The sequence below is a fragment of the Anguilla rostrata genome, chromosome 2 (genome assembly GCF_018555375.3).
Source record: "Anguilla rostrata isolate EN2019 chromosome 2, ASM1855537v3, whole genome shotgun sequence".
In the NCBI taxonomy this organism is placed as follows: domain Eukaryota; kingdom Metazoa; phylum Chordata; class Actinopteri; order Anguilliformes; family Anguillidae; genus Anguilla; species Anguilla rostrata.
Window position 1 is genome coordinate 42,163,889 of NC_057934.1, and position 236,880 is coordinate 42,400,768.

General features: G+C 44.1%; 15 protein-coding genes across 31 annotated transcripts in view; 7 read left to right on the forward strand and 8 right to left on the reverse strand.

The window, feature by feature from the left end:
* Positions 1-6,240, forward strand: part of LOC135248079 (putative protein MSS51 homolog, mitochondrial) — an 11,435-nt gene extending 5,195 nt beyond the window's left edge. Inside the window, exons 4-7 of the mRNA XM_064322289.1 lie at positions 1,889-2,013; positions 2,371-2,934; positions 4,449-4,542; positions 4,963-6,240. Coding sequence (XP_064178359.1) covers positions 1,889-2,013; positions 2,371-2,934; positions 4,449-4,542; positions 4,963-5,164 — 985 coding nt within the window. The 3' untranslated portion in view covers positions 5,165-6,240. The remainder of the gene's footprint in view (positions 1-1,888; positions 2,014-2,370; positions 2,935-4,448; positions 4,543-4,962) is intronic.
* Positions 6,241-9,032: 2,792 nt separating this feature from the next.
* On the forward strand, positions 9,033-15,900 carry mss51 (MSS51 mitochondrial translational activator). The gene is made up of 6 exons (XM_064322290.1): positions 9,033-9,411; positions 10,115-10,264; positions 11,290-11,414; positions 12,487-13,050; positions 14,562-14,655; positions 14,941-15,900. Exons 1-6 carry the CDS (start codon positions 9,395-9,397, stop codon positions 15,149-15,151), a joined length of 1,161 nt encoding a protein of 386 aa, XP_064178360.1. The 5' UTR covers positions 9,033-9,394; the 3' UTR covers positions 15,152-15,900.
* Positions 15,901-18,889: 2,989 nt separating this feature from the next.
* LOC135248084 (myeloid-associated differentiation marker-like protein 2) lies at positions 18,890-20,719 on the reverse strand. Its single transcript, XM_064322295.1, has one exon. It carries the CDS (start codon positions 20,291-20,293, stop codon positions 19,439-19,441), a length of 855 nt encoding a protein of 284 aa, XP_064178365.1. The 5' UTR covers positions 20,294-20,719; the 3' UTR covers positions 18,890-19,438.
* A 2,234-nt stretch (positions 20,720-22,953) lies between these two features.
* LOC135248083 (E3 ubiquitin-protein ligase CHIP-like) lies at positions 22,954-33,685 on the forward strand. Of its 2 annotated transcripts, none has more exons than XM_064322292.1 (8): positions 22,954-23,277; positions 24,036-24,266; positions 24,535-24,733; positions 25,200-25,365; positions 27,557-27,644; positions 27,895-27,951; positions 28,251-28,367; positions 28,845-33,685. In XM_064322292.1, exons 2-8 carry the CDS (start codon positions 24,153-24,155, stop codon positions 28,968-28,970), a joined length of 867 nt encoding a protein of 288 aa, XP_064178362.1. In that variant the 5' UTR covers positions 22,954-23,277; positions 24,036-24,152; the 3' UTR covers positions 28,971-33,685. The 2 variants fall into 2 exon arrangements, with proteins under 2 accessions (XP_064178362.1, XP_064178363.1); XM_064322293.1 differs by having other exon boundaries at positions 22,954-23,268.
* Positions 33,686-35,898: 2,213 nt separating this feature from the next.
* On the forward strand, positions 35,899-38,386 carry LOC135248085 (C-reactive protein-like). Of its 2 annotated transcripts, none has more exons than XM_064322297.1 (3): positions 35,899-36,021; positions 36,253-36,328; positions 36,532-38,386. In XM_064322297.1, exons 1-3 carry the CDS (start codon positions 36,019-36,021, stop codon positions 37,134-37,136), a joined length of 684 nt encoding a protein of 227 aa, XP_064178367.1. In that variant the 5' UTR covers positions 35,899-36,018; the 3' UTR covers positions 37,137-38,386. The 2 variants fall into 2 exon arrangements, with proteins under 2 accessions (XP_064178367.1, XP_064178366.1); XM_064322296.1 differs by having other exon boundaries at positions 35,911-36,021; positions 36,529-38,386.
* Positions 38,387-64,230: 25,844 nt separating this feature from the next.
* prr35 (proline rich 35) lies at positions 64,231-72,001 on the forward strand. The gene is made up of 4 exons (XM_064322291.1): positions 64,231-64,812; positions 65,891-66,018; positions 69,122-70,764; positions 70,905-72,001. Exons 3-4 carry the CDS (start codon positions 69,320-69,322, stop codon positions 71,773-71,775), a joined length of 2,316 nt encoding a protein of 771 aa, XP_064178361.1. The 5' UTR covers positions 64,231-64,812; positions 65,891-66,018; positions 69,122-69,319; the 3' UTR covers positions 71,776-72,001.
* Positions 72,002-91,604: 19,603 nt separating this feature from the next.
* metrn (meteorin, glial cell differentiation regulator) lies at positions 91,605-99,933 on the forward strand. The gene is made up of 4 exons (XM_064322298.1): positions 91,605-91,991; positions 93,555-93,997; positions 95,936-95,995; positions 97,072-99,933. The coding sequence occupies exons 1-4, from the start codon at positions 91,891-91,893 to the stop codon at positions 97,383-97,385; spliced, it is 918 nt and encodes a 305-aa protein (XP_064178368.1). The 5' UTR covers positions 91,605-91,890; the 3' UTR covers positions 97,386-99,933.
* Positions 99,934-111,110: 11,177 nt separating this feature from the next.
* On the reverse strand, positions 111,111-117,422 carry ccdc78 (coiled-coil domain containing 78). 2 transcript variants are annotated; one of them, XM_064322299.1, is made up of 14 exons: positions 116,830-117,422; positions 116,447-116,578; positions 116,250-116,336; positions 115,707-116,060; positions 115,208-115,258; positions 114,879-114,967; positions 114,708-114,786; positions 114,314-114,439; positions 113,695-113,900; positions 113,355-113,568; positions 112,553-112,596; positions 112,344-112,425; positions 111,872-111,972; positions 111,111-111,667 (listed from the first exon to the last, which is right to left on the reverse strand). In XM_064322299.1, the coding sequence occupies exons 1-14, from the start codon at positions 116,929-116,931 to the stop codon at positions 111,541-111,543; spliced, it is 1,794 nt and encodes a 597-aa protein (XP_064178369.1). In that variant the 5' UTR covers positions 116,932-117,422; the 3' UTR covers positions 111,111-111,540. The 2 variants fall into 2 exon arrangements, with proteins under 2 accessions (XP_064178369.1, XP_064178370.1); XM_064322300.1 differs by having other exon boundaries at positions 113,394-113,568; positions 116,830-117,410.
* A 2,104-nt stretch (positions 117,423-119,526) lies between these two features.
* LOC135248090 (E3 ubiquitin-protein ligase TRIM56-like) lies at positions 119,527-123,633 on the reverse strand. The gene is made up of 2 exons (XM_064322306.1): positions 123,317-123,633; positions 119,527-122,394 (listed from the first exon to the last, which is right to left on the reverse strand). Exons 1-2 carry the CDS (start codon positions 123,398-123,400, stop codon positions 120,328-120,330), a joined length of 2,151 nt encoding a protein of 716 aa, XP_064178376.1. The 5' UTR covers positions 123,401-123,633; the 3' UTR covers positions 119,527-120,327.
* A 1,398-nt stretch (positions 123,634-125,031) lies between these two features.
* ift140 (intraflagellar transport 140 homolog (Chlamydomonas)) lies at positions 125,032-156,263 on the reverse strand. 4 transcript variants are annotated; one of them, XM_064322301.1, is made up of 31 exons: positions 156,114-156,263; positions 154,350-154,503; positions 153,684-153,905; positions 153,449-153,570; positions 152,790-152,932; positions 152,259-152,434; positions 151,929-152,020; positions 151,509-151,615; positions 151,188-151,327; positions 150,558-150,761; positions 150,372-150,444; positions 150,123-150,214; positions 149,691-149,818; positions 149,453-149,570; positions 149,242-149,363; positions 148,797-148,938; positions 148,276-148,407; positions 147,965-148,000; positions 146,667-146,911; positions 131,589-131,766; positions 131,017-131,207; positions 130,809-130,904; positions 130,308-130,440; positions 130,078-130,221; positions 129,540-129,668; positions 128,716-128,898; positions 128,105-128,311; positions 127,649-127,861; positions 127,270-127,436; positions 126,900-127,041; positions 125,032-126,763 (listed from the first exon to the last, which is right to left on the reverse strand). In XM_064322301.1, exons 2-31 carry the CDS (start codon positions 154,494-154,496, stop codon positions 126,545-126,547), a joined length of 4,443 nt encoding a protein of 1,480 aa, XP_064178371.1. In that variant the 5' UTR covers positions 154,497-154,503; positions 156,114-156,263; the 3' UTR covers positions 125,032-126,544. The 4 variants fall into 4 exon arrangements, with proteins under 4 accessions (XP_064178371.1, XP_064178372.1, XP_064178374.1 ...); XM_064322302.1 differs by having other exon boundaries at positions 154,350-154,506; positions 156,114-156,246; XM_064322304.1 differs by lacking the exon at positions 156,114-156,263 and adding an exon at positions 155,222-155,563 and having other exon boundaries at positions 154,350-154,506.
* Positions 132,885-143,770, forward strand: tmem204 (transmembrane protein 204). Its single transcript, XM_064322307.1, has 3 exons — positions 132,885-133,981; positions 135,296-135,451; positions 142,047-143,770. Exons 1-3 carry the CDS (start codon positions 133,702-133,704, stop codon positions 142,289-142,291), a joined length of 681 nt encoding a protein of 226 aa, XP_064178377.1. The 5' UTR covers positions 132,885-133,701; the 3' UTR covers positions 142,292-143,770.
* A 638-nt stretch (positions 156,264-156,901) lies between the features above and the next one.
* Positions 156,902-165,510, reverse strand: telo2 (TEL2, telomere maintenance 2, homolog (S. cerevisiae)). Of its 2 annotated transcripts, none has more exons than XM_064322308.1 (21): positions 165,355-165,510; positions 164,491-164,843; positions 164,099-164,376; positions 163,866-163,934; positions 163,623-163,770; positions 163,312-163,414; positions 163,144-163,212; positions 162,808-162,949; positions 162,507-162,643; positions 162,222-162,301; positions 162,002-162,124; positions 161,245-161,333; positions 161,049-161,140; positions 160,660-160,776; positions 160,491-160,562; positions 160,205-160,378; positions 159,797-159,888; positions 159,490-159,589; positions 159,311-159,375; positions 158,958-159,073; positions 156,902-157,686 (listed from the first exon to the last, which is right to left on the reverse strand). In XM_064322308.1, exons 2-21 carry the CDS (start codon positions 164,829-164,831, stop codon positions 157,568-157,570), a joined length of 2,526 nt encoding a protein of 841 aa, XP_064178378.1. In that variant the 5' UTR covers positions 164,832-164,843; positions 165,355-165,510; the 3' UTR covers positions 156,902-157,567. The 2 variants fall into 2 exon arrangements, with proteins under 2 accessions (XP_064178378.1, XP_064178379.1); XM_064322309.1 differs by having other exon boundaries at positions 164,929-165,467.
* Positions 165,511-166,859: 1,349 nt separating this feature from the next.
* On the reverse strand, positions 166,860-220,103 carry rab11fip3 (RAB11 family interacting protein 3 (class II)). Of its 5 annotated transcripts, XM_064322314.1 has the most exons (15): positions 218,112-220,102; positions 216,756-217,916; positions 197,396-197,489; positions 193,447-193,535; positions 187,874-188,046; positions 179,775-179,960; positions 176,521-176,655; positions 175,239-175,274; positions 174,675-174,768; positions 174,309-174,553; positions 172,831-172,912; positions 172,530-172,667; positions 171,995-172,150; positions 171,631-171,771; positions 166,860-171,294 (listed from the first exon to the last, which is right to left on the reverse strand). In XM_064322314.1, the coding sequence occupies exons 1-15, from the start codon at positions 218,481-218,483 to the stop codon at positions 171,181-171,183; spliced, it is 3,216 nt and encodes a 1,071-aa protein (XP_064178384.1). In that variant the 5' UTR covers positions 218,484-220,102; the 3' UTR covers positions 166,860-171,180. The 5 variants fall into 5 exon arrangements, with proteins under 5 accessions (XP_064178384.1, XP_064178381.1, XP_064178380.1 ...); XM_064322311.1 differs by having other exon boundaries at positions 187,874-188,043; positions 216,756-220,103; XM_064322310.1 differs by having other exon boundaries at positions 216,756-220,103.
* A 1,915-nt stretch (positions 220,104-222,018) lies between these two features.
* On the reverse strand, positions 222,019-228,633 carry decr2 (2,4-dienoyl CoA reductase 2, peroxisomal). 3 transcript variants are annotated; one of them, XM_064322316.1, is made up of 10 exons: positions 228,497-228,633; positions 227,840-228,025; positions 226,003-226,071; positions 225,846-225,897; positions 225,490-225,625; positions 224,396-224,520; positions 224,100-224,193; positions 223,826-223,930; positions 223,376-223,564; positions 222,019-222,453 (listed from the first exon to the last, which is right to left on the reverse strand). In XM_064322316.1, the coding sequence occupies exons 2-10, from the start codon at positions 227,938-227,940 to the stop codon at positions 222,419-222,421; spliced, it is 906 nt and encodes a 301-aa protein (XP_064178386.1). In that variant the 5' UTR covers positions 227,941-228,025; positions 228,497-228,633; the 3' UTR covers positions 222,019-222,418. The 3 variants fall into 3 exon arrangements, with proteins under 3 accessions (XP_064178386.1, XP_064178388.1, XP_064178387.1); XM_064322318.1 differs by having other exon boundaries at positions 223,323-223,564; XM_064322317.1 differs by lacking the exon at positions 228,497-228,633 and adding an exon at positions 228,324-228,460.
* Positions 228,634-231,465: 2,832 nt separating this feature from the next.
* LOC135248095 (nucleoside diphosphate kinase, mitochondrial-like) lies at positions 231,466-236,197 on the reverse strand. Of its 4 annotated transcripts, none has more exons than XM_064322320.1 (6): positions 235,727-236,043; positions 234,388-234,518; positions 234,104-234,205; positions 232,880-232,992; positions 232,689-232,749; positions 231,466-231,887 (listed from the first exon to the last, which is right to left on the reverse strand). In XM_064322320.1, exons 1-6 carry the CDS (start codon positions 235,869-235,871, stop codon positions 231,867-231,869), a joined length of 573 nt encoding a protein of 190 aa, XP_064178390.1. In that variant the 5' UTR covers positions 235,872-236,043; the 3' UTR covers positions 231,466-231,866. The 4 variants fall into 4 exon arrangements, with proteins under 4 accessions (XP_064178390.1, XP_064178393.1, XP_064178389.1 ...); XM_064322321.1 differs by having other exon boundaries at positions 231,847-231,887; positions 232,689-232,745; XM_064322323.1 differs by lacking the exons at positions 232,689-232,749; positions 235,727-236,043 and adding an exon at positions 236,050-236,197.
* Between the last annotated feature and the right edge of the window lie 683 nt (positions 236,198-236,880).

The window sequence follows — 236,880 nt, forward strand, 5'->3', positions numbered from 1 at the left end:
TTCAAGGGCCTGTCTCTGTCTCTCTTCGCATTATGTAGCTAATCTATCTCTCCCTCGCTTGCACTCTCTCCACTCTTTCTTTTTGCTGGAGTCTTCACACCTGCCGCTGTTATTCCATACATGGAAGCCTCAGTCATCAGCCATTTGTCCTGTCAGCCAGTATTCCGTCAGCATTTCCATTATCTCCTTTTAAAATGGTTAAGTCAATGTTTCATGTACAAGTAATGTTTAGTGTTTTAGATGTTCAGTCGGAATCAGACGTAATGTTTTCATGTCATGTCTAATTCTGATAGACAAGCCTTTGATTTGCTAACAGAGGAGAGACTGTTAGTCTGATGTGAGCACTGAGGATCTCTGGGGCTGGGATATTAGAAGTGCTGTGGTCTCCATTGTGGAGCGTTCCCAGATCTCACTGCCTGTCATGTGTTCCTGATGAGATCATGCACTAATGGCTCGGGCGGTCTCACAGGAGCCAGGCATGCCACAGGAAGGGCAGATTTTACAGTTCTGGGCCAGGTGAATCTATCTGATCCTTTCTTGCATCAGCACACTGTCCAAACAGAGCCATCCCAATAAGCATTTAATATGTGTATCTCCAACATTGAAGTCTGGTTCAAAAAGTGCAAGTCAAAGTTCAAAAGATGTATTTTGAGGTCATTGTTTCAGCAGGTACATTTCAACTTGTGATTTAATAATTTACCCATATATAGAGTATACATATATGTTTTTACTGGTATATCAAAGATGAGTGACATATCATTTTGACACTGTTATGGAAATGAACATTGTTGCATGTTTTTTTATGGTACATGAGAATGAATCAGGTGATGTGTTGCCATGGCAAAAGGGCATCATTTGACTTTTTTGTGGCAGTCGTGTTTTACATTCCAATAGAGAATAAATATAGCTGCTATTCTAACTGATTAGACTGGGGAAACATCCCCTTATTTTGGACCATATCCAAGAAGGGATTTAAGGAGCCTTGTAGTCACCTCCCCTAGACTGCTCAGGGTGTGTTTAATTTTTTCCATTCAGAAAAAAAGTGATCCAGGAATGCAATTTGGATATAAACAAAGTAGTAGGATCTGGTCGATAATGCCTTGCTAGCAAAGTTAATAAGCTAGTCACAACAGTTAGCTATACATTATGTTGGCACTCATTTAAGGCTATATTGTCTTGAAAATTGCTAATTTACTTAATGAAAATGCAATCGGTTTTAATTAAGTGTTCAATTTCCACAGGCGGAATCTTTTGTGCTATGAAGTCCAACTCTTTGCCAACAATCACTACTAAATCTATATAATAGATCCCACCCATCATATCAGCTAATCACTTCTTGACTGTTTTGGCTGTTTATTCCATCCTTCAAATTAGCATATGACTGTAGAAATTTACATATTTCAGTAAACTGAGAAATTGCAATATATTAGTTTATAATGACAGACACAGATTTGCTGGAATTCCGACATTGAGATTCAGTCTTGTGTTACTGTGATGCACGAACCAGCCAGCAGTGACAGAACTGTGCTTTCACTATGGGCTGCTCCTGTAAACTTCACTGGGGTTTGACCCTCATTATGTCTTGCCCTCAAGTGAAAATATCTCACCCAGTAGTAAGATTAGATGTCATGCTCAGCTGTGTTACAACTCAACTATACGACCACTAAACTTAAACAGGTGAAGTGGTGTAAAAAAAGAACCAGCTGCATGTTTGAACTGTTGTTTCCTTTAATTTAAAGCCCTCATCTCTGTCCTTTGTATGACTTACTGGACTGTCTACAGAGTGTTTTAAAGAGAAAGAACCATTGAACTCTATCCCAAACCCATTCAGTCTATTTTAGTTTATACCGTCTGTAATGCAGATTTTGTTTTGCTCTCTCTCATCCAGGTGTCTGAATGTATATTACTGCAGTAAGGAGTGCCAGAAGGAGGACTGGCCACAGCACAAAAAGTTCTGCAAAACGTTGCGCTTGGTGGCCATCGACCGGCTGGTGGAATGGCTGGTGTTTATGGGTGAGAGTGATGGCCAGCAAGTATCTGAGGAACTGTCTGTTGGGAAGTGAATTGGAGACAGATCTTATCTTTTCTTCCACTAGATCCAAAGACTAATTCTTGTGACAACCACCACACCATCAGTTCTTATTTTTATGCCACCCAATGGTAATATCATAAGATTTTGTAATGATTTTGTAGTTAAACCACTTGAGCTTTCATCAAGTCAGTGTAAATACATTTGTAGGTAATAAAAGGTAATAAAAGAACATGACAGCAAAGTATTTTGTATTATACCAGTGTTCGCCTAAACATAATCATAAAGGGCTAAAAGTGTTCTTGTCATTATGATAATATCTTCTTCTCTACTTCCAACAGGAGATCTCCCCTTCCCCACAGAGCAGTGGTCACAGCCTGCAGGCAGTGTGAAGGGCTGGGAAGACTGGCTGTCCATCCAGGGAGACCTGAGCCCCCGCCTGGATGCCATCTTGTCTGGGCGTGGCATGAGAGATCTGTGGACCAACGCTGGCAGGCCCAGCCCAGAGGGGGGCGACCTTCGGGAGTCAGTTTGGCGGGTGACGAGCGAGTTCCTCTCCCGCCCGCTTACTTTGGGCCTGGGACTGCGCCTCTTCGGCCTGGACCCTTACGCCCGGCCCCTCACCATCCACCTGGCTGGGGCCTCCCACAGCGAGACCATGGGGGCCCGGCTCACGGACATGGATGAACTGAACCGCATGTTCCCTGGTCACCAGGGTTTGGAGGTGGTGATGGTGGGACCTGAGGTAGTGGAGGGGCCCATTATGAGACCTCCGTTGAGGGACTTTGGGCCTCGTGGGAGAGTTTACATCAGTGCCTACAAGGGACTCTATCACCAGTTCTGGGAAGATGTCATAGAGAAACAGGAGGCAGCCAAGCCTGACCTGGTAGTGGGATTCCATCCAGGTACAGTTCTGTCTTTCATTATTGACATTCCTTTAGACCTCAGACTATGTTACTGGTAATCTGTGCCTTTACCTCAAAAGACCAATTTAATATAGCAGCATAATAGCCATAGTCATTTGGACATCATAGTCCAGTTATGATCTGTACAGGACTGGAAAGGATACAATTCATTGCTGCCTATTTAAAGACATTCCTTTGATATCATATATATCATATAAGGTATGATCCACCAATCTATGGCCAACAAACATAGATTTGGATTGGAAAACAACTGACTGAATCTTTGAGGACCCATTGATCTGTTCTGGAGGTCATGGCTTCATCTAGAGTTCATATCTCTGTTCAGAGCAACGAACTCCAGATGGCAGGTTTCTTTAAAAGGCAATGTCTTGTCTTTAACCACCCCATCCCCCCACCTTCCCACCTACCAACACACCAGGCCTCTTTGGTTGTAACTCACAGCGGAGGAATGTGCATGTGCGCCAGACTTTTACTGCCTATCTGTTTGTGATTCATGGCAACAGCTGGAGTCCCTTGTCATTGATCCTTGAGCTTGCTGCGCTGCACTCAGGCTCCCATCTGTTAGCGTGTCCCTGGCTCCATTGTATTAGAGCATCTGAGCCGTCGGTGCTGGCTCTGACTCCCTCCAGCTTCCGCTCCACAGGCGCTAATACAGGGTGGGAGCTGTTAAGAGGGTAAAAATGCTGGATGTGCCTTATCACGTCGGGAGCATGGCAAGCTGTGGCACCGCAGCAGCCATAGCGGTCGGCCTTCACTCCATGGCAGCTCCTCCTCAACCAGCAGCCCTGTCTGTCTGGCTGCCCATTCTTTTGTACATTTGGATGTGAATTCCGAACGTCCACTGTGCTGTGCGGCCTGCATCGCTCGTTAGGCTGTTCCTCACTGTTGCCCCAGTCTTACTGACTTGACTTATTGACTTGTTATCATGAGGTTTTCCTTGCAAAACCATGGGTCACTCGAAAGGGGATTTTCTGGGCACTGAACTGCGTACCCATGTTCTAGCTGTTTGTCTGCTGGTTGGGAAGGGCATCCAGCACGTTAAGCCGCAACTTTTGACCATCACAGCTAGCATCTAAAAATGGGCAGTTGTGTGCCTTTGCCATAACTTGTGCATTTTATCATAGTGCCCAGCAGAACTGTTGCACACAACCTCTCATCCCCTCAAATTCCCCCTGCTTTGGTTAGAATGTGCACTGGCAGAGCAAAATATACAGGTACTACCACACTCTCTGTGCATCACATGATCAGAACCAGCCCTGGCTTCTGGCTGCATTTCAGAATTGACAGACTCGAAGGTGAGCTTCATTACCTCATTGACTTGAGTCTCAGCAATGTCTGGGATGGCAGTTGGACATTTATTTAATAACACACTTAACTGGATTATTGCAGTGAACACACACACCCACAACACAATCACTTTACCTCTCACTGTCCATGTTTGTTCTCATGAAATAGGTCTTTGCAAATCTTATTCAATGGATTCTGTTTTGCAGGGTTTCATGCCACCCAGGGTCTGGGAGAAGGCTGGCTCCCTACTCTGCTGCTCCTGCGAGACTACGACATCCCTTCACTCTTTACCATGTTCAAGTAGGTTTTCAACCTAACAGTGACTTGTGTAATTTGAATATAGGACTACTTTTTGCAAACTGAAACTTGTTCTTTTAACAAAGCAATATACAGCAGTTATTCCAGATTCAGAGTGAATTATTCATGCATTTTTGTCTTAATTAACCCGGTAACCCTTGCTTTTAGTCCATTCTGAAGCTAGGTTTCATGCACAGGTCATAGCAACTGCCCCCACATGAAAGAACATAATAACTAATGTTCTAATTCACTGTGTTGCTAAACACAATTATTTGCTGTAACCTCAACCATTATTGTTGGTTCTTATATAATATTACTAGTAACATTATTACATTTGTTGTTCTAATTGTTGTAACTGAGAATTACAACTTCTGCATCTGTGTGTGTGTGTGTGTGTGTGTGCATGTGTGTGTGTTTCCACAGTGAGCAGGAGCTGAACTACTCCCTGCAGATCCTTGCAGAGCTGGAAATGGACATCAGGGGCAGTGGACAAAACCCATTTGCCTCCCTGAAGCCAGAACAGGTGCAGTCGTGTCCAAACAAGGCTCCAGTCTACTGCAACTCCCACTACCTCTGCTTCATGGGTCTGCTTGAACAGGGGCAGGAGCAGGAGGAAGAAGATTAGGACTTATTCCAAAGCCAACCAGTTTATTGATACAACCGAACAGAAGTATCTACATTTACAGTTACATTAATGGTAGTCCACAGGGTTGTCTGGTCAAAAGAAGAATCTCATTTAATTTGCTAAATGAGTAATTGCGTTTTTTTTTTGAGACTTGCTTTGAGTTTGTCAAAGAAATCTCCTGGTAAACACCTCCAAAGTTGTTATAAAATGATTGCATTTTCTGCTTCTCTCAATCCAAGTAATTCCAAAGCCATTTGTTAATGTTGAGGTCTGGACTCTGGGGTGTCCAGGCCATTGTTCTGAGAACACCAGCTGCTTGATCTTCTTAGCAGTGTGCTTGAGGTTATTATCTTGCTGTAGAATGAATTTGCTTCCAATCAAATATTGTCCACAAGGCATTGCATGATATGTTAAGATTTATTTGATTTACCGGCATCCATGATGCCTTCAATCACCAACTCCAGGTGGTGTTATACAACCCCAAATTTGCACTTGCATCCTCCGCCATGCTTGACGGTGGTTGTAGACCTGGTTGACGGTTGGGGAGCGTATCTATGTTCCCAGGGTCCTAGGACCTTGGGAACATAGGACCTTGGGAGAGCACATATGTAGAGCTGGGGAACATAGGACCCTGGGAACATAGGACCCTTTGTCATGTTCCCATCATGTGCCATATAAATCTAGGGAACATAGGACCCTGGGAACATAGGAATGACCTACGGTTGTGGACCTGGTTCTGAGAGTCTTTCATTGCTTTGGCGGCATACATACTGCCTTCTATAGCCGCGTTTCCACCGCAGGAACTATACCCCGGAACTAGGAACCTTTTGAGGAACTCAGTGCGTTTCCACCGCAGGAACTAGGGTCTAAATTTAGTTCTGGGGGCTTTGTTTTACCCCCCAAAACGTTCCTGCTCGGGGGGTAGTACTTTCCGAAAGTACAGGAACCTTTTGGGTGGAGCTTGCAGCGCTGAACATTTCTGATTGGTCGAGTACTCGTAGCATTTGTGTTGTATTTATTTTCCGCCATTACCCGCCATGTTTGAAAATATGCAGCGGCAAACCAATTTATTTTCATAATAACTTCAAATCAAACTTGTATGTTATGCGGCGCAGTAGCCCAGTTTTGGTTTTGGCCTGTCAACGTCTTGGAATTAGGCTATAACGTGTGCTCTTCTGTTCTTTTCTTGCTTTAGTATTCGTTTTATAAAATGCTAACCATTCGTGCTGGGACAGCATATTACGTAGGCTACCGAAACATTCAAACGGATTAATTCGGTTGCTGAATATTTCTTCCGGATTTTCTTTGTTAGTCCGTTGTAATTGACTCAAAACGTTTGATACAGTTATGTGAGGTATGCGGTAGTTAACTTAATTAACATAGGTGATACAGTACAAGCAAACTGGAAATCACCATCCGCACTTTTTATCCGGGTAAAATAACAGGTTAATTCTAGTAATCTTCCCTTTAGCTTTTTCAGACTGCCGTAATTTTACTGCCATTTTGCAATTCCACGAAAAGACCAGGAAGACTATGGACTAATTTATGGTGCATGGTTCGCATCTGGAGGGCACACTTCGCTGCTCGGCTAGCAGTAACTTTGAAGGAAAGCAAACGGTGGCTGTACCACTACTAAATTTACATTTTCACGCAAGTCCGAGTTTTCGTTCTATTCTTGTCATTTTGCCATTAGCCTATATGGAATTGACGACGAGAAAGTAATCAAACAGCAAATTGTTTACAACGTGTGCATGTTTTCTGCTGTTGTTGCCAGTTATACATATAAATGTGAATGCATTCTGTCGCTTCGGATGTCAAGACATGAAAGCGAATGTTCGCATACAAACATAATGAATGTGTTTGAGAGGATATATGAAAATCAATAAATACAAAAGTAACCATATATAGTCATTGTTGGTAACCCGTTGTATAAGTGGAATAAACCCCTCCGGGCTGTCCCGGTTATTAGAAAATAATGTAGGCTACTTCGGTGGTAGTATGAGGTTACGGAAGAAATCATATGACAGATGGACCGACGACAACGTCAGTGGGCTAATTTGCCTAATCTTCGCGGTACTTTAGACCCCGGTGGAAACGCAGACAACCATTGGCTGAAGGAACCTTTTAGTTCCTGGTAAAGTAGTTCCTGGGACTGAAAGTTCCGGGTAATTTTGGTGGAAACGCGGCTTATTACTTCCATAAATCTCAAATTTACTCATTGGTCCATAAAACCAGTTGTGGTGAACTAGTGCACATTTTCTGCTCTTGCGTTCATTTCCTTTTCTCAGTAGTGGCTTTTTGATAGCTACACATCCTTTCAGACCCGTAGCATTGAGTTCTCTTCTCACAGTGGAAGATACATAGAAACACATGTGCATTTACTCAAATCTGAAGCAGAAGTGGAGTTTCTTTTTTTCTGACTCTCAAAGAGAAAATCTTTAAGTACTGTCTTTGTAATAGTGTAGTTCCGGTGGTCTGACAGTTCTGCTATGAGTCCCATTTTCTCTGTATCTTGCAATAACCTTATAAACTCATGTTTTTTTTTCACTTATTTTCTTTTGGCTTACACCTTTCAGCTTCTCCGTTGAATTGTCTTATATGTAATCTTGTCAGAAATATATCCTTTACCCATTTTGGATACACATAACAAAGAAATCTGCAGGGCGGCTAAGGTGTGTTTGGGTAGTTTGTTTGAATGTCAGTCACTTTTGAAGGCAAAGGGTTGTAATAAAACATCACTGACACTTTTGTGAACAACCTTCGTTGGGAGGGCACAGCTGTAACTTGTTTGTTGTTCGGAAGGATGGAAAACATAAAGTTGTAGTATAGTCCACAAAAGAAAGACTGGAAAAATATTTATAAATTTGATATAGGTAGCGGTGGAGGCTTTTCATTAATTTTATGTTAGATATGTTTCCTGCATTATTGTCTGACACAGAAAAGAAAATTTGTACTAAATGGCTGATTTGACTTTAAACTGAATAAATGAAAGGATGGTCTCTGACTCTTGACTGTATACAGTACTGTGTGTATAGTTATCACAGAGTATCAATGAACATTCAGTGGAGATTAGGAGAAAATGGTGGATAATATTTGAGTTTAATGGTGGGTAATAGGGATTCTGTACTACACTTGGTGCCCTTTTCATTTACATGATTGCTATTTGCTCCCTTATGTTATGTAGTGTATAACTGATATGGGGCATGCCCCCGCAAAGGTGTAACTTGGCGGGATGGCATACCTGCCATCCCAATTAAATAAACACTACTTTACCCTCTGAAATTCAAGAGCTTTTAGCAAAGTCTTCCCAACATCCAGTGTTAGAAAAAAGGCTGTACCTGTGTTCTTGAAATCAAAGTCACAGGGAGCATTTTAGAAAGCAGTCCTTAATATCAATTAGATAAATGTACTGTATAGACACACAAAAGAATCATGTAATGTATCTTGCATTTTCACAGCCATGAAAGTTCATGTAGTCCAACCATAGGTTACAAATTCATATAGGCCATCTATAGGCTACATTTTACAAACTGAATCTTAGTGCTCTGTCGTACTTGTTTCTGTCGTGAAATGTGTGGATGGAAACAAACAGCATGTGTGTCGATTAATTCTCCTAAACCCTTTCTGGGTTGGATAAACACATGCTTCTTTTCAATTAGTTGTCAACATGTTTTTTTCTTTTCTTAGGCCTGAAACCAAGTATTAACCTATGCATTACAGAAAGAATGTATATTTCCGTGAGGTTCTTTGTGGAACTGTATTATAAAAATATTAGTGCAGAACTCTAGAGTCACGTGTCATCGTGCAGAGCGTGTACGATGACACGTACTAAACAACAGTTAAATCACTTGGAAAATTGCGAAGAAAATGCTCGTTAAACTGTTTAGGAAATCAGTAGCTAAAATAGAGAGTAGATACACGTTTAAGTATATAAATAAATTAGTAAATTAGTTCCTTGTACAATAATGCGACGTGCCTGATGAAACATTCTGTTTCGTTGTAGCATAGAGTTACAGCTGCGCGAATGTGTAAAATAATATTTTCTTTCTCCAGCGAGAAGTTTCGAGGATTGTGGTATGGAAATCGAGAAGGGGGTTGTATGTGTATAAATAGTGCTAAAATGCGTCGCTCCAGGAGGGGTTGTAAAACCCGACAAGGTTGCTGTCAATCACTGCCCGTCTGAGCTAGCTCCACCAGAAATCGACCACAGCCTTTGACTCGGAACTCTCAATGACCGATCAGGAAAGGTAGGGGTGTTTTAACTTAACTTATAACAGGCTCAATAATGTCATGTAAAACAGTGACACGCACACCTTTGCTTGATATTTTTGTTTTGTTTTGTTTCCCCCCTTTTGAACGCACCATTAGTTTTTTGACTGTGTGTTGTCGGGAAAACACGTGGCAACTACAAATTATTCAGCGTCAAAAACTGGGACCAGTTGAATCCTCACTGTTTTCTGAATACAGAAAATTCAAAAATAAGTCACACAGTGCCCTTGAAAAGGGGAGTAGGCTATTGTTAGTGATATGACATGAAAATATGTAGTATAAAAAGTATAATAATTAAAAAGTACTCCTAACACATTAATGTTTGCTTAACAAATAGTTTAGCCTAATTGATTGTGACACTTGAATCAAAACGGATTTAAATCTCTGCTTTGCAACAACACTGCAATCGCTATGGTCATTTTAGGGGTAAAAATAGTAACAGTGCTGCGGCACTATCTCTGTCCCACACTTTCCCTTACATGGCAGGCAGAAGGAGTAGCTACTGATTACATTTCCTGTGACCCACGCCATAATTTAACATCAACCTTCAGAATATTCTTAAGTCAAAAATAATAACAAAATCGCTTGCTTTATTATGTATAGTCAGTTTGGAGAGATGTCTGTTCTTTCACAAAACTGACAGTTCTTACAATAAAATCATGTCAACCTCACTTTCATCAGGGTTACACAGGATGGGAAGGCAAAGTGCCCTGCCTTCCGTTCTCACAAGGAGATGTTCCAGAAGATGGAGGACACGTTCAAGTTCTGCGCTGCCTGCAAGAAGCTGCCCAGCCACCTCTCTGAGGGCCAAGCTCTCAAGCGCTGCGTTAAGTAAGCGAGGGGTGGAGTTAGAGAGGGAGAGGGCAAGAGGTAATAAGCAGATCACATTATGCAAGGTGTGATGGGGAAGAGGTTGTTTAGGGGCAGAACAGGATCTCTGGCCTTTTCTCTCCATCCTCTTAGTCTTGATCACGTGAAATTTGAGCCAAAGAGATGTTTTGACTGGTGACTGCATGAGCACTTGTCAGTGAAAGGTAGATTTGTTTGATCTTGAGTCTAATCAGAGTTTCGAAGACATGCTTCTGGTTCTCAGTTCACTATTTTGTGTGATATTTAAATTTCAGATGCCTTATCTCCATCACTCTTATTATAAACTATGATAAGAACATCGAGAAATAACTTAGTTCTGACTTTCTCCGTTACTCTACTGCAGCAGACAGGATTTAGAACTGTCTGGGCAGGACCTGATTACTAATGTGAAAAACTGACCATTACTGTTTTATCCTTAAAATATGTTTAGTGATACCACTTCCCTGCTGGTTTAAATGGGCAGTTTCTGTTGTGTTGTAATGTGGTGGGCTGGTTTCCGATGCCCTTGCAGAGCAGGGCTCTGTCATTTCTGGGGATGATAAAGTAGTGCTGTGGTCTCCTAGTTGGAATGTTCCCAGGCCTCAGTGCCCGGCGTGCGTTCCTGGTGAGATCATGCACCATGGTGGCGTGGCTCAGATATTTGTTTTGCCGAGGGAAGGACACATTTTAAAGTCAGCATTCCCCTGCTGCCATGGTATACCCGCCTGACACTCTGGTCATGCGCAGATTTGCACATAATGATGTAATGAGCTTCAAAGATTACCCAAATACTTGTTTTTTCCACCTGTTAAAGGGCAGACAGTCCATAGGAGATAAATAACAGAAACATATTATATCCTAAGAATATTGTATGTTCCCTCCATATTCATTAATCCAGCTGTTACTTGTCATGACATCATTTAACTTGACATATCATAAATAACAGCATTAATGCAAATTCTTGGAACAGTATTCATCCAACAGTGTTTCTGCTCTCTGTCATCCAGGTGTCTGAATGTATATTACTGCAGTAAGGAGTGCCAGAAGGAGGACTGGCCACAGCACAAAAAGTTCTGCAAGACGTTGCGCTTGGTGGCCATCGACCGGCTGGTGGAGTGGCTGGTGTTCACGGGTGAGAGTGATGGCCAGTGACTCAGCAGGGGCTGCACTGAGCATAACAAGTGTAAAACTTTGTTTTATAGGAAATAACGAGACTGAATGGGAGACGGGATGCAAACTCTCTCTGTTTTAAGCTGTGTCAGCCGTGCTGAAGGAAGAGAACCCTTCCGGGTCACTTCCAGCAGTTTTGTTTGTTTTTTTTGTTTCTTGCGAGCGTTTCGTTTGAAACGTACCGGCCCTAAGATGGCACATTTCGATGCAGCACTGTCAGAGATTTTGTCTTCACTCGGGTGCTTCGACAGTGTCTTATCCTTGGCCCCTTTTCCTTAGTTTGCTGGAGTTCAAGTTTGGTTCCTGGCAGAGATACCTGGACAAGTCAAAAAAATCAGTGGTCCTTTGGTGATCATTCATGCTTGAGTTTCCCTCCTTTCTCTGATCGTATTCCCATTTGTGCTACAGCTTCTGTTCAGAGTCGTATATTTCTGCTGTATTTGGGATTTATATCTGTTTTAAAAAGTCTGCATCAGGCTGGGAATTCCTGGATAAGAAGTACTGCCGAAACATAAATTTTGCTGAAATCTTTCTCCTATTGTTCCCTCTACTCCACGTCCAAGTATATTAGTTTCTTGTCCTGTACAAATATATCAACAGTTAGATCATTTGAAATGTCTCTGTTTTCTTGGCTCACAATGTATTGTTGGTTTGTGTGCCCTGCGATGGATTGGCGGCCTGTCCAGGGTGTATTCCTGCCTCTCGCCCAATGCACGCTGGGATAGGCTCAAAAACCCTGCGACCTTGCCCAGGATAAGCGGGTATAGATAATGGATGGATGGACAATGTATAATTAACATTTTAACAATGCTTCATCCTCCTTTGGTGGGTTGTGGAACTCTTTGTCTAAGAGAAACTAGGCAGTTTGACATACTATAAATCATGTTTTTGAGTGATAGGTTTAACTTGGAAAGGAAATGGTTGGCTTAGACCTACATAAATCCACAGTGCAATATAATATGTATGATATAACCAATACTGCTGTACTACCAACATGCAAATATTAATGTCTGTCTTTCCCTGGTTTCCAACAGGAGATCTCCCCTTCCCCACAGAGCAGTGGTCACAGCCTGCAGGCAGTGTGAAGGGCTGGGAAGACTGGCTGTCCATGCAGGGAGACCTGAGCCCCCGCCTGGATGCCATCTTGTCTGGGCGTGGCATGAGAGATCTGTGGACCAACGCTGGCAGGCCCAGCCCAGAGGAGGGCGACCTTCGGGAGTCAGTTTGGCGGGTGACGAGCGAGTTCCTCTCCCGCCCGCTTACTTTGGGCCTGGGACTGCGCATCTTCGGCCTGGACCCTTACGCCCGGCCCCTCACCATCCACCTGGTTGGGGCCTCCCACAGCGAGACCATGGGGGCCCGGCTCACGGACATGGATGAACTGAACCGCATGTTCCCTGGTCACCAGGGTCTGGAGGTGGTGATGGTGGGACCTGAGGTAGTGGAGGGGCCCATTATGAGACCTCCTTTGAGGGCCTTTGGGCCTCGTGGGAGAGTTTACATCAGTGCCTACAAGGGACTCTATCACCAGTTCTGGGAAGATGTCATAGAGAAACAGGAGGCAGCCAAGCCTGACCTGGTAGTGGGATTCCATCCAGGTACAGTACTGTCTTTAGTACTAGTACTGTCTTTCATGAATGACATTGCTTTAGTCTTCAGCCTAAATTAATCATAATGACTCTCCAATCTGTTTGTGCCTTTACCTCACAAGGCCACTACAGTATTAGCAAGACTGTAAACTGATTTCATTATGATGTGCACTGAATATAGTGTATTTCATAACTGTCTATTTAACTAATAGATTTTTTTTTCTGAAACCCTCTGTTCTCCACCACAAACATAAACAGGTACTGTCAAAAGTTATTTTGCTGTAGCAGCAGTGTGTGAACATGCCAGACTTTTATTGACTAACGAGGTGATGCATGTTATCAGCTGGAGTCGGTTAGAGCTGGTCTGTGCAGTCCATGTTCTCGGTACCAACTGGTGAAGCTTGGACCTGGAGCAGTGCTGGGGAGCAGTAGTTTTACAGTAACTGTGTTTTAATTCCTGGGCATTATTTCCCTCAATATACAAATTTTGCTTAAAAGACCGGTTTGTTCCTTCGTAAAAACACACAGGTATAACGTTTTCTCTGTTGTCTCCTTGCAATCATTTACAGTGCCCACCAGAGGGCACTTGCTAAATGAGGAGAGCTAATAGACTACTGAACACAAGAAATACCAATTCTTTGTAAAATATTGCAATATTACATAGCCTTCATTATAGCTCCAAAATAAATAACCACCATGACCATGTTTTCTGCTAATCTTTTATTGTAATTTTCATTGTGGCTGAGGGGAACGGTTTGTGGTGGTGAAGGTTGTGCTGTTTGCTTACACCCAGCTCATGTTGTGATGTGCACACTTTGGCCCCTCCCTCACAAACATGAACAGCAGGATTCAGAAACCATGGTCAGGCTAAACAGAAACGTGGTGAGGGAAATGTGTGTTTACATCACTTGGCTTTTGAGCCTCCTTGTTTAAACAGCCAGAGATCTCATTGCCAGCCTCTGTACATGCTCTTATTAGAGTCTTTTTGATTGTCCCTGGTGAGGAATTCAAAAGAGAAAACAGTGTGCCACAAAACTTTCCTACCAGGCACTCAAGGCCACTGTATGCATCTTAACTTCCCTCATCTACAGATTAATTGAACATTAAAGTGCAGAGAGATTTAGTAAGCACATTCTTCCTTTCACATATTCCATCATGAAAGTGTAACAGCTTGGTGTCAGGGCAATGCTCTGGACGCAAAAATAATGATAGTAGTGGTTGGTAGCAAACTGCAATACAGTGATATATGAAGTTTTGACATGCAGTCTCACCTCACGAAGCCTTGCCCAGCTGCTGCTTGTGCTCTCTTGACTCACACAATAGCGGTGGTCAAATTGGGCCTAGGGCCAGGCTTACCTTGAACATTGCCATTTGCTATATTCTAGAATTAATAGTGACTGGGTCGCTTTAATGGACTGAAAAAATGCATGTGTGAACAGTGAGGTTTTTCAGCATAAAATATTGAATGGCCTACTGTTGCGGTCTGTGGAATTTACTGTGTCAGTGGCCCTGTTTCGCAGGGTTTGATGCTAGCCAGGGCCTGGAAGAAGGCTGGCTCCCTACCCTGCTGCTGCTACGAGACTACAGCATCCCCACGCTCTTCACCATGTTGACGTGAGTACATTCACATCCCGCCTCTCTGTTTTCATTCAGCTCTTACATTTTACCAAGGACACCAGGGCAGTTCTATTATTATTCAGCTGTCATAGAATTTATTCAAGGTTCCTTGAAAGAAGACCAAACATAGTTAAAAATGAAACCCTGGGAATGCATGAGGATAACTATACTGAGCATACACTAAGTACATGGACCAAAGATATCACGTGTATGTGTGAAAAGATATCATATTGGAACATTATTTGTTAAAATGTGTGTATATTTATCTGTGCGTATCCACAGTGAGGAGGAGCTGAATTATTCCCTGCAGATCCTTGCAGAGCTGGAAATGCACATCAGGGGCAGTGGACAAAATCCCTTTGCCTCCCTGAAGCCAGAACAGGTGCAGGCCTGTCCAAACAAGACCCCAGTCTACTGCAACTCCCACTACCTCTGCTTCAAGGGGCTACTGGAGCAGGAGGAGGAAGAGGAGCATGATGACGAGGAAGATTAGAGCTGCGTCCAAAGCTTATTGGCTAATACTCCATAAGTAATCAGTGAAAAGAAAAGTGGCACTGAAACAAGCTGCCCTGTCCGCCTAAAGTATTTGCATCAACTGCCATTTTCTTTCATTCGGAAGTTATCTTTCAGGCGCTTTGAATGTACTTTCATGGATTTACACAAGTGATTTGCATTTGAAATTACACTTACGGCTATTCATCAGTGCAGCTAGTTGATATTGATACTGTCTCTTTGTGTTTTTATAAAGCCTACTTGAGAGGTCTCTGACTGGTCAACATGCTTTAGTAGGTTCTCAAACCACAGGAACAAAGTTATCAGCTTGGATGATTGCTGTGAATAGGCTTTCAGAATGTTATGATACTACAAGCACAACCAGCTATAACCAATATACTCTTCTCCACCGAAGCGCTTCAAAGCATTCAAGGGGTTTAATGGCCTTTTACACACACCTTATTTGGAGAGTGGTTTTGCAGTCATTTTTATTGTTATATTGATTGTCACCAGATGGAAATATGACTCCTGACCAAATTAATAAAAGGCCGTTATAGCTTTTTCCCATTTTCAGACACACTTTTTCAATGACACTTGGTTTAGCATACAGTTCATACATTTTCTGCATACGTTAAAAAAAGTAAAAATCTATATGTCAATCTATCAACCTTTATTTATATAGCGCAATTCATGCTTGAGATAGAATTAAAAGGGCTCAACAAAAATAAAGATAAAATACAGAACGTAAAACGTGTATGTACGACATTACATGTCTGTTGTCAAAGATGGACACTATAAAACAGTGGTCTCCAACCCTGGTCCTGGAGAGCGACAGGGTCTGCTGGTTTTTATAGTGACTCAGTTAACTCAACTCAACTGGTGTCTTGGGTCTCAACTGGGTGCTGATTTTAAGGTGAAAACAAAAACCAGCAGACCCTATAGCTCTCCAGGAACAGGGTTGGAGACCACTGCTATAAAACAAGATAAATACAATAAAACATAAATAAATAAACAAAATAATTAAAATAAAATAATTAAGTAAAAGCAATCTGACTAAAAGCCAAGCTAAAGAGTGCATTTAGAGTTTTCTCTTAATGTCCATGCTCTCTGCAGTCCTCTGGCTGGCTGTTCCAAAGGCTGGGGTCCATAATGACTGTGTCTGTGAGTCTGAGTCAGAGCCTGAGGGACAGGCAGGAGACAACCACTGGAGAACCTGAGGGATCTCGTGGGCGCCTATCTTGAAAGCATATTCAGACAGGTACTCAGGTGCAAAACCATTAAAAAATTAATGAACCAATAGAAAGATACTAAAATCAATTCTTAAACTGACAGGCAATCAGTGGAGGGACATTAAAACAGGCGCAATATGTGCTCTCCTTCTGGTCCTAGTTGGAGTTGACCAATGGCTTTTTTGGGTTGATCAGAGAGGAGGGTGTTACATTACATTAATCGAGCTTGCAAGTGATAAAAGCATGCATTAATCTCTCAGTGTTGGCCTGAATAAGAAACATCCATACTCTAACAATATTTATTAGAGTGAACGTCCATGCTATAACAATTATAAGTGCCAGTGATTGCAGTTTAGTCAACAGCTCTCTCTCTCTCTGACCCTCCACTCCAGTGATTAGCGCTTCTGTTTTGTCCTGGTTGAGCTGGAGAAAGTTGGAGCCGTCCACATGTTAATGTTTGATATGGAGGGCGTCCGTGGGGCTTCTGTCATCTAGAGTCACAGCAATGTCGAGTAGGGTGTCGTCAGCAGAACTGTGAATACTTTTGCCGTGTCCCCGATGATGTTGCCGAGGGGAAGTATATATACACTAAATTTCCAAAAGTATGTGGACACCTGAATATCACTCCCATATTTACTTGCTGAACATCTCGTTCCAAAACTATGGGCATTCGCATGGAGTTGTACCCCCCTTTGATGCTGTAACAGCCTCCACTCTTCTGGGGAGGCTTTCCAGTAGAGTTTGGAACAACCTAAAAATAAAACAGAAATGGCCAGATATGGCTATATCTTCAAAAGAGGACACAACAATAATAAGTCAGTGTGTTGTTTTTAGTTCTAAGGTGTGACCATGGGTATGGGTAGGACCAGTAATATGCTGAATAAAATTCATGCAGTTACAGATGTTCATAAATTCCACAGGCCTGGAGTCATATTGGTTGTTCACGTGTAGATTGAAATACCCTCAGATAATGTTCTTTTTTATAGACATATTTTATAGGAAAAAAACATTTCTTCCACGTGGACATGAACCCCACCTCACAATGAGCACCTCCATTTTGATAAAAAAAATTGATGCTATTTGAAGCCAAGGCAGCATTCCTTTATACTGTTTTTGAATGCTTTTTATAGTTGGGATGATGAATGGGAATTCAGAATGGCAGGGGCCTTGCTCGGGGCATTTGTACACTGTTGCTGCGAGCACAGGAGGCTGACATTTAGATATTACAGCATGATATTCAATGATCATAAATCACCCGATGAAATGCACACACATACTTTGTTTAAGTGGCTGAAGGTCTGTTTGCATGCTGTGATAGGCTTCATTTCTTGATGCCAGCATTCAGACGTGTGTGCATGCAGGTTCATTTGGGGAGAGTTCATTTTGTACAGGGTGCTTCTTGAATGGTTGCAGAGTGGTAGATCAACAGCAGATGTACAGTAGGCAATTACTGATTAGTGTTCAAATGTCATTGAATTTCTAGGATAGATGAATTAGTGGGCAGAGCCAGACATGAAAGTAGTTATCTGGAATGACTGCGGTGTCAATGAATCCCATTCTATTGTGTTGTGTTGGATGATATGTGCTCTGTGCATAATTTTGTATTGGATGAGTTCTATTTCATGATTATCTTAGTGAAGATAGCATCGCATGTGTAAATTAAATTACTACAATGTTTAATAGGCTTTTTCATCATTAACATGCAAATACAATTAAACAATTATATTTTCAAACATTATTTGTCCCTGGACACCATGTAACTGCATTACTACACCTGTAAACATATGTACTCACTTCAAAACAATGTTTTCCATCCCATCCGTAGATCCAATGGAGTCTCCTATGAGAATAGATTTCTAATTAGACTTGTTTCCTTCTCAATTTTATTGAGGATTCTCAATAATTCTGCTACAGCAGTAACAAAGTACTAAAACCACATACAGATAATTTGTCTCACGAGAGTCTTAAGATATCATTTGTCTTAAGATATCATATGATTCTTCACAGCCTAGATGACATTAAGATGGGGGATGACTGTTTTGCATGTGTTCTCTCTGGTGTCGATTTTGATGCTAAAAGACAACAAAGCCTAAAGCCTAATTTAACTCAATATGAATGTGGTTACCTTCTTTAGGTAACGATAACCTTACAGTTCCATGGCTTAATATGATACAAAACAGCTCATAATTACATATACATTATTTAAATACTTCACATAATCTATTATGAGGTACTTTTGGATGCTTTCCAGAAAATATTTGAACTTTTAAAAAAGTTATTTATCGCATCTGGCAACCATGAAATGTGAAACAAAAAATTTGCCTCAGCCAAGTATAATTCATCAACTTGATAAACAAAGGATTTGTTGGTATACTTTAGCCTGTGTTGATATTTGTTTGTATATTATGAGCAAATACACATCCTTTTAAATTTATGTAAAAAAGGTAGCACAAAGCATATGCTCTCCAAATAAATTATATATGTTGATTGAAAATGCAAGTTATACAAACTGATATATTGCATAATTGTAAGGTAACTGCAAGAAACACATTTCAATCAATTTATTCAAACTGCCAAAAGGTGTATATATCAATAGGCTACAACAGTGCTATACCAAAATATACCAAGGATATGATAATGTATACACTTGGACAAACAAAAAAGTACATATTGTCCTGTAATACCAAATTTATTTTCTTTATTGCTACGTATTTATGGTATCAGAACATTTCCAGTACACAGTCAGCATACAGTGACTGTTTCATTTAAAAATTAATTTACAATTTAATTTAATATTTAATTTTCATTTAAAAATTAATTTACAATTACAAATCACCCACCACGACAGCTGCTGGTAGAGGATGGCATGAAATCCAGAAAAAAATGTAACTCTCCTTGGTCTATATTATTTTAAATTATTTTTTCTTTTCTCCTTGTTGGCGATTCTGTTTACCTAAATGACCTACATACTGACATAGTCTACATAGACTACACTACGGATGAAATCATGGAACATAAACAATGATAGAGCTGGAATTCACAAAGGTCTTCAGATATATCTAAAATCCACATAGCCCAAACTTTGTACAAATACAGTCCACAATGTAAAGAATGAGGTTGACATATGTCATGAAGGTGACTATGAAGATGATGCTCCAGATGCAGAAGTTGCCAGGGCAGTCAGCAGGACGAGGGTTGTCTCTGAAACTGTACAGGGGCCAGATGATGGCTGCACTGATGTATAGCAGCACTATCACTAAAAGTATGTAAAAGGCATACTTATTCAAGTTACAGGGTATGCAGTTTTTCAGTGGGTGAAGAATGTTTATAACCATAAATAGCAGAGTCACAGGAAACGGGAGGACGTATACCACAATGCACCAGTACAGTGCTGGCTTTCCAACGTATCCAATGAGGGAGATGAAGATGATGCAGGTCACAAAGGCCTCCAGGACCTTGATGAAGCCTGGCATAATGCACAGATAGCTGCCCTTGGTTGCACATTTACTCATCACCGCATCTATAATGTAAACGATGAAACACGCCAAGGTCACGATTGTAATTACCACAGCCAAGTAGCAGTGAGAACAAATGTAGAACACAGGATAGATAACAGCAGTGGAAAAGACCATGAGGGTCATTGTCATAGTCATGCCAGTGGCAAAGTCATCCCAGTCCATTATATTCAAAAATTTTAAAAGCAAGTCAATCTTGAACATTTCAATAATGGTAATGATCAGTGTCATTAAACCGCAGAAGACCCAGGTGAACATGCACCAAACCCAATAGGTATGACCAGGATGCTGATGGATATGGAGCAGGGCTTGATCCACAACACAGATCACAATCTCAATAATATGCAGTATCCCTCTGCCTGATGTTAATGCCGAAGCTGTAAATCCAATTTGGTCCATTTCTTTTTCTTTCTCTTCTTGCTTGGCAGTCAGTGCTTGTCCTTCCCTCAGTCTTCTCTGCTGATCTGGAGGCACAGTTCATTCGGTGTGTTTGCTATCGAAGCTTCACCGTTATCTAGTACTTACAGCAGCCAACACATTTTACATAATAATGGGCAGTGCCTCGGTTTTATTGCACCTGAACACATCTATGCACAGCTGTGTTTCTAATAGGGTCATTTTCTCAGAGAAAGAGCTATCCCAGCATGAACATTTTTGTGCTGAAAGTCAGTGAAACGCTTCTAGGTGTTCAGGTGGAAACCTGGCTACATTTGGTTTGAAGGTGGAAATTTTCCAGCCGACTAGAACATAGCCATGCCAAATCTGGGCAAAACCTGAGCTATTTTGGGGTTATCCTAGTCTGTTTATGTCAAAATGTCTCTCAACCGAGACTTCCATGCTGACTGCTATTACAAATATAATTTTACAATATACAGTGTCCATTTGAACAGTTTATACTGCAGTGTGCAAGTGTATACAGTGTATTAAGAGCTGCAATAATTTTGCAATAACAATACATTTCACCTGTTAAGTGAAATAAAACATCTTCAAGTTTGGAAACATTTTGTGAAATTGTTAAAGGGATAATCCCTTTCCCCACTTTTCAGCGATTTTATAGCCAGCCAGTCATCAGTAACTGCTGTAAACAAGTAAAATGGCCTGTAATCAAACATCCAAATCAGAAGGCCTCTATATCTGAGGAATCTAAAATAGTTTGGAAATGAGTTAACTAGGAAGAACTATGAAATAACAAGGTACGATGATAATAATAATAATAATAATAATAATAATAATAATAATAATAATAATAATAATAATAATAATTCATTTTATATAGCACCTTTCATCTCAGGATCTCAACTCAACAAACACTATTAATGTGTAAAATCCCCCTGAATATTCATGCTCAAAAAGAGATGATTAAATAAGCAATGCAATCAAGCTTGGATGGAACAAAAATTTCAATCATCACTGGCCCTACAGGATCAAGATTGCCCAGCCCTGTCCTACAGCACTGCATTGCAGCATTGGGTTTTCTTCCTCATTCTAAGGGAACACTGCCCCCTACTGGCCCACCGCCACCATTTCTAACAACAAACATTTTCTGAGGTTCCCATTCAAGCACTAAGCAGTATTGTTTGTTATTGCAAAAACTTTTGATTTAATATTCTAATATTCTACAGTTGAAAATAATTAATGTCTTTCAAAGCATTGTAAATGTGAGGGAATAGAATCAATCGATTGTAACTTAACTGTATCAAATATTGCAACTCTCTGCTGTCAAATGTTCGTAATCTGTCATTTCATCACTGTTAATATCAGGTTTTCAGAGGAAAGATACTCAGCATTTTACATGTGTCAAGTCATAAGAACTTGGAAACATAAATTTGAAAGTACCTTTGAATGAGGCTCAGACTTTTTTGCATTATATATTTTCCTGAGTTTAGGAATTGCTTTATTGTGTGTGTTTTCATAGTTTTTTCTGAATAAATATTTATATACAAAAAAGTACAGTCTTCCCATTCATAAAGGCAGATGCTTTTTTTTGTTTGTTTTTTTTTTTTGTTTTAGTGTCTCCTGCCTGCCACAGTTCTTGTGACATTAAGTTTATCATCTCATATTAATTAATTTGCAAAACTGTAACTTCCAGGTAGGCCTATAAACCACAGACATTCAAACCAACACAAACTACAGTTCACTATTTGAGGTATTCAACTTTTCACATGTCTATGCTTCTAATGTAAAGTGATCTCTAATTTCTGATACATCTCAGTCAGTTACTAACTCATTTTGAGGTAATGCAAATATTAAATTATCATATATAAAATGAATCTGATTGTCTAATGAACAGGCTATGCTAATCTGCTATCCATCTTACATAGGTCCACAAACTGAAAATGTGCACATACTTTCCAGGTAGAGATTGTGTAATCTGAAGCAGAATTCAGGTTTTGAGGCGTCTCCACAATTCAGCAGTGGCACTTATTTGATTGACTTTTTGATCTATATTTATCTGTCGTGGGTGTTTGCTTACCGTATTAAATACAGTTTTTGGAGGTCGTTTTGCAGAGCCGGCCATTGGCATAAACACTACACAGTTTTTCTTAGGGCTCCAACTATCCCTGGGAATCGCAACTTAAATTTTTATGTAGTGGATGTGATACTGGAGCAATTTGGTGCCGCAACAACGTTCTTGTTTAGGGCCACGAAAACCTTAGGATCTGGCTCCGTCACGTCTGCCAAATGGCTACATTGTAATTTGTTAGATTACATCACTTATTTTCCATACCACAAATGCATGCAAAATGCAGTGACTTTGAGGAATGTCAAACAGATATGTAAATATTTTTCTGCAGCCAAATGTTTAAGGTTGAAACACTATGAAACGTTACTTGCCTGTCTGTCTCTCAAATTACTTGTACGACCTTACATATAAGAATTGAATCAACCACAGGGCCCTTAAATGAGTCTGGTCGCATTGTGTGATAAAAGAGACAGTTCTAGCATTATATATGATCAAAGTAGCTACTTCGGTTCGGATTCAACTAAATCACGTCTCTGCGATTGGTTAAGAGTCACAAGTACAGAGTTCTATGGTTAAGAACGTTCAGAACTGCCAGTGTGATGCACTTCCGAGTCCGCATTTGGCCTCACTGTTTGACTTCCTAGTGTATGCGTCATCAAAACAACATAGCTAAGCGTGTGATGGTGAAAACCCGTAGGGCATTAAGGATTTTAAACATTACATTCTTTTTCTATGTTTGTTAATGACGATGGTTGTTCTAATCTAGTAAACAATTAAGGGGTGGAGAACAGAAAATATACTGGTACACTTTTCCAAGGCCAAGAGACATTGTGCTGGGACCTCGATATTGCCTGTTGACAACAGCCGCAGGAGAGCGGCACCAGCCGAGAAGGCTGTCTGTTTCTGTCCGGTAAGTTGGGTAAGTAATGGAAAATCGTTTATTGCAACGAGGTGGTCGTATATTGTTGAATCTTCTTCGGCGAAAGGTAGTTTATTAAATGAAACAAATGTGTAAAAGACACGCTTATTGGTGTGGCACAACTTACCGGAGTAGCTAACTATAATGACCCGACGCTATCCAAATGCTATGCTACCTGCTAAACCACTCGGCGAATTGTGTTAGTAGCTGAGTTACTTTACTAGGTAATAGGCTAACGTTTTAGCATGTCATTATATTCAAATGTGTTGCTAACCGTTCTGGGTTTAAATGTAATTACTATTAAACTGTTACGGTTTAAAATACCCGTATTTTCTCGCGACTAATAAGCTGGCTAAACGTGTCAGCTGACTTGAATTTGACGATAGAATAGCTATGCAGCTAGATTTAGTTGGTAACGTTAGTTTATCGAGTGTGGAGAGATTGCTACATTCACAAAACATTTATGCCTGCCTGACTACAAGTGTTTAGAATTATGCGTCTGTTTTATGAAGGCCGCACACTCTGATCTGTACAACGTGATACTGAATGGCCAGTTGTCGTGGAGAGTTTAGCACTGCATCAGGTGATGGGGAACGCTGCGGTTCTGCCGCACTACCGGGCACTAATGTACTAAACCTAAAAAAAACATGATGATCAAATGTTTTAAACTTCTTGGAATATATTGCCGATATGTGATACGGTTGTAAGCTGTCATACGTGCCGCGTGCTTGTGACATCTCAACCACCGGTTCTGTAAGGAGAGGAAAGGGATACCAACTGACGCGGCTCGTGGGAGCGGCGGGTGTCCAGCCGGAGACACGGGGAGCAGGATAGGGAAGCAAGGGGAAGAGGGCGCCCTGGGGTTGTCGGAGAAGATGGCGGGCAGCCCCGAGAAGAGCGCCTCTGCTCAGGAGCTGAAGGAACAGGGCAACCGCCTCTTCCTTAACCGCAAGTACCAGGAGGCTGCGGTGTACTACAGTAAAGCCATCGTGAGTACCGCGCCTGAACTGCGGACTGAATGAAACTTTATTTTCGTAACATCTAGCCATTGCCATGATGCTAGTCAAATCCCCTGCAGCTAGTTCTAATAACTGCATAAATAGTACGAGTTGTTCAGGAATTGCAATACTTCTTTCTGAGTTTAGAATCATTTTGAATACTACGTAAAACGTATGTTATGTTACTATATTACAAGTCAAGAAAGAGCTTTGATAAAATGCTAGTCATCATTTTTATTTTCCCTATTTTTGTCTCCAGAACCGGAACCCCTCGGTAGCAGTGTACTACACTAATCGGGCGCTGTGCTATGTGAAACTACAGCAACATGACAAGGCCTTGGCCGACTGCAAGCATGCACTGGAGCTCGACAGTCAGTCGGTCAAGGCACACTTTTTTCTGGGGCAGTGTCACCTGGAGATGGAGAACTATGATGAGGCCATTGGCAATCTGCAGCGAGGTTTGGATCTCATATCTGTTGTTAGGAGGTTAGGAGGTGAACGGAGCTCTGTATGGGTCCCGGGTTGGGTGGTATTTGGGTGGATTTTGGAGCCCATTTACAAGATCGGGGCTGCCCAACCCTGTTCCTGCGGATCTACCGTCCTGTACGTTTCACTCCAACCTTAACAAAGCACACCTCATTCAACAGCTAGAGATCTCACTGAGCTGCTAATTAGTATAATCAGGTCTGCTAAATTAAGGTTGAAATGAAGACCTATAGGACGGTAGATCTCCAGGAACAGGGTTGTGCAGCCTTGCCCTAGTTTCTATTTTGATTTAAAAAGGAACCCCTACTGCGGCAAGACAAAAACAATGGCCGTCATATGCAGCTCCTTTGCTAATATAATTAAAATGGCGCAAATCTCAGTCAGGATTAAAGCCTCCATGAACATGTTGTGGAATGCATGCTGCATTTGTTTTCTCAGCCTATAACTTGGCGAAGGAGCAGCGCTTGAATTTTGGGGATGACATCCCCAGTGCCCTCAGGATAGCCAAGAAAAAACGCTGGAACAGCATCGAGGAGAAACGCATCAACCAGGAGAACGAGCTGCACGCCTATCTAACCAAACTCATCCTGGCAGAGAAGGAGAGGTGAGACAGCCCTGTCGCCTTGGTGTCTCTCCTTTTTGGGACCTTTTGACGCATTCATGCATTGTGTACAGTAAGGCAGAATAAATATTTTGTGTTTAGATATAGATGCATATGTAGTAGTCAAATTACATTAACAATTTACCTGTCTACTTGGTTGAAGTAAATAGCTAAATAGAAAAAAGGCCAAAGTAAGTTACCATGTGCGTCTAAGTTTCTGAAATAATTCTGATGTAGAAAAGAAGCCTTTTGAACCAGTCGGCATTCTCCAGGCAAGCAAAAAAAAAAAGGTGTGCTGTTTAAAAACCTTGTTTTTAAGCAAGGAGATGAAATGTTGAGCTGCTTGCTTTCTGCTAACTGGCTAAGAGAGTGGTCCAGAACATAACAATTGTCTTATTTGAGGAGTGAGACTGTGATACTGGGCGTCACCTGTTTTTACGAGAGAAATCGAGTTCATCGTAACTGTAGAGATGTTTTATGTGGTCAAAAATGATTGCATCCTTTAGTAGGTAGCAGGTTAAGATTTTTATCTTGTTTTTTAAGTTCCTTTCCCATACTATGTTATTTAAGATGGCTATAGTCAGAATTCTCATTCTGGTGATCTGTATATACGTTGTGGAGAAAACATTGGTGACTCATTAAAAATGCAACTGCGAAAGGCGACCTCTTTTGAAAGCAGTGACTGCTTCTAACCTGCTTACCTTATTGGATAAAAGATCATTAACATGCAAAGCATTCTTAAGTAGCAATCTGGCTGATGAAAATAAATTACATTTTATCTTTAAACATAAATGTGATTAGGTAGAGTCAGTAAACCCTTGCTTACTTAGGCCTCCCCTTGTAATTATGTCTTCATACAGTAAGCCAATTTATGCTAATATGTTCCATAGTAGACCTTTATGACTTTGAATATCATCAAATTTATGCCCAAGCCTTGTGTATATGTGATTATCCTGTGCATCTTGTTGCTGTTTCCAATCTAAACATCTCAGCGTTTCTTAATCAGTTTTCGAAATTCTGTGTCAGCTGATCATGACTGAGTTCCTACGACTAGACATTTAAGATAGCAAGTGGGCGGTCTTTTAGATTTTATCAAGCGTTACATCCTTTAATTTTTGTCATCAGCATTTTACTGGGCCAATGCCAAAACAAGGCCATGCTTCGGTTTGTGTAAGAGGCCTATGCATTGCTGTGTGCTGTTTTCCTGAAGTTGCCATTTCTGTGCTAGTTCTGTGATAGTTTACGTGCATTCTTTGAGGTCAGGATGTCTATGGAACGTAAAACCTAGAACACATAAGAAAGCCTCCTTTTTCTCTGGAGCGGTGAAGGTTGTATATTGTGTAACTGAGGCATTTTTGTGCCAGCCTGACATTTATACTGTGACGATTTAGTGATTGGATTTAAATAGCAAACATAAAACAACCCTTGATACATTTCCAACTGTCGAAATGAAAGATCTCCTTCGAGCAGAAGACTCTATGGGCCACTAGACAAGCAAGTCAGCTGAAATGAAATTGTCATAATGCTGAATGGAAATGGGCCTAAGCTACAGATTCAGTATGATATTCTTAAAGAGCATCTTGCTATCTTCAGTAGGCTATTAGGCTGAACGTAGCACAAACAGGAACAATATCAGTATGCGACTATCTTGGGTTACCGCGTGACAGAGAAATCCTATGCTGTGGTTCAGGCTGAATTATCTGGTAAGAATGTATTCCAATTCAACATGCTCTTTTGATCACATTACCGCTCTATTTTGATGTTTTTTTTTTTGTCAGATAATATATCTGTCATAGTATATGGTTGAGATACATACCTGCCAGTTTCCCAAATTGTGTTAAATACTGTCATAATGAAACATATTTTAGTATCCTTGTTTTTAGTTATGTAAGTCTCAAACCTCTCTTCCCCAAGCAAAATTCTTTATGAAGTGGATTTAAAACAATGAAGTGTCTGTTGGCATAAACCACATTCTTAAAAGGTTTCAGTCAGGTTTCCATGTGCAGAAACTACTTTATTTAGTAAATGGCCTGCTTTCAGCGCTGATTGAAAAAGTGCCTTTCTTATTAGGCCTAAGTGCAGCTTTTGATACAGGGGGTCATAAAATTCTTTTACATGGTCTTGAAAACAAGATAGAGTGTATGGAGCGGAGCCCAGCTCTGCTGCGTTGGCTACAGCGTCTGCTTATTCTCAGGGAGCTGGAAGAGTACCGCGAGAAACAAGAGGACGGTTTGGAGGACAACAGGAGCAGGAACGAAATGGCGAAGATCCAATCAAAACACGTGAGTAGCGAGTGCATCGGCGGTCGCCGTACGAATCCGTACCGGCCGCACGTCCTCGATATCCACGTTATTCTTAACGGATGCCTCAAGGCTACAAAGTAACCGCAGCTGCTAGGCTTGGTGCGTTTTGTATTTTCGTTTTTTCTCCGGGCCTTTACTTTGGCCCCAGTTGCCATCAAGGTGCGGCGTTATGAGGTGAGTGTTCTCTTGTGTCCCCCTCTTCTGATCGGTCTGCTCCCCTCCTGCGCAGGACAAGTACTTGTCGGACATGGACGAGCTGTTCTCCCAGGTGGACGAGAAGAGAAAGGTGAGCGCAGAGCTTTGCGGCTCGCTACGTTCACGCTAGCGAATTTCCCCAGTGCACTGTCGTAGTATAATGGGTAAGGAGTTTGTCTTGTAATCTAGAGGTCGCAGGTTCGATTCCCAGGTGAGACGCTGCCGTTGTACCTCTGAGCGCGGTGCTTAACCTGAGTTGCCCCAGTATATATCCAGCTGTGTAACTGGGTACAATGTAAATGGTGTGTATAAAGTTGTGTAAGTTGCTCTGGATAAGAGAGTCTGCTAAATGCCTGTAATGTAATGTAATGTAACCTTGTGCGCCCGCAGAAGCGCGAGATCCCTGACTACCTGTGCGGCAAGATCAGCTTCGAGCTGATGAGGGAGCCCTGCATCACCCCCAGCGGGATCACCTACGACCGCAAAGACATCGAGGAGCACCTACAGGTAAAGACCCCATCTGAACCCTGGAATCAGGAACCAGCATGTTCCATCAGAGGGAGGTGTTGCTCAAGGCTGGGGTCCTCTTTGTGTGAAATGCATTGTGTTGCCATGTGGCAGTTCTTATTTCACCATTGAGAAGCCTTGCAGACTTTCATTGATTTGGCCCAAAACTAACCACGAGGCACCATTATGGCATGGAAACACAATGCATCCATTGCAGCTATTGTGAGTAAGCTGTTGCAGGCAAACCTTTCTTTGGGGACTTACCGAATAAATAATGGCGAATATAGAAATGCTCTTCTGTTTTAGCTAGGTCTAAGTAACATTGGATAATATAACACGAGACACCAGATAATTGAAAACAAGCTATAGCATGTCAGACTGTGCTGACCATCCGAGTCATAGTGCTGACTGTGAGCTTCCAGATGTCTCTGATGGTGTCCTCCCTTTAACCCGTTCTTTTCTTGCTCTGTTCCGTAGCGAGTTGGACACTTTGATCCTGTCACCCGGAGCCCGCTGACCCAAGACCAGCTGATCCCAAACCTGGCCATGAAGGAGGTGATCGACGCCTTTATCCTGGAGAACGGCTGGGTGGAGGACTATTGATCCACCCCCCCCCCCCTCCCCGAGGCCCCGAGAAGGAGATTCAAATGCATTTTAAAAAGCATGGAAAGATGAACCAGAGACAAAAGAAAAGACTAACCAGTACGCCCTCCTGGATTTGCACTTTAAACACGGGGCCCACCCAGCAGACTGCCAGACTGGGGCACAGAGACCTGACTGTGATCTTCAGCTACATCAAGCTGCTGTTCCCTGCGTTTTTCTTGGCCTCGCCCCCCCCAGCCTGCCTTCCTGGATCACAGCACCCAAAAATGTGGCCCAGACGGTTCCCTCATTCCTCTCTCTCCTACAGTAGAAATGCAGCAGTCTTGTTCTGTGCACTGTCCGTTTTACTCTTTTTTTTGTTTGTTTGTCTGTTTGTATACTTGCAATCTTATTTTGTTAGAATTGGTTAGAATTTTTTGTTTTATTTCCCAATTTTTTGCTGAGAGGCGCTCTCTGACCTTTTTGCAAGTGATCGTCTTTAAAAGCCAAAGACAGATCCAAGTCATTTTACAATCAGATACAGTAAGTGTAATGCAGGACTTTAAAAAATGAAATAAAAAAACAGAGCAAGCTTTTACACAGATTACAGAAGTATACAAATGTACATGTGCATTATGGGATAATATTTGGTTAATGCTTTATCCACTGGGCTGTGGTTAATGCATGTGAGGAGTGGCTAGCGCATGTCGGGTGGAACATAACATGGCCTGTCGTTCAGTTGCTACTAATATGGCTGCTGGAGGTCTCTACATGGGCTGTTTCTCCACACCTGTGTGACTCGGCTTGTCTTTCGCTGGACAGGTGGCTTTGCCGTTGGGAAGATAGGTCGAGACCCTTGATTTCACCAAGCTAAAATGGCCTTGTTGGGAGTACATGAAAATGCTCTTCGTTGCTTCATTTCAAACAGGTTTGGGTTTCTTGTATGTCGGCATGGAAACATGTTGAGGAACGCATTTCCACTGACTGTGCTGGAGGATTGGCTATGCCTGCGCTGAACACGCCTGGCCCATGCGTAGTCTCTAGCTGTGTGGGAAATCAGAGGGATATTGCGGTAATGAGCATGTTGCGAGCTTTGATCCACAATGGCGGTCAACAGAAAGGCATGGTGAAGATGAGCCCTCGCGGCTTGTGGTGTTGCAGAGTTCCCTGGGCTGCGGTTTCAGTGACCGCTGGCTCTCCTGCTCACGTGGCTGTTAAACAATCATCAGCCCCTCACTGTTTTTGAAAGTTCATAATTTAAGGTCAAAATTCCAAGTTTCTCACAATGAGCTGAACATCATTTTGTCTGGAGCGGTAACAATCACATTGATCATAGTTTTCATATGTATATATTTTTTTACATGTAGTTTACCTGCCATTATGCTGGACCACAAAATGCTGATGATGTGGTTGTAAGTGACAGGTGATTTGATTGGTGGTGGCATTACGACAGCGGCATTCATCATAATTCAGTTTACCGCACCCACTGCTGTGTACTGAGATTGTTCCTGTACCGGAGCAGTAGACATGGGCTGAATGTTGTAAGGAGGCATGCAAGGTGTTCACATTGCTTTGGGAAAATAGTGGTTTGGTATTGAAAATACTTCCTGTGAATCGCATCCATCTGTTACAGATCCTAAAATATTAAAATAAAAAAATGCGTAGTTAAACTTTTTTCGTGATTTGTTTCTGCTTAAAACATTTCAGTGGCTTTTCTCTCCATTTTTTTCCAAAACCATAATTTGACTGAACTTCAATCCAAAAAAAAGTATTTTTAAAAATGGATTAAAAATCTACAGGATATCTTTATATTGAGTATTTTTTGCAGTATTGTTTAGGTAAGGGTGCACAGAGAGAGGACAGGGGTTATATTGTGTATCTGTTGCCTTTATGTGCGTTTCATATAGCAAAAGGGCTATCGTTTGACAAAATAAATTATAGTCCCACTTAAACTGCTATGTGTAGTTGCCACCATACCAAAACTACTGTTTTTAAACAGGTTTAATCATCATGTACAACATCCCGGAGAGAGCAAGGGTATAGCCATTTAATCCCTCTGCGGGGTGCATTATCATTTTTCCTTTGTGGAAGGGGCCAATGAACTCAAAGCACTATCACCCCTCAGTATTAGATGGTATTGCATCATGCTGGGTGCTGCTGCAGATTAGTCTCGTTTAATAGGCATTGGAGTACAGCTGTGCCTAGCGTCAGACCCCAGGAGGCTCGAGTAAGTCTGCGTTAGTTTTACCTAATCAAGGCTGCGTAGTCCGTTTCCAGTGAGGAGTGGGATTGACTGCAGATGAATGCTCCCTCGACAGAGGGCATGAAGCGAAATGGTTGTGATTGAACAGCGCTAAATTGCTACATGAAAGCAAAGCCCTGTCTTGTAACCAAGAGTTTTCTGATACTTGGTTGTATGTGTCAAACTTGCTACCGTAAGCGATTCTCTTGTCGCTTTTTTACACATGAAAGTTGCTTGATTGTAAGTGAGATCACAGTAAGCTAATTTAGGATCGATGAATGCTTGGCTAGCTGGTCTTGCTGGAGGAAACAAATGGAACCCCAGCATTAAGTCAGTTGTGTGCGCTTGTTCTTCTCTCGTTGGCAAAAGACCATCCTCCACAGTCCACATTACACTGTTCCATTTCAGCTGATGTCCTGCATTGTACCAGTTCTGAATTCGGAACACCAAAATATGAAAATCAAACTGCAATGTCGGTGTAAATGGTGGATGCACAAGTTGTACACAAGTTTTGGCAATCTCCCCCACCAATCCCTCTCTTGACTCTAGAATCAAAGGGTCAAACTTAATGACGACAGTAAATATCTGGACTAGTCACATTGATGTGATTCTTCATAAGTTTCTCATTCTGACGTTGAGAGCTTGTTTGCTCACCTTTGTTTTATTTTCATCGACAGGGGAAGCATAGTAACTCTACTGCCTCAGTAATGGCTGAGGTGGAGGTCTTAAAAAATGTAGTAAAATAAAAAAGGAGAGGGAATGACAGCATGAAATGGCTGCTTCACTGCAACAGTGTTTATGGAGCATACTTGTTTAAATGGCAATTTAGCCAATAGCTACAAATTGTTACCTTCGAGGATTCTTGGGTGGATGTTTGTAAAGATGTTTGTTTCATAGTCGTGCCATAAATGTAGATGCACTACATGGCCAAAAGTATGTGGACACCTGACATCCAAAATCTCATCCCAAATTATGTGTATTAATATGGCATTGGTCTACACTTTGCTGCTATTATGACCAACTTTTCTAGGAAAGCTTTATACTAGATGTGGGAGCATTGCTGCAAGGATTTGCTTCCTTTCAGCCACAAGAGCATTAGTGAGGTCGGGCACTGATTGGTTGAGTTGGCTTTCCAACTGATCCCAAATGTGTTGGATGGGGTTGAGGTAAGGGCTCTGTGCAGGCCTGTCAATTTGGTCCACACCGTTCCCGGGGGGCATTGTCATACTGAAACAGGAAAGGGCCTTCCCCAAACTGTTGAGGAAGCACAGAGTCATCTGGAAGGTGATTGTATGCTGTATCATTAAGACTTGCCTTCACTGGAACTAAGTGGCCTTGCCCAAACCAGTAAAAACAGCCCCAGACCAAGGGGTGTCCCAATACTTTCGGTCACATAGTGTACTTGTGCACAAGCGATCAGCCGTTCACTGTGTAGTGTATAAGTTCTTCTCATTGTTTGACATATGTATATGAACTCTCAGCAGTCTTAATTCTGATCACATTATGTACCAGTATCGTGGCTATGCAGGACCCGTCAGAGTGCTTTTGGAGCTTAAGATGCTTTTCTGCAACAAACAGCCTGACTACAGGGGCACTTTTTGTCTGAGTGGATTTTAAAATGTTTGTAGTGGAATTCCCTAACTATGCCATTAGATACGAGTCGGCATAATTTCTTCTGCTCAAAATCAAAAGCCTTCATTGCTGGGTTCTGCCTTCTGGCCCACAGTGTTTTCCAAACAGAAACTGTAAAATGGTATTTAGTGGAAGACTAGCCCGTTTTTATAAGAATGCTGGGTTCCAGAGATAGTTTGTTTAGCTGCTTATGTCCTGATCTAAGAGTTTTGCATTTTGGTTTTTTTTTTTTTGCTGTGAAAATTTCAATACTTTCAGTTAATGTAAATTAAAGCCTTGTATACACTCTCTAAAAAGCAAGTTTTGCCCCTTCTAATACAGGTAGATGCTGGGATTGGTGGTGTTAATTACCATCGATTCTGCATATGATTGTATGCATTTTATTTACTTTTAAAGATAATTTCATTATGTGTGTGTATGTGTGTTAGAGAGAGAGAGAGATTCCTCATAGATGATGTGTCAATACAAGTCAAATATTTTTTTTTTAAATCTCATTGCTGTTACACAAATCATGTTATGGTTTTCAGTAACCTGTCTCTGTTCCTCGACATCTTATTTAACCTCAAGCATCAGTAGATTCCCTGGAGGAAGCTTGGTATGTGATAAACAGGGTGCTTGTAGTGATAGATATGCGTATGTTGTTTTTATAGTCCTTGCTGTGAAGCCAGCAGAACTGTGTGGTGTTGGTGTGCTTTGCTGCATTTCCAGACAGCCCTGGTGTTCAGGGTTCATTTGGGTTAACGCTGAATGTTTTCAAATCTAAGTGTGAATGCAGATAGCCTCGTCACTCTCTCGACTCCAAGTTGATATATAATGTTAGACTGAGAATGGCTAGCAAATAAAGACAATTTATTTCAAAGTTTTCTGCTGTTTTGTCTTTTTTTTCTGTTTTTGGCATAAGTGCAGCAGCATTATTATATCATGAATTCCATTCTGCATTAATATTTTATTACCCCTTTGCTTACTGCTCAAATTTCAAGTTTCAGTGGCTCCGTAGATTGCACCCCATAGTTTTGCCAGTTCTAAATTACAATCCACTACCAGCTAGGCGAATATTGGAGAGCACAAGCAGAATCAGTTTTGTTGAGACATTACCAGCAGTTCTTCATTTGTTGCTATGTACCCATGTGGGCAGCTGATTTGTTATAAGAATATCAATAAACTATGTATTTTCTTGAAAAGGTACTTTCAAGTAACCTCCCCCTTCGCTGTTCTTCCGATAGGTCTTGAGAAAGACTTTGACAAATGGACAAACCTTAAAGCTGAAGCAGTGTAGTCTGGTATTTGCTGCAATGGATGGGATGTGTAGACACTTGTACAATGCCATTATCCAGTGATGCAGTGCTGACCAATAAGAGTCAGAGGTGAGAGGTCAGCTGAGAGACAACAGCCAATGTGGAGGCTTAACCCCATAGCATCAATTAAACATGATGCTCATTGACAAATCTATCAGTGCCAACTTGCTACGAGTGAAGAACGAATTTTCTGTTATTAAAAAATTGTCAATGGAAGCACACACTAAAGCTTTGAATAAGATATGTTACAAACATGCCTGGAGAATCAAGGTCCTTGGTCCACAGTGGAGAATGATATATTGGATAGTCTGTCTGAGGCTATGGTAGAAAGGTTTGTTCATAGATTTTTTTTTTTTTTTAAAGTTGGCACTAAGTGACTGCTTACAGAGCAGAGTTAGTTAATGTTTCACTACCTGTAATAGCAAGGCTGCACGGTGCAGTAGATGTAAGGGAGGATTTTGCATTGCACTTGAAGAACTACAGTGAGGCCATCATCTGTGCCTGAAAAACATATTGACAAAACCCCACATGTTCAGCCTCTGAAGATAATGTAGTATTTGGTTTATTGTAAGAATATAGCAATTAATAGAAAACCTATGTGCTCCGGAATGTTTTGCCATTGAGGTGCTGCGTTCCAAAAGTATGAAAGTATGAAAAGTATGAGACGCTTAAAGGGGAATTGCACTTTCAAACACATATGGGCTTATTTTGTTTATATTGTCCTTCTAATGAATGTGTCGACCTTCATTTTTCGATTAGTTATTTCGTTTTAAATGTCTAACGTTAGAAACAAGGACCTATTTGTTTTTTTAGCGCAAGTCCACATAGTAGTACGGTTTCCGGTTTTTTCTTCTTCCAAGAAGAAAAGCATAGCGTTGAAGCAATGATATGATGCCTAGGTCTACTTCCTGAATTTGTAAAGGTAAACAACAAAACATCGTAAAACATTAACAAAACGAAATAACTAATCGAAAACTGAAGGTCGACACATTCGTTAGAAGAAAATTAGAAATAAAATAAGTATGTGTTTAAAAGTGTAATTCCCCTTTAATACTCCAACAGGAGTCTGAGTTTCTTTCTTTGTGGATATGCTATACATTCTTGCACTCCAACAGGAGTCTGGTTTATTAGGCCATAGAACTGGTTAATGTTTTAACGCCATTGGTCTGACTTGACAAATGGAATACACATAATGATAAGCAAATCATAAGCAAGTGAAATAAGTGTTTCCGTTTCTGCCCTTTCAAAATGGAGTAACCCTGTAAGCCATACTCTGCTGGACCAGTAGCCATCTATCTGAATACTGAAAAAAATAATACAGTGATAACTAGTATATAAGTGGGGGTTTCAATTGAATATCATAATAAATTGCTTGAATTTTGTTCTATTTTATGTAACTTTCAGGTCTAAATTTCATGATTCAAATACAAAGTTGCAGCTTTGCTACCCAACCTGTCACATGGCATCGATGGTAGCCTGTCACTGAGGTTGTGAGGTTCATTCAGTCCAACCAAAACTGCTTGTTTTCTTGCGTAATTTCACATTTTGAGAATCTTAAAAAGAAAAACGTCTTGGGCCGTTCCTGAGTTAGATGGCCTTCTCCAGTTTGAACACAGCTAACATATGACATCATGTTTGATGTATAGAATCACATGTTAAAGGACAGTGACCTCCAGTGCACATCTGACATCTGTGTCTGTGTGTTGCTTTCTCTGCTAAACAAACGGAGCAGTGTTATCCCACAGCAGTTCTACGGACAGCCGTCTTTTGTAAACAAATCTATTGGGATAGTGATGTCATTGTCTGTACAAGGAGGGAAGAGGAGTCAGACCCAATGTGATTACTGACTGGGGCACAACCACTGTTCCCATTCATCCTCTGAAGAGATCACAACATTGAGATGGTAGGAAAAATCGACATTTTACTGTTTTCACAAAAACACTCATAAAAGCATGAAGTTGAAATTTGTAATTTTGCTGTATCTGGGGTCTGGCTTAAATAATATGTAAGTATTATTAATGCAACAATTCACCATTGGGTGCACCACAGAATGCTTTCTTGTCACTGATTTCCATACTAACAATGCTGTTGTGACAGTATGCAGATTGATGTTTGGTCTTGCTTGTCTTTGCAGCTTACCTACAGAGATCTAGGGGTTCTGGTGGCCCCTCTATTACTCTGTGGATTCAGTCTCTCCTCAGCCTCTGAAGGTAAACATACTCTCGTTCATCACAGCTGAAGTCATTTACATTCTGTGCATTATAAAGACTCTGCTTTCATTTGTTCTCATTCCCCCCACATTCATTCATAGATTATCTGGGTTTGTAGCCCCTCGGAATGAAATAATTGATTTTGTCTACAGACAAGTCCGATATACACGTTGTTGCATTGATGTGTTATTCTCGTGCAGTAGGTCTGAGTGGAAAATCATTGATTTTCCCCTATGAGACGGACTACAGCTATGTCAGACTGACGCCGCAAAAACCCCTAGAACTAAGTGCCTTCACGCTGTGCATGCGGCTGGCTACGGAGCTGCAGGACGACAGACAGATTATCCTCTTCGCCTACCGCACCGGGGACTTTGACGAGCTGAATGTGTGGCGCGAGAAGGATGGGCGGATTTCCTTCTACCTCAGTGGAGACGGGATAAACTTCAACCTCCCCCCACTCACCACCTTCAAGACAAGTTTGTGCCTCACGTGGGAATCTAAAACAGGTCTCTCCGCCTTTTGGATGAACGGCGTACGGAGCGCGAGACAAGTTTATAAGACCGGGCATACTATTCGCGGCAAAGGAACCGTCCTTCTTGGGCAGGACCCTGACAGATATCTCGGTGACTACGAAGCCGTTCAGAGTTTTGTCGGTGAAATTTCAGATCTTAATATGTGGGACTTCGTTCTCACTGAAAGCCAGATAAAGGCATTACATGCTGGTGAACGTGTCCCCAAAGGCAACATTTTTGACTGGAATACAATAACGTACCACGTCAATGGTAATGTTTTAATCGTACCTGATTGAATAATTAAATAACCAATTTGTGAACCCACAACATTTTCAGTTTAAATAATTGTTTTTTTTAGCATAATATTTCAGAATCAATGCGGCTGTTACCAATTATGACGTCTCATGCTCCAAATTGATGTGTCTCAGAACATAAATTTTTAATACAAATTAAAATGGTATAATTGTAAATTGTATTATTATTATTATTATTATTATTATTATTATTATTATTAAGGGGACTTGCAATGCCTTTATGCAGGTACTGCAAGATATTTAATGCAATACCTTTGAATCTGAATAAGGAATCGTTCAATCTTTTAACTGAAATATAGTGTAACATACAATGATCAAAGTATATCAAAATTAACATAGAAAATTGTGTCTGAAGTAATAATACTCAAAATAATTACAGTTAGTTTTATCCATACAGCATTATTCATATTAGCAGAACAACATAATGTTGAGCCACTTAAATAAGGGTCATAAAAGCATTAAGCAGATTTAAAAAAAAAAAAAAACATTTAATGAAAGCGTGTACTTGTGTAATAACAGACTATTCCTTCCACATTCATATTTTTCAATAAGCCGTGAAGTTTTTAGAAGAAATTATGGAGTGATGTTAAAAACGGAAAAAGGAGCACAAAGACATGCATGAGCAAGGTATGAACATAAAGAATTGAGCTGAAAAGAGAAGCCAAGTTGAGCAGCAGAATGAGCTCCAACAGTTTGAAGAGCAATGAAGGAAGGCCAAGAAAATGTTTGTTCTACATGAGGAATCAAAGCTGAAAGTCAAAACTGCCTGGACAAGGACTCTCTGCAATAAGGGCATGAATCCTACAAATGCTGCATGAGAAGAAAAAAGCAAACATGTCAAAGAAGGAATATTTTGAGGATAGGGGGGAGATAAACTCAGGGTTCTGTACCCTTTAGGTACCTTACCTGAATTGTTTTATCAAAAGCACATATTAATACATGTATACGCAATGTCCATTTTCAAGTTAAATTCAATGACTAATACATTTGAACAGCATTTATTGTTTTGTGTTTATATGGCGAATTAAATGTAATAAAGAAGTCGTTCTACATTATGCTGATATGATCTGATAAATAATCATAACGATCAAATTAAACTCACAGTGCTACAGATTTGTGCATGGAAATAGGGTAATTGTGAAAGGGTCAGTGAAATAAGGATTGTTCATTTTTCTACCACAAGATGGCAGTAAATGATTGTTACCAATTAAAAGAATGGAATTATTAAATAATTACTTTGGTTTTCTTTTAAACATATCTTCAGATGATTACACCACTTTAAAAAAAAACAAAAAAACCCACGATTCATATGATAGCATATGATGTAGCCAAAAAATAAGTTTTTACATTAAAATGGATTTTCAAAAAATAGTTTGAAAAATATTTTCATAAAGATTTGGTCTACTTGTTCTTATGAATATTTAGCTGATAAGACAATTTTAACTGATAAAAGACAAAAAGAAAAAGATGAATAATTATATTACTTTTAATGATACATGATTTCAGTTTTTCCCTCAGTGATCAAGCCCAAAGCTGGTGCAAGCCACTGACAAGTTAATCCTTTGCTGCACAATGTTGCCTTTGGGCAACTCTCTCTTCTATTGTCACTCAGTGTTTCCTTTTGGAAACGTACCAAATTCCATACATGTGAGAATACTTGTGGGTATTTATGGAGTTACTTTTAAACTTGTCGACCATTTGGACTGCATGTGCTGTACAATAAAAGCAGGACAGACAAGGGTCACCTGACCATAGGCTGCAGTAAGACAGTATGGGTTTTGTTGTAAATTTTTATGAAAGGCACTAAAATAAATACATTGAAGGGTGATATAAAACAACAATCCTCACGTGTTCTTACAACAGGAGGTGATTCTGAACTTAAATAGGTGATAAACATTTATGTTATTCATGTAATATATTTGTGATATTATTAATGCTAATGCTATTTTATATTCTTATTTGGTACACATGATTCTATACAACAAGCATTACCCATATAGCAACAGACATTAAAAAGGGGACAATGCTTCTTTCTCTAACACAAATCAAGATATATTCTCTGAACATTTTTTATTGCACTTATGAACACACTTCACGGAAATTATTATCATTGGGTCTCAATGGGCTACCCATAATTTCCTTCCTCCATCTTGAAACATTCTCACAAAAATCATTTACCCATTTTTGATGGATCCACATATAGTGAAGACTCACTGGAAGGAGAAAAGGCTTCCATTGTGATTGTGTATGTTCCTTATTCCTAAATCACCCGCTGGCCTCCTCTGAATTTCAATCGGATGGGACGTAAACGAGTTTTGACTGCAGGTCAGTAGCCAAATGTTCCACCTTCTTGAATGTTGCAACGCATTAATCTTCATGCCCACTCACTGTATGGCAACACCTTTCTCTGCCATCTGCCAGCGCGGCCTCCTCGGCCCTCCGGTCCAGCGTGCGCCCTGCTCTCGTCCCCGAGTCTCCCCGCATTCGGGCGTACTGCATCTCCCAGACCATATACACACGCACGACGCACCCCCACCGAACATACAGCACATGTACCGCACCAAACTGCCCAAACTGTCCCTTTCTTACATTGATTAGCATTACAAATATCATACCTAAAGAACATAAATATTAGTTTGTTTCAGTGGTGGAGTTTGAGCAGATTTTCCTGATATACTTTCATGACATGTACAATGGATATAGCAAGTTAGGACAGCTAAGAAATTAAGCTAGCATAATGTGGATGGCTGTTGAAAATAGCTAGGTTTTGGAGTGAAGCAAACTTCAGGGAATCACTTGACATGTGTCCTCTGTTGTAAGGACATCCTCACAAATGAAAGCCTGTAAACCAAAACCTTTGAAAAATAACAAATACTCTAACATAAATCAGACTGTATTTCATTTCAAACTCTTTTATTCTTGCCTTGAAATGTGATTGAATTAAATTTATAATCAGTCAGTAAACTTTTTTTCTGAAGGACCCTTCAGCTAATCAGATATGCTCATATTTACAGTAGATGGTACAGAATTGCATTGTAAAACAGAAGAATTAATATAAGATGGACATAACAAAAAATCATTAATACACAGCAAGGCACTACATTTCTCAGGTCTCATTGATTTTAAATGGTTTTATGATTTAAATAAATGTAGCCTGTGTAATTATTTGTGAGAGTAAATATTGAGATAGCCTTAATGAGATAGCTGTCACCCATTTCTGAGGAAGATATCTTATTTCATATATATACTGCCTCCTTGCTTTTCCAAATGGGTTATACAGCCAATATCCAAACACATTCAACAACATGTGTAACATAAAATGCGAACTTGTGGACAAAGGTTTTACAGAACACTGTGAAAAGCATATAGCACTCCTTCAATACCAAAAAGTTGAAAAAGTATAAGTAAAAAGAATGAAGTTAATTGCTTTCTTCAACAAATGCAGAATTCCCAGAGGACTACAAAACTTATATTTATATTTAGCGTTTTCATATTTACTGTAAGGACAACTGGAACACTTTTCGCTTCTTTTCTAGACCTCCAGAGATACGGGTCATTATGTTGATAAACACTAACTGCATGTAGCTACTTATTCGTAGGCCCTTCACTTTTATGACTGAAGTGATGCTTTCAGACGTCGACTTTCAGCTTTCAGAATGTCGATATCATTAAACACCAACAACAAATACGAATTATTTAAGAATATATAAAGTCACTGCCCTGATTACGGAGTGAGCTAAGAGCGCAGGACCGTCGGCTGCGCATAATCCCCGATGGCTGCCTCGCGCAGTGCGGCTCGTTGCATGTGCCTGCGTGTGTGAGCTGGTGAAATGTCTTCCACGCGAGAGGAGACAGACGAGGAGAGAGAGCTGCGCAGGCCGGTGGGGGAGACAGCAGGAGGCCCGTTCTGGATTCCTTCGAGCAACTCCAAATAGATTTCCAGGCAAAACATATTTGCATACGCAAGACACTGCTACAAGCTATCTGAGTGAGTTCTGGCATGTTCGCATAAAACAGATGGATAATTTTTAATCTTTCCTGCAGAAACTTTGCCTTATTAAAAACAATCTGTATATTAATTTGGCCCATTCTTGTCATCAGAAGACTCAGTTTTTAAAGACAGTATTAATAAAGAAAGTGTTAATATTCATAAATCTGTTTATCTATTTGTTTATTTATTATGTATTTATAATGGAACTGCAATTGCATTATGCATCATATTAAAATGAGAAAATTTAAAATATTTTTCCTCAAGATATTGTTTCTTTTTTATTCTGTATTTTTTTTTCAGAAATAACCTGGGAGCATATATTCCCACTAAAGAATTTCATTCCCTTTCTCAGACTTTATAATCCCACTGCACTGTGTCATATTTATTTTTTTAAAAACAGTGAGATCTGTGGCCTGATTTATAAAATGGTCTTATGATCAAATTTTCTCTTAAATTGCTTACACCAAAAAACCATGACTTAAGTAGTTATTTATAAAATCCCACTTTGCTGTGGATGCGATTATGTAAATCGTTTACCTATGTAAAGTTTACACTGGACAAGTTAATTACTGTCTATGTGGAGGTACTGCATTTTTGAGGGCTGTGTGTGAATCCCCAAAGTGGGCTGCATGAACAGTTTCAACATCTTTAGACCACAGAAAACCACAAACTGGAAAAACACAAGACACACACACACACACAGCAGAGGCAAATGTATGCAAACACTTAAGACAGAGGTTGTAACAACCACTGTAGTGGATGACCAAAGAATACTATCAATTGTGAAGAAAACCCTCTTTTCAGCTGTTAAATAGATCTAGAATACTCTTCAATAAGTAAGCATCGATGTGTGAACAAATTAAAATAAAGAGAATACTACACCAGCATAATCTCAGAGGATTCACTTCAAGATGCAAACCACTGGTAAGCTTCAAAAACAGAATAGCCAGGTTTTTTTTTAAAGAACATTAAAAACTATATAGTTCTGGAACAAACTTGAATGGGCAGATGAGATGAGTATTAACCTGGACAAAAGTGATGGAAAGAGAAAAGTGTGGTGACAGAAAGGAACTGCTCATGATCCTAAGAACCCCTATTTTATTTTGAAATACGTATTGAAAAAATATCATGTACATGAGGTTCATGAGGATATAGTGGTAGGACCCAGTTATGAAAAAAAATCATCATTGTCCAAATCATGGACTAATCCTGACTCTTTCAGGCCTCCTAATCATAACCCTAATCATGGCTCAAGCCTAATGCTTACTGTATATGTGTATTTGTATTTGAAAATGTAGTTAAATACATATTTACATATTTATATGTACTTAATTACATTTTCAAATATAAATACAAACAGACCTAGGTCTGTTTGGGACACAACAATCTGGACCTGAGATTTTTTAGGTTGCTGATATTTGCAGATATACTATTTTCAGGGGTAGGGTCTATTTTTGTAGAAGACCCAAACTCTGTGTGTCCATGCATGCATTTATGTATTTGTGTGTTTGTGTGTGTGTGTTTATGTTTGCATGCATTTAATTGCAAATTGGGCAAATGGATACTGTGTGTGTTTGAATGACCACAAACCTCAACTTAATTTCATCTCCAATGCTAAAAGGCTAAAATTATATCCTATCTCTTACAAAGTTTGTATTTGCTGTTTTTGGATGGTAATTTGTCATATAAATAAAAATATTAAAATGTCATAGACTTGACATTTCATTTCAAGTCAATGGCATAAAATTTGTAAAGCCAAGAACTCCTTAAACTGCATTGAGACATGAATCATGAGGCACTTTGGAAAAAGGTTCCACTTAACACCATTTTTAGAAAAGTTTTACCGATGAATGTTATGCTGACACCTCGGCTAACTTATTTTGTTTAACCATTACCATCACCTTCAACACCTTGGAGAGAGCAATGATATTATGTTTCAAAATGTCATTGTTTGTGGTGTAACAGGACAGTGCCTTTTTCTTGTAAAAGGAAATGCGATCTGCTTTCTCTCTGTCCAGCAAGGCAGGTCTGCGCATTTGTGTAACTGAAAGTGATCTGTGCATAAGAAGTCCTCCTTTTCTGATTCCTCAAACCATTGCCCTTTTCCATTTTTATGCAATATTTAGTTTTCTGATGTTTGTCTCTGTGACTGTGGGAATGGAGCTTCTGGTTCCGGCAGGTCACCGGTGCCCAGTGAACTAGCAGAGTCATGGTTAGGCACTGAGGCAGGGTCACCCAGCCAAATGATTCCCTCCCTCCCTGGGCCGTGCTACAGCCAATTATTATAGTTTGAGCCGCCTCAGTGCCAAGTGCCAATCACTGGCACGAATGTCTGTTCAAGTATCATAAGAGACAACTGGTGAAAAATGGTGTGTGTGTGTGTGTGAGAGAGAGAGAGAGAGCGAGAGAGAGAGTGAGGGTGAGAGTATGAGAGAGGGAGAGCGAGAGAGAGAGAGAGAGAGACCATTCCTCCTGTCTCAAGGCAAAATTGTATGGTATAAACTCCACAATATGCTTTTCTTTCCCTCTGGGCTGAATAAAAAATTCACCAGCGGCTCCCATTAGAGTCAGACTGAATCAGGAGATCCTTCCTGTTACAGGCTCCAGCGTCTGACACTCTTCCACTCGCGACTTAGCAACGCAAATGTTTCATTTATAAAACAAAATCACTGCCTCTCCAACTGCTAACTCTCCCTGCCTTCCTCCCATGGCTTGCCAACTCCAGTCCACTCAGCCTGCGAACCCAAGGCCTCACTTGCCCTTTACTTTCCTTTCTTTGTACACCTTTTATGTGAAGGGTGACCTTTACGTTGAGCGCAAGCGCGCACACGTGACTGTCCACACTGAAGGTATCAGCAAAGAAGACCTTCACAACAGCAAAGGATTCTGGTCTCCTGGATGCTCTTTTATGCATTGCTTTGTTGAACCAAATTATTTGAGAGTGCATTGGCTTTATCAATATACACAACCACTCAATGAAATACTATGGAGGAATGTCAATGTGAGTTCTGGAAATGTTTTTGGGAAGTTTTATCCGCATCTACTTTGGTTTCCTCTAATTTTGGTTTTCGGCTGGGCTTTTTTGTTTTTGCCTTTTTGTGGGGGTCAGGGAGGTAGTTACATCGAAGTCTGTTCGATTAATTTATATATTTTTTTTTGTTTCAGAAACAGATTCACGTTTGCAGGATCCTGGAAAAGTACAATGTCTAAACACAGCTCTGTCATGTATTTGTCCATATAAAACACATCAGGAGGACACTAGTTCTGGTATCCCAGAACTATCTCATTGATTCTTAGGAAGTCAAGCGCTATCTTTGGGCCATGAAGTCACAGGAGAAAGTCAAGCTTTCAGGAGGGAGGAGGTGAACGTGTAAACAAGCCGTGTAGTTCCCATCCCCCTCCTGGTGGAGAAAGCACTTTAGTTCAGTGCTGTGTGGCTTTTAGCACAGAATTCCCCCCAGTCGCCCCAAGGCTGCCCCCTCTCCTGAACATATGAGTTGTGCCATGGCCTGTGGAGATGGGAGGGAGGCTGGGTCTGCTGATTAAATATTACAGATTTTTAAATGGATGGAGATTATTCACTGTGGGAATGTTGGAGCTTAATATGCCTTAGGGCCATAGAGCTCTACCATCCTACTGGGGAGAACACGCGCTTGTGTGTGTGTGTGTGTGTGGGTGTGGGTGTGTGTGTATGTGTGTGCTTGTGTATGAGTGTGTGTGCGTGTGTTTGTATGTGTGTGTGTGTGTGTGTGGGCGTGCACATGTGGGTGTGTGTGTGTGTGTATGCGCATATGTGCGTGCAAGCGTGTGTGTGTGTGTGGAAGAGAAGTGTGTTGATGAGACAGATGTGAAATTCTTTTTGCAAAGCAGCAACACAAGGTTATTGATGTCTGGTCTGCCTACACCAGCACACCATTCACAGAGACCTGAACACCAGAAACTCATCTCTGTCTCTACCATTTATTCATTGCAGGGATGACGTAATGAAATCAGCCTTCTTTATGTCTTAGTTTGGCCTGCTTAGCTCACTTTCAGTTCAGATCTTGTCAGATTATAAATCCCAAACATCTCATCCATACACTAACTGAATTAAGGTAATGAAACACCTTGTAAATGTTTATTCTAAGAGGGAATGAGGGAAGAGTAAATTAATGTCCTTTCTAATTACAGTGTGTTTTTATAGATGCCCGTGTCAGGCTGACAATGTCTTTAAATTATTGAGTGGTGGTTTTGTAGTTCTGGGGCAATGAAATGCTTTTATGAATGTGTGTGTGTGTGTGCTAGTGTGTGATTGTGTGTGTGTGAGTTCTAGTGTGTGATTGTGTGTGTGTGTGTGTGTGTGTGTGACAAAAAGAAAAAGAAAGAGGGAGAGGGTGAGCATGCATTTTATGTCGCAGCATGGAAGCCTCAGATTACATCATTTATTAACAATCAGCAACTTTCATTTGGATGCAGAGAAGTCTGTTATATATAGTTTTCCCAAGGCTTCGATATATTCATCATTATTTATTATATAATTATTTCTTTCATAAAACATAATTTACATTTTCTACTGAGAGCCCTGTGAATGTCTCACAGACACACACACGCACAGCTACTCGAGCACACACTCTACACTCTGCGCCTCTTGGCAGGGACTAGCCCGGAAGATTGAAAGCAATTAAAACTATCATCTGCAGTGGCTCAGGGCTGGCTCTGGGCTGCGGGGGGAGCTGCCACAGTGCATCAGCCTCTCAGTCTCAACAACTGGCAGAGACAGGGAGGAGCAGCCACTGCCAGCCAGCCGCCCCGGCGCGCGGCCCTCCACAGCGGGCAGAGCCACCGGTGCCCCCCCCCCCCCACCGATCGCCTGCCCACCCCAGCTCCGGTGCACTCACCTCAGCCTCCTTCACACCCTCAAAGAGCCGAAACACCCAGCGTTCGTCACCGTTCAGCGGTCATCACCGAGTTATAACTGATGCTTAATGGAGCTGGTAATGGTTGAAGATTCCCTGCACTGTTGGTGACTGGCTCATGCTGTCCAGTCGAAATGTTTTATTCTCAATGGCGAAGCCATCTCGGACGACCGCTCGCGGATAACAGCACGCGATGGCTCCGCCCACTCTGGCCGTTCGTGAAGCGCGTGTTCTCCCACGGTCAGCGTCCAGTTCTGACCACAGCACGCCAGGGCTCCTCAGGTGTGTGATCTCTCACAGAGCGGATGGAACCTCCACCCTCCTGCTGCCGGAGTTGAACATACCTGTGGTTTGAGCCTAGTTCACACATTGCCCATCAGTCCACACGTTTTCCTTACTGAACCCTTAGCATTTTCTTTAGCTGGCTCTGTGGTAGTTCTGCGAGCATTCTGGGCCTCTTTAGTTTCATCCCTCGGCAGGGCTCATGCTAATGAAGCTTGCTAATGGTGTCCTGGCATTCTTTGTTGACTTTTTCCCCAGGTGGAATAAAAAATTCTTGAAATTGGGCCCCAAATCGCTTTCCTGAGAGTCTGCGCCCAGGAATGGATGATAATGGAATCTGACTGTTACAGGACAGGTGGACTGATGCCCATAATCACAGAGGGGGGAGATCTCTGAGAGAGGGGACCGCGTGTGCTCTGTTCCCACTCAAGGGGTTACCACAGTAGCTCCCCGCATTTTAATTTCCCAGCCCGGCTACACCGTAGCACCCACTGCAGTGGCAATTAAGAGCGAAAAGCATCAGTGAATGGGTGTGGATAGTGTTCCAGAGGCCTCTGTCTCTGTGGTGCTGGACTGTACACCACGTGGCTCCCCTGGTCCGGGGCTTGGCTCAGCCCTGTTGGACGGGTTGCGGTTGTGTATCGGATGGGCGTTGCTGCTAACTAGCTCCCAAGGACACAATCCACCGCTCCTTCTCTCTCTCTCTCTCTCTCTTTTTCTCTCTCTCTCTCTCTCTCTCTCTCTCTCTCTCTCTCTCTCTCTCTCTCTCTCTCTCCTGACTGGCCGCCTGTCAGCCTAGTTTAGCATCCACATTAGCACCGGTTCCCTCCGTTTAAAAAAAAAAAAGATTTATATATATTTATATATACATCTCCGGCTCGCTAATTTGACAGGGCCTGTTTTGTCAGTGCTACAAATTCCTGACAGGCCAATAGCAGGACACTAATAGGCCACAGAGACCACCAGCAAAGCACCAGCAACCCCAGCCCCTACAGTGCCAATTCTGATCACAGTTCACGTCTCTCCCGGCTATGGAGGCAGAGAGGTCAGGGGGGATAAAATAGGACGAAAGGCGGGTAGATATTAACGCTGTCAGAACTGCGATGGCGTCCCGGGATAGCTATCACATTGACACATGTCTCTGAGATTTTAGGCCCTCCGAAGTCTGGCCGTAAGACCGTCCAATGGGTGATGAGGATACGCAGGCCCCCTCTATCTCATTACCGAAAACTCAGCTGCTCTTTTGCTAATCTGGCCTACTCATCACGGACTCCTGATGTATTCGATCTTTTCCCTGAAGAAAGAGAAGCTGACACTTTGCTCTGTAAATATGAGGTTTTACCAGCGCTTCAGCCGTGAGATAGTCTGTCATTCAGGCCCCCTGGGCCGTCTGTCTGTCTGACACACAGGCTCTCTGACCCCACTAGACTCTGATGGGGGTTAATTGGTAGATGCTGGACAGGTGCTCTGCATTATCATGCTTGGAGCAGGGGGTTGTGATTCAGGTCACAGGTAATTGCTATAATGTGAAAAAACAATGAAATGGGAAACTCGTAGACTTTGGTCGCATGAGAGTTTGGGTGACTTAAAATAGTACCTACAATTGTCAAGGCAGATTTTACTGATTTCTGCTGCTTATAAAGCCTCCCCCCCGCTCCCATTTCGGCTTGCCTCTATCCTGCATTGGGCTGTTATGAACTGGATGCTCAGTAGCCTGTGTTTTGAAAGAGGAGACTTCATCAGACCTCTGGCCTGTTCTGTGAGGGTCAGTCTGTGACAAGGCGACCCATCATGTACTCTGCTCCTGGAATATGTCCTCACCGATGTCACCTGCGTGAGGTCATGTCTGCCAAAAAGGGAGAAGAATACACGGCGAGAGAGAGGCAGGCGGGCAGAGCAGCAGCTGGGCTCTCCTCAGGTTGGGCAAGCGCTGAATTATTAAGGTTTACTAATACTTCATAAACACCCTCTTTGTCCTGTCCATTACCAGCCTGTCACATCCTCTCTCAGCACGGAAAGCGAGTCGCCCATTTCATTCGAATGACAGAAGTTAAACTGTATTCCAGAGGAGACGTGGGGGGGGGGGGGGGGGGATTTCAGCATTTTCCGAATGGACCCCGGGGGGGGGAGGGAGGGGGCTACGGTAGGGCGTGTGGAGGCTCTGAGATCTTGTGGGGGGGCTGGGGAAAGTTAATAGCGGAGCTGGACGTACACTCCTTGCCCCCCTCAAGCCCCCTATCTCCCCCCCCCCCCCTCCCCCACAGAAGCAGCAAGCCTCGCCTCAGTGCGTGCCTCGCGGACTCTCTCTGCGGTCTCGACAGCCGAGCTGGTCGTTGCCCCGAGCGGCGAGGAGCTGTCGTCTCTCGTTAGCGTCGGGGAGGTGACCCGGCTGCCTGGCTGCCTGCTCCTTGATTCAGAGAGGGGAGGAGCCCCCTCAGCCCCCCAGAGCCGCTTTTAAAGATCAGTGATTTGGTCAATTGGCCTGGCAGATCCAATCCCACGAAGGGTCAATGATGACTCAATGGACCAGTCAGAGAGGCAGGCTGTCACAGGGGGGCGGTTGGGGCGGGGGTGGGGGTGGGGGGGGGGGGTTTGGGGTGCAGCGGTCGGGCGCGAGGGCGAAAGAAAGGGACAGAGGCGAAGGAGCCGAGACAAGGAGAGGAATATTGTCGTCACATCAACTAACCCCCTTTTCCGAAAACAATACAGTCATTCCCTCTTTCTTAAGTTTCTGGCTCTAGCACCAAGGTCACGGCAATGCCCTGTCGGCTTTGGAAAATGTGCATCTTGTCATCTTCCCAAATGCACTATTTTATGTTTAAGACAAGATTGTATTTCATTTATTCACAATTTTCCTACTTGCTGTTCAGATGTGTGTTGCAGTACTGTGAAAAATGGTCATGTTGCTTCCAGATTGCAGAAGAGAGATCCATTTAAGGCCATTTATGAGGAACAGAGCACATAAATCTTGTATTGCCTTTTCATTTGCCACGCACATATAAACATCTTAGGAGAAATGCAGGCACTTGGACAAGCTTTTATTTTCTTTAAATAAGACATGAGGTTTTGGGTCACTTCACCCAATATGATCACAGAAATGTCCTTAAAATAATTTACTGCTCCCTACACTTAAGCCTCACTGGCCCTCGCTAATATGACATCTTGTTTACATTTGCTGCACCACAGTGAGAGATTAAAGTCAGTTGAGATTATTTTTTAAATATGCTGAGAATATTCCCTAAAATGTTTAGATTTCAGCTTAATAGCCTGTTTGACTGATCTTAAATTCAGAGCCATATGGATTTTTATGTGCATTTTACCGCCATAGTGTTGTAGTTAAACCTGACCTGTTTGTTAGCACATTTGAAGGGATGTTTATAATGTAAATAGATTGTATATTAGCGGTACCCCTTTTCATATGGTAATAGAAGGCTGCGTGGCTTCCCTGCAGTGGTTTTAATTGGCAACTCAATGAGGCCTGAGGAGCCACAAAAGTCATTAAGCATGTGATGTCACTTCCTGTGCTGCCTGCCCAAGGCACAGCTGTCTGCTGCTGGTCAATTATCTGTCCAAAGGGGAAATTATTTTTCCCCCAGTCAAGAGTGAACAACACTCTGCCCATCTGTCAGAGTTTGCCCTTCATTCCTCCTCCAAAACTTCTTTCAGGGAACCGCTCCTCTGCTCAGCATCATCTTGCTTGAAGGTCAAGGATAGCTCTGATAGCACTGAAGTGGTACCTTTTGTAAATTAAACAATTGTTTATTTCAATTGTTTCTAATGTGACCACTACAACTCTAGACCATTCGATTAGTGATTCCAGTCTGTGCTGATGCATCAGAGAGCATCAATACTTCACATCAGTAGAGCAGAGAGAAAGAGAGAGAGAGCTAAACTCCCTCTAGCTACAGCTTCTTAACTTGTTTATTTGCTAGGGGGGTGTGGGGCGAACATATGGTATGCTAAAACATGGACTTGTATTTTTAAGGCCAGGGGACCTGGGGGGTAAAAGGCTGAGGGTTGGCGATTGGGGCCTGTCTGCCTGCATTCCTCCCGCTTGGTCAGCCAGGGCGACTCTCTCTGCGGCGATGCGGACCGACCAGCCTCTCCTCCAGACCTCTGCTCCGCAGCGGAGGTCCCCAGAGCTGGAGGTCAGGCAGGGGAAGAGCTGGGAGCCACAGGCCACAGCACTGGCTGCAGCTCAGCTGCACAGCATTGGGAGTGAGAAGTGTCAGCACAGCGGCTATCTGGTGCTACTGGAACACAACTACAGTACAGAGCAGTGCTGCTCATATCCCATTAGCTGGACAAACACAAGTGGGGATGTGGCTCATACAAGCAACATATAAGCAGGACCGTGTTACAGAAACTGAAGGCAAGAAAATTGTTGTGCAGAGTAATTTAGTTAGGGCTATTCAACGATGGAGCACCCCTCATTATCTGTGCACCTGTGCGAGAAACCAGGCCTCTATGGTATGTGTTAAAATTAGAGCAATGGCCATTGTTATTGTAAACTTTATGTAAAACATTCATTTACAAGTGACATTTAGAATTGATCTACTTGCCTATTCCTTCCCAGAGGAGAGATAACTGAACCAGTGAGAAGAACCTACTCTGCACAGATATCATCAGACATCATTATCCAATGGCATGGCTCTTGGCTCCTTCAGTGTTAGTGCATGCTAACAGGAGCTAGTAACAGCTGTGCCATAGAGGCTAGTTCCTCTTTAGGATGGCTCAGAAGCTAATCCATTTCAGTCGTATGTTTCATCCAACTCACACACACATACACTCTATGGTACATCACCAGTATGGTGTAGAGAAGGACAATCCCAGGTCAGCACTCTATTGCACACATATACATATACCCCATACCCATCTTCCCTACCCCATGCACACACGCGCACACACACACACACACACACACACACACATACTCAGTATCCAATGTGATGTTGGCTTCCAAGTCTGTCCCTCCAGGTCAGCATTCTGATGGGCAGGAGGCCAGATGCTCCATGACAGAATCTGCTGTTTCCCTTCATCTATCTCTCCCTCTTTACTTCATCGAGCTCTGTCAGGTGATGCTTGCAGGTGACCGGGTGAGAGGGAGACCAGCACCAGATGGTAGCCATTATGGGCTTTGATTGAGCAGGTTTAAGTACTACAGGAATGTTGTCAAAAGGTCAAAAAGTCCAGGCTGCTGGGTGGCTTCTCTGTGAAGGTGCTGGCCACAGGCTTTATCGTCCGGTATCAAATCTGGAAATTGCTAGTCCTGGCTGTGATAAGTAAACAGAAAGGGTAGCACTTCACTGGCTGTGGCAGTGCTTAGGGAGGAAGGGTCTGCAGTCGGTAGGATACCTGTGTCTCTTCACACACCAGTGACCCCCTCTGGTCATTTGCACACCCAAAGTCTGCCGTCTACACATTCTACTCATAAAGAGTTCCCCACCAACCCTAGCTCAGAGTCGAGGGGAGCGAAACTAGTGGAATATGAGTGAAAAGAAGCAGAAGCTCCGTATCACCTTTCAGAAGAGAGTGCACGCATGTCTGGACTCTCCCAAATTTACAGTGATGGTTGAAAGAAAGAATGAAAGAAAGAAAGAAGGAATTAAAGAAAGAAAGAGTAAATTTCAAGCCATTATCAAAAATACACTGTATGTCCTGATACTCTGTAGCCATGTCTGATTTTAAATTGTATTATTAAGCTACATGTATCATTTGAATAGTCAGTTGAAACATAATGTCATTTTTTTCAGTTTCTGCACTGAAATGTCGAACTGTACAATGTGTAAAAGCAGAGTGATTTAATTGGATATTATATTTGCGATTGCTCAGCCGTACGCTCTGAAATGTAATGACAATATCCTCCATATGGCTTGCTACTTGTAAATATCCCATATATACAGTGAACTGTCACCAGCAATCATTTCTAGAGAAGAGCTCAGCTGGAAAGTAGGTGATTGTCCTCTCCGCACTTGAGGAGATAAGGCGAAATGAACCAATTGCGCGTGAAGCACAGCCAGGCTGGACTCAGACTTGACGTTTGGCCTTTTCAAAACAAACACCGCGGCCGGGCTCACTTTCCCGGCTTCCTGTCTCCGCTTCGCCCGCGTCTCCTTTTTTGGCACATTTCCATAACTCATCCATCATCCGCGGTGTAATTGTGTTTATGCATCAAGCAGAAAGATGAAAATGTCTCAATCTTCCTCTGATCTCCTCCGAGGCGGTGGCCTTTCCGCCACTCTTCTGCCGTGACAGTCTAACCTATTTTGTAGCTTTGGGGTTATTTGCATTTCTCAGGACTTGGATGAGCCTCTGTCCTGCTCCAGGTGGAAACGCAAAGTGGAAAGCGCAGTGGGTTACGGACACCGTGGACATAGACATCTCTTTGGGCTGAACAACCTGAGACAGCACTGCCATTAGATTGCAAAATGTGCTCTGTTTGTGCTAATTGCCATAATAATGGTGCCACACCACCATCATAACCGAACATCTAAACTTCTTAAGAGTAAAGCTTGCTGTACAATGAACCTGTAAACTCTGTGTTCTGAGGACAAAAATCTGTCAGCCTAGGTTATGTATTGGGAAACTGTCTGCACATACAACACCAACCAAGAGTCAGAGTTAATTTGATTTGAATTGTCAATTTTGTTTCATGTTTTTAAAAATGATGCAATTTTATTTGTGGTAAATAAATTGGTATGATATCCCAAGACAGTAAAATGTTGAAACCCTGGGTAAAATTTAAGCCTGAGATGATATGTATATGGAGTATATATTCTCTCACAAAAGAAAATCGAAGCTTGAGGCCATATAATCAAGAGAAGCATCCACACTATTCTGTGCACACAACGGATAAAATATCTTGAGATGGAATTCTTTGTTTGTGTTTTTTTCCCCCACTCTTTGTCTTGTGCACATTTCTTTATTTATTTTTGTTTCCCTCTCTGCAGATGATTTGAATTTGTGGAAAAGGCAGATAAAAACAGGCCCGTCAGAGAAGATAATCCCGAAGCTGAAAATGAAAACAGCAGTGGAGGAGCTGGGAATTAAAATCTGCTCGGACGTCCTCACTGTTTTTAGACTGGCTGTCTAGAGGCCTCAAGCATTTGAAACGCATAGTCAAAATGAGAATAGGAATAGGTTATGTTTCCGCCTGTTTCATTCAGGGGTAGCCTTTCCAATGAATCCCAATTAGACATGTACTGCAGTTTTAAGGATGAAATTTTTTTTTTCCTCCACTTAGGATTCACACTCAGTTTTTGTTCTGAAAAATATTCCTTCAGAATACAAAAATTTACGGCCATGTTATTTGATGCATCATTTTAGAAGCAAATGCGCAGTGACTGTAAAAACACTGAGGACAAGTGTCTGATCGTCTGATACTCCACAGTAAAGGGCATTAACACTTTGTTCAGTAGCAGACAAGTGCAAAGGGCCGTATCATATTTTGTGAAGCAGCGTATGGGTGAAACTGTGTGGTGATGTAAATAGTTGTACTCTTTTGAAAGAGAGGAGAGAGAGGAAAGGGGGATGTTAAATAATTCACACTGGCTGAGAGCGATATGAGTTTAGTTAATGTGCCTGGGAGCACAAGCTGAGAGAGGGGCTGCTATCTATTCAACCTCGGGCCCCAAACCCAAGTGCTGGAAAAAGCTAAAAGAGCATTCACCCTCGTTCAAGCAGTTAGAGAAGCGTGCCCACCTCCCCCCTGCCCTCCACACCAGCCCTCTTCCCTCCTCTCTGAGTGTCCCAGGAGGGTGTGCAAACAGCCTCTCTCCAGGCATGAGAGCACCTCACTCCGGCACCTGCTTCACCCTACACATCCAAATTTAAAGATCCCTCTAACCATTCATTTGTGACAGCAGTAGTTATTGTGAGTGACTGGATAGCTCACCTTGCAGGGTAGTCACCGGAAAGCATCTAGACAGAAGTCACACCCAGAGGTGGAAAGTCCTGGAGTAGAGTAAGAAAATGAAAGTCCCGCCATGTGTTTCTTCCACCCATGAACTCAGCCAGCTGATTTCACTAATTAGTTCTACCCCCCTAGCTGAAGAATTGCACTAATTAGCAAATCCAGGTGATTGGAACAAAAAACTGGGGAGGACTTTTACTATCTGAACCTGGATTTTCCACATCTGGTCACACCATGCTGAGAGAAAAGAGAAAAAGCACAACAGCACCAGAGTAAAAGATACCAGTGAGTATTATGATGGTTTTATAGCCTCAAAAATAAATAAATATAACTGGTCCACAAATAAATGTACCTGATTCACAAATAAATGCAGCTGATCCACAATTAAATGCAGCTGGTTCACATTTGTGCATCGTCTGTCACGTGCATTAATTTGTGGATTTTTGAGACAATCCTCGTGGGATGGTTTGCAAAAAATAAAATCCACTAGTAGGTTTTTTGTAGAACTGAGTGAGTCTAGCGCAACCAAAGAACCCTCCAACCCTTGAACCAAAGTGAAACCACATCATCTTATGTTCGTACTATCCCATTACATTTAGAGGGGGGCTGACGAAAAAAGTTGTAACTTATGGTCAACATGGCTGCGCATAAAGACTTGCAACACTACTTCTTATATTTAACTAGTTGGTCTGCTTACTGTAGGCCCTGTACACTCATTTTAAAACATAACTATAGATGGAGCTAGTGTCATTATAGCGCTGAAGGCATGTGAACCACAGCTTGACAAACACTAATGTTAGTCAGCTAGCTACTGTTGGTTAAGTATGTCGCAGGTCGGTAGTTCATTGTGGAATGCAACTTCAGCTAGGACTGTATTCATTAAGTGTCCTAATTAGCAAGCTAACTAGTTAAATATTATAAGTTCTAACTAGCGAACTTCAGACTGATGTCAGGATTATTTACCCTTTTATAGCATGATACTCAAGTGTTACAAGTGTTGTTAATATTATGCTGTAAAAGGGTAAACAATTCAGAAAAAAAGTCTGAAGTTTGCAAGTCGCAACACTTGAGTATCATCCTGTAAAAGTGCAAACAATCCTGTTATCAGCCTGCAGTTTTCTAGTTACAACTTCATATATTTAACTAGCTAGGGCACTTGAATGCAGTCCTAGCTTAAGTTGTCCCACAATGAAGTACCACAAATAACATCTTGCTGACGGACTTAGGTAGCCTGCAGTAGCTAGTTAGCTAGCTAGCTAACGTTCGTGTTTCTCAATCTGTGGTTTACAAACATGGATTCAGTACTATAATGACACTAGCCCCGTCTATATAGGATGTGTGGTTAAACTTCAAAACAGCAATCTTCCCATCCGAGCGATTGTCTTGGTGCTACACAACACAACACAATCCTGAAGTGTACGTGTTGTGATTGGTCAGAGTAAAGTGTGCGTTAGCAAAAGGATGTCTTAAAATCTGATTGGTTGGACTAGAATTTCTTTCTTTTTTTCTTTTTTTAAAAAATCGTGCTGCGAGGATTGTCCCAAAATACACGAATAATGCAAGCGACAGGTGATTCACAAATGGGAACCAGCTGCATTTATTTGTGGATCAGTTACATTTATTTATTTATGCTTGAGACAATAATACCCCATAGAGTATGACAGAACATAGGTTTTTACACAAATTGCTCTTTGGTATGAAAGGCATGATACTGAGTAATGTCCTGGCTGGAGTCTTTTCAGTTCAGTCCTACCAAATGAGAGCTAGTTACTAACAACCAAACAGGCAAATACCCTTTTGCTTAAGATGTCTGCCCTGACTTTGGGAAGCTATGAGTTCAAGTCATGCCAAATACTTCACAGTTCCTGCCAACTTTTACACCGCTTGTAGTGTTGAGTTTCATTTAGTATAAGGACCTTGCATCACAACAATGGTGTTCCAACCATCACAGAAATCAGCATATGCCCTAGCCCACTGAACCTTTACATGGCTTCCATTATAAACATGTTTTGTGCGCACATCCGACCTCAGCTGGGCGTAGGAGCAGAGGAAATAGCCAACTTTCAATTAGGAAAAGCTGTGCACATTGAGCTTTTTGCTCTCATATTTAATCCTGCAACCTTTTAACCAATACAGTCTTAATAAGGCAAACCATATATACAGGGACTAAAAGTTCAGCATGCTGACAGTTTTTCTATTTTCCATTATAAATAGCAAAAACAGCCTTGTCTCAACCAAGCCTAACCAATCACTTTAACTTATATAAGACAGGCGTATTGTAAAGCAGGCCTTCATGCTGACTTTTGTACACGTGAGAGACACGCAGTGCCTCAGTGCCCTTGCCTGTGTGTTCCTGGTCCCTCCCTGGCTCTCGGCGCTGTGTCACTTTGGGCCTGCAGCATGAGACCGGGGGGGACACACAGCTGGGCTCCTGGAGGAGTAACAGAGGAGCAGCCGTCAGCCTCTTTTCTCCCTGTAAAAATTGAGTGCTCCTGTCAGCCTCACCAGCTGTTTCTCCATAAGGAAGCTCGCCTTCGGTGTTGCTCTGGCTCTTACTTTCTGTTCTTCTGTGATCAGACATCTATTTACACACTGCTTTTTTTTTTTTTTCCTCAAGGGACCCAAGTTCCAAGAAGGTATTTTAATGATGCACTTACACTCATATACTGCAACATGGCCCCTGCAAACCTACTGGGATGAGATTTAGGTCATGGCTCTGTCCAGTGTGAGGTTTCCATGCTGCTTCTAATTGATTTCTAATAATGCACACAATCTCAATGGCAGTTTAATCACATTCCCTGTACATTCATGTATTGGCTCAGAATGTCACCATACCAATACTTGATCCTCAGATTATTTTTATGCCTTTAAAATCAGACACCCAAAAAAACAATTATTGTCTTATATTAAATGTACAGTACCACCTTCCTCAGAAGGAATACATACTTTTATGAAAATGATATAAACTATTTTTGCTGTCAGTTTTGTTAAACAATCACAACATATAAGCTAAATTAATCCATAGCCAGAACAAAGCTTGCATAGTGCCAGAGAATTTAGGAGTTCGGAATTACTCCTTTTTCATCAGATTAAATAGTTAAATAACAGGGTGTCCATTTTTTCAATGGAAATATTGTGTGTTATGTCCCCTCAGTTTGCTGCTCGCAACGCACACCCCTGCCCTTCCATAGACATTACAAATTCATATTTCACTCTGCCAGAATTGCTTCTCGGCACACATGAGTGAGCATGCCTGTGCTCTCTTTGGTTTGTGAAGAAGGCTGCACTGTCAAAATAACATACTGTTCATAGCAGGGGAAACCTGAAGAAATGCTTACAGCATGTAGACATTGTTATGAGAAAACGTGATGCCATTGTATTGAACAGAGATGCTATGTGAGGAGCCATGTGTAGTATTGTCAGGTCAATGGTCCAGTTAAACCTAACAGTGATCCATAGACATATATACACAGACGCCGCATTGGCCGCTTCGGCCCCTTGCAGCGATACGTCAACGTGGCCGCCATATTGGTCCAGGCAAGATTGGCCTGTAAACAAATACAAGTAAACGGAGGAGCTGCGGTTTTTCTGGAGAAAAAGCACTGTAACGTTTACATTTCTCAACCGATTTGAATGAGTCGTTTTTATATTCAAGGGTTTATGATCCACGTGGAGTACAAAAAAAAAAGTTTTATCTCCAGTTACTTAGAATCTCGACGGTTAGGCTATAATCGCTGCTAGACGCTCAAGAGAGGAGTGTGTATCAACGTTAGGTTTACATGAACTGAATTACTTACGTGGTGGACAATAATTCATTGTCATGAGGAATTGCCACAGTTAATTTTAACCTGGCAAGCTGGCTAGGAAGTAATATATGCGTTGCTAGCTAACTTGAGTAGGATTGTAAGCATCAAATAACCTTGATTGTAAGGCTAGCTTTACTTGTTACCTACCTACCGATTTTTTTCTTCGTGTTTTGATTTTGAACGAATTAAACTGAACATAACCACAATAATTTTAGTTGAACATAGCTAGAAAACAAAGGGTTAGTATGATACTATTTGGGGCAATTTGGACATTTAATATGTTACGTATGCTATTAAAATAATAAATCAAAACACAAATTTAATGTTGCAAGAAAACATTGGTAGCTAGTTACGTTTGTAAATGATAAATGATGCTTGCAATCCTACTCATGTTAGCTAGCAAGAAAATAGAAAGAAATCAAGCTTGTTCTAATGAAAAACGTTTCAGCTAAAATTAATAATACATTCATTACTTTCTAGCCAGCTTGCCAGGTTAAAATTATTGTGGTTATGTTCAGTTTAATTCGTTCAGAATCAAAACACGACTTCGGTAACAACATCGGTAGGTAGCTAACAAGCAAAGCTAGCCTTACAATCAAGGTTATTTTACGGTTACAATCCTACTTAAGTTAGCTAGCAATGCATTTATTACTTTCTAGCCAGCTTGCCAGGTTAAAATTAACAGTGGCAATTCCTTATGACAATGAATTATTGTCCACCACGTAAGTAATTCAGTTCATGTAAACCTAATGATGATACACATTCCTCTCTTGAGCGTCTAGCAGCGATTATAGCCTAACTATCGAGATTCTAAGTAACTGGAGATAAAACTTTTTTTTGTACTCCACGTGGATCATAAACCCTTGAATATAAAAACGACTCATTCAAATCGGCTGAAAAATGTAAACGTTACAGAGCTTTTTCTCCAGAAAAACCGCAGCACCCCCGTTTACTTGTATTTGTTTACAGGCCAGTCTTGCCTGGACCAATATGGCGGCGACGTTGACGTACGATCCAAAGGGCAATGCGGCGTCTATGTATATATGTCTATGACAGTGATCTGTATGTCTATGACAGCGATCTGTACTCAGACTGTGTTGTAGCCCATATCATCCCACCTCCATCTTTAAAACTGTCATTTTGCACTAAATATCTGAACATTCTCCAGCAATCATTATGCACTCTGCACCTGCTGTTCCATCATGGAGGAATGGATTGGCCTCTCTTTAAACTTTGTGTTCAGGTTATGAGCTGGCCAATGACATGCCCAGTTTTTCCCGTAAACCAGGCTTTTCCCAGAGGTGTTTTTATTGGATAAACTGACCTTGTTGTGTGAGGCTGCTCTGAACTCAAGGATCTGCATGTATTGCAGCTGCAGACGTGAGTAAACTGGTCTACTCTAAAGAATCTTTTGAGCCAGGAAATGGACATTTCAACCATTCCTGTCCTTAGCAAGAGTGCATGGAACAAGGTACCCATAGCCACAGGTCAGAATTCCATGAAGACTGGCAAGATCATATCCACGTTTGCTTCTTGCTAATAATTCTTCCATATGCAAAGTGTGATGTGTGAGTAATATAAAAAGGATTTAGAAGAACTGTTGAAGTTTGGTCAATTGGTTGCCAGGAATCTGTTTGTTTATTACTTCTGAATACTTTTCTTTGGCAATTCTAAACTTAATTTAGTGGGATTAAGCCTGACAGGCTGGCTAACTATCAAACATGGCTGTGAAGCAAACAAGGCCAGCTTCCTAGCACATTCATCTCGCTGACAATGACATGCTGCGCCATGAAATTTGTAGCAAGCTAGCTACACAGCAGTTATGTGAACAGCTGGTTATACAATTACAGGATACGGTGGCTTGTTTGCTGCTTAGTTTCATACCCTGCTAGCAAAATATATTGCCAACTAAATACACTTAGTTAGAGTTCAGTCATGGAATGGCTGTAGAAAGCTCATTAAATCTGAACCTTTTCAAGACCAATCTTGTGTGAACACTGGCTGCAAAATCAGCCAATATGAATTATTCTTTTATCTGCATTGTTTCTGCCAATGATAATGGAAGAACCCATCTCCAATACTAAAAAAATACAAAATTAATATTATTTTTCAACTCAACATCAATGTTTTTCAACACCGTCAACAATTTTCATTGATCAAAGAACACTAATTAAATCAGAAAGAAATGAATATTCAGTGTGTTTTCTTTTTTCTAGTTGAGTTTGCACAAGTGCTTATTCCATTTCCTTTCCCTCTGAATTCCAGCAACTGCGCTGTGCAGCTCCTGCACCAAGGAGTCGTGGTCCTACTGCAGCTGGTGCAGCTGGAGCAGCAGGCTTAGGCAGGCCACACGCACCAGGATGGCAGCTGGGAAAGTGAGGAACATGCTGCCGACTGAAACCCTCCCCACCTGGGAAACACTATAGCCTCTTATGCATTTCACTGGCACTGGTATTGCTAGGGTTTGATTCTATCTGGACTGCGGGGCTCATAAACGTACTAAGAAAAAGCACCTCAGCTGGATGCCATTTTGCGGATGGGGTCAGTATTAACACTGCTGGGTACATGTGTGAAAGGCCTATCGCTGCAGTGTCAGAATCGTGAGACGCTGTGCAGTAAGGTTCAGCGAAAGGGCGGCGAGACTCTTACAGACAGGTGCGCTCGTTCCAGCCGTGTAACAGGAAGTCGGTGATCTCTGGTGTTCACTGGGCCGTGAGACACTGAGACACAGTGCAGGTGCCGGGCAGGGCAGAGGTAAGGGGAGGCGGATTTATACGCGGGGAACATGATGGCATCGGGAGTCTCAGGAGCACGCCCTCGCGTCTCCTCTCCCCACCCGTCAAACTTCGCACGGAAACCGACGTCTTCCTCCCTGGCGTCCCAGCTTCAGGAGCGGCCGTCTCCCCCTCTCGACTCTCCCGTCTCCGTCTCGCTCTCCTCTTCTTATTTCTCCTGATTTGTCAGGCGTCTCCTCGGCCCGCTCCCCCTGCTGTCACATTTGGTACAGATGGTTAGGCCCTATGGAGCAGGCTGTCACTCCCCATTTCCTCTGCCCTGCCTGACAGGAGGCCTGATCGCTTGTGAAGGGCCGACTCCAGTAGCACATGGACCCTGACATTTCCCAAAGGGCCCCGCAGACGCCTTCTACTGGACCAGAGGAAAGAAATGAAGAACCTGAAGACGACCCAGAGCGAGCCACAGGCGAAGAGAGAGAGAGAGGGAGAAAGAGAGGGAGAGACAGAGAGAGAGAGAAAGATAGACAGACGGTGAACTATCTTATGAGACACGCATCAGTCAGTGCCCCTGGTTCTGATCCCCCAGCTCATGTCAGTAACCTATCCGCTGCCCTGGTGCCACTGCACTAATCACATCCCTGGGAGATTGCAGGGCCACTTCCTGTGCCAGGCAGCCAGGGCAGAGTTTGTCATCCCAAGCGGAGCAGAAAGCCAACATCTCTTTTCCCTTCCACCTGTGTTAGGCTCCGTGCTCTGAGACAGAGCTCTGCAGAGTCAAAGCCTTACCCAACAAATGTGCCTTTACGCATGCACACACTCACGCACGCATACACATACACACACACACACACAAACACACATGCACACATGCACACACACATACACACACATACACACAGGCATGCACACACATACACACACACACGCATGCATACACACACACACATGTACACACACAAACACACATGCACACACACATACACACACACACACGCACGCACACACACACAAACACACACATACACACACGCATGCACACACACACACACACACACACACACACACATATGCACTCTCCCATGTTGCCAAAGACACACCCACAGAAGCGCACATACACATTCATATATACACACAGCAAAAAAGACACACACACACACGCACACACACATACACAGACACACTTTATTAGGTCAACAAATATCCGCACCCCTTTCAGAAATGATTGCATGCTGTCCTGGTTCCTCACTGTAGCATGATGCAAGGTGGCAGACAGGAAGGTACAAACAAACAACAGGGAATGAGACTTCCTTAGAATAGAACATGCACGTTATAAAATGGCCAAGTAAAAGAATACCATAACCTGAACTCCACAGAGTGAGATACTCTGCCTGTTGAATACCAGTGCTACTTATGCTGTAGTGATTGGAGTACAGGACTCTGGACATAAAGGGGCACTACATTAGTTGCTGCTTTACATCTACATGGCTGAGGTCTCCCTCATGAGTTACAGGTACAGACCAAGACTGGAACAGAGGAAAGAGAGGACTAAATGGAGACTAACATCTGATACTCAATATGGCCATGGCAATCCTAGAATAACCTGGCATGTATGTGATGTTGGGAAATGAAGTCTCAAGAGTTCAGATACGCAGTAAGTAAACCACAAAAGGTCTGCTCATGTGTCACTGATTTCAATTAATGTGAAACAAAAGTGAAAAAGGCAAGGAAATTGAAGTCAATTACAATAATAGCTATTACTGTAGGGTTTTACTGTAGCACTGATGAAACATTATAACCAGCCTAGGTATATAAAAACCAAAAGTATAAGCTTCACTCTGCACTTCACTGTTTTGTATTAGCCGTGCTTATCAATATATTTTTCTATCTCGGTATCCTTATATTTATCTTTGTTTGGTTTGAGTGTAAGTATCTTTATTTATTTTTGTCTTACTACACATGAGTCATTGCCTTGGTGTACACCCTTGCCTTGCAGTTTCAGGCTCATATTATGATAAATATATCCACAGCTGTTTCAGAATGCACACTACTCCATAACTAGACTCATTTGCACTGGTGGAGGCGCCAACTAATCAGCCATTGCTGTGCGGCTTGGCGTGCTGTAAGGAATCAAGGGAGAGACAACGGGGAGTGGGTACATGTTGTGCTAGATAAATGTATATCGCCATGTAGCCACATAAGGATCAAGAATCAACATGACTCTGAATAAATACATGCAGCTCTCCGCTTGTCTGACAGAAGCTCCCGAATGGTGGGGGGGGGGGGGGGGTCTCCATTACACCAGCCCTCTCAGCTAGAACACTGTGACAAGCAAACTGACAGATGTTCTGGGCTTTCACACGCTGAAGATTGATAATGAGTTTTTTGTTTACTTGCACCTTAGTTTTCCCTGTTAATGCCTCCCTTTCAAGTGCAAAATGTAATTCTCTGCAATTATTCCATTATCAATTTTGATTATTGTTTATGAATAATTTGCCATTTCAATCCTTTATGCCATGTCTGTGGTGCATTTTCTCTGCCTCTTAAGATTCTCTTCTTTATTTAGAAAAATGATGTAAAGGTGGGTTTTACCTGAGAATTTTAAACATACTGAGGTAACTGCACAGTGATTACACTGCCCTGCCAGTTGGTTGCACAACAACTTACTTTCCACAACCCAAGGGCAATTTTCTCTCAAAGCAGTCAAGATTATCAAACATGGGATCTTCAGCTAATATCATTAAAAATGCAACCCTTTTAATTAATTTATTGAGGTAGATTTGGAGAAATTTCTGATGAAACAAGAACCTAGTGAGATTTTTCATCAGAGAAGCAAAACTATCCAGTAGAATATGCATGACTGAACTGACAGGAGTACGAATCCACTGCAGCGGTCCTCAAGAGGGGAACTGGTCCACTCCTGATTTAATACAAATAGTGGTGTACATGTCGTTGTACACATTATTTGACGCGTAGCCGTGTATTTTTACTTGCAATGTATACTGTTCATTTTTTCGAAAAGCCGAAATGGAGCATTGTATCTGGAGTGTTGGAATTATGTGACGGGTATGGTGAATATTCATGGCCTTTAAGAAGCCTTAATTGAAAGAGAATTAGGCAAGCCGAAGCAAAAACCATTCTCTGTTAGATTTAGCTATATACATTCATATTTCTATTTTTACTATTAATTTCTTTTAGAATTTAATTATTTTTATATACCGGACCATCGTGCACCAACACAAAGACATCACACGTGGGCATGCGTGCGCACACACGCACACAAACGCACAAGTGTGCGTAGCTGAGTGATGAATCGACTTGTGTCAAATTATCCCTCTGTAACGTGACGATATCTTATGTCATTCATATTTGAGGTTTTGAGACCGCGATACTGCGGATTTGAAAGAGGACACGATACATTTCTGCATCCATTGTCAAGTTGAATACATATTTTACTGCTAGCCGGGCTCAGGTCAGCCTGTGTTGTCTCCCACTCAGCGCCGAGCAACTGCCTAAATTTACCACACTGGACGCAATCCAGAAGCACTGACGTCGAATGTGCGGTGTGTCGTGCCAGGTATCCTACTAGAGTGTTAACTTTGATCTACATGAGTTTTCTTTGCTCCGAGAATTGTATATTTGAATAAAAATGTTGGCGCACATGGGACTGAGAGGAATGACCTCTGCTCATGGAATTCTGTCCATAAACTGAAGTTGTATAAGAATGGCTTAGCAAAAACAAGTTTTCGCGAGACAGCTTGCCGTACATGGCGCCAACCTACCCCACTTTTAACGAAAGACAGCAGTAGCCAGCAGTGTGGAAGTCGTTACTGTACCGTAGCTGCGAGGTAAAAACCACATGTGACAATTCCATATAGGGAAGATGGAGCAGCAGTATTGTAGAGCCCCAAGGCATAGCTCCGAGTCAATATATACCTCGCACAAACACTGGCACAGTCTCAGTTGAGCGGGGTAAGCGCTGTCCGCTCAGCACCTCCACACATCAGACCGACAGGCAGGCGCACTTGGGCACATAACAGGTAAGATTAACGGATGTTACTTAAAGTAGCCTATTTGCTGGCATAGTGCACTTACATGAAGTCTCTTATCTAACGAAGACTGAGAATGGTAGCTCAGATGGTTTGGGTAGAGAGATTGTTATTAAATTTGCCTTTTTTTAAATCAATTGGCCTTGTTCATTTGAAGCTCCTCGGTTATTTATTCTTATATGTGAGTATTTTTCCATTACCACCGGATTGACATGCTCGTTAAGTGACGTTAAGTTAGTTGCGTTTGTTAAGTAGGCTTCGGATGAAACAGCAAAAATGACAAAATACAGAACAGCGGTAAAACGCATCTTGACAGTTTTTTAAAAAAAAATCTTGCCGAGTTTGTTGTTTGTTTATACGACATGCCATTTTGTTGAGATAATCATAATTTTCTGAGACTGTTCTGCTAGCAGTAGAATTATTATTATTGTTATTATTAATCATTATAATAATAATAGTACATACATACATACACTGTATTAAACTGAAAAAAGGGTTGGCTGTATTCTGATCATTTTTGTTTCTAATAAATGTATTGGCGACATAAAAATTGTACAGATGCACTTTTTCAAGCATTGCTGCACTATAAATTTTAAGCGTGTGTAAAAACTCATCTTTGTCTTCTATGCCTAATGATTTATCTTTTTCAGAAATTATTTAGGTAATATATAAATGTACATATGTACGGGGTATTATATTACAGTCATAAACATTCACTGGAAATGTGTGCGTATAAATTTAAATAGGTGTTTCCCTAAAGTAAATGTTCAAGTTTGTTTTACTCTGCAGAGGCATTGACTGAATAAGTGCATTGTTCATAATTAACTATTACTTATCAAATGCATTGTTTGTAATTACTTGTATTTATTCATATAATTTGACTTCGATTTATTCATTCTTTTCAGTTGTTATTTCTCTGAAGATATGTCAACATTATATTTCACAGTTAATGCAACGCTCAAAAAAGACACTGAGTGAGAGTGTGAGCGACAGAACTTATCAAACTTGTCATAAGTGGTGTAATCCAGAAATACGCTCTTTGCTTTACTTGCTTTATTTTGTCTTGCAGGAAGTCACATTGGTCTCTCACGCACGGCTGTGGCAACCTCTCTTTCAGCTCAGAGTCAGAGACAAAGGTGACTGATGGAACACTGACAGGGTCCTGGACCGCTGGATTTCAGCTGACCCCAGTCTGAGGTACTGTGAATATAACAAACCAATAATTACATTCATATAACAAAACAATAATTACATTCATTTAAATAAAATTATATACATTCCGGTTAATGACCAGTCTCAGTCAGCCATTTATCACTGAACTTCACGGGTTTTTATTTATTTTTATTGAAGTCCTGTTTCTTGTTCTGTGATTTGTGCAATTTGCTACCAAAGTACATTATACATAAAGTTATTATTATTATTATTATTTACCATACTGCTGATTACTACTTATATCTAGTGTATTACCAGTTCAATTACAGCAAATAGTGTGCAAAAAATGACATATCACCAGGAGACTAAAATCATAATTTCAACCTTCCAAAATTAAAAAAGAATGCAAACCATATTAGATATGAGAATTCATTGGTCTTAATGATGAATATATTAGAGTAGGACATGTTCAGTTAGAACAGGAAATTAACAAACACATGACCTTGGAAGAAATGGTTTGCAATGATGAGCATTATTTTAAAATATAGCTGTCTCATCTAAAAAAGATTAACTTTAAAAATCCAATTAAGTTAGTGATTTAAGATTTATTCACATTAATTAATCTGTAATTACGTATTTTGTGCATTTAGGAAGACAATGAAATATGACTATGGTGAGATTTATTTGCCGTATAGACACTGCCTCTTACTTTCTCACCCCCATTGAATTTGTCATTTGTTAGGTCATGATTGCACATATTCTGCCAGTGCTTTTAGTGTGGCCAACCTTCGTAATTGAAGCGATTGATATTTAACCAGGGCCGATCAGCGTTGTCCGTACACAAGCCCTAAAAGCTTAAAACAAGGCTTGAGGCTCTGAAATCAGTAAGTGAGGGGGAAAGAGAGATGCCGAGCTGGGGGGAGGGGAAGGGGGGGAAGGGGGCGACTAGCCGCTAATAGTGTCCAGCAGTGAGAAAAATCAACTGTAAAAATGATTTTTATTGATCGGGTCCTAATAGCGGCTGTTTGGCTCCAGTTGAGGGCTGAGTGCAGGTCAGGGAGCTGCGGGGCAAAGAGGCGAAGGTCAGGCCTCTCTGAAGCAGCAAGGCTGCAGGCCTGCCACTCCTCGTTAGACTGACACTGCAGCCTCGTCCCCGTAGCGTAACCCTTTTAAGAGGAAGTCTTTTCTGACATTCTAAGTCAGTGTTCTAGAACTCCGTTGCTTTCAATTACCAGTATTGATTGTGACATCAGCATTAGAACGTTTAGTTAAGAACATTCTAATCACATATTTGTAACCTTACCCCTTAAAGGGTTAAAAACAGCCCCTCGGTCAATGCAGCCATCACAGTATCTTGTTAGATACCACTGCTGTGTGCTGCTTCAGAACTTTGCAGAACAAATTAGGGAAAAATACACAAAGTGAAAAAAATACCACGCTGGCTGTTGTAAGAGATAAAAGAAGGCTTGAAATTGTTGTTATTCCTTATCATGGACCTTCAATATTGTTGCGGGCTTTCTTCCCAGAATAACCTGGGGAAAAAGAAAGTGAAATCTCACAGCAGGTTCTTTTATGTGCTCTCAGATTCTACCCAGAAGGATAACCCTAGGGTTGGGTTATTAAAGAATAGGAAGGACAAAAAAGACTTTCTGTTCTATATATAATCTTTTTTTACCAACTGTTGAGAGAACAGTTGAGAGTCATGGTGTGTTATCGTATTGTTTAAAATGTACAATATGAAAACAAAAATTTTAATGTGCAACTGAAACATTGTAGCTTTAATGGATTTTATTATCATCGCAATTTTATTATGTAGTGCTTAATGTAATTGATATCTAAACAGTATGTCTGTATATTATAGAAATGGCTTTTTTTCAGTATATGGTCACTGATTGTGATATGGTAAAAGTGCAGAGTGATTTTTTAAATGAACAATAGAAAGAGTATATCAAGCACCATTTAGATGTTTGACAAAACTGCCCTGGCATTTAATCCACATGGCTCTATTATTCTTTATACCTTTAGGCAACATGGAAGAATTATACAATGGTAGGAGGTCAAATGTGTTACACTTAATTATCACATGAGGACATTCACGCTTGTATATTAATTAAATGTGTTTACACCAAACACAAGGCTGTTGTCAATATTCTAAATTACTTCTCAGTGGATGATTTAGTATTCTTTATCTATAAAAAGGAAAATTAATAAGATTATATATTTTCTTATGCTGGTTTTAATCACCCACAGATTGATTTTATCTTTCCTCAAAATTGGACCCCATATGTAAAACTTGAAAGTTCGGCAGGTATGACGGACAAAAAAATCTAAATAGATGCCACAAAAGGCAGCCTGCATGTTTTGGTGCAGGGGCCTCCAATTCAAAAAATGCAAGCAGACATTCCAAAGAAAAGGGTGTCGCGATGCAAATATAATTAAGTAGGTGAACAGCATTCTGGCAAATAACGCGGCCGGTTCTGCGGAAATCGCAGTAAATTACGGCACTGAGCCCTGACCCAGATCCTACCGCTCCGGCACTAACGATGCCCCATAGGCGTGGTGCCAGGCTTTCATTAGCCGCCGTCCTCCAGAGACCCACCCCCCGCGCTCCCCTCCGCACCGCTCCTCGGCGGCCCACCCTGGCCACACGGCGCCCAGAGCCGGCCTCCGGGGACTCTGCCCCGGCACGATCCCCGTAACACCAGGGCTTAGCGGGGAGGGCCCGCTGCACAGGTGCAGAGCACCCTCAGGGCTGCCTGTTCGGCCCCCCAGCCGTAGCCCTGCTAGCGCCTGGTACAGCACTGGAAATAATTGGTTCTGGCAGGTACAGTGAGAATAGAGAGGCACAGGCCTCCCCGCAGATAGGTTACTAGCAACTCTACTCATGCAGACAATGCATACTGCAGTCGCAAACACAGACATGCATTAATAGACACATCCACATACTCGCATAGCTGCAATGCTAAGTCACTCTCCAACCTTTTTTTGCTGTTTCTCTTTATTTATATTTTTTATACATTTGGTATCAGACCTCATTTGCATTTGTGTCTCAGGTGGTTGTTTTGCCAATTTGTCTCAGGTGGAATTTTGATACCAGTACATTTTCACTATCTTAATCTTGGGTTTTCTCTTTCTTCCTACAATTCAGATCTCAGAAGCCAAATCAGAGAGGCACATCACATCTCAGTTCAGCTAGATCACTGTCAGTATTAAAACCCAGAAATCAGCTCACCTCATCTCACCATCCAGGCAAATGCATCAGCCCGCTTGGTGCTGATCTCTCTCGCCTCAGAGCTCACAGGAATAAACTGTTCTCAGCCTCACGCTCACTGAAACCTCACCAGCCATGTCTAAAGAGGATCTCGCCTGCAAGTCCAGCTCTGTCTGCAAACACAAAGAACGCAAGCCCAAGAAGCCGCATTACATCCCGCGGCCCTGGGGGAAGCCCTACAACTACAAGTGCTTCCAGTGTCCCTTCACCTGCATGGAGAAGTCTCACCTGTACAACCATATGAAGTACAGCCTGTGCAAGAACTCCCTGTCCTTACTGATTGAGTCCGATTGGCCGTACAAGAAAGGAAATCTCCTGCATCCTGAGCAGCTCCGCCCACTGCAGCAAGGGCCCCGCCTCCGAGGAGGGAACCGGGATGAAGAAGAGCCCTTTTCAGGTCTTGAGGACCAATCAAAAAAACATAAGTCAGGGGTGACTTTTGCTGGGGAGGATCTGGAAGAGGGAGAAGAACATGCGGATCGGGATTCAGCTCATGGAGAGGGAGCAGAAGAAAGCCAACCCACCAAAGAGATGAGTGATGAACCCAACAGCCCTGTCAGGGGTGGTGCGAAGAGATGTAAGCAGCCAGAGACTGATTTCCTGATCACTGATGTCTTCTCCCTGGAGGACCATCTCCTCAAAGGTCGCTCAGTCGAGGTCGAGGCAAAGTTAAAGCACTACAAACTCTCCAAGACCTGCCTGACCAGTCCCAGGCTTCTCTCTGAGCAGTGGGGTCTATTGGCCACCAGTCAAAGGAAGGCTAAATCAGAAACCACACCCCCTAACACTGGCTCTATACCCTGTTACCCTCCACCTCCATCCTTCGCTGACTGCCAGGATCCACCTGGAGTGAACCTCTCGGTCCTGGGGGTGAGCTACCCATTGAGCCCAGGCCTCTTCTCCTATGTCAACCCCACAGTCCCTGGTGCTGCCTCCACTCATGCCCAACTCACCCAGCTCCCCTTCCTGGCTTCTGCAGCACAACTCATGCACCCAGCCTCCAGCACGCTCCCTCACACGGACAGGGCCCTCCTGCCTCCACGCTTCTATTACCCTCTCCTCTGTGAACATGCATTCGCATCAGCCCAGGCGGATGCCAGCAAGGGGGTCAAACCTGCCCTGTCTCCTCCGGCTAACATCGACCCCAAATCCCCACCTAACTTCCCACCCAAGATCAACCTTTGGAAGGTCCCTGCACTGCGTCCCAGCCCCATGGCTCCCTCTGCTGCCTGGGCATCTCAACACCATGTTGCCATGTCCCCAGAGGTCAGTTACAGAGCTGTGGAGAAAAAGCTTCAGGCCTTAGGCAAGGAGAGTAAAAATAGCTGGAGTCTCAGACCTACCCCAGATATGCACTCAGTCAGAGAACTGGCTTGCAAGAGGACAGGGGTCCCACTTGAGACCCTCGAGGGCCCATCAGAAAAGAAGGCTCAGCTGGGGTATACCCTCGATGTCTTCAAGAGCATCCATACCCCCTCATCTATCTCTGCAGCCACCAATAAGCTCATCCACCATAACAGGTAGGTATCAAATGGTTCCTTCTTTTATATGTTGTGAATTTTTTTTGGTGGGACAGTACATATTTGAATGAGATCAGTCACCTTTTTAATGAGCAATTTCCTTAAATGCTGTTGTTTTCTTTCATTTTCTCTTTCCTTAGTTTTCGGACTGTCCGGCAGCAGTCTAGGTCTGCGGAGGAGTGGTACTCAGACGTGATGAAGAGTCCCCCAGAGAGTCTTGGGGGTGAGATGCCACCTGCACCAACAACAGGTAAAGTAACTGGAAGAGCTGGCTGCCATGAAGATGAGAGGAAGACACCGGTGGAGCAGGATTCAGAGTCAGCAGCAGTGCTGCTTAAAGACCTCTCCAAGGCCCTGCAGGAGTACCAGGATGCTGAGCACAAGATCGCTCACCTGGTGAAGCAGGACACACCGGGGCAGCATCACCTCTGGGAGCACCTGTGCAAGATCCGCAGTGAGCTCTCCCACATACATCAGGCCCTCGAGAAGACAGCCCGCCAGAATGAAGGACCCCTGGATTTGTCTGTCAAGAAGGATCTGGGAATGATGGGAGAGGGAGGCAGTCAGTGCACAGGGGAAGCTACAAAGGGAGGTGTGATTGGAGAGACAGAGGAGGATGAAGAGGTGGAGGAGGAGGATGAGGAAGAGGAGGGAGAGGGAATTGAGAAACAGGGGGAGACAGAGTCTTTGGAAAGCCGTAGACAGTCACTGGACATCCTGATCAAGATGAACCGAGCAGGGCAGTGTGAGAACGGTCTGGGAGCCATGGTGAAGGCTGAGGTGCTTTCCCCTGGTGCTCTGGGACTACGCCCCACTCCTCCAGAGGTACTGTGGCCCAGCCGGACCACTAAGTGCGAGGCTGACTCCAGCGTGCTTCTGTGCCCTGACGGACGTCCCTTGGTCTTCACTGACTTCACCCCCAGTGCCAAGACCCCAAAGATGACTTCATCCAGAGAGCGGCTCGGGGAGACACTGTGCCCCCCTAGCCCACTTATTGCTACTGACTCCTAGAGCTCCCCAATCTGACAAAAACTCAACATTGGTGGCCATGACTCGTGGCCACTGTTTTTCTCTTTTTTTGTTGAAGGACTTCAGAGTCAAAGTCCAGCACCTTAGATGTAAAAACGTTGGAAATCTATGAGAAAAGAAGCAAGGACGTTTGTTGCACTATAAACTAGTAGTCTTGTACATATGGTAATCCTGGAAAGACTGACTTCTTTTTATTTTGTCAATGAAACTGATGACATTTCTAGAGCCTTGAGCCTTGCCATGGACAATTAAATGTCTACTTTAATGTTCCCCAATGCTAATGGCTTTGCAAACAGACAATCAGTCAAGCTGAGTTGTATATAATGTAATTAGAATTAAATTACCGAAAAGCAGAGTTTTATGATTTCTAGTTTGAAATTTTGTGGATTTTAGAGATTGCATTTCAGAATTATTTCATTGAACTGGCACATGTAAATAAAATGTGAAGCACTTCAGATTTATGAAACAGTCATTTGCGTTATAATAAATCAAGAGTTCATCCAAGTCTATTACTCCTATCTGGTCATGTTATAGGAAATAAATCTCAGATCATTGAAACCTCAAAAGAGATTAACAAATGCACTGTACAGACCAGATGTTAAATATCTCAACTCCAAAATCAAGCTCAGTTTGCACACACGGTGACATCTCTAATTCAAAATGGACATTATGTTTATTTATTTATTTATTTATTTATTTGTTTATTTATTTGTTTATTTATTTACTTATTTGTTTATTTATTTGTTTGTTTATTTATTAGTTTTAAACATACTGTTTCTTCTCCCCTAACACAATTACTGTCACTGCTTCTTAGTTGTCAGAGTGAATATTTAATAAACCTTTAATGATTGTGTTCCATTTGTGTTAAAAACTGAATTCATTCATAAATGAATTTAAAGCTGCTTGTGTGTAACTGTCAAAACACTGCAAAACTGTTTCTGCAATCTTAAGAATAATTTAGTATGCTGGTAGTATTTTTAACACTACCTTTATTTTCTATAAGCCATTAGTTGTAAGAAAATAACAAATTACTTATTGCCTTCTTAACTTACAAAAATAAAACATTGGGAGAAGAGCTTTTTATTTACTGTTAAATGACCATAGACTGATGTGTTAGTTCAGCAACAGAAGATTATGGATTGCCCGGTCACATAGATGAAGATATTGTGAACATAATAAAAAAATGACAATGCCACCAGTCAGTGTTAAGTAAAAACCACAATGTAGATGTACATGGTCCTTTCAATTACAGCAGCCTATATAAAACTGGACTTTGATTATGTTTGCATAACCCCACATAAATGCAAACAGACTTAGAAGCAAGCATTTCAGGACCCACCTTAGCACAGTTGTTGCATTAACATGCAAAGTTTCTAACCTTTAAACTTTACACCGAATATCTTCCTGGAAACAGTTAATCGATCTGTATAAAAATGATAACTTTATACTTTGAAAATGAACAGTGATAAGTGACATTTCACGTGGTGGTTTAACAATTCATAAGCGGTTTCAAGTTACACATTCGAGTGTCCATAACACACCTATGAAAACCAAACAAGCATATGCACGTGTCCATGTGTATATACAATTTTTAAAGCGATATAAATTCAGACCACAGGTTTTCAAAAGGGTTTAAGTCAGTAGGCTAAGATAGCTACTGCAAAACATTAATGATGCTTTCACAGAATGATTTCTGTTGATTTTGAGGTATGTTTGACATCATTGTCTTGTTGGAAGATCCACCATACCACCTTTTTTCATCAAGGGAGTCAATAGTCCTGAACCTGCTTGTGTGCTCGTACGTGTGTGCGTGTTTATGTGCGTGCATGTGATAAATGCATATAAATGCACTTTCCTGAGAGGAGAGAGTGGGTGATGCAAAGTAGCGCACTTGGAGTTTCAGGTTTTGCAGATGTGTGGCGGCTCGGCACCCGGAGCTACGGAGGTCAGGCAGGGCTGCCACAGTCACGCCACCGCAGCCGTGGGTGAGCGGCGTTTCCTAATGCACACTGGCACAACGTTTAGCTCTCCTCAATATCTGCAATGACAACATGGAGCAAAGGATGCAAAAGGTGAGGCTGGTCCCTGAGCAAAAATGTCTGCTGTGGGTTCACCTGTCCCTGGGTCCACCGCGTCCTCAAATGTCAGTGCCCTGGGCAGGCTGTCCAGGATCGGCTGAGGATGGTTTGTTACTGCTGAGACAAGCAGTGCAGGGGGCACCCTGCTGTTCTCTGCCCATACCCTCACTCCAGGGCACCACGAAAAACTACAATGATTCCTTTTATATGTCTGTGGTCTCTCCAGTGAGGTCAAAGATGGCTGTCTGTTGTTTTGGTCATCCTTTCCTTTTTACAGAGTGCAAACCCTTCTGTGGACAGGCAATCGCAGCGTGTGTGTTATTCTGTGTAGTTCATGAACTAAGTTTGACCTCTGTATATGTTTGAGTAGATTTAGACATTTTTGTGTGACATGCGGTATGTTTTTTTTGGCTGGACCGCAACAGCGGGGCCAGCCCTACAAACGCGAAAGTCTGTGACTGAGTCACTGAGTGATGAAGTTACACCATTGGTCGGCCGGATGAAATGTGTTAGGTCCAGCCATATACTAGTTTTTGACCTGGTCTTGTTTTCAATGTACGAAATTCAGCAAATACCTCAGTAAATCGTCAAAACAATAAACATACTAATATCTTAGTTTGCAGGCCTTACAACATTAAAAAATTCCACAAAGGAAGATTTTATTAACAATACTCCTTCAAGAATTTTTTCTAAATTTCCACCAAAAATTCCATCCAATAATCGTCTCGTATGCCAAACGTGATGTTGTCTAAAGCCTCATTGGCCAACAGAAGCTACAACCACACTGTAGGGACCCGTTTTTTTTTTAACGGTTACATTTTTTTTTTTTTTTGCATTTTTCTTTTGCATTACTTATTTCTAAGTGGGTCTGTGAACAGGCACTGCAGCGTCTGTTATCAGGTAAGCAAGTAGCCTAATGATAAGTAACAAAAAATAAATAATAATTATGCAATGATTGGCGAAAATGATAAAATGATACTGCGTTAAAACAACGCAAACTTGTGCAGTCCTTATCGACAGGACAGGACATGAACCTTTTAATTCTGTCATTGCCTACAGTGAATTCAGTTATTATTGTTTCATTTTAACCTTTGACCGAAAGCTCAGCTAATTAAACTAGATTTGCAATATACTCAGTGTGCCAAGTTCTTCCTTTATTAACCTTTAAAGGCTTAACATAGATGACTGAATATAATTGTAGGCTCAATATTTTCTGCTCGAAATCAAAATAATATGTCAATTTTCTATTATTCAATAGGGTCTTCTCATTTGAGTAATAGGCTTCTGTAATAAGTAGAACTGGGGCCCGTATAAGAAAACATATTCTAGGTTTTATCGAATTTTTATTTAAGAAAAATCGATCGAATGAAACCTCGTCTATTTTCAAGGAAATTGTTCATGAATATTTATCTGCTTTCAAAAGGATGTTAATGTTTCAAAATGTAAATCTTTCCAAAAAGGTAGGATTATGGGTGTAGCACAACGAAGCGCGACATATTTGATTAAATGTCTCGTACTATTTTCCCACTTCAAGCATGAACGTGGCGCTGCATAGGAAACGTAATGGTCCTAATTTTGTATGTCCACAAGATGGCAGCATAACAACAAAATTTATTGAATTTATGGCGCCTTGAATCTCAGGGGCGTTTAAATGAAGCCGGGGAAAATATAGATGGTCTATTTGAATTGCGTTAATGACATTTAAAAGTTGTACGGGCGTCAATTTTCGTTTCCAACAAAAATAAGAATCAAGTTGGTGCTATTTGTTAGTTAGTTAGTTTGTTTGGTTTGTTGTTTGGTTGTTTATACTTTGTTCAGATAAGTTGAAGCAATTCTGAAAGAACTTAAACTCTTGTTTAAAATAAGTTTAACTCATCAAGAGGCTGGCAGAAATAAAAACCTACACACACAGGGACCAAGTTGGAAACCCCTGGCTGCGTTATATATTGTGCGCATGTTGCTGTCTGTTTGTATTTAAGGTCACACACTTAGCCAGATGAATATTTATAGGAAATATTATCTTTTTTTTGCCAAATTTGTATTGCAACTGTCACTTACCATGTTTACCCATTACAATATTTTAAAAATATTTGTAAAGATATTTAACCAAACAATCTAAATGTCTGTATAATGTACATTCCTTTTAAAAGAGAAACTTAAAAGAAAACTTGCATTAAAGTCACTCACTGTTTTTCACTGTTTTATGTCTGTTTTTCACAATATTGGTAGTGTTACACATTTGTAAATGCTGTGTCAAAATGAATATTACCATTGAATATTAGTCATTAATTAATCTATCTATAATTACATTATATATTAGAATATGTGTTAGGTGGAATGGGACTTCTTGATATTCTGATGCCGGCCTCATTGATTCTACCAAAATAACAGTAAAAATACCCCTCAAACCACAAAAATGTCCTGAGGAAATTGATTCATAGCAGCGAGAGAGTTACTGCAGGAGCAGGGCTGTGGGCAGTGGGGCCGGAAGGTTACAGCAGGTGTACGTAAGCCCCTAATAATCCCCTTTAAAGATGTGTCACAGGCTTCAGATCGTGCTGCTGTTTTGCAAGTTTGAAGGTTCTGGCCGCTCTTTGGAGTCGAGCATCAATCCGACCAGATAAAAGGAGAACACCCAAAGCTTTGGGCGGGCTGCGGGGTACTTGGGGGTGGCCACAATTAGCATTGGTATGACTAGTACCAGAGACTCTGAGAAAGTCATTTTCACTTGGGCTTGTGGGAAAATATGAAGGGTGGGGCCAAAGTCAGAGAGAGAGAAAGAGAGAGAGATCATGGAGAAGATGAGGCGAGATGAAAGAATGCGGTAATGCCCGTGCACAGATCAGCGTTGGACGCGTAGCGGGATTAGCCTCCATCCCCTGAGCAAACATCCAGATAATATCTCAGACTTGTTCAACAGGGACCCACCAAGACTCTGGAGCCCAGCTGTGTTTGCCCAGCACCCCCAGTTCCCCCAATTCCCCAGTCTCAGCCCCCTACTCCCTTCCCTCCGTCATGCGCGAGACTGAGGGAGAAGACCACAGCTGTAGTGCCGATCCTCCCACACACTGCCAGTCTCCCAGAGCCTGGCTCCCATAAAACTGGCTCCATTTCAGGTTGCCCGGGCAACACAGGAAGTTCTGCCTAAGCTTCACCAGCATTGCTCAATACCTGACACTTCCTGATTGATTTTTTTCCCCTCTCCCTCTTTTTAAGAAGAGAATCGTATTTGGAGTTGGCATTGGCAATGGGATGTGTATGCCTTTATCAGAGTATTAGCGACACAGTTTAGAGAACAGCACTGGTAGTGGAGGAATATAGACTTTAGACTGGGAGGGGATTTAACTGCTCTGCTGCATATGAAAGCTCCAAACACTGCAAACACAATATATTGGATGATTTTTTTAATGTGGGTACTTTTTAAATTACATCGAACTGAGTTTACAAAAAAATCACAATTGAACATTTTAATGAATTCACATTCTTGGACATGAGGATATCTCTGTAACATAGACATACTCAAGAGAAGAATGGAGGGTGAAATGACCTCTGTCATCTTGCTCTCGTGCAGCAATAACGTCATTGCAAAAGTGTGATTGTTATTTCCTCTTTGGTATTTGAGAACGTTTCGTGCTTTGTTTGGGCAAGAGTTTGGGGTGAGTTAGTGGATGGGTGAGTGTGCATGTTTGTGTGTGTGTGTGTCTATGTGTGTGTGTGTGCGTGTGTTTAGGAATTTAATCCTTTCCCTGTGCACATTGGAATTTAATGAAAAGGCTGTGAAACAGAAGCGATAGAAAGCTGTGCTTTTTCGCTCACAACGCAAATTACTTGTATTTATTTGCTTTTACCTTGAAAAGAGATTGGAAGGCAGTTTCAAAGTAAATAGATCATCTGCATCAGAAACAAAACAGCACAGGCTCTTAATTACGCTGGAATCACAGAGACCATGGCTGGCTGTGGGAGGCCTATCTGGCCCATGCGTGGCTGCCGTGCCTGGGGCATTGTGGGCCGTGTTTGTTTATCTCCTGCGGTGTGCTCGGCTGCGGTACACTACGGTGAGACAGGCCAGGGGTTAATGCCACACTGACACAGATACCGCCATTCTCTGACAGCTCTGATAGATGTAAAGTGGGCTTTTTTTGGGGGGGGAGGGGTGTGGGGTTGTCCACTGGTTCATGCATGTGTTAGCATTCAGAGGGACAGTTTTACAAAGGACAAGAGATTTGGAGGGAACCCAAAGCTTCTTGGTGAAATTTCACCCCCTCGCCCCAAACCCCCACCCCCACCCCCCACCCCCATTCACCTCTCCTCAACAGAGACTTTGTGAGTGTGATGTCATGCTCTGCATTTTATTCCACCCCCCCCCCCCCCCAAGCCCAGACTAGGTTTGACTAGACGCAGTAATGAGGGGATGGGGGTCTTATTTCAGGGAGGTGCGGGACCTGAATGCACAATTTAGCCACATGAAGGAAAGAGTCGGGGTAAATCTTCCTCTACTAGAGTGGACTCTGGTAAGCTCAGCATCTACATCATCTCTACAGTGGTGATGCAGTGACAGTCACTCCTCATTTCCTCGCTTCCCACCCTCCAGAAGGAGACGGAAGGATATCGGAGTTGCTGGGAGTCTCAACTTTGTGAAGTTAATTATCTCTGCTCGGCCTCACGTGCTGCTGTTCCCAACGTGGTCCAGAGTCAATAAGGACACAATGCTGTCCATTCACACGCAGTATCTGCCCTGCATGGGCATTCCTCTCACTGTTTCCAAATACCAATGTATCACTGCAGCTTAGTCTTTTAGTGCATGTTCATACCGATAAATTTAAAGTGAAGGATGGTGTAGATTTGTGTAAAATGTTTAGGACACGCATGCATTTTTTATTAAATTTATTCCCCCTTTTTAAACAATGCAGTGCCTTAGTTTTACTTTTAAATGATCTGATCTGCATTGAGTCTCTGAAAGCTGTCGATGTCAATCTAATTTTTTATACTCTTATTATCATATACGAAAGCGTGAAGCTGCTCAGAGGTTGAAGCGTTTGGTGGGTGAATGACGCTGCATAGGACTGGATGGTAATTTGATCAGCAGAAATGTATGACAAATGCCTCCTGACAAACGCTGGCCTCGCAAGACAAGGGGGTCAGCGGGGGTCAGGGCCGGGGTCAGAGGTCCGGTCTTTTGGAACCCCTCAGTCGTACAATCATTAAATCATATCTTTGTGTGCCTTTTTACCGAGTTTGGTCTGAGCTGTTCCACTCTTTGCTTTCATTTCCCTAACTGCAAAGCCTCGGGCCCGATATCTGATTGCATGGCTAGCTGTCATCCACAGGAGCCTGAAGGAAGATTTTGGAGGGGGGGAGGGGCGTCCTAATGTGTGTGTGTGTGTGTGTGTGTGTGTGTGTGTGAGAGAGAGAGAGAGAGAGAGAGACAGATAGAGAGCACAGAATGCTGCGTGTATGTGTTTGTGTGCGTGTCTTTGAGAGAGTGAAAGAGAGAAGGGGAACACAGAATACTGTGTATGTGTGTGTGTGTGTGTGTGTGTGTGTGTCTGTGGGAGAGCGAGTGAGAGAAGGAGATCACGGAATATTGTGTGTGTGTGTGTGTGTGTGTGTGTGGTTGTTGTTGTTTTTGTTGTTGCCTTTTGATACTTTTCAGTAAAAAGTAAATTTTTTCTTGCCATTTTATTAATGCTGCATAAAATATTTTCACGTTATGTCTGAAAGGATCCAAATGCAGGGGGAAAGTCCTGCAATCCTCTCTCTGTCCCAGTGAGGGTCACTCCTGTGAGGATAAAGAGCCGCACAGAAAGGATGGATCTCCTCCCTTTGCCCGTTTTGATTTCTTTCATAGAACTTTTTTCCCCCCATAAGCTGGTATCTGGTCCCTTGAGTATCTTGTCTAATGTTTTATTTCCCTAAGTCTGCCGTGGCGCATTTACATCACAAACATCTCAACCTTCGTGACCCGCCTCCTTTCACTCTGTTTGCGCTGCCCCGTTCGCCGAGCACGCATGTGCTCATAGGCCCGGCAGCACAAAGTCAGGATTGTTGTGCGAGTGTGTGTGTGTGTGTGTGTGTGCGCGCCCCGACGGAGGTTATCTGGGCGAATGGCAGCCTCCGAAACGCTATAGTTATTCAAGCGGCAACTTCTCCTCTTTTCTCCTCCCTTCCGCACCTCCAGAAGGGCGCAGTTCCTTCTAGAGAGTCACTCCATTGAAGAGTCCCACCAGGCAGGGGACAGGGCCTTTTTTGTCCGCCTCTTGCCTTTCGATAAGTTCTGCCGCTTCGGGGTCACAGACAAAAAAAGAGAGCTAAATGGTTAGATGAAGCTGCGAGATAAATATTTATCGTTTTTCGGGGAAACCGGGCTGAATTTTAAATATCCTTTTTTCTGGCAGCAGAAGCTGAATTTGACGTCTTGCAACCGGGGCACTGGGCATTTCAGGCTGGGTTTAGCCACTTGTGTGTCAAGCGTTTGAATTCAGATGTGCTTTGTCCTTTCATTTGAATAGCACACTTTGAATAGTCCTTTTTTGTGGTTGATGTTACTTGCACAGCATTATACAATATGTTTGTCACAAAAATGAATTAAAATGTTGAGTACAGAACCAAAAATCTACTTGATTTCATTACCAATGCTGAAGGACAGTTTGCATCACAGTTATATTAGATTATTTTCTTATTACAACATGTTCCTGAAAACTGTGGTGTTCATTTTCACAATACCTGCATAAGCATGGAAAAGATACTAAGGAAGTATAGTTTTATCTTTTCAATACGCTGAGGGACCACAGCTTTATTTAGCCCATTTTCCATTCACACAAGTATCATTTGCTGACTTAAGTACTTGTAAAGGTACAGTCAACAGCCTGACTCTATGAATAGAGCCCCCATTTGTGTGATAAGGTTTTACCCGTGGCCAATCCTACAGAGGTTCTGTGTTTGCAGGTGTGCCTGTGTAGGTGAGTGGGGGTGGGGCTGGGTGAAAGAATTGGCGGTCCCCTAAGGGCTATTCCTGAGCACAAATGAATCTGGTTTGCAACAGATGTATTTTTTTTTTTTTAAAGAAAGGCCATTAACAAGCACAGACGTCTGCAGGTAGTGAATGGGCTTCTATGTAATGTGGCCTGGAGACAGGTTCATTAAATAACAATGATGTGTTTATTTAGAGGACACCTGGGGCTGTTCTTTGAAAAATAATCGGCTGGTTTTACTTTCCGATCATCATTTAACACGTATGGCTTATTGGAGCTTGAAATTAATTGACATTTTTTCAGCAGACTTGATAATTAATGCCACTAAAGCTGTATAATTACACATATAAAACACAACTATAATTTACTATAGTAAGGTAGCTTGACAAATTCTTCCTGTATCCAATTAAATGCTTCCAACAGCCGATTATTGACTTAAATTTATTTAACTGGTAATTTTTTGATAAGTCACTTTCTCAGTGATGACCTGGGAAATCAATGTGGGCAGGAACGCTTACTCACTTAATTGGTTATTTACTCTCAGAATACCCCTATAGGTCTTTTTGAACTTCTGTGAGACATTAGATGTGGTAATGTGGTAATGTGATGTGTGTGAAAATCAATACAATTTCTATACTCTGCACAAAAGTAGAATAAAAATGCTACAAACAAAAATACCATGCCTTTTCATGTTTTATACCAAGCCACCAAAAAACCCTCCTAATTTCTTTCTTTCTCCAATATGACCAAATTAAAAATGTGCGCATGCTTTCAAATGCAATGATTTCTCTCTCTTTTCCTGTTTCATTTTCATGTTGGAAATTTTACCAGTCTGTTTCAGTATTCATTTTTTGTTTTCAGCAGACATTAAACCAGTATATTATTCAGGGCCTGTTCCTTGGGCTTCTTACTTACATACTGAGAGTGCAGACGGCGACTACTGATACAAATACCTCTGTTGAATTATCAGGAACACAAAACACCTTCTGTGGAACTGAATTTAATTAAACGTGTGATCAGTAAACAGTTTTTATAAAGTAAAAATATATCAAATAATCACGGTGTTATTCTTATACAGCCTCCAAAGTAAGGGTATGCTAATTCTACAGGGATTTGTTTGTCAACATTAAGTTAAAATGAATTCATGAAATGGAAATATAGTATCTTTCAAAGTTTCAAGCAATTCTGAAATACAAATTACATCTATATTTAAGGTATTCATAACCTGGGCATTCTGCTGAAATAACATTCATTAATTTGGGCATGCCCGAAATGTTCTCAGGATATAGAGAGATCGGAGAGTTTGAACTGACAGCGTTTGGTAGTTTGTGTCATCGGCATGTGTCTATTGTGCCGGCCTGTTATTGTTCTGAGAGAAAGTGTGTGCATTGAGGGGAGGGGGGGAGGAGGGGGGTTAGTGTCAGTGAGCATGGAATAATCACAGAATAATCATGTTTTATGCAGGCATGAATGACCCCGACTATTACAATACTCATGGCAGTCCATAGTACAAAGCACAGCTCAACTCAAGGAGGGGGGAGAGGACTGTGGGGGAGGGGTTGGGGTGGGGGTGTATGGTGAGGGGCTTAGCTTCAGGAGGAAAATATGATAAAACAAGGTGTGTAGGAGTGTTGAGCTGGAGGTACTGAGTTGTGCAGAGTGACAGAGTAATCACACACCTTTTTTAAATAAATGGGCCCCTTTCAGCTTGGACCCATTTATTTCCCCCTCGTACCATGGCCTTCATGGTGAAGTGATGGACTGTGCAGGCATGTCCATCCAGGAGAAAGAAAACCAAAATGCTGCATGTTACCTGGTGGAAGTGAATGCAAGTGGCCGCTGTTGGTTGCCTCAGCTGACGATGATCATTACCCATCAAAGCTGTGGGGTTTATGCAAAGCTGATTGCTTTTAAAGTGCCTTCCACAGCCTCTTTTATCTGAAAGCATTGTTTTAGCCTCGATTTAAAATGTTTTTCACATGGTGTGCATTAGATATACTCTTTTAGTCTTTGTAAACCATAACAACTGAAAAACTGCCAGTAATAAAAAAACTACCAATTATATTCACTGTTGTGGTTATGTTATTCATCTTTTTCCTTTCATTTGAAAATTTAAGTTGAAGCTGAAAAACTCCAATTGTTTTCTGTGTATATTGGCTACCTGTAGATTATTATTATTATTATTATTATTATTGGCAGTAGTTGTAGTAGTAGTAGTAGTAGTAGTGGTATTGATGGTGGTGGTATTTGATATAGTTGTGAAAGCACACATTTCAGTCACACTGGTTTGAGCACATAAAGCCCAGAGAAGAGATTTAGGTCTGTAATTAAAGTGACACAGGCTCAGAGGGGAAATGCTCTTCTAATTGCCTCACACCAGATGTGGAGGTCCGGGGTGATAAAGGCAGAAGCCCCCAGCCCACCAAACTAATTCCAGCTAAGCTGGAATCAATTCACCTTTCGGGTTTTCAAAAGGGGAAGTGGTCCGAACTAATGGAAGAAGACAAGACAGCATTCACAGCAGAACCAAATCCCTAAAAAGGCCTTTTGGTTTAAGTACAGAGCATGAGAAGGTCTGTAAAGGATTTTACTTTATTGCAGTACCTTCACACAGGAAAATCACAAATCACAGACTGTGTTTCCTCTACCTTCCATTTTCATCAAGGTTCAGCAAAGTATGTTATGCATGTCACACTTGTCCTTTCGCTATTTCTTAATTGTACCTGCGCTGGGAGTACTGAGCTTAGTAACGCACATCAGTGAGAATGACAACGGCGAGTGAGGCACTTTGCACACTCCTGCTTGTTTGGTTTTAGCTATGCTCCTCTCCCGTGTGCAGTCTGATGGTGTGGTACGGAAAAGTCAACACCAAGAGAGGGCCTGGGCTGTCTATACCTGCATTAGCACTGTAGACATTGCTTTGTAAACATCTTTTAATATATATGTGACGATCATCATCTCTCCTGCGTGAGAGCTAAACAACGTTTTGTGTCAGTAGAGCAGTTTTAGGTGAGAAAGAATGAACATTAACCAGTGATGCAGCCTATAATGCAGGGAATGTGTATCATCAAAGACTTGTGGGTAAAGAAATTCTTTTTATGTATTGCATTTTTGTGGACCACAAAAAATGGAAAAAGCATAATATACAGTTTTATATGGACTTTGGGCTACAGCCATATGTGTAGGTTTCATTTGAACTTTGGTGGAGACACAATGCTGGACCACCACGTCTCCTATAGTCAATCAAGACTCTGAAGTATACTAGATAGTCAAGTACACAATGAATATGAAAATATTGGGGTGAAATGTCTCCAAGCCCCCCCCAAAAAAAGGAATGTAAAAGAATTTTACTGATGTCTAACAGATTTAGAAAAATTACCTGACCCAGGCCTGCTCTGATCTGATACTCAATTGGCATTATATACCTGATGTTACAGTACCACAGCAGCTTTCATCAACTGTAGATAGATACATTTCAGACATTGATTCAGTCCTTTCTAATGTGGCCATTTAGCTCTTGTGTACACTTGCATCCGTCTGTTGAGTATACTGTTGTTCTGCTGAGTAACCGGCCCCAGCCCCCCTCCCCCCGTCTCTCAGGGCGACGGCCCTGTCGATTGCGTGTGAATGGAGAGTCGGTACGCGGCGGTGCGGTGTGGATGTGGGCAGCGCTGGGCGGGGCAGCACCGCGGTGTCGGTTTACAGAGCCGGGAAAGGGGGCCGCGCCGCGGCTCCCAGGCTCTCGCCCCCGGCCGCTGTTTTGGTTTCTCGTGAGGATCGGTCGAGGGTCGCGTTCCCGCCGGAGGTTTCCCGCAGCGCCACCTCCGCCGGCGCGGGGCGCTGGTGGACGGGCCCCCCCGCGGTATCCCACGCCACGTGTTTGGGTGCGAGCCGGTCCGTCGGGTCTACATTGTGTCGGGCCTTCCAGACGATCAGGTTCAGTGGGGAGCGGGCTCTCCCTCTCCCACTCGAAACATTCCACCTGTCAGTGATAAGACCAGCTCCCACTGATCTGAGGCTCGCAGTACTTTCTCAGTGCACACCTCGGCTAATCCCGCTGAGCCAATGTAACCTCCTGTTTGTTTCTCAGATCTACAGTACATATCCCTTTAGTGACGCCGTCGACCATGTCTCTCCCCATTATCCTTGGTAATCTGCTAACAATACATCGTAATACAGGAATTTTTCCAAGCATTAGATCTGCTTAGCGGTGTTCAATTTCAAAACAGATTTGAGAGCATTGTATGAATGGCTTATCTCACTAAAAACCAGCCTCAATTTTCCTTTTCATACAAAACATACAAGCACTTCATTTATAGTTATATTTCAACTGTACGTGTTCACACGCAGAAACGTCAACACTAGGCACAGGTATATGTCTCGTAAATTAAATAAATCACGAAATCCTCGGCCCATGTGGGTGGGGGGAATTGGAAGAGAAGCACATCCATGTCTCACAACAGCAGCAGTTTGTGATGAGTCGGTGGGATCAGGGAAACTGGCCTTTTCCCAGCAATACCCAGGTGATATGCTACACTGTTTCTCAGACTCCAGAAAGCAGCCGTGTGTGGGAAGCACCAATACAGGGATCCTGCGGAAAGTGCTTTATTTGCGATCTGAACCCCTATGAGATCTGTGTGAAAACCGACACTCTCTTTCTCATTGCTCTCTCTCGGATGTGTCATTACGTTCTAATGGGAGTTTGCTGTTTCCAGGGCCCTCCCTTGTAAACACTGGGGAGAGCAGATTGCAAACACAGCTGGGGACAGACTGGCAAACTCAAGGCTTCCCCATAAACCTGGTGGTCCCTTTCATGCCATTGACTCAGACTGGCACCGTGGTATTCTTACCATTACATTATTGCAGATCTGTTAGTTGAGAGGACAAAAAGGGTCCAATTTGTTTTCGGAACATGTTCATGCCTTTTTTAGAGCTGTTGTGCGGAACGCTTGATGATGTCTAGATATTTTCACTGTGGCTGAATCCAGGAAAGTTTTTGGCAAAGCTGCAGATTCCAGGCACTTGACCAAAATACATTTCTCGCTAGTTAGTGCTTCCAAATGCATGGCACTGAACCCAAAGCTTCTGGAACCTCTGAAGCTACACTTGAGGGAAGCCTTTCACAGAAGGGAGGTGGGAGAAGCCTGTGAGTATGGGAGGTAATTCAAGAACCCATTCTGAAGGCTGTCTGTAAGAGTGCTGAGAGGGACCCACAGAGTGCTGGTTTGGGGGTACACACAGTTTCACACAAGCAAGCGAAGCCTTTAAAGTGAATTTAATCTGCGACATGGCCAGCCAGTGGACCACAGGAGGCAGAATACCGGAAGTTTCCGGGGCCTAATAAGGGCAGTTTTTGCCCACCTTCAGTGCCCCTCAACTGTTTACTCAATGGGCCTCTCACAAAGTGAACAACTGGCTGCTTTCACCAAGGGGCTGTTCTCAACTTTCACTAATTCCAGTAGCTCTTGCTCGCCAAGGCATGGTCGCCGAGAAAAAAAAGCCTTTAAAAGCCTTCCTAGGCACCAGTGGCTCACAGCATAGTCTGAAATCACCAATGGAAAGAAATACTGAGTCAGTAATGGCCGTCTAATGAACACAGGCATCCTGGTGGTGAGAACTGCAGTCTCCATATCCATGAACACTTTCAGCCCACTCTGCTCTCGGTGGACTTAAGCTCCAAGGCATCCTGATGAGTAAGACAAAATCGAGTGGGGTCTATTTCACAGGGCAATCAGCCAATACTCGATACACAAGTAATGGTTGAGTGGTTATTCAGTGGAAGAATTAACGTTAGTTTTCTGGCTCTTTTTATATTGTGCACTCTAATTTTTTTATAGATCTGTCATTGTTTAAGAGGAAAGCCCCAGTCGTTGCTGTTAGTGCTCTGTGTCTGTGAGAGAGGAAGGCGTTTAGCCGTTGCTCAAGTGAAATGGTATGTCCTCCTCTACTACGGGCTGGGCAGCAGCTATCCCTGTTGCCGTGGCGTCCAGACATCATCCATCATGAGTGAAGAAAAGGGGGAGGTAGAGGCCAAAGCCCCATGAGTGTCGTCAACACTGGACCTGTGTTCCAGGTTCTGTAAGGGAGTCAAAGTGACCCACCCCCACTCCACGCCTGTCTATTCCAGACTTCCGCTTGCCCTCTCCATCAGTTATCCACCCCATGAATGTAATCAAATTATTACCACTGAGTCAGAGGTCACAGCTGAATGACACAATGGCCCAAAATGCTTCAGTGGGAGCAGGATGGTATGAGGCACAGAGCATTCTGGGGACACAGAACCAGACTTCCATTTTTAGTCATAAAAGGTTGTCGCCACTATGTTGGTGCTCTAGTCTAAATCAATTTGAATATACTAGAACTGCCCAAGTCTGAGTAATGCTTCTGTAACTGGTGTATAGATGTGGTGTAGAAGACATGGTGTAGCTCTTCATTTTATTCTCTATGCATGGAAAAGGAGACGATTCAGTTTAATAGAGGGCGAAGGATTGCGTTTGTAGAGCTAGCCCCAAAGGAACCGGGGAGAGATGGATTGTGATATCATCCACCCAGGAAGCACCACAGTCCTTCAATATAATAGTGCTCTTCAGTACTTTCTCATTTCCTGAGGAGAGCAGCTGGGCTTTAGGGAGCAGCCCCCGCACGGCCGCCCCCGTCCTCTCACACGACGGCGCATTCCTCCACCGCCACCTCCGTCCCCTCTCATAACACGCCTCCCGCAGCACGCACTCCGCTAGCCCTACAGACACAACACTGCTGCATTCCACCGCTCCAGGTTAAACCCACACCACACTTACGCTGGCTGCTATCATAAAGCAGAAACCTTTCCCCTTTGTAACTTATAAACCTTTGTTTGGCCCTTGCAGTTAGTCATTAATCGTTACAGTTATTACAGTGGGCCTGCGATGTTCATCTCTTACAAGTGTGGATTGACTAATGCACACTGTTTCTTGATACCTATACTCATTTCCCTGTGAGAATAGGTTGTGGATTAATATCAGTAATTTAAGTGGTGGTTATTAACTTTCTTTATTTTATTATTGTTGTTCTTATTAAATTCAAATTTATCTGGCACTTCCAGCTGCCTCATACACCATTCAGATTCCTAGCCTTTGAAACACCCTGCTCAGGACAAACCCCCCTCTTCAAGCAGACAATGAAGCAGCTGGATTTTTGCACATGTGCCTTTGTCGGGGTTTGAAGCCTTGTCATAACTTGACTGGAGGGCCTCTGCAGCTCTGACGAGCGTTTCATCATGGCGTGTTAGCGTGGTCCAAATGACAGCCTCAGCACGCAACCGAACACCCCAACCCCAAAGTCACTTTGCATGAAGATGGATGGCAGCGACTACACAAAAGAATATTTTATTGACTTCTAATACCACAAGCTTAAAGAACACTCAGTGGGGGAGTGGGAGGGGGTCAGAGGGGAGAGGTGCCAGTGAAGGTGCCCTCCATTTCTTCTATGGCCAGGGGTGATGCCACAGGTTTTTTTGCAAGCAGTGGAGGATCTCTGGGTTCCCCTCCCCCTCGACTTGCTCTCCATCTTTCAACAGTCTCTGCCTTTGTTGTTCTGTCTGTCTTTTCCCTCCTTTTTCTTAGAGACTCAGACTTTTGAGCCAATTAAAATATTATTAAGGCCTAGACCCAATCAATACTTTAACTGAAGCATAAATGCAAGCCTGAATTTTTCATTGTAAACACATTCATTGGGATTGACATTTTCTGAACTTGACAGACTGTTTATGCAGAAAACAAGTGAACACACTCATCTAAATTAACTGATTTAAGGTTTGAATATATAATACTGTCTGCATTGTTTTCTTAATTTACTTTATGTGCCTGATCTCACGTCATAATAAAGGTGCAAAAGCATCCACATACCGATGGATGCGTATCGATTTTATCCACACAAAGTTGTGCACGCTATTAACAAGCTTTCTTTCTTTTTCTTTGGATAAATAATCTTAAAACCTTTTTAAAACAGTTTTATACTATATTGAATGTATTTCATTTGACGTTTGCCATTAGGCTTCAGATTCTTTTTAGCATATAGCAATGTTGTCGAATTGTCTTTTAATTTTACTTAACGTAAAACTGATCATGAACAAAGATATTGGGCCTTTATCGCAATTAAAACTAAATGCTAAGTACGCGGCTGCTGTTTTGATTGTGACGGTTTTTTCGCAGCAGATGCCGAGATCTATTGCATTGTGTTAAATTTTGGCGGGCGCTATGCGGGAATGTTTAAATATTTGATTTAGACTCTACAAGGGGCTTTAGGTTATTGGGCTGCACACAATGCTCAAAGACAATGACCGAGGCAAGGATTGGTCCGCACCCCTCCCTTTTCGGAGGGAGGACGGGGGGTTGCATGCCCTCTATGCCTTTTAAAAGTTAAAGCGAGGAGGCCAATTAGAGTGAGCATTGCAACTTGTAGCACCGTAAAAAATGCTGACTACTCGGCTTTGTTAGTTTGGGCGCGATAATTGGGCGCGACAGGAGATAATCAAGGATATTGTTGCAGCTATATGTCACTGCATATTCAGTGCAGTTGTTGATAATGAAATATGCTGTTTTTATATTATTTATTTTTTATTTGCTGATAGCACCGACAAATGCATCATGTGACACATAAATGAAAACATTTTTTTTAAAGGCCACGTTAATGTACAACTATATCATAGCTTACTTCATAACACAACTAGGAAAGTGAAACATACGCAGACAGTATTATGTGTATTTGGAGAACATTAATGGGAAAGGTTTAAAAAGTCTATCAATTATGATCATTTTCTCTATCTTAAATTACTCCTTGTTACGGCCACCTGGATGCTGCAAAAGTAGGATACCTTAATAACAGCAATGGGTGCACTACAGCAGCATCAAGTTCACAGTCCATACATTATTGATATTAGATTCTGTAGGCTAGGCTATAGTGTTTTCTCTGTCCAGTGATATAGGCCTAGATAAGGCAGGCTCAACAGTAGATGGCAGACTGATAGCCTAGGCTAGGTTACTGACTAATAGGTTAATGTTCTTTTAAAATATCCCTCAGTAATCAGATTTCGCATTGAAAACAAAATTTCCAAAGCGAAGGTTGCTGTTTCTACATACACCAAATGTTAAGATATAATCGGTGTTTATGGGGCGAAGGGTTCTCAACTGTAAATCACACGAGTGTCACCGTTCTTATTGTAATCCTGTCCCCTTGTTGTGTGCTACAGGGGAGAATGACGTTTCCTTGCACGCTAAAGCGCTTAATTTACATAGTTGTCCACCCCTCCAACAAAACCCGTCTGGGGTCGCCCCAGTGAAGTTTTTGCGCTTTTTAATTCAAACTTTTTGGCGCGCAGGTTTCAGTTTTTGACTCAATAGAGATACGAGAAACATCTGGTGCCTGAAAGAAAGCAGAATACCCAAAGCTATTTGACTTTGTAATCAGTTTTAAATGTGCGCAGAAGCGGAAAACAGTGTGCATCTCGCCCGAAAACAGATAAGATTATGCTTACATTTGCTTTAAAGATACCTAGTAACACCTATGGCTGTGGTCCTCTGCCTCTCAAGGTGAAGAGAACAAATAAACAGATGTAGCTTTAATATTTTAAATAGCTATAACATGGTATGCATAATCTGCCAATTTCAATCTAAAATGTCTATTCAAATCAGATATCGCCATTGTATCCAGAGACCAAAATCGTCATGTTATAGGATTATTGTTTATTAAAAGGACTGTAATAAAAAAAAATAGTTCTAAATTACCTGTGTTGATGCATTGAATGGACTCCTGTTAATATGCAAAAAGGATTGAAAAACTACGTTAAATATAGTAAATATAGCAAAGTACGCCTCTCTTTTGATTGTTATTAGTCAGTTATTCTATTTCATGTGTTGTTTGCTCAGACAATTGTTTTGGCCATGCATATAGGCTCCCTAGATGCACCCAGCTGCGTGTGCAACCAGCCTGGATTATACGTGTCCTAGGGTGGATCTCAAACTAATTAATTAAATAGATTATTTCACCCAGCTCCATCTGATATCATCTGCATTGTTTCATTTGTTTAATCGGGCTGAGATAACATTTAGAAGGTTGATCGCCGATTTAAAAAAAAAAAAAAATTCATCAGGCCTTGTTCCAAAAGAAACAGTGAATAAAGTCAGCACGGCAGCCATTGAGACGCATACTTGTATAACCTGCAACTAAAAACTATTAGGAGAGGAATTACAGTCTGCTATAGGTTACATTAATCATGATATGGGTCTGACGAGTTAATGTGATTGCAATGTTATCAAAGACGAATGCTGACAGGCTATTTGATTCTAGCCTACTGCACGAAAAAAACGCAAAAAATTTTAACAAATACCTCTTTGTCCTTTTAAAATCTTTCTTTAAATCATTTTTAAAGTTATTTATACTGAAATGGGAATTGGGCTCATATTGCGATATGCCGTCTGCTTATACGAATTTAGTCATTTGTATAGGAATGTCTACTGAATTTTTGTTTATTTATTTAACGAGACTACCATCGTATTAAATTTTGAAAACACGGTTAGGATAATAGTCACCGAGGCAATGAATAGCCTATCCATAAACGCACTTCCAGGAATCTGCTTTAATCTCAGTTTTAGGTGTTTTTACGTGGAAGTTTAATCTTCTTGGTCAGTGTTTTGTCCAAGCCACACCTCTGGTACCCCGTATCTGCTCTGTGAATGGTTAAAAGTTTCGCCCCTCTTCTTTGCAATTGGACATCGGATTTCTCTGCCACACAGTATAACTTCAGACGTCTTTATATTCACTGGAGTCGGTTAGGAAACAGTCATGGATCAGTGAGGTTGCATACGGGAGTCATGCAGTACAGAAAACGTCGCTGTTAACATTCGTGGATTGTAAACGCAGGATGAGTTCGATGTCGAGCTATGGAACTTTACGATTTGATTGATACTTACTTAGGAAAATAGGCTGCTCGGCAAATAGCCTATTATTAACACGTTAACCACCACTTCTGCTGCATCCAAACCGAATTGCCCAGAGTAACTTCAGAGAAGAAAATGCTGCTTTTCTGGCTTTACACGGTGTGGATCCCACTGCTGACAATTTTTGACAGAGCTTTGTCCAGCTCCTCAGAAGACCATTGCAGCTGGAAAGGGAGGCAAGTACAATTCACATAATTGCATGGGTTGGCTATCTGGACACAGTATACTCTAATGATCGTGATAAAATGTTTTATATTGACTACAGTGCTGTGCCATCGCCTAACATGGATGTCATTTCTAGTTTCAGCAACAAGTGCAGCACAGATTTTACGTTTGCATGTAGGCTAATGTGATATGGAGTTGATAGTATGCGTGCTTTTACACTTATCGCGCAGTAGGCTACAGTTGTTACAAAGGGATGGCTTGCTGATCTGTCTGTGCATAGGCTAGTGCCAGGAAGTTGGAACCTCGGGCACTGCTGCTTCGACTTACATCGATGAGTCAGCGCGGTAGAACCGATGTTAGAGAAATTTGGCACGGTTCACTGCAGACCTGAAGCAATTGAAAGTGGTCTTTGACCAGTTAGAGTAGTTTATTGAACGTTGTTTTTTAAAAGTCAATATTCGTCGCAATGAATTTCTAAAACATACTCCCGTTCACAGCATAGTTTCGATGAAGATTTAGATTATAATTTTGTCAAGAACAAATTTAAGTGTTTTGTAGCGTAATTATAATTTTATACATTTATTTGACACGTAATACCTATTTTTCCAAGCATTTTCACTTTAGTCATCTATCGTAGTCGCATTGCATTATCATTATGAATGTAGACTACTGCATAACGCTTTATGGCATTCTAGATCAGTTTCTGTGTTACCGCTCTTGGACAGGTGTATGTTTTTGCGGCTTATCTCTTTGTTGTTTCTCTATCACTGCGGTGTGACTATTAAGGCGAGGAACCCTAAAAAGAAGTGCTCTTAAATTCAGTGGGGGTCACTCAAACAGGGTGTTGAAATTCTCACCTGACTCTTTAAAGAGCTCTTTAAAGTTGAAAGAGAACTTGGGGAAGTGAGTAGATGAAAGGATATGAAAGGATACGATATATGAATGCTTTCACCACGGTGAGAACCGATACAACGTTTCAACGTAATGTTGTATAGTAATATAGTGTTCTCTCAGACAGCATAAAAATATAACTGAACAACATTTCAGATTGTCTTCATGCTGAAGCCTCTAGTTCTACTGTCAATATACAAGCTCTACGTTTTCTGCTGTGTTGTCACCAGGCGGCGCCTTTTCATATTCCTGGATGTCCACTGAAATGGCAAACGCCATCTATAGCGACTTAATAGAACAAATACTTGGAAAAATTCAAACAAACCCTCCTTTTTTGGTTATGTGCTATTGTTTGATGTTGAAGTGATTCTGACAATCCTACATGCATCTGAAATATATATAAAATCCAAAGTGTTTGGTGGAATTTTATTTCTGTTTTGGAAACCCACAGTGTTCCTGCATGCTCATGTTTGTAAAAGTCAAGACGTTTTCAATTGTCTTGGAGGGTGGAGGCTGGTTCTGCTGAAGATTCTATGTAAAGCCATGTAAAAAAAAGGTTGTGTAAATCGCTCTGGATTAGAGCATCTGCTAAATGCCTGTAATGTAATATAATGTTGCAGTTTTTATGGATGGGACATGGTTTTTAATGTAGTGCTCTCTCTCTCTGTCTCTTTCCCTCGTAGTGGTCTGTCTCAACAGCCGGGCAGTGTGGAGCAGATCTCCCTGCACTGCGTGGAGGGATCCCTGGAGTGGCTTTACCCAAAGGGGGCGCTGCGGCTCACTCTGTCCCCCCGCCTGCCCTCCGCGGCGGTGGGCGCGGGGGGCAGTGGGCACAGCGGCTCAGGGCATATCACGGCCTGCGTGAAGCCCGCGGAGAGCTTCCACGGGGCCCAGCTGTACCTGGAGCGGGACGGCATCCTGGAGCTCCTGGTAGGCGACCGGCCGGACGCCCAAAGGCCGCCGCGGGTGCGCTGCTTCAGCCGGCAGCCCGGGGAGCGGGTGGCCCTCTTCCTGCAGGCCACCCCGCACCAGGACATCAGCCGCCGCATCGCCGCCTTCCGCTACGAGCTGAGAGGAGTCTGGAACGCGCGCCTGTCCTTGGACTCCGATCCTGTGAACAACGAAGGTGAGTGTGCGCTTCAGCAGGACTTTCAAACCTTTTTCTGCCCCGTTTCTTCTTTTTCTTTGAAATTGGGATGCCACGTCCACTGCTGCAGTGTCCTCTGTCAGTCCTGGAGAGCGCGGGTTAGCCAGTAGCTGTCCGTTGTTGCATTTCACTCTGCAGATTACTTGCATTGTGCTGGGTGACTGTACTGCTAATGCAGCTGGTGCAGGCAGATAATACCCTGCCCTGCCAACAGTAACCCTCCCTCCCTGGGTTACACTGCTTAGGGCCAACTATCCACTCTACTGTGGGGCTGTCAGCCAAAACCAGTACTGGCGTGGCTGGGATCCTGGCCTGGGTGCCTCACTGTAGTGTAGCTTGTCCACTTTTGCTGGACAAGCCCCCTGACAGCCCTGTAAAGGAGTGTTTTAAATATAATTTTAGAAACTTTAGGACTTTATAGAAATATATATATATATTTGGGGGATCATGAAAATGAATGTATAATGCAGAAATATTTATTCTGCTAAGGTGTCACAAAACAGGAAATATATCTTTTTTTCGATTACAGATTCAGCTAATCACTGACTAGTACTTTATTACAAATTAATTTGGGCCCAAATCCTCTACCCTGTTACAGACTGTATTGCACCAGAGCCCTTCTGGTGCTGGTGTAGTTTGTTACTGGACTCCGTTGGCAAAGCCTTCTTCTTTCGCACAAGCCTCTAGGCGAGAGAAGGCCCAGTGGAGTTTCCCTGCAGGCCTGAGGATGATTCCCCTAGCTGCTGGGAGAATGGCTTTTCTGTGCAGGGGTGGGGGGCCCCGAACAATGGCCCAGTATGAGGGGGGCCTTGTACAGAGCCAGGCCTTTCATTCAGGCGCATGAGAGTTCAGGGATTAGCCGAGTTGCCCTGGCGACAGCGAGGCCTTTCATCAGCTGGGATGCTCCCCTTTGTTTTGTTTTTCCTCTGTAGGGATGCTTGTCTCCAGGAATTCACCCAGTCTGATTAGTGACTGGGGGAAAGGGGGGGGGGGGGGGTTCACCAAGGGGAGGGGACAGTGTGAAGGGCACTCCGAAATGGAGGCGAGGGGGGGAAAAAAGACTTCTTGGAACAGCAAAGCAGGCCCATCTAAAAAAGGTCCAACTTGCTTTTTTCACTCTCTTTCTGTGGCTTCAAAGCTTCAATCAAACGCTGGTGCCTCGCTGGCCGGCTTTTTGTGACTAGCCATGAATCCTATGTAATTTAAGAAGGAACCTTGTCCCCCAACCCCCCACCCCACCCCCTATTTTTTTTTTTTTTTTTAAAGCACATTTTCTTTTGAACTCCCCAGATTGTGAAACAGCTGTGGGCCCAGCAGTCTGGGCAGCAGAGGAAGTGCCTGTTGGACGTGTTAGGGTTAGGCTATATTTGGCGGCCGCTTGATTAGCTGAGGCGTTTCACGCCTCTGCCCGGTCGGCTCTAATGGGCAGTGCTGACGGCGCCTTTACGGCGTGGGCCGCGGAGGTGTTTTTACGACCCCTTCAAAGCGTCTCGCCTGGAAGGACGCTCGTTTGGGCGGGCATCTGGACTTCCCGCCCCGCGTCTCCAACGCCCGCCAGACCGCCACCGTAAAAACGAAACAGCTGTCTGCTATCTGGGTGGTGGACCTGTCCCCTGCCCCCCCCTAGATGGTGACCAGGGTCCAGGGCACATATTCTGGCTAAACTTCATTTTACATTATTATCCCCATCTGAACCAACTCACTACTGCTGTGTTTTACTTTTGTGGTGTAGTATTAACAGCTTAATTGAACCCGGTGTGCTTTTTGAAGAAATGTGAGGGAACTGCTCGCGTGGTCATTTTCTGGAAGTGGAGATGTTTTTGCTTTTTTTTTTTTACTACTTAGGCTTCAGTGAGTGTGATTAGTGGGGCTGCTTTTGTTCTCCTGGCTCAGACTTTGTTGACTGTCTCTCCACAGGCGCCTGCAGGCCCTGCAATGACACGGAGATTCTGATGGCCGTCTGCACCAGTGACTTCGGTAAGCTGTTTTCTGGGCCTTCCTGGAACACACACCCAAACGCATTTTACTGCTAGCGGGGCTGGGCAGGGCCCTGGAACATCCTCTCGAATGCATGATTTAAAAAGGAAAAAACAATGAAGGTTTCCCCAGCGTTTGCTTAAGAGAGGTCCCACTCCACTTACTGTTCCTCTGTGTGTGTTTGTGTGTGGGGTGGGGGGAGGGGGGGGGGGGTGTTCTCATGGGTTTTTGATCTACATCCTATCTAAAAAGAAAAAGAAAATGAGATATCCTGATATTAAAAATCCAGAATCAAACTGTGATTACATGTACGGTTCTTTTACTTTGCACATTGCTCTGGATAAGAGCCATTTTCTAGACGAGTGTAATGTAGTTTAATGAAAAATACGGGGCGATTACCCAGTGAGCACTTCAAAGCTTTGGAGTGGCAGGCCGACATCCCAGGGGATGAAAACAGAGGATTAAGTTCAATAAGCGACTACAGCGCGCACTTAATCCCGCTGATCCTCCTGCTCCTAATGTATGTGAGGGCCAGAGGTGAAACAGCAGTACTTCACCCACACCATCCCAGAGGTGCACCGCTTCCAGACACCACGGTGGTGTCCCTGACCACCTTAATTAAGACGTAATCAGAAGCCGAGCGAGCGGACGGCCCTTGGCAACAAGGTCTGGGGGGTATCTGGGAGCATTAGCTTCTTAAATCCATTCTACTCAAAGAAATGCATTCCAATATCCTAGTTTCTTTTCACGGCTGGCGGTGCTACTGTTATGCGATACACTGAGAAACTTGTTGTTTTTTGCGTTTAGAGGGGTTGCAATTTTAACACTCCGTGAGCAATAGTCAAGAGCTCAGCAGAGCTTGTTTTGTTCTCCGCTCGAATTAAAGTTAAACCACCATTCCTCCATACAGTGAAAACATGCAAGGCCTCAAATGTACCTTTGAACACACGGAATGCTATAGGTGAAATCATGGCATTTGATAGTTAGATAGACTGTCTGTCTGTCTGTCTATCTATCTGCCTGTATCTATCTGTCCCTGAACTTATGTGTAACCCGCATGTCCTGTGTGTTTGCAGTGGTTCGGGGGAACATTCGCTCTGTGCTGGAGAACGAGGACCTGCAGGTTTCCGTGATCAAAGTGAGCGCCACGCGAGTGTTCCGGCAGAAGTACGCGCTGTTCTCGGGGGCGGGGCGTCTAACCAAGGCCGGCGAGATCCGCACCCTGCTGGAGTGCGGCGTCCGGGACGGCGCCGGAAGCTTCCTCTTCACCGGCAGGGTTCACTTCGGCGAGGCGTGGCTGGGCTGCGCGCCGCGGTACAAGGACTTCCAGCGGGCCTACGGCCTGGCCAAGGAGGCCAGACAGATCCCCTGCGAGCTGGCGTCTGACTGACCGCTTCCCAGGATGCACTGCCAAACCTGCCCACCCGGGTCAGGCCTGCTGGGAACAGGGCGAGGATGAACTGTGAACTGCCAGTGTGAACAGCACGAGTGTGGCCCGCCTCTCCGCAGTATGGCAAGAGAGGAAGGCCAAAGTTCCTGTTTCACCACTTCGTCCCCTTCGGTTTCTATCGCTAAAAGATAATGGGGAAGGACAGCTCTGGACGCAACAGGACATTCCCAGTGCAGCATGGCACTCTCTGAACGCTGAGACCTTCTGAGAACGAGACATTTAAAGAGGTATTCCAGGTGAAGAGTCATGAAGTTGCTGGGTTGTCCAGCAATGAATACAGGAGTACTGACAGGTGCTCTTGTGTTCATGAGGAAGAGCTGCAGTTTGGCAGGTTAAGACATTTCTATGACCTTTTTGGATAATGACAGTGATGGGACACCTGCATTAAGGCTCATCACCCAGCGAATTAGCTACATCTTCCACAGGTTACGCTCTGTGGCAAACAGGTCAATGTACTCAGGAAATAGATGACTTTGGTAGGTTTATTATGCCACCTTTGGATGTGTACTGCACTGTTTATATCTGTGGGTGTCCCACTACATTATCCACCTACCAAAGCCCGGAGCTTTTCGTGATGCAAGGCTGGTGTGGTAGAGAGCTGAAATGATCTCATGAGTCATGAAATTTTGTTTTGAAATGGCCTATATTAACATCTAAGAAGGTTGCAGGATATAGTTTTATCATTGTTTTATAAAGCGGTTGAGAACTGATATGTTATAAGTAAGCAATTCTCTTCCCCTTTTACCAATTTCTGTATTTGAGAAGGATTTTTACCCGGATACTGGGGGAGGGGAGAGTTGAATTATTCTGATTTGCACTGTTGAAGAAAAGGGAATTAGCAGGAAGGATGGATGCTGTGAGCACTGAAGAATCTGGAAACCAAAAGAAAATTTGATTATATGTAGCCTAGACGAATTTAATATATAATGGTGACACCATCTACGGCTGTGAGTTTGGGAGCTTGTGAAGCGGGGCAGAGCAGTGTTAACAGACAAACGGTATTGTGCCCGGTCTTCTGGTTACCCTGCAGGCTTATTGTTTTATTTCATCGTGTTCTAATTGTACACAGGGCATTTTGCGCATTATGAAAACCCTGTATAAATAACTTTGTGTTTCTGTTTTTTTTTCTTATGTGAGAAGTGCATAAAGTATAATATCTCTCAGTCAGTACTATTTAGACCAGTTAAAAATCTCCAAATTTAAAATTTTCCCATGACATGGTGTTTCACTACTGCAGAACTGTCTATTTTTTGTGTACTGTTTTTAAGTTTTATGTGGTTGATCGATGCTATTATTTTATTTCATTCTGTTTCTTGTTGAACATAAAATCTGTGCACTTCCTCGTCTGCCATTATTTTATTTTTTACCTGCTGAGTTGAATTTTTCTCATGTCAATACGAAATCACTGAAGCTGGATTGAAAAGTCTTGCGATCTGAATTTATTGTAAATTAAGCCTATGAAGATCTGCTGTCATCAGTTGTGTTTTTGAATGCCACCAAAAGGAGGACGGGAGAAACTGGAGGAACAGAGTTTCTGCGTGACAGCAATTGCTTTGAGGTCAGTTGAGAGTAAATGTGAGGCCTTAGAGTAAGTGCTGCTGCTCTGAAAGAAGAAGGTGCTGGCCTGTTAGACATGTGCTGTGATTCTCAGACTGTTGTGTAGGAACCGCAGACTCCGGTCCAGTGGTCCATGGAAAGGGTACACGATTATAGGAATTAGGAATTTGACACCATAACAATATCCAGTTTGTGTTAGCATGTTATACACTGAATTGCTCAGTGTAAACTTTGAATTGTTTGCTGTTACAGGATCTGAGGTCTGAAATTCGTTTTTATTTTTCTGTGTTTTTCTGCGGTCCAGAGTTTTCCTGTAATTTTAAGCGGTTAGCCATTTGAAAGCCACTGCCCTGGAGACGGCTCTACGTCGAGTGAAAAAAGGCGGTGGTGAGTTGCGGTTCGGTTGTTGTGGCAGTGTTCTGCAGAACAGCGTGAAACGTGACCTCCGTTGCCCAAGCTTTTGCTCTGGCGGTGAGTGTGTATCAGGGCAAAGGTCAGCCTGTCTTCATGTGTTCCACAGAGTCATAAAAACTCTAAGCAATGCCGTATAATGCAACACGATGGGGGGGCCGGCGCAAGAAGAATTAAATTGTCATGAGCCGACTTCTGTCTGTTCACTCTGCTTTTAATGTGCACTAAATTGATGAAGGGATGGAGATATACCAAATTAGGGAGGTGTGTTGTAGATGTTTTTGAAAGAGCTGAAGACTGCCAGTTTGCTTATGTTGTTTTGCAAATATCGTTTTTTTTTCTGTTTTTTTTTTTCTTCTTCATTCCAGTTTCTATCATAACTGGCTAAATGGAAGGTGTAATGATTTCAATGTGAATGTAAATATACTGTATATAAGAAATGTAAGAACAAAATACTGTGCTGTATATATGTTGTGAGGTGTTTGTCTGTGATATATGTTATAAAAGTCCGAAAACCTCATAGCCGTTGTGGATTTCTTGTCAAAGTTCTAGTATCTTCTCCCATCGTGGGCCTCAGCTCTATGGTATGATGTTTATGAGGTCATTAAATATTTCACCCTGAATTAGTTTGCTGGCTTAATTTTACCCATGAGTAATTAAAACAGCCTGACCCCTTAACCACAACTTGACCCTCACTCTCCGTCTTTTTACCTCCCCCATTCGTTAAGACTGTTCACACGAGAAAGGGGCTGTCCTCATTTTGTTCATGGCACGTAGAATTATATGTATCAAACATCCCTGCTCCAAAGAGATCAGAGATCAGTCTCTGTTAGAAAAATGAATATCTCTCAGTTTAGGTGAAGAAATAATATATTTTGTGGCTCCTAGAATTTCCCCAGAAACATCTAACAATTATGAATAAATCTATTTTTTTTTACTGTACTTTCATAATAAACTAAATATGATTAACCTGATCAAATACATATTTTCCACATATGTGGTTTGCGACCATGAAAATGAACATGAAGTTACAAATATGACATATTTCTGCACCACTGACCATAGAAGCCACACTAAGCTGAGTGAAATATGCAACAATTATGCCTGAAACTAAATGCAACTTTATCCCAAGATGGATGAAAAATCAGATACTGGGAACAGACAGTCAATGTCCAGTTTCTCCAGATACTCCAGGGGTGCGCTAGGTGACAATCTCACAACAGCAGTAATGAAAAATATTAAATTTTCCCGGTCTCTTTTAGCTCAAATATGCTCTATTCCATGTATATTCAGGGTTAGTTGTAATTTCTGAGATCCAAATATAACTTGAAACAGAAACAATGTTTCCATTGCCTGATTTCCACACGGCAAGGAAATTCTACAAAAGTAATATGCCTATTTCCCAAGAAGGGTTTGGTTTGTTGTGTGGAGAAAGTTGGTGCGTTGGAGAATGCTTAGACTGAGAAAAAAAAGGGTGAGAACACAGTGTTCAGGATGCTGAATGTGTGTGAGTGTGTGACTCACATCCAAAAAAACCGGCCCCTGGAGGCCACAGTGTGAGGGGGAAAAAAGGAGAAAAAATGACCGTTGGGAGTCTGTTCAGCGCGGCCATTTTTTTTTCCTTTTCAGGAATCAGGAAGCAATAAATTCCCATTAAGGGACTCTGCTGCAGCTATTAAGCAGAGGAAAGCAGTCACACAGTCGCCCAGTCTGCCGGCGTGCCCGCCCGGCTGCCATTCACAGATAAAGCGGGGGGGGGGGGGACGCACACTCACACACAAGCGCCGAAAAGAAAGAGACTCAGAGGATTCCTGGACTGGGTCCAGCTCACGCAGTCCCTGGAAGCGGGGGCGTAAGCCGGCTTCCCTTTTCAGCGGCACGTCAATGGCCCCGGCGATTTACCGCCGCGGCTCGGGCCCCGGCCCTGCCAGAGGCTCGACTGACCCAGCGGGCGAGGGGAGCTAGCGGGGAGAAAGTGCCCGCTAGTCCCCTGCATGCTCCAGTTCCCCTGCAAAGTCCCCTTCTGCCTGAAAAGAGAGGCCAAACACTCATAGAAGTGTCTGAATTCCCTGGTCGTTCCCACTCTATTAAACCTGTCCCGTTGTCTCTTTCTGATTGAATAAACTGTGTTGGATCCTCTTCTGTGGCTTGGTTTCTCTCCATTCCCCAGATTCCCTCTCCAAGTCTTGCCCAGATCTGTCTTCATTAAATCATGCCCATGCAGTTCCCTTTTCAAGAGACAGACTGCCAGTTGAGAGAATCGTTTGAATGTTTATGCACGGTTCATGGGGTGTGTTACGTTCCTGAACAACAGCAGCAAGAGCAAATGTTAAATTGCCAGAAGCTCCATGCAGTTGAGGTGATGTCAAAAACAGGAAGCAGAGGGGAAGGGGGAGACAGGGAGGCGGGGATTGTTGGGAGGGGTGCGGACTTCCGTAGGCCCCAGTGGGAGTCGGGGGGGAAGTGGAAGGAGCCCAGCCCCTGAGCAGTGAAGGCAGGCTGGGCAGAGTCATTCAGGACACTCCCTGCATATGCACAACAGCCTATTAAAGTGTAACTCCATCAGCCACTCTTCGTCTGGTAGTGAACAGCTTTGACAGAGATATGATGTAGCTGGGATGGCACACATGTTGAAATCAGGTTTATTTTATTATTTTGGGAGATACTGTAGCATTGCTGTTGGTAGTTGCTGCTGGTAGTTCAAACCGTAGTTCTTTGTTGTTTGAAGGGTTGCTCATTCTCTCAAAATATCTTTTGAATGCATATCAAAGCAAATTGCCTCAAAGTGCTTTTGAATGCTTTGTGCAAGATCATTTCTGAATAATAGTCCCCAAAGAGAGAACAAACCCACTGTTAAGTTCTTTCTTCTTCTCCCAAAGGCAAGCCTGTTTATGTTTTTGTCTCGTTTTATTTCAGTGGGTCTCTCTCTCTCTCTCTCTCTCTCTCTCTCTCGCTGCCTCTCTATCTCTCACTCTCCCTTTCTCATGGTGTCATAGCGCTGCTGTTGTTCTTTCTACGTGCAGCTGTTTGAGCTCCTCGCTGGTGTTGTCTTCCTCAAGGTGTGCTTCCTCGTGTCTGCCCGCCCCCTCTGACCCGCCATGCCCGCTGAGCTCTGCGCTGGCAGCGGGGGCTGCCCTGCGTGCGCCCGGTGGCCGGCTCTCTGGGCCCGACACCCCACTTTGAACAAACAAGATAAGGCCCGGCAGCAGGGGCAGAGCGTGGGCAGGAAGAGGGAGGGGCAGGCTCCACATGACTCTGTTTGTGCTGCGGAGATGATGATAGCGATCAAAACAGCCGAATAAAACTGAAATCAGCCATGCTCTGGCACAAGGCCGGCCTGCTGTTTTTTAACATAAAAACTATGTTTCCAGCCCCCCTGTTTTTGCTCTTCTCCATGGACCATGATAAATGGAAGGGTGAGCTACAGATGAACATTCTAGCCTGACATCCACAGAAAACAGCAAATGTGGAGTCTGTCAGTATTATAAAAGATAAGCTGACAATTTTATATTTGGTATTTAGCTGACGGTCTTTTCCAGAGCAACCTCCAAAGTCGTCCAGTATCAGGAGTGAATATTCAACACCGGCAGCGCCAATGATTAACCTCCAAGAAGTAAATTGTCAGCAAGGAGTACAGAACATACATATACACTTAGCACAATTAAAAAGGTAGAGCAGACATCTAACTTCATACAAAGCAAGGGAAAGCAGAGCATGGTAATATCACAATACCAGGGTCCAAGCGTAAGTGTACAGTGAGAAAGAGATAAGTGCTGTAGGCTAGGATGGACCATGTAAGGCGCTAAGACTAGAGCTGGGATTGAGCTGGGGGCTTCACATGCTTGTGCGTTTTGTGCATCTCAGACACTTCAGAAGTATGAATTATTGGCACACTAAGGGACTCGCATATTGTTTCAAAAACGCTCAAGTGGTCTGAAAGAATTGCCCTGTGGTAGGAAGTCCAGGTTTTCGCAGTCGAGCATCTGTCAAAAAAAAGACTTACGATTTTTTTTAGTTAAGTTAACCATAACTGAATCATGCAGAAATGCAGGAAAGCCTAGATACACAGGTATGGGTGTACATGCGGTGCAGTCAGACAGGTATTGCTGCAGAGACAATGAGAGACATGTGTTTAGGCAAAACAGAGCTTATTCAAGCTCACAGTAATCTCACGCGTGGTGAAACCGATGCAGGCAGCCAAAGCCGTTCCGACTGATCTGGAATCAGTCTGTGGCTCATCTCTGGGCCTAGCTCCGTGAGAGGGGATCCCAGATCGCTGCAGCCTGATGAATGGGGGTCGGCCTTGAAGCTGACAGGAGAGGTCAAAGCAGCGCCTCAGATGCCAGGCGAGAGTGCATTTATGTGGACGTGTTATCCCTCTGAAGAGCTGGGGTGAGTGCAAGGGTATACTTTTGTTCCTCAAGAGGCTGCAGATGGCTGTAATCCTCTGTAGAATGTGGAGAATCAATCAGAGTGCTGTGATGGTGCGGGTGGCTTGTGTGTATATGTGTATGTGTGTGTGCGTGTGTGCGCGCCTGTGTGTGCACTGGGAGGGGGTGGGTATAGCACGGGAGGGTGACAAAGGGCTTTAAAGAGGCAAGAAAAGGAGTTTCATGGTGGGGGGGTCTTTACATGAAGAAGGAAATGGGTCCAGTTTCCCGCCAAAAACGACAAGGCGATGAAAGACAAGGCAGCATGAATGAATCGCCCTGGGCTCCCCCTCTCTCTTCGTCCGGCCGCAGACAGCTGCTACCTCTGAGACGGCAAAGCTGCTTGATTCATGAGCAACCTGCGGGGGCTGGATCAAAAACAACCACAAAGAGTTGAAACCAGGGCTGAGGCAATTCTCACACTTTACAAGCGTGTGGATCAGTCCTCGCTGGGAAACAGGGATGTTGACAGGGAAGCGCCCTTACTGTTGCACATAATTTGTGCCAATCTGTCACATAAAAATATAAATAGACTACGGCCCGCACTCCTAGTATCAATGCCTGACTCCGATGAAGCTCTGATGAGTCCGTTTAATAAATTCATTTTTTTTATTTGCGTGCAAAACTGCGGCCCTCCTCTATTCCTCCTTTTATGTGACTACATTAGGTCAACACACAATCTACTATTGAAAAGTAAGTGTGCAGGGTTTGCACCATTTTGCTACTTTTGTCAATCCTTCACAGGCATTAACTCTGTGAGATGCTTAAAACATCTGTGGTGGAATGCTACTGGCGGCTGTGGCTGCTGCAGCTGAGGTTTCTTTGTATTCTAGCTTCAGCCTGTAAATTGTGAAAACAAACATGAATTTAAGTCCCCTTTAAATTCCATTAGTCTTTTGAGTGTTTTTTTTTTTAAGTAAAGTGAATTACTCAGTTTTTTGACCTTCCATGCAATGTACAAATTCATGCAATGTTTTGTTTCATAGGGTGTTGCTGGGTAATCCTGTTTATCACAAATGCTAGCATAGATGCATCCCATGTTCCTTGCTTTCAGAAAAAAAAACCATTTTGCGTGGTTTAGAATCAGCGATGAAAGACATGGAGAGAACATCTAGTAATGTGCAATATAAGAGGGATTTCCTAACGATAAAAAGCAATATATGGAAAAATAGTAATAGACTCCCCTGTGATTGGCCTTTTGGTTAGAAGAGATGGCCAGAGGGAAGAATCCTGCACACGTGAGTGTGTGCAGGCTGGATGGGCTAAGGGTCTGTTTTCCACCCTTCACCTGCTGCTGGCCCACTGCTGCAGACAGACGAGGGACAGCCTGGTACTGGGTTTCACTTCTGCACCAAACTGCCCCCATCCCACCCCAACCCCTCTCCTGTCGTCCTGATGGCGTCTGAAGGATATGAGTGGTCCACACACTGAAATAATGAGGGCACATGCTTTATTGGATTTTTTTTTTTTTTTTTGCTGCATGCTACCTTTTTATGGAGTTTCACAGGCAAGTGACACCAAATATTTTAGAGACATAAGCTAGCCAAAATGAAGGACCTGAAGACTTTGGTTTTATCAATTTTACCACCCAACATTTTACAGCCCCTGAAATATCTTTAAAACTGAATACACTATTTCTTAGTTTTGTCCTCTTTAAAAAGCTCTTTGTAAATAGCATTTGAAAGTTATAGACAGGACTGCTGGCCCGGCTCCCAGATTCTATCTGCAGTGGGGAGTCACACCTGTTCCCACCTCAGCATGAGCCCGGAGGTTAAAAGGGAGGATTGAGGTTTCCACAGGAGAACTGTCTGTGAGGCTCCTGGCCAACGGTAACAATGGACACAGAAAGTTCCCCGAGCGTGTGTGACCCCTCTGGCCCCTCACTTTCTTTAGACAGCTGTTTTAACCTCTGCCCTTAATCCTGTAATGACTGGAGTCTGGCCCAGCTTCTCCTCCCTCTCTGACGCAGACCCACCTCAGGTTACTGCCTGAATCTTCCTGTTTTCTCTCGCTCAATTATTAAGGGGAAGAGCACCGAAGCTACATGGCAATCCATTGTTATTCTCCTGTTTGCTCTGCGTCCCTGTTTGCTCTGCCATACTTAAAAAAGCTTGAAAATCGGCACATCCGCTCATGAACTCAAGAAACTTGTCTGATTTGTGCAGGACAATGAGCTGATTGCCATGACGGCCAAGGTCACACAGTATTAAATACATCATCTCTCTTGCAATCACGGCACAATGGCAGTTGAGTGATTACAATAAAAATAAATCTACCAAAGGTGGACATCAGAAAATTTCCACAAAAAGTACCATGAAACTCTGTTCCAATATGCACAAATTCTGACCTAAATGGCAAATCCCCTACACTGCAGGGTTAATCCATTTTAAACTTAATTCAAATATAACATTTCATTGACTTCACACCTTGGGGTTATTTTCACCTTTAAATGACCTTGACATGACTTCCTTAGACATAATTTATGTACGTAACTCACAACCTCTCCCCAGAATCCAGACGGCAAACAGGAAGTCAGTAGCTCAGATGTGATGATCTATTTATTAACAATTGAGGCAATATATCATGCAGCCTAGTACATTAGTGACAAGCTTGCTAGCTACTATTTCTGTATCCTATTTGTGAAGTAAGCCCCAACTGACACATGTTTAGATGTTTAGCATACCTTTTTACATTTAATTGACTGCTCTCTGATATCAGTTTAAATTTTGTGGATTTAGCTAGCTGAATAGTACTGATAATTGAGCTAACACACCAGTGTTTTATTATTAAATAATTACATAATGTTCACATAGCAGGCACTCTTTTCCAAAAGAAAAGTAGAGAGCATCAGTGACAAGGATATCACCAAAAAGAAACAGTAGACTAATTTATAATCAATAAGGTAGCCAAACAAATCAAAATATTGTAAGCAAAAGTAAAACACAGCTTACCCATTTTTACCCTGCCACACCTATAACATTGCTATCACAAAAGGAATCCAAAAAGAATGAAAGGATAGCTAAAAATGGTCAGGGGACCCATAGTGCAGCATGAAGAGGTGAGATGGGCAGGGTTTATATTTTCTTGACTGAAGTGGGAAGCTCATTTCACCATTTGGGGGCCACAGGTTGTAGATCAGACAAGGATCCTTTGAATCAAGTATAATCTTTCCACATCAGAAAATTACAATATAACACAGTAATGGTGTAATTTGTTTTTATAAGCTTTCTGTGCATCTTTATCAAGAGAACCAATAATTAATAATAAACAGATGAATTAATAAATAAGTAATCCTGTAAAGACAGTATATTTCCATATCTGTTCATCCATTATATATACCTGTTTATTACTGGTCCGGGTCAGGAGGTGCTGGAGCCTAGCCTATCCCTGCATGCTTTGGACAAGAGGCAGTAATACACTCTGGACAGGTTGCCAAAGACATGCAGCTTAATCCCTCCAATTAGCCTAACCTGCATGTCACTGGACTGTGGGAGGAAAGCGGAGTACCTGGAGGAAACCCAAATGGACACAAGGAGAACATGAAAAATCCACACACAGAAAAGCCCTGGATTTGAACCCAGAACCATCTTGCTCTGAGGCAACGTTCTGCCCTATGTTCCATATACCCTGACTATATATGGAACTGTAATGACCAGCAATGCAGAGCTGCAGAGTCCCAGTAAGTTAGCAGTGAGAGATGGGTGACTGCCAGGGCGATTCAGGTGTGTGGACGGGGGCCACAGTTCCAGACTGGCCCTCAGCTGGTCGTGCGTAATGCTGCGAAAGACAGAGAGGGAGGGAGAAAGGGGGAGTGTGTGCGGAGAGTCTTGCCACACCCGCCAGCCTAACCCTTCCCTCTTACATACCGTCTGCGCCTGTGAGCACAAATCTGCCCGGCTTGGCTCCACCTGTTACTGCTTGGAGCTGTGCTCCTCTGCCCAGGGTCCTTGTGGGCTGGAATGCTCCCCTAATTAAGACAGGGATTAGCAGCCCACTGTGGGAACTGCCCGGAGTGTGGGAAAGAGTGCGGTCGCCGCTCTCCCTCTCTCTCCCTCACCCTCACCCTCACTCACTCTCCCACTCCCTCCCTCCCTCTCTCTCTCTCTGTTCCAGACCTGCTCAAGTGGCTGTGCTCTCTGGCTCTGTCTCTCGCCCTGCCTCTCCAACGCTCACATTCAAAAGGTGTTTTGAGAGGCACTGACGAGTGACATAAGAATTGCCAAAATTTGTATTTCAGAATTGTGCAGAACAAAAGCAGAGCAGGTGTCCCCAAACTCTTTCTTTTACCCTTTTTCCAGCCCCATGGATAGGTAGGTGAAGTTACTGAATTTCCAACGTGACACAGAATAATGTGCTAGAACCTGTTTTTTTTTTAAAGATGGAGAAACACCTTAAGAAGGTAATTGCAGTGTAAAATGCTGCAAATGATAAATGCTACAATCGTAGTGATTACACAGCTGTACACTTTCTCCAACCCTCTTAAGCTTTTAAGAACAATGGGTTCTTAAACGTACTCCAGGTTAAAGGAACTATTGTGTTTCCTAAAAGCATTTTACAAGGTTTTTGATCTGTGACAAGAATAGATGGAATTCTATCCACAATCAGCCCTTGCCCCCTCCCTAACACACGCACGCACACACTCACTCACACACAAATAACCTCACAGGTATTATGCTGTTCTAAAAACACAGTTCTATAAGACTTCTTATTCATTCTATCCTTTTAATATTAAAGAAAAAAAAATAGACAGGAAAAAAAAAAACTTCTCATCTCTTCACAGATCAGATTCATATTTACCGCAAGTTCCCACCGGCTGATTTTTCTGACTTTCCCTTTCTCACCCCTCTCTGCTTTTCTGCCTATTGTCACCCCCTCATTCTCAGCCTCCCTCTCTCCCACTCGCTTTCCGTTCCTGCGAACACATTCTCGCCGCTGCTCCACTAACAAGGCCTGTCCGTTCCGATTACTTTATGTACGAACAAACACGCAGCGCGCAGCCCCCTTCAGCCCCCATTGACTGGGCTTTCACGTGGACCGTATTCCCAGGGCATTCCCAGCATACTTCCTACCGGCTTTCCCCCGGGTTCTCTTGGGAATGCAAATGGGGTTTCATGAAGTAAATACTGTATCAATTAAGCGACGGCCCTTAAAACAAAGGCCCCCTTTCAATGGCGCACATCAGAGGCAATATGAGACGCTTCCTTTTCCAGCAGGAGAAGTGGTGCACCCCGCTTCCCACCTCACAAAAGCAGTTCATCTGAGGGTTTTTCCCATCACTCACTCTGGTCCGGGGTGTATGTGTGCCACCTACTTCCCACGTCCAACAGCTTGTGTTGCCACGCATGCACCGAGCAGACTCGAAGGAGATCGCAAGGTGAAGTGCAGAACTATCTATGGTGTCTTACAGTATAGTTTTGTGTACAGGTAGTAAACTGGTCCAAATGTAGGCCTATTTCAGGAGAATCTAATGAATTCATTTTCCATAACATAGCTAGTCATTAATATCTGGTTGATGCCAATGTGATATTATTTTTTAAACTGTGTTATACCAAGATATAAAGTTTTCAGTTGTGATTACTGACCATGAGCATGTGCAATGAGTGTTTGGTGAACTGAATTTGTAGGTAGCATGAACCACTGAAATCTGTTTTTGTGAGGTTTGTCATTCCCTTCAGGTGTGCAAAGTACCTACGGTGTCATGCGATGCTTCTTCCCAATGATGCACACAACACCAAATCAATATCAGATCTATACCCAAATGTTTTGAAGTTTCTGCTGTCACAACAAATAAAGAAGAAAAAAAAAACTGAGGAACATGATTATCATCTTCCAACGGAAGTCAGCCTTTGGGGTGGGTAAATGCAGCTGTTGTCTGGCCTTTTCATCAAAGGTCAAATGTCACTCTTACCCCAAACTGCTGCTCAGGGAAGTGGACAGTAGGAGCCCCACCTCCACTGGTGTTCAGTATGTTAGACACCAACCATGGGCATAGCCTCTCTATTATTGGCAAGAGATTACCCGGCCATGCCCCCTACTTTCCCAAGGGAACTGAGGCAATGTGTTCCTGACAAAATCCAAATTACCACTGTAGATCCCCCTCACCCCACAAACGCGGAGAAATGAAAAAAGTACAAATGCAGTCACACTCATTTTTTCCCTTATTTTCCTTCACCAGTATTTTGTCCTTCCCTGACACAGGCAGCTGCTATTTTAAAGCATGTGCCAAACTCTTGCTCATTTTAAAGAAATGTTCCCCATTTTTGGCTGGATCTCTCTCAACACCAGAGCCCGTCGTTTAAAAAGAAACTGGCTGAGCCACAGTGCTTTGGTCGGTGTGTTTTGCATTGCTCCTTGTTTGCTCTGGCACTGCACGTTTCTGAAGAACTCTTGCAGGGCAGATTCCTTGTTGCTCTGATGAAAGGATTTAAAAAGCTTTCAGTTGCTTTCAGTCCACCATCGATGGCTGAGGACCTTTTATGCCATCTAAGACTCTGGGTCCCAATGCCCAAAGATCACAGCACAATTCTTCCAGAAAGTTCTATTCAGTTACCTTTACGACTGTCTTTCACAAGTCTAATCCTGAGCTAAAATGTATTCAGTGTGTGCCCAGATCGTGTGACAAGGTGAAATTATTTTTGACCAGATAACATTGCCAAAGCATTTTCTGCTCTGGAGCTGATGTGAAATTGATGTAAGCCCCCCAAATTCTTAGCATTCTTTCCCCCTATGCCTCTTCTCTTGGTTCTCCATTGCGAGAACCCGGGGCATGAGTGACACCTGGTGTTGAAATGTGTTCCCCTGACAGACAAAAAAATAACAGCGGCCATTTTGAAAATCTCGACTGGTCTCCTCTGTGTACTGTTCTCTGAAACGAAACATCCGGAGGTCTGTGAACACAATGACTGTTTCATGCTTGTTCTGGCCTTTTCACTTCTGCAGCCAACTCAGAACACTGTGCCCTCAACATGTCCTTATTCAGGAACACCTAAATATACTACCACACTGTAAACTGAATGCCATACTGCCTTTGCATTTGATGCCAACAATCTGAAAAAAAGAGGAGCACAGTCCCAGACCCTGTGGGAATGTCCCCTTCTTATACGAGCACCAGTGGTAGGCCAGCACCTGACCTCATGTTCAACTGCACTTAAATAGAGATTTTATGTATAAAAGGTGTATAGCCAAATGCTGCAGTTCTTTCAATTTCTCTTATGATATATTCTAAATTTAAACATCATTATACAAGAAGTGAAATGGTTCCCTTAACTAATGGTTAACATTTTATTAATTTACATTGATGGAAACATTATGAAATGACATTTTTTGGCATTAGATCGATATGTAAACCTTGTCACAAATTCAAAACTTGTTGTAATAGTAGATTAATTATTATAGCAAATTTCACTCAAACACGTGATCTGATTTACTGTCATTCTGGATACATACATCCGGATACATTGGTCTGCAGGTGCCTGCGTTGGAAACTGTTAAATTGTGATCTAATTGGGATTTAGACATATGGGTACATGTGGGTGCTATAGCAGTACACCATGGAATCATATAACTTTGGGGCGTGCAATCACTCTCCACTGCTCCTTCCAGAGGAAAGTAAATTAATGAGTGACAGGTGCTGCAGGGTCCCCTGGTGTTTGGCTCCAGTGTGGAGCCCCGGTGGTGTGAGGAGGCACCTGGTCCGCTCAGATCTCATAGCTGGGGGTCTTCTTCGAGCGGCGCAGGGCCCGGGGCTCAGGGGTCTGGGCGCTATGGGCTCGGCCCGCCTCCGTACGCAACAGCCTGCGGAGCCGCGTCACTTCCTGCTTATACCTGCCACACAGAGGAGACTGCGTTAAGGCCTGCTCTAATGAGACACACTGGGGAGGCTTTCAATAGCATCTCATCCAGACCCAAATTAGGGATTCACATCTGAACTGAAGGAAGCAGAGCTTTCTCTACTGGCTGGTGCTTCTTTTCTTCAGGAAGTAACATGCCCATTTGCACTCTGGTGTCAATGCGTGCAACATACCATACCTGCCAAGGTGCTTATCCACGTAGTCCTGAAGCTCCAATGCCTGTTCCTCAGCAACTGTGGCCCGGGTGATGAGCTGGGCACGCTCCCTTTCCTGCTCTTCCTGTTTAGAAGGATATAAAGTGTTACATGATTTCCACAGGACATCTTACAGTCACAATACTTAATTGCTCAGTTTTGGTGGGTTTGGCGACATCTGTGGAGACTGGTGGTCACAAAAGTGCTTATTTTTCTGCCTAGAGACAACCAACAATGTCAGACATGGTAATATTGAGCAACATATAAAACCTCATTTTAAAGGCATTTTTGGATTTTAGTTGCTTGCTCTTTTAGCAAGTTCCTGTGCATGCATCATTTTTTAATATGATATGCCACTTTAAACTGTTCAATACAACCTTATCTGTTAAAATCTGCCTGTGTATAAGTCAACGTGTCAGTTATCAAAGTGGCAAAATGTTTTGTTGCTGTATGTACCTGAGTAGAATGCGTGAATTCCCTCAGCTGCTTCCTAATATCAGACCAGCCATCTTCTGTGATTTTCCCAGAATTCCGTGACCTGTGAAAGAGATGCTGTATGTCGCACTGAAAAACCTCCTTAAATCATTTTTTAAACTCATTATGCATTTTGTACACTTGCACTAAGCTTTATTTGCATATGCTGATGATGCATTTGCTGAACTCACTCCTGGAAGCTGACACTCTGAACAGGGTGAGAACGTACATTCTTCTGAAAGAGATAAAGACTTAGTTTAGATCTTTATGTCAACAACACGTTAAACATCTGATCAGAAAGGTGAATCGTGGAAGTCTGATTTTTTGTGTCCAAGCTCATCTAGGTTTTTGATGGAATTTTCTCTAACATGCTGGCTATTCATAAGCTATAAAAAGTGTCATGAGCATATTAATGTCAAACTCAGAACTGAGACTACAAGCAGGGTAAAAATATATATGAAGGAGCTTGTGGGATTCCAAGAGCAGGGGCAGACATTTGACTACTTCCTCTCCCTATGTCCTATGCTCAGCACTGAAGCACCTATAGCACAGTCAGAGAGCTATACTCGTGAGGTCCCTGGGTTCTAGCCTTCAGGCCTATATACAGAGGCATCATGCTCTGCTTAATAAAAATAGCCCAGAGGATTCAGCATAGTCTCCATACTCCAGTACAGTAGGTGGCAGCAATGCATTTTTGATATGGTTTGCAGGCAGCCATTACACCTCATTGCAGAAGAAATTGATTGTATTATTTCCTAAATGCATGCTATCTATATGTGTTTCAATGTGTTTGACAAAAGTACAGGGACATCGCCATTCAATGGCTTGATTTTTGAGGCTTTAATGTGGTGTATGAACATCTGTACTGAGAATCTCTATGGTGTGTTCCCTATCTCAAACTGTCATGTGATGACTGTAGGCAACCCTTTTCCTAACTGGTTTTCCACACAGTACTCACACTAGGAAAGACCTGCCACCTGTCCTGAACAGTACCTGGTGCATTAATGGCCTCTCCTCTGTGCTATGCTGTACCTGCTCCAGCGCATCCCTCAGCTGGCTCTCCAGCCTGGCCTTGTCCTCCCGCAGCCTCTGCAGCTCCCTGCTCTGTTCCACCTGCAGCTCGCTGTCCGTCAGGCCGAAGTGAGCCTCCGGGGGCCCCGGGTCCAGCCCGCGCTCACCCAGGGCCAGAATCTGCTCCCGCTGCATTCTGGGAGGAAGACAGAGCTGGCGAGTATAGAGTCCAGATCTACTCCAGGCCACCGCACAGACCTGTCTCCATTCCTACAGCCTATAGAGCCCCTCTTTCTCAAGGCAGGGCATAAGAGCGCTCTACCTGTAAGCAATGAGCAGAGCCTCGTGGGTTTTGACCAGCTTCTGCAGCCTCTTTTTGTATGCACGGGCCGCACTGGACAGCTGCTCCTCCCGAGATCTGTAAGAGGCCCTGACGTCCTGCAGCATGCTGTCCACAAAGTTCTTCATCTGGGCACGCTCTGGAGGCCTTTGGGCTCCCTGTCCGTCACTCAGCCCGTCCACATACTCCTGAAGGCAGAGGACACGGCAGCAAGGGCTCTGTTACACTGCTGAATTCACTATAGTTTTTAAAACAGAGAGAGACACGTGTGACATGCTTTTTTCAGCCCGAATAAGGGAATCCAGATCCCTCCTGCCCCCTTTTCGGCATAATGGAGTTTTCGTACAGCAGAGCAGACATTCTAACAATGCGTCAGTATCGCAGGTGATCACTTTTCATGTACCGTGGAAGCCAAAACCATGAGCAGGATTCATTTACGATTAATTGTGCAGCCCGGGCCCAAACAGACTTTGGCACCCTGATAAGGCCGACTAGCCAAAGCACTGAACAATGTAAACCCTGCCACCGCGTTTGTGCGAAGTGGTTAAATGGCTTGTGCGGCTAACTGCGCTTGTCATGCCGAACGGGGTCGTGAACTCACCGCTAGGTCCGTCAGGTAGCGCACCAGCCGAGCACGGTATTCCTCATTCAGCTCCTTCACCTGCATCTGCAACCTGGAGTTCTCCACCTCCACCTCCTTCAGCTGGCTCTTTGAGCTGAGCAGAGCCTGCAGCACAAACAAACATGCAAACACGTGTTGACAACGTGCGTTTTTACACGCACACAAAAGGTATGCATCCACACACAAACATAAGTGCACATACATCCAATGCATGCTTGGTTTTTTCAATTCTACAGAATGAATTATATTGTAGCTGCTACGTTACAAAACATTTTAAGCCATGTACCCAAAACAGGCAGCCATTTTAAGGATATCTATATCCTCGAGAGGAGGACCCACTAAGCTAATGTGAAGGACACAGAGGTATACTCACTGCAGACTGCTCTGCCAGTTTGTGTTGGGTGCTGCGGATGGCTCTCTTGTTCTCCTGTTGCTCCTTGCCCATTGCCACCCTGGGAGACCACATTAACACCATGTTAACTTTAACCAGCTATGCTCCAGCTAAGAGGTCTGGCGCACTGGTCACCCAACCTAACAAACTCACACTTTCTCCTCCAGCCTGCGCTGCTGTTCCTCGTAGCTCTTCTTCATCCTCTCCAGCTCTTCTTTAATCTGATCCTGGTTTCCAAGAATCTGGCAAGGGAAAGGTCACACAGTAGACTGTTTAAGCATTGCGTGTAATTAATCAGTAACAAAAGTACTGTATATACTGTACTTAAAACCTCATAATGATGCAACAGCTCACTGTTCATAAATATATGTAAGTTTCACAGACATTACAGTGCTCTGCATGATAGAATGAGAAACTGTGACGAACTGTGTTCAGCACAGTGGTGGTGTTAAACCCGGGGGGGGGTTAATGGGGAGACTCACACTTCTCTCAACAGCTTTCCGCTCTTGTTCTGAGGCTGCCAGCTCTTCAGACTGTTAAGACAGAAGGTGAAATGGAACTGAGAAGCATATCGACACAGAGCTGATGGGTAGCTCATCCGATCAGCACTGCTATAGTACATGAGTGTTCCTCTCTAATCCCGAGTGTGCCAGTGCCGATTGTGGCTGAAAGCCGCACAAGGCCATGCACAATTGGCACAAGCGTCACCAAGGGAGGCTTTCAGTTGGCTGAGATGGCAATGTCTTATTAGCAAATTGGAGAGACAAAAGGGTTAAAAGCTTAAAAAAAGACATGTATCTACACATGCTGTGAATGGAGGCTAAGCATACACAAATTAAAGTGTATCACTGTCTCATCCTTAAATGGATACCACAGTTCTCGATCTCAAACTTCCGGTGTTAAGAATTTGACCCTCGTCTGATATAAACTGCCCATTTCACCACTTGTGGCATGATGCCAGTGAGGAAGCTCTGTACTCACCCTCGCCCTGTGTTGGGACATCCTGCTGACGAGAGCCCGTACCCTCTCCAGCTCGTGGGCAGTCTCTCCGTACACAGCCTGGGAGCGGGCCTGGTTCTCCTGCTGCCTGAGGAGAGAGTCCTGCGCGTTCGCCAGGCTCAGCAACTCTGCACTCAGCTCCTCGTTCCTGCAGACCTCCTTCTCGTGAGACTCACTCAGAACCAAGTAGTTGCTCTTCAGAGTGATGTACTCATCCACCAGCTCTTTGTAACTCTTATCAGCCACCTGCAGACGCCCCCTAGTGTGCTGGATGTCTCTGTGCAGCCTGTCCCGCTCCATCTCCATTTCCATGAGTTGATTCTCCTGAAACAAAATCTGCGGTGTAGAGAGGGGACAGCAGAACATTAAAAAAAAAACTAAACTAATGTACAATTCATCCATCTGAATAATCCACAGTATATAATTTCATTAAAATGTATAAGAATCCATCATGTGCATCTCAATTTCTGATTTGTCCCTTTCATTTGAGTGATATTTGTACCATAGGCTTTGTGTTGCAGTGACCTTGTTTTTCAGCTCAAATGTTTCTGCTTCATATTGCTCCCTCATCTTATTAGTGTGTATCTGGACATCAATTAGATCCTTTGCCATCTAAAAAGGAACAGAGAACAAATTAAGCCCAAACCCATCCATGAGCGTGTAGCAATCAAATGGTTTTCTTTAGCAAAATATCCTTCTGTACACCTCTACATTTATCACACCTTCAGTTTCTCCTCTTCGCAGTTGACCAGTTTGGAAGAGAGGTCGGTCTTTGATCCGGCCAGCTGACCCAGTTTAGACTGCAGGCTACCCAGTCTGTTGAAGAGACGCTCGTTCTTGTCCCGCAGCTGTACCTTCAGAAGTAATTTGATGATGTACACAGGATCTGGGGTTTATTACATCCACTCTAATGTTTCCTATTTATTGAAAATCTACTGACAATTATCTGTGTAATCCACACTCCAGATTAATTAACCGTTGTATCTTATATTCATGTCGATGGTAATTTATTCCTTCTTCCTGATATTTCGCTTTGAATTTTATTTTGCCGGATCAGCAAATACCTACTTGCATTGGGTTATTTCTTTATAGTGAACAAACTTACATTTTCGTCGGTGAGAAACCGAACCCTGTCTTCAAGTTCGTTGACAAACCCATCTTCACGGGATTCCATTTCATGAGGATAGTTAAACCGTGTATTGTTCATGCAGTGTGCAGAAATGGCCTTGCGTGCGCGCTCGTGTTTCCAAAAACAAATCCTGAACTGTTGCTAAGGGCTGCCCATCCCAATGAACATGCTACTTTTCAGAGTTACGCAAATATTGTCGAACACATACTCGTGTGCTTAGTCCAAGGCCGTGAACTCTAAAAGTTATGTATTTTATGAGTTCTGGTCCGAAGTAGAATTTATATCGTTATATACGCACGAATTCGAATTTAGACATTGGATGTTCTGGTAATACGTGCGAGCGACTTCCAACTTGCAAAAAGAGTAAGAGCGAAGTGTGTCACAGCAGCACACTCGTGCGGAGTGAACCAGTACTGCGTGCAACTAATTTCAGTGTTTTGAGTTTCCCGGCCAACACGCCGGGGTAGCCATGGCACACGGAAAATATTATTAGTCAAATTGCAAAATTAGGCTGCATACATAAAATGTCAATCAAACTGTATTTATCGAACAGAAAATATTCAGTGTCAGTACAACTAACAAAGATAGTGAATTCAAACGGATCCGACTAAAATGTATTTTATGAAAGTTGATTTAACGCTGGAAATTTTGCTGTGTAGCCTGTATTTTAAGGGGACATATCAAACAAAGGAAGATTGAGGTAAATTATATAAACTGCCTAGAAGAAACCCTTTTTGAATTGCGTTTTATTGAATGTTGACAGTAAGCAGGTAGATTGACAAGTTCAAAGTCCAGTTAGGTAGAGCTATTTATAGTGCAAAACTGCCAATAGTCAAGGGGCTATTGTATTGTGAAACAGGGTGATGCCTTGGGGTGCTATTCATACAAGCCATGTTGATCAGTCACACCAACAGTCAGATACTGATACTGGTGAGTCTTATATGTTGTGCTTGTGTGAAGTAGCTTTGAGCAGGGTTCAATCGTGCATGAGGGCTTGTATGCAGGTTTCATTCAGCTCAGATCTGTTTATATAGTTATTTTTGCGAATAGGTCAGGTTTGCCATGTACCACGCTATGTGACCACATGTCAAATAAAATTCTATATTGTTTCATGCATAAACGCTATGGCATGAGTAAATGCTCTGAAATTAAGGGGATGTTATGAACTCATCACACGCCTCCTGGCATCGAGTTGAACACGCTTAGGTCACATCCATTTGCCGTATGTCAAAATAATTTCCCACACTAGCAGACGCATTTTCCTGCTGTTGAACATCATCACCACTTACCTTTCATAAAATTAAATGTTAATCAGATTAACCGTAATAATTCCCTTCAATTTAACTATAAAAGACACACCTGCAGCTAACTGATTAATCCATGGAGCTGCCTAGTCACATTATTTAAGTATTTCACATATGTGCAATGAATTTGCATGTCCCCAAAAAAGCTGTTCTTTTAGTGTAGTCACGGAATTCAAATTGGGATCCTTAACTGCGTGACTTCAAATGTGAGCAAAAAATAAAAATAAGCACAGCTGGAGCCCACAGACCTTCATGCCACAAAGCATTTAGTCCACAGAGAATACAACTGATCTTTTAGCATCTATGACACAAAAGAAAAAAATGCCCCCAACAAGGTAGTTAACTTATTTTATAAAACAAATTCCTTACCAGTGAAAATTTAATGACTGTGATTCAGAGACTGTAAAAAAGAATCCTCTTAGTATTTTCTAAATTTAACTTTAAAAACGACCAATATGGGAAACATTAGTCACATTAGTCTCAGCTAATGGCATACCTCCAAGGATGGTTAAGCATTTTTCTCCCAGATTTACAGCTAGCTAGCTGTGAAATATAAATCCATATAGATAATTCTTCAAAAAATAAAATAAAAGCATGGCTCAGTCAGCGGGTTCCATCCTGACCAACATACCATACCGATCTACTAAGCTAAGGACACATTTTTGTCTGAAATGCAGTCATATGTGGTCTAAGTACAGTATAGACTTTTGTCACTGTGGGCATTGCCAGTGCTCAGTGTGCTGTAGTGCTCTTATTTTCCCATATTTTCAACTTGGTCGACTCTTAAAATCCATTAAAATGTTTTACAGAATATTAGTTCATTCAACTGTTGTTTTAAGCCATGTAAATTTTTACAATATTTTCACTGCATTTGTCAGTTCCTGTAATTGAGTATCCAAAAGATTTTCTAACTAAAAAGGGTCAAATTTGTTTTTTTATATTTTTTTGTACATGCATATCTGTTTTGTATCACACACACTTGTACCAGGATAAGATTGTAGCAGATACATGTAATAAATATTAGGTAAACGTTTGTCATTTTTCTAGTTACAACAGGGCCAGTAGATTCCCTAAACAGTCCTTAACAATTGCAAGTCACTGGCATTCAATTAAAATTTAATTAGAACTTCATTTCAAATGTAGTTCCCTTGAAAAACGTTTTTTGCATGTGAAATTGTTAATTGCATTGCTTTCTTGCTCATGTTAGGATGCCTACTCTTTGTGGCCATTCAAAAAACTTTTGTTTCAATGTTTTTAAACCAATTCGTTTAATAAATTCTGCTATAAAAATTTTAAAGTATGTAAAACTAATTATGCACATTCCCAAATAAACACAGACGATTATAATGATGCAGGATATACAAGCATACATCATAGAAATCAAGTTTATTGAGCAGATCTTTTCTACAAATACCAATTTAAACAAGCTGCTTTCAAAATATGTATGATTTGCAAAATAAATCACAAGCCTCTGTCTTATTTTTAAAGAGCAGAATAATCTTCAATAAATTTTAGATTTTGACAAAACATAACAGAATAGAAACTTTTTGGCCCAACACTGAGATGCCAACAAATAAGTGTGATTATTTCTTATTATCTGTAATAATTGCAAAAAATCAGTTAACTAAAATATGAATTGGTCCATAAAAATTGTAATGTATCAGTAGACTGAACTGAAAATGCTGCACATGGTGGCTTGTGCTCCCAAGATGTGTGTTATTTATCTGTTTCCTGACAGTTACAGCCTCAACTGTAAACAAAGATAGCCTTCTCTTTTTCTGTGTTACAGTTTTCTACATCACTTTGTCATGCTACCAACACAAACGGCATGAAAACATAATGAAACAAGAAACGTAACCGAATATGACAAAATGGGAATAATCTTTGTCATTATTTAATTAAGTCATTATTTATAGTGATTTGTCTATAAAAAAAAAACAGGAATGTAAGCAGTATAAACAACGACGATTTATACTTCATACTGATGATCCATGTCAATGCTCTTCCTGAGGAAAGAGCCACACTGGTCCGAATTCCCACAGCTGGCACAATTCCTTGTTGACTGTTTGCGCTGCTGAGGCGATAACCAATATTTACATCTGTAGCCAAAATAGTCTTTGTTTTACAACAAAAACGTATCTGCTCATTGCAGCTTGGTGCATACTATGAGCTACAGTTGGGCTTTGTAGATCCTGACATTTCCTTTTTTATTGACCATTATGAGGTGTCCATGATCATCTGCAGCTATAAGCTTCGGTGTGTACCCAGAGAAGCTGAACAGCTGGCGCACAAAATCACCACTGGGCGAGAGCAGCACGATCCTCTTACCCTCTACGACATAGATATTGCTCCACTTGTCCACGCAGACACTCCTGGGATTAAAAGAATAAGAATCAGCAGAACTGCATATGTTTAGAATCTGCTCTGCACGGTTCAGGACGATAATGCACTTCTTCATTGTGTCACAGATGATGAACTCTTCCATGCTGTTCACCGCCAAAAAAACAAATTTTCCTTCATAGTCGGGATTAACTCTGTCCACTAATACGCCATTGGGTTCGTACAGAGACAGAGAGCAGGAAGTGCCTTCGCTCACCGCAATGTATTCGTTCTGATAAGCTGCAATGCAGTACTCGTTGTGGGACCCTCGCAGGTTGCAGACCTGAACTATGTCATCACATTGGTCCTCTGGGACCTTGAACAGCCTAGATCCTGATGTAAAAAAAATGGTGTCGTCACACACCGCAACACTGAAAGGGTTGATGTCATTCCAGCCCCTGTCTTCAGTGGTGATGGTTTCCCTAATTTGTCCATTTCGGATTACTCTCTTGATCTTGAAGTTGCTGGTATCTGCAATCACTATGTCCCGGCTTGGGAACAGACTAATGCCGGTTATGTTCTCGTGATTTCTGCTCTCGTCATCATCTGTGTCAAAAAAACGGATTAAAGAGAATGAACTTGGAATGTCGCTGTGTTGGTTCCCGCATGGACTTGGAGGCGGGATCTGCTGCATGGCCTGAGCTGGCTGAGCTTGAGGAGGGGTGGATGTTTGAGCGCATGTCTCAGCAGTTTTCGGAGCCGATGTCTGTGGCTCTTGTTTGAGGCCGGTGTCAGACACATTTGGACTCTTCTGTGAATCTGCGTGTACGTCAAACATTAATTGGAACATTCCACTGGACAAGTCTATATCTTCCTTTATCATCAGCAAAGGGGTTTTCGTCTCAACGACTGGGATGCTGACTTTCTTAAGTCTCTCAATTTGGCCCTGAATGGTCTGCTCCAGATCCAGGATTTCATAGTCCTTTCCCTTCTGCATGACTTGTGAGGAGAAGTCTTTGGTATTTTGTGCTGAGTTGACATGATCACAGAGATCACTTTTAATCGACAGGTACTTCTGCTCCTGCTGTTGGATGAAGTCGGACAGTTCCTTAGAAACGGCATCCCTTTGAGTGAAAAGCTGTTCCATTATAAGTGATATGTGTCCGGCGAGTTGGTCTATAATGACGCTCTCTGCCTCCTTAAGCTGCTGTATGGCGGAGCCCACCTCCTGCTCCTGCTGAGACAGGCTCCTTATGTTGCCGTCCAGGCTGCCGATGAGCTTTTCTAGCTGGGGCCTCCTGGCTGTGGTGGCCTGGGCCAGGGACAGCACCTCGTGGGAGAAGTGCTCCAGCATGCGACAGTCCCTGCAGATGGTGCTGGAGCAGGTGTTACAGTAGAACCGCAGAGGCTCCTGGTGGTTCTGGCAGTGGCGCTCCTGCTTTCTCCTGGCCTCCTCATCGTAGCGCCCAGCAACGTAGTCCTCCAGACTCACCACTCGGTGCTCCAGCGTCAGCTTGGAGAGGCAGTGGCCCTGGGCGCAGGACGTGCACAGGAAGTCGGCGCAGTCCAAACAACGCGAGGAGGCGGGCACAGCAGACTTACCCAAGGCCGGACACAGCGAACAGGCTGTTTGTTCGGTGGTCTTGGATCGGAAAAGGTCCAGGAGGCTGTTGATGAAAAAGCTGGCTTTGGCATTGCGGACGCAGCCCTGCAGGTCACTGACTGCGCGGCACTCTGGACAGGTCACTGTGCCTTTCTGTTTGTCCAGCAGCAGCTCCAAACATGGCTCACAGAAAGAATGAAGGCAGGACAGGGTGCGAGGTGTCCTGTACACCTCAAAACAGATCTTACATTGCAGGAACTCCTCTTCTATTTTCTCTGAGATGTTGCCTTTACCTTCAGCCATGGTGTTGGTCCCCTATATGCAAAAATATTATACTCAGTATGGTGTGCAGTAATTTTCAAAGAGTGCAAACAATTAGAAGACCAGTTAATTTAACAAGCCAAGTACAACAGATAATTAACAAGGGTCAGATCAAATAAAGCAATTGTGGCAACTAAGTGCTTTCTGAATATTGAATACTAAGTTAAAGGCAAGTCTGTCCTACCAAGTAACTATATTACTGAAATCTGACAATTTTGGTCAAGCTAGCTATTGACAATGCGATAGCTCTGGAAACAGAACCGAAAGAGAATGCTGTGAACAGATGGTGCCACGTAGCTGCAGCGACCGCGAAGCATGCCGTGTAAAACTGTAAATGAGCCCAGAACAACAGCCTAATTAAGCTACTGTAAACGCACACAAAATTCAACCCCGCATTGCTCGCAGACGCAGAAGCACGGATAGTTTGACTTCATACAATGCTGGGTATGTGCATGTGCCGGTTTTAACACTGGACACAAAATGGTTGTAAACAGAACGCAGGCTTATTATATAAGAAGGATACTATCAGTTAAGGTAGACATGAGCAAGAGTTTTGCTTCGATATTGATTCGAAACTAGCCTTATCCCATGGTCATGATACATGCTACAGGACATCACAAAATACATGAGAAATCGTCATGCTCACATTAATAACTTCCAGCATACTGCAATCAGAAAAACAACACACAGGCGTAAACGATACGATCTGTACATTATCTGTGTCTTTATTAGTTTACGTTCTTAACATGGTTTTGTTATCGTTACGGCTGTAATATTATTTAGTTGATTAAGAGTTGCATGTACCAACCTAATCTGAAAAAGTCCAGGCTACTGTAACTACAGTAATACAAACAAGGCGCATTTTCATAACCAGCATTTGATGTATAAAAAGAACATACATTCATTCCTATCTTACCGTTTTAATAAACGAAAGAGAAGCGCCCTTTGGCGTCGATCGGACTGTTTCAAAAGTTTCTTCCTGGTTTAGCTTGTTTTTCATGAACCCAGGCGGTCTCTAGATAAACAGCGGACCATAGGTTTCGTTTTCCCTAAATTGTAGTTCCCGGTATTGTGATTACGGGGATAATTAAAGAGCATCTGCAATTCATCTTAATGATATTAATGTTAGGGATCATGTCATACACTTCATAAATTATAATAACTAGTTAATTCTAATAGGCTGGAAAGAGGAGTGTGAAGTAATGATAGCCACAATAAATAATAGTACTTCCGGTAAGCGCGAGATAAAATGAGGATTTACGCGCTTTCTAGACGTATGTCACCTAGCCTAATTTTTTGAAGGCTATTGAAGGCATAAAAATGGCCAAGGCTGGAATGTTCCAAACGGTTCGCTTAACGAGGCTTAAGTATAACTACCTAAACAATTGGAGCAAGTAACCCCAAAATGTATAGGTTACAGATGTTTAGTACTAAAAGTGTGCAAAGGGTCAGGGAAATTATTTTAAGAAAAATACATTTTATGCTTGTTAAAGTGTTGTTCCCTACTTATTTCACTGTTTAGCTAAACTTAAAGGCATGCTATGCTGGATTTTTACCTTGAGACTGATGCTCTGGTCAATGAGCAATCTCCTCTGGGTTTGGCTTGTAATATGTGGTTTTGTTCTAGTCTCTTTAAATATTTTTTCTGTTAATTCACTCTAAGGTCTCCTGTGTTTGGTCTGGTCTCTTGCCATTCTTCATCAACCTGTTTCCTGCTTCACTCAAGATATAAAGCCCACCTGAAACAGCATGGATCTATCTCTTCTCTCTGATGCCTTGTTTGCTGTTGTCCTTGTGTCCTGTATACTTTGTAATTCTGCACTCCATTGTGTAGTTTGTTTCTTTCAAGTTGTTATTTCTGTCCCTTATGGTTCTGTTTCTTTTTCCTCTGGAAGAGGGACTAGGTAAGTTTGGGGTACCCTGCCCACAGCACACAAGTTGGTTTTCTGTTATAGACATAGGTTAGAAGTGGTTGCCACCCACTCTGTTTTTGTTTGGTTAATTAGAGTGGATAAGGTCTTGTTTGTTTTGGTAGTCCTATGCAAAAAGGCCTAAAACGGCCTATTTTAGGTGTATTTGGCTTTGAGTTCTTTCCTTTGGCAACACCTCTACTCTTTCTCTCTACCTCTTTTTTGCTCCAGTTGTGCTACCAATTGTGTCTTTGTTCTAAACATTATTGTATATAGACACCTCTATAATCACCTCACTTTTGCACCTTTGTAAATTAACACCATAGTGCACTTAAAGGTGAAGTATGTAAGTTTGGGGTAACAAGCAAGAGCTAATTTCCTCTATATTATTATGCATATGAACATACCAAGACATAACGCCCACACTGGATAGATTTTTCAGCAGAAGTCTTGGCATTACGGTCTCCTCCGTCCATTTCCTGTGTTGGAACTTATTTGAATCTTCTTTTTCTTTTCTTTTCCGAGTAAAGCAACCTTAATCCCATTTCTAACCTACTCTTTTCCAAACAAGATGTTTCAGTCAGGCTTCAGCTTAAATCACAGCACAAAGACTGTGAGCACAATAAGCATTTATACAATGAAGACAGTGGATTCGATTTTCTACTAGATTTAAGACATACATGAAATAAGCTCACTAATAAAATTTTTACATCAACAAAGGAACCGAAGAAAAACTTTTATTGAAAAAATTGAATACTGTACAGTACGTACTTTAAAAATATCTCTACATTTCCAGAATGCAGACACATTGCTGCACATGTATAAAAAGAAGAATGAACACACAATGCACACAATTTGAAACTGTGTAAACATCTGACACACTGTACTTTATATATTCATATTTGAGTACATAGTTTATGTGTAGTGAATTAAAAATCAAGGTTTTTCTGCATCAGCGATGATTTGAAGGGGACCTTGGTATATAGACCTTGTGGATTCCCTGAGATCTCTTGGAGGGTTAATTAAGGAGAAGAACAAGTATCAATGTACATGCTCGGGAGAAACATTGGCTCTTGAATCTTATACTTACTCCAATGCAGGTGCCTCCCAAAAAGACGGATCAATACCCAGGCCCTAGAAATGGCAAGATTCGTAAAGGATTCATTAATTAAAGCCATTTTGGAAAAGACAAACAGTAGACCGGTGCAAGAAAGGTAAAAATGCTTTTGAGACAGACATGCAAACATTTAAAGGGAAAAGGAAAAAAAAGAATTAAGAATTTATGGTTTGAATTGATGTTTCAAAATTGCTTGCTTTTTTAAACTTATTTTCATCAAGGCTGTGACCTTTGCAAACTCAAAGGAGCAATGCATGATGGGAGTGCTGGTACCCCTGGATTGTTGACACCCATGGGAAATGAGAACAGTTGGCAGCCCTTTCAAAAATGGACACTTTGGAGAGAAAGCCTGATATCCCATAGTGCATCTCCACTGAGTATTTAAACAAAGGCCTCAGCCTTTTTAAACACAAATGAGAAAGTAAGCAATTTTAAACAAGAACCAAATTTAGCATTCTCTGTATTTTAAGTTCATGATTAGTTCCAGTGGAATTTCCCTTCAAAATTAAGTTGAAAGTCAAGTCAATTATTTTCCTTTGTTGTGGTTCGATAAGGTCGAGGGTAATTTTACATTTGATTTGTCCAATGCAACATACAGGGAAAGTATAGGATGTAATATACGTATAGTAAAATAAATATTTAGATGTTCGTCTTATCTAAAGAACCCAGAGCCAGTCTCATTAGCAAACGACTGAGGGATAAGGCATGCAAACAGTAAAGATCCCTTCAGAGAGAGCTGAATATAAAAGACAGATTAAGGGAGGCTGGGTGGAAGAAAACGGAGGCGCTCTGGTTCTCCTGTGCATTTCTCTTGATGGATTGGTGTTGGCATAATGCTCCCAGTCAAAGCGGTGTACTGCTCTGGGTCCTGTTCCACGTATAGAGAGGTGGTGCTCACGTGGTCTCTCTCCCCCTCTCCCAAGGGTGGCTGCGGGACACAACTGTCCAGGGGTCTGGTAGGACTAGGAGCCTCACCCTCAGCGTGAGGACCTCCCCTTCATCACAGATGGCACCTTGGTAAGGCAGGGGGCCCCTGTGCAGCTTGCGCAAGCTGCCCTGTGGAGGCCTCCCCAGCTGAGGCTGGGAGAGGAGGAAGAGGAGGCGAGCCCGAGGAGGCTCAGTCCCCCTGATGGGCCTCCAAAGCTTCGTCCTCTTCCACCTCGTCCTCCTCCCCGCCGCTGTCCCTGCGGTCGCTGCGCCCCCCCGGCGGCCCCCGAGTCCCACCCAGGGCCACGCCCATGGCGAGCTGCAGGGCCTCCAGGCTGCGCTGGCTCACGTAGTAGCTGACGTTGACGGAGGGCAGCCGCTTCAGCATCTCCTCCAGCTTGCGGTGGGCCTGTGGAGCAGAGGGACAGAGCGGTCAGGCGGCGCTGCAGCGTCCTGTTTAAACGAGCCACGGTTGTAGCGAACGCGATTCTGCTCAGGCCCTCCCTGGCCTCTGCAGCAGGGCACACGCACACACAGACACTCACCACCTGGTAGCTGCCCTGCTGGCAGTGGTGCTCCACCAGGAAGCCGTAAGCGTCTCCGATACGGACGGCAGGGTCCAGATCCGCCTCCTCTAGCAGCGTGTCACACAAGCGCACAGCCTCCCCTGGGTCCTCCTCATACACCCTGATGGAAGGGAGGCTATCCGTTATACGCACACACAAACACGAACACGCACAAACACACAGACTCATTCACACACACACACAAACACACAGACACACTCACACAGAAACATTCTTACACACAGACAATACACTTCACACAAGCCCACAGAGAACCTATTAACCACTAAGTATCCACCAATCACACGGTCAGCCGTTAGGAGAAGGCGGCCTGCAGTGCTGCTGTTACCTGCGTGCCTGGACGAACCTCTTCACCAGGGTGATCCTGTGCTGCAGCTCGGCCAGCCTGCCCTCCTGCTCCTCCGCGCTGCGCATTTTGGCTTTGGCCAGGCACTTGTAGGCCTCCGTCAGCGCCCCCAGGGCCTTCTCGTAGTTCTGGTAGTCATCGATCTCCACCTGCAACGGCGTAAGGAAAAGCGGACTGAGCGTTTCGACCAGTCAGTCCAGGGCATACACCGCAAGGTTAATCTAAACCGCTGGCCCAAATGTCAGGGTGAACTAGCGATGAGCTTTGGTATGATGGTACAGTGGTGCCGAGCTGGTAAACATACACAGCGTGACCCAAAACCCTTTCTGGGAAGTGAAAGGGCACGGAGCCACGGCTGTACCTGGGCGCAGGCCTCGTAGAAGCCGGCCAGCAGGTCGAGGGCCCTCCCTTTGGTGTAGAAGCCGATGATGTTCTTCATGATCTCGGGGTCCTTGCGCCAGTCCAGCGACTGCAGGTAGTTGGCAGCCATGATGTAGATCTCCTTCTGGCGGGAAACCCCCGCGAAGAAGACGATCTTCTCCGTGTCTCCGGACTTCAGGAGCGCCCTCATGGCCTGCGGGGCACAGCGCGGAATGTTTCCGGAAGGTTCCCGTGACAACTGAAGGTCACGAGTGACACCAGCCTCAAGCGGCAGTAAAATTCGCAAACCATTTCACTTAAAAGCTCATACATTGAAACATAACAGAAAACAAACAAAAAATCCTTTTCCCATAGGAAAAACTGAAAAGGAAACAGAAGGTTTAAAGCCTGCCTAACCCTGCTGGGTCAGGGTTACAGTGGAGGCGGTGAGACGGACCTTGAGCTTGCTGCCGGCCTGCGTGTACTTCTTGGTGGCTAAGTGGTAGTTCCCCTGGCGCATGCAGCAGTCGGCGATCTTCTCCAGCAGCTCCTTGCGGGCGTCCTCCGGCAGGTCCTTGGAGTCCCGCGACACGGTCATGCTCTCCGCCAGCTCCTCTGTGATGGTCAGGCTCTGGTCCAGGCACAGCTGCAGGGCCTCGTGGTACTGAGCAGCGCACAGGCAAAAACACAGCAACGCGCCAAGTCAGCATTGCGAACAGGGGCCCTGGGCCTGAAGAAGCTTGGTGGCAAGCCAGTCAATTCAAATTCAGTTCAGAGGCAAGGATTTTCCCATAAACCGCTTGGAGTTTCGCAATTGACTATTAAATTATGCCGTGTTATGTCAATTGCCTTTGGCTGGGAGTCAAAGAAGGGGATTACACCTCACCATTAGAACAAGGTTCTCCACCACACCTTGGGCATCAGACAACCAGACAGAGACAGGATGAGAGGTAAAGAGGACGAGGATAAAGGAAACAGCAGACGGTGGAATATTCAACCAGGATTGGGTACCAGCACGGGGTTTAATATCATACACGCTAAAGTGTAAAAACAAAGAAAGATGAATACCTTCTTGGCCGCCACCAGCATCTCGACGGCCTTCTGGTACTGGGAGTGCTTGATGAAGAAGTCGGAGCAGCGGGCGAGCAGGGCCGGGTCCGAGCTCTCGTCCAGGTCCTCGGCGATCAGCTGCAGCGCTGCAAACTGCTGGGTGGAGAAGGCCAGCTCCAGGGCCTTGGAGAAGTGGCCCGCCTGGCCGAGGCAAACGGCACGCGGTCAGAAAGGCCCAGAGACCAGCGTCCACGTTCATGTGACACGCGTCGTCTATGCCTGTGCACGGGCTCTACTTACTTCTCCTACCGCTGTGACAGATGACCCTCCAGTGAATACTAGGAGATATATTTCCATTCAGTATTTTCACCACATGATAAAAGTTTGTGGAGTAAATATTATTGTGGTTGGGATGGCCCCGGTACAAGCACAGTGCCAGATGTTGTCAACTGAGGACACCTTGTGGCAAATATTACCATTACAAATTTCTGGCACATACAGTATATTTTAGTGCCTGTCTCCAATATCTTCAATTCATAACATTAAAAAAGTATGAAATCCCAAGTTTTATGCATTTAGTCATTTGTTCAGATTGCCTGCACAAAATTAAAAAGTACTTTTTATTTATTTAATGGTCAGATTAACTGCATTGTATGCAAAATGCTGAGACCAGATGAACAAATTTCAGAAATTCTCAAAATGGAAATAAAAATGATAACAATGTTGTTTCTGCACCAAGAAAATGAAATGGTCATGCACATTTACCACACTGAGCATTTCTACTTCTTCATAGTTTCATTAGACTTGATGGGTCTGGCTACACAGGGCTGTCGTCCCAGTACCTTGTGGTAGAGCATAACGGCCCGGTCCATGTGAGTCCCCTTCTCCTCATAGTAGCAAGCGGCCTCCATCATGTCCTCTGGGTTGCTGAGCAGAGCCAGGTTCATCAGCTGGTCATCCAGGCCGTTCTCCTGCAGAAACAGCGCTTTCCTGGGAGTCCGTTCTCACGTGCAGTCCACCAAGGCCACACTCAAAAGGACCCTCTCTTTTCAGACCTATTTTTATTTGCTATTTTCAATATTCCTCAAATTCGGTGTACCCAATCATATTCATGGGCCTGTCCAAAGCCACATCCTCTATCACTGTGCTGTTCTGTGAAATTCAATCCCAGACCACAGTGTACATTGCTACACTAGAGCCACAGAGCCCAAAATGACTTGTTTTCTCAGAACCCGGGAAAAGCGCATAAATTAACAGCAGAAGCTGATGCCTGCTCTTGAATCGGAGCGATCCACTCTCCCGATAACCACACGGAACAGGCCGCGTTTCCACGGCAGCGGCAGGGAGCAGCCGGAGGAGGAGGAGGAGGAGCTTCCCTACCTTGCAGAGGCGGATGGCGTTGTTGTAGGCCTGGGCCCGCGTGTAGAAGTGCACCGACTGCTTGATCTCCTCCTGGCTCTCGTACTGGCGCGCCAGGTGGTACGAGGCGGCGCGGTTCCCCGTCTCGTTGGCGATCTCCGCCGCCTGCAAGCAGCCGGGCTCAGACTTAACTTCCCTCGCTCTCGGTTACATCATCATCATCATCATCACAGGCTGTAGCGGCACATTACCTTCTGTATGTTTCCCAGGTAGCAGTGCACCCGCACCAGGGACAGGAAGTCCTGCGCGTACTCGTAGTAGCGCAGCGCCGACTCCATGTCTGACTGGCTCTCCAGGTACTGAGCCCACCACTTATACAGGCTCCTGCATCACACAAGGGCACGTTATCACAGGGCACATTAACAAGCAACAAAACCGGGCACGAAAATACACTGGAGTTAATCACATGGTATTAAACTGATATACACTATCTACAAGGACCTAGCATGTTTCCAGCTTCTGAGTGTAGAATGAGACTTATGCTATGAAGAAGCAGTGCTGTAGCTTTCCATTACAATAATCATGCAGAGGGAACAACACTCACTTGATCATCAAAAGGAGACTCAAGTCAATTCAGTAAGTTGGTTTCTAAGACCTAAATTCTATTTATATTCTAGGCAGTAAGTTCCTCTAGTTTTTGTGACTACACCACATCCAATCAGGAACTCTCGCCTCCGCACGCCTGAACCTACTTGTCCTTCATTTTGTTCACGTAGATCTCCAGAGACAGCACGTCCTCCAAGAGCATCCTGGGAACCTCGAACCGGTAGGTGTCGGACTTCTCGTAGCTGCGCGACAGAGAGCAAGAGGGAGGGTCAGACGAGGACGCCCGCGGGAAGCGGGAGTGAAAAGACGACGGCGGCGTCGCGCGGGGGGGCGAAGGGGGGGGGCGGAGCGTACTACACGAGCGCCATGTTGCGGTCCCCCGTGGCCTCCAGGTGCTTGGCGTAGCCGTAGTAGGTGGTGCGCAGGTGCACGCGGTCGTGGGTCTCGGCCGTCTCCACGGCGCGCTGCCACTGGCCCGAGGCCTGGTACAGCTTGTTGAGGAGGTCGTAGCGCCGGCAGCTCTTGTACAGTCTCTCTGCGTCCTCCTGCACACACACAACACCTCAGTGTAGCAGAGGACACGTTCAGAGGCACATGGGTAATGACAGTTCACATACAGTATCTACATACAAAATGCACATATATTCACCTTGTTTTACATTTGCATTTATTACGTTTTTGAAGAATCCTCAACACAAACAGTCTGGAATTACATTATCTTCCAAAAAAAGTTTATACCAATGTACTTGATGCAGTTAATCACTTTAAAATACTCTAAGGCGGTTTTATATTAAAGTGACTCAGCCACACACACACAGTTAAAGTGCATGCATTAGGGAAACAGAGCAGGTCTTAGGGAAACAGAGCAGGTCTTAGGGAAACAGAGCAGGCCTGAGTAGCTCCACTGAGCAGGCGCACTGCCTCACCAGCATGCCCAGCTGCGTGGCCAGCACCGCCACCCTGGCCTCCAGCTCGGGCTCCACCTCGGCCTCCCGCAGGGCGCGGGCGCCCCGGGCGTGGCCCATGTTCCCCAGGCAGACCCGCGCCACGTCCAGCCGCCGGCTCTTCACGCACATCCGCGCCATGTTCTCCCACACTGCCTCACTGTGGGGGGGAGGGGCCCAAAGGTCACACGCTGCAGGGGCACTGCCCGGGGAGTCACTCACTACCCGAGGCAGGACTGTTTCACACACAAATTCCTTCACAAACTAGAGACATTCAGGGACTAGCCGTAGCCACCCAGAAAGTAAAGTGTCTATGTCATGTAAAGTTTTCTAAAATAAAATAAAAATAATAATAATTAGCTAAAACTATCATTCAGCATAAAATGAGATTGTATGCCTTCGTGATTTTATTATTATTTTAGAACTGTTAACTATTTTTAAAAATATTATCTTTCCATTTTATTTATGTTTATTTTATTTAAATTTCATTTTATTATGCTTTTAATTGTAAAGCACATTGAACTTCACGTATTAAAAGAAATATGCTATATAAATAAAGTTTGGTTTGAATTGATTTGAAAATGTCATCACATTGATAGAATGAAACGGAAGGTAAAGCTCTGTGGGGATGGTCATTCTAACTGGAGGCAAATGCCTGCAGTGGGAAGAGCCAGAGGACCTGGTGCAGACGAGGAAGAGCCACGGAAGGGGGGGGGGGGGTGGCGGCATGGGAGCGGGCACAGAAACACGGGCCTGTCCTCCTTCAAACGCCGTTCTCCTTTACCCCCCTGAACTACCGCCAGTCCCTAATTCCACATGTGCTTCGTTTTATTCACCCCCTCCAACCCCCTCCCTCTTCTCAACCAGATACAAACGTGGTGCTGTTTCCAAGCAGCAGGAAATTCCCCTAAATCTTTAGGGGCCCTGGGACTGGCGGGGAGGGGCAGAGTGGGGCAGCCCCGGCCCTGGGCCCCGGGCCCCGGGCCCCAGCCCGTCTCCATCAGCACATCGTGGGGGCACACGGCACTGGGAGCCCTGCTACAGCTCACACAGAAGGCACCGCGGTCAGGCTCCAGCTCCATTCTGCCGTATCTTCACCGCACAGGACAGGGATTAAAGGACTGGACAGCGAGAGAGGGACATGTGGGGACGGGGGGGGTGTATCTGAAATCTGTCATCCCCCCACTCCCCCCACCCACCCCACTGGTCCTTTTCCTCTCAGGAAATGCATCCTGTTGCTGGCTGACAGCGGGAGCAGAGTGTTTGTCGCAGCGAGAGAGAGAGAGAGAGAGAGAGAGAGAGAGAGAGAGAGGGAGAGGGAGCGAGAGCACGCCCTTACACTTTCCCGAACACTCGCCATCCTCTGCGCTTTCCTCCTCAGAGCACGCACGCACACACACCACACGCACCGCACACACCACACGTACGCCGAGTGAGATATTCCTCTACCCAGGAGTGCTGCAGCCACAGACAGAGAGCCCTGTGCTGTGCCTGGAGCTCAGTCGCGCCGGGGAGTACTGACAGAGTTTTGAGGGAGAACCGATGGAGTGCTGAAGGAGTACTGATGAAGAACTGACCGAGCACTGACAGAATTCAGAGGGAGCACTGAGGGAGTAGTGAGAGAGTACGGAGTACTGACAGCGCAGGAGCTCCTCGGGCACACACGGCTCCTGTCCTCCGCACAGAGCGGGAGAAGAACGGGAGAGTCAGAAGAGAGAGAGAGTGTGCTGTCCCGCGTTGTCTGTCCCTGAAGCAGCCCAGCCGAGCAGCCAGAGAAGAGAGGAGAGGAGTGGAGCGGAGGAGAGGAGAGGGAGCCAGAGCGGCGACTGCTCGAAGCCAGGGGAATGGACCTATCTGCCTGCTGGATAAACCCGCCCCAGTCCGAAGAGGAGGGCTAAAGACGCCAGAGGAGACCCCCGGCAGAGAATGAACGGAGACGTCCTCTAGCTGAGACTGCCATCTTTAGAGTTTCACCCGAGCGTCGGTCGCCCCGGCAGCGGTGGAGGAGGAGGAGCGGGGGGAGGAGGAGGGGGCAGGGGCAGGGGCGAGCAGAGGCAGCCTGGGCCGGGGGGAGCGTGGCTGGGGGGCCGGGCGCATGGCGGCGCAGCGGCTGGTGACCGCGGCGGTGGCGGTGGCCCTGCTGTCCCTGGCGCTCAACAACGTGGCGGCGTTCACGCCCAGCTGGGTGCTGCAGGCGCTGGAGGACGGGCGCAAGCGCAGCGTGGGGCTGTGGAGGACGTGCGAGCGCGGGCGCGAGGAGGCCGGCGGCGGCGGCGGCGGAGGGAGGCACGGTCAGACCCCGCAGCCACACTGCGAGGCTGTGGGCTGGGGCTCGGAGATCGCCGGACGCCAGGAGTCCCGCAGCACCGTCAAGCGTGAGTGACACGAGAGGAGGGGAGCATTCCTTACACCCTCTCTAATATCCCAACTCCATCACACGCGATTCGATATTTCATCAAACCTGACTGGTATTACTGTTGGTACTGTGAGGCTGTATTTTTAGATTGTGACCAATGATGAGTTTATATGAGGTGAATCATCTCGCTATACCTTCCCACATTCAGACAGTTCAGGCAAATATTAACGGGGACTTGCAAAATGTGTTGGTAAAAACACTGTGACTCTTGTCATGATACTGTAGTATATGGTACTGGCTTCCTTGTTTTGATATTTTGGTTATTGGCTGCAAAGCATCCTAGAGACAATGCCTGAGGGCAGGGCTCTACGGTGATCTCATTTAAGGAGCATTTGCTCCTGAAACATGGTGTGCTAACTGGAAAAATAATTTAGGAGCCCATCGATTAACTGGGATGCATTAGTGTGCTCCTAAAATGTTCAACTTCGGAGCACATGTGCTATTTGGAAAAAATGTTAGCTTAGAACCCTGAGTGAGGACACCCTCTGTCTTTCACTGATGCGCAACTGATACAGGCATGGACACGGGCAACGCTGCAGCTCAAAATGTGTGTTAGTACACTGTTCAATGGAACCCAGACTAGTAATGTGAGTAAAAGAACGTGTAGTCAGTATGAATGCTTGTGTGCTAAATGCTAAACAGTATGAATTCCAAGAGTAAACGGCAATACAGTCAGCACCCCCAGACCCTTTAATTCTGCGCACTTTTCTGCTACCTGCTGTCACTAAGCACAAAACACTCAAAAACATTTCAGAGCAGGAAAATGTGAAAAATACTCTTGCAATTTGCTATGAACGCTAAAAAAATACTGAAATACTCAACTGAATGGTAACTAAGAAGCCTGTTTCACTCTATACTTTTCAATGCCAGGCAGTAAAAAAATCTATTTCAGGTTTTGTGGAATTCTTAGCATGCATAGCTACTGTACACACCATATGTGGTAAGCAAGAATATTTAAAAAACACTATGTTTTATTCAAGAATTTAAGATTATATGTTTTGATGGAAAAAAAAGTCTTCATTAAACTGAATGCGCTATTATTGTCAACCCAGTGAAAATGCCAGGTGTCATTTTATTAGCGCCGTCAATATCGATTATTAAATAAATGAGAAATATTGAACACGAGGAACGGAACCTCTGAATACACGTACAGGATGATCAGGGAAACAATGTGTAAAAAGTCGCAATTGGAAGCCTTGTAACCATGAGCGTGCAGTAAATCCTAGTGACACGTGTGTGCTGCTGTTTCGCTCTAACATCTCTCTCCCCCCAGTGCAGTTTGACATGATGCGGGCCTGTAACCTGCTGGCCACGGTGGCCCTGACTGCTGGCCAGCTCATCTTCCTGCTGGGGCTGGTGGAGCTGCCCTTCATTACCCAGGATTCCCAGTGGTGGGAGGAAGCCATCGCAGCGCTCTTCCAGCTGGCCAGTGAGTGAGCGCTCGCGCGTCCGCACCCCTTTTCCCTCGGCTGGCTCGGCCGGGCCGCTCCCATGCAGTCACGCACTCCGGGGGCTGCTTAAAGCGCCCATCACAGAGCCGCCCGCGGCTAACGGCAGCGACGCAGACTGCAGCCGTGCCCTGTGACCCTTAGCCCCGGGGGTTTGTGCAAGGCAGGTCAGAAGGGAAACACTCATTACATTGCAGGCATTTAGCAGACGCTCCTATTCAGAGCGACTTAAACTACTTTTAAAATAGCATTTACACTGCATCCATTTATACAGCTGGATATATAGCAATGCAGGTTAAGTACCTTGCTCAAGGGTACAACGAGGAATCGAACCTGAGACTTTCAGGTCACAAGACCAGTTCCTTACCCATTATATTACACTGCCACCCTCATCATATTGAATCTTACCAAATATCTGCAAAAACAATACAAATGTACATGTGAAAGGATAGCATAAACGTTTTCCATTGATTGATGCTTAAATAGGTTACTTTTCGTGCTGTCCATGTCCGTTTTAGCGTAACAAGAATTTAGGAGGAAATGCGATTAACATAGTTAAACTGAGGTTTGAAAATTCCTCAGATGTTATGAATCTTAAAAAATCGGCAAACACTATAAACTTTTAAACACCCTTGGGGCAGGTGGATGGCCCATGCAAATAGCCATAAAACTGAATTAGCACGATGGCATTGCTAGTTAACAGCACGGTCGTACGTTTTGGCCAAATCTGAGTACAAAACCTAGCTGAAATTTTAATATTTCTAAAAGAGAAACTGCAGCGATTACAGGAAATTAGGTCACAATACTCTGAATATGTTGCCGTAAGGAGTAGGATAGCTTTATATAAATCAAATACGAATTTCTGCCAATGTAGTAATTATTGAGATGGCGGATATAGCATTTGCTAAATTCTGCCTTGACCAGGCATGCTCCAAACCCAGAGTTCAGCACCTCCACTGTTTCCCAGAGAAATGTATAACTATACTAAGAAAAGAGATGTTCACTGCATGGCTACTGTAACTATGACGGCAGTAAAAAAAAAACTGCTTATTTTACTGTAAATAACAATCAATATACAGCACCACAGCTTCCTGCTCTAGGAGCCTCTGTCTCCACTAAGTCTCCAAATGGACCTTTGAGGATTTCGCTGAGGGAAGAACACTCACGAATTACCTTGAACAAAATCAATAAAAAAGAAAGCGGTGAGGAGCAAGACAAAAAAAAAAAACTTTAAAGGCAGACCATCTGACCCTAATGAGATAAGGACCCAGTTTTTCTTGGAGAGTCCTAAAAGCAGAGGAGGACCAGGAGCAAACCCGCAGGGGAAAGACGATAAATGGAGGCCCACGTGGCCCCCGCTGGTGCGCGGGGCCCTGTCCGAGGCAGCGCCTGTCCCAGTGCCCCTCGTGAGGAAGCGTGACGCGCTGTCTGTTTCGGCTTGTTGTTTGCGACCGGGCCTGCGCCATTGTGGCACTGCGCGGCGGCCGGCTAATTTTAGCCCGCGTGCAGGCCGGTGGGCAGGAGCGGCTCTAAGCACGGGGAGCGACTGCTGGGCGCCAGGATATCCCTGCTCAGGACGAGGAAATGTCTGTTACTACCTGTTATGCAAACCGAGAGTGGGGAAGCTAGGATAGAGACAGAGAGAGAGAGAGAGGGGGTGGGTGGGGGGGGGGGGGGGGGGTGTCGCTGGGTGTTAGAAAAGACCTCCGCTCACAGATCACTGTGGGGTGGGAACTGCTGCTGTCCAGATAAGCAGGCCTGTCTTTTATACTCCTGTTTACAAATCGTCCAGGAACACATCAGGAAAAAAAAGTGTCCCTTCACGACATTAGATAAAACGCAAGCTCTCTCTGCACGCACAGTGTTCGGGTGTGGAGTTATCAGGAATCCTGAAACGGGATACACCCATTCAGCGATTAAATAAAGCCTCAGTCGAGCCAAACTATTGTTACAGTACACATTACAGAAAATCTGGTCAATGGAAATTGAATCGGGAAAAACACCACGCAAACTAAAATTAAACCAAAAATGCACAGCTCTCTGCTTTTAGTAGTTTACATTTAAACAAGCAATTTCCTGTCAACCTTTCATTCACAACTTCTCATATAAGCATTCATACCTCAGCAGTACCTCAACCAGATTCCACACTACTCCTATCAAACAAGAGCTGTAGATGCATAAATTCTACTGAACTGTTAATATTCATGATATACCTGTCCCCCTATACTCTCCCTAAAACAAAATGTCTACCATACTGCTATCAACCCACATTTTCTACCTTTTCAGGGAATGCAATCTTTTTAACCTACAACAGCTAATCTCTTGACAATGACCTACTAAACTATTCTGCTATGATATATTTTACAAATGTTCTACTGAGAGAGAGGCTGTCATTCTCTACCATACGTAACATTTACTAGCTACCCTAACATGCCCCAGTAGTCGGGTCAATGCAGGATTGTTTTTCATTCAGAAAAAAGAGTCAAAACGCAGGGGGGAAAAAATACTGCTTTCTATAAACACAGATATTCCAAGGTTTTTTTATTTAAGATTACAGCAGACGTTGACCCAGACTTGAACCACAATAATTACTCCTGTTTCTTTGAGCCAAGGGTCTTTCGGTGTCTGACATTTGTGTTGCTTATTGATCATAATATTTACGTAGCCGCTGGCAGCACTGTGAGATTCAAAGAGAAAGCGCTTAATTTGAATGAACAGTTGAAAATGAGATGTAACGCAGTAGCTAGCTTGCGCAACATGATTAAATTAAAACAGAAGTCGCTCCTAGGGTTTAAAATTTTTTTATATTAACATGCGTGGACTAGTAAGAACCCCAAAACATTATTTGTAGCTTATTTCATCCCGGTAATCCCATTCCGCCTTTGTTACAATAGTCATAATTTTGAATGACATAAATTACTGTGAGTTGGCATGTTACGGCAAAAATAGTTATTCTTTTATGAGAGCGCACGTGAATTGGTGTGAAACAGATTTTGAAATGTCTTACATTCCAGACACACCATTCCATGGGCTAGCACAACCACTGACCCTTCCACGCCTGCTGTATTAGACTACTGTATATTCCATATTAACAGAACCTGCATTTACCGGATGTTGTGATTTCATATTTATACATTTCCAATAATGGCAAATGATAAAGAGGCAGCGATACTGATACTGAATAAATGATACTGATCAATGATTCTAATCTAATATAACTATTGCTATATAAACTGCTGCTACTAAATAATTACCTGCCTGAATATACAGACCATTCTAAACGGCACTTATACTTACGGTATACTTATTTCTCATATAAACACAGAAAAATATTTGCCATTATAGTTCACCTACAGAGCTGCAATACGATACTAGTTTAACCTGTTGAAACAGCAACACCTCCATATCTATGCAAAAGAAATGATAAATAAGATGTAAGACATAGCTACCGCATCTCTTTTTATCACTTCTAGTTTGCAGTATTGTTACTGTTAGTGGTCTGCCAGAAAATATCTATATGGGTTGTCTACAGGGGGGTCCTAGAAGGTACTGAAGGCGGCACCTGGTCAGACTTGATATGAAATAGCTATAAATAGATTCGGAAAAACATTTTAAAAATACGAAAACCTTTTCTTTAAATATAACCCTTTTTAACTTATAATGGGTGTCCAGGATGCCTTGGAGGAGGTCACTGCATCAGAAAAGGTTGAAAACTCCTGACCTCTATGAAACAACCAAGAACACTAAAATACTCAAGAAACAAAAATGTACAGTATGAAGGATTTTAATCCAGACAGTAGGCAAACTTGATGGTCTGGAGGTAAATTGCATTATTGAGTGATTCAATGCTCCTTCATCTAGCAGGAAAAAAGTGAATGGGTCTCAGCAATGAAAGGAGTTATTGTTATCCAGGTTGGGTGTCAGGCACGTTTTGTTTTCATTTTCTGGAGTGCCAAAACCACAGCAAATCGCACGCTTCTGCTTGGATAACAATGTCAATTGTGTGCGGCGTTGTGTTTCAATGGTCCATCCGGGCAAAAGGTGAATCACTGATGCGGGAGCATTTTTGCCATAGCAAAGCTGCTGAGGAAAGAGAGGAGAGGAAACGGCAAAAGCGAGTCGAAATGCTCATGTCGCCGAATTCAAATTCTTTCATCTCGGGCGAAAACAGCGCAGGAGGCGCGTAAGCGGGACAGGACGGACGAGCGCCGGGTTCGGGGGTCAGGGATCGCGGTGGATGTTTTTGCACGCCGCGCGGAGGCCCGCGGCCGCGGCGAACATTCCGCCCGCACTTCGGAGAGGAAACGCGGCTGGCACCGCTGGCACCCGTCCTGGCTCCGGCCTTGACTATTGTGCCTCCAATCTCAACGGGGAACGGCATTCTGCAAATTAACAATGCGCACCGAGAAAGGTCCGCTTCTTCTACAAGGGAAGAAAGAGAAAACACGGAGCTGTTTACGACAGGCCGGGCCTGACTAATTAATAGAGGAATTCGAGGAACCGTGCCAATCCCATTAGGCGAAGGGCTCCGGGTGCAAACACAGGGTGAAGACGCTCTTTCTGACAGCCTGTGAAGACGGAGGCTCTGCTCTGGAGCCTATAGTCTGGCTGTCTGATAGAGAGCTTCCACTGGCTGTTCACCTTAAAAAAAGGGCGTGAGGACAGGAAGGAAGGAAAGATGGAAAGACTTAAAGAGAATGAATGAAGCCAGGGAGATTCCACTGTGCCAAAATAAAGCCTTTCACACAGCCCACTGTCTGAGCCCAGCCAACAGTTTAGGGTGGGCTTTTTATTTTTCTTTGAAAAGGAGGCAGGCGCGGACAAGCGGGCTCTTTAAAATAACCCTAAATACAACACGCCCGCCGGCGACTCTATTTCAGGAAACAAACTGATTCATATCCTAATACACTCACATCCTCTTCTTCCAATATATATTTCTGGTTCCGTTGTTTATTCCATTGTTCAAACTTTAAATATGAACTTGGGAAGTGTTACATGCCCAGTTCCCGGTAAAGTTATTTTATTTGCGGACACTAATTACAGTTAAAAAAGGAAGGTAGAAATATAAACAGAAAGAATGGAACAAGAACATGACAAGCAGTAAAAAAAAAAACAGCCATATACTACAGAATTCCAAGCGAAAAAAATTCCTACAAATGGAAACTAAACATGAGATATCAGTTCAAATATGTGATTCCACAGAGTCAATCTAATACCCTCTTTAACTCAGATGGCAGACTGTAGCTGTAGCTGACTGGCAGCTGGTCCAGCTCTACTCTGTAAAGGCAGGTAATCTCTTCAGGCCTTTAACACACACTGCAGCTTCCCCGCTGAAGGTTCAGGCAGAGGGCCTGTGAAGGGAAACTATTTGGCGAAATAAATGGGAGTTTATTTTGGGCCCTGGAGGAAGCTGTGCTCCCATTTCCTGCTGTCGGGCCAGTGAGTGATCCTCCTGTCTCTAACTTTCAGCAACGGGCTCTCCACAAATATACCTGCACCCTCCTTGGGAGGTTCCTTCCATTAACAATGCTCCTCCAACCCTGAGCGGGTCTAATCTCAAAAGACTCACGAGGAATAAACACTCCACAGTGAGGGATTTTCAACATTAAAATAAACAGCACTGATTCAGTGCAAGTTATGGCTGAAACCAAACACAGCCTTGTTTCCAAAGTCTGCATGTATTTCATTCAGACTAATGTTAAACCATTTTCATCACAGCTTGACTGCAAGAAAGCTTAAATCATATGCTTTTCTAGAACTAGGGATGAACTCTTCAAAGAAAGCTTAGCTTCTTTACAATCTGAGGCAGCAGGAAGTGGTAGTCTTTAAGGTACAACTTCGAACAAACAAATAAATGAAACAATTCTGGTGCAAAGGTAATTCTTTTAGCTAATTTAAATCCCTGTGCTGGACATCATTCATGGTTAAATATTCATGGTTCCTTTCAGCAAGGCCCACTTACAGATGGTTGCCTGTAAATGCTAAGCTTAGCTTTCAACCAGTGTTACTGGTACTGCTGCAATGTACCTTTTCCCTTCAAAATCACTAACTCAAGTATTGCAGAAGACAGACTTGTAAATTAACACATACAAGCCCTTGCCCTCTTAATGTTCACTGGTTACTGGTTACAAAGTTTAAAAAATAAAAAATGAAAATACAGCCGTTTTCTGAAAGCTTTTGTCAATGTACATGGTATAAAAAGGGCCTGTTCCTCTTCATTGAATCACATCCCGCTGAGAAGGTAGGCTAAACAAATCAGGGAAACTGGGCAACACGATTTCAGAGGCAGGAGGCTGAAAAGGAAACTGACCATGTGACTTCTTGTGAAAAAGAACCGACAACTTAAAGTAGATGATCTGTGTATAACAAAACAAACAGCAGCATCAGGATTTGGCGTGCATTAATTCTTCAAAGGGCTACTTTGAGGAAAATGTGGTAAACAAATATGAAAGGAATATAAAGGATAATTGATCTTGAAATGATGCGGCACAGTGGTGTTGGGCATCATTGTGAGTGTACTTCCTGTACTAAACACTCTCTTAGCCATCCACTTAGCGCTCTTACTTCCCTTTGCAGGCTTTGTGCTGGTCATCGGGCTGGTGACGTTCTCGCGGATCGGACCGTACACGTACCTGTCCTACTCCTGCTACGTGAACATTGCGGCCTGCCTGCTGGCCACGCTGGCGGCCGCCATGCTGATCTGGAACATTCTGCACAGGCGCGACGACTGCCTGGCCCCGCGCGTCATCGTCATCAGCAGCTCGCTCACCACGCCCTTCCACCCGCGCCTCGACAATGACTATGTGGAATCGCCCTGCTGAGCCCCAGTCTCCTCCCCCGGGCGGGACACAGAGCTCAGAGAAGACTGCGCTGGGGGAGGAGCAAAGACATTAGGGGGAGGAGCAAAGACATTAGGGGCCATTTTCTTTCCTTTAACCAACTCCTATTGCTGCTGTGCTTTCCTAAATACCCGTGTGTGTGGTGGGGGTGGGGGGGGGGGGTTGGTGGATTGGTCCATGGCTGTATACACATCAGAGGAATGGACGTTCTGTTGTTCTAATGGACCATCCGCTTGCAAACTCAGAGTAACCCAATTACGGACAGTTCTGACGCTCAAAACTCAAATTCTGGAAATACCCATGACCTCAAAAAGCAAAGCCTTTCTATGCTCACACTTTGATCAGGTCACTTTTAAACTTCTAAATTTAAGTTGGTCTACTGGAGACATGCATGAAGTCCGACAGCTTTGTCCAGTAAGACTTGGTGCTGTTTTTCTCTAAGTTTCTCTAAATTTTCCAAGCCAAATGTTCCCTCCACCCCTAATGGTTCTACTGAAAAAAGATCAAGCTGGATCTTGACGTTTCGTTCGATGTGCACTTATTTTAACATATTTCTTGCAGTGTTATTATTATTTTTTATATTGAAAAGAATTGAGATTTAAGATCCCTGAATTAGCATTAATGGAAGAATGGGGTAATTCCCCACAGTTTTTCATTGCACAATATTTTTCAAAACAGGCAAATTAATTAAAGATAGATAAAAGCCCAACATTCTGGACAGTCTATCTCAAGGTTATTTCCCACATATTGTCTGAGATTTCCAAGGAAGAAAGGCCGAGAAGACAGGTCAATAAGATGAACTCACATTAGTATGGATGTGCTCCTTTAGATAATCTGCTCGCTTGTGGTACATGTACTTAATTTAATTAGGTATGGTTGTATTAATTGCTGTTATATCATACTACATACTACTTGGTGCAGAAATTCCGCTGTGACAAAAGAAAATAAATTAAAATAATAAATAATACAGATATAATAATTGTATGAACATATTTGTATAAGTCACCAACATTAAAACTTTCTTGACCAATACGCTAAATGTCTGAACATCGAGGATTTGAAATGATGGCCAAGATCAAATCTAAAAAGGTGGGGATTCAGATTACCTGTGCTCAGTTTCTCTATCGACAGAAATTACTCTCATGTGCAGCTAAGAATATACAGCTACATATGGGAGTCAAACCTGTAGAATCAAACATACAACAGAAACCTGACATGAAATCTCAATCTGTCTGTTGCATTTACTGTGGTTTGTTCAACTGTACCCATGTAAGTCAACTGACCCGTTTCCTCTGTTGCCTTCCTTCATTTAAGAACGAACTCAAGCTGACCTTGAGTAGCCCATCCTGTTAGTTATTAGGTCTGATTGACCATGGACACAACATGCAGAAACTATGAACCCAATAACTGGTAGCTGCTTTGGCCAGCCCTGGGCAGTAAACATTATGCGTTTCTAGAGAATACATTGTGTTCTAGTTTGTCCTTTTACCTCTGTGTTTCTAGGGAACGCATATTGTTTGGATTTGTCATTTTACGTCCGTGTTTCTAGGGAGTACATATTGTTTGGATTTGTCAATTTACCTCCAGGTTCCTAGGGAATACATACTGTTTGGGCTTGTTTGCCGAAGGAAGCGGCCTATAATTACGTGACCTGGGAACAATCGTAGAGGAAAAGTAATAAGCGAAGTCGTTTGTATTTGAGACTTCTGATAACCCCTCGGTTAGCTGCAGTTCCGGCTCGTCCGCGAGTCAAGGACGCGCTCAATGAAAGGAAATGCCACAGGAGGCCCGAGTGAATGAACTCATCGCGCACGCTGCTCTGGGGGCAGCGCGCTGCACAGCACTGCTCGCCTAGGTATCGCACGCAGGGCTCTGTACGGCGTTCCACGGGCTCCACTGCGTAAAGTTAGCGAATTCAAACCAGAACTAACACAGCGGATCCTGATTGGCTCAGGCAGTAAATGAACAAACTATGAATGGCTGTCCAAAGCAGTGGGACGCTGTTTGATTGGTCTGGCCAGGGGCAGGGCGGGTTTAAGTTAGCTCGGGTCGCTTTGGTTACCACTCTATTGCCTCCTTCCAAAGATATGCCAGATGCCCACGGGCTACCAGCTGTTCTCTGTTAGGGGTACACCTCTCACCTGGCTCACAAGCGGGCGTAACACATGCACTGCAGTTATATGTGCAGGTGGCACAGCCATTATATGAACACCATAATTTATGAGTCCAAATTAGAGATTACAAACAAGGGAATAATTGTTACATATTCTGCCACTGACAGCAAATTTGTATAAAAATTTTATTTTCAGTTCTGACATTACAATAGTTCATTACAGACATGCATTAAACTATCTAGAAAAGTTTGAAAATGTAGGGTTTAGAAAAGGCTTCTTGCTGTTGATAATTTTCTGAAATATAACGGGAGTGAAATATCCTTAAATAAGCATTCACCCAAAGAAGCACAGCTCATTTTGAGCATTGACTACTAGATGGATCCAGAAAGAGTCCAGAAAATCCATCACCATCTGATTCAGGGGATGTTCATTTGAGGCGAAACAGCTTCTGCCGTTCCAGCTTCGCACGGCGTCAGTAACAGCGTCAGTAAATGCGATCTCGCCCGGCTCCGGCACATTCACCACCAGCCGAACCGCGCAGAGGAATGCACCATCACCGCGGTTACGGTTATTACGGCGCTCCAATCGCCGCATGCCCGTCGATCGATCTTTTTGGCCGCAGAATCCACACTCCTAATCGGGAGACGGCAGAGAGGGCCCAGTTCTGTTCGCACGGCTCGCGGCCGCAAGATAAAGGGATGTGTCTGAGGCCGATAAACCCTTATAAAAAAAAAAAAATGTCTTTTTGTTGTCTGCGGGCCACTTCCCCGGGAACGGGGCCACACAAAGACGCCGTGTCAGACAGCAGGCAGGGGCTTTCGGGAATCCGGCACAATGCCTCCCGCGTCTGTCCTGCCGATAAAAATAGCCGTCGGCCGGGAACTGTATTACGGCCGCCTTCAGAACCACAGAAGCTCCGCAGCCTCCAGTAAACCGGACGCGCTGCCTTTGCATCTTCCTCTCCGTGTTTTAACGGCTGTATTCAACGGCGCTCTCCGAGTGCTTTCAACGGCCGCACGTCCAGGTGAAGAAACGGCACGCTTGAGAAAACGCTCGCTCTCGTCCCGGCGCAACGAACCCTCCCGACCCGCGGCCGAGCGGAACCCGACGCAAACCGACGTCCGCCTCATTCGGCGAGCGCGCGGAGATTTATTACGCACCTGACTTTTAATAAAACTGCTTTTTCCTCAAGTACAGGACAGCGCGCTTCAGCCCCCAGCACAAAGGATACGCGGTAATGATTCATCCTTCTGCTCAAATATGCACAGACATAACAAGACATAAAGCAGTCGGGGTAAACAGAATTTATGCAGGTCCTTTGGCTGACTTGCTTCGGTATCGAAATCGCACGCCATATTTCCTGGCTGAAGATTATGACCCCAGCTGAAAACTATTTATCAGGTCTTTATAAATGCTTGCTGTTATGCTCCAGACAGGGCAGCGCAAGTTCCTGAGAAGCTAAGAACTCAAATGATATCTACAAGTATTTATGTGACCGAGGGAAAACCTGGCAGTCGAACATATTTCATATCCAAGCCATTAGCGCGCTTCTAATGGGCGTGTGCGTCTTCATGTGAGCGCGTGTGTGCGCGTGTATGTGTGCACGTGCGCAATGTGTGCGCTTGTTCGTAAATGATGATTTCTGATGACATCGTAGAGAGCCCAAAGAGGCCTTAGAAACTATTTTAGAATCCAAGACATTTTCTGTTCCATCTATTTTTGGCTTGACAGTCGTAAGTGAGAGATCATCAAAAGAAACTACAACAAAGTGCGTCTGTGCATAGGAGTTGGGCTCTGGCTACCTTAACAATGAAAGCCCACAGAGACTGTGTGTGGAGAGTCAAGGCCACACTATGAATACTCTGCAGAAAATACATCTCCCACTTCGAAGCGTACGCTGCGACTGAACGGGCTTAATGTTTCCCCGGATTGTCCTGAAAAGCGGCGCAGAGAGAGGCGCAGCGGCACACAATGCCCAGCGCGCGTGGCGCCCGGCACGTCCCACCCCCCCCTCAAACCGCCCTCCCCCCCTCCGCCCGCTGAGTCCAGTGTTGCCAAGCCGCCTCCACCCTGTCTCACCCAATCCTGTCTCACTGACCCACAATCAGCCCGAAGCACCACAGCACGAGGTTACGTGTCCACTGCCGTTTCACATATCAAGTCACTTCAGTCAGAGAGCAAAAATCGGCGGCCATTTCGGCTCTGAGTCCGTTTCCTATGGAGTCATCGCCGCCCGCTGTTACCTCTTTATGAGCTTGATGGACTTGAAGGCCTCGTCCATGTCTCCGATGGTCAGGTAGAAGCTGAAGTTGAGCATGGCGTCGCGGGTGGGCTTGTCGCATTCCTCCAGGCCCACGAAGTCTCGGAACGCTCTGCGAGACACCATGGGGGGGCCTGAGGCCTGCGGGCCGGGGGGAGCAGAGGACTGCGGGGCCGGGGCAGGGGCGGGGCCAGGAGGCTCCTCGCTGTCCGCTTCTCCTTCTCCAGGCTGACACAGAAACAGGAGTGAAGGTAGGAATAATAAAACTCATCTGTTATAACTGATCTTCAAAGCACTGACTGACTGCACATACTGACTATAATAATAATAATAATAATAATATTAATGCACATTTTCATACACTGATCTGCAGCCCAAAGTACTTCAGAAAAATAATAGATTATACGCAGGAGTGCGACTACTTTGAGAAAGGCTATGTGGAATTTCTCGCGGTGGATGCTGTTACAGAACTTTAGAGTTCTGAGATATGAGTGCACTGGGATATGAGGGAAAATAAAATATAAAATACTCGGATAACATATTGACTGGAGACCTGGGGAAAAAAGCTTCTTGAGCCTACAAAAGCAGCTGAAAACCTCATCAAAATGGTTTTGCCACACAGGAATTATTGGGGAAAAAAGAACTACAAAGTAATACAATATACTGGATTCAAGTATATATACGTTTAGGCTAGGGTTTCGGTCACATGTTCACACCAGGTTATCTCAGTTTGGCCTGGAGTTTCTCTCATATGGTCACATGTTCACACCAGGTCATCTCAGTTTGGCCTGGAGTTTCTCTCATATGGTCACATGTTCACACCAGGTTATCTCAGTTTGGCCTGGAGTTTCTCTCATATGGTCACATGTTCACACCAGGTTATCTCATTTTATCCTAGAGTTTCAGTCATACGGTCACATGTTCACGCCAGGTTTGCTCATTTCCCAGTGTGAGGCAAAGCAGCATACGCTCAGTCTTTTATCTTTCTTTGGTTTCCACGCTCCAGTATCTTTCAATCTTTCCCACACACTACAAACTATAAAAGCCTGCGCAAACAGAAATGTGTTGGAATGGAATGAAAGCAAGAGCAGCTGACCTCTCGTATTTTGGAAACGTAACAAAAATGCTAAATTAGCAAACTTCTGCTGACACTGCGTGCTCCATGTGTACTAGCATGTGTGCGGTGAGACAGGAGCGCTGGGGAGCAGCGGTGTGGTGTTTGGGCTCAGAGGGAGGGACGGGCCGGGGCGGCAGCGCCCACCTGCGGAGGGAGATACTCACAACCGGGAGGAAGACAGAGCCCCTCCGAAACCGCAGCTGGCGAGAGGACGCCCCAGAACACAGACCCCCAAGAGACAGGCCCAGGACAGAGGGCGAAATGGAGAAAATGGAGGGCGAAATGGAGAAAATAACACAAGCAGTGAAATGGAAAGGAAACAGTACCCCGGAGTCGTCAAAATCCAAAAAATAACAGAACAGGTGGGCAGAGGCAGCGATAAAGAGCGTGGTATGGGAGAGGACACAGGGACCTGTGACGGAGAGGGGGTCAGCCCGGGACAGGGGAGGCTGGGGACGGACGCTCCTGGCCCTACCTTGCAGGAGAAGTAATAGAAAGGCACGTCGAGCGCCAGCAGGGCCTGCATTCCCGCCGGCTTCAGGTAGGAGTCCTGCAGCAGCAGCCCGTGCTCCTGGGTGCAGAAGAAGGACACCACCAGCACTTCCACCTGCAGGGAGAGGAGCCACCAGCTTTCAATGAGGAGCAGTCCTGCAAATGCAATGTCTGTGCACTTGAGCTGATGCAGGTTGCAGTGAAAAGCAAGGGTGGAGGATGCGTACGCCAGTCTATCCTTGCCTGGACATCATAAACAAATACAGGCATGAGGATGCAAATAAAGTTTTGCCATTCCAAATCAGGACAAAAAGCATACCAGTAACATGACCAATGATTGGTCATGGCATTTGTTTTGCACCAATCATTGGCTGTGTTATTGGTTTTGTGTGTGCAAAAAGGTTGTTTACACGTTAAAGGCCTCAGTAAGTCAGGCCCTCAGTGTGTATAAAGGGAGAAGGATGAAACGCAGGTGTGCGGCAGGGAGGGTGGGCTCGCTCCTACCTCCCCCAGGCCGTCAGGCAGGGAGGAGCGGCGGGGGTCCGCCGTCCGCACCGTCTCGCAGGCGAACAGCCGCGGCTCGCTCTCGTCCCAGAACTGGGAGATGGGGCAGCGGCCGCGCAGCTCGGCATTCTGGGACGGGCCACTGTAAAAGACACGCAGGCCGAGAAGCTACACTCATTTCACACAACCTGCTGCCGGTCAAGCCATCTGCGTCCATAAGAAACTGAAGTGAATGTTTCACATTCAAAAAATATATAGAAAAATACTTTGACATATAGTTGACATATACTACTAAGAGACAACAGCACTGTGGTCCAGTTCTGAAAGGTTTTAGAGTAATGGATGTATCGAGAGTAGATTTCATTTAAGTTCAAAAATACAAAATACAGTATGTTTATAAGACCTGAGGACAGAGCTATAACGTGTATCAACACGGCGCCCTTACCTCTCCGGGTCCTCTGCTTGCGATACCCCGCTCGGTGGTCGGCCAGTGAAGAAGTCAAAGTGCGACACCGTGTCCATCTCCACGTCGTAGAAGTAGACCTTGTGGTCAGGCCTCCCGCTCACCTGGAAAACGAAGCCAGACGGAGCATTAAGGCCGGGTTCGGGGGAAGGCTGCTGAGGAGGCTGTACTTGTGTCCGGGCTCCTTAATCACCTGAGCGACCAGGATGCTGACTTGACTGCCGTTGGCGTTGCACTTGACTGACAGCAGGGCTCCCACGTTCGACGCCACCTCGCTCAGGTTCTTAGCGCTGCAGTGCGGCTTGGCCTCCCTGCACAGAGGAGGAGCAGAATAAAGGGATAAGGGATCTAGGGATGGACACAGCCCTGCTGCCCGGCTGCCTGTACAGGAAAAGAAAATGGACGCCCACGGTTACGCTCTCTGTACTGACCTGCGGGATAAGTCAAAGAGTTTGAAGTGTGCGGTGTCCGTGCCCACTGCCAGGAAGGACCCACACACGCTCAAGAGAACCGGGTTCCCCTCCACTTCAGAGAACACCAGGAGCTGTTTCACTGTGCCCTAAAGGAGAGAACAGAACAGGGCTCAGGAGTATGCACACACACACACACACACACACACATGCGCAAACGCACATGCACACACACACACATATATTGAGGCTTAATTTCTTATGTTGAGTATCTAATTGTATCTACTGATTCATAATGTTACAATGAAGCAGAAAGTCATTAAAACCAGAAGATCTAACAGCTGACTCAGACAGGCAGGTTGTGTTCTAGCCCAGGGTTGGTGGAGGAACGGGGGTGGGAATGAGGGACAGGGGCCAGGGAGGGGGGGGGGGGGCGGCGTACAGGAGACTTACCTGTAGGGTGCGGACCTGCACCCTGTTGGGCTCTACAGTATAGATATTTTCCTCATACATGGCAAGGGTTTGGGATTCACACGGGAAAGAGCCTGCGTTCGATAAGGAGAGAGGCGAGGGATTACACACCACAAACACAGAAAATCCACAGTAACCGTCAACGGGACAATTATAATCGGAAATCTGGGACATAGGATGTGGAGAGGCGTAAGATCAGAATGCGCAGAGTGTCTCTGTGCTGTGCTGTACCTGCGCTGCGCAGCGCCGTTCCTGACAATTCGTAGACGGTCACCTGCTTCCCGTTCCACACGGCCACGGTGTCCTGCAGAGGGAGGAGAGGCGGTCACAGCCGGCCCGGGAGCTCCCTGGCCGGGTCGGGCCGCTCTACCGGCGGGCCCTAGGGCGAGCGCGGGGGGGGGGGCTCCTCGGTCCTACCTTGGTGACACAGACGCCCTTGACGTGCGAGTCGCAGCGCAGGCTGAGCTGGCTCCCCGAGCCGAAGTTGTGCAGGCTGAGCTGGCTGGGAGTCAGCTGCACCGCCGCCACCTGCTGGCTGAAGTGGGCGGACATGACGTGCTCGCAGAGGATCAGCACGGTGCTCACCCCGTTGGCCGCCAAGAGGTTCAGGCTGGAGCCCCACTGAGCACAGACAAACACAAGCCAGTTTCCATGGAGATATTTAAAGAAAGAAGGATGAAGAGAGGTCAGAGGTTTCATTCATGGAGAAAGGGAGAACATACGTACTCCAAATTACATTACATTACATTACCGGCATTTAGCACATGCTCTTATCCAGAGCGACTTACATTCACACAACTTACAGAGCGACTTTCAGCTCAATGATACAACGACAGTACAGTGCCCTACCAGGGGATAGAACCAACAACCTTATAGGGTTATAAACCCAGTTTGCTACTCATTATACTACACTGTAACCCAGGTGAATGGCCAGCCCTGTGTTAAAAAGTGTCTGCCTCCCCAAAAGGTGTCCGTCTCCCTGAACCCATGCGTCACAGTGAAATGCGTCCCCCTGAACACATGCCTCGCAGTGAAATGTGCCCATACCTGCAGCTGGGTGATGTTCCCTTCAAACTCAGTGGGTGTTTGGAGTTTCCACTGGCCCTGGGCCTCTTCCCCAAGGCTCAAGGAAGACACCCTCTGCCACATGGCGATACGGCCTCGGCCTGTTCCTGCGGCGATGATGTCTACGAAGGGACCGATGACAAATTACACATCCAGCATAGCTCACTATCGCCCAAAGTACAACAGAAGCAAAATAAACTGCTTTAATTCAAGTGCTGTCCAGTCATAACAAAAGTGCTGTCCAGCCATAACAAAACACCTCTCCTGTATGACAGACAGCCAACTCGGGGCTGTCACGTTTACCTTTAGCCGCGCAGTACGACACGCAGTTGAGCGTCTCGCCCTTTTCGAAGCCCAGGCCCTCATCCAGAGACAGCGCGTAGTTGTCATCCCTCTCCAGGTCCCACAGTCTACGACACAAACCACTCCTCTCAGGCTATGTGAGGTTACATCACCTAACTACTCTTCATCTGTTAATTATACATAAGATTATATATATAAAATTATATTAACAATTCAGTATATAACCACATTAGTTACATTTTGAGAGGTTAACTGCATTTTCACAGTCTACAACAGCACTTGCACAGACACAATAGTCAGTTTCTGTCACAATATTTGACAAACACACTGTAAAAATGGTGCTGCTTGCCTCCTGGGTGACTGTTAAAATGAGGCATGTCTGGCAGTGAAGCAGCTGCCATGTTGTCTGCCCTTCCCTACCTGATGACCTGATCCCCCGTGGCAGTGATGAGGAGGCCGTGATTGGCCCAGGCAATGTCTGCTAACTGCCCGCTCTTCCCGCTCAGCTTCACCTGTCAGCAAACACCAAACACACACACTCACACAGCAGCACACACGGATAACACAACAAGCTTTAAGGCAGAAGTACAATAACCCACCAAAACTGTGTGGCTATACAATAAAAGATTTCAGTCTGCTGAATTAACTAATGGCTTCTTAAATGAAAGTTAGGTTATTTAGTGATGCAATGTGTTGTATGGTGCTGGTATTACAGAAGCCCCTGACTGTGTGTCATGACATCACTGGTACCTTTATGAGCTCCTGGGCTCCCCCCTCAGGCCCAAGGCTGTACTGCGACAGCATCAGGGTTTCTGTGATCACAGCCAGCACGTCTCGCTTCTCCAGGTACAGCAACTTCTGCACAGGGCTGTCCACAGTCAAAACGGGGCTACTCTTGCCCTTCTCATCCACACAGTGCACGTGTCCTGTAAAGTGGGAACACAGGCTTACACTCGCACACATCTCACTCACATACAGTTTACCCTACCAGTACAGACAGAACACAGGTTAACACACACACAAATCTCACACACATACACAGTTTACCTCACCAGTACAGAGGAAACACAGGTCTACACACACAAATTCACATACAGTTTATCCCACCAGAACAGAGGGAACACAGCTTTACAGCAATCACCTCACTCATCCACACAGCCCATCATAACACACCAGAAGGGACCAGAAAGTAATACACATTTTTAGTATTATTTCTGCACTTAATTAACAGCTGTGCAGCAGGTACTTTGAAACAGGACACAGGGGGACAGTTGGTCTGACCATCAGCAGTGCTGACAAAGAAAGTCAGGCCTTCCAGGGAGCCCAGCTTCAGAGAGGCCCCCTTGCCGGCCTTCCTCCAGTTGAACATGTCCAGCGCGTTCTCGTCTCCGCTCACTGCTGCCCGGGCCAGCTGGATCACGTCCCTGTGCACAGCACAGCAGAGCAGAGCAGTCACGCCTCTCACACAGGAAGGGCAAATGCACAGTCGTGAATCCACCATATTTTCTCCCAAACTGAGAAGTATGAACTATCTTACGATGGCATACAGTCTACCAGTAGAAAATATACTGTAAGTTAAATTCATATACTTGTAATATTAGCTATCTACTTTTCCATTACTGACATAATACTTATCTTTGATTTATCCTGAGATTACCAATCTCAAGTTCATCCTCAGAAATGAATTGCAAAACAGCTGTTTGCTATAAAGTTTTGATTTTTTTTGTCAGAGCTGCGTTCTGCGTAACAATAAAGACTGCCAAGCCCTCTCTCAAATGGTAACATTCTTTAAGCTCCATGGAAAGCCAAGGGAAGTTGAAAGCCTTCACCACATACGTGTTTCCATGTGAAGGACGCGTTGAACTGCAGCACATGACTCATGAATAAACACTGCTGTGCGTGAAACCTTTCCTGGTGGTACAGCGCTGGGGGATACTCACTCTCCTGGGGGCAAGGGTCGAAACACAGAGTAGGTGAGGGCTTTGCCGTACTCGTGTTTGACAATGCAAGAGCCCTGCACCCTCCCGCGGGGATCCAGTTTCCACAGCGCCAGAACACCCATCTGCAGACAAACACAGAGGCAGCGCAAATGAACGAGCAGCAGCACTGAGCTGCGAAAGGCAGGTCTCCGGGGCAAAGGGGTGGAGCGTGGGCGGGGCCTGGGGATGAGCGCACCTGGTCTCCCGTGACGAGGCGGCTCCCGGTGCTGCTCCAGTCCAGCAGGGTGACGCAGGCGCTGTGAGTGGCCGGCAGGCTGCTCTGCTCCCCGGCGGGGTGAGTCAGCAGCAGCACCTCCCCCGACTCCCAGCCCACGGCCAGCGTCGACCTGCTGGGGTGCCAGCGCAGCACCGACGGCTGGAGGGAGCGCTCCGCGTGGCAGCTGGCGACATGCTCTCCCTGTGTGACGGAGCCAGGAAACAAAGACATTATGGCACAAGAGAAAACCCATTACCCCTTTATTTTGATGTTTAATTCATCATGATACTATAAATAATATTATACATTATTCAAGGGCCACTTTGGTTACTAATAGTGACAAAGATAAACACAAATAAAATTACAGAATACAATGCCAGCCAAAACAAGCAAAACTTGAAAGATAGCTAAAAGTACTGCTGGGAGAGTGAGGACTCTTGAACCCCAATGTGCACTGACCATCATATGGTATGTTCACCCAATCAGAAACTCTGAATGCGATGACTGAGCCAGTCGTCGTATTCGGAAACAAAATTCTGCTTGTCAGCGACTGCCCGGCTGTCATAGCTCCACCCATTATGGGGTTCATAAAAGCCTCGCACTCCCATCACTAGTTCAGAGGTCTTTTTCCGAAGCGCGATTCACCTGCTGGAGGTAAAGATCGACGCAGCCACCAGCTGTGGAACTGGCTGAGGCCACCGCTAAGACGGGATGTGTGGAGTGCCATGCGATTTGACACGGGGGACCATTTGACTCTGGGGCCTCAATTCTGTGATCAAAGTACACTGCCATGCCCCTGCTGCTGAACAAGAAAATACAGTCAATGGTTAAGAAAAATCTACCCCAACACACACTCCTAATTTGTAGTTTTTTACAGCCTGACGATTATTTCATGGCCTCACTCTTGCTTACCCTTATGTTAGCTGTTCAACAATTTTTCATTTCTTCTTGCAACAAATTACCATACATTCAAGACTGTTCCAATCTGATGTTCATATTTCACATTTTTCATTCATACAACCCTATCTTTTTGTTCTTAAATCCATGAAGGATTTAACTACCTGCAAACATTAACATGGTGTAGTCTTTTAACCTTTCAGTGTTATTTTTCTCCTAAAGACATCTCTTTACGTAGTCTTTGCTCCTATGCTGTTTGGTCCAATGTTTACATAAAAAGATTTATAGGAGACTACATTACTTAGGTTAATTACTCCTTATGCCATAGTGCTCCATATTGAAAACATATGTTTAGTTTTATTTTGACAGTTTATTTTCCCCCACGTTCAACTATGCTTTTTTTACTGTGTCCTAGGGTCTATGGGTCTATGCACTGCTCTTTTCAACAGTTACATGGAATCCATGGGGTGAATTGTTTTAACAGGCCTGTGTGAACTGTGAAACCTGTTCTGATGAAGACCTACAGGTTGAAATATGAACAATCACGTGTTTAAATAACATTTAATCTCGCATCTAGAACTTTATGATTGCTCCCATAACAATTAAATGTGTTTACATACTTTCTGTTCTTGAACTTGATGGCATCGGATAATTCAGTAGGTCGCTTATAATAAGCAAGTTTTTTCCACGTACTAAACTTGGCCAAACACGCAAATCTAGCATACTTAAATATCTACTAAAATAGACATTATGGAAGACGAATAACAGCTAACTCTTATAGTTAATCATCTGAATGTGAAAGCAGCTGCGATTCTTCCTCTATTTTAAGCCTATCTAGCTACCTAACCAGATTGCCAATGCAGGGGCAACGTTGCAGCTGGCTAGATGTATCATAGTGACGTTAACGCTACACTGAAATGATGAAGGTTTTCATTGGGTTATTAAGACGAGCTGGCTAGGTTCTGTCTTTAGTCTTTACCCTCAAGGCAAACAATCTTAGAAAAAAATCACAACGTAGCCAACGTTAACTAACAAACAGAACCAGCAAACCAGTAGCGTACTAATCTATCTTCCAGTCGGTTGCCTAAACTGAGTTTACGTGTCTTGGCAAATTAGCAATCATTCTGTGTAAACAGTAGAGATTAGCTAGCAAGCTAGCTAACCATCTGGCTTGCTGCCGCTATCGTAGCTATTTGTGGTAAGTATAGCTGCCAGAAAGTAACATTTTTTTTTCAGATTGTTTTCAACCGTTTCTTACGTGCTTACTAGATCACAGTCAGAAATAGCCAAATGCGTATTTTCATATCGTTCTTAAATAAATAAACCATGCATCGAGCTGACATTACAGGTAAGTTATATAGTTGTGACCTTTTACATCGATAGCTAACGTTAATCTAACAGTTACATGGCTATCAGGCCTGCTGCAGTAAATGGCCAACAAGCTAGCTTGGTTCGCGGGTCTTTCCCTAATCAACTTAGTTACAATGCAATAGCTACTGTTAACAAGTTTACCTGAACAAATTTGTCCTCTGGTAGTAAAAAAGTTGATATTATACAGAACATAAACGTGGCGAAAGATGGACAAAACTCCACCAATGTTTTTCTTTCAGTCTTGTGAAGCGGCGTCGCTTCTCGTTACCCCGACAACCTCCACAAAGATTTGCTGGGAGGAGTTACGGAAATTACCGAAGCAGTCGAATTTGATTTCGGGAACGTTCGGAAAACCGGTAGGTTTTCAGTCACAGACATTGGCGTTGGTATGACTGTCCCCGCTGTTGCGGTCGAGCCAACAAATGTAATTAACCAGTAATTTATTTAATTTGAAGGATGCAGTCGTTCGTAACGAACTAGTTGCATTTGCTTAAAAATTCTTGCTCAATATCTTAATGTTGTCTTTTTTACTATTATGTAACCCACCTACAGAACTATGACAAAAGGACTTTAGTACATAATCGTAAAAACTAGTGTGCATTACATATACTGAAATTTCTACTGGCAGCATAGGCAACACTTAGATACAATATTCATGATATGCTATCACAAGCCAAATGATAAAATATCAAAGAAACTCGAGAAAAAGACAACATGACTGTACTGTGAGATGACCTTATGTAATAATGACCAACCTTCAAATTTAGACTATCCTTCAACTGAAGTGCTGATGCACCTTTTCGATACAGTGAGTGGGTTTAAATTCATTCTGAGCATTTTTCAATACTTTGTATCATGGCACACTGGTGGAATCCACCACTATTCTTATAACATATTCCATCCAATATACCACCTTGCTCATCTGCATATCTAACCTGTTACTGCAGTATGGTGACATTTAGTACACAAAATAATTGGTGTCAACAGCAGCAAAAAAAAAAAAAAAAAATCTCTTCACTTAGAAAACAATGAGTGCAATCATTTTCTTTATTGAAAATGTCTTTCTGTTCTACACAAGATTCATTTTCGGTTTTTATACATTAATTCCATCACTTTACTGTTGGTATCACTGAAGAAAAATAAAAAATTAATTACAACGCTTACCATGAACAGCAAAAAAAAAGGACACACTTGAGGGGCATATAGAACATACACATTCGTTTGCAGTAAGGAAGAAGGATGTGACTGTTTGTGGGGGCAGGGGGTGACACAACTTCCTCTGTAAACACCTGTACAGAAGAAGGATTTTGGGCCAGATCCTCTGGCACAGGAAAGAGAGAAAAAAGACAGCCTCCTTCCTTGTTAAAATTCCAAAGGCTTATTTCTGTCCCAGTGACTCCCATCCTCTTGACCAGTCTATAAATATTTCGGCAAGAAAATGGCTTAGAAGCGTGCGTACTGTGTGTGGTAGCATTCTGGCTGGACACACTGTTCCGGATGCGACAGACCTGTATGAAGACCCGTTTACGAGAAGGCCACCCAAGCCTCCGCCCCCCAAGCCCCTCTTCTCCACCTTTTTTAGCACCCCCGCCCCGTTATGGCTGGAGAGCCATGGTTGGGTGTTCCAGCCCTGCTTTCAAACTCTTCTCCAGCATCACTAGACACTGCATGGCCAGGCTCCTGCAGTCAGAGTCTGGGTCCCCCTCCGCCACATCTGCCCAGGACAGACGAGTCAGCACAATCAGTACATTAACCATTTTAAAAAGGAAGCAGGAGACAGAAATGAACATAAAGCATAGCAACCAATCATGGGTAAGGAAGCTAAATCTGACCCTGAGCCACTGCTGTGGTCCACTAAAGGCTAAACAGACCACAACTGCAGAATTTAATGGCAATGTAACTCTAACCTTCCTAGAAGGCGTGTGAAGAGAGACAAAACTGTGCTTCCGTGTCTGTTCGACCAGCACTGAATTGAAAGAAACACGATTTAATTACTAATTTTTAAATGTGGAGAAACGTGAAAAATGTGTATATTTAACATCTATTATATTATAGATTTAATATACAATGAAACCACGGTCCATTTTACAGTGCTGGAATTTACTCAGCAGGTAATGAAAGATTCCCGGATCACAAAGCACGTCACGCAGATAGTCCCCATTCAGAGGACATCCTGAAACCTCTGCTGTACTTCCTGTCCCCCATTTCCGCTGAAGCCCCCCTGTCAATACAGCTGGGCTGCCGCTCTCCAAAATGAGACCAGGACATCCCCGATTGACGCAGAGTTTCCAGATGCCAGGAACCAGCCTTGAGTAGCAGGTTATGAAAGGTGCACGGTGACTGTGGTCCCCGTCATTTAAGAGAACCAATGCAGCTGTGAAGCTCTGTAGTCTCCCTTCCTCCCAGTCCTGTATTTTTAACCTGACTGCCTGACTGAACTGCTACACTGACCAACCTCTCATGTTACTGTACTATGCTGAACAAATCTTTGACCTCCACAACCTGCTCTGGTGAAAAGCTATTTAAGTTATATCCTGGGATTGACAGCACAAAAAATAAGAACATGGGAGAACATTAAATATATCTGACATGAGAATGGTTATACATACTAAGATACCAAGGTAAATATCTAACTGAAAGACAATCAAACAGAATTATGATAGTAAATATTGATACATCATTGATTATACACTGAACACAATATATGTTTTCTTGTTTTTAAAGGAGAGCAGACAGTCTGCCCTCCTTTCAGTTTTTGTTTTTGCTTTATTGAGGCAGGAGAAAGGGTAATACACTGAGAAGGGATCATAATCCAGACGGTGTGATTGTGGAGGATTTATATACGGTTCGAGAGCCCTGCAGACTGAGTCACACTCGCCAATATATCTGTTTTTCACATATTTGCAATCGGCCTTGGCTGTCATAAAAATATCCTATTTCTACATACATATAGGCTCCCATATGGCTATTACTCCAGTGTCTTACCTGCCAGCCAGGCTCTGGTCTCCAGCAAATGATCGCTGAGCTCTGACAGTAGGTTCGGATTGGGCATACTCAGGAACACCGAACAGATAGCAAACAAGACACCCCGTCGTACCACCCTGAGACAGGAAGTGACAGAATTAAACAGATACGATATGTGAGGAGCAGCATTTCACAGCAGGATTAAATAATGTGGGCGATACAGCCAGTAAAGCATTAAATATCTCTGATGTGAGAGGAACAGCTCAGAATTACTAGGGTTTTTTTTTTTGTTTTTTTTTTGCATGTTCTCCTAATTTCTTCTAAGCACATTCCATCCCACCCACAACAGCGGCCTCTGCCCCTGGCCTACTCACTGGTCTGCATGGTAGCGCACAGCCCACACGAAGTCCAGCAAACTTCTGCCCATCTGAGTGGCCACCTGCAGGACATAATGGGTATTACACCTGACACTGCAGAAAGTGATAAGGCTCTGTTTGCGTTGTAAAGAACCACTTATAGCTGAACAGGAAAGGCCAGTTTAGCAGTGCTGTACCGGGGCATTGACTGCCAGGTGCATCAGGAGCCCCAGTGTGTGGATGAGTCTCCCAAGAACCAAGTGGTCACTTCCCAGCAGGTCAAAGGTAACCTGAGGCCTATGACAAAAGAGACCTGCAGTTACTCCGGATTGATGAAGATAGGTAATCAATGATGCAATAAATTTTACTAAGTTTTATTAATCAGTGTTTACCGAAAAATCGTCATGCTGATATTCACAAATTAAAAAACAGAGATGCTCCAGCAGTTACAGTATTGTGCGAGCCACGGTGGACTCCTCCACTCTTTCAGGATCCAGTAAGTACCTGTCGTAGCTGCGCAGCAAAGGGAAGAAGAAGAATCCAGCGACGGGGGCAAAGCGGTTTGGACAGGCACTAGCAGGGGGCTGAGCAACTCCCTGCCAGACAACAACAGGCACCACCGCTCATCATAATCATGACCCAGTCTGCCCATGGAATGGAATGCTATATTAGCACCCCTAGCACTTCTTTCATTTGTGTTGGGAGATTCAAGGCAATCTCATAAAAGACTGTCGTCAGAGGCAGTTCAAATCACAAGTTGCCTTCACAGTTAAATGTGATTTCCATGAATGGCAGTGTGATATATAAGAATATATATATTACTGAAGCTTTACTCACAATAATAATAATACAATAGTGTTAATACAATTAACCTGCACAAATTCAGGCCTGCGCTGTAGCTGGGTTACCTACTTTAGCAAAGCGTCTTGTCTTGCTCTGAATCCGGCGCTCCACAACCTTCTGCCAGTGCAAGGGAGCATCAGAGGGGTCCAAGGGCATCACTGTGCTGACTGGCTGATTCCCCTGGGTAGGCCGATTCTTCTCTGTGATTGGCTCAGACAGCTCCTGGGCTGAGAGAGCCAAGACCTGACAGAGAGGACACACAGAGGGAAACTCCATACACTGTATACAAGAATGACAAAGCGTACAGCACAAGAGACCTGAATTCTGTGGTCTAACACTGACTCTGCTGCCTCACCTCTAATATATCAAGCCGCTGCCGCAGACTGTAATTCAGACTGTAGAACTCTGTGGTCAAGAACTCAGTCACCTGGGAGAGATTGACAAAACAGATGAAAAGAGTTACATAAAATTGTTTGGATGTCAGTAAGGTCTCAGTGCAGACTGATAGGGGGACCATGTCCTACCGGAATGCAGTCCGTTACAGTCAGTGCGATCATGGCAGCCTGGCGCTGGCTTAGGAACCCTGGGAGGTTGTACTTGTTCTCCAGATGCAGCAGCACTTTGGTCAGCTGGACACTCACCTGCAGAGAAGCACAGTGAGTATTCACACCCTACATACTGAGCACACCCTGCACACACACAGCATTCCCAAAGCCTGCACATTAAACACTGAGTATTCACACCCCACATACTGAGCCTACGCACACCCTGCACACACAGCATTCCCAAAGCCTGCACATTAAACACTGAGTATTCACACCCCACATACTGAGCACTCCCTGCACATTAAACACACTGAGGCCACCAAACGGCACTCTGGGACAGGAGGGGTGAAAGCAGGCGCGTCCCTCACCTCTCTGGCCGTGGAGACGTTCTTGCGCACCAGCCCCGCTGCGGCACGCAGGCTCAGCTCCACCTTCTCCGGGTCCTCAGAAGTTAGGAGAGCTGAGGGGGGGAGGAGAGAAAGAGAGATAGAGCACTGAATTACACACGGCTCTACCAGCAGGGCCCGGCTCTACCAGCAGGCTAAGGCGTGGCCCCACGCTCACCCTCCAGGCAGTCTCTGAGGTAGAGAGGAGGCGTGGCTTTGGTCATCTCCTTGTCTTCAGACATATCGTAGGGGGTGAGATCATCATCGCTGTCAAATACACAAACACAAATTATGAATGAATTAGACCCACGGGTCAGTTTAAACATGCTAATCTTACTCATTGCACAGAATACATTATCACGTGGATATGCAAACGGACATGCAAAACCTTATGTACAAAACACAAACACAAAGGCTGAATAAGCCGCTGGATCAGTTCAAACATGCTACACTTACTCACCACAGATAAACACATACAGTACAAACACTACCACATGGATATGCAAATGGAGAAGCAAAACATTTGTTACAAAACTTCATTCATCGGATTTACAAATGTATAAAACATATACACATATGTACACGCAAATACATGCACACACCTACAGTACACACACACAGGTCAGCACATGTAGGACTTTACCAAGGACCTACTTATAACAGAGATACTCAAATTCAGCCTTCGAGATGAGTAGTGCTGCTGCTCTCTCCTCTGCCAGATAGTCCATAGTCCAATAATGTCACTGATTGGCCAGAACTTACACTCACCTGGTGCTTCGGGTTTAAACCAGTCCCTGATTAGAGGGTGGGAATGAAACCAACAGTACTGCTGACCCCAAAGGCCAGATCTGAGTATCCCTGGCTTATAAACAGTCATAGCAGTGAGTGACTGTGGTGCATGAGGCTGTGCCAGAATCCAGCCTGTCCATCCTCACCTGTCCAGCTCTGAATCACAGTCCTGGTCTGCTGGTGGTAATGATGAGGTCTGGGGCGTAACGACTTCAGGTGAACTCCGCTCTTTGGTCTCTGACCTTTGGTTATTCTGAAGAGGGCTCGGTCTATGAAGGGTGACAGAGGCAAATTGGATTAAAAGGGGTACAGGGTTATGGAGCTAGAGAGCAGACAGGAGTCTGACTGAGTGGGGGCAGACATCACCTGTCATGAGGCACAGCGCCCTCTGCTGGGAGCGGCTCCATCATGGACAGCAGCTCCCGCGCCTCCGCGTCCTCCTCATACTGCAGACCAGAAACCAGTGGTCAGAAAACACAGGACAGAATGAGCACAATACACCTGCTAACATGCCTTCAAGGTCTGCCACTGTAAAAGATACCACTGGGAGAAATAAACTCATTCAACAAAATGCATTCTGTACTTGATGCTTCAGCTTCCAATGACCCTAAAGTCAAAAGGAGTCAAAGCGTTTCGCGGATCAGAGGGTACCTGGAATTTGAGTCGGGGTCCGCCAGCGTCCAAACGGGCACTCAGACACTCGCCTACGATCATGCCTGCGCGCCGCACCCGCACCACACTGCTGTCGAGGTGGCACTGCATCCCACCCAGCATGCACTGCAGCAGTTCTACGGGTCAGGAGAGGGAAACTCGTGAACTGAGGTCATCCTCAAGGTCAGCGCTAATCTTGCTAACGGGGGCTAAAACTCTGTATTGACTGTATTGAGAGTGACTGTGCCTGGCAGAGGGATGCCTGGGCGGTGGTAGCGGTGATGGGGGTGACGGGGCTGACCTGGGCGGACCTCCTGCAGCTCGGACTCGCTCAGCAGCCCCAGGCACAGCAGCAAGGCCCGGCTCAGGTACAGCTGCTGCTCCACCGGGGTGTGCCTGACCGCGCTGCTGTTCGCCCACGTCTGGCACAGCGACCGCAGGACCTACCCACACACACACGCACGTCTATACGCTTCCATAAGCTAAACAGAAATACAGAGGTACACAGAGCATACTCGTACACACCATTACGCAAAGTACTGTTACTCAGGCTAACGCTTACTGCCGCGTCACAAAACGCCATTCAGCACGGAAGAAAGCGCTACTGCTCCTCTGACAAAGCGCAGGCATTCCTGACCTGAACAAGCAGCGGCCGTCGTTCCCTGTCCTGTGCCAGATATCCCACCAGGGAGCACACTGCTCTGGTCTGAGAGAAATGAAGAGAAACGAGAGTCTCATGGTCAGGCACAAATTGTGAAAACACACACAAGAAAACTTGCTTGTATTGCACCACCCAGTGTCTCACCTCATACTTATACTGCAGCAATAGGAGTTTATGAGTGATGACAAACTGAGCCTTTTTATTCTTCACCACAATGTTCCCCATTATCCTGGACAGAGCCCATGGTCTAAAGAAATGGAAAAGAGGCTACTGGAAAAACCACACACAACAAAAACTGCAGTTTTATTGTGCTGAAATGCAGTTCTGGCCAGACTACTATACAAAAATATCAGATTAATCCCTTAAAAACACTTCAAAAGGAAACTGAGGAAGAATCAGAGCCATAATAGAATTTTGTGTTCATGGACACGTTTATCACGGGTGGCACCACTCACCCTTCCACAGCCTGCACCAGCCCTGTGACCACGCTCTCCATCCAGCGCTCTGGAACGTCCTCCATCAGCCGCCAGCACACCCTCTGCCACACCATGTCTGAGCGAGTGTGAGTGGAGAGGCGTGGCACCAGCTCTTTAAACATATGCTCTAATAAACAAAACACACAGAGCACAAAGTCATATATATATATATAAAACACAGACGCTAACACAAATGTTTTTCCCAAGTCAGACACAACTTACCACTATGGCCCTGCATACAGGCCTTCCCCAGAAGTTGTGCCACAAAGCTCAGGGAGCAGTCCTGTTTATCTGCATAAATTCCCAAAACAGAGGTATCACAGACAGGGTTACACAAGGTACCATTCATGTGAAAGCATGTATGTGTGTAAGCAGGATTCTGTGTGTAAGCAGGATCAATGGCAGCACAGCTTGCATACAGTCCCAAAAAGGTACATTTAGAGCTTCTGCCCCACCTCTCAGAGCCTGGCAGGTCCTCTCCAGTGTAGTGCTCAACACCCTGGCCAGCAGGGGGTAGTATTGGTCAGGAAGAAAGAGGGGTCTGTTATGCGGATGCAGTCGGTTGGCTGTGAGGTCAGGCAGTGACACCAAGCGTCCCAGGAGCGTCTCTCTGAGCTGAGGGGAGTCTGGGGAGAAGGATCCCTGGCAGCGAGACCACAGCAAAGCAGCCAGGCGGACACTCTGCAGGTATCGCTCCAGCACACCCACAACCTTGTCTAGACCTGCACTTGGGCTGGAGGACAAGCAGCCAGAACAGAACGGTATGTGGCATGTGACCCCCAACAGCAAACCGCAATGGCATAATCATTTTAATATTCCTTATTCTCAAAAAAAAAAAAAGTCTCACCTGGAGGAACCAATATAGTCCATTAGCACCAGCAGAGCCTGGTCTGGTGGACCTCTGAGGAACATGCCATCCCACAGCTCGGAACATTGTGCAGAAGTGAGGATATGCAGTCTGTTGGTTTTCAGGTTACTAAGAAGAAATTTCAAGATACCAGTGTACTGTGTCCGGTTGAACTCTTCTCTCTCACTGGGTGAAATCTCCTCATGGGATTCAGTGTCCAAATAACTAACTAGTTTGCGAAGGGTGTCTGTCACCTCGTGAACATCCTGGGAGGTAGACAGAGATTTGATATACTGGCTAACCTCCAGACGCACCTTCGCTTCTTTGTGCGAATTCTCCATTTAAAAACAGTCCTGCAGGCAAAGGGAAATTAAAAACTGAAATTTTCATGTATGGTTTACTAACATATCAAATTAATGATCTGATCAGAACTCATACCTGCAAGTAAAGTACACCTTCGTCAGGTGTAGTGCTCGTCTTTTAAAATTTTAACTGAGAATGGAAGCGACTCAAGAAAAATACCGAAACCCAATTTTAATGCCCAGTGTTGTAACTTTCAGGTCAGTAAAAGCAAGCGAGGACATGGCAATTCACAACTGCGTGACAGGCGAATTCGTAAACAAGCGTCTTAGATTTGCCTATTATTTTTACGAGGCGAAGCCGGTTACTTGGTTGTAAGTTCGTTAAACAGCTTGCTAGATGCACCAACATTCTATTTCACTGTTATTAGGCTACTTGCTACTCGAACACGACGACTACTACTTGCTACTTGTGAGCGATCTGTAAAGCCACGTTAACGTAATGAACTTGCAACTCAACCACACATATAACAGTTATATCTGAAGGCTGTTAAGTGAAACTTACTTTAAAACGATGACACATTCTAGCACAAAAATATCGATATTCCTTTCCTAAACCCCATAACAGCATTCTTAATGCGCGCCGCCATTTTCAAAACATGCCGGTGCAGCTGCTAAAAAGACCTGTGTTAGAAATCTTAAATCTAAATAAAAGGTTCCGCAGGCAATGTGCTTGAGAAACGTAGGCCTACCGTAATTATTGATATACAAGCAAGAATGTTTCAGATGAGGCTGTATTTCCAACGTTTGTCGTTTTATTTCCTGTACATGTATTTGCACTACTTTTGATATTAAAATGTAAATGTTAAAATCTGATTCGCATAGGCGCTCTGTGCTGACAGATATGGTCAGGATAGATTTTCCTAAGGTGTTTTTAAACCGGCCTGTATCGGATTTTATTGTATGATTTTACCTTAGTACTCGGTTTTCATCATGAGCCTTCATCATTGATGCGTTACTTGCACTGGCCTGTATGTATGCAACTCTCCCAAAGTGAACCATATGAATATGAACTGGGAGCTGTGGTCAAGTTTATGTTCATACGGTCTATGGGTCAAGTGAGCAGTGAGCAGGCAGTTGAGAGCCGCTCGAGTATGTGCGAATATTATGAAAACTACTGTAATAAAGTACATCACGTGCTAGTCCATGACGTTTTATAGACATTTAACAGACGGTGTTATCCAATGTGATTTATTTAAAAATGACGTTCATTATACGCTGCTTACTTGCTTATTGTAGTCATTATATCGTTGCGTGCTTTACACTGTTTTTATATTGTAAATTGGTCATATGTTTCCCTAGGAATTCATTTTTATTCAACTAAGCACACATCGTATTATCACTTATAGCAATATGGAATATTTTCACTGTGGAAATGAAAGGAAATAGACTTTTTTGGTGCTGATGCAGACAGCAGTATGACCATTTACGTAATACAAGGCTACACTAAACATCACAAAATTTTTTTAATTATGACACGTTTCCTCATGAAATAATTTTCATTCAAGTAATCATACTATTCATGACAGTTTAAATAGCACTCGTGATATCGTTGAAATGTGATTGAAATTTAAAAAATGGGGTAAAAATGTACCCCATGTACATGTTTCTACCAAAAAAAAAAAAAAAAACACTTAAGTTTGAACATGAACAATTTGTGTGAAAACAAGCATCACTTTTGCTGTAGATTTGCAGCAAAACTGTAGTTCGCTTTAATCAATAATAAACAGTGGGTACTTCAAAATGTGAGAAAGATTTTCAAAATCTTAAATGGAACTTTGTGATGGTGTGTTGTTTTGTTCAAAATTTGTGACACTTGTTCACAGCAACAGGACGCTGTTGTTTGTATGCTAAAGGTTAAAAATGATTCTGGTCTGATGAGATCTGCAAATTTGCAATGGCTCAGTCAAATGTGGCATTGGGTTAAAGTGCAGATGTGTCAACAGTGGCAATTCTTGTGATGTAAATTTCAATGATTAACAACCACACAAAAAACAGGAGACATTTCCATTTGATTTCAATAAGTTGATATTTATGTTTTTCTCACCTTTTACAGTGAATTGGAAAACCTATAATTCTCCAGACGATGATTAGGCCTACATATTTCAGGATTCCTTCAAAAGATACAGTAACATACAGCAGTAAACAATACTGATCATTTAATTAAAACAATATCTCCCACTTCAGTTTATAATACAATTATTAGTCATATTGTGAATGACGCGTTTTATTTCTTCATATTTTCATGTTTTTTACAGGCAAGTCATTACTGCAAAGCTTCATTGTGATCTTTCTGCCTCGAAGACTTTCTTTGGAGTGTTGGAAAGCTAGGCTGTGAAGAAAAGGCTTTGTCCTACAGACAGAAAATGATTCATATACACAGTTCATTTCAGTATATAGTTATTTAACAAACTGAAAAATGTTGACACTGCTCACAGTCTTTTTCAAACTAGCATGAGGCTTATCCTGAGAGAGTACTGGACCCACAAACCAACACTTTGGAGCAAATAAGTTCTGGCCTGGAGTGATTTTGTGAAGGTAGTATCAGTCAGTGAAACCACTTCCACGTAGACATACAACAACTATGCTCATAGGCTGCATGTTAGGAGATTGTGTACAAAAGTTCAAGATATTAAGATCAAAATACTCAGGATATAGCTTGGGAAAAGAATATTTTTACAATCCACTTCCTGTTAGTCACTTGCAATACAGACTATACCAGTGTTCACCCAAATTGATTCATTGTGCAAAAGTTGAATCATTCTTTGGCAAAGTGAGAGCAGGATTTAAATAAACTTCATAATAAGGATGATTAAAGTGCATAATGCTTTGGAAATACAAGTTCACAATTCTGTAACCAACTCTGCTCTCCTTGTACAGAAATTGCGTTACTGGTCTCTCCAGCAATTAATAAAACAGGTATTCAATTTCCAACTTAACATGAATGGTTTATTGTAGCTTATTCCGATATACTGTAGCTAAACCCATATTGAAGAGACAGTGGTTGTTTTGAGATGCGAGATCCTTTCGTAGTCCTGCGTCTCCATGCATTATGCTCCAATATGTCTTGACAATATGCACATATAGATTAATATAGATTATGAAATTAGGTAGTCCAGTCTCTCTCAGTGCAGCCTTGCCCCCAAATATCAGCAAACAAAAAATTTGTCAAAGGCAAACATTGACTGTTTTAAGTCTGTATTTCTATCCCAAAGACATTGCGGTGAGCAGTTACAGAACATCGAAGAGCCAAGAGAAATAAAAAGTAATTGAAGACAGACCTGGTCTTCAACGTAACTAACGTAAAGTCTGTAATTACACCGGCGACCGCAGTGTACTTTGCCCACCAGCTTCCCTCAAGTAAGACATTGTGGTGGAGTAACCTGCCTACTCGTTTGTATTTGCTCAGAAAGCATTTCCAATGGGTCAAGACACTTACGAATTCAGTTCCCTTCAGAATCCGGAAACGCTAATACATATTTACATACAATCCCATCCCCTTCAAGACGCTGCTTTTTACATAGATGCAAGGGGATGGGTTTGGGAGAAGGAAACCAAGATGCTTTCCCGCGTATCACGTCTATTCACATTCAAATAAACAACGGGGGAGGGACACAGTGACATTCCAATAGGAGCGGGAAAATTCCCCAGAGAAAAACAAAAGTCATTCTTCCTTCTTACAATAAAAAAATAGCTAGATCTACAGGTTAGAAAAAACTTGTTTGCATGTACAGTAATTTACATCCAAGGCCATTTTATTTAGCGTTGATTAAAGGAAAAGGTGTAGTACTGAGTGCCTAGGCGCGGGAGTGGGGATGTGTCCTAATACTGTGATATGTCAAACCGCCATGTGGCGCATCTCGCTCCCATGGGGAAAACCCCACAGCTCTCTACATCCTCAGGGCCACGGCTAAATGTCAACACTAATATACATCCACATATACAGATACAGCCTCAAAATTTCCAGACATGGTGTGTCAATCACAAGCGATATGCAAAAAATAAAGGAGCAAGTTGTCTTACAGCTCTTGAACACGTAAATCAATCCACTGGAGTTGCGTAAAGACCTAGTCAGATGCCAAGAAGGTCTGTTCTTATTTCTTCCGCCCAGGTTTGGGAACCTCATTTGTGTATGGTGTTCTAAATCTCCCTCACGGTACTAGTTATTGCAAATATTACATTCTTGAAAATTTGATCTTTTTTCCTGTTTATCTAAGCATTACAGTTTTGTGTTCTTGGCTGATTAACTGATCAACTGCTTCTGAATGCATCCCTAGGGTGACCTCCATCACAGAAATCAAGATACCTACACTATTACTAATGTAGTTAAAAAATAAAATGCCCGTGTGATTTCCACTAATAATGTTGATATTAGCTTTAAAACTATGCTATGGAAGAATATCCAAGCCTGTAAGAAAATGGCATTTGCATATGGCGTGATAGAGGGAAATATTTACTCAAGTTATTTAGAGCAAGATACTGACCAAATTATTACTCCCAGAAATTTCTCAGTAATGTCTCTTTATAGCCTCTCAGCATTCAAGAGAGTTCTTTGACTTACCCCAAAGAACAGCACTACCCATATTGCATCTCTCAGCTCAGGGACAAAAGACAGCTTTGTTGAACAGGCAGGTGGGTGACTGAGTGGCTTTTAGCTGACAGGGTAGGTTATAAAGCCTCATTAAATAACAGATATAAATGATCCTGTTAAGTCCTTACTCTCTGGGGTGTTTTTCACACTTGACCCTTGCTTGGTTCTTGTTTCAGAAGTTGGCAGAATGGTTTCAGGCTTTCACAGTGTCAGTAAACGAAACCCTTCCTGTTCCTCAAAGCTGCCAAGCCCTACAATGTTAGCACTTACTGAGCCACATACACACTGTGAGCACGTCTGAGGAAAGATAAAAATCGGAGACAGAGTGCACATTGTCTTTTAGAGCAAGGGAAACTGAGGGTTTTCCAAGGGAGCGGACGCTTGAGAATGAAAAACACATTCCTCTCGGCCTTCCAGAGTCATTGATACTTTCTGGAGAAGAAACTGCTCCACCCTTTGCTGGGAATCCTGCCTCTTCTATGCTAATGAGTTACTGGGAAAAAGAGGGGCCAGCGCACGGAGATTACTGCACCCCCGTTCCTCCAACAACTCCACCCACGACGGGCTGGCTCTGCTGTAAGATAACAGACTCGGGATGGAGTGCATCCCCCTCACAGACACACAAAACACGCAGATGCACACACAGCAAACGGGAGTCCTTGAGAAAAAAAAACCACAGGACAAACCGACCCTCAGGGCACCTCCTCCTCAAAACGGCCCCTCACTTGGGTCTGCTGGACTCGTGCGGCCACGTTACAATCCTTCACAGAAAAACGTAAGCAAAAACAAACCGGGAGGAGTGAACCTGCGGGAAGGAGCAAACTGAACACGATTAACTACGTTCAGCGCCGGAAGCCCGAGTAAGAAAGGCTCTTTCAGATCATTCTCCCTGTGTGAACAGGGCTCACTTAAAACAGCTGCTTTCTGGGTCGGCTTCAGCTCGCGCTTCATACATTTTTAAATAGGTCTGCTTGAAAATGGGCTGCTGGGGCACGGCGGCACGCTTCTGAAGGACACGGCAACAAAAGACTTTTCCAGAACTCACGGCGCCTATAAATATGGCAGAACCTGCACGTCCAGAGTGAACGGCTCCAGCTCGTTGTCTGATATGTTATAGCCTGCAACCCCCATTAGTATATTCAAAGGTAGGAGTAACAGATATTTGTTCATCCCCGTGAACCTTCACATCCCTGTGAAGTTACCCTGATCATTAACACAACAAAGAGAGCGAGCCCCAGGAGCAGAGAGGACGTTTAACACGTGGGGTGATGCACCTGTGGAGAGATCACGCCGTCCACCATTAACTGCGACAACTCATCAAAACTTATAGGGTGTGCAATACAGTGCGCACAATGACTGAACACCTTTAGCGTCTGAGGGCCGGCAGCGAAAAGCACACGCACGCATGTACGTATAAATAGTAACACGTAGTGAGAGAGCCAGAGGAACACCAGGCCCCTCCGTCCCGTACGCAGGGAACTCACAGGAACCAAAATGCGAAACACACACACACGCAACAAATCAAAAAACGCACACAGGGCACAGTGTTTCCAGGAAGCCAAACCCTGTGAAACTGCATAGAGACAGCAGCAACACTCAGGCACAAAGCAGACATCTTCTAATTCGTCTTCGGAGCGTGTAGAAAGACTATTTCCCCCTCTTCACTTCACGATCCGGGCGTGTGTTGGGTCCAGCCCCCAGTGTCCATGGTGTAGCGGGGGTGGAGCAAGTGGGGGTTCATTACTTCACCTCCAGGATGGAGGGGTTGGATTCCATGATGGCGACGATGATGCGGTCAATGTAGTCCTGCAACCTGTAGTTAATCTCTTCCTGCTTGTGGATGGCTTCCATTAACTTAAAATAGGAAAAAAAACACCAACAGAAACCTTCAGTAAGGGACAGGCAGGGATTATGAGCCATTTCACATTATTTCACAAGCATAAAATAAGTATTGGAGATTAATTTGATTTGACAGAGGAAAACTATAGTACAGTAACTGAAACTCTGAGAGATGAGGGAATGAATGGTGACAGAGCTCCACATGATTATTTTCATATCCCTTTTAGGTATGTGCATGAGGCTGTATTCATTGGCTAAAAATCAGAAAATTTCACCCATTGTAATTCCATTATCGACTGCACTGTAAATGGATCTTTCTGCAAATCAGCAATTAGCACAAGCCGGCCTCACCTCGTCTCGAGACACAGAGCTGATCTCTGCAGCCAGCGAGTCGGAGAAGGAGGTGGCGAACAGGTTCTTGGCTCCCTGGATGCTGAGGTTGATGATCTGCCCGTTGAGCTCGTCGTTCTGCTCTTTCAGGCTGCGGTTGTCCTGCGGGGAAAGGTCGAGCCGTTACGGCCGACTCCTCTTCCAGACCAGCGAGCGCGCCAGCCTCCCTTTCTATCACATCATCACTTCAGCCGGGGTCAAAACCCCTCTCATTCGGACTTTCTGCCAGCGCTAGCGGTTTGTGGGAAGGAGCGCGCATAGGGGCGCCCTCAACGCCCGCGGCCTCGCTGTGTGAGCCCGCGCCCTGGCGCCTGAAGCACTTTACCTGCTTGAGCCTGCGGACCTCCTGCTCCAGCTCGGCCTCCCGCGTGCGGTTCTGATACTCCTGCAGCCCCGCGCTGGGGGACCGCCCGCTCTTCGCCTCCACCTCCAGCTTGTACAGCTGCAGGTGCTCCAGCTGTCTGCGCAGGTCCTCGATCAGCTGCAGGAACACACACGTCTCAGCACTTGCGTACAGGCACCCACAGCGCTACTGCGTCTCTGGCTTTGCTCGACCAACAGTAGGAACCCTGGCCTCCTGACAGCATATAGACTGACAAGCTTGTGAAGGAAGAGTAAGACTTCATGGACTCCAAAATGGGTGGAGCTATTCAGCATTACAAAATGATTCACCGATCTGAACTGATAATGATACTTATTAGTTGAAAGCAAGGACGTCTGATTGGTTAAGAGTAGGGATTTAAACGTATAATTTTGAATCATGAAATAATATGGCATGTGGAAATGACATAATAACTGAACTGTAATTTAGTTTGACAGAACATGGCAGCTGCAGTAAGTATGTCAGCCTGCTGCCTCACCTCCTGTGTGCACTCCTTCTCTTTCTGATTCTTATGCCGCTCGTGTGTCAGCTTGTCCGTCATCTTCCTGCGAGATTCCAGCTCCTCGTTCAGTCTCTCTGTCACGTCTTCCACACTGTCCTGCAACTTCCTCTTCTCCTGCGGGAGCGGAGGGGAGACAGACGGGGGGAGGAGCGCAGGCAGGAGTTAAGTGGATGAGCCATTCCGTTAATCAGTCTGTTAAACCAGTCTTAGCGAACGCATGACAGAGGAGATGATGCGGTAGGCCTCGGGGGGGCGGGGCTGTGAAAGCAGGCCTCACCTCCTCCAGCCGCTCGATGTTGGCGCGCAGACAGGGCACGCAGGAACGCAGCTCGCTGTTCTCCTCGTCCAGCTGCTGGAGTCTGAGACGGCACAGACACACTGGCGTCAGAGCAGGGCACACTGGCTTCAGAGCAGGGCAGTGACACAATTTTTTTTTTTTTTGCTAAGATGGTATTTACACTGACCATTGCCTGACCTGGCAGCGATGGTCAGGCGATAATGTTAAATTTCCTAGCATTCAAACCTTTATGTGCTGCCACTGTTGCCTGTCAAGAGCTGCTTTCTCTCAGAATTCTAAATAGCAGTTGTCAATGGGAAGCATTTCTATGCAAGAAGACACCTAACAAACACATAGGCTTAAAAGCCATTTCTAGACAACTGTCATCTACTCATACTTTGGATCACAAACATTATTTACCCTTTTACAAGTGCAAATGAAAATATAACAGAGTGACCAGCCTACAAACAGGCTAATGTTCATCTGAATAACTATGGCAAAACCACTGTGAAAAATATGACTAATATAAAGACTTGGAGATCTGTATTCCTTGTGTTGGTCTTGGTTTCAAACACAAAGACAAGGACAACGCAGACAGGCCTCAGTGTAGACAGTTCTTTTCTACGCCATTGGGTGGCAGTAGTGTGCCATGGCACCCAGAGTCAGTTCATTCTAAAAAATTCTCCAGCAGTTGAACACTGACATGTCTGCCAGTGACTGCCATGCCTTCAGCATCAACAGTCCATTTTTCGCTGTTTTTAAACAGCGAAGCAGTTGCATTCCATTTCAGTCAGCGGCAAACAACGCAAGCACCTCTGTCATCACGTGACTCTCTCCCTTGTGTTTGTGAATTCTGTGGTGCTGTTTGGCAACCAGGGTAGGAAACCATCAGTAACCTGCAAACCCAGCCCAGGAATCTGCCACCCAAATGGCTGCCCGGAAAAGGCAAGGCTGCAGCTGCGGCTATGGAAGACGCCCCATTTTGAATGTGTGAGACAGACGCCCTCAGTGTGAACAGCCCTTGTTGTGAGCAGCCCAGAGAGCAACACCTCTGGAGTGTGTGAGACAGAGCCCCTCTGGAGTGTTGAGAGTGTGTGTAAAACTGAGTTTGAGCAGACCCCTCTGGAGTGTGTGAGACAGAGCCCCGGCCAGACCCCTCTGGAGTGTGTGAAGACAGGAGTGGTGACACCCCTCTGGAGTGTGTGAGACAGACGCCCCTCTGGAGTGTGTGAGACAGACGCCCCTCTGGAGTGTGTGTGACAGACACCCCTCTGGAGTGTGTGAGACAGACGCCCCTCTGGAGTGTGTGAGACAGACTCCCCTCTGGAGTGTGTGTGACAGACCCCTCTGGAGTGTGTGAGACAGACTCCCCTCTGGAGTGTGTGTGACAGACCCCTCTGGAGTGTGTGAGACAGACGCCCCTCTGGAGCGTGTGAGACAGACGCCCCTCTCGAGCGTGTGAGGTAGCGTGCACTGACCTGCTCTGCAGGTTCTCCAGCTCCAGGCCCCTCTCCCGCTCCAGCTTGCATAGCGCCTCCTTGTGCCTGCGCACCTCCAGGTGCAGGGCCTCCTCCGCGCGCGCCTCCTGCTCCTTCAGCTGCTCCTCCAGGGCGTTGGCCCTGTGCACCAGCTGCAGGTTCTCCTGCCGGAGGCGCGCGTGCTGCTCCCCGTTGCTCGCCGAGTCCGTCTCCAGCTCCGACACCCGCTTCTCCAGGAACATCACCTGCACCGGACGACAGAGCGGCTTCATCGAGGGCACCGTCCCGGACAGGGCGGGAGGCCCGCAGGGGGAGCCGTTTCACAGGCGGGAGGTCTAGGCCAGAGCCAGAGGCGGCCTGCCGTACCTTATCGGTGATGTCGGTGTCGGCCAGGTCCAGCATGTCCCGGGACAGGTCATCCATGCTGTCGATGGTCAGAGTGCTGCTCTGGAGCAGGTGTCTGTTTATGGAGGGGGGGAGGGAGAGCGGGAGGGAGGTCAGCACACAGACGGTGACTCTCCTCAGGTCTACCCTTCTGCATTCAGCTCACTTCGCTCTCTTCCTCTCTAGTAAAGTCTCAGGCCCAGTTTCATGAGTCTAGGACTTTAAAAAGTCTGTCCCCAAATGGTACCTGCACTCCCTCTCAAATATCTAGTATATGAGTGTACTTTTTCTCTCCCAGAGGAAGCAGATAACTGACTCAGAGAGATTAGCCTGTGATTCAGTGTGATGGTCAGCAAATTACACATGACCAACATTCTGAACTCCTCTCAGGGTCACATGATTGATAAGGCCCCTCCCACATTAAAGATAAGGTATTCATGCGTAATTTCCCACCCGCTGACAGCTGGCACCCTCCCTGCACTCCCTGCGCCCCCAGTTTTCCCGCTGTCAGCCATGTGAGAGGAACAGGCTGGCACTAATACGTACCTCGCCACCTTTTTACTGGAAAGTCTCTTGCTGGAGCTGCAGGGACGAAAAGCAAACAGGAAGTGTCAGTCAGGAAGTGAGGAGGAGGGAGAGGAAACAGAAAGTTCTCCCACTGATCTATCCCTCTGACCCCCCACCCCCCCTTCTGGTAAAGCAGCCTGATGGCGATGGAAGAGGGTCCAGGGTCTGATTGCCAGGTGGAAGACAGCCAATCACAGCAGACCACTGCAGCACACACAATGACACAGCAGTCCTGCATGCAGTGGAGGCCCTCGGCTGCACTGTCAGACACTGGACTCGACCACACCAGAGCTGTCTGTCTCCTGGTGTGATCTGGACAGGTCTCAGGTCAAAGTTCACATGGACTGGAACGCATCCCACAGCCTCTGTTCCATATCTCTTGAGAATGCTTGGGATACATTTATTTCCCCTCATAAAGTAATGAATGAACACCATTACTATAAAAGGGGAACCATTAAGGTAAAACTTATATTTGGTTTGGTTTGTGCTCGTCTTTGTAAAGTACCGACAAAGGGATAACATCTATGCTGAATCATCCTGGAAGAGAGCCATCAAATGCTTTGTACAGGAACTCCCCTCCCTTCTCAAAGAGAGCATTCTGAGGTAAGACAGGCTCTGAGGAATTCATCTCAAAACTGGTCCTGACACCTCTGTGTGTACATGTTTTATTACTATCGTTTAAAGCACTGCACAAAATGTGCTGTCTGAATATCAGACTACATCAGCAAGCCATTTACACTTAGACTTTAAACTGTCATAAGGCCACACTGATAGAAATATGTGTTTGAATGAGTATGTGTATATATGTGCTTGAAGACTGAGTACAGAAGCCATTTTGAATGATGGGTGGAAACACAGTGGAGTCCTGAATGCTAATGTTTAAGACTGGAGAAGCATGACAATGGAAAACATAGAGGCAAACCTTTGTTCCAAGATAAAAACTCATGGAAAATCTTAAGGACAAATTTTCAACGACCATATTCAGAACATCAGCACAGAAAACTGTCAAATTCTATCTGTAATTTCACAGCAAAAGTTCCACACAGCAGCAAAGCATTAATGGCTACTGCACTTACCTGCAAACTTTCTGTGAACTACAATATTTACAAATAAAAGCATGACAGCAGCCAAAACAACACCGGTTTGAAAAACGTCCAAGAAATGCGATGAAATGCCCACCACAGCTCACACACATGAAAAAACACGCGCACACACACAGGGAGTGCGGGTGACTGGGGGGGGGTGGAGCAGCATGCGTTACCTATTCATTTCAAGGAAATTCAGGCGTGTGGAGAGGTCCTCGAGGCGACTAATCTGTTTGTGACATTGGCTACAGAAAAAGTCAAGCGCTTCCTCCCTGAGAAAGCTCTGAAAGCTGGCGGGGAAAGGATCGGCTCTGAGGACAGCGAGAGAAAGAGAGGGAGAGAGGGAGAGAGGGAGGAAAGCAGGGAAAGGTGTGAGTGACAGAGAAACCCCCGGGATGCTGGGGATTGACACTGGGTCCCCGTTCCCTCTGGGAGCGAGCGTGCAGGCAGGGGTAAGCTCACGGGACAACCCGCAGGTGCCAATCTCACACTGTTTCCAGTTCACACATTCCTCATTAGGGCATTCCTTAAGCTTTGGGAACCAAAGTGACACCAAACAAACAACCTGGCAGATGTTTGGACACAGCCCTGGCAAATTCCCTAAACTCATTCCAGAGAGTCAGCTCGATATAGAAAAATGAATTGATCCTCCAGGCAGACAAGGATTGGTAATGAAAAGAGATCAGAACTACTAACTGGGTCACCCAAGGTCTGTGCAGTCCTAGGAAATGTGATGTGCAATTTCAGGACAGAGATGCAATCAATCGTGAAGTGAACAGTGCAGAAAGTATTACTTGAATGAAAGAGGTCGCTGCACAGAAATTGAGAAACAAAGATGAATACAGGAGGAGGTCTCATACGGTGCTGAGGAGACGTGTGAGCCGCAGCCTCCTTTAAAAGGGCTGCAGGCTGTCCTTGCTGCAGATCTGTCCTGCTGGTGCATTATAAAAGCGCTCCGCCGCGGTTATGTAATATCCCTGCGTGCCTTGGCACGGCGTTCGGCGCGGGCGGGCGGGCGGGAACGGTCCGTCCCAATCGCGGCGCTGCCACAGGAGCGCCGACCCCCTTCGCCGCTCTCCAGCACGGGGCCCCGCCTCCGCGCCCGCTGGCCGCCCCGCTAGCGGGCGAACGCGAGAAGGCAGAGAGGCGGCGGCGCGTGCGTCGGTCCCGCCCGCTCCGGCGCTTCGGGGCGACGTTCTCCGTTCCGTCTCTCGCAGCGTGGGTCCCCGCGGCTCCGCGGCGCCACTTTCAGGACCGACTGCACGGAACGGCAAGCCGCTATCAGCGCGAGCCGTGAATTACACAGCGCGTGGTGAAGGGCGCTTCACAGCTCCGTGATGTACGGGTGCCCAACGGATATGACTACACAGGGATCACCAACATCCCAATATCGCTCGACTGATACTAAATGCAGTCACTCATAAAACGTATGAGTACATAAATGATAAAGGAACAAATAGCCAGCGTGGCGTCAACGCTAAAGATAGTTGATTTGCAGGGGAATGAAAATGTTCTAGAACGTCACGACAGCTGAGCCAGTGACGGGGTCAAAGCTCGATATAATTTCAGTCTCAGTGATGGCCACAGCTATGATCGCGATGATGAGAAATCGTCCGTCATTCGAGTACAAAGCAGAAGTCGCTGCGACTGACCACCAAACGTGATAATTGCCGGTTGCAAGGACTATAACATCGCCAAACTGTAAACTGCCCTTAGCAGTGTTTCTGCTAAGAGAGCTGAGGCCTTCATCCTGCCTGGGAGCACACTGGAGCCTCACCCTAACCCCTCACCCTGGGGGGGAGATGGAGCGGCGCCTGGTTCTCCCGCAGAGCGGGCGGGTGATCAGCGGGCGAGGCTCCGCTCCCTGGTGCCCCGTACTCCCCTTGGCCGCGCACACTAATCTCCTCACAACGCCCTGCGCGGGCGGGCCTTTAAGGGGCGTCATTAAAAACGCATTTGCTCCCCCCTGACGAGCGCGTTCCGGCCGCGCGGAGCAGGGAGGCCTCTGCTTTTTTTTAGCTAAATTTGCATCAATAAAAACGCCCGGCGGCTCCGTACCGACACGATGCTCTCGAGGGCTACACTGATACCGGCCGAATCGACGCGGGCTGCCATTCTTCTCCATTAGCGGCCAGCTAATGCTGCGAAATTACTTATTCTGGCAGAAGCTGTTAGCCGGACAGTTATCGGCTAAGGATCTCCTGGCAAAACAGATGCGGTGAGTGCTCAATAACATTTTAGAGCTCTAATAGGAATTACACATTAGCCCAGATTACAGAACACGGATAACAAACACGGACAGTGCATGCAGGGAGAGTGGGGGTAAGAAAAGGGAAAATAAACACAGAGGCCAGTGCGGAGAGGAGCAGGGGTGTCAGAGTTCAGGGCTGGAGAGGAGAGAAGAGGGTGAAGTCAGAGTGTATTGTGCATCGTGTTGACAGACACTTAACAGGCCGCTGCTAGCAACACACTGCAGCTCGAATCTGAGCAGGAGCCCCAGTGAACAAGAGCTTTTCCTTCGCCTGCGTTACGGACTGTCGCTCAGCACCCGAGATGTGCTCCCGCATGAGACCGACGGCACTACAATCTCATCTGTGGTCACATTATTTACAGGGTCTTCCTGTGAACCTTGCTACCGCATTTAATGCTGTAACCTTCCAATCAGAGTGAACAGCAGAAGCAGCCGAAGTGGGTGCTTCTCTGGTGGTCAGATCCGTATCAGAGCCACTGCAGCCTTTGGCTTCCACACAATCAGTGACGCATTAGTGCAAGGGCAGCAGTGTTTTTTTGGGGGGGGGGGGCAGAGCCAAGGTGCAGTGGCAGAAGACCCGACGCTGCAACAGCAAGCCCTGCCCCTAAGCGCACCGCTGATAAAGTCATGAACGCACGGGGAAGTTCACGCTCACCATTACATAATCCCCACACAGGAAAGCCCAATTGGGGTATGTCCTGCAGCAGGTGAGGAACCAGATTTAGTCCGCTGCTTGTGGCTCGGGAAGGCACACCTGCTTTAATGTGATATCCCCTCCTCGTTCATTTCTGTCCTAGTCACGCTTCATTAATGGCCATAGATTTACTTTGATCATTTATTCTTCTATCAACCTTTGGGCTATGCCACATACAGATAGTGTTATGTGGCCTCTTTGTGATCTGAACTGTATCAAATTCCTATTTCTATTTTAGATGTGCTGAATTCTTATAAACAGAAATAATCTGTACAAGGTCAACACTAGTTTTAACAACCTGAACAAGCCTATGGTCTTCTCAGGCCTCCTTACTTAGTATTATGCATAACAATATTATGTTTAACTGTCATTTCCTGTGGAGACTATTTGAGTAAAAAAAAAGGACCTTTTTTATCATTAAAAGGCGGAGCATCATTCTGCTTGACGTGCTGGTGACAGAGCGGAGTGGGCGTGGCACTCGGTACCTGGGAGAGAGCAGCAGGGAGGAGCAGTGCAGCTGGCCGGCGGGGCTGCCCTCCCCCAGCGGGGCCCCGGGGCTCTCCAGGAGCAGGTCCAAGTCGTGGCTCTCCCCAAAGTCCTCAAAGTGCTCCTCCTCCCCTCCGATCACCGTCACCAGGGAGTGACTGTTGAGCTCGGAGCCCAGAGACAGCCTGCGAGAGAGACGGGCGTGAGAACAGAGGAGAGAGAGAGAGCGGGGCAGCACGCCGCATCATAGCTGCTAATGTCGCTAAAGCGCTTAAACAGGGCACCCTGGTCTCCTCCGGCCTCTTGCAGCGTCCGCCTCATTTCCGTTTGACATTTCGGTACAGCAGATAAAACCGACCGCGTGTGATGCCGAGTGCACACATCGCTTCAACCCCTCCGCCTCTGAAAGCCTTCGGTGTTACAGTGTATAACCTTGTTCAAGTAAAACTGACGGAGTGTGGCACAGTGGGTAGACTGGGCTGTAACGAAGTGCAGTTCGATTCCGGTAAGGACACTGCGTTGTACCTTGAGCAAGTACTAACCGAACTGCTTCAGTATATATCCAGCTGTATAAATGGATACAATGTAAATGCTATGTAAAAGTTGTGTAAGTCGCTCTGGATAAGAGCGTCTGCTAAATGCCTGTAATGTAATGTAAAACCCCACTTACACCAAGATGTATGACTTCAATGGAGCTACCGCATCCCAGGATTAATGCCCTCCCAGCCTGGTGGAGCGTGACTTACTCAAACCCACTGCTATGAAGCGCAGCTGGATCAAACAGTAAATGGCCAGGTGGTCAAGGAAAAGTGGGCATGTGGTCAGAGGGAGAGGAGAGCAGGCGGGTACAGCCGGGTGATATACTGCGAGGATAATTGCTGAATGCAATAACGATCATCTCCACCGCGTGGTGTATTGTCTTTCTTTTCTTCTTAAATTATACTTGATGCGGTAGTAAACATCCAAACTTCAGAGGCCGCGTGAAATGCTTCCTGGCAAAAAATGTCATCACCGTTATCTGTTGGGTGTTGATAAGCTTCCATGTGATAGACCTAAACACAACACATGATCACACGGAAGCTGTACGACCTTGCTGCTGATTGGCTGTCTTATCAACGCCTAACAGTGTTGACGTGGAACCTGCTTCACGCGGCCTCTACAGTTTGGATGTTTACTACAGTATCAGGTATAATTAAAGAGAAAAAGACAACAACAAAAAAGGCAGTACACCACATTGCAGCGATGATCCTTATAGCATTCAATAATTATCATTTTATCACTGCGGTATATCGTCCAGCCCTACAGGCTGGAACAGTTATCTTTACTGTGCTGTAGGTCACCCTGCCTGGGGCACTTGATTTCAGTACGCTTAATGTTCCCATTAGTTTTACTGCTCTCGGTTCCATTACCCTAATAGTGTACTTCACTGCTCCAGATGCTCCGAACCCACACAATCCTCCAGAGGACCACAGTCGAGATATAAACGGCCGGCCGGGCGGGTTATTCGGAAAAAGAACAACGAAACAATATGTGCATACTTGTTAACTGCACAGGCTGTCGTGCAGCAGTTCAAGTAATATCAAGTAATGTAATTCTGGGTTTTCACTCTTGCTTTGCATAAAATTTGCCCTGTAAAGGCCTGCTTTGGCCTGCGTTAACCTGTGTTGACACACAAAAGACTATGAAAAAGGAGACACACTTTGGGAATATCCACCTGCAGCAGCAGGCACTGGCAGGAGGGTCTAAATCCGACACACCTGACAGCTGAGGACCAGTTAAAGACTAAAACACCAGCATGCTGGTGGAGAACGATGAACGTCTACATGCTGTGCCAGGCGGGAGCCTTATACAGAACGTTACATACTTAACGCTAACAACATGCGCAAGAATCAAAATCCTGAGAGCAAACGGTTTGTACCTCTGGAAACAGCCCTTCAGTATGGGCAGGAGGACTCTTCCATGCTTTCCATCTGCTCTCGATGGCCTGGTATGGCCACGAATGGGAACTCGCAAATGATGCGCATGCCCTTGACCGCCAGCCAAAGGGGGACCACCGCTGTTACCGGAGAACCGGAGAGGTCGTCCATCTTCACTAAACCATCATAATTTTCTAGTCGCGGCACAGACTGCCACGGGTCAATGTTCGCAGCGTCAATTTGGACTGTATCCTGCATACTGATGTGAATTCTGAACAGGGCTCCTACCGTTCTCAAACACTGCTCGGGAGGTACCGCAGTATTTATCTTCACTGCTAAGCCCATGAAAACCTCTGAGCCGTGTAGGGTTATGCAGCAGGGCCTGGAGAGATCCATCCCAAACCCTTACACAACCTGCAGCTGAACTTATATAAAGGACGGATTTGGCTCTCTCTGAATTAATAAGGTACCACTCCCAACTCTGGACCCAGATAAGCAATTATAAAAACAAGTGGAGCAGAACCATAAAGGGGAACACCTACAATGGGTGTCTGGTCTTAATCACAGGACACTTCCGTTGAGTACAAAGGTTGTATACAATTATATTTTTAAAATTAAAATGTCATTTGAAAACATTTTTTAGAAAATGCAGATTCTTTTCTTGGTGGTTGTTTACCAAATAATGTGGACTTACTCAGCAATGTTAAAAAAAAAAAAATCAGTTGCAAAACAAATGGCACGTTAACAGATAAAAGCAGGCGGATGGTACGGGTTGACTCATAAACCCTGGAAAGTGACAATGTAAGCAGTGATTCACATCACAGCTGACGGCTGTACTCGGTACAATCTGGAGAAGTTTCGCAATCGTTTGTCTCACATGGCAACCCGCCATTTCGCCTAAATCCTACAGGCTCCCTAGCAACAACAAAGCCTGTTCTTTACCAGTTATTAAGACTTAATACAGACCCTTAACCTCCCCTGAGCTGGGTTTTCGCTCTGAGAACAGCCCGTTACTTGAGAACATCAGACTTGTTTATCAGCTGTGATGAAAGCTGATGGACTGTCAGACTCGTTAAACGGCAACCATTTTACATAATGAATAAGCAGCGTTTGCAGTGCTCCAGCACCCAGTGCCAGCGCCCACAGGCCCGTGTCAGAGGAAAAGCCGCCGCAAGTTTCCCATGAGCCTCAGCATCAAGACCATGATGACGACGACCCTAGCCTGTAGCGAACTGCAGGGGAAGCCTCTATGCCCGCACTTACCCACGACCCAGCCCTGCACAGGTACTGGGGTCCATGCCACGCAGCGCGGGCAAGGGGAGGTCACGCATGCTTCAGCCTGCCAACGCTTCGCACGTCCGCTACGAGGGAACCGGGCGGCTCTCCACAGAGTACGGGCCCCGGGCTCTTCCTCCACGCGCGACGCAACGCCAGCGGCAAAACAAACAGCCGTCTTTGGCCGGGCCTTTAGCCGTACCTGCCAGTCGGAGGTTAGTGAGACGCCGGCTGCGATTGGCCGAGGGTTAATCAGATTTACCGTTAAGCGGAACTGCCCTATCCTGCGAGGGGTCCAGGCATTGGCTGGGGAAGGAGGAGGAGGAGGAGGGGTAATCCTGTTTAACCCTCTTAAGTTCATGCTGTTTCCAGCAGTTTTTTGCTCTCCTTGTTTTACGAGAAATTCTATGATATAACAGCACAGTAAGTGCAAGATTTTCTCCAGCTCAGCCCCACATGACTGCTTCATCACATAAAGCATGTTTTACAGCACACATGTTTGTGTAGTAAAATTGTACATTTAGCTGTAATGTTACTCTATGCTTTACAGTAATTTACAGCAATCACAGAAAAATCTAATCAATTGGTTCTACCAAAGAAAGCACATTTTCCACTCATCCCTTTGTAAAACTGCACAAAATAGATGAACAGACAACAACAGAAACTAAACTACATAATATTGTTTAAACTCAGGCGACCGAATGGTGAACAGGCCAGTTTTTCTTTATGCCAAGTTTCTTATGCCAAGTCATTCAGTGTTGCCACAGGACAATGGAAGTTTTTCCTACTTACAGACAGGTATCCTAATTTAATAATAGTAAAAAAAAAATAAAAAAAAAGACCTGGCAACCTATCACTGAAAGTCTGTTTACCTTAAACTTAACCTCATATTTCTGGTTCATAGGAACAGCTGTGAACTTAAGAAGGCTAACTTCTAATGACACCCATACACGCACACACTGCAGTCAACTATTCGTCCAGTGCTAGAAGGTTCTGTTGCAAAAGCAGGTAATGTTTACAGAATCTAATACACACCTACTGCGGCCCCTCTACACTGTGAGTGGTAGAGGGTTACACAACGGAGCATGACTGGAAAAGTGCTGATCGGATACATAATTAGCATCGCTCTTCAGTCACTTTATCACAGGGCCACCTGATGCACCACCACTACAGCTTTCAATAAACATAAATTTAACCTGAAACTGGACATCACATGATAAAAACTAAAAAAATTGGACTGTCTGTCAGCCTGTCTGATCACCTTGATAGAAACCATCAGCCTGTTGGCTAGTCAACCAAAAGCACAACACATAATAATCTCTTGTCCCAAACACCATTACTTTGGAGAGGGAGATTGCTCTTCAAAATGTGTTCCTGCTGGACACATTACTGCCTGGGTAGCGCTAAACAATTGGTATTCAGAACAGCTGCAGCTTCTGGAACATTAAGGATAATAATCCCAAGGAGAATACAAAGACTAAAGACAGGAAATCATGAGATGAATCTAAACATGAACACATCCACAGACTAAAGGGTTATGGGCAGGATCGCGGTGTAAGTCAACTGTCCACTAATCGCTGAGTCAAACGAAGGCGACAGGCTCAGACTCACCACTCTCTCTCACTTTTTCCCATTCACCTGGCCAGTTGGTATCAGCAGGGCTCGTCCGCCCTCCTCACTGGACGGCACATCTCAGTCTGCAGAGCAGCCCAGCTCTCACTCTGCCGGAGAGGCTCGTAAAGAACCGCTCCGCTCCGAGTGGCCCCATGAGGCTCGAGTCTCGTGTCAGCGGGTCATTTATTTTTTGTAAATCACAGGGCCGCGGACATAAGTCAGAGAGAGCGAGATACGAGTCAGACCCTTCCGTCTGCATCCTGTTTAGACCCAGAGCCGGAGATAGCGGGACGACCTTCCAAAATTTTTGCTAAGTGCAGAAAATTCGACATACAAAACCGCCAGCTTCCTCCTACGGACAGAGGAAAGGGGCAGAAGCGTAGGGGTGCTGAGCTGTAACTGGTACCTTCCAAAAAAAAAAAAGAGAGAAAAGAGCCAGCTCTGCACTTCCTGCCATTCAAGGCCTTCTGTGGCCGACAGGAAACAAAAACACACGTCCGTCAGCCGGCGCTGCTCTGTCCCGGAGCAGGAGCCGCGGGTCGGCCTGTCAGCAGATAAGCCCTCTCTGCTGCCTTCCTCTCCCATCGCCCGACCCCGCGCCGCACGCAAAACACAGCGCTGCACAGCTCAGCCCAGCACAGTCCTGCACAGCCTTACACAGCTCTGCACAACACAGCCTTGCACCGCCAAGCACAGTCCAGCACAGCTCTGCACAACACAGCCCAGCACAGCCCAGCACAGTCCTGCACAGCCTTATACAGCCCTGCACAGCACAGCTCTGCACAACACAGCATAGCCATGCACAGCCCAATACAGCCCTGCGCAGCCTTATACAGCCCTGCACAGCCCAGCACAGCATAGCTCTGCACAACACAGCCCTGCACAACCCAGCATAGCCATGCACAGCCCAATACAGTCATGCACAGCCTTATACAGCCCTGCACAGCCCAGCACAGCACAGCTCTGCACAACACAGCCCTGCACAACCCAGCATAGCCATGCACAGCCCAGTACAGCCATGCACAGCCTTATACAGCCCTGCACAGCCCAGCACAGCACAGCTCTGCACAACACAGCCCTGCACAACCCAGCATAGCCATGCACAGCCCAACACAGTCCTGCACAGCCTTATACAGCTCTGCACAGCCCAGCACAGCACAGCTCTGCACAACACAGCCCTGCACAACCCAGCATAGCCATGCACAGCCCAGTACAGCCCTGCACAGTACTGCCATGAAGCGAGAGGAGTGAACTCCCCACTGCACTCTGAGCCCGCTTATACAACAAACATTTCGCAGGCACTGAAGGTTAAACATGTATAGGAGAGCACTAGTTATGCGTTTATAGTGCAATACATGTTGCTAGCTGGGTAGCTTACACATTGACTCAAGGAGTGTTTGGTAAATACAGGATTGTTTTCAAAGATGTTAAGAGGTTAGTCTGAGGCTGCTATCGAACAGGTGGTGTCCATCTATCCATTTAACCTAACAATTAGAGTAATTAGAAAACAGGGTTTTCCTGCAGAGAGAATTCTAAGGCGGTCATCTCGATCAAAAATGTCGACATGAAACAACATTAAAAACACAAGCGCTGCGCTGTGTGTTTCTGCCATTTGTAACTGCAGCGGCGGCATTACTCTGATGTGGCGCTGTATCGTAATCAGCACCATGCACCAGGACAGGTGCTACTGAAGGAGAACGCAAAGCTACAGCAGCTGTATCCACACGGTGCATAATCACACGCAGCTCTGAGTTTGCCGCATTCAGACAGCTAAATCTTGTTTTGTTTAGCACCCGAGCATGTCTGATATTTTCATAAAAGTTTCCTAAATTACATCCTATTAGTTCAATGCTTCCAAATTGCAGATATGGCCCGGAGGATAACTTTATTTTTTTATTTTATTTTTTAAGAAAGAGTTTACCAGGAGAAGCAAAAGAAAAGGCAGTACAGTCATCATCTGATCATTAATGGCTGGTAATAAAAGTTGCACATTAACAAGATGTGGTAAATCTGATCATGTGATCACTATTAGAGTACCGCCTCATTTTTAGCCAGGAGCTCCCATTTCAGTCCTACAGTTCATTCGAAAACAGTCATCAAAGGGTCTGAATGCACACAGCAACTACACGTCACAATCAGTACATTAAAATGCCTTTTTTTGCTGCTTTATCAAAGAACTGAATAAACGCAAACATGCTACCAAAGTACCGGCACTGAACCCTACAGTACATTGAAACAGGAAAACGTGACTTGCTGGAATTCATTCAGTAATCATAAAAAGCTGTATTGACAACTCCAAGAGCAAATACTGAACGCACAACAGCTAAACTGTAATGAGCTGAATGGGGAGGGGGAAATCCAAACACAGGGTCTTGTATGCTCAAAATCTTCAGCAAACAAACCTGCACACACAGCACCGATCGATGCTAAATTGTACTCTGACTGTGCTGGAAATTTCTAGACTTTTATAAAGATCTGGCTCAAGGTCTCTAATTTTTACATAGTATCTGGACTTCTGTTAGAGGAGATTTCGGCGGCAGCGCAAGACAAAAAAAACACTCACAATATACTGAATTAAGCAAATGCATACGCACGCAGACAAATTATTTAAAAGAGTTATCTACCCTTTTATTCATAACACATGAGTCTGCTGCCTACTAAAAGTCTGCATAAATGAGTTGTTGATTTTAAGTGATCAAGTGATTTCATTTTTGATCCTGTTCTGTTGTGATGTGAAGCACTATAACAAATGCGCACAGCTGAACTATTGACATGTCCACGAAAACTTCTTCGGCTACTCATAGCGCCAAGTCCTTCACACTGTCAAGTCTCTCCAGATGGCAGTTTGTTAACATGAACCGTATCATTACATAAACACAGACCAGCACAAACACCGATAGAACACACATCCCAGCACCCGTGGAAATTAAGACCCTGACCGTACTACTGGCCCTTTCCTAAAAATAACAAAAAGAAAGGTGACCAAAGGTGGCTGGGGTTCGAAAGTATTTCACAGGAATAGTGGAGTCAGCCCATCCCAGGGAGCAGCGCTAAGAAAACAAGCTGGATAAGTCAAACGGACTGGCCCGCAGTGCCCCGACAGCGTCGCGCAGTGCAAAGTCAACCGCTTTGACGACGTGTGAAGTAAAACATTCACAGGGTCTCCGCTGCAGCTGGTTCTCATGGAAACCAGAGGCCCGAAAGAAGGAGAGTGGCCCCGTAGCCCGGGCGGCCCTGAGGGGCCGGGGGGGGGGGGGGCTCTGCGAGGTATGGGGGCGGGGCCCTGCGCTCACCTGCTGCCCGTCTCCTCGGGGTCGTGCAGCGCGGCGTCGATGGCGCTGTCCGTCTCCACCTCCTCGTGCAGCTCGGGGTGCACCAGCGCGCCCGAGTCCTCGTCCGTGAAGGTCTCGCATTCGCTGTAGGTGCTCTCCGAGCCCAGGTAGGCGCTGTCCGTCACCTCGTTCTGCTGCGGGAGGAACGCCCACAACATTACCAGCCGTTTCAGGCACATCACGTCATATTTCAGTCATAGGTTCCATGTATCTGCGTGTATGTGTGTGTATTACACACGCATCCAGATAATAAAAGTAGACATACAGTGTACATATAGTATATTGTGTACGTGACTATGATTATGTTACGTAAATACATACAATATTTTGTTAATGCGAAAAAGGACGTCATATGTTGCCAAAAGGGAAATGGGTTTATCTATGAATTGTTCCAAAGGAACTGATAAAAACATTTAATGAGACGGCTGTAATGATTAACAAGTTCTGTAACAAGTAATAAACTTGCTTTAATAATGACTTTAATAAAAGTAATAAGCAAGGGAGCATACAACTTTGTTGTTTACACCTTCTTCCTCTTCCACGGCAAAAAACAAAGCTAAAATATCCGGCCTTGTATGTTCTGTTCAGAGTTACTGCACACACCACTGCACCACACAATGTTTTTGAAAATGTGCCTGGTTTATGTACAGTCAAAACTGTTGATAGATAACGCAGTCTTTTAAACTCCCTCAATGATAATGCCAATGTGAAACATATGAGTGGTAGGGCAATGGATAGACACGCAGCTTGGTACAGATGGCGAGTGAGAACATACTCGAGAGTGAGTGACTCATACGCTGAAGCAGGCACTCAGAACAGCAGCTATCGTCATCATATATCAACCACCAAACCCATCTCAAAGCACACAATGAAAACGAATCAAATCACTCAGCCTAGCAGGGCTGAAAGCTCGCAACAGAACCCCCGTCAACAATTGAAAACACACATCTCGGAACTCATCCATACGCACATTTAACAGTCCGTTTGAAAAACTTCTGCCTAGGAGCACTAAAACACAGAGATGAGCAGCGAGATTCTGCCGGTGTGTCAATGCGCAACGGTTAGCTTAGCTTAGCTTAGCTTTCCTCAGGTGTGTGGTCCAGGAGGCCGACCCGAACTGGAGCCGCAGACCCTACCTGCTGGTGCGGAGGCTGCGGGGGTGCGGAGCCCTGAGGGCTGGCCGCCGTGCCCAGAGCCATACTGTCCTCCAGGGGGTCAAGGACAGGAAGGAAAGCCTATCATGGGGCTCCCTTCCCTTCGGAGCGGAGAGAGCGAGAGCGAGACGGAGCTTCGTCCCGCACTGGGCTCTGACAGGGGAAAGTCCGTAGGGCAGGAGGCGTACAGCGCTCCTGTGGAGAGCGGCGGCGGCGTCACAGAGGGGCGGGGCCACAGCCGGGACCCGCCCCTTTCTTACTCTGAGGTACAAACCAGGGCACCTTGGAACCTGAGGCTGCATGCTGAGATCCACTCAAGATCAGACACTAGACATGCTTTGACAGCTCCCATGGTCAATACTTGTCCATATGAATCACTCAAATGCATATCAGAACAAAAGTATATGCCAAGCATACACTCTTTATAAATCAATAAAAAAAACACAATTCCTAAAACTCTTTGCAGAAAATTAAACCGATACCAACTTAAAAGTATACATTCACCAATATGTTTCACAGAACCTAAACAAGCCACATTTCAAAGCAATGCAGCCCGTTTTTCTGTGCTCAATAAATTACCTTGACCCTGGCAGAACCTCCCTCTTCATTCTGCTTCCACCAGCAAGAAGCAGGTCCTGCTTCATCCGTGTACATTTAACACCGGTATCCCGCTTGTAAATATTCTGAGGGATTAATCCACAAGTCACAAGCACTGAACTAAGCCAAAACCAGAAGATATAAGAGTATGTATTAACTGGAGTTTGATTCAGGAGTGTCCAGCAGAGCAGAAAGTCATTAAGCAGTCATAATGCCACCATGGCATTCTATTACACTCATCCTGACTGTGAAGTGATGCGACTGCTCCCACACCAATGGCAGAGAACAAGGAAGAGAGTCGGCTTAGCAGAGGCATGTCCAGTGCCCTGTGGAGAGAGGGCTGCTGATAAACCTCTGTTCAGACTGACTACACTGCTTCCTGGGCTCAGGCTAAATCCTCACAAGCTCTTCGGGTTGAGATGAAGACCGAGGAAAAAAAAAGCTAAACTAATACGGCAGGACACGCAGTCCACAGAGCTGCAAACATATAAACTTGCGCATTCGTCCAGATGAGCTGACTTCTGTTTTCCAGCCAGAGACGCAACAACTGCGGTGTTGTGACTGGAAGGGGCTGGGTTACCGTGACAGCGAAAAGGGCAGCCTACGGTCGGGGGTTTACTGCAGCCCAGAACAGGAGGGTGGGGTTCTCAGCAGGTCCTCCACCCAGCTACCTCACCCAACTTGTTTTGAAAGCAAACAAAGCCAGACAACAGGCGCATTGAGGCCCAGAGCGAGGCGCAGTCATGACCCAAGCGTGATCAGACGCAGGTGTGGCATCCGGGTAGAGGCGCCCACCTCCCCCAAACACCTAAACTGATGTTAGTGAATGCCCTTTTTTCACTGAAAAGTCCTTATTAGGACGTTTTAATGGCTCTACACACCACAATGCAGTCTTTTCAGAACCCCAGTCTTCACAGATAGCAATATGAGAAAGTAAGGAGAACTAAGTGAGTCTTTATAACCCACTGTGCACATTTACATCATTAATAGCAAAACCAAGTTCTGCTTGTAACAAATGAATGTTTCCCATTCAGAAATTTCTATGGCCCACTTTGTTCTTTAATGCAATGGTCACCTGCCAGGCCAGATAAGTAATTTCACAAGTCGTTTTCAACATTACACAATGGCTGCCTTGTATTTCAAATGAGCTTCCACATAAAAAACTGAAACGAAACCTTCAATGACGTCAAATTTAACTTCTAACACAGTAATATGCATGTAACCAATAAATTACCTTATTTTAAGCGCATATTTTTTATAAAGGAAATTTTTTGTCACCAGTGTCAACATTATGGTTATTAGAAACATTAGAAACCAGAGAGGCATATTTCAGGGATTCTTTAATGCTCTGGACTGTGAACGCTAATTTCTAGTACATCTTTTCTTGAGAATTGTAAGCAAGTGTACTGCAAGTAAAATCCACAGAAAAGCGAGGTTAGAGCTGACACACAACATGCTTCATAGTAAATTACTGCACTGTCACCACATCCGATTTGGAAACAATTTTGGGGTTGTGTCGTGCTGCCCAGTGATGCTGCAGAATAGTACATTTTCATTTTCATTTTCACATCTTCATGGGAAAGATACATATAGTAAGGTGCACATAAAAGATTTCAGTGCACTAAACAAAGTCACCAGCTGTTGCCTGGCTATTTTCTACTACTGCTATTGTTTGTAGTGGTAGCTCTTAGCAGATAGATTCAATAAACCCCCGGGGCTCTTGCCAAGGCCCAATAAATTCCTGATCTTCTGATACTGTCCAGTATAGTGAGGTGGGACAATATGACAAAATATAATACTAATATATGACAATATGACAACCACTACAGTATACAACCCTGTTGCTTAAAGCTGGAGCAAGAAATTAATTAGACTAAAACACATCTAATTGGCATCCCTGCATGACACAATGAAGTCCTGCTGATTACACTTAAATTCAGCTATCATTCTAAAAAAGGGTACCAAATACATTTACAAAAGCATTTTTTAAAGAAAAATTCTAATTGTTGAAGTATAGTTGTTAATTGAAAAGGGTGATAAATAAATACTATTAAAATGATAAATAAAATGTATATTTTAAGCAACATTTCATTCAAAAGTAGTGCTGTTCAGGGATTAAAAAAGCACAATTGTTCACCTTATTGATAACAAAACTGTAATAAGTCCATATATTAACTGCATATATTTATTATTAAACAATACATTTTGACTCTCTGTTATTATTTTTAGAAATAACAGCATTGTTTATAAGAAATAAATAATATAGTAAGTAATATTGTGTGATTTAACACCTTGTTTAAGGACCAGATCTTATTGAAATGGTAAATTTCAATATTAAGTTGCCAATGACAAATATATAACTATATTGCTAAACACACCTTGGCATTTACAATTTGTAAGGTTCAATTTGCCAGTGCATCCCACTTAGCTGTTCACCGCAAGTGCAAAAACCCCACTCGAATTAGATCTAGGTCCTGAAAACTATAACTGCTTTTTACCTTTCAGGTGATGAATAAATACACTTTAAATCTTAACATCGCAACCAATATCCTACTTTTGCAGAAAGAGCCGAGTAACAGCAAGGTCTCAAACGATTTAAATCACTCATTTTACCACTCGGGATTAATTTCATGCAAGCAATACAGCTACTCTTTTAACAAAATCTTATTGCTTGCAATCCACTTGATTTTATTTTAGGCATTAAATGGACTATGAATATAGATTAGCCTACCGCGAGCACAAATAGTAAGTAAGTGAGCAAGTAAATAAGCAAATACATAAATAAATAATTTTTCATAGGCCTATAGTGACGCACATTAAGTTACATATGTACAGAGGGGGAAAATGTATTTATTAATCATTCATTCATTGTTTGGTGGAACACTCCAAATAGCATTTTTTAAGAAATGTTAATTGAAGCTTATTGCCATATATGACCTCACCAGAAGGGGGTACTATAGCTACACAAGCCAATCAGCTGCTCCATCACACAGCAGACGTAACAAATGACACACAGCAGTCTCATGAGCGGCAGGTCGTATTACAGTGGTCAGAACCAACTCTTGCACACACACAAACCAGGAAGACTTAAACACAAATAAATTCCGCAGAAATTGAAAGTAAATATACATGTCCGCGCACTAGGCAGGCCAGGAATTCCAGATATGCTGACGAAGGCTAAAACCGGTAATGGCATGCGTATGTAAAGTACATCTCGACTTCAACAATTCAATATTTGTAAAAGAAATTCAGCCAGATGTCAGGCTATTCACCGCCAGACCTTTCTGTTTAGCCTGTCGAGCGGTCGCAGAATCATAATTACAGCCCAGCTAGCCGCGGAGAGAGCAGCTCTGAGTGCACGCGGAGTTCAGCTGGCAGACGCAGATCAGCTGGAGGCGCAAAAACACAAAGGTCGGGTTTAATTTCCTCTGGGCGGTGCCAGCCGCGGTGGCCGGGCAGCGTCACGCGCGGCGACGTTCCGCACGGGCGCGAAGAAACGCGCGCCCGTCTCCGTGAGTGTCACGGGAGGCGTCGCCCGCGATGACGTTCCGCACTAGCGTGAGGAAAAACAACCCCGCTGTGATATTTTGCTCGAGTGCATAAAGGGTAAAGTATATGCTGTGAGTCTGAGATGATGACACGATGCGTTTAATGGCGAGCACCAGGAAGCGAACTGCCCGTGATGACATTTCGCGTGCGCGCGGGAGTTAGCGTGTAATCTGCGACGCCGCTCCGCAGGCGAGCGTCCGGCGGCAGGCGCTCGGCCGTACGCGGCGCACTCACCTCGAAGGTGACGTAGTCGTCGTACTCCCCGGGGACCCCAGCTTCCTCCCCGAGGTCAAAGCCCACATCGCACAGCCGAGGGTCAGGGCCTGCGGGCGGGGAACCAGACACAGGGCAATGAAACAAACACAACTCCAAACAACAACGGCTCCAACTGCAAAAAAAAACAAAACAATGAACGGACAGATGGACAGTGTTACTGAACAGATATCAGGCACATCAGCAGTTCTGTTATGCCACTCACAGACTCACACGACAAGATGAGGCCCATCTGTCATTGCTTCAAAAGTACAATTTCTCAGTCCAGTCAGTCTTTCCGGTTTTTATTTGGAGAAGTCAAAATGTGACAGGAGCTTGATTAGTGGGTGACTTGACAGCAGGGGTATGAAAATTTCATGTCAACTGACAAGAGAATCTATCAGAATCATTTTTTCATTAAAATTGTCATTAAATCAGTCCGTCATCATCCTTCGTGATGAAGGAATCAACATATAAAAAGTGCCACTTGAACCCAGTACTTCACCTTTTGTATTACATTTAAACCTGCCTGTCTCCATATTCATCCTGAATATTAAATAAACTGTTTAGAAAAGCAGACGGCTTTAACAGCACTTGACTTCTCCTCAAGTGCATCACTGAGGATGATCTAAGCAGGCTTTGTGTGGAGCTGTGTGGTGAAGTGCTCCCCTCATCCCAATCAGCCTGGATGAGGCAACAGGGAACACTTCAGAACCACAGGTGAGTACACCTCTGACAGCTAAAACACAGATACATTCTGCTGATGACAAGCCCGGAAAAAAGTGGTGCAGGTAATATAGCCAATAAGGTTCTATGATCTTGGTAAAGTCTATGCCCCCACCACTCTCTGCAGTGCACATTATTTGGTGAGACCAACGTGGAGGGGTCCGTTTAATGTGAATTTGCATATGAGGACAGCCATTTTCACAGAAGACGCCCATAAGCGTTCATTCGTGAGAAACTTCGTCTTGGCAGATATGCACATGCTCAGTTTCTGATATGTTCCAAGCCAAACAAAAAAAAGTGTAGCATTTCAAAGCTCCTGTCAACCATCCATCTCCTCTGAGTCATGGGATTATGAGTTCCCGCTGGCTGATGCCATCAACTGATCAGAGAAGCTTCACACCAAGGTCTCTAAGGCCCACACACAGGTCAGTGCACACTGCCAGGGGGAGCTTTGCAGTTTAGTTCTACGCCGGGAGAGGTCATTCTGATGCTGTGCCTCCTGTCAGAACATTGCATAATAATTACAGTACCTGGCGGTATTACAGGAGCGCTAGTAAGGCTACGCTGGCGTCTGTCTGCGGCTCTCCCATGAATCATCCCGTCTCCCGATGAGCCTGAAACCCGAGCCGGATCAATAAGGGCAGGCTGGAGACGCACCGAGGTCCCCGAAGAGACCGAGCAGCCAATCACAGCGGCACTCAGCTACCCGATCTAGTAAACACAGCCTTCAACCGCCCGGCCTCACAGGCATTACTCTACGGTGAGTGCAGCTTGATTTACCGCACACGCTCAGTCCCGCCTTTCCTCTGCTCACGTAGTGCAACTCAGAGGAGAACACTGTGAAATATTAATAACCTGATACCAGTGACGACGTGAGGAAATCCTTCTCGATGCGTTTGCTGATGGGTAAAACTGCGTCTGCAAGCGTTTCTCCGAAGCCCGTTGGCACGCCCGGTGCAGGGTTACGGGTTTCTGCACGAACAGAATTCCACACTGTTCCACACATAGTTACTGCCTCGATCCTGCCTGCCACAACAGCCTCAAGGACCAGCTTCTATTCATTGTTTCTTTCTCCTAGAACATACCGCAGCCGGAGTGGCTTACCGGAATGCCACAGCCACCACTGGGGGTGAGGAATTTCAAATGTCCACAAGGCGCCTTTTATTCAGGAAATTCTAAACCTGGAGCCTTCAGCAACAGCTAGCTAATCAGACCCACAAGCCCCTCCAAAAAAAGGCAGAAAGAAAAAGAGGAGTAAAAGGGCCTTTCTGTATGTTTCGGAAAGGTAGACCAAACCACAATTTGACTCGACAGGAACAAAAACTTGCACGGTATTGGGGTAGATTTCCATACCATCTACGCTCCGTGCTCGAAGGAGAGAGCAGAAGCAGCCAAAAGAGCCTGGCAGACTGGAATTCTGGCAGGAGACTGTGAAGAGGGTTTGGAAGTCACGGCAACATTCTGACATCCACAGCCCGGTGGCGAGAGGACGGTGTTTCCGAGAAAGCAGCGACGGCTTCGAACGAAAACGTCAGGCACTCCCTCCACACGCTCACAAAAAGCAAACACGCGGCCCCCACCGAGACGTCCTCACAAGCCACACGAGAAACGCGCAGCACAGGCACCTCACCGCATTCTGCGATCTTTCCCTTTGTCTTCCAGGGGAGAGCGGTCCTCAAGCCTCGCTCCTCAGTGCGGGTGTGGGAGTAAACTTGGGAGCGTACAGACGCTGTTACTGCGAGGGCGATAACAGCACTGACTGTGGGGGGGGGGGGGCTGGCTTTGCCGCTGGAAAGGTCAGGGATCAGGGGGTCAAGATTCAGGGGGGGGGGTCTACGGTGAATTTGGACAGCTAATGGACAGGCCCAGGATACTTAACGACATGTCGGCCTGGACGTCCTCAAACTGACAGTCCCGACAAAGAGAGACGCAAAGGGCTCCACCCAGACTGTAAAAGCAGCATGCGACCCCCCCCACACATTTCCCCTTTCTCAAAGCGCCTCCGCCCAGTCTGGGGACCGAACGATGGCGGGTCGGTCTGGGAGCCCCCCCCACCCCCGGCCTAAATCTCTGTCAGCCCACTGCTGACAGACGTCTCACAGGAAGAGCACAGAAGGTCGGCCGTACGCAACCCCCCACCCCCTCCCAGGACGGGTCCGAGGGGGGTCACGGTATCGAGATGAGACAGGCGGCCACAGACCGCGAGGAGGCGGGCCCCGATCCCACACAGCCGAGCCCTTTCTGACAAAATGAAAAAGCTTTTCGTTTCGCGGCGCTGGTGTGTGTGGGCACGCACGCAACGAGTGTGTCGCAGATCCAAATCACATCTAAACCGAATCAGGACACGGTAATGGGAAATGGCGTCACAGCTACAGGGGAACGCACTGAGTGCATTTCTGCCCGAAATGTAATGAAAATGGCGCTAGCGCCGTGAAGGAGCTGTCCTGTGCGCGGAGGCCAGTCCTGGAGAGGCCGGGGATTCGGTGAATTATTCAGGAAAACCTGAGCAGCCCTCTCTGTCTGAGACGTGCCCAGAGGCCCTTGTGCTCCTGTAACTCGCGCTCGCCGGTATATCATTAATTGAAAAGCTGAGTAACTGAAGCTGCGTAACCTAGAAAACAGCCAAGGCCCCTGGAACGCAGGGGGATTCTGGGTAACATTTTACCCGCCTAATGAAGAGCCTCAATGTTGCAGGGTCATATTGACATCGCCGCGGAATCTATTTCAGACGTTCGCAGCTTCGCATTCACTGCGCTCGCGGGGAGGACGTAATGAGTTGGGGGATTCACGTGCCATCACGGCTTTCTTACGTTCTCAATGAGGAAGGCACTTTTCCAGCCAATTACATGGGCCGTCGAGAGAGGATGACTTACTGGGAGAGAAACGCAGCCGTCGGAACAGAAGCAGGTGCTGGAGGTGTAATTTGTCAAACACATTAGCTCTTATACGCTTAATTACATACCTATAGAAACCTGTGCACTGCAATTCAAGCTATCTCTGGAAAGAACTGGGGCAGAGGAGAGAGCACGAGTCCATAACCTAGACTTACAAGAAAACACTTAAGAGAACCACAGAAGCGCCCCTGCTAGTTATCCACTGAGGCATGCCAAGCGCTGATGGAAGAAGTGGCAGCTCTAAATGAAAGTGACCCTGGTTTGGTCCTCCAGTGGCTGTCCGAGCACAGAAGAGCAATGCCCTGACTCACCTCCATTGCTGATGGCTGCAATGCCTCTGTAGAAGTCTTCAAAGCTGATAACCCCCAAACCGCTGGGATCCAGGAATCCTGTCAGATCCTTAACCTGTCGAGACAAATCAGACACGGGGTTTCATTACGACACTGCAGCGTAGGAGAAGCGCTCTCTGCAGCCGACGCCGTGTGGTCTAGTGAGGAAACAGATCTTCGCACTGATACACTGGTAATCAGAGCTGAGCAGCCCAAACGAGTCTGTGGTCAGGCTGAACGATAATCACAGATAAATTTACAATGAGTCATTCACAATGAGCATTTCATGTGACGGGGATTCCATTATGTGCCCCAAAGGCTGGGACATAAACTTTCGCTTCGCACTGAAACCATTCAAATGAAATGAATAAACAGTGTCTGCCCCGGCCAAGGCCACCGCTGCCACAGTACAAAAGTTCGCAGCAGCTACTGCAGAAGGGGAGGGTGTGGCCAGGGCCACTTCTTTTTATGTCCAGGACACAAGTTGTTCTCTTGAGTACAATACCTTTTTTTTTTAAAAAAAGAATGCTTACCCAAAAACAAAATGAAGGCCGTAAACTATCTGCTATTGTACAGCCTGCTAATCTCCGATCGATAAAAATGTTCCTGTAGTCACCTCTTGAGAGGAAATCAGCAGTTTTCTGAGGAACAAACTACCCGTTAAAATGACTTCGACCCAGCAAGCTCCAACTTCCGCGCTCCTAGGAGAGGGCCAGGCCCATATAAACGGTCTCTTTTTTTTATGAGGCTAGACTCCGTGCGTTTAGGAGATAACTGCTGACATAAGCACATTCCCGAGGGGGTGACTGCCTCGAGCTGGTGTCCCCGCACCAGGCCTATGCAGGGCCTACAGCCTGCGCGGGCGAAGGGTCTTAGAGGACTCCGATTGGTCCTCACAATGCAGGCGCAGGGAGGCGTGCGTTACACCCGAACTGAGCTGAGCTTCCGAGCCGTCCTAGAGCTCTGTAAGAAGGCAGCTCACGGGCGGGAGGCAGAAAGCCTTACCATGGGGGAGCGGATAGGGAGTACTGGCCACCGCTAGTCAGAACGCATCATACAGCCATTAATCACCTTCCAACTACCACAGTCACTGGCTGAGGGCGCAGAGCTCAAAACTCTGAATTAACATTGAACATCCTTCTAAATTCACTCCATTATTCAAAGAGCTCTTTGACAGCCATTTTAAAATATGGCTGTGTTACGTCCCCTGCCTCTGCTTGCCTGGGTAGTGCAGGTGGAGGTAGTTGCTTAATTACCTAACTGCCTGATTGCCTCCACCTGCCTGTGGCCCAATATAAGCCCAGTAGTATGAGGCAGGGGAGTTTTTCTACTGGGGCTTGTAGTTTGTGTGGAGATCTTTGGTTCTGTGAACTTTGTGTTTTCGTTTGTGCCTTAGTTTGTCATTTAGATTAATAAATGTCTGGGCTTGTTTTTAGATCCGTTTCTGTCTGTTTTTGGTGCATCTGGACTTGGTTTGTTGCGGCCAGTCGAGCCGGCCATAACAGGCTGCAACATCATGTGACATAATTCACTTTCTATGGGAGAAACAATAAGCATACAAATAATATTAGAAAAATGAAACATGGACATGAAGGGCCAAAGATCGGAATTTTTCGGCATGAAATCCCAGTTCCTTCAGCATTACACAAACTGCAGACATACACAGGCCCCGTCTCCCACACTTTATGAGCAAACTGCCATCCTACACCTAATGAGAGGCGCTCACATGACACTCGATACAATCAGCTAATCGGTTTCCCAGTAACCCTCCGCTCTGTAACCTAGCAACGCGCGAACAGTTACTGAGCAATAGCTACTGAGATGTTGGGCCTGACAGAGTGGGAGGGCTCGCATGCTGTAACAGAGGATAATCATTCTGGACAAAGGAAAAGCAATAAAAGTCTTAATAGCTACACTCAGAATTGAAGGTTAAAAACAAAGGGTGGATAGAATAAAGCATATAATTCAAACACAAAACAACCAATCAAATCAAACACTTCTAACAAGAATGAATTTGCACTGTGAAAGACGTCCATTGTGAATCGGAAGCACAGACTATAACTCTGTTTACCCTATAAGCTCAGTCACTCGCAAAGCTTGTAAAGACAAGGACAGTGGCTGGGATTCAACGAACCCTTTGGCTTCCAAATAAAAGCACATACTTTCTTTTTTCCTCACAAACATGTTTTGGCTCATTAAATTAGGTTATGGAAAAATGACTCAAAATAATTTAACTGTGAGTGAATCAGCGTGTTTTCTTAGGAGACTTAAGGTTCCTGACCAAATAATCTCCTAGTGGAGATCAACTAACTCGACAACAGGGTTGAACTGCATTGAAGTTAAAGGGACAATGACACATATATGAGTGCATGTAGAACGTTAAAACACAAAAGGTGTTTTCGTTTATGCAAAGATGTTACAGGCACAATAAAGGTGGTTCCCGAAAAGTTCAGAACAAGACACCAAGCGCAGAGTAATATCTGCTGTATGAATGCCTCTCCGGTTGTAGAACAACATTAGCATAATCCATAAAATGAGATCACTGTGTTCTGCGGTACATTGTGAGAGCAAACTGCGATAATGACTTTTTGAAGTGGGAACAAGTTATCACTGTTGTGAGCTGATAATGTCCAGCTGGTGTGCGAGTGTGTCAATATGCATTGTGCATGTGCGTATGTGTGTGCGTGTGTTTGTATGTGTGTACGTATGCATGCATGTGTGTATGAGTGTGTGCCTGCGTGCATTTGTGTGTGTGCGTGTGTGTGTGTGTGTGTGTGTGTATGCACGTGTGTATGAGTGTGTGTGTGCGTGTGTTTGTGTGTGTGTGTGTACTTGTGCGTTTGTGTGAGTGTGTTTGTATGAGTGTGTGTGCGTATGTGTGTTTGTGTGTGTGTGTGTGTGTGTGTAATTGTGTGTGTGTGTGTGAGAGTTTGTGTGAGTGTTTGTGTGTGTGTATATGGGCAGTGCTGGGTGTTTGTGTGTGTGTGTATATGGGCGGTGCTGGGTGTTTGTGTGTGTGTGATATGGGCGTGCTGGGTGTTTGTGTGTGTATATGGGCAGTGCTGGGTGTTTGTGTGTGTATAGGGGCAGTGCTGGGTGTTTGTGTGTGTGTGTATATGGGCAGTGCTGGGTGTTTGTGTGTGTGTATATGGGCAGTGCTGGGTGTTTGTGTGTATATGGGCAGTGCTGGGTGTTTGTGTGTGTGTATATGGGCGGTGTGCTGGGTGTGTTGTGTGTGTGTATATGGGCAGTGCTGGGTGTTTGTGTGTGTATATGGGCAGTGCTGGGGTTTGTGTGTGTATGCAGTGCGGTTGTGTGTGTATATGGGCAGTGCTGGGTGTTTGTGTGTGGTATATGGGCAGTGCTGGGTGTTTGTTGTGGTATATGGGCAGTGCTGGGTGTTTGTGTGTGTATATGGGCAGTGCTGGGTGTTGTGTGTGTATATGGGCAGTGCTGGGTGTTTGTGTGTGTGTATATGGGCAGTGCTGGGTGTTTGTGTGTGTGTATATGGGCAGTGCTGGGTGTTTGTGTGTGTGTATATGGGCAGTGCTGGGTGTTTGTGTGTGTGTATATGGGCAGTGCTGGGTGTTTGTGTGTGTGTATATGGGCAGTGCTGTTGGTGTGTTTCGTGTGGTGGGGGTGTATATGGGCAGTGCTGGGTGTTTGTGTGTGTGTATATGGGCAGTGCTGGGTGTTTGTGTGTGTGTATATGGGCAGTGCTGGGTGTTTGTGTGTGTGTATATGGGCAGTGCTGGGTGTTTGTGTGTGTGTATATGGGCAGTGCTGGGTGTTTGTGTGTGTGTATATGGGCAGTGCTGGGTGTTTGTGTGTGTGTGTATATGGGCAGTGCTGGGTGTTTGTGTGTGTGTATATGAGTGCTGGGTTGTGGTGTGATATGGGCGTGCTGGGTGTTTGTGTGTGTGTATATGGGCAGTGCTGGGTGTTTGTGTGTGTGTATATGGTGTGTTTCGGTGTAAGAGTGCTGGGTGTTTGTGTGTGTGTGTATATGGGCAGTGCTGGGTGTTTGTGTGTGTGTATATGGGCAGTGCTGGGTGTTTGTGTGTGTGTATATGGGCAGTGCTGGGTGTTTGTGTGTGTGTATATGGGCAGTGCTGGGTGTTTGTGTGTGTATATGGGCAGTGCTGGGTGTTTGTGTGTGTGTATATGGGCAGTGCTGGGTGTTTGTGTGTGTGTATATGGGCAGTGCTGGGTGTTTGTGTGTGTGTGTATATGGGCAGTGCTGGGTGTTTGTGTGTGTGTATATGGGCAGTGCTGGGTGTTTGTGTGTGTGTGTATATGGGCAGTGCTGTGTGTGGTTTGTTGTGTGTGTGTGTATGGGCAGTGCTGGGTGTTTGTGTGTGTGTATGGGCAGTGCTGGGTGTGTGTGTGTGTGTATAGGGGCAGTGCTGGGTGTTTGTGTGTGTATATGGGCAGTGCTGGGTGCTTGTGTGTGTGTATATGGGCAGTGCTGGGTGTTTGTGTGTGTATATGGGCAGTGCTGGGTGCTTGTGTGTGTGTATATGGGCAGTGCTGGGTGTTTGTGTGTGTATATGGGCAGTGCTGGGTGTTTGTGTGTGTGTATATGGGCAGTGCTGGGTGTTCGTGTGTGTGTATATGGGCAGTGCTGGGTGCTTGTTTGTGTGTATATGGGCAGTGCTGGGTGCTTGTTTGTGTGTATATGGGCAGTGCTGGGTGCTTGTTTGTGTGTATATGGGCAGTGCTGGGTGCTTGTTTGTGTGTATATGGGCAGTGCTGGGTGCTTGTTTGTGTGTATATGGGCAGTGCTGGGTGCTTGTTGCAGACCACAGCACACAGGAAACCCAGCGCTGTTCTCTCCACACAGGGGGGAAACACACTACTCTCACGCACTGCTCTCACACAGCCCACAAAGAGAAAGCCTTTGCTTGTGTAGGCAACAGTGCACACGTTTTCAACTAGCGAGGGCTATTTTAAGATCATCACCTTCACAATGTTGCATCAGAAAAAAACGGTTGCTGCAAAATATTTTAATTAAATTCAACAGCAGCACAAACTTGGCGAAATAAATGGATGATTTATTTCTTATTTATCATGAGTTATTCACATGCCTCGTGCAAACTTTTTTGGCCACGCTAAGCTGAAGTTTAGCGTTAGGCAGGGGGGAGCGGGGGAGGGCGGGAGGGCTTCCCCTCCTCCTTCAGAAAGGAGCAGAGCTTTGATCGGGACTCCTCGTGACAGCTGAGCGGCCCTCAGAGAGGCCGGAGACAAAGGAGGGAGCGGGGGGCGCTCGGCTGCACCGCGCCCCAGACAAAGACGCCCCGCCCGGGGGGGAGAGAGGCCCGCTCGCTGGCCGTTGGGGCCCGGGTCACCGCTCAGCGGGGCGGAGTTTTCGGGTTTAAAAACGGAACAATGGGGTCGCCGCGGCCGAGAGGGGCTCTGCCATCTGACCCCCCCGAGCGCGCCGCGGAACCACGGGCCCTGTAACGAAGCGTCTCGAACGTTACGATCCTCTCATAGCGAAAGCAGCGCCACCGCCGCCGCCGCCGCCACGGGCTCCGTTTAACGCCGGCGAGCCGGGCGAGCGATAAAACCACGCGGCCATCCCTCTCACCCAATCACAACAGCGTTCTTAAAGGGGCATATCTTAAGGCTTCATCTCGTTTCCCTTTTAAAGGGCTTTCAAGAGACGCAAAACGAAGCGACCACCAGCTTCCCTGACGCTCATTGAATTGATGAAGCTGATTAGAGCTGCAACACATGCACTGCTCCTGTGTGCCTACATAGGCCTACACTTTATCCCCTTATTGATATTAGATAAGGCTACAAAGCAGCCTACATGAACAACCGTCAACTTTATTCAGAACAAAATTCATACAATACAATTTTGAAATAGGCTATACAGATGAATCATATTAAATGTTATTTACTACTAAATGTACATTGTTGCTCTGAAACACTGACGTAGGCCCACATATCAGAGAGGACGATGGCAGCTGTGGGTACAGAGGTGAAGACATTCCACCAGTGCAGCTCAGATAGGATCTCACCCTATCTCAGTGAGCATGCCAAACACAGGACTTGCTAAGCGGCCACAGGGACGCAACGCATTTCCATGCAACGTTTCCATGTTTTCAGGCAAGCACCGTACTCCTGTCAGCACACATGCTCCATGTGGAAAGACTAGTTGCGACAGGTTCCACACCGTACCTCCAACTGTGCCTACAACAGGGCTCCGACGGCGTGCTCATTATCATTTCAAAAGACTCAACAAAAGCACCGAACCAAGTGGTGGCTTGGGCACAAAAACAGAGCGCAAAGCCTCTTTTCTGAAAGGGGTCTGGACTAGAAGGCAGCGGTTTCTGGAAGTCGCGGCAGAACAGCGTCTGCGTGTTTACAGCTCGGGGTACAAACGAGGACGAGTGAATTACGCACGCTGTTTTCCTAACGCCGCCCCCGCTGCGAACCGGCGTGAGTACAAAGAGCTGCCGCCCCAGCGAACGGACAGCTTCATTAAGCTCAGCTCCTGAAACAAAGCCAGAGCGAGCAGGACTCCTGTCTGTCTGAGCCTGCTTACCAGCCCTCCGTCCCTGCCCTGCCCTGCCCCTCCCCCCCCCCCCGAACGCCTCACTCACACGCTAACCGCACACGAGACACTGCACGCACCCCCTTCGCGCCAGCGTTGGGGCGGGGACGGCACGCACGGGAACCGATCGGTTTCTGGGCTGGTTCAACAGCGCTTCCTGTCAGGGTAAGGGATGGGTAGTTCCTAACGGGATGCCGTTTTTTGGCAATTTACCTTCCGGGTGCTACGCTCTCATTTCAAGTGTCTTCTGAGGTGGTTGGAGTACAGTGGCGATGCCAGTGTCTGGGACAGGAACTCTCTGACCCACTCCAAAAACAGCCAGGCAAAACTCACAGAGGCATGGCAAAGCCATGTATTTACTAGAGCCTGTATCTTACACCACAATGTTCCCACAAGCTCACAGATAATTCCAGGAAAAAGAGAGAAGGAAAGGCATTCAAAACAAAAGATACAGTTTCATCAAGTTTCTTATAATCAATTACATCAACTGAAATGGTTTCTGTCTTTTCTGCAAGTAAATGCAACAAATAAGGGTAGAAGAAATTACAGAAATGCCACACAGATCCAACAAGAAACCAAAATCAAACTGTAATGATTACGCCTATAAACAAGATTAGCCTGGTGAAGAATCATGATATTCAGCACGTCTTCAAATACACTCATTGTTAAGACCCAGAGGTTGAGATTCCGCATTTTTTACGTTTAAAGAAGAGACAAAATAAAGAGAAAAATATAGTGCGTTCTAAAAACACAGGCATTGCAAGGTCGTTGTTAGACAAAATTTCAACAGGTTGATGACCCAGACTTGAACCAAAACAAAATTGATTGAGCCAATCTTTCTTCTGTGTTGTTTATTGATCAAAACATTTACACAGCCATAAGTAGCATTGCGAGATTCAAAGAGAAAGTGAAAGTCGAAAACAAGATAGGATTTGTTTTCTGTGCGTTTCTGTTCACTTTGTATTGAGGGAGGCCAATTAAAACTCAGGAAACAATAATTTAAAAAAATAAAAAGTTACTCCGAGTCGTTTCCTGGTCTTTTAACTCAACTTTGTTGAGTAAATATCAGCTGTCCAATTTTAATTCAGCCATTTCCTCTTAATTAAGGCTAATAAGTTAAAATTATAGCGCGCACTTCATAGGGAAGGGAGTGTCAGTTGGTCTAGGTTTATGTGAAGCCTGTGCTCCAAGGAACACTAGAGCAGAGCATAGCGTGTGTGGAAGATATATTCTGAAAAACCTGCCTTGTGAGCCTACCCACTTTTTCACAGGCCTGTCCAAAATATTGTTTCTGCCTACCCCACTGCAGCTGGTGCAACAAGAGTAAATAAAACAGAAATCGCTCCTGGGGTTTTTACATATTAGCCTGTGGCAAATCAGTTTTTTAGCAGAACGTAAAAACATTAGCCTACTTCATCCTGCTTCTGAACAGCATACATTCATTGTGCCATTATTGTGATGCAAAAGTAGTTATTTTCACCATAAAGCAAGTGAATTAGTGTAAAACGCAAATTTTGCTATGTCCTGCATTCCAGAGATGTAGCATTCCATGGGCAGGCGCGACCACATGGACCCAAGATGTTTAACGAGATCAGATGTCACGTTTGTTACTTCCAAAATAGCTCCAGTGCTCATTTAGTCTCCGTGCAGGATTTATCCCAACTCTGATTGGGAAAGACAAAAAAGGATAAACCCACAGAGACAATTATGGCGCAGCGGTGGCTGCTCTGCGAGAGAGTGCGGATCCCTGCGGTGAGTCCTGTTCCACAGCCGCACGCCCAAGCCTAGGAATCAAACAATGGACATTCCGGCAGGGATTTCTCACCACACCCCCCACCGCACATCAAAGCATCCCAGCCTAACACTGGACAGGAGCACACAGCCCACAGAGCTGCTCCGCTCAGAGCAAACGGAATGAGCCCCCGCTGCCACATTCATGAAGTTAGAAACCTGCTGCATTACAGGAGCAATAACGTTTAATGAGCAACCTCGGTGCAAATCAACCTGGGTAATCACTTCACAGTCAAAGTTCAAACCCACTTTTTAAAAACTACTCACTCCATCACTTAGGTTCCTATGTTACAGAAACCCTTTCAATGGCACACAGGCTAGACTTCGTTTATTGCCATTTTACTGTTCATGTAAGCTTTTTTTTTTTCAAACGAATAATTTCAAAGGACTCGCACTGTACACAGCCTTGCCAAGTCTGCGCATAGTTTTACAGCGTACAGTCAGTCTACAAACACATTCAGCTAATGGAATACAGAATGCAAAGCCTAAGCCTTCTTTGGGTTGAACGGTCAATACCTCTTTACCACAATGCCAAAAAGCAAGCCTTTTCGGTTTTCCCCTTTCAATACTGGAGGAGGAAGTGGTCTTAAATCAAAGTATTTGTGCTGATTATTATTTAACTTCTACTGTTCGCTTCCAATGGCTAATCCCACATACACTCCGTACATATCTCTTTCACAGGGGAATTATGCTCACAATGGCAAAAAGGTCACTGATGTAAAAGCATGTTACGTTCATAAATCAGGACAATTTTGAGAAACGGTGTAAGATGGGAAAAGAGAAATGAATACAGGAAGTGTCACTGACACAGCAGAGCACAAGTTACCCAAGCTGCTTGAAAAAGTACAAAATGGTCTAAAACCATTATCTAGACCTCTAAAGTCAAGTCTCAGTTCTCTCTCCTGAAAACCAGCCTAACGGCTTTGCTTCCTGGAGCGCTTACTGGAGGGGATTTGCATGGAGAAGCTGGCTGGGTAGGGAAACTGACACAGCAGCACAGAACCAGCTCTGGAAACCTCTGGAAACGATAACAATGTACTACCTCATATGGTTGGCCCACCTATACAATTCATTTTGGCTCAAGACATAGGCTACTAAATCAGACACTTTTTGCCAATAATGTCTCCATAGAATGCAACATTTTCAGAATACAGCTTTGTCATTCCATCTTTATTTCTTTTAGATCTATCTTGATCTTAATCCTTCTTGGGTGGGTTATTCTTAAGGAAGTGATTCAGCCAGTCATTTTCTTTAGTCTGAAGATGATCTTTAACAACTTTCATGTTCATCACAGCAAATGACACACAACTACCTGCATCCAGTCAGAGAGGAACTCAAGGGTTTTCATTATGATTCACAAATTTAACTGAACAAACTTTGCCTGAAATTGTTCCAAGCTTGCTTTCTGTTTCACACTTTACTTTCAGACAGAAGTTGTGAAGGGTGTAACGAACAAAACGCTGGTCCTGAACACCAGGGCTTAGGCTAATTTAAACCCTTCTCTGATGGGGTGAATCTACCATAATCATCTTCCTACTGCTCCTGCTGATCACACCCCCAGGAATTTGGTGACAGGGATTGGAAAACGCTAACGATAAGCTGCATTAGGCTTGGAGAGCTGGAACTCAGGAATACTTCCCTGCTAATTAAGAAAGAGGAAGTTGGTTACACGCCCTCAAAGCAATTGTGAAGATAGTGCTACCAGGCTAAAATGGACAGTTAAGGCATATTAATAGTTTGATTATTATTATAATAATCAGTCGTCTTTCTTTGATTCTGAGATTAGAATAAGCGTGTGTTTCTGGGTCACAGTGAGATGGAAGCACCAATTCTTAAAACTTTGACTGCATTCACCAAAGAGCCACAGAGGGAGATTAGATTTGGAGTACCAATGGTCTGCTCTGGTTCTGGATAAAATCATTGGATGTTTCACACAAAAGAAAGTACACAGTTATCATACTTAAGGTATAAAACAACAAAAAGCTGGACTTTCCTGTGATATTCTCTTTTAAGGAACTGTTCTTTCTTCTGTGAGCCACTGAAACCAGGCTCAATTCAGACAAACCAAGTCTGGGCCTGTTCACATCTGTAGTCTTAAAGCCTTGGCTCTCTACAGTATCAGCCAGCGGGAAGCAGCGTCTTTCTCTGAAAGCTTCATCCAACCACACAACTGCGGGTCAATTATTTCACTCCCTTTGCGCCATTTCTGGCTGCAGTCCCGTTTAAAGCAGCATAAAGCCCTGACTGCAATCATCGGTGTATTCACGCACCTTCGAGATCTGACGTCAGCTGTGACAGAGGTGAGTGCAGCGTGCCGTTCGCGGCTCACAGCGGCCGAAATGAGCCGCGGCCTGTGGGCAGCTGGGAGCGGCGCGCTGAGGTCAGGCAAGGTCAGAGCACACCTTGCCCTCAGTCAGCCTCAGGTGTGCACAGGCTGACTTCAGCGCAGGCTGGGCACGCTGCCTACGTAGCCTGCCCTGTTTACACGCCTTCAGCACAATGTGTATTTTTGAGACCACTCAAGATCACTTAAACTGATTAAAGCCCTCAAGGGTTTGAGAACATGTGACTGGCTTTGGTTCGCTCGGTGATAACAGCTCAGGCACAAAACTAATAAATACTTAAGTCTTTAAGGCTGTCCTCACTGACTGGAATAACACTGCAAGCTAATATTACTTCCTGAACTATTCATATTGGGAAAAGCTAAAGTTTACAGCTTCCGTTCTGTTTGCTGTAAACATGTCGTATGGCTGTTTCCAGCAAATGAAAGCAGCGTGTCCTCAGCTACAGCACAGGCTCATACATCAGCCTCAGCTATGCAGGTTAGGCCTGACAATAATAAAAGTTAGGCTATATTGCAGAGCAAACAACTCAATAAAACTTCACCTGAGAATAAATGTGCTCCCACGACAGCCCGCTATTTAAAATTATAATTGACTTCAACCGCAAATATAACCGACAGCCTTGTTTTCAATTATCTTTACAGAGAAAGAAAAAATCTAAACAAACCGTGAAAAAAAAAACAGTTTTCTACCTGCATTTTCCCACGCAAAGCAAGTAAAATAAATTTGATGCGGTAGCTAGCCTATATAGCATAATCTGAACCAGGACAGAAGTTGAGTACAATGTGGCCAAAACAAAAAAAAAATCTCATTATCCCGAAAAAGCTTTTTTTTTTTTTTAATACAGATGATAATACATGAACACAGAAGGGGAAGTACCATAGATGACTTGTTATTTATGTGTTATCTAACCTGTCATAGATGGATTGATATAGCCTAAAGCAAAACCACATATTTAAATAAAGAAATTCACTTCCTTTTTACTACCAGATGAGATGTCGCCCATGGTAGTTTGGACTTTAGTACCATGAATTTGCATCTCCATGAACCTCAAACATGTAACAAAAAAAATTGGTCTAACATAACACTACGGGAGACAGAAAGAGAACATTAAGGGAGACAGAAAGAGAGCACTAAGGGAGACAGAAAGAGAACACTAGAGACAGAAGGAGACTAGGAAAGGAGAGCACTGAAGGAGACACAGCAGAAGAGAACACTAAGGGAGACAGAAAGAGAACACTAAGGGAGACAGAAAGAGAACACTAAGGGAGACAGAAAGAGAACACTAAGGGAGACAGAAAGAGAGCACTAAGGGAGACAGAAAGAGAGCACTAAGGGAGACAGAAAGAGAACACTAAGGGAGACAGAAAGAGAACACTAAGGGAGACAGAAAGAGAGCACTAAGGGAGACAGAAAGAGAGCACTAAGGGAGACAGAAAGAGAGCACTAAGGGAGACAGAAAGAGAACACTAAGGGAGAAAGAAAGAGAACACTAAGGGAGAGAGGAAGAGAGCACTAAGGGACACAGAAAGAGAACACTAAGGGACACTTCCAGCTGGACAGGAGTGACAAGGCCCAGCCCACTCACAGAACAAGCAGGCTTCAGATAAATCATCTCATTACATCATCACCACAGGCCCTGGAGACTGCTGGAGGGAGTAGTCCTTGTTTAATGGTGTTTGGGACAAGCCTGCTACAAGGTCCTTGCAAAGTGTCCTCAAAACAAGAGATAAGTCAACCTGCTCCACCTGTCCTTGCAGCGCAAAAAGCAAGGTCCCATCTGCCTGTGTCTTTCAGTTTCAGATCCTGAATGTAGACTGTCATGCAGATAAATGACTTAGAGCATAGTCACAGTAGAACAAAGTGAAAGAAGGGGGAGCAACAGCTCCCACCAATCTCTTCAGTTTCAGACTTTAAAGTCCCTGGGAGCACACAGGGAATGTAGGAAAATAAATACACGTTTTGTTTTGCAGAAGACAATCCATTTCCCCCTTGGCATTATTTCAGGGAGAAAAGACAGCCATCATTCCGGAGCTGGCTCAACTACAATTTCTGTAACAAAACCATACTACTGAGGTTACCACATAAACACTTTACTGCTACCGTTATGTGATCTTTAAAAAATTGGTCAATTGCCAGAGTGAACTGCAGACAGCACGCTGAGCGCAGAAGTACAGAATGTGACAGCGTGGAGTCATTGGGTGATTTCTTTTTTTTGTTCTCTGAGGGGATGAGGATTTGTAGCATACGCTATCTGTGTGACTGACAGCCCACCCCCCCTCAGACAATGAGGCTTGCCAGCTTGGCCATATCAATGGAAAGCAGGCTGGACCAGTCGCCCTGACTCAGGGGAATACATTCTCCAGCTAATCTCCCCTCAAATCTGGCACACCTCGGGCGTGCACAGGCTGAGCGCGGGAGGCAGCGGTGGGTTTCGGGGGGGGGGGGGGGGGATTAGGCAGAGCACCTGACTCGGGGGGCCAACGGTGTAATCGCTTTGGAATCCGGATGTAACGGCCCCTCCCAGTCCCACCACAGCCCCTGCCCCACGCTGATGGGGGCCACTAAAGCGGGGTGTGCCCATCTGTCTGCCCATAAGTAGCCACTGACAGCCTCAGTCTCTGGCCCAGTTTAACACCCTCAGGGCTGGGCGTATTAGAGGGATCAGACCAGCTGAGGGGCAGACAGTGTGGCTAAACGAAAGCAAATACTCAACTCACTGCAGAGCCTTGGGTCAGACTCTCCAAAAAAAAAATATTTGAACACAAAAAAATGTAACCACAGTTCCATCTTGGCAATGGTCATGTACATAGCCTTAATCCTTCCGGACTCCCAAATTAAGTTGGGGCCTTCACAGCATCTGGTTTTCAGTGCAGTAAATCATCAAAAAAAAACAGCAAGAGGGTACAGCCTTTAGCTTTCACATAGTGGACACCTGCACGCAAACACAGAGGGGGTGACAATGAAAATGAAAAGCCGAGTAAAACAACTAGATCAGAACTCAAGAGAACTCTGCAGCCCCAGCTTCAGTCAAAGTGGACTTGTTCACCTCAATCCATAACATAAGGATATCATTTTAGCATGCTAATTTCCACCACAATATTCAGGCAAGGAATGGACAACTAGCACAACATCATGCAAATGCTGGCCTATTACAATTCTTATGATAAAATCCAACCAATCCAGGTCTCATGAGTTTACATGAAGACATCTTCACAATGCAAAACACCTGATGACGGGCACTAAAACCTCAAAACTACTGAGCCAAGCTTCTCTTCAAATATAGACCAAAACACGACACGTATGGATGTACAGCCAGGATAGCGCTGTCGAGCTTTAGGTCGTTACACTTATCAGACCTTATAATGCCATTATATTATTTAGCTCCTTCCTTAGTCATTAGGTAGCCACGCTCCTTAAACACTGTGCACAACACTGACATTGACATGAGATCATGTGCTGTAGCCTAAACAAAAGCCTGCCACTTTTATGGTATGTCATGGGAATGTCCACAAAATGTTAAAAATGCTTTTCACTGCAATTTTGGCTATGTTCCACATTTTGTATTCCCACTACAACTGGACTAAAACCATACCGATGACTCCAGAAGTTACAAGAATTCTCAGTTTCTCACTGACTAAGAAATTAATGACAGGCCGAAGGAAACACACTGCTTACGTATCTAGGAGAAATGAAATCACTTCTGACATTTATTTCCAAAACACATTTAAACTTTTATCTGAAATTTTCGAGCTGTCACAGGCAGTCATCTGAATAACTAAATCAACAGCCTTAGCCATGAACTGTGAATAAACATTGATAGCAAATCTTGCATTGCACTGGTAACTGGAGTCAGTTGCTAACAAGCTCAGAGACAGCAGTAAAGCAGGCTGGGGATATTTCATTTTTCCAAGCAAACAAAAGTGATAAAGTTAAGCAGTCACAGAATAAACTAGGTTAAGTTTCAGGAAACACAGTAGTAGTGAGAAAGTGCAAAGGCACGCATAGCATAGCCTACATACACACAAAGACACAACACCACACTTTCAATTTCCTGACCGTTTAGCAATTTCAGATTTTCTTTTTATTTTTTTAAATAGATTTTTTTAGAACAGGACAGTGAGAGAGGGAGAGACATGCGACAAAGGTCACATGACTGGATTCGAACTGCTAACGTTGCAGCTCATAATGAGCATGGGGTCAGTGCTCTACAGACTATGCCACGAGACACCCCTCAGATTTTCTTACTGAAATGTTTAAGGATTAGTCTAATCATCAGAAAAAATTGTAAAATATTAGCCAATACTTTAAACTGGTTAGTAGACAGGGCTAAATCTGATTGCAGAGTAAAGACATTTTCATGATTGGGTACACTTAAGTAAATTACCCAGTAAGTAAAGTCCTGTCCAATGCCTCACAAGTATTCTAACACGGTGGACATTCTGAACTACTAAGTGATAATACTCACAGCAGCCATTTTCTACATTTTGTTGTTTAGAAACATTTCTTATGAGGGGCTGCATTAGCATAATTCTGACCCAAATAGCATATTCCAATACTGAAAAGAAGAGACTTTGGATGAAAAAGAAAGATTGAATATGCAATGCTGACAATGTCAATAATTAATCATACACAAAAAAGACAATAGCATAATTAGCTGGCGCCAAATAGCCTAAATGTAGTGTTCTGGCCCAACACAATTCTTGTGACAGTGGGGGCTGTTACCCTTTCTCGCTGTCTGTCATCACTCTTGATTTCTAGCCAAACCATCTTCTTTTTGAAATGACTATACACTCTATCAGAAAGTACAGTTGGAGATTTCAGGCAGTCAAAGCAATCAAACAGACAGTCCACATTCAAATACTCAATAGGGTAGCACAGCCAAATCCACAAAGACAAACCTAAGGGTCAACATCCAATTTGCAAATCTCAAACTATACCAACTAGGCTACAACAACACTAAACAGAGTACTGATGAAAACCTTGGACCAGAATGAATCACTACGGTCTCGGTTTGATTTGAGGTAGGCATAACATACAAGCTGGTATCTACAGTAAACATCAAACCTTCCTCACTGTGCCAACATCCAGTGGATGTAAACAGAGAAATAACCCCCTTTCACTGACTCCAGCCTCCGCAACGGCTTGAACATCATTAAAATCTCCTTATCGCTCAGAAAAGCCTTGCCTATAGTTATTTAACTAACATGTCAAGAACTGCAAAAGTATGACAGATGTGCAATTAAAAACCCAGGCTAATCGGGCTAACACAAAATAAGCCTGCCGAACATCAACCAATTTCACCCCCGCGTGCCCCTCAGTAGGCCTACACGCTAACTCGAAAAATCCATTTAAAATTCAGACTTCAGGCTGTATGCTAAATGGGAGCGGCTGGACAGAGGAATTCACGCCACTTAAGTGGCCGTTGAGGGAAGCGGTGTGCCGGGAAGCCAAGTGAAACATGTAGCAGTTGTGTTCCTTTCTGTTTTTTCTGAAAACACACCGCAGCTTACAGTAAGCAAAACTACCTCTTTTGTGGTCAGATGGCATCGTCGCCCGCACCTTGCGCAGAGCGCTCAGGAGAGACCGACCCCCGGGCAAATGTTGCATAAACAAACATGTGAACCGAGACGCCTGACATAGTGGAGCAGCGCTATAATGAGTCCGCAGCAGGAAGGGGGGGGGCCGCAGAACTGGGAGGAAACAGTGAGGAAATTCCAGCACAGTGCAGCACTGTAGTCAAGCACAGTACACGGCTTGTGTCTGAGAGGGGCTTTTTCCTCGAGGACACACAACACAGGAACATGTCCTGTGCCATTTCCAGCCCACCTCAAACGCCGTCATATGACACTGACAGAACGCTAAGCATCGTGGTTAACTGCACCGAGGGAAGGGAAAACGACAGTGAGATGGTCGGGTTTTAGTGGCGGAATTTAAACCATTCTGTGGCGAGGGAAACATTTGCGAGTATCATTTCACATCAAAGAGCAGCCAATCTAAGCATTTTTAAAGTATTACTTCTGCATTACTGCAAGGTCTTTAAAACAATCATTTTGAATAGGGTATTCTTCTTGAGAGGCGCTGGAAGGAGAGTCCCCCTGCATAAAACCGCAAAAGCAAAGCACACCCTATCAGCCAGTAACAGCCTGTACAAGAATCGCAGCCTGAAAAAGAGAAAGAGTAGGTCGCATCAAAGACGTGATGCAACACCCACACGCGGTTCACTTATTCCACTACCGCTTTGACTGAGCGGGCACAGACAATGACACAAACATTCCCCACCCAGTATGCTTCTACACAAGGAAAATATGAATGTAAAGGAAGTGCTTCAGTTAACAATGAAATCAGGCCTTGCATTCAAATATTTTCAGCCCCTTTCAGGTTTCATGTCTATTGCTAAAAAAGGAAATAGAACATTCTGCTTATTAAAGGTACCGTAAACAGGTCCGATGGGATATTGTCAAATGATGTAATAATGTTCTTTGTGCATTGAGCGTGCGTCAGAATAATCCAGTCTGGAAACAAAGTTCCAATAGAGCCAAATAAAGAGACAACTGCGGACTCACTGAGGTAGGTCACGTTCACACTGATAAACTCTATGTAGACCTTAAAATTCAATACCCATACAGCCAACTTATTTAGTGTAACCCAATCATGACCACAGAGTTTGTAATGCTCCTACTCAGCAGGGATTCATAACACAAATGCATGTTAATCCTCAGCACTGTGTTTGCTGGTAAATTTCTCCACATGGCCCCTACATAATCAGGGGAAATAATGCTTCACATTAACAGGACTACAATGTACTACACCGGTTTGTGACAATAACATTATTTCTTAAAAACAGCTTCAAGGCTGAATGAATTCAAACAGTGTGATTAAAAAAATAAAATCTGCATATCTTGTCCCCTGATTGCACCTTACCCTTGTCCTCGACACAGCACACCTGCACTAAATGGCAATATTTAACTTCAACTTGTCAACTTCATGCTGACAATAAAACATTACATTGGCAATATGTGTAGTGCAGTTTAACATAATATTAACAAAGGTAGCTAGCTGAAGTTTTGACAGCTTCCAGATGATTTTTTAATAGAAAAGCAAACAATTACATCTGTAAAAATGTCACAAATTCATTAAACCTAGTACATATTAAAATAACATATCAGTAAAAATGAGTAATAATTGCCAGGTAGACTTAAGACAATACTTCCCAGTCAACTAAAAGATCATTAAAGAAATAGCACATAAAGCAGTGCGACACAACCTAAAAACAGCAACCTAAAAGACAAAGCCAGGCCAACTAAAAAAAGCAGCCACCTTCCAGTCAGTCCCAATTGGGCGTGATGAATAAGTGATAGGGCTGATAGGATAGGTTCAGGTTTTGAGCTGAGTCTTTGGAGGTCATTCTTCAGAAATGGCACGAGTTGAAAAGCAACTACTGAGGAGAATATACAGTACATTACCACTGTTTGGGAATAAATGAACATGACAGACTGCATAGCAAAATAAACCTAAATTAACAAACCTTCAGCACACAATAACGGGCCTTCTCGGTCTCTGTTATACTAAAGCAAATGGTGCTTCGGCACTGTACACTGAATTCCATGTGCTCAGGTTTCTTTAGTGCCTTTGTGTTTAGTGGTAACACTACCCCATTGTTGCCCTCTCACTTTACAGGCAAAGGTGCCGGATGAAGTTAAAATAATACAACTCGGGCCTATATTCCCTAACCCGCTTCATCAGCACAATTTTGAGAGTTTTTTTTTTTTTTTTTGCCCGAATACAGGCTTTATGCAAGTGTTGGGGCCTCCCATTGGGCGAAACTGGGCAGTCTGTGTACCATTTCTGAGACAGTGTGTGTTTATCCACTTTAATCTGTGCAATAACCATTCACCAAAAATGCGTTGTGCCCACAGCATATTGCACTCATCTCCCCCTTTTAGAGGAGACTACCATTTGCACTGGCTGGGGAAACACAAATATCGGTATTCTAATGGTTTCAATGACTTTCTCAGTTGGTGCAATGAGCCAGATTTGATTGGATTTCTTCCGGTGGAAACTAGTTTGCTGATCTCTTATTAGAAAGTAAAGAGCCGCTCTATTACAAGTTGACATAAGCCTTTGCTATGAAGTGTGGAAAGCAGTTAGATTTGATCAAATTAAATGCAGTGGAAATTACTGCTCAGGTATTCAGCAAGTGGAAACAGTCTTGGGTTTACAGCCTATGAAAAAGAAGTGTCGCAATTGCACTATTTCAGGCTAGGGGTCTTGAAGAACATGTCAAACCAATCACTGTGTAGCATTCATTTCAGCCAACTGCTGGAAAGGCTTCAGTAACAAAATACTACGGTTAAGCTCTTCAAGCTGCTTTAAACAAAACTCATTTTCAGGGCTTTTCAGCTAATAAGAGAACAATAATACTGTGATATTGTGGCCACCATTCAGACACATTATAGCCTACTACCTGTTCATGAAACTGAAATTGCCACTTAAAAGCCTAAATGGATTGGAATAAGTGCAATTGTTTGCATCCAAACAATCATTTCAAATTCTGTTGACACAACAATGGGGTCCTTGATTAAAAAGCAATTAAAACCTGCCAGGCACAGAAAGATGAGACGAAACTAACCAGAGGTAGTCTTACCTGTTCAGCTCCGTAGGCAGTGGCAAACTGCAGAAATTCCTCAATACGCACAAAACCATCACTGTCCTGGTCCAGGGCATTAAACACAGCCTTCAAAGAAGACAGATCGTCAACCCCTTCTGAAACACTGCCCCCCATTGGGAGTGAATTAGATGCCCCCACTTCCGACAGCAAGAGGCCTTCTGCAGTCTCTTCAGTCATCCACAGATTGCCAGAAGGCAAACCATCCAACTCCAGGGCTAGATCCTCAGGGCAGTCCTGAGTGTGAAGGACTGCATCCAGGTCAAGCTCTGCCTCTCCACTCCTTCCATTCAGCTCCAGACCAGGAAGTCCTTCCTGTAGGGTGCTCTCAGGGGGTTTTGGATCGGGTGTTTCCTTGTCGTGCATTGCATCAGCAGTCGGGCTGCTACTGCCAATCAGCTCTTTGTGTTCTTCTTGCCGGGCTGAGCCCAGAAAAACTTTCTCCTCCATTAAATCTACTGAGAGAGCCCCATCCAAGCCCTGGCCTCTGAGCAGTTCATCCTGGTGTGCGGCGTCTCCATCAGGGCAGGATGCGCAGGCTTCGGGTTCTTCTAAATAACGCTGGTGCCCAGGGAGACAGAAGTCACCCTCACAGCACTGTTTCAAGGGCAAACTAAAGGTCAGAGTGTCCACAGGAATGTTCTCCCCGGTATCATCCACATGCGAGCTCAAGCACCCCTCTTCAGAGGTGTGCAAGGCATGATCTTCAAAGCTAAGGCTGCCACTGATGTCATTGCTGGCTCCATTCTGTACGAGTCTGGATCCTTTCTGAACATTCAGTGTCTGGCTGTAGGCAGCGGAGCTGCAGGTGTGGGAGGGGCTGCTCGGGTGGCTCTCAGGTGACCCTTCCAGGATAGCGTTACTCACTGTGAGCGGATCCCTCACCAGCTCTAAGAATAAACCTTTGTCCTCAGTCTCAGATGACAGCGTCTCTCCGCCTTGTGACACCTGACTGCGGCTGCTCTCCTCGTGGTGTGAGAGAAGAGATGGCTCCTCACTGACACCCTGTGGGCTAGCCCCACTGGGAAGTGGGGCAGAGGGTGAGGAAGAGGAGATGGAGGAAGAGGCAGGCTCTGAACACAAGAATTTTTCCAGCAGAGAGAAATTGGTCTTATTAGATTCTTCATTCCAGGCTAAAACCTGCAAAGGTGGAGGCGTATTATTGAAACTGAGATGTTCTCCAGGACTGTTGTGAATATTCATCAGTTCCATGGGTACTTTGTCTTGGAAATCTAGTTGCAAAAAGGATGAATTGTCTTTTTCAGCAATTACGCTGCCTGCCACGGTCTGGACAGGAGTAGAAACTCTAAAATCAATTTGTTCATTAGAACTGACCTGAAGATTGGGCGCATCAGCAGGTTCACCCTCGGTGAGCTGCAAGGGTGGAAAGGAGTGGTTCTCCCACTGCAGCACAGGGCACTCTGACCTTTCATTCCAGGACATGATCCGATCAGCATCGGAATACCTGGAGTTCCGTAAAAGGTTGTCCAGATTTAAGGCATTTTCCTGGAGAATCTCATCCAGGTTAAGTGACACCAGCTCCTTTCCAGTCTCTCGGAAATCCAAGCCCGACTCCAGACTTTCTTTGCTCCCCTTAGGCAAAGCAGCCACTTTATCAGGATCTAAAACTAGAAATCCTAAAGAGGGCTTCTGCTCCAATTCCCAGTCTGCATGCCCACCAGGGCTGGACAGCAGAAACTGGTCCATTTGCTTTTATTATGATTAACGTTGCTTAGTATCCTGAGACAATTTGAAATGCTATTAACTTGGAAAAGGCAAAGACTGAAAGCTATCCTTAGTATGCCTGAAGACAAGTTGTTGTGATTCGACTTTCAACTGAAATTATCACTTCAAAAGTTGTTCAAAAGCATTCTCACGTTTCAGCAACGATTCAAGGAAAGTAGTCCAATATCTCAAATCCATTGCAGAAAGAATGACGCGGTTTTCCGAATTCTTATTTTTCCGCATTCAAATACCTTATTATGTGAGTTTATTTTCCTCTCGAAAACAGTAAAATGAGTTGCGTTTATGCTTATATTTTCCATTAGCATTAGAAAATGCCAGTAAGCAACATTATTAGCTGCTCATTATGCTATGAAAAAAATGTAGCGAATACAATGAATTTTGTTCGGCGTGTTTTCCATGGGCTATATTCATAAAACTATTTAACAGACCAATTCATGTCCTGGTAACCTCGCCAAAAAATGTAAATTGCATTGTTTTCATTCGTTACTGATCATTGATGACATATGAAAGCATCAACACCTGACTGAATCTTTCCAGTTGGCAAGAAAGCTGAGCCGAACAGCCCTGATGGTTGCTAAGCACCACCTGAGTGATATGTAAACCCAACAGTCGTAGCCTGTGTCAGTTGGCGTAGGCTAAATCTCCGGTGCAGTTTCTGAAATCACACTGATGAATCTAGCCGCTAGATAGTTCATGTGCTAGCTAGCTATCAATACCTAATTCAAACATTCTGGCAGTACAGCCCCCTCCCCTTCCCCCCACGCCAAAGACGAAACATACCATGCGAAAACTAGCTAGACAGCTTGTCAGTCCTCGCCTGCCGTATCTTGTAAATATTTAGACTAATTCAACCACATAACGTTATCAACGAAATATAGTTAACGTTGCTATCTAGACAGTTTGCTAGTCTAGCTTTATAACAAATTACCTAACGTTAGCTAATAACCAACCCCTGGCGGCACAGTAAAATATCTGGCATTCAAATCCACTTACACCTATGTAAAACGTGAATAACGCAACAATCACGCGATTACCTGTATAGCTAGCTTGCTAATTACCTAACGCGGTGCTGAAAGCTAGACTGATATTAGTTCCATACAAGCTAGACATTCACTGATAGTTATCGATAGATACAAGTATCCCGAAAATGACACGAACTTAGCTAGGTAATATTTAACTTGTCCAGCTTCCGTCTGTTTTTACTTTCTCCTCATTTAACAGTGGAACAGAAACGGCCTTCTCTGCGGTTCTCTTCTCAGTCTTCTTTCTGTTTATTTTCACGAGAATTCTGTTTGTCCCACTCAACCCTTTTCCCAAAGCGTCCGCAGACTCAGAAGACATCAGTGGGCCACCTGTATAAGAGGCTATATCTTACGATGTTTTCTTCAAGCCAGCTGTAATCCTTTCACGGTCGTGGGTAAGTCTTTCGAAAATGACCATCAGCGTGAAAGTACGAGTAATACAGTTCAGCTAGTTAGCGCGTAAGCTAGCTAGATTCCCAGTGTTGGTTCCGACCACACATCCATCGCTCTTTCTTGCTCTCATCAGCAGCTGCCCTGTTACCAACCGCATTCACAGCTACGTCACGAGACCTAGAGTACGCAGGCGCAATGAGCACGCCGCAGTGTGTCAACAGACCGAACACCGTGGCATAAGGGGAGGCAACTACATTATTATATGGAATTTTTCTCCGATTTTGTCGATAAATATAAATTAAGAAGGGTACATATTAAAGTTTCTTGCCGGCTATTGTTATTATGGCACTTGTAGTAATAGACGATGCCAGAAACCCACTAATTACTGGTGAGTTACGTTTAAGCAAAAACAGCAGTCAATAATAAAGAAGTTGTGCTGAACTGAATTTGTTTACAAATTATATGTAATGTGGACTCCCCCAAATAACCCCGTATTACCTGTTGGTACAGTATTTTGTACAGTAGTGCCCCCATGTGGCGATTCCTGGTAGTTGAGCTGGCTTTCCCGTAAATTATTTTCCTTGAAAGTACTACATACAGACCCCTCCATAACGTTCGGGACAAATACGTATTTTTCTTTTCTTTATTTGGCTTTGTACATAATTTAAGATTTGTAATTAAATTCACCCGTGGTTAAAAGGCAGATTCTCAGCTTTCATTAAATTATATTTATTTCAGGACACCAATATGTTCAGAACAAATGATGTAACAGTTGTTTCTGATTAGTTAGTTGTGTTCAATAGCTTCCTTAGAGCAGGTATTAGAGAGCTTTCAGCATATAGTCTTGATTCTAGGCTTTTGGTTGCCTTTGGAATCTGTTATTGGCATTTGTCAACGAGGACCTTAGTTGTGCCAATGAAAGTCAAGGATATCATTGTGAGGCTGAGAAATAATAATAAAAGTCAGAGACTTAGGCCAAACCTTAGGCTTTCCAAAGTCAACTGTTTAGAACATCATTAAAATGAAAGAGCACTGATGAGATTAGTAAGTCCAAAGGACCTGGAAGACCTCTACTGTTGGATGATTGAGGAATTCTCACCATAATGAAGAAAAACCCCAAACACCTGTCTGACAGATCAGACACACTCTCTCGGAGGTAAGTGTGGATGTGTCAGTGACTGCTGTCTGCAGAAGACTTCATGAATAGAGCTACAGTGGCTACACTGCAAGATTCAAACCATTAGTTAAATGATGATGGCCAGGTTACATTTGCTAAAGACCCTGCAGAGTTCTGGAAAAAGGTCTTGTAGACAGAAACTTAAGGCAACTAGCTCCCGAAACAAGCAGGAGCTGAAGATGCCTGACGTACAGGCCTGGCAGAGCATCACCAAAGAAGATACTCAGCACCCGGTGATGTCTATTGGTCATAGACTTCAAGCAGTCATTGTATGTAAAGGATATGTGGCAAAGCACTAAACATAACTACTTTCTTTTACATAAAATATGTCCCAAACATTGTGGTGCCCTGAAGTAGATGGGCAATGTATAAAAGCAATTTCTACACATAGAAACCAAAATGTATAAAAAGATATGTTTGAATAAAAGCTGAATGTGTGAATTGTTTAATTACAAATCTAGAATTGTGGAGTACAAAGCCAAATCAAGAAATGTCTTTGTCCCAAACATTATGGAGGGCACTGTAAGTATTGAAACATGATTCTTTTATTGAAAGTCTACTGTAGTTTCACTCGTAAGATCTTCAAAATAAATGCCAGGCGATGCTTTAGATGGGACTCTCATGTCCAGACAGATAACTATCAGCACTGTGCAAATACATCTTTATAGTTCAAAATACATCAAATAGTGGAGAATTCATGAACATGATCAATTCATTTCAGTTCAATTTTATCCACTATTTTGAAAATAACTGTAATTTTTTCCCCTCATAAACACATTTCACTATTCTTGAATTATTCAACTTTAATAATAATAATAACAATAATAATAATAATAATATTGTTATGTTAATTAATAATGGTAAGATAACCAAAGGAAAATTGATGTAAAAAGGCACAAACACAGAAGGTTAGATATTTTATTCAGGGAATTAAGAATCTCTACGTTTTGCATGCTGTAAATCTAAACCGAAAATGAAGTCCAAGCCAAAAAAGGTACCTCATACATATCAGAAAATGTAACTGTTTGATCTTGGAGGTATTCAAGAAAGATGCTTCCATTTACATGTTGCAATTTAGCAACAAAATTACTTTTAAAAGTGATATTGAGAACATTTCTGATGCTAAAGACAATAAAATTGTTACAATAAACCATCTGGTGCCAAGATGTTCTCTGTGTGTGTTCTCTTTCTCTCACTCTCTCCCAGTCCCGTTCTACTTATTTTTGGAAGCTTAAAGTATTGGGAAACAGAAGCATTCATTTGATGTTGCAAAGGATTTAGTTAGTGTAACTTTCTTTAGTCTTTTACTTGTCTTTCTTCAGTGTAGATGACCAGTAATCTAAAACAAAACAAGTGACAACATTTCATCAGGAGACAAAAAGTACTATTCTGTGTATTACACATTATTATAAAACAAAATTAGGAAACAGTAAATAAGGTTATACTTGCCACTGTAGTTTAAATGGCAGCATCTACGAACATTGCATGTACAAGCAAAAGCTCCGTAAGAAGGAGTTAAGAAGAAAGAATGGAACATGACTATAATGTAGTGAACTGTAGCTCTGGCCAAAATAATCAATTATAGTCATCATACCATTACCACCTGTATAAAAACTATTTACATTCCTTCAAACATTACCAAATATTGAACAGAGACTTAGTCACTCACAACTGAATGTTTACTAAACAAACCTGTAATATATTATAATGCCATAAAAGTTTAATCTTTTTAGTCTTATTTTGGAATATTTATTCTAAGCAGGGTATATAGGGCTACATAAGATTAATTTCTTCCAAATACATGAATGTCAGTTTGAAAAATATTATACATGCACATATCCACAAATGACAGAGATCCATTAACACATTATTTTAAATACACCATACTATCAATACATCTTCAGCATACTAGAGTGATGGGAATGCCAACAGACCTGACAACTGTCATAGCTTTGTCTTTGATCTTTAAAATCTAATTAAATGAATCAAAACCAGATTAGTCATTTTATCCCAAATCTGTCCCTTGAAGCACAGTTTCAGTAAAACACGCAAAAGAGGTAAAGTTGGGGGTTGGGATAGGGGTACACAGTAACATTGTCTATATGGTGGTCTATTACCCAGTCCACTCATGGCTTAAACAACATCTCCACAACGACCTCCTTTCCCTGCCGTGCCTTGGCCCAATCTCTACTTCCTTCTCCTACACACCTGGGATGGCCGAGTCGAGAGTCAGAGTTTAGCAGATTGGGAGAAGGCTATACCCAGGAGTGCAGGCAGGTTGTTCGCAGAGGTGAGCCAGCTGCCCCCGTCCGCCACCAGGCAGGCACCAGTCACGTACGAGGACGCCCGGCTGGCCAGGAACAGCACCCCGTGGGCCATCTCAGTCTTGTTCCCGGCCCGCTGCAGCGGGATGGTCTGGAAAGCACCGCTGGTATCCGCCCCCATTCCACCTGAGATTGATGGACAGGGGGAAGAGGGTAGCGGAAAGGATGTGGAGGGGTGCAGATGTAAAAGAGGGGTGTGCAGATAAAAAAACATTAAAAATAAAAATCAGAAGGGCAAAGCAGAGACAGTGGAAACAGACTGAAGGCGGGATGGAGAAAACGACCAAACTGATGGGAGAAATTTTCCAAAGTAATTTCCTCATCCGATTGGTAGATCTGTTCTTCACACTGTTCGGGGGACCACTATCATGCACAACCTCCATTTACCCAGGCGGCGGAATCCCTCTGTGCCTGAGATTGGACCAGGTGCCAATGTGTTGAGCCTAACACCGCTTGGTCCCCATTCTACTGCAAGGTGTCTAGTCATGGCATCTGTGTCAGAGAGACAGGCAAGGCATGAGAGCAGGAAGCACGGAGAGAGAAAGAGAGCAAGAGCACAAAAGTAAGGAGAGAAAGAAACATTATCAGTCCACTATACAAACTACGAAAAAATGCATTTCATGTGTAAAATGATCCATGGATGGCTAAACCCACTCCTCACCATTGGCAGCCTTTGCAGACCCAGCATGCACCTGGAGAGCTTGGCCCTTGTAGCCCAGAGTTGCTGAGATGTTTACAATGGAGCCACCATGATCCTGGATAATCAGACACATATACAAGGCTGTTACTAGATGCATTTGATAAAACCAATAAAAAAACTCCTTTATGATTTTTATTTTCTGATTATTGTTGACATGTTAAAATGTGAAGATTACAAAAGATTCGAATACTGTTTTACATGTGAAGGACAACATGGAGGGTTGCCTCACATTTATAGCAAGCATCATTGTACTCTACCTTGAACCACCTTTCATAGACCACCTTGCTTGTGTTGAATGTGCCCATGGTGTCAATTTCCATCACCGTCTTAAAGGCATTGAAGGACAGGGAAGTGGCAGGGCACAGGAAGTTACCTGCAGCATCTGATGAAAAAAACACAGATCTGAAAAGAGCTTTTCAGTGCTTCCTGATGACACATTTCTCAACAGAATCACTCTTCATGCAAGATTACATTACAGAGCAACTTACACAACTTTTACATTTCATCCATTTATACAGCTGGATATATACTGAAGCAATGCAGGTTAAGCACCTTGCTCAAGAACCAGTGACCTTTGGGTTACAAGACCAGTTCCTTACCCATTATACTATACTGCCACCCCAAGATCAAAGAAGCTCAGGAAGGCAAGTGCAAGGACAAACAAAATGACATTAATATTAGGGAACATATGCAATCCATCTAAATGATGAGCAAGCTCGTCCGAAGTAAACGTCAAAGGAATTGTTTTTTGAACATGGTGGAAGGCAAGGCATTTCTAATGTTGGCCTTCAGCACACTGATGCCACGATCCTGGCAAACAGTCAAATCTTAAAGAGCAGACAGCCATGTCTGAAATGATAAGAGTTATGATACAGAAATATTCAGAACATGAACAACCACCCATCTACTAAAAACTCCCATACTTCCACCTTTCTCTAAGCAATAGAAAGCAGTGCAATCAAGAGTTTGAGAACTGATATCTGTAAGTCAAAGCAACTATCACCAACTTCATGAGTAAGGATTTAAACACATGATAAAGTCCATTGAGCCACTGAGATAATGTTTAAAGAAGGCAATTTAGTTAACCCTATCCTTCCAAAGTTCCACTCAAGTTCCATTCCAGTGAAAAACAAACTATTATGTCCTTTCTGTGCAGTAAATCAATTCCAAACAGATCCAGCAAATGTAAGGATTTTCTAGAAGAAATCCCTATGTCACCACAGTCTTAAAGTAATTTCAAGCAAATCATAAAAAGCTCTTTGCTTTTTTGCTGAAGTTTCACAAGGCATGCATTCAGAGATGAAATGTGCTCTCCTATGGTGTGGTGTGTAAGCTACGTGGAGGTACAGACTATTAATGAGGATGTCAATTCTTCCAAACTCTTTCAATGCCTCCTCGACAGCTGCGGAAATGGTTTCTGGCTGTCGGACGTCCATGCGCAGAGCCAGGCAGCGCCGCCCAGTGGCAGAACTTAACTTCTCAGCCGCCTGTCAGGTAAAAAATGTGTCAATTCGCTTGAATAACACAATATGCAAATTCAACGTGTAAAACACATCTTTAAAACTGAAACCAGAGTCCAGGTTAATGCTACTGAACTGTAATCTGAAACTAGAAATTGAGCATCAAAATTCTTATTATGACCTCATGTTTTCCACTGAGATATCATCTCTCTGACTGAATGAATAATTAATCAGTAAGCCTTGAGACCTCAGTGAGCCTCTCCAGATTCCTGCTGCCAATCACTGTGTCACAGCCATGCCTGAAAGGGTAATGAGTATGGTGAGGCAGGTACAGTTACAATTCACACACATGCATGTTTAAAGTGGGTGCAAAGGTAGAATCCTTGATTAGAAAGTGTTACCACCTCATTAGCACTTCTGAAATTCGGAATCCAATTCCAGATCCACCGCCAGTTATGAAGGCAACATGGTCTCTGAAACCAAAATTTATCTTGTATTTATTCTGAATTCAAAAATCATAGCTACAGTCCCCTCCAAAAGTATTGGAACAGCAAGGTCAGTTCCTTTGTTTTTGCTATACACTGAAGAAAATTGAGTTTGAGGTCAAAAGATGTACATGAGATGACAGATCCAAATTTCAGCTTTTATTTCCTGGTATTTTTATCTAGATTTGTTAAACAACTTAGAAAATATCACCTTTTCTATCAGACAACCCAATTTTTAGGTGAGCAAAAGTATTGGAACATGTGACTGACAGGTGTTTCTTGTTGCCCTGATATGTCCTGTTAGATTGATTGGTTAAACAATAAATAGTTCTGAATATCTACTCTTGGTTTTAGCCTTGGGTTTTGCCTGTGAAAACTGCACTTGTGTTATAAAAGATAAACTAACATGAAGACCAGCGAGCTGTCTTTGGGAGAAAAGCAAGCTTAGAAAAGAGGGGAAATCGATCAGAGCCATTGCACAAGCATTGGGGATACGACAACTTGGAATGTCCTGAAAAAGAAAGAAACCGCTGGCGTACTGAGAAACAGATATCGAACAGGTCGACCAAGGAAAACAACAGCAGTTGATGACAGAAACATTGTGAAAGCTGTGAAGAAAAACCTCTTTTTTTCTTCTGACATCAGTCAGTGACATCACAAACAATCTCCACAGGACAGGGGTGAAGGTATCTCAATTAACTGTTCAAAGAAGACTTAGAGAGCAGCAAAAAAGAGGCTATACCACAAAATGCAAACCACACATCAGTAGTAAGAATGGGAAGACGAGATTACAATTTGCAAATTAGTACAGAGATGAGCCACAAAAGTTCTGGAACAAAGTTTTATGGACTGATGAGACCAAGATTAACCTCTACCAAAGTGATGGAAAGGCCAAAGTGTGGAGAAAGAACGGATCTGCTCATGATCCAAAACATATAAGCTCATCTGTGAAGCACGGTGGAGGAAGTGTCATGGTTTGGGCTTGCATGGCTGCTTCTGGAGTGGGCTCACTAATCTTTATTGATGATGTAACTCATGATGGTAGCAGCAGGATGAATTCAGAAGTCTACAAAAACATTCTGTCTGCCAACTTACGGAGAAATGCGTCCAAACTAATTGGGAGGAACTTCATCATGCAGCAAGACAATGACCCAAAACACACTGCCAACACAACAAAGGATTTCATTAGGGAGAAAAAGTGGAAGGTTTTAGACTGGCCAAGTCAATCACCAGAACTTAACCCAATTGAGCATGCATTTCACCTCCTGAAGAGGAGATTGAAGGGAAAACCCCCCCCCCGAAACAAACAACAACTGAAAGAGGCTGCAGTAAAAGCCTGGAAAAGCATCACAAAAGAAGAATGCAACAGTTTGGTGATGTCAATGGGTCGCAGGCTTGATGTAGTTATTGCAAGCAAGAGATATGCTACCAAATATTAAGTGTTATTTGCTTTCATTTACTTAAATACTCTCTGTTCCAATACTTTTACTCACCTAAAAATTGAGTGGTCTGATACCAAAGGTGCTATGTTCTAAGTAGTTTAACACATCTAGGTGTAAATACCAGAAAATAAAAGCTGAAATTCTGAACTCTTGTCTCATGTTCATCTTTTTATCTCAATCCCAAATGTATTCAGTGTATTGCGAAAACAAAGGAATTGGCCTTGCTGTTCCAATACTTTTGGAGGGGACTGTATATACATTTTTGACAGACACTGCACACAGACAGAGTAAATGTGCAGCGATTTTTTACTTACTTAAGCAAGTCTGGGCTGTAAATGTAAGTGTAGGTGGTCATACAGTCATCTGTTTCCACGTCTTCGGGCAACTCAGATATCTTCGTGTGTTCCTCTGCCATCCTTGCGCTGCTGCCCAGCAGACCAATATGCAGCTATAGTTCAATGGGTCTTTGTTTGGACACACTCGCGCTCCAGTTAGAGAAACTGTAAAAGTGCATTATACGTAGCATATCATCTAAACACCTGCATAAAACGTTTGTACTTCTTGATGTCTTACATAAAATGTAGCAAGCCAAATAAAAATACACTAGCTGAATGTAGCTAAGTTTTGCTAAAGTTAGATTTTAGCCAATGAGCAGTGAAATATTGTGCTGCATTTCAGGATCTAGTTCCATGCATAAAAATATGGTCAATGGCCACAGACATATCTTGTAGTAGATGGATGACAACCTAGCTAACAGTGATTGGTGTGATTTGAGTAACTAGTGACAGCTATCGATACCTTGCTCGATAACAGAAGGCAGAAAACAGAAGTAAACGTAAAAATAACATGCAACCGCATCAAAGTAACCCAGAATTAAATAGCTACAGCTTGCAAAACAAGAACTTAAATATTCAGAAAATGTTTAAAAACTACACAGACGACCTCATTTTGCAAACTAACAATGTACTCACCTTGTTATCACCAAAGAACTTCGGTCTTCAAGGTTTTCTATATTTGAATCCCTAGTGCATATTGGGAAATGTAGTGCGAATGAACAATTCCGTTCGTGCATTGTGGGCGTTGTAGTTGTCTACAGTCACCGACAATAACTCCGAAGAGGCAAAGTCTCTGATAACACTGCAATAACATGCCCCTTTCATGTTCTGCACATGTTCTTATATATCTCGATGGCTGTTGCACAAGTATGTGTGTCTTCCATAAAAGTGGAACATACACTTTCTAAAGTAGCTAATGAGATATTGTGTTTAATGTAGAGTTAAATGCAAATGTACTTGAGAAAAATAGAGCAGCAAGTTAGTTCTTATTTAAAAAAAAAAAAAAAAAAAAAACTGGTTTATGTTTTCAGCACTAGAACTTCAATATACAATAATCTCTTAGGAATGAGTACTAAAATAAGGCAAAAAAAAAAGGCAAATAATAAAAAACTGACCCATCCTGCACCCTTTTGTGTATACGAGTACTAAAAGTGCATTTTAAAAGATCACTTAAGTTCCAAGATTTACAGTACAAAGACTGATTTATATTACCATTGTTCTTCTTGTTAGGCATATTCAAGCCAATATAATTTAACATTCCAATTGTTGAAGCCAACACTTAAATTTTAATAGACAGTCAGATAGATTGGCTATACAACTGCCAAAAAAATACACTAAAGGACAACAAACACACAGCCAATGATTTCAGTGGAAATATTTAATTAAAAACAAATCCAACATAGCCTTGCCATAATTAAGGCAAATATTTACAATATTATATACTGAATTGGTTCTTAATTTGGCACAGTTTATTTAGCATGGCCAGGGTGATGGGGTGAACTTGTCAGTTTTTCTTTTTATCTATACACCACTTTCCAGAACTCCGACTTTTCCATGACAATGTCCTTGACAACCGCAGAAGTCCAAAATGATGTTTAGGTAAATATTTACAGACAAAAATTACACCGAGAGAGGAAAAGTTAACTGCTTTTGTTCAAGTTTATCAGGTGTATTTTCTTTGACATTCTTTTTATGTTTGGCAATGTAATTTATAGATAACATTATCCATTTAAACAATTCAGTAAAGTCCACACACTGAAACTCATACACTGATACACCTTTATTCAACAACAAACTTTCAATCCTGTGTAGATCTTCATCAGGCAAAACCAATTTTATCAGACAAAGATCTACAGAGGATTGAGATGTTCTTGTTGAAAAAAGGTGTATATTGATTTTTAATACACAGGGTTCACTGAATTGTTTATGTTGCTCACCCATCCCAACATGATTTTGATGTGAGTATATTCACCATTATTACCTAACATTATCAATTTCACATTATTTACATCTGAAAAATCAATCTCTAATCTGAAGATTAAATTAAGATGACAATAATCCTATTAAATAACTAGAGCACATAAACACTTTATATGAATTGTAAACATTAGAATGCAATTTTATCTGATTAAAATGTAAGCTATCTTGTGAAGGGTTCATCTCGGTCCATTGTCTTTTTTTGTAGCTTGTGGTACTCTTTTTTATTTTGATCTTCATTCTGCATTGTAATGACAACATACCTGTAACAGTCAGAAAATAGAGACCTTTAAATGGCTTATTAGTAACAAGTGTCACACAGTATTTGTGAACATTACATTACATTACATTACAGGCATTTAGCAGACGCTCTTATCCAGAGCGACGTACAACAAGTGCATAGGTTTCAAGATGTAGAGGCGCAAAAGAAACACTAGAGTGAAGTAAGGATCGTAGTGCCAGAAGTGACCACATCGATCAGGACTCCAACCCTGTAGAGTAAGCTTGTTCAGCAGCAAGAATCCTACCCAGTACAAAGTACAAACTAGCACTGGAATCACACCTAATCATACAAAAACAATCCTACCAGATACACTAACATAATCAAATTATCCTAGCTAGGTACAATGAGCTGAACTATAGGCTAGGGAGGGGTGGGGAGAGGTGCAGCCTGAAGAGATGAGTCTTCAGTCTGCGTTTGAAAGTGGTGAGATTCTCTGCTGTTCTGACCATCACGGGGAGGTCATTCCACCAGCGAGGGGCCAGGACAGACAGCAGACGGGAGCGGGAAGTGCAGACGCGAAGAGGGGGAGGTGCCAAGCGTCCAGAGGTGGCAGAACGGAGAGGTCTGGCTGGTGTGTAGGGTCTGATGATCCTCTGAATGTACCCTGGTGCTGACCCCTTAGCTGCCTGGTATGCAAGCACCAAGGACTTAAATTTGATGCGAGCCATAACAGGCAGCCAGTGGAGGTCAGTGAGCAGGGGGGTGACATGGGAATGTCTGGGGAGGTTGTAGACCAGACGCGCTGCAGCATTTTGGATGAGCTGCAGGGGTCTGATGGCGGATGCTGGCAGACCAGCCAGTAGCGAGTTGCAGTAGTCCAAGCGGGACAGGACCATCGCTTGAACCAGGAGCTGGGTTGCGTAGGTGGTGAGGAAGGGGCGGATTCTCCGGATGTTGTACAGGAAGAACCTGCACGTTCGACTCACCGCCGTGATGTTCTGGGAGAGGGACAGTCTGTTGTCCATGAACATATTCCTGACAAGAGAAAAACTGCGAGAGGAAAAACCTGACTGTTTATATATTTGTCTCCTTTTGTTTCACTGTAAGCAGTATGACAGGCTCAAGAAACAATCCTGATTGGGTGCACTGAACCTCTGTGCCCTTGCCAAAATAAAAATGTGTACTGCATAGAAACCATGGCTATAGACTTTGAAACCTGACACAAATTACTCAAGCCATTAAAATGTTGTTTTTGAAACCCCCATTCATGACTTGGAAAACCTAATACAAACCTAATGAGTGTTCTGATTAATTATTTATTCTGAAGTAAATTGTACTGAATTGTACTGATTGTGGTGAAATTATGGTTAAATGATTAAGAGTTAATTTCACGGATGTTTGGGGGGGGGGGGGGGGGGGTAATGCTGAAACAGAGAATGAAGAGAGGTGGGTGTTGTCCTTGGTATAGATAGCAGCGTGCAGGGAGTAACAGAGTCTTGTTCAATACTCTCATGGTGAAAGTATTAGTCCCACAGAAAAAATAAGTTGTGGGACCAGGCTGCAGGTTTAGTCTGATTCCCTGCTTTGTCTGCATTGGACTGCTGGGTAGTGGAAACACAAGTGTGACCTATAATGACACAATTAAAGGTAATCCTAGTGTTGCCATGGTGCAATTCTGGTAGGCAGCACACTCTGCTCCCTGTCTCTCATAGCTCGTATATTTTGTTGTGATCACAGCAGTCCCAGTCCATCAGCTCTTTGCAGTCAAACCACAGCTGGATCTCCCTTTGGGCTCCCTCTACTGAGTCACTGGCATGGACCACGTTCCTGAGGGAAGCAGGCAGACAGACACCACACAAAAAAGAAAGGTCACCATGAGCTGGAGACATGGAATGCACCATTTGCCTAAAGCAGTGGTAACCAACCATATTTCTGGAGATCTACCATCCTGCACGCTTTCACTCTAACGAAACAAAGCACACCTCATTCAACAGTTAGAGATCTTGTTGAGTTGCTTATTAGTAGTCAGTTGTGCCAAAGTAGGGTTGAAATGTAAACCTACAGGACGGTAGATCTACAGGAGCAGGTTGGTTACCACTGGTCTAAAGCCTAGAGCACATTTTACAATTTGAGTGAAATAAATTAATTGTCGAGTGAACCTGACACATGCTACACGAACTCCAAACCTGGCAAGTCTGGGTTGACAAAACACACATTCACCTCACAAACGTTAAGAATCCGATTATTCATATACCCTTGAAAAGATTTAGAGCCATACAGTCCTGCCTAGTTATCACTGGTGCTGCTATATAGGGCTACAATGCCCTTATTATATTTCCAGGAAACACAGGAAGTCACAAAAAAGTCCACTTGTTCTCTGTGTATTTTTGGCTGAATGAGTATGTCTCTGTCACTGTGTTTTTCTTTTTCATTGGTTCTCTCAGTGCTCATTTATTTTGCTGTGGCTGTACAAGAATTAATAATAACTTTTCATGAGTGGTTATTTCACACTGGCAGTTGGCACATTGACAATGCTAAACAGAAATTGGCAAAAATGTCAAAAATGTTCGGTATTCACTTGTAGCTTGTAAATTATCATCTCTCAGAAGACCTGATAGGCCACAATACCTGATCTGTTAAGCCAAGTTCTGATTTCAGACTGCACATGCAAATTTCATCACCCATCTTGCTAAAGAAAAAGAGAATTAGTGTAATTGGAATTCAGCTCAGACAAGCAAAGCCCAAAGACAGGCTTTTAAGAAAATAATTGTGCTGATATAGTTTAAAGCCCCAAAAAGACTCTGGCCGGGCATCATTACCGGCTAACATGGATGCCAAAGTCCCCTCGTACAGTCCCAGGGTCTGCCTCTGCTGGGTTGGTCTTCCCCACCATCATGCGACATGTTTGTACCACATTGTATCCCTCCCACACCTTAAAGGCAGAGAATTGGACATGTACAGAATTCCTACAGGGTAAACTTCTATTGGCAAGGCTGCCACAGAGTAACCTGAAACTGAACAACAATAACTTAACTGGAAGAGGTTACAGTGATCACCATTCAGCTACAGCTGCCTTTTCTCTCATCTGTTAGAGCACTTCTCGCCATCTAAATTCTGTGTGCAGATTGGCTGGTTTGGACAAGCAGCCGATGAAAGTAGTTACTCAGTCTGGACATTTAAGATTTTAGCATTTACGTTCCAGAAGGGAAGAAAGTCAAATAAAGATTACTGCTGACTATTCATGTTGTCCTTTATGTGCTGCTATAGAGGACTAATAATCAAACAGACAGGGTACGAGAGCTTTAGCCTATACAGTATGAAACAATATTCGCAAGCCTGGAGTGGAGGCACTTGTACGAGATGGTTTTGTTCTGGCCAATTTAATTTTTTATTATTTTGATGGAGCTGCTAAAGGACCACTCATCTGACAGCTAATTGCCACTGAAGGACTTTTCTTAATATCCCTCCTGTAAACAAATCTGTGCTCCAAAACAAATTAATGGCTAACTAGTATAATTTATTATTCTGAGTACCAGTTTTTTTATTTATAATTTGTTGGCATTAATTTAACATCAATAAAGAAATAGTTTTTCTTCTCTTTTCTAAGGACACCAAATCACATATAGGAAAAACCTATAAGCAGATATGAGGAGTATTCACAATTCTGTGAAGCAAATCGTCCTGTCAGTTAGATTCAAAACCAGCAGAAAAAGTCCTGCTCCCAACCCTGGACTCACCAATTGATAAATGCTGTTCTCCAGGATTAATGCCTTGCATTAACCCAAAGGTTCATTGGAACATGCCAACTGCCTGTAACTATGAATTAATTTAGAGCTGGGGGTTGTGAACCTGCTTTCCCACCTCTAAATTAATTCTTAATTACAAGAAGATACTTCCCACAGATCTTCAAGAACTGTACCTCAGAATAAATACATGAGACATGCATCAGAATGAAACCTGAAATTGTCCAAACTCATTAACATTGAATTTGATGACAAAGCTCATTTATAACTGATTATCAAATAATCAGCGTGGTCACTCACCATGACAACCACAGGGCCAGAAGACATGTAGCAAAGCACTTCAGGGAAGAAGGGCTTCTTCTGGAGGTTTTGGTAGTGCTGAGACAGCAGGTCCTCTGGAGCCTAAGGAGATAAATGAAGACATCACTCCAAGGGTACTTATTTACTTCACTGCCCCGTAGAGCCACCATCAAAGCCTCATGCCACTATCAATCATAGCATTGCTTCTATAAGGTCCCCAAACTGAGCTTACTGCAGTCATTGCTTAACTGTAGTCTTTAATATGTATCACCATATGATCTCACCTTCAACATCTTCAGACCCACCAATTTGAAGCCCCTCTTTTCAAAGCGTTGGACTACCTGGCCCACCAGACGGCGTTGTACTCCATCTGGCTTCACTGCAATTAGTGTGCGTTCCCTCAAATCTGCAATCCCTGCACCACAAGTGTGCACATACACACACACACACACACACACACACACACACGTGTGTATGTATACAGTGCACAAACACACAAGCACACACAAATAGTTTGAGATTGATATGTGGGTCAACATCCCCATTCTAATTTATTTTTAGGCCGGCACCTCTGTCACATGCATAAATTCCTTTGAGCAGTTTTTCTTCGTACACGCTGTTATTATGGGATACTACAGTGTGAGCTGTGTCAAGATGGTCAATTTAATTCTACTGATCAATTAATAAAAGACACTGAAGCCTTCAGAAAGTTACATCCTGAGCCAGTGCATGCTCTTTCCAATTTAGTCCAGCTCAATTACTGGAAATCCATTTAACAAAGTGCTCAAGAACAAATGGCCTCTAATCTGAGCTGGCAATGTGATTTTCATGAATTGGGCTCAACATTGCTAACCACTAAATGCACCCTGTACGTTCTGTTCTCAGTGAAGTGTACAGCACCACTGCATAAACCAGCATCTCAGTCACAATATGACCATAATGTAAACCTGTAAGAAATGTTATCAGGACTTTTTTGCTAGTGGTTGATGGGGATTTCCAACAAAAAAGTACACTAAATCATAAAAAATATTATCTATTTTGTACTCCTGTATTAAGCTCATTTAGAGATAAAAACCAGTAAAGACGTCTATAGCTACTAAGTTATAATAACTGAGTGTATGTCTACTGTACTCAAAATGAAGCACTTTCAAACTGGGATCCAAGGGTGATTTGGGTTTGTGAATGCAAAAAGGGAACGCCAGGTCTAAACAGGTACAAGTTTCTGGCTATATGAAGAGATAAAGTGTATCCGATCTCCCTCAGGCCACCCATTGGAGTTTCTGTGACAGGTTCTACCAAACACTACTAAAATCACAACATAATTGTTGAACTAAAATGCTTTCTTAACCTCGAATAAATAAATAAATAAATAAATAAATAAATAAATAAAAATTCAAACGCATCCGATGTTGAATTAATCTAAATGATCTGTTCTGAAAACAAATATTTTCCAAGTTGTTGTGACACCACATAGCTGCAAAGGAAGCAGGAATTCTTATAAGGAGAATCACATGTATTCCATACAGTCTCTGCTAGTATGCTTTATATCAGTCTCTAAAACACACATAACCAATGACACGTATAATAACAAACGATTGCATGGCAGTCGTGAACGAGACAAACCTGCCGTGGTGCAGTAATAACTGAAGCCAAAGTTACTGTTCTGACATTGATGGAATTTGGTTGGAGTCCGCGCAGGAACATAACTTAACTTAGAAACACGCTGACTAATTACAAGGTGTCTCAAACAACGTTGGAACAGCACCATGTTCGAATATTGACGGATGAAAAGCAACCCTTTAAATTACTGCAATTAAAAAATATCAGTTTAAGTTTAAATAAAAAATAAAAGCCTGTTCAGAGCACAAATATTTGTGACTTTGTCCCGTCCACCCTTTGCAATGCAAATCCACAGACACCGCAGTTTTAAATTTGCAACATACAACCTCAAATAAACTCTCGAATGCTGGCGTTGGCTGCCTTTTGGTCAACAACTCCACCTCCTCTCGGAAGCGCAACTTTCCAAGGTGGTTAAAGGGTCATATTAACCCCCGAGCAGCCAAGCTTCAAACATCAGTAGTGCAAGCCCTCGAGGCTATGTGCGACAGCTACAGCATGTCTATTTCATCAGGTAATTTTTTTTTGTCTGGAGATTATTCACGAGACCGACTAGTTTTGCATATGTTGTTTCACTACTTGTTTAACTTTTCCAGCGCGTTTCAGGTTAAGCCTTCAAATACCTAAAAAATCAATAACATTACTTGCGCAAAACAAGTGATGTTAATGATTGCTCGATATGTGCAATATTATAAGTGGCAATTACTGGCTACATCCCTGTATTTTTATAGGGCAAGTCGAAACACATTCCTTCGTGTTTCTGCTTATTACATGCGTGTCAAAGGCGTAATCACAAGGAAGACATTTTGAACTCTTGAAACAGATGCTGCATGTGTATACAACATTCTATATGTGAGGTACCCATCTCACAAATAAGCAGAGACAGACAAACATGTACCATTGGGTAAAAACAAGAACAACGGGTCATTTACCTCAGTGTCAAGGCCAGTGATAGATCACCCGTTACTGCCTGAATATGACACTGCAAACGCAAGCTTCATCTGAACCAAGTTGAATTGATTGACTACATTTTTTATTCTGCTAATTATACATAAATAACAGAATCCTACTGGGGGCACATTCAGGAGAGCAGTTTGGGAATTTCCTATGACAATTAGCCATCATACACACCATACCTGTCGAGATATATTTTTAAAAAT

What these genes read in the sequence shown, in the direction of transcription:
- telo2 (XM_064322308.1), bottom strand. Translation starts at nt 164,831, where the DNA reads ATGGAGAATTCGCACAAAGAAGCGAAGGTGCGTCTGGAGGTTAGCCAG. An exon ending in TTGCTGCGCAGCTACGACAG is followed by an intron (nt 159,590 to 159,796) that starts GTACTTACTGGA and finishes CTTTTGTCATAG; the next exon opens with GCCTCAGGTTACCTTTGACC. An exon ending in ACCTGGCAGTCAATGCCCCG is followed by an intron (nt 159,376 to 159,489) that starts GTACAGCACTGC and finishes TATGTCCTGCAG; the next exon opens with GTGGCCACTCAGATGGGCAG.
- ift140 (XM_064322301.1), bottom strand. Translation starts at nt 154,496, where the DNA reads ATGGCAGTGTACTTTGATCACAGAATTGAGGCCCCAGAGTCAAATGGT. An exon ending in CAAGCAGAGGACCCGGAGAG is followed by an intron (nt 148,939 to 149,241) that starts GTAAGGGCGCCG and finishes TGTCTTTTACAG; the next exon opens with TGGCCCGTCCCAGAATGCCG. An exon ending in AGGCCGGCAGCAAGCTCAAG is followed by an intron (nt 127,862 to 128,104) that starts GTCCGTCTCACC and finishes TGTGCCCCGCAG; the next exon opens with GCCATGAGGGCGCTCCTGAA.
- decr2 (XM_064322316.1), bottom strand. Translation starts at nt 227,940, where the DNA reads ATGGCAGAGGAACACACGAAGATATCTGAGTTGCCCGAAGACGTGGAA. An exon ending in TCTATGAAAGGTGGTTCAAG is followed by an intron (nt 224,194 to 224,395) that starts GTAGAGTACAAT and finishes CTGATTATCCAG; the next exon opens with GATCATGGTGGCTCCATTGT. An exon ending in AGAGGGATTCCGCCGCCTGG is followed by an intron (nt 223,565 to 223,825) that starts GTAAATGGAGGT and finishes CATCAATCTCAG; the next exon opens with GTGGAATGGGGGCGGATACC.
- metrn (XM_064322298.1), top strand. Translation starts at nt 91,891, where the DNA reads ATGCTGCTTTTCTGGCTTTACACGGTGTGGATCCCACTGCTGACAATT. An exon ending in CATTGCAGCTGGAAAGGGAG is followed by an intron (nt 91,992 to 93,554) that starts GCAAGTACAATT and finishes TTTCCCTCGTAG; the next exon opens with TGGTCTGTCTCAACAGCCGG. An exon ending in CGTCTGCACCAGTGACTTCG is followed by an intron (nt 95,996 to 97,071) that starts GTAAGCTGTTTT and finishes GTGTGTTTGCAG; the next exon opens with TGGTTCGGGGGAACATTCGC.
- LOC135248085 (XM_064322296.1), top strand. An exon ending in TCTCTCCTCAGCCTCTGAAG is followed by an intron (nt 36,329 to 36,528) that starts GTAAACATACTC and finishes ATTCTCGTGCAG; the next exon opens with TAGGTCTGAGTGGAAAATCA.
- LOC135248095 (XM_064322319.1), bottom strand. Translation starts at nt 235,871, where the DNA reads ATGGTGCTGTTCCAACGTTGTTTGAGACACCTTGTAATTAGTCAGCGT. An exon ending in TGGGTCTGAAGATGTTGAAG is followed by an intron (nt 234,206 to 234,387) that starts GTGAGATCATAT and finishes TTATCTCCTTAG; the next exon opens with GCTCCAGAGGACCTGCTGTC. An exon ending in CTGGCCCTGTGGTTGTCATG is followed by an intron (nt 232,993 to 234,103) that starts GTGAGTGACCAC and finishes TCTGCCTTTAAG; the next exon opens with GTGTGGGAGGGATACAATGT.
- LOC135248084 (XM_064322295.1), bottom strand. Translation starts at nt 20,293, where the DNA reads ATGGACCAAATTGGATTTACAGCTTCGGCATTAACATCAGGCAGAGGG.
- LOC135248083 (XM_064322292.1), top strand. Translation starts at nt 24,153, where the DNA reads ATGGCGGGCAGCCCCGAGAAGAGCGCCTCTGCTCAGGAGCTGAAGGAA. An exon ending in CATTGGCAATCTGCAGCGAG is followed by an intron (nt 24,734 to 25,199) that starts GTTTGGATCTCA and finishes TTGTTTTCTCAG; the next exon opens with CCTATAACTTGGCGAAGGAG. An exon ending in CGAAGATCCAATCAAAACAC is followed by an intron (nt 27,645 to 27,894) that starts GTGAGTAGCGAG and finishes CCTCCTGCGCAG; the next exon opens with GACAAGTACTTGTCGGACAT.
- LOC135248090 (XM_064322306.1), bottom strand. Translation starts at nt 123,400, where the DNA reads ATGAAAAACAAGCTAAACCAGGAAGAAACTTTTGAAACAGTCCGATCG. An exon ending in CTCTTTCGTTTATTAAAACG is followed by an intron (nt 122,395 to 123,316) that starts GTAAGATAGGAA and finishes TTTTGCATATAG; the next exon opens with GGGACCAACACCATGGCTGA.
- ccdc78 (XM_064322299.1), bottom strand. Translation starts at nt 116,931, where the DNA reads ATGAACAATACACGGTTTAACTATCCTCATGAAATGGAATCCCGTGAA. An exon ending in AACTGGCAGAGCAGTCTGCA is followed by an intron (nt 114,440 to 114,707) that starts GTGAGTATACCT and finishes TTTGTGCTGCAG; the next exon opens with GCTCTGCTCAGCTCAAAGAG. An exon ending in CAGAGTGTCAGCTTCCAGGA is followed by an intron (nt 112,426 to 112,552) that starts GTGAGTTCAGCA and finishes TCTCTTTCACAG; the next exon opens with GTCACGGAATTCTGGGAAAA.
- tmem204 (XM_064322307.1), top strand. Translation starts at nt 133,702, where the DNA reads ATGGCGGCGCAGCGGCTGGTGACCGCGGCGGTGGCGGTGGCCCTGCTG. An exon ending in GTCCCGCAGCACCGTCAAGC is followed by an intron (nt 133,982 to 135,295) that starts GTGAGTGACACG and finishes CTCTCCCCCCAG; the next exon opens with TGCAGTTTGACATGATGCGG. An exon ending in AGCGCTCTTCCAGCTGGCCA is followed by an intron (nt 135,452 to 142,046) that starts GTGAGTGAGCGC and finishes TTCCCTTTGCAG; the next exon opens with GCTTTGTGCTGGTCATCGGG.
- mss51 (XM_064322290.1), top strand. An exon ending in GGTAGTGGGATTCCATCCAG is followed by an intron (nt 13,051 to 14,561) that starts GTACAGTACTGT and finishes CCTGTTTCGCAG; the next exon opens with GGTTTGATGCTAGCCAGGGC. An exon ending in ACGCTCTTCACCATGTTGAC is followed by an intron (nt 14,656 to 14,940) that starts GTGAGTACATTC and finishes GCGTATCCACAG; the next exon opens with TGAGGAGGAGCTGAATTATT.
- rab11fip3 (XM_064322310.1), bottom strand. Translation starts at nt 218,483, where the DNA reads ATGGACCAGTTTCTGCTGTCCAGCCCTGGTGGGCATGCAGACTGGGAA. An exon ending in ACGACTACGTCACCTTCGAG is followed by an intron (nt 188,047 to 193,446) that starts GTGAGTGCGCCG and finishes TTCCTCCCGCAG; the next exon opens with CAGAACGAGGTGACGGACAG. An exon ending in ACACCGACATCACCGATAAG is followed by an intron (nt 174,554 to 174,674) that starts GTACGGCAGGCC and finishes CGTCCGGTGCAG; the next exon opens with GTGATGTTCCTGGAGAAGCG.
- prr35 (XM_064322291.1), top strand. Translation starts at nt 69,320, where the DNA reads ATGTCTAAAGAGGATCTCGCCTGCAAGTCCAGCTCTGTCTGCAAACAC. An exon ending in AAGCTCATCCACCATAACAG is followed by an intron (nt 70,765 to 70,904) that starts GTAGGTATCAAA and finishes CTCTTTCCTTAG; the next exon opens with TTTTCGGACTGTCCGGCAGC.